The 288,358-nt window shown below is 38.7% G+C and overlaps 4 protein-coding genes across 6 annotated transcripts in view; 3 read left to right on the plus strand and 1 right to left on the minus strand.

The window, feature by feature from the left end:
• Nucleotides 1-13,035: 13,035 nt before the first annotated feature.
• RGS22 (regulator of G protein signaling 22) lies at nucleotides 13,036-167,669 on the plus strand (the record flags this gene model as incomplete). Its single annotated transcript, XM_082674653.1, is given in 27 exon segments — nucleotides 13,036-13,060; nucleotides 13,562-13,590; nucleotides 27,134-27,196; nucleotides 36,583-36,804; nucleotides 67,740-67,825; nucleotides 68,455-68,623; nucleotides 71,825-71,954; nucleotides 73,764-74,364; nucleotides 75,743-75,904; nucleotides 83,964-84,138; nucleotides 87,806-87,939; nucleotides 90,140-90,254; nucleotides 91,705-91,827; nucleotides 92,650-92,751; nucleotides 121,446-121,640; nucleotides 127,843-127,935; nucleotides 129,712-129,884; nucleotides 130,810-130,972; nucleotides 133,671-133,829; nucleotides 135,851-135,919; nucleotides 138,332-138,493; nucleotides 146,590-146,769; nucleotides 150,905-151,063; nucleotides 162,785-162,883; nucleotides 167,330-167,423; nucleotides 167,541-167,577; nucleotides 167,579-167,669. Coding segments are annotated over 27 exon segments (3,810 nt in total).
• On the plus strand, nucleotides 41,542-42,710 carry LOC309835409 (growth hormone-inducible transmembrane protein-like). The gene is given in 2 exon segments (XM_082674856.1): nucleotides 41,542-41,892; nucleotides 41,896-42,710. Coding segments are annotated over 2 exon segments (1,014 nt in total). The 5' UTR covers nucleotides 41,542-41,667; the 3' UTR covers nucleotides 42,685-42,710.
• Nucleotides 167,670-218,976: 51,307 nt separating the features above from the next.
• COX6C (cytochrome c oxidase subunit 6C) lies at nucleotides 218,977-228,584 on the plus strand. 3 transcript variants are annotated; one of them, XR_014297952.1, is made up of 5 exons: nucleotides 218,977-219,048; nucleotides 220,121-220,255; nucleotides 221,445-221,573; nucleotides 227,436-227,472; nucleotides 228,468-228,584. XR_014297952.1 is itself a non-coding variant. In XM_082674488.1 (4 exons), the coding sequence occupies exons 2-3, from the start codon at nucleotides 220,142-220,144 to the stop codon at nucleotides 221,556-221,558; spliced, it is 228 nt and encodes a 75-aa protein (XP_082530614.1). In that variant the 5' UTR covers nucleotides 218,977-219,048; nucleotides 220,121-220,141; the 3' UTR covers nucleotides 221,559-221,573; nucleotides 228,468-228,584. The 3 variants fall into 3 exon arrangements, 2 of the variants coding, with proteins under 2 accessions (XP_082530614.1, XP_082530615.1); XM_082674488.1 differs by lacking the exon at nucleotides 227,436-227,472; XM_082674489.1 differs by lacking the exon at nucleotides 227,436-227,472 and having other exon boundaries at nucleotides 219,029-219,087.
• Nucleotides 228,585-228,715: 131 nt separating this feature from the next.
• Nucleotides 228,716-288,358, minus strand: part of VPS13B (vacuolar protein sorting 13 homolog B) — an 803,413-nt gene continuing 743,770 nt past the window's right edge. The window contains exons 45-62 of the mRNA XM_082674491.1: nucleotides 283,179-283,442; nucleotides 282,416-282,499; nucleotides 282,063-282,238; nucleotides 281,478-281,648; nucleotides 280,921-281,122; nucleotides 279,616-279,804; nucleotides 276,827-276,973; nucleotides 274,298-274,581; nucleotides 270,580-270,707; nucleotides 270,183-270,382; nucleotides 255,399-255,517; nucleotides 250,678-251,483; nucleotides 246,390-246,566; nucleotides 244,225-244,395; nucleotides 237,724-237,900; nucleotides 235,335-235,437; nucleotides 234,581-234,830; nucleotides 228,716-230,897 (exon numbers count right to left, since the gene is read on the minus strand). Of these exons, the coding sequence (XP_082530617.1) occupies nucleotides 230,649-230,897; nucleotides 234,581-234,830; nucleotides 235,335-235,437; nucleotides 237,724-237,900; nucleotides 244,225-244,395; nucleotides 246,390-246,566; nucleotides 250,678-251,483; nucleotides 255,399-255,517; nucleotides 270,183-270,382; nucleotides 270,580-270,707; nucleotides 274,298-274,581; nucleotides 276,827-276,973; nucleotides 279,616-279,804; nucleotides 280,921-281,122; nucleotides 281,478-281,648; nucleotides 282,063-282,238; nucleotides 282,416-282,499; nucleotides 283,179-283,442 (3,897 nt within the window). The 3' untranslated portion in view covers nucleotides 228,716-230,648. The remainder of the gene's footprint in view (nucleotides 230,898-234,580; nucleotides 234,831-235,334; nucleotides 235,438-237,723; nucleotides 237,901-244,224; nucleotides 244,396-246,389; nucleotides 246,567-250,677; nucleotides 251,484-255,398; nucleotides 255,518-270,182; nucleotides 270,383-270,579; nucleotides 270,708-274,297; nucleotides 274,582-276,826; nucleotides 276,974-279,615; nucleotides 279,805-280,920; nucleotides 281,123-281,477; nucleotides 281,649-282,062; nucleotides 282,239-282,415; nucleotides 282,500-283,178; nucleotides 283,443-288,358) is intronic.

Below are 288,358 nucleotides of genomic sequence, written 5' to 3' on the forward strand. Positions count from 1 at the left end.
CTTGTAACATTCTTTATTTTAAAGTCTATTTTATCTGATATGAGTATTGCTATTCCAGCTTTCTTTTTATTTCCATTTGCATGGAATATCTTTTTCCATCCCCTCACTTTCAGTCTGTATGTGTCCCTAGGTCTGAAGTGGGTCTCTTGTAGACAGCCTATATTTGTGTCTTGTTTTTGTATCCATTCAGCAAGCCTGTGTCTTTTGGTTGGAGCATTTAATCAATTCACATTTAAGGTAATTATCGATATGTATGTTCCTATGACCATCTTCTTAATTGTTTTGTGTTTGTTTTTGTAGGCCCTTTTCTTCACTTAGAGAAGTTCTTTTAGCATTTGTTGTAGAGCTGGTTTGGTGGTGCTGAATTCTCTTAACTTTTGCTTGTCTGTAAAGCTTTTGATTTCTCCATCGAATCTGAATGAGATCCTTGCTGGGTAGAGTAATCTTGGTTGTAGGTTCTTCCCTTTCATCACTTTAAGTATATCATGCCACTCCCTTCTGGCTTGTAGATTTTCTGCTGAGAAATCAGCTGTTAACCTTATGGGAGTTCCCTTGTATGTTATTTGTCATTTTTCCCTTGCTGCTTTCAATAATTTTTCTTTATGTTTAATTTTTGCCAGTTTGATTACTATGTGTCTTGGCATGTTTCTCCTTGGGTTTATCCTGTATGGGACTCACTGCGCTTCCTGCACTTGGGTGGCAATTTCCTTTCCCATGTTAGGGAAGTTTTCGACTATAATCTCTTCAAATATTTCCTCTGGTCCTTTCTCTCTCTCTTCTCCTTCTGGGACCCCTATAATGCGAATGTTGTTGCATTTAATGTTGTCCCAGAGGTCTCTTAGACTTTCTTCATTTCTTTTCATTCTTCTTTATTCTGTTCCACAGCAGTGAATTCCACCATTCTGTCTTCCAGGTCACTTATCCGTTTTTCTGCCTCAGTTATTCTGCTATTGATTCCTTCTAGTATAGTTTTAATTTCAGTTATTTTATTGTTCATCTCTGTTTGTTTCTTTAATTCTTCTAGGTCTTTGTTAAACATTTCTTGCATCTTCTCGATCTTTGCCTCCGTTGTTTTTCTGAAGTCCTGGATGACCTTCACTCTCATTATTCTGAATTCTTTTTCTGGAGCATTGCCTATCTCCACTTCATTTAATTGTTTTTCTGGCGTTTTATCTTGTTCCTTCATCTGGTACATCGCCCACTGCCTTTTCATCTTATCTGTCTTTCTGTGAATGTGGTTTTTGTTCCACAGGCTGCAGGATTGTAGTTCTTGCTTCTGCTGTATGCCCTCTGGTGTATGAGGCTACGTGAGAGGCTTGTGCAAGATTCCTGATGGGAGGGACTGGTGGAGGGTAGAGCTGACTGTTGCTGTCGTGGGTAGAGCTCAGTAAAACTTTAATCCGCTTGACTGATGATGGTTGGGGCTGGGTTCCCTGCCTGTTGGTTGTTTGGCCTGAGGCAACCCAACAGTGGAACCTACCTGGGCTCGTTGGTGGGGCTAATGGCAGACTCTGCGAGGGCTCATGCCAAGAAGTACTTCCCAGAACTTCTGCTGCCAGTGTCCTTGTCCCCACGGTGAGCCACAGCCACCCCCGGCCTCTGCAGGAGACCCTCCAACACTAGCAGGTAGGTCTGGTTCAGTCTCCCCTGGGGTCACTGCTCCTTCCCCTGGGTCCCGATGTGCACACTACTTTGTGTGTGCCCTCCAAGAGTGGAGTCTCTGTTTTCCCCAATCCTGTCGAAGTCCTGCAATCAAATCCCATTAGGCTTCAAAGTCTGATTCTCTAGGAATTCCTCCTCCCGTTGCCAGACCCCTAGTTTGGGAAGCCTGATGTGGGGCTCAGAACCTTCACTCCAGTGGGTGAACTTCTGTGGTATAAGTGTTCTCCAGTCTGTGAGTCACCCACCCAGCAGTAATGGGATTTGATTTTACTGTGATTGCGCCCCTCCTACCTTCTCATTGTGGCTTCTCCTTTGTCTTTGGATGTGGGGTATCTCTTTTGGTGAGTTCAGTGTCTTCCTGTCGATGACTGTCCAGCAGCTAGTTGTGATTCTGGTGTTCTCGCAAGAGGCAGTGAGAGCACGTCCTTCTACTCCACTATCTAGGTTCAGGGCTCCCATGAATCATTTTCTGATCTCTCCAACAAGACAAAATTCTTACCTTCTTTGAATCTAGTTTTTTTTTTTAATTTAATTAATTTATTTATTTACTTATTTTTGGCTGTGTTGGGTCTTCGTTTCTGTGTGTGGGCTTTCTCTAGTTGCAGCAAGCAAGGGCCACTCTTCATCGCGGTGCATGGGCCTCTCACTGTCGTGGCCTCTCTTGTTGTGGAGCATAAGCTCCAGACATGCAGGCTCAGTAGTTGTGGCTCACGGGCGTAGTTCTCCGCGGCATGTGGGATCCTCCCAGACCAGGGCTCGAACCAGTGTCCCCTGCATTGGCAGGAAGATTCTCAACCACTGCACCACCAGGGAAGGCGAGATCTAGTGTTTATTCATACCTTTCTTACAGTATTTATGGCATGTTTTATTTGTATTAAATTCTTGTTTTCCACCATTAGCAAGTTCCTTAAAAGCAGAATTGTTTTATTCACCTCTCTGCCTCATTTAGCAGAATGTCTTGTGCATGATAGACGATGCAGCAAGTATTAATTGAATTGCTGAATTAATAATGATTATCACGATATGATAATGAATCATATGATAATGATATATAATAGTTATGATGAATGAGAATTAAGATATGCATGCATGTATATGTATATACATACACATATGTTAGGTGTTTAAGGGCAGAGGATTTTGGCCTTTAGGGTTGAAATATGCATCACTTTATGATTAAGTGGTATATTACTACATGCAGAAAGTAAACAATACATTCCAATTTTTATGGGCTAGGGTGGCAAAGATATTTAATTTTTTTGTGTGTTGTTATTCAAGAGAGGGAAGTATATGTTCAAAACACAGTACTTAAAAAAACTATTTATTTATTTATTTATTTTTGGCTGCGTCGGGTCTTCATTGCTGCATGCAGGCTTTCTTTACTTTTTATTTATTTATTTTTTTTCCCAGGCTTTCTTTAGTTGCAATGAGCAGGGGCTACTCTTCTTTGCGGTGTGCGGGCTTCTTATTGTGGTGGCTTCTCTTGTTGCGGAGCATGGGCTCTAGGCATGCGGGCTTCAGTAGTTGTGGCATGTGAGCTCAGTAGTTGTGGCTCACGGGCTCTAGAGTGCAGGCTCAGTAGTTGTGGCACATGGGCTTAGTTGCTCCACGCCATGTGGGATCTTCCCAGATCAGGGCTCAAACCCGTGTCCTCTGCATTGTCAGGTGGGTTCTTAACCACTGTGCCACCAGGGAAGCCCTATAGTACTTGTTTTAAAGGAAAAAAGTATTTTATTTCTTTTTTTTCTCCAGCTTTGTTGGGGTAGAATTGACATATAACATCATGTAAGTTTAAGTTGTACAACATGTTATTTTGATACACTTATATATTGCAAAATGATTACCACCATACTATTAGCTAACATCTCCATCTCATCACATAATTACTACTGCTTTTTTTGTTGGTGAGAACATTTAAGATTTACTCTCTTAGCAACTTTCTTTTTTTAAAAAATTAATTAATTAACTTATGTTTTATTTTTGGCTGCGTTGGGTCTTTGTTGCTGCACGCAGGCTTTCTCTAGTTGCGGCGAGTGGGGGCTACTCTTTGTTGCTGTGCGTGGGCTTCTCATTGTGGTGGCTTCTCTTGTTGTGGAGCACGGGCTCTCGGCGCATGGGCTTCAGTAGTTGTGGCACTCAGGCTCAGTAGTTGTGGCTCGCGAGCTCTAGAGTGCAGGCTCAGTAGTTGTGGCGCACGGGCTCAGTTGCTCCACGGTGTGTGGGATCTTCCCGGATCAGGGCTCAAACCTGTGTCCCCTGCATTGGCAGGTGGATTTTTAACCACTGAGCCACCAGGGAAGTCCCTATTAGCAACTTTCAAGTATATAATACAGTATTATTAGCTATAATCACCATGCTGTACATTAGATCCCCAGAACTTGTTAATCTTAGATTAACTGAATGTAATTTTATTTCTTTAATGTTTTCATGTGTTTTGGTAAATATTAATGACTTGAAGCTTATTTGGGTGTCACCTGAGGAGAGCTGAATGATCTTATATGTTTAAAATAAATATTTTAATAAAAATAAAGTCATGGGTTAAGAAAAATTATGATCTGGGTGATCTTATTGAAGTACACATCTTGAGTGTGTCTCTCATTTGTTTAAAATCTTAATTGAATTGATGAATTAATAATAATTGGTTACCATATAAGATAAATTTTATCCAAATCTGTTTTCTTTTTCAGCTGATATCAAATAAATTTATCCAAATCTCAGTTTACTCTTTAAGCTGATATGCTAGAGTACTTCGAATATAGTTGTTTGCTTTTGAGAGGGTTGAAACTGAGCCACTGCCCCTTTCATACTCCCTTTGCTCCAGCCCTCTAACCAGTATCCCTCTCCCACGGCAATGCTGCTTTCTCCTTCAGATTGTCATTCTCTCTCTTCCCCTCTGCCTCACTCCTGTTTGCCTTTTAAAACTCTGCTCAGTGGACACCAGGGCTGATCACCTTCCCCCCACTCCCTGGCTGGTTATGTCACTCTCTGGAGACCCTTTGTATCTGTGTTCTCACAGCATTTATCAGAACTTTTATGTTTCCTTGTTAGCCAGTGAAGTCCTCTGACCTGTGTCTGAGTCCCCAGTACTTAGTCTAGTCCCTAAGCACCGAATAGAAGTTCACTGTTTGCCAAAAGTCTTCCGTGCCACCTCTCCTATGCCTAGCCTGGGTTAGGTATACATGGGATGCCTTGGGGCGCAGAGAGCGGGAGCTCTGTGTCATTGTTGAAAACGAGGGGCTGTCAAGACTGCTGTCATGAAAGGCCTCTTTTTCCCTTATTCTCTGCTGCCAGGGAAATGTACACCTGCTGCCACTCTCCTTTTGTACTGACACAGAGGATAATCTGCACTCATTTTCAAGTTACTTTGTAAGTGCTTTTGAATTGTTTCATGAGGAGTGTAAATGTGCCAAGGGCAGGGGCTGTTCTTTCTTACCACTCTCTAGTGCTCTAGAGTCTACTAGTATAATCAGAGACAGTAAATGTAGACTAAATGGGCTGTGGAATCCTGAGACAGTGACCTCAGTTTGAAATATTTATAGATCTTTATTGTTGGTGGCTAATTTTTAATTTGGCCAGGAAGTGAACCATGTATATTACAGACATTATCTCATTATATTAAGAGCAATGCTATGAGAGTGGTACCATTATTATTTTCTTTTTTTTCCCCTTTCAGATAAGGCTTAGAAGAGTTTAAAATTGTGTTCATCCCCACTAGTGAATTTAGGGCTGAGGTTAAAATGATGGCTGTTTGACTCCAGATATTTAGACTTGGCTTTCTGCCTGCTCATACTAACCTGAGTAGTATCCCTCTCCTATGGCAGCAAACCTTTGGTTCTCCTGCTCCCTGATTATTAGAGAATCACTTGCTGTTGGTTTGGCTTCAGGTAAGGAGATAGTAAATTCAAGCTAATGGACATTTTATTTTTCCTGATCACTGATGCCTGACTGGCAGATCAAAAATTAAGATCGGGCTTCCCTGGTGGTGCAGTGGTTGAGAGTCTGCCTGACGATCCAGGGGACACGGGTTCGTGCCTCGGTCCGGGAAGATCCCACATGCCGCGGAGCGGCTGGGCCCATGAGCCATGGCCGCTGAGCCTGCGTGTCCGGAGCCTGTGCTCCTCAACGGGAGAGGCCACAACAGTGAAAGGCCCGTGTACCACAAAAAAAAAAAAAAAATTAGATCTTCCAGCAATCCCACTCCTGGGCATATATCCAGAAAAGAGGAAAGCTCTAATTTGAAAAGATAATGCACCCCAATGTTCATAGTGGCGCTATTTACAATAGCCAAAACATGGAAGCAACCTAAGTATCCATCAACAGATGAATGTATAAAGAATATGTGGTACACACACACACACACACACACACACACACACACACACACACACAATGGAATATTACTCAGCCATAAAAAAGAATGAAATAATGCCATTTGCAGCAACATGGATGGACCTAGAGATGATCATACTAAGTGAAATAAGTCAGACAAAGACAAGTATTATATGATATGTGGAATCTAAAAAACAGTACAAATGAACTTATTTACAAAACAGAAACAGACTCACAGACATAGAAAACAAACTTTTGGTTACCAAAGGGGAAGGGGGGGAGGGATAATTTGGGAGTATGGGATGCACACTACCGTATATAAAATAGATAAACAAGAAGGATTTACTGTATAGCACAGGGAGCTATATTCAGTGTCTTGTAATAAACTATAATGGAAAAGAATAAAATATATGTATATACACATATATGTATAACTGAATCACTTTGCCGTACACCTGAAACTAATACAATACTGTAAATTAACTATACTTCAATTTTTAAAAATTAAGAGATCTTTTATTTTGACCAATCTACCAATGTTCTTATAACTTTTTTAAAAAGACTTTTTTAGAGCAGTTTTAGGTTCACAGCAAAATTAAGAGGAAGTTACAGAGATTTCCCATAGACTCCCTGTCCCCACACTTGCATAGCCACCCCATTATCAACATCCCCACCAGAGCGGTACATTTGCTGTAATCATTTGCTGAATCTACATATACCATTATAATCACCCAAAGTCCATAGTTTACCTTAGGAAGGGTTCATTCTTGGTGGTGTACATTCTGTGGGTTTGGACAAATGTATAATGACTTGTATCCACCATTATAGTATCATACAGAGTAGTGCCACTGCCCTAAAAATCCTCGGTGCTCTGCCTATTCACCTCTCTCTCCACTAACCTCTGGCAACCACCCATCTTTTTACTGTCTCCATAGTTTTCCTGTTTCCAGAATGTCATGTAGTTGGAATCATACGGTATGTAACCTTTTTCAGGTTGGCTTTTTACTTAGTAATGTGCATTTAAGGTACTTCCATGTTTTTTTGTGGCTTGATAGCTCATTTCTTTTTAGCACTGAGTAATATTCCATTGTCTGCATGTACCAGAGTTTATCTATCTACCGAAGGGCATCTTAGTTGCTTCCAAGTTTTGCCAATTATGAATAAAGCTGCTATAAACATCCATGTGAAGGTTTTTGTGTGGACATAAGTTTTCAACTCCTTTGGGTAAATACCAAGGGGCACAATTGTTGGATCATATGGTAAGAGTATGTTTAGTTTTATAAGAAAACACCAAACTGTCTTCCACAGTGGCTATAACATTTTGCCATCTCACCAGCAATGTTGTGGTTAGTTCCTGTTGGTCCACATCCTCACCAGCATTTGGTGTTGTCAGTGTTTGGATTTTGACCTTTTGAAAAGGTCTGTAGTGGTATCTTATTGTTGTTTTATTTTATAACTTCCAATAGTAAAATCTTTATTTCTCATTAAATATAATTCACTAATTTAACACATATTTATTGAGCATTTACTATATCATGGCAGGTTTTGTTCTAGGTGCTGGGCCTGCAGGAGAGCCCCACACAGGTCAAAAAATCCCTTAGAGCTCAAATTCATTTTAAAAAAAAGTAGAGGAGGGGAGAAAAAAAAGGAGAAGAAAAAGAAAAAAATAATGTATTCTCTATTTGTAAAAATTACAAAACCCTAGAGCAATATTAGAGTTTTAAAACTTTAGGGAAGCATTAAAAAACTGAATTATCTCATCAGTTTGTGAAAGAAACAAAGTAATGTAATGGAATATATTGACAATTAGAATAAATATAAACCAGCAGGTCCAGAGGGTAGTTATCTTGAATAAGTTAAGAAATTGCCTAATGAATGTATTAAACTAATTATGTTCCTTCTTCAAAAAATTATTAAACTGTTAAATGAAAAAATTAAAAAAAGAATGCTGTTTTCTAGTTAAATGTGATACGGAGTATATGTAGTTGTTATCCAGTATTGATATGTAATTTCACAAAAAGGAAAGAATCAGTGATTATCAAAAGGAAAATGTAAAGAAACAATATGTAAATGTTATAACTGCCACAACTGCAGTTATTTTAGGGATTGGAATGGGGGATGGTATTGTATATCATCAGATGTTGAGTTGCCATCCAGCTCCTAGGAAAAACATTCTACTGCATTATCCTCTCATTTTGATTCATTTATTCATGAATAAAAATGATTCATGTAAAAATTAAGGATATAGTTTAGCTATGTGGAAATAAGTGAAAACAACCCAAATGAGAACAAGCAAAGGCTATTTATTCAGAGCTTGTTTTAGCAAAGGAGTCAGCCACCATCATTTGCATGTGGCAGTGGCTCAAAGGCAGGCAACAGAGTGGGAAAGCTGTATAGCGAAAAGAAGGGAGAACTTCTGGTATGCTCTGATTGGAGTTTGTTAACAGGGGAAGCTGGAAGTGGGCTATCTAGAATCCAACAGGCATCCTATGTTACTAGTTAGGGAAGCATATTTGGTTTTCTCTGATTCGTCCTGAGTTGGAAGTGAGGGCAAAAATGAGAGAAACTGGCAGCTACTGAAGAAGTCCTGACCATTTGGGGCTTATTGCTGCAGAAGTTGTGGCTTGGCTTCCCAGGCTGGTTGCTACAGAGGTTATTAAAGTTCTGTTGTCATATATGGTCTGGCCATTGTCCATTTGTGCAGTCAGACTTTCTATTAAATATCCCATTACTATCAAAAATTAAAATCACAATGGTAATATGAATTTCATCCTGTTGATGCTATTCCTGTTCACATTTAGAAAGGTTTGGAACTAGGCTTAAGTTTGACTCTACCACACCAAACCCAAGGAAGGACCAATGTGTTTAAATCACTAAACAGGTAGGATGCCTGAAAAATCTGCTCTTGATCGTCAAGGAGAGATCTACACATACACTGCAGTCTCTCCAGCAGTACCTGTGAGAATCGTTGGATAAATCCCTGTAGCTTCTCACCCTGAGCAGGTTACAAAGAGTAGCCCTCATGCAAATTAATCCTTGCAATTCAGATCAGCCCTTGTGACTTTTGGTTTATGATTCATATTTGGAGACCTGATCATTTTTCTTTGTCTACAGCACCTTTACATGATATCACTCCTGTCCTGTTCCGCAGTTGCATCACAGTTTTATGCTCTCCAAGATTCCCCCCAATTGACTTTAGGTGTACTACAAAGTCTATGTTTTAGTAAGTCTATCCCAAATACATCCTTCAAATTCTCTAATAATATGTCCAGAATCAGAAGAGAATAAACAAAAACTTAATTCCATTTATGTAGATATAGGTCTTATTACAAACTTGTGGTTTTGAACTGCCTAGGTTTTCAACAATGGTATAGACTAGTAGTAAAAAAAAAAAAAAAGGCCTTTTTGGAAATACTAGTTTGGGGAGCAGAAACATAATAAAATGTGTTAAAAGTAAGTAAAACACAGTCATCAGGGAAATACAAATCAAAACCACAAAGAGATATCACTTCACACCCAATAGGATGGCTAGAATCAAAAAGACAGATGATAACAAGTGTGAGTGAAGCTGTGGTAAAATCAGAACCCTCATCCACTGCTGGTGGTAATATAAGATGGTACAGCCAATTTGGAAAATAGTCTTGTAGTTCCTTAAAAATTAAACAGGGTTGCCAAACAAACATAGAATTACCACATTACCTAGCAATTTCACTCCTAGGTATATATCCAGGAGAAATGAAAACATGTCCACACAAAGACCTGTACATAAACGCTCATAGCAGCATTATTCATAATAGCTAAAAAGTAGAAATAATCCAAATGACTATCAACTGATGAATGGACAAATTGTGGCATAGCCATACAATTGAATATTATTCAGCAACAAAAAGGAATGAAGAACTGATTCATGCCACAACATGGATGAATCTTGAAAACATTATGCTAAGTGAAAGAAACCTGTCACAAAAGACCAACATGTGGTGTGATTCCATTTATATGAAATGTCCAGAATAGGCAAATATATAGAGACAGAAGGTAGATTAGTGGGTGCATAGGGTTTGGGTGGGGATGGGATAATAGGGGTGACAGCTAAGAGTATGAGGTTTCTTTGAGGTGATGAAAATGTTCTAAAATTGATTGTGGTGATGGTTGCACAACTCTGAATATACTAAAAACCACTGAATCATACAGTTTAAATAGGTGAATTTTATGATATGTGAATTCCATCTCAATAAAACTGTTACCAAAAAAATCATCAAAACATTAGAATAGCTTCTTATCTAAGCATTTGGGTTCAAGCAACTGCCTCTATGATTCTTATGCTGTTTTTCTAAATCTCTAATGAGATTATTTTTAGCGAGAAAAGCTGCCTAGCCTGGTTGTTAGAGCAAAGGCTTTGGATGAGACAGGCCTGGATCAGTTGGTGGTTTCAACACTTGCAGGCTTTGCTTGTCTTTGAGCAAATTTTATAGGTCCAAGTCTCAGTTTCTTAAATTGTTGAGGATAATATCAATCTCCCATGGTTATGGTTATTATTAGAGGCCCACAGCATGTGCAATAAGTGTTAGCCACACTTAATGTGAAAACAAATTATTGACTTCTCATCAGTATGGCTACCTAAAACAGGAATTAACATATCTTGTCTGTGAGCAGGGCAGAATGACTGCAATGGAGAGATGTTTCAACAAATATGTACTGAGCAGTGGCACTCAGTAGTGGGTGCTGGCTGGTTAAAAGAACATGAATCTCCTTCACCCCCAGGAGTTTACTGTCTGGTGAGTGGCACTGAGAGTAGAGGGTATCCTTCTAAGACATGAGTTTGTACTAACTACATAGGAGTAAGAGGGAGAGGTCAATGAAAGGAGCTCACGTGAAGGTATTCTGGAGATGACACTCAAGCTGAGTATTGAAGAATGAGAAAATTTAGCCTGATAAAGGCCAGAAGGGCTTCCCTGGTGACAGAAAAATGGTGCAAGGAAATGCCTGAAAAGCCCGTTTGTATGTCAACTCTTAAATTTGTATCTCCCAAATTCCAGGCTTCTATATCAACTGCAAACTCAAAATCTTTTCTTTGGATGGCTAATAGGCTTCTTAACCTCTTTCCTACCTGTGTTCCTCTCACAGCTTTCTCCATCTCCAATGATTGCAACTCCATCCTCCCAGCTGCTCATGGCAAAAAACTTGGAATTATTCTCAACTACTTTCATTCCAACATCCACTTTGTCAGGGAATCATCTTGGCCCTACCTTTAAATATATGCAGAATCCATGAGTCCATCTCAAACCTGTTACTCAAACCTGCTACTACCCTGCTCTGAGCCACCCGCTCTTGCCTGCTACTACCTGGCCCATCTGCATTCGCTATACAGCACCCAGAGTGATCATTTTCAAATAAAAGTAAAATCGTGGTACTTCTTTGTTCAAACTCCTATAGCTTGTGTTTCACTCAGAATGAAAGCCAGAGTCCTTACGAGGGCCGACAAAGCCATTGTTGATTTGTTCCCTCACGCATCCCCTTCCTGTTCTCCTCACTAGTCTCCCTTGACTTCATTTGGCCCACTGATTCTGTTTGGCCAAGGTAGTGGTTTATTGCTTTATTTTTTTGTCTTTGCCTATGTACTGCTGAAGAGGAAATAAATATAACTAAGCAGGTGTTACGGTTTCTCGCAGTACCAGCACCCCTTGTCTTACTCCTTGTTTGCTTAAGCACTCACACACCTGCAGGCCCTAGGAGGCAAATGTGGAGCCACTGAGGGTTTCAAGTAGGTCAGATTTGCAATTGGATAATTTTGCTTTCAGCATGGAGAATGGACTCAAGGGGAACTCCACTGGAAGCAACGGCCGAGAGACAAGTTAGGAAGTATTTTACAGCAGTCCAAATGGCAGCCTGTGCTAGGACTCTGGTTGTTAGTGGGAAAGGAGAGAAGATTCCAGATTCCAGAAATACTTCAAGGTAGAATTGGCAGGACCTAGTGCTTGGGTGAATATGGTGTTTCTGGCTTGAGTCACTTGGTGGAAGAAGGTATCGCTTACTGAATATGGGATTTATGTAAGAAGATGAAATTTGAAAATAAGAAATGGGAAAAAATGTGAATTTCCCTTTGGACATTTTGATTTGGGAGCATCCAAGAAGAGCTACCACGGGTAGAAACTGGATTTAGGATTCTCAGGTTCAGGGGGAGAGGTCTGGGCTGGAACTCTGAGTTAGCCACGACGTTGCTAGAAACGCTCACTTTTTCCTAATTAGAGGTATTGGTTTTCTTTTTTCAAATTTCACTCTTCACTTAAACTCCTCTATCATAACTTTTCCGGGAACATACACTATGGGCAACCTCAGTATATTGTCCCCTCTTCATGATTCCTTCGGTAATTTTAAAATCTTAGCTATCTTGAGAATTTGGCTGCCCTAACCGATTGGAGGAAAAGTGTGAGGAAAATCTGGTTCCTAAAGCACGTGAATATTTAACTTTTTATACAGGCATTCATAGAACTGAACGCGCTCAAGAGCTGTGTGTGGCGAGTACTCCCCCTCCTTCGGTATCTAGAAAACTCTTCCCTTCCTTCCTCGTCTTCCCAGGACTAGCCAGAGGGTCCTCCATCCCCGCACCCGCTCGGAGCCGGTCTTTTCTTACTGTGGACGGTGTGGGCGGAGCTTGTGCGGGAGCTTGTGCGGGGAGAGCAGGCCTGAGCAGCAGTCACCACAGGAACGAGACCCCAGCTAGTTCGGGCTCTGAGGGCGATGCGTCTCCAGGGCCCTAGCGGTGGCAGCGCCGGGGTCTGGGTGCCCGTCGTTCCGCGGCCGTTGGCGGCGGGGCCGGCCCCTGGCCCGAAGGAGGACGGGCGGGGGCAGACGGCGTACTTTCCTCGGCACCGGGGGGCCCGAGAGGCGCGTGACTGCCCGCTGCTCGGCGCCCGCATTGTCTCAGCTCCATAGCAACTCGGGCCGGGCGGGGCCACAGCGGCCGGCGTAGTCCGGGGCCGCGCGCCGCTCCGCGTCGTCATCCGTTCCCGCACGGCTGACGGGGGCGCGGGCAGCGGCGGCGGCATGACCGAGAGGCGGCTCACCGCCGGTAGGTGGGGCGGCCGGGGTCGGTGTCGGGGCCGAGGCGCGCGGGCCGCTGCTCTCGCCCGCGGGGCGGCCCCACTGCGCACCGCCTCTGGGTTTCCTTCTCTGCCCGTGCGTCCCGTAGCACTGGCTCCAGAGTTCTCTCACAGCATTTTGTAAGGAATTTAACCCCTCACCTTTTTCCCAGTGCTTCGTTGGCCCCGTCCTGTTTTATCTTAATTCTCCGTTTTGCAGCGGGAGTAATGGAGGCCTCCGTCTATTAAGGTTAACTCCAGGGTCACAGTCAATTAGTGACCAAGCTGAATTCCAGAGGCCTTTCCTCCCCACTTCCACCTTGAATTCCAACTTAAAATTCAGTCCATGTGCAGAAAATGAACAGAGGGCCAAGATTTTACTGAGCTTGCCCACGTATAAAGCTGGGCTAATTACTGTCTCAAATTGTTTCATTTATTTTAAAAGGAAATCAGATTTGAGTGAGATAATGTAATATTTTATCTTGTTTCAGAGCCACCAACTATTACAGAAGAAGGATTTGTAAGTACAATTTAGAGAGCTACTTTTTCTTTTCTTGGCTTTTTTAAAAAATAGCAAATCATAGATCATTGAAAAAAAAAGCTGTTTCTTCTTTTTGCCAAATGAGTATAATAGAGGCTTCCATTTCATAACAAGGGTGCTGAGTACAAGAATTGCTTATTTTTTAACAGGTACATTTTCAAGAAGGGGCCATCTGACGTTTATGGTGGATGCTCTTCATTGTTAAAGTTCTTTTACCTAAATGGCCTCATTTAATTTTGCTGAACTTGTTAATGACTCCATGAGAGGTAGACTTCATCTCCATGGTTTTATTGTGATGGGGCTGTGCAGTTCCTGGTTACAGTAAACATTAGTAGGTGGCATTGATTGATGATAAGTGGTCTATTTACAGTTGCAATTCCTTTAAAAATGTGCTAAATATGTTCTTAGGTCAGACTTCTGGAGAGTTGAGTAATAATAAGTACTTGGCCAAGTACATCGTAATTGTTGTCATTTAGGTGAGTGCTATACCTAGGGTGGTGGGCTCTGCTGTGGTTCCTGCAGTGTATTTAAGGAACTTGCCCAAGTTTATACACTAGCTAGGAGGCAGTAGAGCCTCATTCCTACTAAGGTTTGATTCCAGCAGTTCTAACCACTTCTCTAGATTATTTGCTTATGTCCTACAGCACTTATTTCTCTTCTTGGTCAATTATCTTATTTGCTTTTGACTTTTTATTCAACAAACGTGAGCGCCTCTATATTCACAGTGCAGTGCTAGATGCTGAGGATAAGTCTCCAAAAGTTCACAGTCTAGTAGGGGCTATGAGAATGGAGGCTCTCTGCTAGCTTCATTTGCTAGTACTTTCCACTTTCACCCTTCCAGACCTTTGGTCCACCACTGAGAGAGGGAGACCAAAATAGAGGCACGAAGAGTGTGTCAGAAACTCCAACCATCTTCCTGTTGCCTTGGCATCACTCAGTGTAGTGGCATATTTCTTAATCTGCTTCCTGAACTGTTCTTCACATCAGCAGGAGGTAGGTAAGCGTTTCTGGAGATAACCCTTTCCCATACAACTCCAGCACTAACTCTCTGACAAGCACCCAGCGACATTACCCTTTGAGCTGTTTGCTAACCTCTCCAGGTCTTTTCCCAACTTATGGGAACTCATAACATCTTGAAGATTCTATTAGCCACTACACTTTCTCTTGGTTTCTTTGTACCACTGTCTCCCAGTTCTCCCATCTCTCATTTTTATGTCCCTCTTTCTGGCTTCTCTTTCTTCCTTACCCATGAAAGTGTTGACCTTCTTCAGGATTCTCTGGGAGGACTCCTCTTCTCCTCCTATGGCTTCAGCTACTCTTATTTCACAGGACTCCCAAATCTACACATCTCCAGCCCACACACCTCTTATGATGCTAGAACTCTGTATTTATTGGGTTATTGGACACCTACATCATCTGGATGTCCCTGCATCACTTCAGTAGTCTAAACTGAATTAATCACCCCACCCCATTCTATCTATCTTCCTCTTTTTCTTATTTTGGTTAATGATGCCACTGACCATTCAGTCACCCACATCAGAACCTTTCTTCCCTTTTCTTCACCTCCCACCTGCAGTCATTTAGCAGGTTCCTTTCATAGCCAGATCTTTTTCTCCATCCTCAGCGCTGTCTTATTCAGGCCCTGAGCATGGACTTTGGCAGTAGTCCTCCCAGATATCACTGCCTCCAATATTCCCTCTGCCAACTTCAATTTTCCTTTGCCTAAGGCTTAAAGAGCAGACTCCTGCACGTCAGCTATGCTGGATTACTTGCTGTGGCTTTGCTCTGCCTTTATATTTTTCCTTCTCTCATCAGTCCTACCTTGGCTATCAGATTGCTGTTAACTCTTTAAAAAATTACCATGTTACTTAATTGAGCTTTATTAATCCTACTATTTACTGAATGCTGGCTGCATGTTAATATTTAACCTCAAAACAACTCTATTAGGTGGTTATTAACACCCACATTTCACAGATGAGGAAGTCAGTGTTCACAGAGGCTAACTAACTTGGCTTGGGGCCACACATCTAGTAACTGGCAGAGCCACAATGTCAAAAGCCTCCCTTTAGCATTCAAAATCTTTCCTACAACGTTTCAGCCTTCTTTAAACCTTACCTTCCAATACTTCTATGTGATAAAGACAATGTTCATACCATTTTAGGTTTATAAAGTACTTCCGCATGCCCTCTGCTCCAGCCAAACTGCCCTGCTTGCTTCGTTGCCTTTGCTGTTGAGTTTTGTCTCAGTTGCCCTTCCCCATCCATTTCACAGTCTTGCACGTGCTTCAAGGTTCAGCTCATCTCCTGCATGAAACCTTTCCAACCTAAAATCATCCAGATTGCCTTTGAGCCCTGTGCAGCTTTCAGTTGTGGCCAGTTTGTGACCAGATCCTCAAATTCATATGCTCACCAAGCATTATCTATAGATTATTTAATTCATATGTCTTGCACATAATATTTATCTGTTTTTCAGAAGTATAAAAGTATTTTTTTCTCATTAATATTTTTAGAAGAAATTGTGTGACAGAGATCTCTGGTTCCCCAAAATCCATTCTACCATTTTCCATAATACATACCAGACATATTACTGTCCAAAATAATTACAACACTTTCTAGCCTCCCTTGCAGCTAAATGTAACCAAATTCTGCTTACAATGGAACGTAAGCAGAAGTGTTGTGTCATACTTCTGAAAAGCTGATGTTTACAGACATTAAATAACTAACCCCTGGGTCACACAGCTAGTAACTGGTCAGGCCACAATTAGAACCTGTGTCATTCTAACTGTACTACTCAGATAAATGTAAAGGGAGAGAACATGCCCTTCGTCTTGTTTCTTGCTGGCTGAAATGAGGATGTGATCCTGGAGCTGAAGCAGTCATCTTGGATCCTGAGGTAGAAGTGGCATCTTGAGGATGACACAGTCACAAGATCAAAGGAGCCTGGGTTCCTGATATGTTGGGAAGCCAGTCTGCCAGTTCTGAACTGCTTATAATTACATGAGAGAAATAAACTTTTGTGTTATTTAAATAGTGTTATCTTGGTTTTCCATTACTGGCAGCAGAGTCCTATTCTAATATAAAGTGCTTCCATAGTCATAGGCACTTTTTGCTTATTGCATTTTCTCAACCAGTGATCTAAAAACTACAGTGCTATTAAGTATGTCTGCAAAATATTTTAACCCTACGTCTTCAAATGAGAGAATAACATTTAGAATAAATCATTTGTTGTCAGGGACACATTGCCTTGTATATATTTTAACTTTTTGTTTGTAAATTTTGCAATTTCTTAACAAAATTGTGAACTCCTGGAGGGCTAGTGTTGTGACTCAGTACACCTTAATATTCCCTATAGTTAATAGCACAATTCCCAGAATATGTTATTAGATGATTGATAAATTAGTGTAATTGCTTCACTTATCAATTTTTTGCAAAGCTTCATTTGATATATATTCTATATTTTCTACTTTAGCATTTTTAGGTAGCATTTTTTCTACTTTAGTGTACTTTGGTCTTTGATAATTTTCTCAGGGAAAATATATACAAAAAGCTTACATATTCAGTTTCTCATTAGTTCCTTTGGGGATATATTTTTAATTATATAAGCAATGTATAAAAACATTCCTGTAAATAATTCAAATAATAAAAGTGATAAAGTGAATGCTTCTCTTCATTACTTCCCTCAATGCCATACTCTTTTTCATATTCCATAAAAATTGAAATATAAATCTGTCATAGCAAGAATAGTAGAGTTCAGACCGCTTTATGATACATTGAGATTTGATTATGTGTTAAGTATACATTGAGAAAAGTTTAAATTTTAGAGTGACCCCTAAAATTCTTTTTGATTTTAAAATAGAAAATAAATTAGTATTAAAGACTTAAGTACTTGACTCTTTAAATTCAAAATAATATTTTTTTATTGTGCCTTAAAAATTGAAACTATGCAGATAGATATGTCATGCTTCAAAAATAGTCTTTGTAGAGTAAAAATTTTGTAGTATACTGATCTATTTTGTTGAAGGATTTCTGATATATAAAACTCACAGTTTCAACTTTAAAAGCAGATGCCATTTAAAAAAGAAAAGAGTGTTTTTTAAAAAAGCAGATGCTCTTTATTTATACCATAAAATTGAGACTGTAGTTTCAAGCAGTATTTTCTGTATTTTACTTGTTAAAAATGGTATTTATTTTTAGTTAATCTTTAGTTTGTTTAAATTCATATTCTGTTATTTGTATAGGGTGAATGAATTTATTATAAACACAGAGCATTTCCCAAGCATGAGGATATTCTCATTATTCTAATGTAATATGCAGAAAAATCCATATGTTCCAGTCCTCATGAACAAGACTGTCTAATTATATGAACATTAATGACCAATTGGTATTTGTCTTTTCATATTGTAAATACGGCTGACTGCACATCAGTTGGTTGAATGAACTGTGAGAGCACACTCGGTTGACACGCTAGGTGGTGTTATGTGGAAGTGGTGGAGGGCAGGGGCAGGTGGATGGAGGTACCATCCTGCTTCCTTGCTCACTTTCTTTTAAGAGGGTGCAGAGTGAGGTGTGAGAAGTGTTTCCAACAAGTCATTCGGAAACAGACTGGTCCTAGAGGTCCTTTGGAAAGTGTAGGCCGTTTGGAATCCTTCCATCTCTGTGGAGTCCAGTTCTCTGGTTGGAATCAAATTCTCTAATGCTTTTTGGAACTGCAGAAAGTGCGTTAGAAGTTCCATCAATATGATAGTCAACAAGTATATTTTTAAGCAACAACTTGCACGTCTCATTGTATTAGGCACTACTGGGGACACACACTGTCTGTCACTATTCCCAAAAGTTGTATACCTTCTGATTGGCGAGGTGGCCTTTAATGAGGACACACAGTTTATATTTAAGTATGAATTTTGAGGTTTGAACCAAAAGCACATTTAGAGAAGCTTTCTATCCGTAGGTAAGGTGTGGCATGGGAGAAAAGGTGATAAAGAGTGTGAGATACTCCTTTAAATTAGGATACCAGATTGTAAGAACTTTTGTACAGGGAGAAAGCCTTAGGGTATTTCGCCAAATGAATTGACTGAAGCCAAGTAGGTATAATTAGACAGTGTGATTGGATAAAAACGGAATTGAGAGTTTCCTTTACCTTCTCCAGGCCTTTGAGAATTTCCTCCAGGAGAGAGCGTGAGAACAGAAACCAAATGGAAAAGTACCGCTGGGTAGATGCTGATTGTAATATGTGATGATAACCCTTGGTATAAAAGGAGATCCATACTTTTGTTCTTCATTGCTTGAGCCACTCATATTTTCTCCTTCCTTCATAAACTATATTCATAATACAATATACAATTATGTCATCCCATGAGGATCTGATAAATGGTCTTTTGGCTCTTAAGTTTCCAGAGTGCCTTGGATCTATGCAAGATATACTTTCAACAAGCCACTTTGTGAAGTTTGTTTCCCCTTGTGTTCTCTTTTTGTTTTTCTTTTTTGGCAACATCTCTGCTTTTTATTTTATTGATGTTGCTTTATTAGTGTCTTTCTTAGGTTATCACTCTTTAGGTTTCATGTCCTCAGTATAATCATTCAAGCACTCACTCAACAAAAGTGTAAGCATCTATTATCTGAAGCTTTGGGAGTTTTTTTAATTGAAGTATAGTTTATTTACAATGATATGTCAGTTTCAGGAGTACAGCAAAGTGATTCAGTTATACATATATATTCTTTTTCAGATTCTTTTAGCATTGGGAATTTTCAAAGTGAGTAAGAAACAGTCTTTTTCCCCCAGAAATTCACAGTCCAGAGAGTGAGATATCTAAACACACAATTATAGTCTGAAATATTAAAAGTTATGATAGGGGAAACATATCACAGTTCTCTTCTTTTGGAGAAGAAAAAAGAATAGATGGGTAAATAAGAGGAGAAAAGATTTTCCAACTAGAATAATCAGCATGCGCCAAGGTGCAGAACTATTAAAAAAATTGCTATGACTGGAGCATGGTAGTATGAGATGAGGCTAGACAGCTGGGCAGGAACCAAATTGCGTTCATCATAAGCCATTTTTTTTGTGTTAGAAAAGGATGGGGGATTGGGAGACAGGTGGAACTCTTGTATTGATTGTGGTGTTGTTAGGAAGATTGATCTATACTGTAATGGTGATAAGGAGAGATAGGAAGATGAGGTTTGGCATGTTATGGGCAGAAGGGTGAAGCAGAGGTCCCAGGGGTCTGACCATTAGTGCATGGGATCGCAGGGTAGTGGTCAGAAGATTGTCAGATAACCAGAGACTGATTCTAGATGTGATGATAATGATTTGGGATCTGTCATTTAGTACACAGGAGGCTAAGAAGTCTGTCCATAGGTGCAGAGAAACATGATATTGTTTCCTTGTACATAAGTCCCCCCATCCCAACATTTTTTTAATGAAAAAAATTTAAACATATAGGAGAGTTAAAAGAACTGTATGGTGAATACCTATATACCCATCACCAAGGTTTCACAGTTATTAGCATTTTGCTACATTTGCTTTTTCATGTTTCTGTCCTTCTGTCCATCACACCATTCGTCCATCAATCCATTTTATTTTTTTATGCATTTCAGAGTATAAGCTGCAGACATTGATATGATACAGATCACCCCTAAGTATTTCAGCATTTTATATCATAAACTAGTGTTCAATATTAGTTTATGGTTCTTATGTTGAGGTAAAATTTATGCACAGGGAAATGGAAAACTTTTGAGTCCCATTTGACAAATTTTGACAAATGTATATACCTGTGTAATCCAAACCTCCATGAAATATAGAACATTTCCATAATCTTAGAAAGTTCTTTCATGCCTCCTTCCAGTTGATTCTTCCTCCATTCCCCAAAGACCACTGTCCTATTTTTTCACCATTGGATTATAGATTCAAATTCATATAAATGGAATCATACAGTTTTCTTTTGCGTAAAATTACTTTTGCTCAGCATGTTTTTGAGATTCTCCACGTTGTTGCATGATTCTGGCATGTACATAATTTTTTATTGTGGTAAAATATACATAAAATTAAACTTAACATTTTAACCATTTTTAAGTGTATGATATCAATGGCATTAAGCACATTCACATTGTGTAACCATCACCACTATCCATCTCTAGAACTTTTTCATCATCCCAAACTGAAACTCTGTACCCTTTAAACAGTAACTTCCCATTACCCCTTCTCTAGCCTCCAGTTACCATTATTCTACTTTCTGTCTTTGTGGATTTGCCTAGTCTAGGTAACTCATATAAGTGGAATAATACAATATTTGTCCTTCTGCGTACGGCTTATGTCATTTAGCCTGACATTTTCAAGGATCATCCATGTCATTGCATGTATCAGAATTTCATTCCTTTTTAAGGCTGAATAATTCCATTATATATACATACCATATTTTGTTTATACTTTCACACATCAGTGGACATTTGGGTTATTTCCACCTTTTGGCTGTTGTGAATAATGGTGCTAGGAACACAGGTGTACAAATATCTGTATGAGACCCTGCTTTCAGTTCTTCTTATACCCAGAAGTAGATTGCTGGATTATATGGTAATTATATGTTTAACTTTTTGAGGAATGGTGGCTGTACCATTTCACATTCCTGTCAGCAATGCACAAGGGTTCCAATTTCTCCACATTCTCACCAGCACTTGTTATTTTCATTTTTTTAAAAAGATCATAGCCATCCTAGTAGATGTGAAGTGATATCTTGTTGTGGTTTTGATTTGCAGTCTCTTGTTGCTATTGTTGTTGAGTATCTTTTCATGTGCTTATTGACCATTTGTATATCTTCTTTGGAGAAATGTCTATTCAAGTCCTTTTCCCGTTAAAAAATTTGTGGTTTTTTATCTTTTTCTAGCTTAGTTCTTTATATATTCTGGATATTAAACCCTTATCAGCTATATGATTTGCAAATATTTTCTCACATTCTGTAGTGTGTCTTTTTACTTTCCTAGTAGAGTCCTTTGATTCAAAAGTTTTTAATTTTCATGAAGTCCCATTTATTTATTTATTTATTGCTCATGCTTTAGATGTCATATTTAAGAGTCCATTGCCAAATCCAAGGTCATGAAGGTTTATCCTTATGTTTTCTTCTAAGTATTTTATAGTTTTAGCCCTTATCTTTAGGTCTTTGATCCATTTTGAGTTAATTTTTGTATATGGTATAAGGGAAAGGTCCAACTTCATTCTTTGGCATGTGGCTATCCAGTTTTCCTAGCACCATTTGTTGAAAAGAATGTCCTTTCTCCACTGGATTGTCATGGCACCCTTGTTGAAAATTATTTGACCATATATGAGAGGATTTATTTCTGGACTCTTTTCTATTCCAATGGTCTGTATGTCTGTCTTTATGCCAGTACCACTTTATTTTGATAACTGTAGTTTTGTAGTAAGTATTGAAATCAGGATATATGAATCCTTCAGTTTTTGTTCTTTTTCAATATTATTTTGGATGTTTGCAGTCCCTTGAAATTCATTGTGAATTTTAGGATGGGTTTTTCATTTCTGCAAAAAAAAAAAAAAAAGGCATTGGGATTTTGATGGGGAGTGTATCAAATCTGTAGATTGCTTTGGGTAGTATTGTCATCTTAGCAATATGGTCTTTCAGTCCATGAACATGGCATGTGTTTCCATTCATTTATATCTTCTCTAATTGCTTTCAGCAGTTTTTTAGTTCAGTGTACAAGTCTTTGCCTCCTTGGTTGTTATTCTTTTCTCTGCTACTGAAATGAATTATTTTCTTAATTTCCTTTTTTGATTCACATAACTTTAAAAAAAAATTTTATTTATTTATTTATTTTTGGCGGCATCAGGTCTTAGTTGTGGCATGTGGGATCATTTCGTTTTTGCACGTGGACTCTTCGTTGTGGTGCACAGGCTCTTCGTTGCAGTGCACGGGGTCTTCGTTGCAGCACGCAGGCTTCTCTCTAGTTGTGCATGGGCTTCTCTCTAGTTGTGGCATGTGGGCTCCAGAGGGCGTGGGCTCAGTAGTTGTGGCATGTGGGCTCCAGACTGCTTGGACTCTGTCGTCGTGGCACGCGGGGCTCTCTAGTTGTGGCGCACGGGCTTAGTTGCCCCTCAGCATGTGGGATCTTAATTCCCTGATCAGGGATCGAACCCACGTCCCCTGCATTGGAAGGCAGATTCTTAACCACTGGACCACCAGGGCAGTCCCCTGATGGGGACTGCATAACTTTTTAATATTAGGTTTTATGCTTGAGATGACTGTATGTAATTTCTAATCAAGACTTCCAATGTTGATCTTTTAATATTCTTGTATAGTCTCTCTTGGTGAGGAACTGTATCTCCTAATAGGTATTAACATTTTTTAGACTTTCTTACAACCATTCAAAACTGCAGAAGTTGAAATTAAATTTTAAATTTAACAGTACTCCCTCTTTTCATGACAAATATAATGTTAAAAATTCTTAGGAAAAACAAATTTAGAAGTCAGTAAAATGTTTCAGTTATTTCAAAATAATGATGAAACTCTATAATGCAGTATATGCATATATTTTTCAAGTGATTGCCTTGTATCTAGCTGGTATACTACTACAAGGATCCATCAGTTGCCAGTAGACAGAAATATCTGTTGTATGTGAAGGCCAGATTTGGGGCCATCATCCTTCCAGGGTCTCCCCTCCCCCTTTCCTTCAAGCTGTTAACACCTTTTGACTGTGAACCGTCTTCTTGGACATCTCAAACAGAAACTCCTCCAGCAGCTTCATAGCGCAGTGGTATGCTCTGCAGCTAGCTAATAAATCCACGTCCAGGGGCTTGAGCAGCTCTCTGGCTATGCTCAGTGTCTGGGTGTGGGATGTGGCCGATAAATCACAGACTCCAGGGAAAGGAGTTGGATCTGAGGAGTCCCAAACAATTTTGCTCACAACCAGAGGTCACCATCCTGGGAGCACCAGCCATCCCTGACTGTGCCTGGTAGCCTTGAGGTCTGAAGAGGTCCACTTTCACTTGACCCATTGAATTCCATTGTCTGCACACCACCACGTGTCATGGCCATACCGGGTGGGAGGCTCTGGTCTAGTGACTGGCATGTTCAGAAAGGAGAAAAGAAAGAATTTATATGTACTTTAGGAAGAAGAAGCAAAAATAGGTCCATCCTGATAGGCTTAGACCTTATTTCCAAAATTATACCTATCTCCTGATCGATGATAGCATTCCCAGTCTAAAGTGTGTCAGTTTAGGATTCTGCATTGGAAATTAGATGAATGGCTTTGGCTAATGTGTGAATGGCTTAAAAGGAAGTTGGAAACTTGGATTATTTTTCTAGTTGTGCCATTAGGTAACTGATTACCTTTACTGTGTTTTGCTTTCCAACCTCTCTTTCCTCATGCATTTCTCTCTTTACTCTGCATTACTGCCTCTCATGTGTATACTTCTAAATATAGAATTTGAAGTTATTTGAAATGCAATTCAAATGCCATTTTCCCCACTTGATTCTTTTCTGATTCCCCCTACCAAATAATATCTTTCCCTCCTTTGGGAGGAAACGTTTTATGTTGTAATTTTCTTATGGCATGTATTGTATTCTTTCTTGGACTATGGTTTTTGTCTGTCTTTATCTCATTTCCTCTTCCTTGTTTAGAAGGTCTCTGTATATCTTGCATCTTTTAGAGTTGTGAAGAAGTTGTAGTTTATCTCATTTGAGAGTCCAGCAAAATGATTTTTTAAGCAATAAAATTTTTTACCTATTATAATTAGCAAGCACATATAAACTATTTTGTTTAACCCTCTGTCAGGGAGAAATTGGAGAAGTTTGGACTAAAAATGGAAAAGCTGACTTCACTTTCACAGATGGCACACCTGTAATACATGAAAAAACAGGTTTTTCAAGAGTGCATCCAATTCTGAAAAAGTGTTCCTGCCTTCCATTGCATCATTCTGCAGAGAATCTGTGTTGCAAAATTTGCAGCCAGGTTCATGGAATGATGTAATGGAGGAATTGATTGTAACTCAATTTTCTCCTTGATTGTACCACTAACCATCACCAGTTTATTGGTTATTTGGAAGATATTAAACCTGAATATGGAGACTTAGTTCATTTTACTACAGCCAAGTGACTGGATTGTGGAAATTTATTGAGAGTAACTGAGCTGCTTCTCCAGATCAAGGCCTTAAAAAAATTTTTTTTTAAACTAAAGGGTTTGGAGAATAAAGGGTTTATCAGATCCTCATAGGTTCACAAGACTTTGTTACTGATGTGACAAGATATCAGGACACAGTGAACTAGAAACTGCAGTGGGAAAATATGCTCAATTATTTAGAGAGGTGCAGGACTTCCCATTAACGTGTGACAGGAGGATTGAGCAGATGGCACTTGAAGGCTACACTTATTTCCATTGTGGAACTAACTACCCTGACATCAGCCGAAACACTTATGTTTGATATTGGTAGAAATTAAGACACAGTTTCAGAAAAGAAATACAGATTTTGATGTATTTGAATAATAATGTCCATGGTTGTAAGTGCAAACTGAGGATGTGACTGAACACCCAGGGAATGCCCTCTCGTGTGGTGCCTCAGGAGGACCTGGGGGAGCTGAGAGCAATTGCTTACCAAGGGTTAGGGCATTGCTGCTGGAGTCAGGTGTGTGGGCTGGTACCACCTGAGAACTCCTGTCCATCTATCTGGAGATGAGTTCAGAAATTGAGAGTAAATGTTTAGAAACCTTACAGTAATTTGACAGAGTATTGAATTCAATAATAAAAATGTTGGGCTTGTATTATGTATATTTTTATTTCACTTTCTAATAATTCATTCTTATTGTATTTTACAAAAGTTATCTGTCTGAAATCGATTAGGGAGAAAACAAAACAAAACAGGTACTTCATCACAGGTGGCTTGGAAAGCATTGATTAGAGTCTCTTAGAAGTGTGAGGCATCTGGAAATGAATATATGAATCTGAGGATTCTCTAGAAATTTCTGGCAATGTGACTGACCAAATTCTAGGTGACATTTAGGTCTATGTGTATTTATGAAATACACATTTTGTTTTATAGCTAAAAATTAAAAACAAAATGACTATTTTAGAAAAACTAACAGGGACTGTACTCCATTACAGTTACTAATTTAAAATACTCAACTTTCCCATCTGTGGATTTTTGATCATGAGCCCAGTAGTGTAAAATTTGGCCACCCTTATTTACCTGGGAAATTTACCCAGGAAATCCTAAAAATATTTATTGAATTCTTTATTAGGTTGCTAAATGAAAATTAAAGTAACTCTGAAAGGTGAAATTCGAAAGATGATTAGACTTTTAGCCTCCACCAAATGTTATCTGCCTTGTTCTGCTGTATTTGACCTTTGCCAATCAGAATTTTTCTGAGCATGTATTACTAAAGTACCACTATGAGGATAGTATGTTTGTGAGATCCTGAGTTTTATATTGTTGTTGTTTTAATCAGCTGAGATTTTTAGTAAACTAAATCCTTAGTTGTTGTTCTAACCAGTTCAGATCTTTACTAAGTTCTTTGATATAAATCCTATAAGTGATTGTTCATAACTCTATTCTGATACTGCAATTACTTAAAGAAACTACCCTGAAACTCTGTTTTCCAAAGTAGGTATTAATATACTATAATATCTTCCTTATACTTTCACACTATACTTCAACAAATTTTTAGAAGTTGACCTGTATAAGAAGAAAATAATCAGCCATATGGAAATAATAGCATTGTGTCATATTGTCAACTTTCATGTTAGATTTGTGAAACTGAAATATAATTATGAATAACAAAATAAACACATGTACTGTACAACAGGGTATGTGATGATGTGATTTTGACACAATAGAAACAATTACTAATAAAATAAGGTGTTTTATTTGGAAGAGAGACTTCGTTATTGGCAGTGGCTTTCCAATTTTGCCAACTTTAAAAGTGACTATGTTGGTGGATGAGATAGTTATGGGAAAAAAATGTATACAATCCTTATTCTTAGAACACATGCATTGTGAAAGTTTCTTCATGCAAAAGTTACGCAGGACCCAGATTACTAAAACTGTCTCATTCTAAGGGCGAGGCAGTGGAATATTTTCTTCACTTAGTTTATCACTTCTTTTAGGCAATTCATGAAATTCTTCATTCTGAGTTTCATCTTAACCCCAAACACTGGTTCTGTCTTTATTGACTCTGCCTTTATTTTTATGAAATAAATATTTTTAATAAGTCCATGGGAAATTTGCTGTGTGTAGTATTTTGTACTTGTTGACGTTTCTTTAAGCATCGTGCTGTATTTCTCATGTGTTCTGTTTTCCAGCTAAGTACAGTGGCAAGGCCTTTTAAGAGGATGCTCCATTCTATTTTCTTATTTCTTCCTTCCAGAGATTGTAACACTGTGTTCCATTTATAGTGAGGGTTCACTCTTGACTGACTGAAAACGATTTGAAGATCTACATTATAATCTGTTGGTATCAGAATTAGAGAATAATATTGGCATGTTTTAAGACATTTTAGTGTAAGCATAATATTGTTTCTGTTTTTTTGCAGGAAGATTCTTTGGCAACAGATGATTTCCTTGTGGACTACTTTAATGAATTCCTAAGCCTTCCAGTGAGTATGTTATTATGTTCTGTGGAATATATTATCAAAGCAAAATATTGTAAACACTGGATTATCTGTGAAACAAATTTATCAGGGATGATATTTTTTAAAATACTAATTAAAGCATTTAGATAAAGTTTTGCCTTTTTATGGAGTTTATCATTTGGGTTTGAATCATATTTGGGAATTGAAGAAGCTGGGTCAGTTATACTACAATAAAAGTAAATAAATAAAGAAAAGAAAAAAAAACCTGGAATTTTTCAAACAATCAAAAGCATTCTGTACAAAATCAGATACAGTTGTATTTGGGTATCATTTTACACTTTGAACTGAGGTGATAAGGAGAGAATATAAAAAAATATAAGAAACTGAATTTCTTGCCTCTAGGCAATTATTGTCATCCTCTTGGACAGATATTAAAGTGGAATTTGTGTTTAAGGAAACTAGCGTTTTATATCGATAGTAAATAAGACTCGAGATGTTGGTGTAACATAGGTAGATGCCAAATAAGAGATTTTTGGTCTTAGACAGAGTGACTAGTAGAGTAAGTATTGAGGGATTTAGAAAAAGTGAAATGGGGATGCATTAAAAACACTTCTACTGGGCTTCCCTGGTGGCGCAGCGGTTGGGAGTCCGCCTGCCAATGCAGGGGACGTGGGTTCGTGCCCCGGTCTGGAAGGATCCCACATGCCGCGGAGCGGCTGGGCCCGTGAGCCAGGGCCACTGGGCCTGCGCGTCCGGAGCCTGTGCTCAGCAGCAGGAGAGGCCACAACAGTGAGAGACCCGCGTACCACACACAAAAACAAACAAACAAACAAACAAAAACACTTACACTGTTGTATAGAAATAAAGTTCATCAGGAATGTCAGATGAAAGAAAGTTAGATAAGAAAAGGGTTTTATTATTGTTATGGAAACTTTTTTCATTCAAATTCTTACTAGGCAAAATTTGAAATATAAAAAGTCACAAATAATTTTAAAGGGACTGGACCCTAAAATGAGTAATCTCTTAAAGCCCAACCACTGAAAATGATTTTTGAAGGGAACGTATTAGATGTATTTTTTTGTCTAGATTAGCTTTTGTGTATATGTATGTATCTATGCATGCATGTTTGTTGTGTTTCCTTTTTTCCAAAAAGAATCTGCGATTTCTCCTCCACCTGGCATGCTAGGTGTTTGGGACCATTATGGGGGTCAGGTTGAGACACCAAGCCACGCTCTCTCTCCCCTTGCAGCATCAGGCTTGAGCCACATTACAGGACACCCCTGGAGCTTCTTTTGTGGTCTGACTCTTCAGCTTTCATTGTCTAATTGTATATTATAAAAAACCCAGCCGAGTCACAAAGTTGTCAGAATTTTGCTCTTCTGGATTATGTAGTCTTTCCTCTAGGCTCTGCATTCTCCATTCTTCCTCCAAAACAAGTACATTTTTGTGAAGTTTTAAAAAGGAAAATCTTTATATTGGGTCTAATTTCAGTTTCTCAAGATTTACATTTCATTGTCTCAAGATTTATGATTATCTTGACTTTGACTTGCTTTAGAAAATAAATTCCCCTGCCTAACTTTCTTTCTAAAAATATTTTTAAATTATAGAAGAAATATTACAATAGTATAGAAAATTAACTTCAAACGTAAGAAAAACTCAGCTGAAGTCCTGCCATCCAGTTAGAATAGACGTGACCTTTTTTTGTACATTTGCTTCAAGGCTTTAGTTGAATTGACTGAATGTGGTTTCTGTTGAACTCTGTCTCTGCAATAATGTTTTTCATCCCTCCCCAGCAGTTTCGCCCCTTCATATGTCCCATTGCAGCCCACCTGGGCCACTTCTCTCTCTTTTCTGTCTCTCCAAATTCTTCTGCTTTTACATTCTCTGTCTCTCTCTCTTTCTGTCTCTCTCTGTCTCTGTTTCTCTTCCTCTCCTTCCTTTGCATTTACATTTGGTACCACACAATCTACTTATTAACTACCCATGCTTCATGCCACAAGATGGGAGGAGGGGAAATGTCACAGGTTTTCAAAAAGAATTTGGAGGCAGGAGAAGGAATAATGGATTCTTACACCAAGTTCCTAGCAAGATTCTAGAACAGATTAGTAATGTTTGGTTTATGAGCACTTAGCTAAGAATTAGAAGCCAGCATGGGTTTACTGAGAATTAGTGAGCCAAACTAATCTCTGTCTCTTTTTTTTGGATAGTTTTGAACTGGCACTTTAGGGAACAATAAATTTAATGTATTAGGATTTCAGTAAATAATAGTAATGATAGCAAATTGAACCATGTTACTTCCTGCTCAGAACTTTGTCTAGCGGATTCTCATTACACTAAGAATAAAATCTAAAATCCTCTATGACCTGACTCTTGCCATCTCTTGGTCTTTATTTCCTATGCCTCTTCCCCTTGTTAATTCTTTTCCAGTCTAACTGGAAAACTTGGCCTTCTTTATGTTTCTCAGACATGAACATGCCAATGGTACTCAGGGCCTTTCAGCCTGGAAGGCTCTTCCCTGAGATATCTGTATCACTTTCTCTCTGATTTTTATCACTTCTGTTCAGGAAGCCTTCCCTCCCAACCTCGTCTAAAACAATACACCAAACACATGCTCCACTTATGCTGCTGTATTTGTCTGCAAAGCCCTATCATGATCTGTGAAATTCGTTCTGAAATATTTGAAAGAGTTCACTAATCACAACTAGAAGGGGTTGACTCTTAACAGATGACAGATTGAAATCCAGATTCCTTAATATGGACTCTTTGCAACATGGCCTCAGTAGAGCCTTTCTAGCTTTGTCTCTAGCTTCGTACTTCTTATGTCACCCTGTGCGCTCTTTCCTGCTTCCCCCAATTACCCTCCCTCACCTTAACCACACGTGCTCTTCCTGTGCTCATCTCCCAGTGTAGTGGCTAGGAAAGGGGGGCAGGCAGAACTGTTTGCGCTCAGCCCCTCCACTCATTCCTCATGTGATCTTAGACACATTCCTTAATTACCTAATTCTTCGATTCCTTTCTCTACCAAAACAATACAACTATCATACAAGATTGTTATGAAACGAGGTAATGTACATTAAGTGCCTGGCACAGAATTAGTGCTTCTCTTTCCTTTCCCTCACTGACTAGCCCATCTTGTCTTCCATTCCTGAAACATGAGGCGTGGTCACTCTTTAATTGGATTGATGGATCATTGTCATTCTAGAGAATAGTCTGTCCCATGCAAATCTGTCATTGGCTTTGACGTTTAAAAATTACTTTTTATCGGAGACTTGGATGAAACATTGCAAGTGAACCAGTGTTTTTCCAGCTTAAGGTCACTCAGCTAGTAAGTGACAGGGTCCACTCAGGTCCACATGGCTCAAAAACTTGTCTTACTGCACTGTAGTGACTATAGAAATGGCAGCAGAGGGATAAACTAATAGTTTGGATAACAGAATCTGGTCTCATTTTTGTCATGGTAGTCTGAAATGGGCTAAAACAAACAAAGCTAATGTGTTTTTAGGGTGCATTAATAGAAATGTAGTTAAGATCAAGAAAAATATTAGTCTGGAGCATAGCAGGCGCTCAGTAAATGGTTTTTTGAATCGGATTGAATTGTCAGACCTCATTTGGAATATTGTGTTGCATTCTTGATGCAGTATGTTAAGAGTTGCTCTGCCAAACCAGACTCAATAAGATTCAGTTAATGGATGCTCTGGAAACCATGTCAGATGAGTGAGGGTTGAAAGACGAGTGGGTGTTGAACATGGCTTGGGAATGGGTAAAAGTGTTGTAATGAAGAGCTCTTTCCAAGTATTTGAAGCTCTGATTGAGGAAGAAGGGTTAACATATTCTGTGAAGCTAGAGGGCAGAACCAGGGCCAGCATTTATAAGGAAATTGATTTTCACTCAGTAGAAGAAAAATGTTTAAAGATTGTTTGCTAACAATAGAATGGGCTGGCTTGTGCAGAACCAAACTCCCTGTGATTGAAGATATTCAGGTATAGGTAATCATTTGGGGCAGTATTTTATAGGGGATATATGTACTGGGTGGGAGATTAGACTTTGTCAGCCAAAGAAAATTTGATTAATTTCTTCTCCTCTAAGTGTGTATTTCTTAATCTCAGGAGTTACACTGTAAATTTCCTGGGGCCAGGATAGGTCCCTTTCTTCTGTATCTCCCTAAACTTCTTGAGGACGATTTTCTTTTTATTTTTATGTCTTCCATGTAAGATCCTTGAAATAAATAAATAAACCTTCTAATCTGCCTCCACTTCTCTACCACCTGCACCTTCCCAAAAAAAAAGGCCCAACACCTAAGCTCGAGAGTGTAGACACATGTTATAACATTCTCTCTCTGAAAGAGCTCTTAAGTCGTCTAGATTTCTGAGACTTCCTTCACATCTGTAGTGCAATGCCCAAGGTCCCATAACTGGATTGTGGCGCAAATGGGCCTAGGAATCAGGCTTTCTGTCTCCTACACCATTTCTTTCTATTACACCATAACACCCTTGGGACACATTGTAAGATCCAGAAATTGACGGCTGGTAGCCTGCCTCCATGTTATTTTTTGACGAGGGGAATCCAGGACAGTTGCTGCTATTATAAATGATTATGGCACTTTCCAAATCCTAGCTTTCATAACTTCATTCCGTTTGTTCTGGTGCCAGGTTCACTTTCAGATATTGTTTTCATTTGGTGTCTGGGAGGTTTTTTTTTTTTTTTTGCTGTCAACTCTTTATGGACAAGTGTTTGCTTATTAAATTTTCTTCTATGCTATAGTGTGAAAACACTTTTTTTTCCTTTTGGTTTTGCTTTGTGTGTTTTATGCTCAGTGACTGTTGTGGGATTGAGTAGATGAGCCCACATACAGATTTAGGTTGGTCCTCTGTGGGTGGTTTAGAATGTTTGTGACATTTATGGTTTGCAGAAGCTGAAGGGGTGGCCTATTCTCTACCCTCCTTGCAAGGATAGGTATGTCATGTGTTTGCCAGACCATGCTTAGCTATGTGCCTTTGGAATTTTACCATAACTTCTCTTTTTGGAATGATTCTCCACACTTTTTTAAAATCTGTAAACTATTATAATTTCTTGCAGCTTTATGAAGGAGTTATATGTTAGATTGTTGGGTAAGGGGAGAGCGAGAGAGAAAGAGAGAGAGTATGGATTTGGGGAATGGGTGGGATGAAGTGGGGATGAAGGACTTGGGTCTTCCCTTGCCAAGATTTAAATACTCAGAGACTGATTTTTAAAGGTGTTGTTGGAGCCCTAGGTAGTACTGCTTAGTTCAGCATTTGTTCTTATGGGTGTTTTGATAAGCCTTGTAGCTCAAACATAAAGCACTCAAATTACCTAATGTAACTCATTTTTGAACTAAGGATATTTCCTATGCATTTTATGTGGCACATTATTCCTTCCATCCCACTGGTGAATATGTCCAGTAAATAGTTTATGGTTAAGCATCTAAAATGACAATAAAACTTAGATTAAAAGAAGTTGTTATTGGTAACTGACTTGTTATATTCAAGTTGTCAGATGTTTCTCATTCACTGACTAAGATGCATGTTTAAAATATAGCTTTGGAGCTCAATTAGTAGAGACAGAGTTGGAGCAGAGATGAACATGTATTAAATTAACCTAGTCATTAGTTTTTAATTTAAATACTGTTCAGCTAAATAATTTGGCACCCGGTAAGTTTCAGTGGTGCTGGGCTGGCAGTTAAAGCATATCACTAATTATTCACAGGTTTTTTTTTCCTCCTCTTTTCAAAGAAATGTGGAACCAGCAATTTATTGTGGTAAAAATATTTTCATGCACTTGCTTTTTCTGTGAAAATATTTTTCGCACATGGATGACTGGTACTACAAAGTTAGCTTTCACCACCTTCAGGTCAATTCGTTTTAGAACATTTGGAAAATGATACCCTTGAAATAAGAAAATTAAGTAAGGGAAAAAGCAGTCTGTAACAGCTTGCAGAGGATTGGGTTTGAGGCTCAAACTGAAAATTTTTCCTATCATATGATTAAAAGCTGAGTGTTCTCTAAATCAGCCTACTCAGCTTTCTGAGGGAAAGTCTTCCTCCATCGTTCATTTCTATCTCCCCCACTTTACGTGTCTTTTATTGTCACATACTAAACTAATTTGAGCAGTTTTGTAGATAAGCTTAGAAACGGTTAAAAACAAGAGGACATGACGTGTGAGAGAGATTCTTCTTAAGCAGACAACAGGACTTCGGAGAATAAAGCCCAGGGTTCTTTCTCCTATAGACCATAGATGGTATAGACCATAGATGGCCAGCCCTTCCGTGTATGTGAACACGCATGAAAGTCAGCATGAAGTAGGAAACAGAATGTGGGCTTTGAAGTTTGCTCAACCTGGATTCTGTCTCCCCCTAGTTAAAAACTCTGCAGTGGCTCCCCATCATTCTAAAGCAATGATTCTCAAACTTGAGCATGCATCAGAATCACCTGAGGGCTTGTTAAACACAGACTACTGGGACCACCCTCAGAGTTTCTGATTATGGGGTGAGGCCCAAGAATCTGCATTTCTAACAGGTTCCTAGGTGATGCTGATGCTGCTGGTCCAGGGACACCCTCTGAGAATCACTGATTTGAGAGAGTAAGTTGAGAGTTATGGCATAAATAGAAAGTCCTTGGTGAACTTGTCCTCTGCCTTTCTCTCCAGGCTTCCATCATGTTATTCTCCCCTCGAATATTAAGCTTCAGCAACGTCAAACTGCTTGCAAGTCCTCAAAAGCAGCCTGTTGTCTGGTGCTCCTTGTCTATTGTTCTTTTCTTTTTTTTAAGCCTTGCCTTCCCTGGCTCTTAGCCTCATTCTCCCATCTTCAAAGGCACCAATGTTGCATCTCTCTGTGCCTTTATTCAGTAGTCAGGACTTCCTCTGACCACGGCTGGGAAATGTTCTCTCTGATTTTTTTAAAAAATTAATTAATTAATTTATTTATTTATTTTGGGCTGTGTTGGGTCTTCATTTCTGTGCAAGGGCTTTCTCTAGTTGTGGCAAGTGGGGGCCACTCTTCATCACAGTGCGCGGGCCTCTCACTATCGCGGCCTCTCTTGTTGCGGAGCACAGGCTCCTGACGCGCAGGCTCAGTAGTTGTGGCTCACGGGCTTAGTTGCTCTGCGGCATGTGGGATCCTCCCAGACCAGGGCTCGAACCTGTGTCCCCTGCATTAGCAGGCAGATTCTCAACCACTGCGCCACCAGGGAAGCCCCTCCTTGTCCATTGTTGGTGCATGTATCTCGATACACTTGCTATTTCTTTTGCTGAATTCCCTTCTCTCCCTCATCTGGCTGTTGAGACTGCCTGTTTATTCTTCCCGACTCAGGTTTCTCTATACAACTTCCTTAATTTCCTAAAGATAGTTAACAAATCCTTCTGTGCCATCACTCTAGTTTGTATATACTTCTATTGTAGTTATTGTGGGTTAAAGTGGACTTGCCTTATACACGCGTTATTACTCAAAATGAATTATTCGTGCTCTGCAGAGTGAGCGAGGGTGATTTAAAGAGTGAGAGTGACTGTTTACCAGTCCACAAACACACATAGACCAGTCTGTGAACATCCTAGAGAGCGTGTGAGATGAAAGATGAGAATCTGCCACTCCCTTAGTGGCTCTTATCCCTCTTGCCTCTTAGTGTAGTCATCTTCTTATGCTGAGGGTGATTCTCGTGGTAAACATACATAGTTTTGTATAAAATGAGCTTTAAACACAAGGCCACCACTTTATCTGGTCCCTAAATAAAGAAGTAGTGACACATTTCAGTGAGGAAAAATGGACTGTGATAAACTTCTTGAAAGATAGAACAACACGATACTAAGTGTTTTCAAGGATTTCAAGGGATAGTTTTGACTAAATATGATTTCACCTTATGTGCTGACTGTAGGACCACTTTTCCTTGTCTCACATCTCAGTTCATGTCTTGGGATGTGAGCCCTGTTGATTTTCAAAATCAGGGGCTCATCTCTCATGCGCAGGTCTTTAAAGTTGGGATGCCTGATGTGGGGTTTGAACCCTTTGCTCCTCATGGAGAAGCTCTGGGTTTCGAGTTGCCTCGCAGGGTCACTGCACCAGGGGTGGGGTTTATGGCAAGGTTGTGTCCCAGCTTCTCCTACCTGTTTGATGTGGTTTACATCTTGTTTGCCCAGTGTGTAGTCATCACTCAGCCAGCCTTTTGGCTTCTTTATGAGGAAATTGTTCCATATGTAGCTGTGGACTTAGTGTGTCCACTGGAGGAGACATATTCAGGATCTTCCTAAGCTGCCATCTTACTGTAGGTTGAGTCTTTATTAAAAAATATGTGTGTGTGTGTATATATATATATATATATATATACCCACATATACACACAAACACATAATAGGTATTTATACATATACACATATATTTCTAACTCCAATTTTATAACATCCTGCCATTTATTAAATTTTAACTATAGTATATCTAGCAATCTGTTAGTAAAACTTGGAAGAACTGATGCTCTCCCTAGTACACTTACTGATCCAAGGGAAAGGGCTTAATGTCTTCTACTACCTGGCTAAATATATATAAATTAATCCACATGAGTATGCAGTTCTCTGAAGGAATCCTAAAATAAATTAATATTCTGGAAAAGGGACCTGATTCTGGATTTGGAGGGCAAAATGAGAAAAGACACAGCCAATCCACCATATACTTGCTATGGAGATAGAGGCCCCAAACATGTTAGTGATTTATTTACCCAGAGTCACAGAGCTACTTATTGGCAAGCTGGTATTCAAACTCAAGACTCCTGACTGTTGTATATTAACTGACTGACTTTAAATGAAAGTTGGCAGCATTTAGTAATTACTGAGAAAAGCTCAGAAATATTGTCTTTCACTCTCCCTCCTTTTTTTGGTCACAGTGAATGGAACGGTGTTGAAATAGTCTTAAATGAAGAACACATTTTACTTAATTTTCTCCTTTTGGGCAAGGGAGACTTAGCTTTCATGGCTCCTGGGAATGAAAGAGACAACAGGAGTGTTATTTCTTCTTACTTTACTCATTCTTCCCTAGTAATCCACCCCCTTCTAAGAGAATAACATTGCCTCATAGAGACCAGGTGTGTATTTCTTTCCAGTTCCAAAGAAGCACAGAGATAAGAGGTTTATGCAAAAGGAATTTCTGCCATAATATATCCTGACACTTATCTCATGGCATAAATACATTTGGAAAAGAAGGATTCAGTGGGTTCCCTTACCTGTAGTCAAGAGATTTCTAAGCTTCTAAAATGAAAGAGGTAATGATTAAGAATACAAAACTTTGTGTAAGTATATATGCATACATGTAAATATCAAGTCTTCTTGGAGACAGTGAGTTTCTGGTTTTTAAAATTGTAAGACGTATTTCACAAATTTTCACAAATAAATTTCACAAATTTATTTTGCAGACCTTTTCAGAGGCAATTAGATTTAATGTGGACTATGGAGTTTTTGAAGTAGTTAACAATGCTCCACAACTTCTGGAAAAGCAACTGAAAAAAATTCTCTTCAACCAGCAACCTCGAAATCCCATCTATGATGTTGTAAGAAAAGGAAGGAGTGATATTAAACCTGTTCAAGTGAATGCCCCTTATGAAGATGAGACCATTAGTGTCAACTACAATATCATGGTAAGAAAGTATATTTGAGTTTATATCTTGCTAGGTAGATAAAGCATTAAGTGAGATTAATATCAGGTTCCTTGGGCTTCCCTTTCTGAAGTGTAACTGTATCTATTAAATTTTATTGTACTTGTACAAAGTATTTGTTAGTTACTGTATAATCTTATTCATATCAAATGGCCAGTTTAGTCTAGCAATTTGTTGATATTTGATTATCAATATGAGAAGGTTCATGTAATTTACTTTGAATATTTAGAAAATAAGTTTAATTTGGGGCAGTATAAATATATGTATGCTTTACAGTTTAGATGCATTCTAGAAAGTGTGGGTATATAGGCGTACCTTGGAGATATTGCACGTTTGGCTCCAGACCACCACAACAAAGTGAATATCATGATAAAGCAAGTCATACAATTATTTTGGTTTCCCAGTGCATATAAAAATTATGTTTACACTACACTGTAGTCTATTAAGTGTATCATGGCATTATGTCTTAAAAAGCAATGTACATACCTTAATTTAAAAAATACTTTACCGCTAAAAAACACTAACCATCATCTGAGCGTTCAGCAAGTCATAGTAGTAACATCAAAGATAACTGATCACAGATCACCATAACAAATGTAATAATAATGAACATGATTGAAATATTGCAAGAATTACCAAAATGTGACACAGAAACATGAAGTGAGCAAATACTGTGGGAAGAATGGTGCTGATAGACTCGCCTGCCACAGGGATGCCACTAACCTTCAGTTTGTAAAAAAACACAGTATCCATGAGGCACAATAAAGCAAAGCACAATAAAACAAGTTATGCCTGTGCAGTGAATTTATTTCATTTGAGTTCTATCCTATCAAGCATTTGGGAATTGAGATTTCTGTCTTTTAATTATTATATTAGTTTCAGGTATACAACACAGTGATTTGATGTTTTTATACATTGTGAAATGAAAACCACAATAAGTCTAGTTACCATCTGTCACTATACAAGGTTATTACAATATTATTAAGTATGTTCCCTATGCTATACTTTTTATCCCTGAGACTTATTTTATAATTGGAAGTTTGTACGGCTTAACTCCCTTTACCTATTTTGCCCTTTCCCCCGCCCCCAGAGGTGGAGTTGCTGGATCATATGGTAGTTCTAGTTTTAATTCTTTGAGGAAACTCCATCCTGTTTTCCATAGTAGTTGTACCAATTTACAGTGCGCGAGAGTTCCTTTTTCTCCACGTCCTCGCCAACACTTTATTTGTTGTCTTTTTTGATAATAGCCATTCTGACAGGTGTGAGGTGATATCTCATTGTGGTTTTGATTTGCATTTCCCATCCAGTTAGTGATCTTGAGCATCTTTTCATGTACCTGTTGGACATCTGTATGTCCTCTCTGGAAAAATGTCTATTAAGGTCCTTAGCCAATTTTTAAAATTGGATTTTTTTGTTGTTGTTGTTGTTGAGTTGTATGAGTTCTTCATATAATTTGGATATTAATCCCTTATCAGATGTATCATTTGCAGATATCTTCTCTCATTCAGTAAGTGGCTTTTTTGCTTTGTTGATGGTTTCTTTTGCTGTGCAAAACTTTTTAGTTTGATGTAGTCCCATTTGTTTACTTTTGCTTTTGCTGCCCTTGCCTGAGGTGACAGATCCAAAAAAAAAAAAAATATATTGCTAAGACCAGTTTCAGAGAGCATATTGCTTATGTTTTCTTTTAGGAGTTTTATGCTTTCGGGTCTTACATTTAAGTCCTTAATCCATTTTGAGTTTATTTTTGTATATGGTGTAAGAAAGTGGTCTAGTTTCATTCTTTTGCATATAGTTGTCCAGTTTTCTCAACACCATTTATTGAAGAGACTGTCTTTTCCCCATGGTATAGTCTTGCCTCCTTTGTCATGGATTAATTGACCACATAAGTATGGGTTTATTTCTGGGCTCCCTATTCTGTTCCATTGATCTATATGTTTGTTTTTGTGACAATACCATCCTGTTTTGACTACTGTAGCTTTGTAGTATAGTTTGAAATCAGGGAATGTAATACCTCCTGCTTTGTTCTTCTTTTTTTAAAAATTTATTTATTTTATTATTTTATTTTATTTATTTGTTTTTTCTGGCTGCATTGGGTCTTCGTTGCTGTGCACGGGTTTTTCTCTGGTTGTGGCAAGTGGGGACTACTCTTGTGGTTCGTGGGCTTCTCATTCTGGTGGCTTCTCTTGTTGTGGAGCACGGGCTCTAGGCACGCGGCCTTCAGTAGTTGTGGCTCGCGGGCTCTAGAGTGCAGGTTCAGTAGTTGTGGCACACAGGCTTAGTTGCTCCGCGGCATGTGGGATCTTCCTGGACCAGGGATCGAACCTGTGTCCCCTGCATTGACAGGCGGATTCTCAACCACTGCACCACAAGGGAAGCCCTGTTCTTCTTTCTTAAGATTGCTTTGGATATTTGGGGTCTTTTGTCGTTTCATACAAATTATAGGATTATTCTAGTTCTAGGGAAAATGCCATGGGTGTTTCGCTAGGGATTACTTTGAATCTATAGAATGCTTTGGGTAGTGTGTACGTGTTAACAATATTAATTCTTCCCATCCACAGGCATGGTATATCTTTCCATTTATTTGTTCATCTTTAATTTCTTTCATCAATATCTTATAGTTTTCAGAGTACAGGTCTTTCACCTCCTTAGTTAAATTTATTCCTATGTATTTTATTCTTTTTGATGCTGTTGTAAATGTGATTGTTTTCTTAATTTTTCTTTCTGGTAGTTCATTATTAGAGTATAGAAATGCAACATATTTCTGTATATTAATTTTGTACCCTGCAACTTTACTGAATTTATTTGTTCTATTAATTTTTGGCAGAGTCTTTAGGGTATTCTATATATAGTATCATGTCATCTGCAAATAGTGACCATTTTACTTCTTTTTTTCCAGTTTGGGTGTCTTTTATTTCTTTTTCTTGTCTGGTTGCTGTCACTAGGAGTTCCAATATTATGTTGAATAAAAGTGGCAAGAGTGAGTATCCTTGTCTTGTTTCTGATCTTAGAGGAAGAATTTTCACCATTGAGTATGATGTTAGCTGTGGGTTTGTCACATGGCCTTTATTATGTTAAGGTATGTTCCCTCTGTGCCCACTTTGTTGAGAGTTTTTTTTTTTTAATCGTAAATCGATGTTGAATTTTGTCAAATGCTTTTTCTGCATCTATTGAGATGATCATATGATTTTTATTCATTTGTTATTATGGTATATCAATTGATTTGTCAATATTGAGCCATCCTTACATCCCTGGGATAAATCCCACTTGATCTGACTTATGATTCTTTTAATGTGTTATTGAATTCACCCTCTGTGTTTTATTGGGGATTTTTGCATCTTTGTTCATCAGGTATATTGGCCTGTAATTTTCTTTTTCTTTTCTTTTTTTTTTGTAGTGTCTTTGATTTTGGTATCAGGGTAATGCTGGCCTTGTTGCATGAGTTTGGAAGTGTTCCTTCCTCTTCAATTTTTTGGAATAGTTTGAGGATAGGTGTTAACTCTTTTTAAAATGTTTGGTAGAATTCCCCTGTGAAGGCTTCTGGTCTTTGACTTTTGTTTGTTGGGAGGTGTTTTTTTTTTTATTATTGCTAATTCAATTTTCATTATTGGTAATTTTCTGTTAAGATTTTCTATTTCTTCATGATTGAGTCTTAGAAGATTGTATATTTTTAGGAATTTATCCATCTCTTCTAGGTTGTCCAGCTTATTGACAAATAATTGTACTAGTTTCTTATGATTCTTTGTATTTCTGTGATGTTTGTTGTAACTTCTATTTCTGATTTTATTTATTTGGGATCTCTCTTATTTCTTTATGAGTCTGGGTAAAGTTTATCAATTTTGTTTATCTTTTCAAAGAACTAGCTCTTCATTGATCTTTTCTTTTTTTAAGTCTCTATTTCATGTATTCCTGCTCTGATATTTATTATTTTCTTCTTTGTACTAACTTTGGGCTTCGTTTTTCTTCTTTTTCTAGTTCCTTTAGCTGTAAAGATATATTGCTTATTTGAGATTTTTCTTATTTCTTGAGGAAGGCCTGTATCACCATGAACTTCCCTCTTAGAACTGCTTTTGCTATGTCCCATAGACTTTGGAAAGTTGTGTTTTCATTTTCATTTGTTTCAAGGTATTTTTTATTTCCTCTTTAATTTCTTCACTGATCCACTGGTGGTTTAGTAGCATGTTATTTGGTCCCTCCATGTTTGTGTCTTTTCCAGTTTTCTTCTTGTACTTGATGTCTAGTTTCATACCATTGTGGTCAGAAAAGATGATTGATGTGATTTCAGTCTTCTTAAATTTATTGAGAATTGTTTTGTGGCCTAACATGTGAGCTATCCTGAGTAATGTTCCATGTGTACTTGAAAAAAAATGTGTATTATGAAATTTTTGGGTGGAATGTTCTGTATCTGTCTGTTAGGTGTATCAGGTCTACTGTGTCATTTAAAGCCGATGTTTTCTTACTGATTTTCTGTCTGGATGATCTGTCTGTTGATGTATGTTGGGCACTAAATTCCCCTACTATTATTGTGTTACTGTCTATTTCTCCTTTTGTGTGTGTTAATATTTGCTTTATATACTTAGACGCTCCTATGTTGGTGCTTAAATATTTATGAATGTTATATCCTTTTCTTGGATTGACCCTTTTTATCATTATGTAATGCCTTCCTTTGTCTTTTGTTGCAGTGTTTGTTTTAAAGTCTATTTTAGGCATGTGCAGTCAGTAAGAGGTGGGCAGAGGATGCGGGAGATGTGCGTGGCTGTGTTTCGCCGGCCCAGAAGGGGAACTGCATGCTTGAGGTGACCAGGGACTGAGCATTTCAGATCTGCTTGGTAAACCTGGTGCATCACCATGCTGGCCACAAGACTTGTGTGTCTCCAGACACTACCTTCCAGGGTTTTCCACCAAGGTTTCACCAGGGCCTCCCCTGTTGTGAAGAATTCTATCACAAAGAATCAGTGGCTCTTAACACCCAGCAGGGAATATGCCACCAAGACAAGAATTGGAATTCGGCATGGGAAAACCAGCCAAGAACTCAAGGAGACAGCTTTGGAACAATCATTGGAAAAAATATTTTAAATTGATCAGATGGAAAGATGGTTTATTGCTGCAGTTGCTCTTGGAGCTTTGTGCTACTATGGCTTGGGAATGCCAATGTCTAATGAGATTGGAGCTATTGAAAAAGCTGTAATTTGGCCTCAGTATGTGAAGGATAGAATGCATTCCATCTATATGTACTTAGCAGGAAGTATTGGCATAACAGCTTTGTCTTCCCTGGCTATGAGCAGAACTCCTGCTCTCATGAACTTCATGATGAGAGGCTGTTGGGTGACAGCTGGTGCAACCTTTGCATGCATGATTGAAGCTGGAATGCTGGTACGGAGCCCAGGCCCAAAGCGTCTTGCTTGGTTACTACATTCTGGTGTGATGGGTGCAGTGGTGGCTCTTCTGACGATGTTAGGGGGGCCTCTTCTTGTCAGAGCTGTATGGTACACGGCTGGCATTGTGGGAGGCCTCTCCACCATGGCCATGTGTGTGCCCAGTGAGAAGTTTGTGAACATGGGAGCACCCCTGGGTGTGGGCCAGGGTGTTGTCTTTGTGTCCTCACTAGGATCTGTGTTTCTTCCACCTACCACTGTGGCTGGTGCCACTCTGTACCCAGTGGCAATTTATGGTGGATTAGTTCTTTTCAGCACGTTTCTCCTGTATGACACACAGAAAGTAATCAGGCATGCAGAAGTAGTACCAGCATATGGAGTTAAAAAATATGATCCCATCAATTCGATGTTGGGAATCTACATGGACATTTTAAACATATTTATGCAAGTTGCCAGTATTCTAGCAACTGGAGGCAACAGAAAGAAGTGAAGTGACTCAGCTTCTGACTTCCTTAATACATCAGATATCTGGCTTGTCTAATAGGGGCAGATATTCTTTAAATAGTTTGTACAAGCAGCTTTCATGGAAGTTTAGAAGATAAGAACTTGTCAACATGTTTCAAGTGTTCCAGTAATGTGATGCTTCAGGTCTGCTTTTTCTTCTGGAGAATAAACTCAGTAGTTCTCTTCCAAATAGCACACACATTTTCAATTCTCATGTTTGAGTAATTCTAAAATGTTCTAATGAATGTGAAAACCAAGTTCTGTGTTGCAGGAATTTAAGTATTTTATCTATTATTAAATTTATTTGGTTAAGTGAAATTTAGCAAACTGTGTACCTGCATCTTTCATTTGGAATGTGGAATATTAACAAGTAATGTCATAAGCGATATAGGGGTTTGGTAAAGGGACCAGAGAGAAGTAAAGGGACACCTGCAGTCTTTCTCTGAATACTTAGAACTTAACAGTCGTGTAATTGTGGTGAGCCAGTGAAGGGGTCTGGATGTTTGGAAACAAGTCATGGCTGTACATCTGCTGAACTTGTCAGAAGTGTTGAGCAGAAAACAAAGACTTAGGCGATTCTCCAGGCTCTCCTTACAGTATAGATGTGATCATATTTGGCTTTTCATTGTTTGACACTGTCAGGAGAGTCCACAGTGCTAATCATATGGAGAATTCCTGTTATATATATTATGTGCGTGTGTAAGCCTTACTTTTAAGTTGTCTAGAACAAAATATCCTTAAAACATTCAGGAAAAAATATTCAAAGCATGAAAATTGTTGCATTTTTAAGTATACAAACAACATGTGCATAATTGCTGAATGTTTTTGCAAATTTATTAAAATGTTTAAAGGAATACACGCTTGCCTTTCTCATCTCTTCCAGCTTTAAAGCTTTTATCAGAGAAGCCTGTTTGTGGTTTACACTTGAGACTATGAAAGCAGTTTTTCCCCTCAGATTTGGTTTCTTGCATTCCCTCTCAGAGGAATCACTAAAAAAAGGAAGGCAAAGCAAGGCTTCTTTCATGAACCATGTCAATCAAAAATGTAATGGAGGAAATGCTTCATTAGAGTTTCCCCTAGCAGAATTTTTCTTCTCTCCTCCACAGGCCATTATTTAACTCTCTTGTGCCATTTGTAAATTTTTTGATACTGAAGAGTTATTTTTGGACATTCTTATGAATGAAATAAGTGTATGATTATTGAGATAGTTGGTGTTTTGACAAATATTTATTACAGTAATCCATAAATAACTATTCTAACCACTTCAAGTTACATAGGATACTTATTTCTGAAATAATAAAGGTTCTGGCCAGATTAAAAAAAGTAAAGTCTATTTTATCTGATATAAGTATTGTTATCCCAGCTTTCTTTTGGTTTCCATTTGTATGGAATATCTTTTCCATCCTTTAACTTTCCGTCTGTGTGTGTCTTTAGATCTGAAGTGAATCTCCTGTAGGCAGCACATAGATGGGTCTTGTTTTCTTATCCATTCAGCCACCCCATGTCTTTTGATTGGAGCATGTAGTCTATTTACATTTAAAGTCATTATTGATAGGTATGTACTTATTAATTTTTTTCTGGTTCTTTTTGTAGTTCTTCTTTGTTCCTTTCTTCTCTCTTGCTCTCTTCCTTTGTGACTTGATGGCTTTCTTTGATGTTATGCTTGGGTTCTTTTATCTTTATTTTTTGTGAATTTATCATAGGTTTTTGTTTGTGATTCCCATGAGGTTCATGAATATAACCTATATATACATGGCAGTTTATTTTAAGTTGATAGTTGCTTAAGTTCAAATGCATTCTAAAAGCATCATTGGGCTTCCCTGGTGGCACAGTGGTTGAGAGTCCGCCTGCTGATGCAGGGGACACGGGTTCGTGCCCCGGTCCGGGAAGATCCCACATGCCACAGAGCGGTTGGGCCCATGAGCCATGGCCGCTGAGCCTGAGTGTCTGGAGTCTGTGCTCCGCAATGGGAGAGGCCACAACAGTGAGAGGCCCACATACCACAAAAAAAATTAATAAATAAAAATAAAATAAAAGCATCATATTGTTACTACTCCCCCATGTTTTATGTTTTTGACATCATATTTTATACCTTTTTATTTTATTGTAGTTATAGTTGATTTTACTACTTTGGTCTTTTAGGCATCATACTAGCTTTTTAAGTAGCTGATATTGCCTTTACTATATATAATTTTTGCCTTTACCAGTGTAATTTTTTTCTTTCAAATATTTTCTTATCTCTATTTATGGCCTTTTCTTTTCCACTTAAAGAAGATCCTTTAACACTTCTCATAAGGGTGGTTTAGAAGTGATGAACTCCTTTATCTTTTGCTTCTCTTGGAAACTCTTTATCTTTCCTTTAATTCTGAACGATAATCTTGCCAAGTAGAGCATTCGTGGTTGTAAGTTTTTATTTTCCAGCCCTTTAATATATTATGCCACTCTCTTCTGGCCTGAAAAGGTACTGCTGAAAAATAAGCTTGTAGTCTTATGGAAGTTCCCTCATATGTGACTAGTTATTTTTCTCTTGCTGCCTTTAAAATTCTTCCTTTATCTTTAATTTTGCCATTTTAATTATGGTATATTTTGGTGTGGATCTCTTTGGGTTCATCTTCTTTGGGACTCTGTGTGCTTCCTGGTTCTCAATATCTATGTCCTTCTCCAGTTTAGGGAAGTTTTCAGCCATTATTTCTTCAAATAAGCTTTTGCCCCTTTCTCTCTCTCTCTTCCTTCTGAGTCATCTACAAATTTTAGTATGCCTGATGTTGTCTCAGAGGTCCCATAAACTATCCTCATTTTTTTAAAAAAACTTTTTTCTCTTCTGATTGGGTGATATCCACTTTTCTGTCTTACAGATTGCTGATCTCTTCTTCAATATCATCTATTTTGCTATCAATCCCCTCTAGTGTATTTTTCATTTCAGTTATTGTATACTTCAGCTCTGATTGGTTCTTTCTTATATTTTCTGACTCTGTTGAAGTTCTCATTGTGTTTCTCCTTTCTTCTCCCAAGTTCAATGAGCACCTTTATTATTATTACTTTGAACTATTTATAAGGTACCTTTATTATATCCATTTTGTTAAGCTTTTTTTTTTTCCTGAAGTTTTAGCTTGTTCTCTTTTTTTGGAACATATTCCTCTGTCTCCTCTGTTTGACTTTCTGTATTTTTTAAAATTTTATTTTATTTATTTTTTTATACAGTAGGTTCTTATTAGTCATCAATTTTATACACATCAGTGTGTACATGTCAATCCCAATCACCCAATTCAGCACACCACCCCCACCACCCCCTGCCTCTTTCCCCCATTGGTTTCCATACGTTTGTTCTGTACATCTGTGTCTCAGTTTCTGCCCTGCAAACCGGTTCGTCTGTACCATTTTTCTAGGTTCCACATATATACCTTAATATATGATATTTGTTTTTCTCTTTCTGACTTACTTCACTCTGTACGACAGTCTCTAGATCCATCCCCGTCTTAACAAATGACCCAATTTTGTTCCTTTTTATGGCTGAGTAATATTCCATTTTATATATGTACCACATCTTCTTTATCCATTCGTCTGTTGATGGGCATTTAGGTTGCTTCCATGACCTGCCTATTGTAAATGGTGCTACAATGAACATTGGGGTGCATGTGTGTTTTTTGAATTATGGTTTTCTCTGGGTTTATGCCCAGTAGTGGGATTGCTGGATCATATGGTAATTCTATTTTTACTTTTTTAAGGAACCTCGATACTGTTCTCCATAGTGGCTGTATCAATTTACATTCCCACCAACAGTACAAGAGGATTCCCTTTTCTCCACACCCTATCCAGCATATGTTGTTTGTAGATTTTCTGAAGATGCCTATTCTAACTGGTGTGAGGTGGTACCTCATTGTAGTTTTGATTTCCATTTCTCCAGTAGTGATCTTGAGCAGCTTTTCATGTGCTACTTGGCCATCTGTATGTCTTCTTTTGAGAAATGTCTGTTTAGGTCTTCTGCCCATTTTTGGTTTGGGTTCTTTGTTTTTTTAATATTGAGCTGCATGAGCTGTTTATATATTTTGGAGATTAATCCTTTGTCTGTTGATTCGTTTGCAGATATTTTCTCCCATTCCGAGGGTTGTCTTTTCGTCTTGTTTATGGTTTCCTTTGCTGTGCAAAAGCTTTGAAGTTTCATTAGGTCCCATTTATCTTTGTTTTTATTTCCATTACTTTAGGAGGTAGATCAAAAAAGGTCTTGCTGTGATTCATGTCAAAGAGTGTTCTTCCTATGTTTTCCTCTAAGAGTTTTATAGTGTCCGGTCTTACATTTAGGGCTCTAATACATTTTGAGTTTATTTTTGTGTATGGTGTGAGGGAGTGTTCTAATTTCATTCTTTTACATGTAGCTGTCCAGTTTTCCCAGCACCATTTATTGAAGAGACTGTCTTTTCTCCATTGTATATCCTTGCCTCCTTTGTCATAGATTAGTTGACCATAGGTGTGTGGGTTTATCTGTGGCCTTTCTATCTTCTTCCATTCATCTATGTTTCTGTTTTTGTGCCAGTACCATATTGTCTTGATTACTGTAGCTTTGTAGTATAGTCTGAAGTCAGGGAGTCTGATTCTTCCAGCTCTGTTCTTTTCCCTCAAGACTGCTTTGGCTTTTTGGGATCTTTTGTGTCTCCATACAAATTTTAAGATTTTTTGTTCTAGTTCTGTAAAAAACGCCATTGGTAATTTGATAGGGATTGCATTGAATCTGTAGATTGTGTTGGGTAGTATAGTCATTTTCACAATATTGATTCTTCCAATCCAAGAACATGGTATATCATGGTACATCTATTGGTATCATCATTAATTTCTTTCATCAGTGTCTTATAGTTTTCCGCATACAGGTCTTTTGTCTCCCTAGGTAGGTTTATTCCTAGGTATTTTATTCTTTTTGTTGCCATGGTAAATGGGAGTGTTTCCTTAATTTCTCTTTCGGATTTTTCATCATTAGTGTAAAAGAATGCAAGAGATTTCTGTGAATTAATATTGTATCCTGAAACTTTACCAAATTCATTGATTAGCTCTAGTAGTTTTCTGGTGGCATCTTTAGGATTCTCTATGTATAGTATCATGTCATCTGCAAACAGTGACAGTTTTATTCATTCTTTTCCAATTTGTATTCCTTTTATTTCTTTTTCTTCTCTGATTGCCGTGGCTAGGACTACCAAAACTATGTTGAATAATAGTGGTAAGGGTGGACATCCTTGTCTCGTTCCTGATATTAGAGGAAATGCTTTCAGTTTTTCACCATTGAGAATGATGTTTGCTGTGGGTTTGTTGTATATGACCTTTATTATGTTGAGGTAGGTTTCCCTATGCCCACTTTCTGGAGTTTTATCATAAATGGGTATTGAATTTTGTGAAAAGCTTTTTCTGCAAGTATTGAGATGATCATATGGTTTTTCTTCAATTTGTTAATATGGTGTATCACATTGATTGATTTGCATATATTGAAGAATCCTTGCATCCCTGGGATAAATCCCACTTGATCATGGTTTATGATCCTTTTAATGTCTTGTTGGATTCTGTTTGCTAGTATTTTGTTGAGGATTTTTGCATCTATATTCGTCAGTGATATTGGTCTGTAATTTTCTTTTTTGTAGTATCTTTGTCTGGTTTTGGTATCAGGGTGATGGTGGCCTCATAGAATGAGCTTGGGAGTGTTCTTTCCTCTGCAATTTTTTGGAGTAGTTTGAGTAGGATGGGTGTTAGCTCTTCTCTAAATGTTTGATAGAATTCACCTGTGAAGCCATCTGGTCCTGGACTTTTGTTTGTTGGAAATTTTTTTTTTTTTTTTTTTTTTTTTTTTTGCGGTACGCGGGCTTCTCACTGCCGTGGCCTCTCCTGTTGTGGAGCACAGGCTCCGGATGCGCAGGCTCAGCGGCCAGGGCTTACGGGCCCAGTTGCTCCATGGCATGTGGGATCTTCCCGGACCAGGGCACGAATCCGTGTCCCCTGCATTGGCAGGTGGACTCTGAACCACTGCGCCACCAGGAAAGCCCCTGCTGGAAGATTTTTAATCACAGTTTCAATTTCATTACTTGTGATTGGTCTGTTCATATTTTCTGTTTCTTCCTGGTTCAGTCTTGGAAGGTTATACCTTTCTAAGAATCTGTCCATTTCTTCCAGGTTGTCCATTTTATTGGCACAGAGTTGCTTGTAGTAGTGTCTTAGGATGCTTTGTCTTTCTGCGGTGTCTGTTGTAACTACTCCTTTTTCATTTCTGATTTTATTGATTTGAGTCCTCTCCCTCTTTTTCTTGAGGAGTCTGGCTAATGGTTTATCAATTTTGTTTATCTTCTCAAAGAACCAGCTTTTAGTTTTATTTATATTTGCTATATTGTTTTCTTTGTTTCTATTTCATTTATTTTTGCTCTATCTTTATGATTTCTTTCCTTCTGCTAAATTTGGGTTTTGTTTGTTTTGCCTGCTCTAGTTCCTTTAGGTGTAAGGTTAGATTGTTTATTTGAGATTTTTCTTGTTTCTTGAGGTAGGCTTGTATAGCTATAAACTTTTTTTTAAAGTCCCCCACGATTATTGTGTTTCTGTCGATTTCCTCTTTTATAGCTGTTAGCAGTTGCCTTATGTTGAGGTGCTTCTATGTTGGATGCATATATATTTATAATTGTTATATCATCTTCTTGGATCGATCCGCTGATCATTGTGTAGTGTCCTTCCTTGTCTCTTGTAACATTCTTTATTTTAAAGTCTATTTTTTCTGATACGAGTATTGCTACTCCAGCTTTCTCTTAATTTCCATTTGCATGGAATATCTTTTTCCATCCCCTCACTTTCAATATGTATGTGTCCCTAGGTCTGAAGTGGGTCTCTCGTGGACAGCATACATATGGGTCTTGCTTTTGTATCCATTCAGCAAGCCTGTGTCTTTTGGTTGGAGCATTTAATCCATTTATGTTTAAGGTAATTATCGATATGTATGTTCCTATGACCATTTTCCTAATTGTTTTGGGTTTGTTTTTGTAGGTCCTTTTCTTCTCTTGTGTTTCCCACTTAGAGAAGTTCCTTTAGCATTTGTTGTAGAGCTGGTTTAGTGGTGCTGAATTCTCTTAACTTTTGCTTGTCAGTAAAGCTTTTGATTTCTTCATCGAATCTGAATGAGATCCTTGCCAGGTAGAGTAATCTTGCTTGTAGGTTCTTCCCTTTCATCACTTTAAATATATCATGCCACTCCCTTCTGGCTTGTAGAGTTTCTGCTGAGAAATCAACCATTAACCTTATGGGATTTCCCTTGTATGTTATTTGTCATTTTTCCCTCGCTGCTTTCAATAATTTTTCTTTGTCTTTAATTTTTGCCAATTTGATTAGTATGTGTTTCGGTGTGTTTCTCCTTGGGTTTATCCTGTATGGGACTCTGTGCTTCCTGAACTTGGGTGGCTATTTCCTTTCCCATGTTAGGAAAGTTTTCGACTATAATCTCTTCAAATATTTTCTCTGGTCCTTTCTCTCTCTCGTCTCCTTCTGGGACCCCTATAATGCGAATGTTGTTGCATTTAATGTTGTCCCAGAGGTCTCTTAAGCTGTCTTCATTTCTTTTCATTCTTTTTTCTTTATTCTCTTCCGCAGCAGTGAATTCTACCAGTCTCTCTTCCAGTTCACTTATCCGTTCTTCTGCCTTAGTTATTCTGCTATTGTTTCATTCTAGTGTAGTTTTCATTTCAGTTATTCTACTGTTCATCTCTGTTTGTTTGTTCTTTAATTCTTCTAGGTCTTTGTTAAACATTTCTTGCATCGTCTCGATCTTTGCCTCCATTCTTTTTCTGAGGTCCTGGATCATCTTCACTATCATTATTCTGAATTCTTTTTCTGGAAGGTTGCCTATCTCCACTTCATTGAGTTGTTTTTCTGGAGCTTTATCGTGTTCCTTCATCTGGTACATAGCCCTCTGCCTTTTCTTCCTTTCTATCTTTCTGGGAATGTGGTTTTTGTTCCACAGGCTGCAGGATTGTAGTTCTTCTTGCTTTTGCTGTCTGCCCTCTGGTGGATGAGACTATCTAAGAGGCTTGTGCAAGCTTCCTGACTGGGGGGACTGGTGATAGGTAGAGCTGGGTATTGCTCTGGTGGGCAGAGCTCAGTAAAACTTTAATCTGCTTGACTGCTGATGGGTGGGGCTGGGTTCCCTCTCTGTTGTTTGTTTGGCCTAAGGCAACCCCACACTGGAACCTACCTGGGCTCTTTGGTGGGGTTAGTGGCAGACTCTGGGAGAGCTCATGCCTAGGAGTACTTCTCAGAACCTCTGCTGCCAGTTTCCTTGTCCTCACGGTGAGCCACAGCCACCCTCCACCTGTGCAGGAGACCCTCCAACACTAGCAGGTAGATCTAGTTCAGTCTCCCTTGGGGTCACTGCTCCTTCCCCTGGGTCCCGATTTGTACACTACTTTGTGTGTGCCCTCCAGAGTGGAGTGCCTGTTTCCCCCAGTCCTGTCGAAGTCCTGCAGTCAAATCCCGCTAGCCTTCAATGTCTGATTCTCTAGGTCCTGTTGCCGGACCCCCAGGTTTGGAAGCCTGACGTGAGGCTCAGAACCTCCACTCCAGTGGGTGAACTTCTGTGGGATTAGTGTTCTCCAGTCTGTGTGTCACCCACCCAGCAGTTATGAGATTTGATTTTACTGTGATTGCCCCCCTGCCCCCGTCTCATTGTGGCTTCTCCTTTGTCTTTGGATGTGGGGTATCTTTTTTGGTGAGTTCCAGTGTCTTCCTGTTGATGATTGTTCAGCAGCTAGTTGTGATTCTGGTGTTCTTGCAAGATGGAGTGAGAGCATGTCCTTCTACTCTGCCATCTTGGTTCAGTGACTTTCTGTATTTGATTCTGTGAATCAGGCCAAACAGCTACCTCTTCTGATGTTGAAGATGTGGCCTTGTGTAGGAGCATTCCTTGTGTAAAGTGCTTGTGCTAGGAAGCTTTGGAATGCCAGCTGGAGCTGGAGAGGATGTGGACTGGGATGGGGGGGGTGTCCCCAGGGCATACAGCATCGGGGCTCCCTTGGTAGGATGGTTGGAGTTGGAGTAGGCCCATGCCAAGGTTTCCCCAGACGTGCCTCTCCAGGGCTGCTCTAGCAAGATAACTGTAGCTGGAGTGGGTGCAGGTTGAGTATTCCCAGGTTGCACTGCATGGGGTTGAGATTTCTGATCTTGAAATTACATTGTGTGGCTCTGAGTCCCTGACGTTAAATTCTCTCAGCTTCTGAATTTTGTCTCCCTAGCATGATGTATAAGAACTTGGGTTCTGATATTGGCTCTTCAACTTACTAGACTGTGCTTTTATACAAGTCATTTTGATGAGCCTCATTTTCCTCATCTGTCAAATGATGCCTTCAATACCTACTGCTTAGGTTTGTTATATGAATCAAATGAAAATAATAAGGTGTAACAATACTGTTTTCTCTTGATTTAAAATGTCTGATGGACATTTTAAGCTAACATATATCTAATACTTAAAACATAGCTCTTCTCCAGCCTGGAAAGTCTTCAATTCTTCTTTTACTGAATTCAGATATATTTCTGTCTTTCTTGTTTAATTTCATCAAATTAAATGTATTAATAATAATAACAGTATTTATAAATATTGTTTATAAATACAAAAATAAAAATAGTAATAACAACTATGTTATATAGTTGTTATAGTTGTCATAACTATTGTTTTGAATTTAAAACAAGGAAATCTATTATGGACAGTTTAGCACTGTATAAACATTTAGTTAAAAACTTTTTTCCCTAGTTGGGACAGTGATATTTATTGGTTTATTCAGTTTCTTCAATGAACAGAAATTTTTTATTTCATGGAAGTCTTTATAACCTATTTTTTTATTGTTAAAAACTGTTTATTAGGAGCTTCTTATTTTTTTATTGAGGTACAGTTGACATAGAACATTATATTAATTTCAGGTGTACAACATAATGATTCAATATCGGTGTACAAGGAGCTTCTTAACTTGAGTTATGTATTTTGACACAGTCTCTCAGAAAGATCTAAAAGATGATCTTACTTGATATATTTGAGGTAGACTGTGATTCATTAAATATACATACTGTAAACAACAGGGCAACAATTTAAAAATGTTTTAAAGAGGTATAAATCATATAATAATAGTGGAGACAAAAAGGAATAAGAAAATACTCAAACCAAAAACAGGCAGAAAATGAGGAAAAAAGAAATAAAGGATATACGGAACAAGCAGAAAACAAGGTGGTAGATTTTGAGCAAACCACATCAGTAATTAGCAGCACCTTAATCATATACATAAATAATTACATTAAATTTAAATGGCTTACACACCCCAATTAAGAGTCAGAGTCAGATGGGTTAAAAAAAAGACCCACCACTATTTTCTGTCTATAAGAACATCACCTTAAATATAATACAAAATTTTGTTGTAAGTAAAAGAATGCAAAAAGCTATACCATACAATTACTAATTGAAAGAAAGCTGGATTGACTGTATTAATATCAGAGTAGACTTCAGAAGAAGGCATCTTGCTATGGATATAAAGAGACATCACATAGTGATAAAGGGATCAATTCACCAAGAAAGCATAACAACCCATAATTATGCACCTTACAGAAGACCTTCAGAATACATGAAATAAAAGCTGATAGCACTGAAAAGAGAAATAGACAATCCATAGTTATAGTTAAAGACTTAAACACTGTTCTCCCAGTAATCCAATAAAAAAAAGACAGAAGATCAGTAAGGATATAGGAAATCTGAACAACACTAGGAATCCAGTCAATCTAATTGATGTTTCTAGAATAATTCACCTCACAACTGCAGAGTACACAGTCTTTTTCAAGTACACTTGGAATATTTACCAAAATAGACTAATTCTGGGCTGTAATACAAATTTCAACAAATTTGAAAGATTTGAAACCGTGCAAAATGAGTTCTCTGACCATAACAAAATTAAACTATAAGTCAGTAACAGAAAGACACCTGAAAAATCCCCAATATGTAATTAAACAGCAGACTTCTAAATAGCCCATAGCTCAAAAAGTAAGTCCCAAGGGAAGTTAGAAATTATGGGGAATTGAATAAAAATTAAAATGCAACATAAAATTTGTGCGATGCAACTAAATAATTCTTTAGAGATAAATTTATAGCATTAAGTGCTTATGTTAGAAAAGACTAAAGATCGCAAATCAATGATCTAAGCTTCTACCTTAGGAAACTAGAAATAGAAAATTAAGCCCAAATTAAATAAATAAATGACATAATCAGTTAAATGGAAAACAGAAAGACAAGAGAGAAAATCAATGAAAATAAAGGCTAGTTCTCTGAAAAAAAATCAATGAAATTGATAAACTTTTAGCCAGAATGATGAGGAAAAAATATGAGAAGAAATAACTGATCAGTATCACAAATGAAAGAGGGGACAGCAGTATGGATACTACAGACATTCAAAGAAGATAAGGGAATACAAACAGCTTTATGTCCATAAACTCAGTAATTAAATGAAATAGACATATTCCTTGAAAGATACAAATTACCAGTGCTAACTCAAAAGGATATATGTAATCTGAATAGTTCTAAATCTATTAAAGAAATTGGATTCATAGTTTAAAATCTTCCTACATCATACTTAATGGTGAGAAACCCAAGTTTTCTCACTAAGATCAGATACAAGGCAAGGATGTCTCCTCCCACCAATCCTTTTCAACATTGTAATGGAAGTCCTTGCTAATGCAGTAAGGCAAGAAAAGGAAATACAAGTTATACAGATTGAGAAGAAAGACATAAAAATGTCTTTGTTCACAGATGACATGATCATCTATATAGAAAATCGGAAAGAATAAACAAAAAAACTCCTGGAACTAATAAGCAATTATAGCAACATTGCAGGATACAAGGTTAACATACAAATGACAATTGCTTTCCTATATACTAACAATGAACAAGTGGAATTTGAAAATAAAACCACAATACCATTTATAATAATAATATTTACCATAATAATAAACATAATACCACTAGCATCCCCCCAAATGAAATACTTAGGTATAAATCTAACAAAATATGTACAAGATCTATATGAGGAAAACTATAAAACCCTGATGAATGAAATTAAGGAACCAAATAGAGATATTCTATGTTCATGGATTGAAAGACTTGATATTGTCAAGATATCAGTTTTTCCCAACTTGATTTATAGATTCAATGCAATCTCAATTAAAATCCCAGCAAAGTTTTTAATGGATATTAACAAACTGATTCTAAATTTTTTGTAGGGAGCCAAAAGAGTTGGAGGACTGATGCTAACCCAACTTCAAGACTTACTGTAAAGTTACACTAACCAATACAGTGTGGTATCAGTGAAAGAAAACACAAATAGATCAATGGAACAGAATAGAGAGCCCCAAAATAGACTCCCATAAATATAGTCAACTGATCTTTGACAAAGGAGCAAAGTTAATACAGTGGAGCAAAACAGTCTTTTTATTTTTAAGTGAAAGCAGGCTTATTTCAAAAAGCACTCCTTTCAACAAATGGTGCAGCAACAACTGGACATCCAGTGCAAAAGAAATGAATCTAGACACAGACTTGACACCCTTCACAGAAATTAACTCAAAAGTAGATCATAGTCCTAAATGCAAAACACAAAACTATAAAACTGCTAGATGATAATACAGCAGAAAACCTAGATAATCTTTGGTAAGGTGACTTTTTAGATACAATATCAGAGACATGATCCATGAAAGAAATCATTGTTAAGCTGAATTTCATTAAATTTAAAAATTTCTGCTCTGCATAAGACATTATTATCAAGAGAATTAAAAGACTAGCCAAAGACTTGAAGAAAATATTAGCAAAAGACACATCTGATAGAGGACTGTTATCCAAACTAACAATAAGAAAACAAACAACCTGATTTTAAAATGGGCCAAAGAAGATATAGAAATGGCAAGTAAGTATATAAAAGATGGTCCACATTATATGTCATCAGGAAAATGCAAATTAAAACAACAGTAAGATACTAGTACACACCTATTAGAATGGCCAAAATCCAGAACACTGACAACACCAAATGTTAATGAAGATGTGGAGCAACAGGAAATCACATACATTGCTGGTGGAAATGCAAAAGTGGTACAGCCACTTTGGAGGACATTTTGATGGTTTCTTATAAAACTAACATACTCTTAGCATACATTTCAGCAATCATACTCCCTGGTTATTTACCCAAAGGAGTTGAAAATATATGCCCACACAGAAACCTGCATATGGATGTTTATAGTAGCTTTATTCATAATTGTCAAAACTTGGAAGCAAGTAAGATGCCCTTCATTAGATGAGTGGATAACTAAACTGTGTACATCCAGACAATGGGATATTATAGAGTGGTAAGAAGAAATGAGCTTTCAATCCACAAAAAATACATGGAGGGACCTTAAATACATATTTCCATGTGAAAGAAGCCAATTTGAAAAAGGCTACATACTGTATGATTCCAACTATATAATATTCTGGAAAAGGCACATCTATGTAGACAATGAAAAGATTAGTGGTTTTGTATAAACTGGATAACTGATAAGAACCTGCTGTATAAAAAAATAAATAAAATTCAAAAAAATACAGAATAAAATCAAGCACATAAGAATATTAAAAAAAAAAAGATTAGTGATTACTAGGGGTTCCAGGGGCCAGAGGTGAATAGGCAGAGCATAGAGAACTTTTAGGGTAGTGAAAATACTCTGTATGATATTACACTGATGGATATATGTCATTATACATTTGTCCAAACCCATAGAACATACAACACCAAGAGTGAACCCTAAGGTAAACAATGGATTTGGGGTGATTATGATGTGTCCGTGTAGGTTCATTCTTGGTAAAAAATGTACCATTCTGTGAGTGATGTTCATAAAGGGGGAGGCTATGCATGTGTGGATGCAGGAGATATATAGGAAATCTTTATCTTCTCAGTTTTGTTGTAAACCTAAAACTGCTCCAAAAAAATAAGTCTTGAGGGAAGAAGATTTCCACAAAGAAAACTCTAGGTCCAGATGACTTCACTGGTGAATTCTGTCAAACCTTTAAAGATGAAGTAATACTAAATTTATGAAAACTCTTCCAAAAAAAACAAAAGAAGAGGGATCAATTTCCAACTCATTCCAGCATTATCCTTATACCAGCACTAGATAAAGAAATTTCAAAGAAAAGAAGAGCTTACAAACTAATATCCCTCATGAACATAGGCACAAAAAAGTTCAAAAACAGCAAACTGAATCTAGCAATGCAAAAAATACTAATAATGAAGCATATTTTAGAAGAAAACACAAATGTAAATCTTCATGACCTTATATAGGCATTGGTATTTTAGATATCACACCAAAAGCATAAACAACAAAAGAAAAAAACAGATAAATAAAAATATAAAACTTTTATGGTCTAAAGAAAGTGAAAAGACAACCCACAGAATGGGAGAAAATATTTGCCAATCATATATCTGATAAGGACTGTGTATCTAGACTGTGTAAAGAGCTCTTACAACTCAACAATAAAAGGACTACCCAATTTAAAAATGGACAAAGGATCTGAATAGGTATTTCTCCAAAGAAGATGTAAAAATGACCAATACACATATGAAAAGATGCTCAACATCTTTAGTCATAAGAGAAGTGCCTTCAACATTGGAAGGTGAGGTGGAGGAGTTGGAATGAATGGAGAGTGATTGCTAATGGGTATGGGTTTTTTGGAGAGGGTGATGAAAATGTTCTAAATTTGTGGTGATGGTTTCTGAATATACTAAAATCAGTGGCTTATACTTTAAATGGATGAGTTGTGTGAAACATAAGCTATATCTCAAAGCTGTTATTAAAAAAAAGTGTTCGCACATACACACATCACAATGAACTATTTCTACTCACCTATTATGATGTACAAAATAAACAACAAATAAATATTGACAATACAAAATGCTAGCCAGGATGCAGAGCATCTAGAACTCTTACATTGTTGATGCAAATTACATTTGGGAAAACAGTTTGGCAGTTCTTCCTAAGTTAAACACATACCATACTACCTATCTATCTTATTCCTATATATTACCCCAAGAGAAATAGACAGTTATGTTCACATAAAAACCTGTATGTGAGGGATTCCCCTGGTGGCACAGTGGTTAAGAATCCGCCTGCCAATGCAGGGGACACAGGTTCGAGCCCTGGTCCGGGAAGATCCCACATGCCGCGGAGCAACTAAGCCTGTGTGCCACAACTACGGAACCTGAGCTCTAGAGCCTGCGAGCCACAACTACTGAGCCCATGTGCCACAACTACTGAAGCCTGGGTGCCTAGAGCCCGTGCTCCGGAACAAGAGAAGCCACTGCAGTGAGAAGTCCGCACACCGCGATTAAGAGTAGCCCCCACTCACCGCAACAAAGACCCAACGCAGCCAAAAATAAATAAATTAATTAATTAAAAACAAAAACCTGTATGTGAATGTCTCTAGTTGTTTTATTATAATCACCAAAAGCTAGAAACAACCCAAATTTCCTTACTGGGAATGGATAAATAAAATGTGGTTCATCAGTACAGTGGAGTACTACTCAGCAATGAAGAGGAATGGACTAGTGATCCATGGAAGAACATAGATCAATCTCACATGCATTATGCTAAATGAAAGAAGCCAGAGTCAAAGGCTACATACTATATTGATTCCATTTATATGACATTATGGGAAAGGCAAAACTATATAGAGAACCTGTCAGTGGTTGCCAGGGCCTGGGGTTAGAGGGAGTCATTGACTGCAAAGTGTCATGAGGAAGTTTGGAGCTGTTGGAACTATTCTACATCTTGATTGTAGTCATGGTTACATGACTGTATGTAATTGTCAAAACTTGTAGCACTGTGTACTAAAAAGGATGGATTTTACTCTATGTAATTTATACTTCAGTAAATGACTAGACAGAAAATCTAGTCCATTGGCAGATAGCCATGCTTTATTTAGTTGCTCATACATATAAATATAATTTTTATTAATCTAATCCTGGTGACAGTTTAAAGAGCTTGTATATGGCTAATTGGAAGTAGTTCTAGAATGATTTACCTACCGACAGCCAGTTTCCCCTAACCTTTTGGTTATCTGTTTTTCTTAACATTTTTTTTAGTTTTAAGGATTAAATAATTTTATTCTAGGTAAATTATTTTTGTTTCTTATAGTATTTATTAATTTATCCTTCTATGGTTGGCAGGGTTGTTTTGTATCTTTTTGGTCTTTATATTTTAGTTACTTGAAAACACCTTGAAAGGATTTTTTAGCAGTTTGACTAAAGACTTTTCTTCAATTTTGATTTTATTTTTTTATACTTTTCATTAATTTTTAGGTCAAATAGATGCAAAACATACAAAAAGGAAAGAGTTATAGGTGAACTGTTCATTAGGTAAATATTAGGCAAACTGATTTTGTATGAACTGAGTAGTTCCACGGCCTTGTAGAATTCCTCAAGTGTTTATGTCGATTTTTATGTGCGGTCTGGTGTCTTTCTGTGATACATTGAATACATTGCTCATGAGAATTCAAGCCTCCTGTGTGGTTGGTTGTCAGTGTGTAGCATATGCGGAATCCTTCTTACTCAAGATCCAAATGTCCTTCAGATCTCACTGATAAGCAGTCAACAAGATGCTACTGTTAAGGTGCTGGCTGTTTCCAAAGTTTCTTCTATTCTTTAAGTACCCAGAAGATAGTCTTTGGTGAAGGCAAGTGGGTGTTTTTGGCTAAACAGGAGGAAACCATTGTTTGCTCAGTTTTCCAGTCCTGGGGAGCCTAATGACTTGGTGCCACATGTCAGCATTGCTGAGCACAGGTGCACCCCCAAGAACATTAGCTTCTCAGATGGTGGAAGCACTGCTGTGTGAGCCCGCGAGTTCCTCAAAGGAGATAGCAGTGGTCTGCGTTGACTCTGATGTTAATATCACAGCAAAATTTTTGCTTTAGCAGACAGTCAGTGGAAGCCACATAGTGCAGACACATTTGCCTCACTGAAATGTGTACTTTATTGGTTGTTTTACTTCTTATTAGCATTTGTTTAGTGTCCAAGGTACTGGCATTGATTAGAATTCTGGAAAAAATGAATATAAGACAAAATAGAAACAATAGTATATAAATGTCTTAGGATGAATAGCAACTTAGTAACTCTTCCGTAAATTCATGTGACCCTCACAACCTTAAGATAAAATCTAAACTCCATAATGTTATTTAAAAGACTACTCATAATCAGGGCCCTGCCTACTTCTCCAGCCTTCCTCCCTCCATCTCTCAAATCTTACCCTGTGATCTATTAAACTTATCTTTATTTCTTTCCTCCTTCCCTCTTCAACCTAGCTAATCATGCTTCCAGTCAATTATAATTTTTAAAAATTTTTATTGGATTATAGTTGATTAACAATGTTGTGTTAGTTTCAGGTGTACAGCAAAGTGATTCAGTTATACATACACAAGTATTCTTTTTCAAATTCTTTTCCCATATAGGTCATTACAGAGTATTGAGTAGAGTTCCCTGTGCTATACAGTAGGTCCTTATTAGTTATCTATTTTATATATAATAGTAGTGTGTATATGTCAATCCCAATCTCTCAGTTTATCCTTTCCCCCTTCCCTCCATAACCGTAAGACTGTTTCTACATCTATGACTCTATTTCTGTTTTGTAAATAAGTTCATTTGTACCATTTTTTTAGATTCTACATATAAGTGATATCATATGATATTTGTCCTTCTTTGTCTGACTGTCATATGACAGTCTCTAGGTCCATATGTGGCTGCAAATGGCATTGTTTCATTCTTTTTTAATGGCTGAGTAATATTCCATTGCATATATGTACCACATCTTCTTTATCTCTTCTTCAGTCAATGGACATTTAGGTTGCTTCCAGTCCTGGATATTGTAAATAATGCTGCAGTGAACACTGGGATGCATGTATCTTTTTGAATTATGGTCTTCTCAGGGTTTATGCCCAGGAGTGGGATCGCTGGATGGCATGGTAGCTCTATTTCTAGTTTGTTAAGGAAACTCCATACTGTTCTCCATAGTGGCTGTACCAATTTGCATTCCCACCAACAGTGTAGAAGGGTTCCCTTTTCTCCACACCCTCCCCAGCATTTACTGTTTGTAGATGTTTTGTTGATGGCTATTCTGACCAGTGTGCAGTGATACCTCACTGTAGTTTTGATTTGCATTTCTCTGATAATTAGTGATGTTCAGCATCTTTTCATGTGGCTTTTTGGCCATCTGTATATCTTCTTTGGAGAAATTTCTATTTAGATGTCCTCCCCATTTTTTGACTGGGATGTTTGTTTTTTGTTATTGAGCTGCATGAGCTGTTTGTATATTTTGGAGGTTAATGCCGTGTTGGTCACTTAGGTTTGCAAATATTTTCTCCCACTCTGTTGGTTGTCTTTTTGTCTCATTTATGGTTTTCTTTGCTGTGCAAACACTTTTAAGATTAATTACGTCCATTTGTTTATTTTTGTTTTTATTTTCATTACTCGAGGAGGTGGATCCAAAAAGATATTTCTGCAATTTATGTCAGAGAGTGTTCTATGTTTTCCTCTAAGAGTTTTATAGTATCAGCCTAACATTTAGGTCTTTAATCCATTTTGAGTTTATTTTTGTGTATGGTGTTAGAGAGTGTTCTAATTTCATCCTTTTACATGTGGCTCTCCAGTTTTCCCAGCACCACTTATTGAAGAACTGTCTTTTCTCCCTTGTGTATTCTTGCCTCCTTTGTCATAGATTAGTTGGCCATAGGTGTGTGGGTTTATCTCTGGACTTTCTATCCTGTTCCATTGATCTATATTTCAGTTTTTGTGCCAGTACCATACTGTTTTGATTACTGTAACTTTATAGTATACTCTGAAGTCAAGGAGCTTGATTTCTCCAGCTCCTTTTTTCTTTCTCAAGATTGCTTTGGCTCTTTGGGGTCTTTCGTGTTTCCATACAAATTTAAAAAATTTTTGTCCTAGTTCTGTGAAAAATGCCATTGGTAGTTTGATAGGGATTGCATTGAATCTGTAGATTACTTTGGGTAGTATAGTCATTTTGATAATATTGATTCTTCCAATCCAGGAAAATGGTATATCTCTCCATCTGTTTGTGTCATCTTTGATTTCTTCCATCAGTGTCTTATAGTCTTCTGAGTCTTTTACCTCCTTAGGTAGGTTTATTCCTAGGTATTTTATTCTTTTTGTTGCACTGGTGAATGGGATTGTTTGCTTAATTTCTCTTTCTGATCTTTCGTTGTTAGTGTACGGGAATACAAGAGATTTCTGCGCATTAATTTTGTATCCTGAAACTTTGCCAAATTCATTGATGAGCTCTAGTTGTTTTCTGGTAGCATCTTTAGGATTTTCTATGTATAGCATCATGTCATCTGCAAACAGTGACGGTTTTACTTCTTTTCAAATTTGGATTCATTTGATTTCTTTTTCTTCTCTGATTGCCATGGCCAGGACTTCCAAAACTATGTTGAGTAAAAGTGGTGAGAGTGGACATCCTTGTCTTGTTCCTGATCTTAGAGGAGATGCTTTCAGTTTTTCACCATTGAGAATGATGTTTGCTGTGGGTTTGTTGTATATGGCCCTTATTATGTTGTGGTAGGTTCTCTCTATGCCCATTTTCTGGAGAGTTTTTGTCATAATTGGGTGTTGAATTTTGTCAAAAGCCTTTTCTGAATCTATTGGGATTGTATGGTTTTTATTCTTCAGTTTGTTAATGTGGTATATCACATTGATTGATTTGTGTATACTGAAAAATCCTTGAATCCCTGGGATAAATTCCACTTGATCATGGTGTATGATCCTTTTAATGTGTTGTTGGATTCTGTTTGCTAGTATTTTGTTGAGGATTTTTGTGTCAATGTTCATCAGTGATATTGGCCTGTAATCTTCTCTTATTGTTGTATCTTTGTCTGGTTTTGGTATCAGGGTGATGGTGGCCTCATAGATGACCTTGGGAGTGTTCCCTCATCTGCAATTTTTTGGAAGAGTTTGAGAAGGATAGGTGTTAACTCTTCTCTAAATGTTTGATAGAATTCCCCTGTGAAGACATCTAGTCCTGGACCTCTGTGTGTTGGAAGTTTTTAAAGTATAGTTTCAATTTCAGTACTTGCGATTGGTCTGTTCATATTTTCTATTTCCTCCTGGTTCAGTCTTGGAGGGTTGTACCTTTCTAAGAATTTGTCTATTTCTTCTAGGCTGTCCATTTTATTGGCATATAGTTGCTTGTAGTAGATTCTTATGATCCTTTGTATTTCCGTGATGTCAGTTATAACTTCTCCTTGTTCATTTCTAATTTTATTGATTTGAGCCATATTCCTTTTTTTTGATGAGTTTAGCTAAAGGTTTATCAATTTGTTTATCTTTTCAAAGAACCAGCTTGTAGTTTCATTGATCTTATCTATTGTTTTCTTTGTCTCTATTTCATTTATTTCTGTTCTGATCTTTATGATATCTTTCCTTCCGCTAACTTTGGGTTTTATTTGTTCTCTTTCTCTAGTTGCTTTAGGTGTAAGGTTAGGCTTTTTTTTTTTTTTTGAGGTTTTTCTTGTTTCTGAGGTAGGCTTGTATAGCTATACACTGCCCTCTTAGAACTGCTTTTGCTGCATCCCATAGGTTTTGGATCGTTTTGTTTTCATTGTCATTTGTCTCTAGATATTTTTTATTTCTTTGGTGATCTATTGGTTGTTTAGTAACGTATTATTTAGTCTCTACATGTTTGTGTTTTTTACAGTTTTTTTTTCCTGTAATTGATTTCTAATCCCATAATGTTCAGTTTCCATTTGCATAGAATACCTTTTTCCATCCCCTCACTTTCAGTCTGTTTGTGTCCCTAGATCTGAAATGGGTTTCTTGTAGACAGCATATATATGGGTCTTGTTTTTGTATCCATTCAGCCAGTCTGTATCTTTTGTTTGGAGCATTTAATCCTTTTACATTTAAGGTAATTATTGATATGTATGTTCCTACTGACATTTTCTTAATTGTTTTGGATTTGTTTTTGTAGGTCTTTTTTCTTCCCTTCCTCTTTTGTTCTCTTCTCTTGTAATTTGTTGACTATCTTTGGTATTGTGTTTGAGTTGCCTTTTCTTTTTTGTTTGTGTATCTATTGCAGTTTTGGGGTTTGCTGTTCCCATGAGGTTTTGATACAGCAGTCTATATAGGTACAAGGTTGTTTTAAGTTGCTGGTCTCTTTCCCACCTAGAGAAGTTCCTTTAACATTTGTTGTAAAGCTTGTTTGGTGGTGCTGAATTCTCTTAGCTTTTGCTTGTCTCTAAAACTTTTGTTTTTTCTGTTGAATCTGAAAGAGAACCTTGCTGGGTAGAGTATTCTTTGTTGTTGGTTTTTTTCCCTTTCATCCCTTGAAATATATTGTGCCACTCCCTTCTGGCCTGCAGAGTTTCTGGCTTAAAAATCAGCTGATAACCTCATGGAGATCCCCTTGTATGTTATTTGTTGCTTTTTCCTTGTTGCTCTTAATATTTTTTCTTTGTCTTTAATTTTTGTCAGTTTCATTAATATGTGTCTTGGCATTTTCCTCCTTGGGTTCATCCTGTATGGGACTCTCTGCACTTTCTGGACTTGAGTGTTTCCTTTCTCATGTTAGGGAAATTTTTGGCTATAATATCTTCAAAAATTTCCTCAGGTCCTTTTTCTTTCTCTTCTCCTTCTGGGACCCGATAAAATGAATGTTGGTGTGTTTAATGTTGTCCCAGATGTCTCTGAGACTGTCCTCATTTCTTTTCATTCTTTTTTCTTTATTCTGTTCTGTGGCAGTGATTTCCACCACTCTGTGTTCCAGCTCACTTATTCGTTCCTTTGCCTCAGTTACTCTGCTACTGATCCCTTCTAGTGTGCTTTGTCATTTTAGTTATTGTATTGTTCATCTGTTTGTTTGTTCTTTATATCTTCTAACTCCTTGTTAAACTTTTCTTGTGTCTTCTTGATCTGTGCTTCCATTTTTTTTTATGAGATCTTGGATCATCTTTACTATCATTACTGTGAATTCTTTTTCAGGTAGATTGCCTATTTCCTCTTCATTTAGTTGTTCTTGTGTGGTTTTATCTTGTTCCTTTTTTTGCAACATATTTCTCTGTCATCTCATTTTGTTGAACTTTCTGTGTTTGTGGTCTCCTTTCCACAGGTTGCAGGACCATAGTTCTTATTGCTTCTGGTGTCTGCCCCCTGGTGGGTGAGGTTGGTCCAGAGGCTTATGCAGGCTTCCTGGTGGGAGGGACTGGTGCTTGCCCTTTGGTGAGTGGAGCTGGGCCTTGTCCGTCTGATGGGCAGGGTTGTGACAAGGGGTGTGTTTTGAGGTAGCTATGAGCTCAGTATGACTTTAGGCAGCCTGTCTGCTGATGGGTGGGGCTGTGTTCCTGTCCTGCTGGTTGTTTGGTCTGAAGCATTCCAACTCTGCAGCCTGTAGGCTGTTGGGTGTGGCCAGGTCTTAGTGCAAAGTGGGGACCTCCAGGAGAGCTCACACTGATCAGTATTCTCTGGGGTCCAGTATTCTCTGGTGCCCACAAAGCCCCACCTCCGCCACCAGTGTCCCTGCCCTGACAGTGAGCTGCAGCCAACCCCCACCTCCCCAGGAAACCCTCTCAGACCCTAGTTAGGTCTAGCTGTGATTCCTATGGAGGTATTGCTTTGTGCTCTGTCCCAGCACACATGAGGTCTTGTGTACACCCTCCAAGAGTAGAGTGTCTGTTTCTTCCAGCCCTGTGGAGCTCCTGCACTCTGGGGTTCTTCCTCCTAATGCCTGACTCTGAGACTGTCTTGAAGGGCTATTTTTATGTGGGAATGTCCCTATGTAGTCTCTGTGTGTTTAATATTTTTTGGTGCAAGGGCTGTTTTTAGTATGGATGTCTTCCCCCTCTTTCCTCAGTGTATGCTGGCCGTTATCCCCTTGATACGAGGTGTGACTGATGTTGTGGTGACCTAAGCCTGCACTGAATATTGAGCGGAGCCTCCTCTTTGCTCTGTGGTTGTTAATTCCCTGCCAGGGGCAGGGTCTGCGGCCCTCAGATCTGTTTCTGAGCTGTGTTTCTAATTGTGGTATGCAGTAGGTGAGATTGGAGCTCTCCCACTGGGAGAGAAGCCACTGAGTTTTCCTCCTCTGGAACTGTTCACCTGTGAGTGAACTCTGTTGTGTCACTTTTCACCCATTGTGTTGGCTCACAAATTACACTGTCGTTGGAACTGCTCTCAGCGCCCCCTTAACTGGGTATGCCGGCAGTTGGCCCTGGCATCTCGCAGGCGTTGTTTTCACCAGGCCACCAGTGCAGATCCACCGAAGTCATATCCCAGGACTGCAGTAGTCGTGTACCTGGACCCACTGTGGTAGCTGTGGAGGCAGCTCAGATTCTGGCCTGGTCCAATCTCCGTGTGTACGTGCCCACAAAGCCCACAGCTGTAAAGCTAGACCCGTCTCAGCTATGGGAGCACTCGTCCATTTGGACGTTCCTCAGTTGCTGAGTTTACAGTGCTGACAGCGGGGGTGTAAATCCGTGGTTCCTGCAGCCTCAAGGAGAGATTTCAGCTCTTCTTCCTTAGTTGCATTGCCCCTGGGGCTCAGCTGTGGTTTCAGCCCCACCTCTGTATGTGTTCCTCCTGCTAGCATCTGTTCTTCAGGCTGTCCCAGAGCGCATGCACCCGCTCAGGTGGGCGGGGGTGGAGGCGGCAACAGGTGGGGCACGCGAGCCTGCTCAGGCAGGTGACCATCCTAATGCCCCCGGAGGCAGGGGCCAGTGCATAGGGAAGGGGGCTGCAATGGTGGCCTCACCCCTTGCGTGCCACTCAACAATGGCACTCTGCTTTTATGGCAGCCTGGGCTTCTTCCATGAACATTCCCAATCGTGGAGCTCTTTACTCCCGTCCCTTCAGGCTGTCCCTTCACAGCCAACAGCTGTCCCCTCCCTGAGTCCACTCTCCAGACCCCATGTTCCATCATGCAACCCTGCTCCGCACCAGCAGACACAGGACTCGGTCTGGGGAGCTCAGGGCTGCGGCATGGACCATCTGGACCATCCGTGTAGGTCTTACTCTGTCCTGTCTGCCACAGACTGGTTGCTGCCCTCTCCTCCGAGCCCCTGAAGCTCCCTCTCTGTCCCAGCTGGTCTCCCCACCGGTGAGGGGGCTTCCCTGCGTGCGGGAACCTCTCCTCTCCTTCAGCTCCCCTGCAAGGGTGCAGGTCCCGTCCTGTTTCCTCTTCTTTTTTTCTTTCTTAAGTCCTACCCGGTTGCGTGGGGATTTTTCTTGCCCTTTCAGGTGTCCAGGGTCCTCTGCTAGTGTTCAGCAGGTGCTCTATGAGAATTGTTCCATTTGTAGATGTAGATGTATTCTTGATGTACTTGTGGGGAGAGGCGAACTGCACATCCTCCTACTCCTCCATCTTGACTCTGTCCCCCAGCCCCCCAGTCATGTTCTGTGGGAAACCTTTGCTGGTTTTCATGCCCATGTGGCCTCCCACAGAATCCTGAACTTCTGGTGCTTATAGCACTCTGTTATTATTGCTTATTGAATTATCTGCAAACTCCTTAAAGGAAGGGCCTTCTCTTTCTTGTTAACCTTGGTATCCTCAATGATAATGCCTGGTGATGTTAAATATTTAACAAAATTTCCTAAAATTGGAAGGACAAAGGGCTTGCAGTCACTCTAGCAGTCTTACCAAGTTTTCTGGTTAGTTCTTTTTCTGTTTGTGATTATTTTTCACCCATTTTATGACTGTGAAAATACTGAGACTGAATTTTTTGTCACTCTTTCTCTTTCAGTAAGTTACTTAAGTTTTCTGGATTCAGCTTGTTAATCCGTAAAACATAGATAATAGTTGATACAGGATTGTTGAGAGAATTGAAGAAGTACTTGTGACTCAGGGTTCTTACTCTCTTCCATCCAAATAGAAGGTACAGGCAGGGCTCCCTGTAAGAGCTAGAGGTAATATTGCTCTAGTGATTAGGCCATCATTGTCCTGAATGGTGAATTTCTTTGACACACTTTTTCTTTTTCACTTGTCCTCTAATAGTGTCTCAATCGTGAACAAGGTATTCACTGGGTCAAAAAAGAAAGACTTCCAGCATTTCTGGAAAGTGATTGCTACTTTGAATACAGGTATTGTAATCCCATCAATATACATATTTTTAAATGATTTTTGTTCACCAAAAATAATTTTTCTGTACTTCCTTAATAAAATTGTATACCTTTAAACTCATTTGAGTTTATATTCCACTTGCTATATAGTATAAGATAGAGCATTGGTAAAAATCACTTAACTTTTGCGAAGAGATTTTGTAGAAACAGTACCTAATAAATGTATTTCAATTCTGCTTCTTTGATCATTATATTTAAAATTTTTTTCTACTTCTGTAAAGGTATTTATGTTCAGGGTGTTAAAAAATGAATATGAGTGTCATAAAAAAGACAGAATGTTGTAGTGCAGGGCCATGTTTTTCTTTTATGCTCCCTGACTTCTAAAGTTTAAGTACCTAAACATTCTGAAGTTTTACTAAAATTTGACTTTTGCTTAGAACAACTGTTTTTTTAAATAAAAATAAAATAAAATAGAATAATTATTAATTAGTAATTCTATGAATAGGCCATTAATTTTAGCAGATCCTAAGAGAATCATCCTGCAGAGTTAGGACGGGAGATTGATTTGAATACATAAAACAAAATTTTTTTTTTCTAAATTCTACCATATTTGAAACTTATTTCTAGTTTGTATGATTTCTGAAATGCAGGTTAGCCAAATTGGTTTCACAAGTAAGATGGAGTGAATCAGGCATGAATATCACATTAGGTGCAGATTTTTCTCCCTGGGTCCTGAAAAAACCAACCAGTCCACCACCTCCTCCTGTTGAAGAAGATGATGTTATAAGTATGAAAAAGTTCTGCATTTCTCTTGGCAAGGTAAAAGTGTGAGTGTTTCTTTGTGTCTTGGCACTTCAGTGAAACTCCTCATTTTAGGGATATGAATTTCATGTACCACTTGAATAGGAAAATGATTTCAAATACTTCTGAAGTAGATTTAGCAAATATTCTCTTAGGTTTATGCTGACTTATTTGCCCTACACTCTTTCACCTGAAATGTAATTAGAATTATTATCCTCATGTGTACAAAGGAAAAATGCACAATTGAAGAACATCCCCAATGTCACCTGGGAAGCAAGGGTTTCATTGTTCATTCCAAATTTTTTATTATTTGGAATTTGTCATTTTTGTACAAAACAACAATAAATTGGGCCTTCTCTTCCCTATTGTCAAGATTATTCTTCAGTAATAAAATGCATAACTGTTTAGCTGTTACCAGATAAATTTGCCCTTCACACTTGGAGAATGTTGGGTGGTATGGGTACGTTTGAAGAGATCTAACCTAGAATCAAATGTCCTTTTGGGGAATCACAGTTTAGTGAATACTGTTGTTTGATCTTTGCTTCTGCCAGGGCGGAACAATTTTCCTTCTACCCTTCTAGGTTCTTTGGCTGATCTATTAAAAACAAACAAAAAAATGACATAAGACAGGGTAACAGGAAAAAACAAATGTAATTTAGTATGTATGGGAACTCTATAAGAATATAAGACCCAAGAGCAAGTTGGGCAGTTGAGACATATATGCCATCCTGAGCTAAGGAATGGGGTAGGGGCCTGGGGCTTCAAAGTGGAGGAGGGTAATTCACAGGACTATAAGAAGACCAGATGTTTGGTAATTAGATGTTTACCTGCCATATAGATAGGTCGGTCATTCAGATAAAAGTTATCTCTGGTGCTGGCTGTCTCTGAGCCAGGCCCCCTATGTAAATTCTTTTAGGTAGTTAAAGGAGAGGTAAGTGTTTTTCTTGAGTCTGTTGGGTCGTGATCTCCTTCAGCTCACAATAATCCACAATGCCATGGCATATTTTGGGGTCACGTATTCTGCTTCTCTTTAGCCTCTAATTATCAGATCTTCTCTCTGGGAAGACATTTCTAATACACAGTTCTTTACAAAACCAGGAATTGCAAATATGTTACCCATGTGTTGCTATTCTCCTAGTTTGCATTCATGACAGAGATTGCTAATCAATTATGGCAATTTTCCTGCTGAGCTAGGACTTGGCTCCAAATTCTTTTTCAACACAGCATTCTAGGCAGGCACTTCCAAGTGATCAAAGATGTCATACAAGAGGAAAACTATTTGCCATCTCTGTTGGAATGGATATCCTTCTCCTATCTTATTTGAACATTTTTTTCATGTGTAAGCTCCTATTTAATTTTGTAGTTTGACAGTCCTATCAGCAATATTTGGCAAAAATGTTAAAAAATTATGCCAGTCCCATTATTTCCTCTGAATAATGCTCAGGAATGTACTGAAGGCACATTTTTCTTTTCTCTTATATTTATTTTTAGGTATTTATTTTTTATCTTAACCCATATGTTATAATAATGTTAGGGATGTCAAAAAATATACTGATAGTAGGGGTCAATAAACATGCAAAGGAAAGAATCAATCTAGGGAAATAAGTTCTGATTCCTTACAGGTAAATTTAATCAAATATAAGAGAATAAAAATCCAAGCTAGTTTACTTTTACTAGTTTCTGTGATGGAAAAAGCTCATTTCTGTCAACTTGAGTAATATTTGAACTATATATTTTTTTTAACAGCCTTTAAACTTTGAGGACTCAGTTTTCTTTGGGACCTTAAATCACTAAACCATGACTATAGATAGGGATTAATCCATATGATAATTGGTAATATTTCTTTGAGTCTTCAGTTATACCGTCTAAACACAAACAATTGACCCATCTTTTAAGAGTACAAAGTAGAATAGTTAACTGCTTTTATGTCTGGCTAACTACTTCTTTCTCCCCTGTCTTCTACTCTCTCATCTTTTTTGTGCAGTTGAAATAGCAAGGACTCTTGTATGTTGGTCTCTCTCTATTCCTTGCAAGTTCCTTAATTATTTTGGTCTCCTCTCAGTGCTTAGGATACTACTTGTAATAGAGTAGTCATTCAATAAATATGTTGAATGAACATGTAATCAGTAATAAATGACTTGTTTTTAGAGGAAGGAAAAGAGGAAACAAAAGGCAATTAGATTCAAAGCTTTTATCTACCAAGGAAACCTTACTTCTAAGACGGGCAGTGAGTACACTGATGACACCTGATATTTCTTTCTCTTGCTTTTGGTCTTATTGTGTGGCCTGACGTACCCTGCTAATTCTGCATAATAGTCAGGGAACAATTCTATTCCATTTGAGCCTTGCCTCCTCTGTGAGTGTTCCTTAGGCTAAGGGCCAACCAGGTTGGAGAAAGGAGAAATGAGAGTAATGCTGGGCACTCCCTTTTCTGCTTCTGTTGAACAAGCTGGATTATCCTAGAAGAGTAGGTGAGGACATGACTAAGAAGCAGGAAGAAGAATCTTCCCAGGAAATCTGAGATGGAGTTTCTTAGTACTGGGGTTCTAGAAGCTGTGTGTCAGGTTGAGAATTGGGTCAGCTGGTTCAGGAGTACACAAAAGAAAGGAAACATTGAAGGCTTCACCCAGGGGCAGGTGAGTCAGGAATCAGCCTTCAGGAAGCATCCAATCCAAGCAAAGTTGTGAAAACTGAATCTAAGGTAAAGGGGAAGTTGAGCATGGAGAGGTTTCCAGTGCTATTGAGAGTTAAGTTTTTGTCATATTAGGGAGGAGTTGTTAAAAACACTGAGCCAGGCCAGACAGAATTGGGGGCATGAAATAACTGGGAAAGTTGTGAATGGGAGTAGCTGGCAAAAGATGCATCCAAAGACTGATGAGCCGTGGTGACTGCCAAGTTAAAGTTAGATGGTGTGAATTTGTAGTGAATCCAGGAAGTAGGATTGCATGCTTCTGGTGGAAGAGTGAAGAATTTGATGGGTAGTGAGCTCATTTCTTTCCTTTGATCATCTAATATGAAAATAATCTGAATTGAAATTTCCTTACCATTATTCTCAGCTAATGAGTTTTTCTGTGTACAACATTCTTTTCTTTCACGGCATAATTTTTCCTTTACATATTGCACTATGCAAATGAATATTATCATAATGACTTGTCCAGATTCATGACTGGAAGAATACTGCTAATCTTATGTTAAACAAATGTGCTCCTTTCTTCCTAGGCCTCCTATACTCAAACAAAAGATTGGTTTGCATTAGCAAAACAAAATCAGCAAACAGTATCAACCTTTTCATTACCTTCTTGTGTATTACACAACAAAATTGGATCACCAGTTAATTCATCTGTTTCTGGTAAGCAGAAAAGGACAAGAATGGCCTCAGAACTCCTTTTTACATCTTTTGTTGTTATTGTAAACTTACAGTACAACACTTAGTGGATGGGGAGAAAAAATTATCTCCCCTGCAACACCACTTTCTACTGTTTTTCAAGAGACAACCTGATATAGTGAAAAGAGGATGAGTTTAGAACCCAACTCTGATACTTATTAGTTTGTGACTTCTGCAAATTATTCCACTTCTGGGAGCTTTGCTTTTGTCATCTGTAAGATTAAACTAATGATGCATACATACTGAATGTATAGAAAATGCTTAGTGCTTCATACCTAATGGACAGTCAATAAATATTTGTCTTGTCATTATTTCCTGTCACAGTTTACAAATTCTTATTATTAATCCTTTGAAACGAAGTGGGTGCAACCTTTCTCTTCTCCCCAAAGTAAATAGTGATTTACGGAACTTGAGTTTTCCTTCTGTTTTTAAGTTCAGACTGTTTCTCACTTTGAAAAGCAGATAAATTTCTACTGTGGGGAACTTTTGTGGGTGATACAGACTTTTCATAAATAAAGGGAACCTTCCAGAAATGGGAGTAATTAAATACGATATTGCTAGAGGGAGAAAAAATCTTGCAATGTGATTCAAGAGAGGAACTCAGAAATTCACTAACAATTCTTACATAATTCCTTTGAAAAGTATAAGCAACCTCTGGAGGTGATAAGTCTGGATTCTCTAGGATTGAACCCAAATCTAGGTAAAGGGGAAAATCATCTTCCTAATTGGAAATTGCTGAATTTATAGATTTCTTACTATTTTCCCCAAATAGTAAAGTAGAAAATTGGAGAGTGACGTTAGTAAGCAGGAAGAGAAAGGATAGCAGGAAGGCAGTGAGCAGAAGTGCCAGGCTTGCACTTTACCTCCAAGTCTGTGGGGTTGAGTGTATACCCAGTATCCTTTCACAGGTTTACAAAAGTCTAATCTCAATTTTGGGGAAGTTTAGTATATTTATTTTCAATTAAAATTGTAATGAAACATTTCCAGTTCATTGAGACTTGAAATCTATTACTGAGAAAACTGAGAGTGGGACACATGGGTCAGGGTTTTCCTGATCCACGGCTTTGCAAGGGGTAGATTTGCCATGTGAAATAAAGCACTGATATCAGATATTTCACTGATTTCTGAAAGACAGAAGAATAGGGGCTAGACTATATCTTTAGAAAAAGTGTAAAAGCAATCCATTTGTATTTGTAAGTCTTCACAAGGGCCTTATGCAATTTTGTAATTTTAATGATAGGTTGTAAGTATAGTAGTAATTGAATCTTTCTGATAAAATAGTGAATTTTTTAATTGCTATTATGACTCCAGTTCTGGTCTGTTCTTCTATCATCTCATCACCTATGGCAGCTAATTTTATTTTACCATAGAACATGAAATATTAAAGTACATACAGTTGTTTGATGTACACATTCTAATTCTTTAATAGATTTGGCCTTTGTATGTTGACATTTTCAGCCTGGAATATTACATTTTAAAAGTGTATAATGTCTTTTTGAAGATCCTCTTTATTAAGGATATCAAATATTTAATTCATCTGCCACCAATATCCCCTTTCATGTCCAGGGAAGACATGGCTAATCCCTGTTGGCAGTTTTTCTCTCTACTGATCCCAAATGTAGCCTTAGACTCCTCATTGACACTGGTTGGTCCCTGCAGTCACTACCGATGATAAACCCATTTGCCATCCTAGCTCTATAACATCTAGTTAATAATTAAAAGAAAACTTTTACATTTATATCTGATCTAATAGCCTTTTATGATTTAATACAGAGAGTTTTATCTTTGATGATGGAGTTCACCCCAGGACGAAAAAGAGCCCATCTACAGCCACTAGGTTAATTTCCGAATTTGAAGAAGATGGGCCTGTATCTCTACAAGACACTCCTTCTCAAGCTCTTCTGAGGACATACCTTGAAAAGCAACAGGATGTTGATGAAAGCCTGACATTGCATTTCTCAACATGTGAAGAATTTTTAAGATCTTATATAAACTTTATTTTGAGAGTGGCAATTCATCAAATTCTTGGAGCACCACTTAGAGAAAGCCCAGATTATATAAATTTCAGAAATGTAACAGAAGTGGTATTTGATGAGTGTTTGGGGACTACCTCTGGCAAGAATGTTTTGCGGAGTGAAATGCTAAAGGAAAAGTCGGAAGACATGTTAGCACAAGCAGTTTCAAAAACTGAGAGCGTTGGACTAGAAAGCAGGGCTAATTGGTGTATTTCTCACAAAACTTATGACATTGGCAATAGAAAGGAGTTCGAAAGATTTAAGAAATTTATTAAAGGTACATTAGGGGAGAGATATTGGTGGCTCTGGATGGATATTGAGAGGTTAAAAGTTCTTAAGGATTGTGGAAGACATCAAAGGTATTTCTACTTTTTTATTTTTCAATAGTTTTAAAACCAAATTATAGAATATTAGTTTGGGTCATGTAAGCACCGGCAGAAAGCCTGAAATAAATATTTAAATGTAATTTATACTTTTAGAGGAATGAATAATAATAAGATTTATTTTATTATTATAATATTGATTTATGTAAAAGATACCTTATGCCAGTGTAAGGGGCTGGCTCTTCCTAACAGCCTGCTCAGTTAACAAATTCTATGGTCTTTAGTCAGATGCCACTTCGACATTCATATCTGAATGTGATAGCTGCTAGATATGATGCTGGATATCCTCTAGAGAGCCTCTTAAAAGTCTGATGGGGCACAGGTCTTCAGCTCCTCCAAATGTTTTAGGTCACTATAAGTCTTAAGAACCTTAAGAGGACCCTGCTTTAGGAAGGTCCTTATCTTGTGTTTTCCTGATCTGCTCTGAACTCTGAAGCAGATCCACTGTAGTAGACTGCAGTTCCCATTAAACGTTTGACTGAGTAAGTACTAGTGACTGGATTATTCCAGTTATCTCAGTGGCATTCAGATCGCAATGCCACTGTTGTTGATCATAATGATCATAACGTCATTGTTGTACACAGTTATAAGTTCAGGGATTACCGAATGGTTGATTATGAAGCATGACCTGATTGATCCCAGGGTAGAAGGCCACTACCACTTGCCAAGACATGTTAGGGAAGGGATATGCAAGCAACCTACATAGATTCTTCAGAATTAATACTGTATTAGTTCCTATTGTTGCTGTAATAAATTACCACAAACTAAGTGGCTTAAATCAACATGAATTAATTCTCTTACAGTTGAAAGGTTAGAAATCTAAAATGGGTATGCAGGGCTGCGTTCCTTCTGAACACTCTAGGGGAAAATCCATTTCCTTGCCTTTTCCAGCTTCTGAGGCCACCTACTTTCCTGGGCTTATGCCCCCTTCCTCCATCTCCAAAGCCGGCAGCATGACATCTTTTCTCTTCTCTGACTGCTGCTTCTATCCTCACTTCTTTTCTCTATGACTATTACCCTCCTGCCTCCATCTTAGAAGGACTGTTAAGATTACATTAGCACCAATTAGATAAGCCAGGATGATCTCCTCAAAATCCTAATCACATCTGCAGAGTCCCTTCTGTCATGTAAGGTAACATTCTTAGGTTCTGGAGATTAGGATATGGACATCTTTGTAAGGCCATTGTTCAGCCTACCAAAAATACCCTTCCCATTCCCATATCTGTGAGAAATATTTATATCTCCCTGTAACTCACTTTTGGTTTTAAGATAGTTCATTAATTGCCTGAAACATTTTGGAAGTGAAAATATTTGGCTAGTTGAATATTGTGTCAATGTGTGTGTATTATTTCAGACATATTGAGAAGATGAAAAAATGCTATCTAGTGAGCAGTGGAGACTGCTACCTTTCTGCAGAAATCTTATCAAAATTTAAACTGCTAGATGGATCTCAGTGGAATGAAGAACACTTAAAAAATATTCAGACTGAGGTTGTAAAACCCTTACTTCTTTATTGGTAAGAAAAAATAATATGAATCAAAGTTATTTGCTTTTACTTTTCTTAAGCTAGTTACAAGTTATACTTTTTTGTCTTAAGGCTGTAACATTTATGGAAATTTTGAATGACAAGATTATTATATCTTTGGCCTTCTCTAAAGTACCTATCCTTTAGATAATTTTGATATTTGAGGGACTTTAAATCCGTAATAAGACTAGACAGTACTTAAGCTCCATTTGAACTTTGTGAGCATATCCTTCTACCCCTGACCTTCTTACGATCAGGACCTCATCAAATTGATGTGTGTGTGTGTGCATTTGTGTGTGTGTGTACATGTAGCTTGAGTTGGATTTGTCTCAATAAACATTCCATGAACACTTTCTATGGGCCAAGTGTTGTGCTAAGGATACAAGGGTAAAAACCACAGTCAAGTCTAGTGATCCTAGTCTAGTGGGAGGAACATACATATAAAATGAGTGTAGTAAAAGAAAGTGTGGTGAATGTACAGGATACAGAGAAGAGGTAATATTTCACCTGGGACTCAAGGGACTCTAAACAAGAGAAAGAGAATGGACCTAGTGGAGAAAATGTGTGCCTTCTGAGGATCAGTGAGCTGTCCAGCGTGGCTGTGATGGATCTGATCATGTTACTTCTCTGCTTTAAGTCTTTAACTAGTTACCCCAAAGCTTTCAGTGTAAGGTTCAAATTCCTTAAGTTAACAAATAAGATTATCATGGGCTTCCCTGGTGGCGCAGTGGTTGAGAGTCCGCCTCCCGATGCAGGGGACAAGGGTTCATGCCCCGGTCCGGGAGGATCCCACATGCCGCGGAGCGGCTGGGCCCGTGAGCCATGGCCACTGAGCCTGCACGTCCGGAGCCTGTGACCGCAACGGGAGAGGCCACAACAGTGAGAGGCCCGCGTACCGCAAAACAAAACAAAACAAAACAAAACAACAACAACAAAAAGATCATCATGATTTTTTTCAATGATATGTGTTTCTTTAATTAGCTCAATCACATCCCCTTTTTTTTTCTTAACAACCTTATTGGAGTATAATTGTTTTACAATGGTATGTTAGTTTCTGCTTTATAACAAAGTGAATCAGTTATACATATACTTATATCCCCATATCTCTTCCCTCTTGCGTCTCCCTCCCTCCTACCCTCCCTATCCCACCCCTCCAGGTGATCACAAAGCACCGAGCTGATCTCCCTGTGCTATGCGGCTGCTTCCCACTAGCTATCAGTTTCACATTTGGTAGTGTATATATGTCCATGCCACTCTCTTACTTTGTTCCAGCTTACCCTTTCCCCTCCTTGTGTCCTCAGGTCCATTCTCTAGTAGATCTGCGTCTTTATTCCTGTCTTGCCCTTAGGTTCTTCATGACCTTTTTTTTTTTTTTTTTTTAGATTCCATGTATATGTGTTAGCATATGGTATTTGTTTTTGTCTTTCTGACTTACTTCACTCTGTATGACAGACTCTAGGTCCATCCACCTCACTACAAATAACTCAATTTCATTTCTTTTTATGCCTGAGTAATATTCCATTGTATATATGTGCCACATCTTCTTTATCCATTCATCTGTCGATGGACACTTAGGTTGCTTCCAAGTCCTGGCTATTGTAAATAGAGCTGCAGTGAACATTGTGGTACATGACTCTCTTTGAAGGAATAAACCTACCTAAGGAGACAAAAGACCTGTATGCAGAAAATTATAAGACACTGATGAAAGAAATTAAAGATGATACAAATAGATGGAGAGATATACCATGTTCTTGGATTGGAAGAATCAACATTGTGAAAATGACTCTACTACACAAAGCAATCTACAGGTTCAATGCAATCCCTATCAAACTACCACTGGCATTTTTCACAGAACTGGAACAAAAAATTTCACAATTTGTATGGAAACACAAAAGACGCCAAATAGCCAAAGCAATCCTGAGAAAGAAAAATGGAGCTGGAGGAATCAGGCTCCCTGACTTCAGACTATACTATAAAGCTACAGTAATCAAGACAGTATGGTACTGGCACAAAAACAGAAATATAGATCAATGGAACAGGATAGAAAGCCCAGAGATAAACCCACGCACATGTGGTCACCTTATCTTTGATAAAGGAGGCAAGAATGTACAAAGGAGAAAAGACAGCCTCTTCAATAAGTGGTGCTGGGAAAACTGGACAGCTACATGTAAAAGAATGAAATTAGAGCACTCCCTAACACCATACACAAAAATAAACTCAAAATGGATTGAAGACCTAAATGTAAGGCCAGACACTGTAAAACTCTTAGAGGAAAACATAGGCAGAGCACTCTATGACATAAATCACAGCAAGATCCTTTTTGACCCACCTCCTAGAGAAATGGAAATAAAAACAAAAATAAACAAATGCGACCTAATGAAACTTCAAAGCTTTTGCACAGCAAAGGAAACCATAAACAAGATGAAAAGGCAACCCTCAGAATGGGAGAAAATATTTGCAAATGAAGCAACTGACAAAGAATTAGTCTCCAAAATTTACAAGCAGCTCATGCAGCTCAATAACAAAAAAACAATCCAATCCAAAAATGGGCAGAAGACCTAAATAGACATTTCTCCAAAGAAGATGTACAGATTGCCAACAAACACATCAAAGAATGCTCAACATCATTAATCATTAGAGAAATGCAAATCAAAACTACAATGAGGTATCATCTCACACCTGTCAGAATGGCCATCATCAAAAAATCTAGAAACAATAAATGCTGGAGAGGGTGTGGAGAAAAGGGAACCCTCTTGCACTGTTGGTGGGAATGTAAATTGATACAGCCACTATGGAGAAGGTATGAGGTTCCTTAAAAAACTAAAAATAGAACTACCATATGACCCAGCAATCCCACTACTGGACATATACCCTGAGATTATCATGATTTGTCCCTGCCTATGTCTTTGGCATTATGTCTCATCTAGGTATTCCAGATTACTTGTAAACTTTTTATTTTTCCATATATAAAGAGAATGTTGTTTTTCTCTTTCTCTGTAAACTTCTATTCTTAAATATTTAAGAAATGCAGAAAGGTATAAATTATACTAAAATAGGCACCTGTATACACACCACCCAACTTAAAAAATCATTACTAATACAGTGGAAGTTTTCCTTTTTTAAATTTAACTTTTTGTTTTGAGATAATTGTAGATTCATATGCAGCTGTTAGAAATAATACAGAGATTCTGTATACCTTTCACCCAGTTTCTTCCAATGGTAACATCTTGCATAACTGCAGTGCAATATTGCAATGAGGAAATTGACATTGATATAACTCTCCAGTGTTTTTTCATATTTTGCCAGTTTTACAAGCATTTATTTCTCTGTGTATAGTTAGTTCTATATAGTTTTATCACATGCATTTGCTGTTACAGTCAAGATACAGAGCAGTTACATTACCACATGCCTCTCTTTGTACTGCTCTCTTATAACCATACCTACCTCTTTCCTTCCCCCTTTCTCATAATTCCTGGAAACTACTAATCTATTATATAAATGAACTAATACAATATGTAATCTTCGGGGACTGGTTTTTTCATTCAGCATAATTCCTTTGATATCCATCCAAGTTGTTTTGTTCTTTTTCATTGCTGAGTAGTATTCTGTTTTATGGATGTTATACATTCATTCACTCATTGAAGGACATTAGGGTTGTTTCCAGTCTTTTGATATTATTAATAAAGTTGCTATGAACATTGATGTACAGGTTTCTGCATGAACGTAAGTCTTCCTTTCTCTGGGATAAATGTCCTAGAGTGAAATTAGTGGGTCATACATAGTCTTTTTTTAGTTTCAGCAGCAACTGCCAAACTGTTTTCCAGGGTGGATGTACCCTTTTACATTCCCACCAGCAGTGTATGAATGATCCAGTTTTTCTGCATCCTTGCAATTGTTTGATGTTGTCACAGTTTTCTATTTTAGCCAGTAAATACTTATTTACTTATTTTTATAAGTGTGTAGTGATATCTCATTGTAGTTTTACTTTGAAACTCTCCAGTTGTTAATGATGCTGAATGTGTTTTATATGCTTATTTGTCATTTGCATATACACTTCAGTGACATATCTGTGTGTTTTGTACATTTTCTGATTGTGTTCTTTCTTATTATTGAGTTTTAGAGTTATTTTTATGTTCTAGATACTAGCCATTAGTCAGGTATATAGTTTGCAAATATTTTCTTCCAGTTTTTAGCTTGTCTTCTTAAAGACAAGCTTTCTGAAGTCTTCTTAAACGGGTCTTTCATACCTTCTGGATGGGTGAACATGTAGAGGTGCACCCACATCCCTTGCCCTATGCTTCTCTTCCATCTGGCTATTTCTGAGTTATATCCTTTTATAGTAAGCCAGTCATGTAGATTAAGCAAACAAAAATATTGTGGATAATGGGAACCAGAATTCTCATCATTGTGGAAGAAAGTTACAAATATAGAAGAGAAAAGAGTGAATCCTGTGGTGATGAACTGGAATTAGAGGTGCAAATGGAAAATGCAGCTTTCACAAACTCATGTTACCATACTAATTATGAAGACTAATTCACTGAAGAAAAAACAGGACAAATCAAACAACAGAAGACCATGCAGACAAGAAAGAAAACAACTTGCAAGAGAAAATCTGAAATTAAACGTGTGTGGGATTTTCCCTGGGAGGGGGAGGGGAATATATTGGAGGACTCTCTAAATGAAGGGTTCCACATAATTTTTACTACAAATGTTTCATTAGAGTAAAGGCAGTTATCCTCTTGAGCCAAGTTTATTCACCTAATGCAAACTTCCCTATGTCAAATACACCTACTATTAAGAATAAATATAACCGTATCTGAAAAACCAAAAAAAGTGAGTCTTTTATAGAGCAAAGTTTTTGAATTCTGATGAGGCCTTCCTTTTATGGATCATGCCTGTGGTGTCAAACCTGAGAACTCTTTGCCTAACGCTATATTCTGAAGATTTTCTCCTATGTTTTTCCTAAAAACCTTATAATTTTATGTTTTACATTTAAGTGCGTGGCCCATTTTGAGTTATTTTTTACATGTGGTGTGAGGTTTAGGTCAAGGTTCAGTTTTGGTTTGTTTTTTTTCTTGCTTATGGATATCCAGTTGCTCATCCTCATTTATTGAAAAGGCTGTTTTTCCTCTTTCCTTCTTTTCTATGTTTTTCATTAACATACAGTGAAAGCAAACTGTATAGATTCACATAACCACCATGACAATCAGTGTACAAACAATTCTATCATCTTAAGAAACTCTCACACCACCCTTTTGTCATTAGACTCTTCCCCCACTCCCAACCCCTGGCAGCCACTGATCTGTCCTTTGTCACTATAGTTTTGTCTTTTTAGAATGTCATATAATTATACAGCATTAACTTCTGTTGGTCAGCATAATGCCACTGAAGCATAATGCATCCCAATTGTTACATGTACCGTAGTTCATACATTTTGTTATTTGGGCTTTCCGGTTGTTCTTTGTTGGTAAGTAGAAATGTGATTGAATTTGTGTGTACTCACTCAGTGTTGGAGAGGGCAAAAGCCCTTCCAGGCTCAATTGCTAACCTCAGACAGGCCTGCTATGCTTTTCTGGCTCTTTTGGTGCTGTTGCATTCTCAGGTCCATCAGGCACTGCCTTCTTCTCACCTACACACCAACGTCTTGCAAGTCTTATGGCTGATCTTTTGTACCCACCTGCTTGTATATTGGGGTTTGGGGGGATACCGTGTCACATTAACATTTTGTTCTAAATGTCGTCCGTGAGTTTTTGGTTTTGCCATCTAGCTGTGCTGTCTGTTTTTATGAAGGGATTCTGACAGGTAGAAGAACAGTACTGCTGACTTTGCCATTTTCTCAGAATTCTTTCTTAACCTTTTTTCTTGATCTAGCTAAATCCTGTATATTCTTCAAAATTCAAACGTAAACACAAACAAACATTCATGTCACCACCATGTTGCTTGGGAAATAAAGCATTACCGAGACCCCTGAAGTTGCCTTCCTGATCACACCATCCTTACTCCCACTTGGGGGTAGCCAGTGTCTTGACTTCTGTGATTATCGCCTTGCTTTTCTTTGTTGTTTTACCAACCATGTATGCAAATAAATCCCTAAGCATGTATTTTTATCTGCCTGTTCTACAACTTTATAAAAATGGAATCATGTTGTATGCCTTCTTTGCGTCTTCTATCAACAATATATTTGTAAGATTTGACTGTAACTGTATTTAAGAGTTTTATTAATTTTCACTGTTGTATATGGCATTCCAGTGCATGAATATACCATAATTTATTTAGTGTTTAAAAAAATTGGTGTCATTTTCTCTTTTCACAATTGCAAGCAATGCTGTACACATATCCATTTTTCCAAACTAGTTGTACCAATTTGCATTCCCACCAACCAGAATATGACAGTATCCATGGCTACAAATCCATGGTAACATTTAATATTGTCAGAGTCTTAAATTTTTGCCTATGTATTTGGTATGTCATTGGTGTTTTGTGCTTTTTCACTTGCATTTCCCTGATTATTGGTGAGGTTGATAACCTTTTCAATATTGAGTGATCATTTGGATTTCAACTTTCATGAATTGCTTGTTTATCTTCCTTGCCCATTTTTCTATTGTGAGATACATAGATAGATGGATAGATAAATAGATATAGATAGATATACACACATTCGCATACACACACATGTATATACATATATATATATATATACACGTGTTTACACACACATATATTGGATGCAGTTCCTTTGGTGATTTACGTGGCAAATACCTTCTCCCACTCTCTAGACCTTCAGATTAAGAGGTGTACAATCAATGTACATGAGAACCTGTATGATGGAAGTGTGAAAAAGAATACAATACCTGTTTAGGATTGACTGTGAAATGTAGTCCACAGTATTTGATGAATTCACGTAGTGGCTAATAAAAAATTAATGCAATGAATTAAATAAGAATGCAAGATTAAAATGGGGCCATGTGAATATACTGTAATGATGGGAATTAGAAAATTGATATACCCAGATTTCCTGTCCAGCACATGTATGATTTATTTGATCAGGGTCTTGTAAATATGCCCACTTACTAATTGGCATGAAAATAAGAGGTAATTTTAGATATTTCCAAGTCTGCAAGTAAAGGTTTTGAAATATGGTGTAAAGTGACCACCCAGATCTTTACAGGGTGCTTTCTGATCCTAAACTAATTATGGACTTTGGGTTCTCTTCCACTCCTAACCTGTGTTTACATCAGGGAAGTATCTACCATCTTCCTGCTTTTAAAGGGAGGCAATTTTCTACCAGGACCTGAAATATGAAGTGAAATTAGTCTTTGGACCATGGCACCAGGGGGAAAACCTAGTCCAAGAAGTAATTAACAACAGGCCCTGCCAGCTGGAGTTAACCCCATAGGCAATATGGGAATATCCATCAAGTTAAGTGGGGCCTTGATACTGTGCCAAACATTCTTTTTCCTAAATTTCTGGCAGTAGTGTAGGTCTTTCATTTATTATCTAAATTGTTATAAAATTAATTCTTACCTTTAAATTTAAGGCTTGAAAATAGATCATATGATTCATAATCCACTTTAGTAGTATACTTAAGCATTATAAAAATGTTTATATATTTTTAAATGTTAATTTAATCCACTAGTTTTTATTTGGTGTTATAGATAAATTGTAAACTGCTTTAAAACAGATCACAGGTGAATTCTATTTTTGTTTTACTAGAAACTGTAAATTATTTTTTAAAATTCCTTCATCACATAGATATAAAGGTTTCTTTTTCTTATCAAGCAGATAATAATTTGAATGTAATTTTATTAATTATTTTTTCTTCGTGTATGTTGCCTCCTTATATTGTATAAGTGAATGTGATTTCAGGCAGTTGATATATCATAGAATAACATTGGAGGGAGGGGCTAGGCAGCAGAAAAAGAAGAAATTATTAGAAAAGAGATGTGGCAAGACTGATAATTGTGAGCGTAGATATAATACATTTGGTAGCGTTTTGATTTTTGAGGCTTATTGTCTAGTTTAATCTTAAATTTGTTTTTCCTCCAACTAGGGCACCGAGATTCTGTGTTACTCATTCATCCTCAACAAAACATGCTAGTGCTGAACTGAAATTCTGGCACCTTTGTCAAGAGAAACCAAGGAAAGATGTCGACCCTTTTCCACAAATGGCAACCCTCTTGCCATTAAGACCTAAATCTTGCATTCCACAGATACCTGAGATGCAGGTAGGATGTACATTGATACTTTGATCTCTTAAGTTTGTAATAAAATATCCATGCTTGGGTTTTGTACACTAATACTTAAGTTTCATCATAAACCTTTTGTTGTTGTTTTTGCTTGTCGTTAATGTACATGCTGCAACAATTAGGAAATAAGAAAACCTATGGTTTGTTCTCCACCAATCAGCCAATGTGATCTTTTAAAAATGCATGATCATGTACTCACTTGCTCAAAAACTCTCTAGTGGCCTCCTCTCTCACTCAGAATACAAGCCAAAGTCTTTACACAGCTGTTCACACCCCTGCTGACTTCCTGACCTTATTTCCTAGCATTCTTCTCTAGCTTACACCACTCCACACTGGCCTCTTTGCTGTTCTTGGAACACACCAAGCAAAACCCTGGAAGGGCTGCACTTGCTGTTCCCTTCCCTTGCAGCACCCTTCCTCCGGATATGTTGCCCCTCACTCACTTTGGTGTCTGCTCAGATATCCCTTAATCAGAGAAGCTATCCTTGACTCTTCCATGTGAGCACACTTGTGGAGGACAGCACAGATACCCTCCCTCACTATGGGAGCCCTCTGCTCTGCTTTATTTTGCTTTATTGTACTTAAGACCATGTGATCTATGTTTATTGTCTTTCAGCTCCTACTAGAATATAAGGGATTTTTCTTTGTTAACTGCTTTTCCTCAGTGCCTAGAACAGTGCCTGGTGCTTAATAAATGTAAACTGAACAAATGAGTGAAAAGTAGCAACAGCAAAATTAGAAATAGTGAGCATTTTTTCACAATGGGGAAGAATAAGATAGTACAAAAAATGGGGAAAAGTCCACAAAGAGAAGAAAAGTTAACCAGCTTTACAGAGAAGAAGTAAATAATCCTATATGCTTTGGCATAGAGATATAATAAATGTACCTAACACCTGCATTTCAGAAGTAAGGAGCCTTATTAATCTTTCTAGCTTTAAAGGTGTCACAGAATGTTAAGTGTTATTAGCCATAGCCACACACAAACCCTTCAAAAAAAAGATTACTTTATGATCAGGATATCTTATTTTTAAAAGTCAGGAAGATGTATAATTACAGTTTTTAAAATTCTGCTTCTACAAGTAGTGCTTTAGAGCTGGAAATACCTTACAGTTTTTCTATTAGTGAGTTCTTAATCCTGTATACATACTAGAATCACATAGAGAGTTTTTAAACATACTGGTGCCTGGGTCCCACCTTCAGAGAGTCTGATTTAATTGATATAGACTGGGTGAGAGTCACTGTAAAATCAGGAGGTTGGCTTAGAATTGAAGTTCTCATCCTGCCTGAACATTAGAATCACATTTTAGAACCTACATTTTAATAAGACTCCTAGGTGATGTGTAGGCAAAGCATTGCTACAGGCTGGTGGTTCTCAAGCTTCAGCATGTGTGAGTCACCTGAGTCCGAATAGAGACTTCAGGGCTGCACTTAAAGATCAATATTCAGTAGGTCTGGGATGGGGCCCAAGGATTTGCATATCTAACAAGCTCCCTCCCACGTGATGTTTTTGCTGCTGGTCTGGGGACCACACTTTGAGTTAGTGTCACTGTAGTGAGCTAATGGTTTCTTATCCATTGTTTAGACATTTTTCTGACCTCCTTTGCACTTGTGGCCTTTTTGTATGCCACTCTACTGATAAATCTGAGCTTCCTTGTTAGCCCATGTGACTTTGTGACCCAGTCACAAACCTTAGAGGTGTGGTATAGGGAGCACATCATCTGATAACATTTGGCTTTCTGAGTACCATCACCATATGTTGTCATCGGTGTTTTCTAGTTGGATAACTAATTCTGATCTCATTCTGTTTCCCCCGCAGAAAACAGTGTAAGGAATGGAACTCGATTCTGTTTTCTTTATTTTTCCTGTTTTAAAAGTTGAGATATCATTTATGTAGAGTAAAATTCACCCTTTTTAGTGTACTGTTCTGTAATTTTTGACAAATATATACATTGTGTAGCTACCATCACAGTCATGATATAGAGCAGCTCCTTAACCCACCCCCCAATTCTACTGTGCCCTTTTGTCAGTTTTTTCTCTGTCAGTTTCTTTTTGGCTACTTTTCTTGCTTTCTCCCAAGCCAGAAAGCTCAAAAATTCTAATTTAGGCCATCCTCTCATTTTAAGTATAATACACTTAAAATTTTTTTTTATATTAAGGAAACTTTTTATTGTGGTATGGTAAAAAGCACATAACAAAATTTACCGTCTTAACCATTTTCAAGTGTACACTGAGGTAGTAAGTATATTTGCATTGCTGTGAAACAGGTCTTCAGAACTATTTTATCTTGCAAATTTGAAACTTATATACCCATTAACCAACCCCTCCTGCATCCCCTGGTAACCACTATTCTACCTTGTGTCTATGAATTTGCCACTTTTGTATGATACACTTTTCATAAGCCCAGTCCCCTGTGGTCCCACTCATTTAGTGAGTATTGGTTAATGTCATGCTTTGTTCCGAATTACTAAAACAGATGTGAGCCCTGACACCTAGAATGTTATAAGTAAAACATACTTAAGTAATTAATTTTGTTTATAGAATTCTTAAAAAAATATGAGTAGCTGTTAGGCACCTAGAGTGTATATGAGATTTTATTGTTTGTTCTGGATAATAAAGCATCACAAATAAATTTCTTGCTCTCCAGCAGCACATATTACATTCTAATTGAAGTTGACATGTAAGAAAAGTTTGTTTCTTTTTCAAATTATAAAAATAATAAAACTACTGTAAATTTGGAAACTGAAGAGACAAATCACTCAGATCTCACCGACTTCTAGACAACTATTAACCTATTTTCTCTTAGGCTTTTTGTGAATTTTTAATTGTAATATACTTATATTTTTAATATACTTATATTTTTAATTGTATAATATACAATTTTTAATTGTAATATACTTATATCTTTCGATTCTGGTAATTTCTTCATCAGTATTTTTCCATAATTTTCATAATCCTTACTTTTAAGTATTATATAATGTTACATTTATATATTATATATATAAATACATGTATAAGGATATATAATTGTTTCTTTCTCCTCTCTTTGGACATTTAGGTGTTTGTATTTTTTTGATTCATGTATGTAGCATCTCATGTTCTAGATTTAAATAATTAACTTTTGCCATAAAGAACATTTAAGAATGAGAAGAATACGCATGAAAATAAAATATCCAAAAATGGAAGGAAATAGTTCTGTTAAGATATAAGTCTCTTATGGACCAATGGTGTCCACACATCTTTTCCCGCCCTGCTACCTGCATTCCCTACCCCACCACACACACATACACATACACACACAGGGCACTAAAACTTATTCAGTTACAGAATAAAGAAAAGTTTTTACAAAGTTCTTCCTCCAGGAAAGAGTCTTTTTTCATAATAACATAAAGCCTTTGGCCTTGTTATTTTAATACTCTCAATAGGTATAGGGATTTCAGCCTGCTGGTTGCATGAAAGTCGGAGTTTGAGACGGAGAATAAAAAATATTCTCCGTCTCAAACATAGCATGGTAAGTGATAGAGTGAGGAAAGAAATCCTCTAATCAAAACAATTTTGAGGTATTTTTGGAGAGCTGTGCTTTATTCTCTGTCCTTTTTTTCCCATTTTGCCCATTTTTCACTTTGTTCATTATCTTACTACTTTTTAGAAAGAAGAATCCAGTTTATTACAACTTTCAAAATCTCCCAAGAAACCACCTAGAGTAAAAACAGCAATTCAAAAACCTTGGAAGAGTGAGTCTTTGAATCCAGTTTTTCCTAAGGATGATGTGATTAAGAAAGGGTAGGTGCAGCTTTTTGTGTCCCAAGTGCTTTTCTGCAATGATAAGATTTTTGAAGAATTTAAAAATTAAATAGAAATTGAAAACTAATACTTTTCTTTTTTTACATGAGTTCTTATATTTCAGGGATAGATACTAGAGGGTTGTATTTCCCATGCATACTCTAATTAATCGTAGAATGCCAAAGATTGGTAATTTTAAAGAGGTGGTAGTTATGATCTCTAGCTTCTCATGAGCTGTACAATCAAAAGATGTCTCTGAGAAGATTGCCCTTCAATTCTTTCTTTTCCCTGCTCAGTAATGTTTCTCAAGCTTGAGAACTCAAAATACCCTCAATAATATTGTACTTATTTAATACAGTATATTTTAAAAATTCGTTTAGATTTGTCCACCTATTTATGCTTTTCATTGTTCTTTATTTCAAACGGAGTTATTTTCCTTCAGCTTGAAGAAATACCCTTTGGTGTTAACTTTGGTGTGTAGTCTGCTGGTGGATAATGATTTGTTTAAGGATTTATTACTTCACTTTTATTCTTCTTTATTGAGATAAAATTTACCTGTCGTAAAATTCACTGTTTTAATCATGTTCAGGTATACAATTCAGTGACTTTTAGTATATGCACAAAGTTGTAAAACCATCACCACTATATAATTCCACAACAACTCATCAGCCAAAAAAGAAGCTCCATCTCATTAACGATCACTCCTCACTCTTCCCTCCCCCAACCCCCGGTAACCTCATCTACTCTCTGTACCTTTCCCTTCAAAGGAGAAGAGAGGGAAGGGTTCAGTAACCAAGGCAATGGGGCTACCTTGGACAGGAAATAGGACACTTCTTCCTGAGACAGGATGGAAGGAAGTATGGGTGGGTGTAGGTAAATATATCTGTTGATAGATAAATTTGAATGCTTTCAGCTGCAAATAACAGAAAAGTTGACTAACAATGGCCTAGACAAATGGAATTATGTTTTTCACAGAGCAAGAAATCTGAGTGCAGGCAACTGCCAATATTGGTTCACCAGATCAGGAGTATTGAGGCCTAAGTCTTTGTAATGCTCTTGGCCATTCCTTTATAGTCAGTGGTGTTACAGCTCCTGACATCAGGCTTTCAAATCATAAAGAAGGAGGAGGGGCAATATCCATTAATTCTCTCCCTGTAGTCAGGAAAGCAGGCTTTCATAGAAGCTCCCCAGCAGACATCGTTTTATATCTCAGTCATAACTGTTACATGACAACCCCTCCCTACCTGGAGTCTTGATAAGTGAATATTCAGCTTTTTCAGTATTTTAGTGATGCTGGTGATAGAATCATGTTGTCAGAAATGGGTGTTGAGTTAGCCAGTCAATTAATAGTGTCTGCTACATGGCACAGGGGAAACTGAAGCATGATGTACCTACATTTTGTCTGAGAAGAACCTGCAGAGTAATCTGCTGGTGGATTGGCGTGGAGGAAGGCTGGTGAGTTGGAACAGGCATGGGTTATGGAGCTGGAAAATGAGGTTTGGAAGAATTGCAGTGGGCTATGGGAGAGGGAGCTGGATGAGAAAATATAAAAAGCTAATGTTGAAAGTCATTAGTCTAACTCCAGAGTCTTCCATCATCTCATCTCAAACCACCACATATAAACCCTTATGAATCCCACCTGTTGTGAGGATTAAATATGATCATATGAATTATATTTGACACAATGTTTGGTATGTAGTTTAGCTGTTAGTGTTCTCTTGCCCTAAGAAAATTAGTTAACTTGCTGCATTTTAAACAAGACTTTGCCTACTTACCTTCATACATTGTTCACTCTTCTCACCATCTGAAGAACCCCTCTAAACACAGCCCCCACACACACATACACACAGAATTTATCTTCCACCCATTACTCAGGAAGAAGCTCATTTCTTTAATTACTAATATAGCTCCAAGGGACTTCTCATTCTTACACACCCATAGTTTTATTATCCGTCCCAGACATTTGGCATCTGTGATATGTTCACGAATTCATTCAACCAGCAGTTATTTTATTGAGAGTTGTCTTTATGTATGACTGTACCTCATTTTCTCAACTGCCTCTTGAGGGCTGGACTTGATGCTGATACTTTTTTTTCTAATTCTCTCACAATGCTTAGGAGCACGCCTAAGATTCGGTGAATGTATACCAAAGGTGCTCAAAATATTTGTTGATCAATTAGTTCTCATCCCTATAATTTAGGTCAAGGCACATGTCAGAAAGCAGCAAAATTATTTGTTTAGCATCTTTTACTGACATTTCTGAATGTCTGAAGCCCCAGCTGGGTAGAAGATATACTTATACAGAAGAACCTGTGGTAAGTATTTTGAGAACTGAGTAATTTGATTCCTCATTTAACCTATTCAGTGTCCCCTGATTTTAGAGAATTTTTATTGATTTACCATAATGACTTTTTTCTTTACTGAACAAAAGAATTATTTTTTCCTTACAAAAGGATTTTTATGCAGAAACTTTCTGTTTCCTTTTGTAGTACCATGTTGCTGTGTACTCTGTTGATTACTGTTTTCAAAAACAGCTACATTCTCGTTTTGGTATGATCACACCTCAGACACAAAATAAATCCCTCTAGGATTTTTATTACATTTTTAACATTTTATAAAAAGTAATATTCTATGTTATGTTTTGGAAGTATGTTTAGAACTTTTATAAAGCAGAGTATTTCCAGTGTGTGGTTACTTTGATAATATGGATTTAATACACCAGTTCTAAATGAAAATTTCACATTCTTTAGCAATTATACTTTAGGTAGAAACTTTCGTAGTCCTAGTATGGACTGAACATTTGCATATAATTTTGGACTCTTTATTTTATTCTAAGCAAACAGTTCTCCTTTTCTTCTATTTAGTATTATTTCCTACCCAAATAATGATTTTTTAGCTTTGGAATGCTAATAGTTAAACATCATAAAAACATTAAATTTTCACCTCAGAATTTGTTTAGTAGGGGGATAAAGGGAGAGGCAGAGAGACACTATAACAGAGAGCAAGAACCTGACTTAAACCCTAAATCGTCCATTCCACAGTTATCTTAAGATTACAAAGAAGTAGTCTGAGTTCCACACAACAGATAGCAAAGAGCTCATGTGAATATGGACGCCCTTCCTTATTCTAGAGTTACTCTTGTGCTTGGAGAAATAGCCAGCTTTCTGTGTTTCAAGAACGGTGTTAGGCTTGCCAGCACTGTTGGCAGAGAAGCCCATAAATAGCAAAGTTTTATGAGAACTTATACTGCCATTTACACTCTGAAGGCCGTGACCTGTATGGAGTGAGACTGTCCAAAGAGGGACCCCGTAAGGACAGTTAATGAGCATCACTGAGAGGCCTTGAAGATATTTCTTTTTATAACTCTCTTGTAGCTATTATAGCAGCGGTTCAAGGCTAAAATAACAGTAAATACGTAAGAAAGAGGCCACCAACAGAGATTTGGAAGACTCGTAAAATGGTGTCACGGTGCCTGAAATGTGAAAATAGTTGAGGTTGGGAAGTCAGTTTAATATTAAGTTTGAAATCAGATTAGTTTATAATAGAATGAACTCTGCTGCTATAGTTGGCTCCATAAACGAATCTTGTGGGACAGGCAGATGCAAACATACTGCATTAATTACATATATGGTACAAAAATAAAATAAAATAGTCCAGTGGGGAAATGACAGCTTGGTAGAATTTATGAAACCCTGTTGTTGTACAATGCCATAAAAAAATAACAATGTTTCTGGGTGGATAATGTACTTCTGTTTTGTTATCTAGATTAAAACCATGGCAGATGGTGCCTTGGGAGGATTTCACATGGAAAATTTGTTGCAATCTTTGTATGTAGAAAATAGAGCTGGATTCTTCTTTACTAAATTCTGTGAGAACTCAGGGAACAAGGTAGAAGATAATTATTTTAAATCTAATTTTATACTTTTACTTCATTTAAAATGAGAGATTGAAATAATTTAATGCTCAAATAGTTATATTTGATGTTAAAATTCCCATCTCCTCTGGTAAGAAATCTCATGTTAAATATTTAGTAAAATTTTAAATATCTTAATTATAATTCTCTTTGGTTCATTTTCCTACTAAAATTACAAAGAAAAGTAAAATACAGATAGACAAGAATTGACTTGCATTATTAATAATAGATTACTTTCATATAACTTTGTTTCAGTGTAATGTATATTAACTTCAGTGCTGATTTCTATCAATCCTTTACGTTTTATTTTTAATAAGTCTAACAATGACAGTTGCAATGAATAGTAACAAACTTTTTCTAGGTTTTTTGTTTGCTTGTTTTTTAGTTGTCACAAACAGTCTTTATTTTGCTCAAATGAAAAGTATTTCACTAGCTCAATTATTAGAGTTGTGTTTGCTTCTGGTATAATATACATTTGCCCACATATATCAGAATACCTTCAGATTTTGGTTTCATGCCAGAGATAACGTGATTACTTTTTAATTATTAACTAGAACACTTACTATTTTAATGACCAATTATGTGAGAAACGTATATACAAAAATATAATGATCCAGTGACAATACCAATAAATAATTTGTATGTTGCCCGTTTGTGATACAAGATAAAACCACCTTAAATTGAACCTGATTTATAGTAACACCAAGGAGCTAAACAATTATTTTTATTTGAAATTAGAGCTTTGTAGAGCTTTAATAATTGGGTGGTAGTAATTTATGTACTTTTTCCATCTGCAGTTGTGGAAGAACAGTGTGTACTTTTGGTTTGACCTACAAGCTTATCATCAGCTTTTCTACCAAGAAACAATTCACCCTTTTAAAGTATGCAAGCAAGCTCAAGTAAGTAGTAAATAATGTTGGTTCAATGTGAAGCACTAAGTACACAGAAATGAAAAGTTGTGTCCAGCCTCAAACAAGAGAAATCTGGGAGTGTGGGCAGAAAGGCAGCAGCTAAATTGTTGCCATTGAGTTACTTTATTTAAATGTCAGCAGAATATTGTTTTATAATCTGATTTGTGGGTTCTCAGTTTTATCTATTTTATTTGGTATGCCTTATTTTCTCTTTGCTGCCTATTAATTGCTCTTCCAACAAAGGACATCTTATCTTTTTTTCTAATTTATGCCTTTTTGGTTTGGTTTTGAGTAATTTAAAAGAGAACCCTGAGAGAGGACTTGTAATGAATCATTGAAGTGATTGGGAGCAGAGGCATTGACCAAAGATGTTCTCTGAGCTTCCTGCAGCAATCAGCTGTTGGAGATACTTAGGCTATTGGACCGTCTAAAGATGGGGAAAGAATGTTGACTGATTCTGTGTGGCATAGGCCCTGTGTCATCACCTGGCCTTCTGTGCTACATGCTATGTAAGACAGATACTCAGAGTTGGAGGAAAGAACATCTTAAGACCTCTCCAAAGCAAAATAGAGGACGGAGAACAGAGGATTCTCTGCAAAGAGAAAGAGAGAGTAGCCATTTTTTGAGGGGAGAAAGAAAGGGAATAGAATTATGACTCAAGCTAACTTATCTTTTCAGTTTTTATTCTTAGGCTCTCCTAATCTTTTATGGAGAGAGGTCATCAAGCCTAGAAAACTGCTGATCACTTCTATATCTGTTGACCACTTAAGTGGTTCTTATAATCTGAAATAACCCCATTCCAGGGGACCTTTCCTTGAGCAATGCTGAGGAGATTAGCTTCGTCATATTGTTTATTATCGTATTATAATCTTATTCAGGACATCAGAGAGTACTCCTGGGTGTTTGCTGTTACCTCCACCACCCTGACTTTGGCATTAATAACTATGTTTTATAAATCAGCTGACAGAACTTTGTACTTTTTACCATGAGAATTAGGGCTTCGGTTCCTACAGAGCCCAGATCTGGCTCCATGAAATCATGAAACTGTATCTCTAATTTGCCAGTACCATTTTCTGAGACCACACAATTGGCTCTTCTGCTTGTTAATCCTTTACCTGTAATTCTCTACTTATCCTCCTTTCCCTAACCTATTGCATCTGACTGCTAAAGTGCCACCATTTTTTTTATGTTTTCACCACTACAAGGCTGACTCCTCTAAAAATCTTCAGCAGCTCACTCAGTTAAGTAGGTTTTTTTGTTGCTGTTGTAATCACAATATTTCCATATACTTGTAAAAGGGGAAATTCTGTTTGAGCTTGGTAGACGTTAATTCTTTGTAATGGTATTCAACCAGCTATAAATGATTGTGAAACAGGATACACTCACAATTTTGTTATTCTGAGATATTCTGTTTGGGGATTATCGAGGCCCATAAGCTTTTTATCCTTCCGTAGCTTCTCTTTTGAAGAGTCAAAACAGTATGGGGGGAAGGGAGTGATGGAGACATTGGTTTTAGTTTAACTGGGGGAAATAAAAGGAGCAAATCATGTAATCTTTTTGACTTGCTTGCTTTTTGCATCTGTGGTTATTTTATTTTTTGGTTAGTGGAGCAATTGTCTAAATTGGTTTAGGTTTTAATTATCCAAGATTTCTGCCCCCAGATATAAGAATTGCTTCTAATACCATGGTCCTATAGATTTGTTTCACAACATGAAATACCATTGGTTTCTTTATAATAGAAATGCTGTATAACTTCCTTCAAGGGTACATGTACAATACAGATCTTTGGATTGATCAAGCCAATGGCAGAATATAATCAGCTGGCACTGTGTTAAAGTTGCCATTAACTTGATTTTTTTTTTTTTTGGCGGTACGTGGGCCTCTCACTGTGTGGCCTCTCCCGTTGCGGAGCACAGGCTCCGGACGCGCAGGCTCAGCAGCCATGGCTCACGGGCCCAGCTGCTCTGGGGCATGTGGGATCTTCCCGGACCAGGGCATGAACCTGTGTCCCCTGCGTCGGCAGGCAGACTCTCAACCACTGTGCCACCAGGGAGGCCCTAACTTGATTTTTATATTGTCTTTGTACATCTGATGAGCTGCGTGGTAAGAGACCAGGGGTTGATTACAAAAGACTTACATGCTTTTCTGTATGCTGATCGACATATTACATACCTTGAAGTTTTATTACCTCAAGAAGTATTGCAGAAATATCTGTGGGCAGACTAGATGGGAGGTCAATGATAGTGATTTAGCATGACTAACTGTGGTCCAGGAGTTTGAACGACAGTCTTGGGCACATCCTGAAGGTTTCATTGCACAGCTTCCAGATAGAATCGTTCAGTTAGGAACCAAATGAAATGGTCTTGGCAAGGAGGAAGAGAAGCACCACCAGAGTGCAAAGATACAGTGTTTGATCCTAGCAACAACTTGCCAGTGGACCATCTATCACTGCCAAGATTTGGAACCAAGATTTCTGCCAATAGTCCTACTGTTTTTTTAACATTACATACTTGCTTCAGTGAGACCATTACAATAGAATGAAGTGGATCTGGGTACCACAGTCTTTTGTAAGTTCTTCCATCTTTGTAGAAACCTTTCAAACTGTATCCCAACAAAAACTACACATTTAGAATTTACCACTCTCCAAAGCATATACATTGGGATTTTAAAAAAATTAGTAAAAAAAGAAAGTATTATACATGTTTACACATATGTATACATACACACAAACATGTTCAAAATAAAAAATCAGTGGGAAGGAGGAAGAGAGAAAAAAGAGTAAAAATTATAGCCTAGGAGCAAAATTATGTGGAGAATGTAGGAATTAATGAGTAGAGAGGGTAGATAAGAATGAAATGAAAGTGAGGAATAAGAGGATTGCTAGGTAAATCCACGGCACTTTTACCACAGAGTGCTATTGAATATAAAGATGTTCTTGCAGCAATGTGAGATTTTTGCCTTATTGAATTGAACATCAGGGTAACACATTTTTAAACTGAAGTATAGTTTATTTACAATGTTTCAAGTGTACAGCAGTGTGATTCAGAATATATATATATTAATTTTGTTTATACCCAGTAAGTAGTCTCAACTATTTTTTTATTACCATCAATGATGTATAGATTTATTTAGTTATTTATTTAACATCTTTATTGGAGTTTAACTGCTTTACAATGGTGTGTTAGTTTCTGCTTTGTAACAAAGTGAATCAGCTATACATATCACGCACAAATTTCTTGCTTACCATTGGTTTTTGCATCACATTCCTTCCTTTGGGTTTGATTTCTGAAGAATAGCTTTTAATAGGTTTTTCATTAGGATTTACTAGTGGTAAAAATCAGATTTTTTTGGTCTGAAAATGTGTATTTTCTTCTCTCATTGATCATTTAGCTGAATATAGAATTCTAGGTGGACAATTTTCTCTCAGCACTTTGCAGATATTATTCTACTGTCTTCTGGTTTCTATTGCTATTGTTGAAGAGTCTGCTTTTGCTCCCTTGAGGGAGGATGTTTTTTCTCATTCCTTTTATAATCTTCCCTTTGACTTTGAGGTTCTGTATGTCACCTCAATGTGTTTATTACTACAATTATCTTTCTTGGGTCTACATTGCTTCTAGAATCTGAGGAGTCATGTCTTTCATCAATTCTGGAAAATTCTCAGCCATTATTTCTTTCAGTCTTTCTACTTCTCTTTTCTGGATTCTCTGGTCAATGTTGGTGCTTTTCAGTCTATCCCATATCTCTCTTAATCTCTCAAGTTTCTCCATCTTGTAATATCTGTGTTATATGTTTTAAAACTGAACAAGATCAATTTTCTTTGATCTGTTTTCCAGTTCATATTTTATTTCTTCAGCAGATTTCAGTCTGCTGTTTAACCCATCCATTGAGTTAAATCATTTAAGGAATTACTTTTTATTATTATTAGACATTCTACTTGTGTTTTTTCAATCTTCCTGGTGATTTATCTTTTTGTCTTATTTTTCTTCATGTTTTTAGTTCTCCTTTTATGTCTTAAGCATTTTAAACATATTTTATAGTCTGTAGCTGTGTTAGGTATCTATTCCTACATAAGGGTATTATCACAACTTTGTGGCTTAAACAACACACCTTTATTACCTCACAGTTTATACGGATAAGGAGTCTGGGCACAGCTTTGCTGGGTCCTCCACAAGGCTGTAAATCAGGATATTGACCAGGGCTGGTTTCTCATCTGGGGCTCACCTGGGGAACAGTCTTCTTCAGTGCTCACATGGTTGTTAGCAGCATTCAGTTCCTTGCAGACCACCAAAATAAGAACTCATTTTTTGTTAGCTGTCAGCTAGCAGCCACTTCGGCTCTGTGCCATGTGGTCCTCTCCATATGGTAGCTCACAACATGGCAGCTTGCTTCTCCAAAACCAGCAAGGGAGGGAGTTTCTTAGTAAGACTGGCATTACCGTCTTATGTAACATAATCATGTACACGTAATCACATAAATCTCATCATTGTTGCTGCATTCTGTTGGTTAGAAGCAAGCCATACGTATGCCCACACTTAGGGGGAGAGGGTTATGAAAGGGAATGAACACTAGGAGACACTGTTCATGGGTGCCACCCTAGAGTCTGGCTGCTACAATATCCAATAATTCCATGATTTGCAGTTCTTGGGAGAACTAATTCTGCTATTTATTATTTCTGCTGACATGGTGGATTCTTTCCTTCTGTGTTTTGTAATGTTGAATTATGAGCTCTTATAGTAAAGTTTTTATCTGGGGTGCTTCTGCTAGGCACATTTTTAATGCTAATTTGTCGTCTTGGGGTTTCCTCATGTGCCAAGTGTAATCTTGAAAACCACACCCACATGATGGTAAACTCATGATAGTGCATCCTCAGGAGATATTTTTCTTTTACATAGAGTATAAGCCAAGACAAGCATGCTTCTTTTTTGTTTCCTAGGTTTGGTAGTTGTATATATGTACATTTTTTCCCACTCTATGTTTCACTTTGTGTGTACCCCTTCAAGGACCATGGTGTACGTATGGGTCTCAGTGTTACATTTTCACTTTGTGAGGGTCCAAGGCCCTATCTCCTGTACCCTGTGGCTCTTATAACCCACATCCTTGATTCACCCCATGGTAGTCTCATCATCAGCTCATGCTTAGCACCCTGGTTTTCAGTACACTCCTTAATTTTGACCCATGGTAATTTTCCTTACTACCGCAGCTATGCATTTAAAAGGATATTAGTTATCCTTTATCCAGTACTTCTAGGCAGTTTATAGAGAAAAAGATTCAAGTAATCTAGCCTGCCAACATATCAAAAAAGGGAGTCTCTGCCAGAAGCAGTCATATATTTTCTAATTTAATACCCATAGTAAGAATGGGAGGTATTTTTATCCTATTTTTTATAGATAAAAAAGAACCTAAGGCTTCCCTGGTGGTGCAGTGGTTGGGAGTCCGCCTGCCGATGCAGGGGACACGGGTTCGTGCCCCAATCCGGGAAGATCCCACATGCCGCGGAGCGGCTAGGCCCGTGAGCCATGGCCTCTAAGCCTGTGCGTCCGGAGCCTGTGCTCCGCAACGGGAGAGGCCGCAACAGTGAGAGGCCCGTGTACCGCAAAAAAAAAAAAAAAAAAAAGAATCTAGATCTCTGAAATGTTAACTTTGCCAAAGTTTCATAGCTGGGAACAAACTTAAGCTCAAACTTGAGGTGCAAAACCTACTTCAGTGCTGTACTTTGCCTTCTCTGCTCTACATATAAAAGTTCATCACGTCTACCGCAGAGGACTTTGTAAGGTCTGTATAAGATAATGTAGATGGAAATATTTTGTAGTTTAATGTAGGGCACTCTATGAAATAAGTAGGTATTATTATTATTAGAGTCAATACTTACGGTTCTATCAATTGCCTGGTTAATGGAGAACGAAGATAGGAATTTGAAGAAAATAAGATAGAAGAACAGCAGCTCCTAAACCAACAGCTGTTCATTTAACCAATACCATAACTTATTCTGAGATTAAAAATACCACTTAAATCAAAATGTGCTTCATATAATTACAAACTTTTAAGCTATATTTTATAATATTCTGTTACTCACTTCTTAGTTAACATTCACAAAGAGCCTGGTATGTGCCAAGTAATGTTCTGTGAATGCAAAGATAATTAGGACAAAGTTCTTGGCTTAAAGAGCTCACTCTGTAGTGGGGGAGAGAGAGAATTATGGAGGTACTTCAGTCACATTTAAAATAAAACCAGATAATAGCATCTTAACTGGAAATTAAATAAGTTCTGCCTTTACTGGCAGATAAAAGTTGGTTATCGTTTTTATTTTTTTAAATCAACATCTTTTCAAATACCTGTAGAAGGGAGAGAACTATTTCCTTTTTTTTTTTTTTCCCATTTTTTGAGCCGAACGCTTTAATCCTTTAGTCTTATTCCTGCTCTGTGAAGCAATACAAAATAAATCTCTGTCTTTCGGGTGACAACTCTTCAAACAAAAATATTATACTGTCCTGTTTTACTCCTCTCAACAACTTTAGACTAAATCTCAAATCTTTTACATTTGAGATTTAGGTCTTTAATCTTAGCTAGATGAAATCTTGACATTTGGAAGTCCCATTCCTGACATCTCCACCCAGTAATTTGACAGCTCATAAATATTCTGGCCTAATGCTCTAGTGAGCAACGGTTGTGCCTCTAATCCCTACAAAGAAATCAGTTGATGGGTCCCATGGCAAATAAGTCAGTCTAAGTGATTACCCCTGTTCACCCAGGATCTCTAAGGGTTTACTCTATTTTTTTTGGAATTTTATTTTATTCTATTTTATATATGCAGCAGGTTCTTATTACTTATCTATTTTATACATATTAATGTATATACGTCAATCCCAATCTCCCAGTTCATCCCACCACCAACGACCCCCCCCGATGCCGCTTTCCCCCCTTGGTGTCCATACGTTTGTTCTCTACATCTGTGTCTCTATTTCTGCCTTGCAAACCGGTTCATCTGTACCATTTTTCTAGATTCCACATATATGTGTTAATATACAATATTTGTTTTTCTCTTTCAGATTTACTTCACTCTGTATGGCAGTCTCTGTGTCCATCCATGTCTCTACAAATGACCCAATTTCATTCCTTTTTATGGCTTAGTGATGTTCCATTGTATATATATACCACATCTTCTTTATCCATTCGTCTTTCGATGGGTATTTAGGTTGCTTCCATGACCTGGCTATTGTAAATAGTGCTGCAATGAACATTGTGGTACATGTGTCTTTTTGAGTTATGACTTTCTCTGGGTATATGTCCAGTAGTGGGATTGCTGGGTCATATGGTAATTCTATTTTTAGTTTTTTAAGGAACCTCCATACTGTTCTCCATAGTGGCAGTATCAATTTACATTCCCACCAACAGTGCAAGAGGGGTCCCTTTTCTCCACAGCCTCTCCGGCATTTGTTGTTTGTAGATTTTCTAATGATACCCATTCTGACTGGTGTGAGGTGATACCTCATTGTAGTTTTCATTTGCATTTCTCTAATAATTAGTGATGTTGAGCAGCTTTTCATGTGCCTCATGGTCATCTGTATGTCTTCTTTGGAGAGATGACTATTTAGGTCTTTTGCCCATTTTTTGACTGTGTTGTTTGTTTTTTTAATATTGAGCTGCATGAGCTGTTTATATATAATGGGCATTAATCCTTTGTCTGTTGATTCGTTTGGAAATATTTTCTCCCGTTCTGAGGGTTGTCTTTTTGTCTTGTTTAGAGTTTCCTTTGCTGTGCAAAAGCTTTGAAGTTTCATTAGGTCCCATTTGTTTATTTTTGGTTTTATTTCCATTACTCTGGGAGGTGGGTCAAAAAATATCTTGCTGTGATTTATGTCAAAGAGTGTTCTTCCTATGTTTTCCTCTAAGAGTTTTATAGTGTCCGGTCTTACATTTAGGTCTTTAATCCACTTTGAGTTTATTTATGTGTATGGCGTTAGGGATTGTTCTTATTTCATTCTTTTATATGTAGCTGTCCAGTTTTCCCAGGACCACTTATTGAAGAGACTGTCTTTTCTCCCTTGTATATTCTTGCCTCCTTTGTCATAGATTAGTTGACCATAGGTGCGTGAGTTTATCTCTGGGCTTTCTATCCTGTTCCATTGATTTATATTTCTGTTTTTGTGCCAGTACCATATTGTCTTGATTACTGTAGCTTTGTAGTATAGTCTGAAGTCAGGGAGTCTGAGACCTCCAGCTCCATTTTTCTCCCTCAAGATTGCTTTGGCTCTTCAGGGTCATTTGTATCTCCATACAAATTTTAAGATTTTTTGTTCTAGTTCTATAAAGCATGCCATTGATAATTTTATATGAATTGCATTGACTCTGTAGATTGCTTTGTGTAGTATAGTCATTTTCACAATATTGATTCTTCCAATCCAAGAACATGGTATATCTTTCCATCTGTTTGTGTCATCTTTGATTTCTTTCTCCAGTGTCTTGTAGTCTTGTGAGTCTTTTACCTCCTTAGTTAGGCTTATTCCTAGGTATTTTATTCTTTTTGTTGCAATGGTGAATGGGATTGTTTCCTTAATTTCTCTTTCTGATCTTTCATTGTTAGTATATAGGAATGCAAGAGATTTCTGTGCATTAATTTTGTATCCTGCAACTTTACCAAATTCATCGATTAGCTCTAGTAGTTTTCTGGTGGCATATTTAGGATTCTCTATGTATCGTATCATGTCATCTGCAAACAGTGACAGTTTTACTTCTTCTTTTCCAATTTGTATTCCTTTTATTTCTTTTTCCTCTCGGATTGCTGTAGCTAGGACTTCCAAATCCTTGTCTTGTCCCTGATCTTAGAGGAAATGCTTTCAATTTTTCACCATTGAGAATGGTGTTTGCTGTGGGTTTGTTGTATATGGCCTTTATTATGTTGAGGTAGGTTCCCTCTATTTCTGGAGAGTTTTTATCATAAATGGGTGTTGAATTTTGTCAGAAGCTTTTTCTGCTTCTATTGAGATGATCATATGGTTTTTATTCTTCAGTTTGTTAATATGATTGCTTTGTGTATATTGAAGAATCCTTGAATCCCTGGGATAAAACCCACTTGATCATGGTGTATGATCCTTTTAATGTGTTGTTGGATTCTGTTTGCTAGTATTTTTTTTTAATATTGACATATGTCGTGAATTTTAAAATTTATTTATTTATTTATTAATGGCTGTGTTGGGTCTTCGTTTCTATGTGAGGGCTTTCTCTAGTTGTGGCAAGCGGTGGCCACTTTTCATCGCGTTGTGCGGGCCTCTCACTATCACGGCCTCTCTTGTTGCGGAGCACAGGCTCCAGACGCGCAGGCTCAGTAATTGTGCCTCACGGGCCCAGTTGCTCCACGGCATGTAGGATCTTCCCAGACCAGGGCTCAAACCCGTCTCCCCTGCATTGGCAGGCAGATTCTCAACCACTGCGCCACCAGGGAAGCACTGTTTGCTAGTATTTTGTTGAGGATTTTTGCATCTGTATTCATCCGTGATATTGGTCTGTAATTTTCTTTCTTGGTATTATCTTTGTCTGGTTTTGGTATCAGGGTTATGGTGGCCTCACAGAATGAGTTTGGGAGTGTTCCTTCCTCTGAAATTTTTTGGAAGAGTTTGAGAAGGATGGGTGTTAGCTCTTCTCTAAATGTTTGATAGAATTCACCTGTGAATCCATCTGGTCCTGGACTTTTGTTTCTTGGAAGATTTTTAATCACAGTTTCAATTTCATTACTTGTGATTGGTCTGTTCATGTTTTGTATTTCTTCCTGGTTCAGTCTTGGAAGGTTATACTTTTCTAAGAATCTGTCCATTTCTTCCAGTTTGTCCTTTTTTTTTTTTTTTTTTTTTTTTGCGGTACACGGGCCTCTCACTGTTGTGGCCTCTCCCGTTGCGGAGCACAGGCTCCGGATGTGCAGGCTCAGCGGCCATGGCTCACGGGCCCAGCCGCTCCGTGGCATGTGGGGTCTTCCCGGACCGGGGCACAAACCTGTGTCCCCTGCATTGGCAGGTGGACTCTCAAGCACTGCGTTACCAAGGAAGCCCCAGGTTGTCCATTTTATTGGCATAGAGTTGCTTGTAATTGTCTCTTTGGATGCTTTGTATTTCTGCAGTGTCTGTTGTAACTTCTCCTTTTTCATTTCTAATTTTATTGATTTGAGTCCTCTCTCCCTTTTTCTTGATGAGTCTAGCTAAAGGTTTATCAATTTTATTTATCTTCTCAAAGAACCAGCTTTTAGTTTTATTGATCTTTGCTGTTGTTTTCTTTGTTTCTATTTCATTTATTTCTGCTCTGATCTTTATGATTTCTTTCCTTCTACTGACTTTGGGTTTTGTTTGTTCTTTCTCTAGTTCCTTTAGGCGGAAGGTTAGACTGTTTCTTTGAGGTTTTTCTTTTTTTTTTTTTGCGGTATGCAGGCCTCTCACTGTTGTGGCCTCTCCCGTTGCGGAGCACAGGCTCTGGACGTGCGGGCTCAGCGGCCACGGCTCACGGGCCCAGCCGCTCCGCGGCATGTGTGATCTTCCTGAACCAGGGCACGAACCCATGTCCCCTGCATCGGCAGGCGGACTCTCAACCACTGCGCCACCAGGGAAGCCCCGAGATTTTTCTTGTTTGTTGAGGTAGGATTGTATTGCTATAAACTTCCCTCTTAGATCTGCTTTTGCTGCATCCCATAGGTTTTGGATCGTCGTGTTTTTGTTGTCATTTGTCTCTAGGTATTTCTTGATTTCCTCTTTGATTTCTTCAGTGATCTCTTGGTTATTTAGTAACGTATTGTTTAGGCTCCATGTTTTTGTGTTTTTTATGTTTTTTTCCCTGTAATTTACTTCTAATCTCATAGAGTTATGTTCGGAAAAGATGCTTGATATGATTTCAGTTTTCTTAAATTTACTGTGGCTTGATCGGATTTACTCTTACATTTGCACAACTTCACAAGAGAGAAAGGAAACTAAAAACCTAAGTCAATTAATGTCATCAGGCCTATACCATCTCTTGGTGTTTTTAGGAAGCTGTAAGTTGTGATATAATAATAATGCAGAATTCATTAATGTTTTCATTCAACAATGTTTTATTGCTGTCCTTCTCAACCTCTCTGGCCCCAAATCGTTTAAATTTTCCATTAGGTGATCTTAGGCACAGTGTGGATCCAAATGAAGTTCATTCCAGGTTGTGCCCTACCTCAGGGTTCTACAGTAATGTCCACGTACTTGGCCCCTTTGCTCCTGCTCCATTTTTTATTACTGTAGAAACAGGAAAGAAACATAAACTGGGTAGCACTTAGACCAGCAGTTACAAGCACATTTGCCCTTGCCTAAAAATGTTGCAGATATTTCCACAAATATTTATCATAAACATCTAGTATACATGAGGCTCTGATCCATGCTGGGAGCACTTTGAGGAACAAAACACATACAGCTGCTACCGCCCAAATACTATCAAAGTTCAAGAATATGCTCTCTTTTTTTGGCCTACTTTTCCAGAGAGTGCTAGAAAGATTGAGAAAGAAGAGACCATGTAGCTCTTTCTCTATGAAATTTGCATTGTACTGACAATGTTTTCCAATGAAGTCTGAGCTAATTTTAGGTTACCAAAACCTTGGGTGTTAACCACAAATTCCTTTGAAAAAATGTTATGGCATAAGAGGGGCAGTGTTGAAGATTTTTTTGATAATCAGCTTAGTTTTTTCTTTGCTTGCTGTCATCCATTACCTTAATTGTTTAGCTCCTCTCTTTACTTGGCATTTACAGGACTTAAATACTTCAGGGTGGTCCTGACATTTTCATTAAAGTGGTATGAGCTAAATGCTCCTTCTCTAGGCTGATGGTGTATTTTCAGGTGCACTAACAGAGATCATTATTTCTTCATACAGCAGTAGTATTAAGAATCAAGCTGTGTTTCTTAAAAGATGAATGGGCATGGGTGAGGGGTCAGGTTGGGGTGATGATTAAATGTGGAAAATCCTGTACCTCTTTATAGCTTAATGGTAAATTTCAGAATCTTCGTAATTAGGTTGTTTCTGAGTATCAGGCCTGTTACTTATTCAGGCTTTGTTACATTATTTGTTTTTGTTACCAGAGAGATGGTGTCTCGAGTACCACTCCGGCTTGGACTGTTGAGCACTATGAATCACTGAGCACGGAATCCACAGGGTTCTTGTCCTGCATCCCATTTTGTGGCACTTGCTGGTGAACTGGACTCAGGAAGAACACATGTAGCAGCCAGCTGTCTGGCTTACAGTTATTCATTCGTTTCCCCTGTTCCTGACGTTCATACGAGCTACCCGTGTTCAGTCCTAAGATTTTGAATATTATAGGATTATGGACCAAAAGAGATCCTTTTTTAATCCTTTTGTTTCCAGAAAAATCAACACCTGAACTTCTCTAAACCATAATTATCATTATACCTGACATTTATTTAATGTTTACTATCTGTCAGGTTCTATGGAAATCACTTTACATGGATAATTTTATTTAGTTCTTGACAATTCTAAGAGGTAGATATTGGTGTCCTCTCCATTTTACAGATTAGGAAACTGAGATTTAGAGTTGAGTAATTACCTAAGGCAATACTTTCCATTTAGCAATTAGTGAGCTTGGAATTAGAACCAAGTATTCTGACTGCAGACTCTGTACTCTTAACTTCTAAGTCATTGCTTTCTGATTAATTGTCTCTAGAAAAAAAGGAGTATCTGTTTATCACCTTGTTTAATTTTTCACTTTGGTATCTTAAAATATCTTTATGAATGTTGAATATCGAATTTCACCCTTAATAGTTTCCCCCACTGGACTATAAGTTCCAAGAAGACAGTCTGCTTTGTTTACCTCATATATTCAGAACTGGAGCTGGCATATAAAAGATGCTGTAATATTTTTTGAATGAACTCATTGGCATGCTTATATTCTTAGCAACATATTGTAAGCCTAATTATAGATAATAATTGATTATTTATAAATGACTGCCAGCCGGGTGCTTTTAATTGTTAAAAAATTTTTAAATAAAATAGCTTCATGGGGCTTCCCTGGTGGCGCAGTGTTTGAGAGTCCGCCTGCCGATGCAGGGGACACGGGTTCGTGCCCCGGTCTGGGAAGATCCCACATGCCGTGGAGTGGCTGGGCCCATGAGCCATGGCTGCTGAGCCTGCGCGTCTGGAGCCTGTGCTCCGCAATGGGAGAGGCCACAACAGTGAGAGGCCCGCGTACTGCAAAAAAAAAAAAAAAAAAAAAAAGCTTCATAAGCCCCCATATACCGTCACCCAGCTTCAACAATGATCAAAATTCTGTCTTTCCAGACATACTGTGTTTATAGTCCAAGATTTCTCTTAGTAAGGAGCCCTTAACAAGCTTCCCTGGAGCAACAGTGAAATCTCCCTGTCTCCTCCCACCTCACTCAAGGAACTTAAAAATAAGGTTGCTTTCTGAAACTTAAACTATGAAATCAGTGTGTAATAATTCAGAATGGATATGAGCAGTTGTCTAGAGACAGAATGGCTTCACAGACCTCAAGACTTCTAATGAACATGCCAGTACATCTAAAAAAAAGAGTGTTCTGGGCAAGAAGAGGCATTGATCAGCAGCAGCATCCAGAAAGAGAGGTGTTACAGAGGCAGTCTTTGACCATGCCCTTGAAGCGCTGTCCTCAGCCAGCTGCTCCTGTGAGCAGCTGGTCAGCCTGACAGATCTGGAAGGAAAGAACATTCATAGGGTCATAGTTAACTTCCCTTGTTTTGACTCCAAGCAACCTGCTACATTTGAGCTTGCTTTCCAAGGTGCCGGTGAACGTAAATATCCCATCTGTTTGGTGGTTGATTTTCTCATTGTAAAGTAATTCCTCAACGCCCTGGTTTTAGTATCAGTTTCTTGTGCTTTGTTGGCCTGGGTTAGCTTCTCTGTGAGGCAGGTTTTTTAGGTCCAAAATGTTAATATAGTCATGGTTTTCTTTCTGAATTATTCTTTGTTCACTGATTTTCAAGGAATTATTTTTATTAGAGGTTAAATAATTCCATTAGTTTAAATATCTATTTTGCTTTTGTCTGTTAAAATGTTTTTTAAATTGAATCCAAAAATTATAAAAATAAAATCCTTGTTTGTTGCTTAGGTTGCCTAAACTGCTTAATAATAACTCTTTTTTGTTTTTGAATTTTATTCCATTATATACTGAGTCGATTTTGCTTAAAATACCTTAAGCAATGGCCCGAGTCAGTCTTAAGCCTAGTCTGTTTTGTCCCTTGAGTTTGTGGTTTGTTTTTGTCTTTATTTAACATGTTGTTTTCCCTTTTGATTTTTCATTCTGTCCAAAATGATTCAAGTTTGTTTTACTCTTTTATCCTATTGCCATTTTCTTACGTTCTCTTTTGCACTGAATTCTGCTTAGTAGAGTCTGAGTAATTGCCAGAAATTCTCTATTTGATTGTTATCACATTATCTTTTTTGTGCAACTCCATCTTGTGTTGATCTCTGCAGTAGTTTGCCTCTCAGTATCAGGATGTTTCAATCTCTAGATCCCATCTTTAAGATTCCTAATTGAAAAAACCCAAGGTCCTTCACATGAAAATCCATTTGTGGAAAGCTCCATCTGTAATTTATTCCCTCTCGGCATAGCTCCTCAATAATGTTTTTGAGCTCCTTGTGGGGTATGAGAGGTCGTTATAAATCATCATTTTTTCCTCCTTTCGCAGGAAAAAAAAAAAAACATTGGATTACTTGAACTTGCTCGTTATTTTTCTTCTTCCTCATATGAACTCAGATAATGATGTTCTATGTCTGCTAGAGCTGTGAAGTTATGAAAACAGACTTCTCTTTTTGCTGAAGTAAATATTTTGTGATTTCTGAAAGTGTCCCATATCAGGGCATTTACATTCCTTTTGTAAACTCCTCTAGGAACTCTTTGCCTTAGCTTTTTGGAGCACAGTTTCATTTCATTTTTTTATATGAACTCCAAGGATGAAATTATTGAGCTCAGTTGAGAAGATCCCATGTGACTTGCTATTTGCCTTCAAGTACAGTAATATGTTTTTTATTGTTGTTACAGCATAGTGGACATCTGTTCTGTTGTGTACAAGATTATTTGTGAAGTGATTTTGGTCTCTTTGTGGTCCAGACACTGCATCAAGATCCATTAGTACCAGTTAGTTTTATTTCTCATGATGCTTTAATGTTTCTCCTTCATAGCTTCTCCTTATACTTTCTCATGAGGACAAGTTAACAAGCTTTTCCCAACTAAACTCTTACCTCTTCTGGTTTCCTAATCCGACTGAAGTTAAATTTAACATTTGAAGTTTAACTTTGCCCTTTTCCAAATAAAGACTATTCAGGATGTAAACAAACAATGTTAAAGAAAAACTTACTTGCCCTGCTCCTGTAGTTTGACTTTAATTTAACTATTAAAAAGAACTTGGGCTTCCCTGGGGGCGCAGTGGTTGAGAATCTGCCTGCTAATGCAGGGGACACGGGTTTGAGCCCTGGTCTGGGAAGATCCCACATGCCGCGGAGCAACTAGACCCGTGAGCCACAACTACTGAGCCTGCGCGTCTGGAGCCTGTGCTCCTCAGCAAGAGAGGCCGCGATAGTGAGAGGCCCGCGCACCGTGATGAAGAGCTTGCCACAGCTAGAGAATGCCCTCGCGCAGAAATGAAGACCCAATACAGCCAAAAAGAAAGAAAGAAAGAAAGAAAGAAAGAAAGAAAGAAAGAAAGAAAGAAAGAACTTTACTGTAGCCGTATTTTTAAAAATGGATGCCAGTTATACAGTATTCAAGTAAACTGTGTTATAAACTGGCATATTCTGGCCCGAATTAGTTTATTCTGGTATGTGGCTTTGCCTCCAGTGAGTACTTGAATTAGTTGGTGTCATTTGCTTTTTTCCTACTTTATTTCTCTTTGTTTGGTAATCGTGATAGGAAAAGAGAATTATCTTTGCCTTATACTCAGTGGTATGATGATAAATGTTTAATAACCACCTCTCTGGGCGGTGGATAAGCAGCCCTGATTTGTAGCTTTTGCTGATCTCTGCGTGTAAATACTCTCTCCGTGGATGATTACAAGCTGCCAACATGGCGTTACTGAGCACAGAGTTGGGAGGAGAGGTGCAGCAGCCCACCGTTATACAGTATTTTCCACCAGACAGATAGAATAGAGGTAAATAACCCCAAGAGCATGGACAGTCGTAAAACAGTAAAATCATTAGGAAGTAATCGGTTTTGAGTATTCATCATCTTTGTTTTTAATATAATTTGCTTAATTGTAAGTTTATATAATTTTTGATAGTGACTGAATTTAACAACCTACTCACCAAGTTCCTGAAAATTCGTGAATTAGCTCTTGTAAGCTGGCTTCAGTTTACAATGGAGGAAGAGATAATGACAAGGGTAAAGGATCACTCTGATCCTCTCAATCGTATATTTCTCTAATGTTATCGCTGGAGACCCTGACCCTCCACCTTCACATTTTTCCTCTACCCTTTAGAGACTGCCAGTGAACGCCTCGCTTGTACCTAGCAAAGAAAGCATGGTATCTTTGCTCCAGAATCTCCACAGCCTGCACAGTTTGTTTAGTATAAACTGAAAATAAAAGGAGTTTAAGAAAAATCTTTGTATATTTCAGTAGCCAAAGTTGTTTTCGTCTTTTATCTTTCTAGTGTATGAAATAGTGTCATGGGTTTTATGGGATATTTCTTCTTCTCAGGGGCCAGTGAGGTCTTTGTTGATACTACCCTGTCAGTCCATCTGGCAGGATCCTAATGCTACCTCCCAATAAGTAGAAGGAAATAGCAACAGCAGACAGCTTTATATTTCCTCTACTCTCTTGGTGGGCATGTTGGACAGTTACTAGAAGATGGTGAAAGATACATATCTTTGTGTAGCCTTACATGATTAGAGTTACTTCTTTTACTATTGCAGTGGAGTAATGGGTCTAAGAAAAAAGGATTTGCTAAAAACGCCAAATGCTGAAGCATGAATGTTTTCTCCTAATCTCTGGAATACTTTCATAAGTTATTTTGAAAATCTTCTTTTTAAATGTCCCCAGTTTTATTAACCTGGTGATATGCTCTGCTAGTTGTCCTGTAATCCGGTATTAAGATCTCACAGCATATAGGTTTTTACACATCTTGTACCTCGTTTACTGAGGGACTCATTTTACATCATACAGTTCTGCAGTTGGCCTGGAGGTGACAGCAGAACATCATGCAATCAGTGTTACCAGGCAGTCATAGAAAGATACACATACATGATCATTAAAATAAATACATCAAGACAAATTATGTGAAACTGTTCCATTAACATAACTAACAGCTGAAATGTAACATAGCAGATCAACACATGTGCTACAGCATTTGGTGTTATTCTTGACTTTGCCTTTTAAGGCTCCCCAGAAATTGTTCTTATTTTCGTTGGAACACAGATGAGTATCAAGCTGCAGCTCATCCAATGGCCCCTACTTATGGAAAAGATGCTTTCCCAAAGACTGTGCTCACCTTTGGCACAGCGAAAGTACTTCGTTGGGTACAGCGTGATAATTGGAATCTAACCCCATAGCTGACATCATTTAGTCTTTGGTACAAAGAGAAACCCAAATAGCACAGAAAGTTTTGGAGGCTATTTCATTATTTTTTTGCTTTTTACACTGTTAAAAACAAGAATAAACTCAGTAAACCCCAAATTCTCCTTCCTCAGGTATGTTCATCTAGACTTTATGATGCAGTAAGAAAACATCAATACATTTCAGGGTCTATGAAAATCAATATAATGTCGGAAAGCCAAGCCTGGAATGCATTATGATATATTTGAAAGGAGATTGGAATCCACTTTCATCCAAGAATATGCTCATCACATACACTTTCAAAATGATTTTGAAAGCTATTAAGTGGCAATGCTGAAACCTTGCATGGAAAATATTTTAGCATTGGAAAAAATATAAATTGCAATGGGAAATATCATATTTTAATTTGAGCCGTCTCCTATGTAGTGCAATACAGTTGTTGTGTGCAGGACATTAGCTCTAAGTAATGAAGCATCTGAGATTTCCTTGAAAGGCAAGCAGAAACATTTTTGTATTTTTTCCTATAATTCCAGCAAGGTCATGTGTATTAAAAATAATTTAAATTAAATATTGTTAGTCATCTCACTATCCTTTAGAAGGCAAATGTGTATCAAAATCTCTCTCTCTCTGTCTTCATTTCTCCCAGTTTGTTTCTCCATTCCACTTTCCAATTCCATTCTTCCTCCTGTCTCCAAGGTATCTATCCTACACCTTTTTTTCTTCATAGCCTTGAGAGTTTAGCTAAACAAGAGAATTAACTCCCAGCATTTCAAGACTGTAAGAGATGTTTCAGGGGGAGGCATGGCTTTTTTTTGCATATCTAATACAGATGCCAGGAAAAGTGAGTCACAGGCACAGGTATAGAGCAAGGCCGGGCAAGCCGCCCATTGTGCATTTCCTGCTTACATAACCTTTGAGTGTCTCCAGGAGAGATGGGGTTTAGAGAGAGCCATGCTGAGTGCAGTGCCAGGCAGTCTGATCACAGACAGGCTTGTATCCCTTCTCAGAAACTTCCCTGCTGGGTTGTTAAAGAATCATAGGTTAATGTTTAAACTGGAATCATGTCGGCCACAGCTGTTTGTGAGTGAATCTCCACTTTAATGTGAATCTGAGTAGCTGACTAAGATATGAAGAGAGCATTGTCCCCTCCAACATTAGCTACATTGTTATTTAGTCAGTGGCTGAAAAGGAAGAACTGGGTGGCCAATAAGAAAGCAAATGATGCAGGATACTTAAACGATGTTTCTAACCTGTGATTAGACTATATTACTTAGCTATAACAAAGCATAATCTTTATAGTTCATTCTAAAGTCAATTAATATCAACTTACAAATGATTTTCACCATCTTTATATAGACCTTAAATGTGTTGTTTAGCTTTTTACTTTTGTTTCATATATATGATTACATCCCTTATGTTTGTTATTATATAGTCAGTTGGTCAGTTATCCACTTAAAGATTATCTCTGGATTATTAGAAACACATATTAGAAAGACATTCTCAGATGTAATGGCAAAATTAAGTTGAATGTACTATAATTTTACTGTGTGGCCTAATTAAGGATGGATAAATCAGTTTTCTTCTCCTTACCCCTGTAACCACTTTTGTCCCCACCCTTCTAAGGAGGTGAGGAAGAGGGAGAGACCAGAGACCAAGCCTCAAAGGAAGCCAATAAACACACACAATGTGGGCTTTCAAGACCCTTTCTAATGCTTCCAGTTCTGTGATTTTATAATAAAACTGGTAAAGAGTCAAGAAGGCGAGGGGAGTATATTACTCTTAAGGATTATGCTAGTTATCATAGCGGGGGTTGATACTTGAACAAAGAGAAGTTACTTAGGTGATAACGAACAATGTTCTGATAAACGGGCTGCAAGAAAGCAAAAAAAAAAAAAAAAAAGTGGGAGGGCGAACAAATATACCTACATTTAGGTACAATCAGAGAGAGGAAATATTTTAAAATTTCTTTTAAGATTTTGATTTAGAGCATTTATTTTTTTTAACATCTTTATTGGAGTATAATTGCTTTACAATGGTGTGTTAGTTTCTGCTTTATAACAAAGTGAATCAGTTATACATATACATATGTTCCCATATCTCTTCCCTCTTGCGTCTCCCTCCCTCCCACCCTCCCTATCCCACCCCTCTAGGTGGTCACAAAGCACCGAGATTATCTCCCTGTGCTATGCGGCTGCTTCCCACTAGCTATCTATTTTACGTTTGGTAGTGTATATATGTCCATGCCACTCTCTCACTTTGCCCCAGCTTCCCCTTCCCCCTCCCCATATCCTCAAGTTCATTCTCTAGTAGGTCTGTGTCTTTATTCCTGTCTTACCCCTAGGTTCTTCATGACCTTTTTTTTTTTCTTAGATTCCATATATATGTGTTAGCATACGGTATTTGTTTTTCTCTTTCTGACTTACTTCACTATGTATGACAGATTCTAGGTCCATCCACCTCACTACAAATAACTCAATTTCATTTCTTTTTATGGCTGAGTAATATTCCATTGTATATATGTGGATTGCTGGGTGGTATGGTAGTTCTATTTGTAGTTTTTTAAGGAAGCTCCATACTGTTCTCCATAGTGGCTGTATCAATTTACATTCCCACCAACAGTGCAAGAGGGTTGGTTCCCTTTTCTCCACACCCTCTCCAGCATTTATTGTTTCTAGATTTTTTAATGATGGCCATTCTGACCGGTGTGATGATATCTCATTGTAGTTTTGATTTTCATTTCTCTAATGATTAATGATGTTGAGCTTTCTTTCATGTGTTTGTTGGCAGTCTGTATATCTTCTTTGGAGAAACGTGTATTTAGGTCTTCTGCCCATTTTTAGATTGGGTTGTTTGTTTTTTTATTATTGAGCTGCATGAGCTGCTGTAAATTTTGGAGATTAATCCTTTGTCAGTTGCTTCATTTGCAAATATTTTCTTCCATTCTGAGGGTTGTCTTTTCCTAACAGGGAAGTCTGTGAAACTTCAATCCAAGTTCTAAATAAAATATTCCTACTTTGGGATTTTTGGCTCTTGATATCAGCTATTCAATTCATATGATTTCGAATTAGACAAATGTGTGTTCCTTAGAAAGGAGTTTCCTCTGCCTTTCGTTCCTTTATTTTTAGCTTTAAATATGTGTTGAGCATCTCCAGGAGTCTTGTTTCAGAGAAACTTTCATTTTGTCTAACTGGTGGCAGTTAAATATAGAGAGACCATATAATTTATCATCTAAATCAGGACTCTTTTGAAAATAAAAGGGGAAATATTAATAATTATGCCAGGATAGTAGGCTTAAACCAGAATGAAGTCATATGGCTACCCTAATTGTAGCTCCTTGGGGTCGTGGGATATGCAGTTAAATCGTTTGTGGAAAAAAACAGACTCAGAGAAAGAGAGATCAGATTTGTGGTCACCAGAGGTGGGCAGAGTGTGGGGAGGGAAAATTGGATGAAGGTGGTCAAAAGGTACAAACTTTCAGTTATGAGATAAATAAGTACAAGGGATGTAATGTACGACATGATGACTATAGTTAGCATTGCTATATGGTATATATGGAAGTTGAGAGTAGATCCTAATAGTTCTCATCACAGGGAAAAAATTCTTTGTCTTTTCTTTTTGTTTCTATATGAGATGATGGATGTTAACTTATTGTGATAATTATTTCATGATGTATGTAAGTCAAATCATTATGCTGTACACCTTAAACTTTTACAGTGCTATATGTCAATTATATCTCAATAAAACTGGAACAAAATAGTCGAACAGCAACAAAAAGTGTACATGGAGCCCTGTGGCTTTATAGAGCACAGTAAGAGTGTGAGGTCAGGAAGTAGGCAGTAGCCTGGAAAGGGTCTGATCTAGCTTGGACAGAAGACTGTGTTTTATTATGGTTTTTTTTGGGATGGAACTGCTGCCCCTTATTTCCTCCTCATATTTTTACATTTGTCAGTTTTTCCTTGTTTTATTGTAGAGAATTAAATTCATAGGACTTGCATTTGAGGAAGAAGGAGAGGAAAGTGGGGAAGAGTCAAAGAATGTGCTGTGAATCATATGAAAACTGGAAAAGGAAAAGATAATGTGTTATATTACTGAGTCATTGAGTTGGAGGGTCCATAGGCTATCCATGTAGCTATAATAAGTAGGCAGCTAGAAGCAAAGGTTTTCAGTTCAGGAAGGAAATCAGGTCTAAAGCTGTATATATTTGTGTTTCTTCCACATATAGTTGATTGTTAAGTCTCTGAGAATGGATGAAGTCTTTAATTCATTAATTCATTCTAAACTTATCATTATGCTAGATGCTAGGGATACAGTAATAAACAAAGCAGACCAAATCTGTCTTCATAGAGTTTATAGTCCAGTGCAAGAAACATACAAATACAGGGACCTATGGGCACACATAAGAATGATACCTAAGCCAGACTTCAGGAGTCAAGGAAGACTCAGTCCTTTAGGATGAATAGAAGCCCAGCAAAGGGGAAAAGAGGAGGAGGGTGGAGTACAGAGAGGGCACAGAGCACATACTGTGAAAGTCCTGTGAGAGAGTGCCTGGCATGTGTGAGAAACCGAAAGAGTGTGAATTAGGAAGAAAATATAGTTGAACATAGAACTTTAATATATGCCTTCCTTTAAGGGGGGGATATGGAGGAAGAGGAATCAACAAAGGAGCCTAAGTATGGAAATAGGCAGAGAATCAGGAGAAAGTGTTGAAGGCAGAGGAGAGAGTCAACAGTGTTAAAGCTGCGTAAGGAAACTTCCCTGGTGGTGCAGTGGTTAAGAATCCGCCTGCCAATGCAGGGGACACAGGTTCGAGCCCTGGTCCGGGAAGATCCCACATGCCGTGGAGCAACTAAGCCCGTGCGCCACAACTACCGAGCCTGCGCTCTAGAGCCCATGAGCCACAACTACTGAGCCCATGCACCACAACTACTGAAGCCCGCATGCTCTAGGGCCTGTGTGCCACAACTACTGAGCCCACGTACTGCAACTGCTGAAGCCCCATGCCTAGAGCCCATGCTCCGCAACAAGAGAAGCCACCACAGTGAGAAGCCCATGCACCTCAACAAAGAGTAGCCCCTGCTCACCACAACTAGAGAAGGCCTGTGCGCAGCAACGAAGACCCAACGCAGCCAAGAATTAAAAACAAAACAAAGCAAAAAATGCTGTGTAAGGAATTAAGTAGGATGAAGATTAAGGAGAGAAACCATTGAATTGGCAATTACATGGTTCTTAGTAATCTGAGACATTAGCTTCTTTGGCATGAGAACCAGATTGCAATAGATTGAGAAATGATAGAAAAGTGAGTATGAAGATTTGTTGGGAAGGGAAAGAGAAAGGGTGATAGTTTGTGGACAAAATGGTGACAATTAGAATAGGAGAGATTCTTTGTTAGAACACCTTTGAAGCATTAGAAAGGAGATGAAATCAAAGGAAAGGTAGATTAAGGGCGTAATTGGTGTTGCATGGTGCTGGGGAAATGGAGTCAACAGCACGCATGAATCATTTAGCCTTGGGAAGGAGAATTTTGAAACATCAGAGAAAGAGAAAAATTTAGAAGAAAGCTCTTGAGGGGACAGTTGGGGGCATCCATACCAGTGGTTTCTCCCAGTTGAGTGGATATAAAGTCCACTGAATGTGGAGAAGCCTAAGGGTACAGCTGGGAGCTCTAAGGAGCATGGGAAAGTTTAGAAATAAACAAAATCTTGCCAAGTTTTGTGGTCACAGCTGAGGTGGGGTTTTTTTTGTTTGTTTGTTTTTTTGTCATTGTTGTTGTTTGTTTTTATTTTGAAGAGTATTTATAATTGAACCAACTATCATAGCTTTTATTGGGAGCTTGAGTATAGAATTGGAAAAATGAACGAATGATTAAGGTGACCCAGAATTTGGCCTCTACAAGGCAGAAGATTGAGGTGGGAGGAATTAAGAATGTTTTAAAAGTGTAGTTGAAATGATGGGCAGTTTTCAGTCCAAATTGTGTAAGAAAGTAAGACAAAGTAGGTGGTGCATGATTTATTTAGAGGACAGGAAGAAACCGCAGATTGTGCTGAAAGTAAAGCAAAGCTTGGTGAGAGGTACAAAAAGATGAAGAGTAATGGTCAGAGCGAGAAAGCTGTGCTATTAATATAGTAAATGGTAAAGTGAAGTGAAGGTCATTCTGAAGAAAATCATAAAGCAAAATGCCAGAAGGTATGATAGAGTATATAAATGGCATGTAGGGTCTCATAGGACTGTGGGTAGCAGTAGATTTTAAAAGACATGAGGAGTGAAGGCAAGACTGGGAGTGTAAAGGAAAGGAGTAGATTTGGGTGTCCACCAGAAGCTGACAGTCACTTCTATCATTGTTATTCTAGTCACCATTTCAGCCTCTTTTGTACATTACCCTCTTCACTGTTATGCTTTTAAATCAAAGGAATCACCTTGATGTCTGTACAAAGAGTTTGGTATGTGGCACACCAAGTCTCCTTAAACTACAGTTCTGAATGTAGCTGACTCAGTGATAAAACAGTTGCTTTATTTTGCCATTAGAGGATATTCCTGCCCCAATAAAACCTGACTACTGATTTTTTTTTCTTTTCTTTTTTTTTTTTTTGCTAAATAGGAACTGATTTTAACTTAAGTGATTTGGGGGGTCAGATTTACTTTCCTTTGGGGTAAATTTGAAATTACTGAAACAAATTCTAGAGACATTTTTTAATGTTGTTAATTTGATCACGTTAGTTTTTAGTTTCTTAATTTACCTTAGTATAGACATTATTTTAATTAGTTCACTTTTTAAAACTTCCAGTTTAGAAAATGTTTAAGAGTAGATTTTTGTTTGTTTGTTTGTTTTTTGAGATACGCGGGCCTCTCACTGCTGTGACCTCTCCCATTGCGGAGCACAGACTCCGGACGCGCAGGCTCAGCGGCCATGGCTCACGGGCCCAGCCACTCCGCAGCATGTGGGATCTTCCCGGACCGGGGCACGAACCCGTGTCCCCTGCATCGGCGGACTCTCAACCACTGTGCCACCAGGGAAGCCCTAAGAGTAGATTTTAATCTGATACAATCTTAGCTTGTTAAACAGGTTAAATTTAGGTCATTCTTCTAAATAACTCCCAAGGTTAGGAAAAATTGCCATGTGTATCTGAAGCAAATTTCATTTAAAATATTTTAGAATCATTTGGTAAGAGTATGGTTCACTTTAGACTATTAAATCCAGCAGGCTATGTACCTATATTTTAGGGAAGGGAGTTTCCAGACTGCAGGTTATCTAATTAAATAGAACATCTAGAATGGCTTTTAAATATGCCCCTTCTCCCGTATTTCACAACCCTTAGGAAGAAAGAGATGTTCTTTGCTGCTCTTCAGGACTCATCTTTTAATAGCTTCAAAAATTTTGGAGTCGGGGCTTCCCTGGTGGCGCAGTGGTTGAGAGTCTGCCTGCCGATGCAGGGGACACGGGTTTGTGCCCCGGTCCGGGAAGATCCCACATGCCGTGGAGCGGCTGCGCCTGTGAGCCATGGCCACTGAGCCTGCGCGTCTGGAGGCTGTGCTCCGCAACGGGAGAGGCCACAGCAGTGAGAGGCCCGCGTACCACCAAAAAAAGAAAAAAAAAAATTTGGAGTTGGCTCCATCTGCTCATTTCCCCCCTCCTTAACCTCATTAATGTTATCTAAAGACCTTTTCAGTTCTCTTTATCTTCCTAGAAAATTTCAATACATGACTCATGAAATTTCTTTCTTTTTCTTTAAAAAAGAAAACCTTTTTCTTTTTTATCACCTTGAAGCTTTTCCAGTACCCAAGCTAATAATCCTTATAACATATGTGCTAGAGTGTTTCTTAATTTACCCAATTCCAATGTCTTTTATCTCCATTTCTCCTAAGTTAACTATAGGGATGGCCATATACCAGAATTCATCATAATTTGGAACTACTCCAGCTTAAAATTTTTGAACTCTGAAATTTCCCTTTCAGATCGTAATTTCAGATTAGGCCACTATCTTCCATTCATTCATTTAGCAAATATTTATTGAGTGCCTATTATACACTGAACTTTATAGTCCTCTCTTTTAACTATGATACATGGGCTTCTCCTTTATCTTCACTTCTAGTTCTTTGATACTCTGCCCTGCTTGTTATTGTATTACTACCCTGACTCTAACCTCATGTGCTTTTCTACCTATAATGGACCTCATGGTTGGTCATTTCAACTGCACTTTAAATCTGAACCTTCAATTCTGACTTCTTTTCCTTAGGCTCTTTTACGATTTCCTCTGACCTTATTCATTATTATTATATTTTACAGTCAATATGTATTGATATTTCCCTACATGTTTATGCTTTATATTGTTCTATATTCCATCCTGCTTTTGTCTAGGGCCTCCCTTTAATTAATTAATTAATTAATTTAGTGTAGGCCTGCTGGTGACGAATTCTGGTTTTGTTTATTGACTTATGACATCTTTATTTCCTTTTTATTTTAGAAGGGTATTTTTTTTTTTTTTTTAACCAGGTATAGAAGTATAGGTTAGCAGTTATTTTCTTTGGGCCCTTTAAAGACTCAAGGCAAGAGTCTATATCAGATCCACCCCTGCTCTTAGAGTGTTTTGAGAGCCTGGGGTGTTTATAGGGGCTTCCCTACTGGCAGATCATGAACTATAACCCTTGTCCTCTCAGCGCTGAGAAACGTCCAAATACTCCAATTATAGGTAATTATAAGGACTTTGGCTGTTATTCTGTGTGAGGTGGGAAGCCACTGGAGAGTTTGAATGGAGGAGTGATATACAAAAGAATTTCTGTTTGCTGTGGTTTAAAAAAAGGAAGACCATGAAGAAGCAAAGAAGAACCTGAGAAGACCAGTTAGGAGGCTATTGCAAAAAAGCAAACAAGAGATGAGGGTGGCCTGTAATTTTTTGTCTGGCTATTAAAATAACTTCCAAACTGCCTCAAATCTTGATCTACTCAAACCATTTTTCCCGTATGATGCCACAGTGATTTATTTCTAAAATTCATATCTAAAGATGTCACTTCTCAGAGATTCCCCATTTTATATCTTTAGGTAAAATTCAAATTCCTTACCAAAGGAAAACAGATGATATCCATGCTGTGGAGCCTTCCTCCCTTTATATCCTCCTCTCTTATTCTACCTCTTTCCTTTAGCCAGTGTTCTCTACTTGGAGCCTAGACGCTCTCTATAAAGTTATAAAACCCCCTTAGGCCTCCATGCCTTGGGCCATGTTTTCCTTCTTCTTGGACTGTCCTTCTCATCAACTCCCCTATCTTGTCTGACTTACTCCAACTCATCTTTAAAGATTCAGACTAAAGACTAGGAAGGAGCTTATCTTTCTCTTGCAAGAGTTTCTGAACCTTTTCCTTCCCCATTCCAAGACAAAAATGAGTCTTTTCTGTGGATTCAGTACAAATCAATAAACATTTATAACATATGCTCTCTACCAAAACAGTTTTTAGGAGTTGGAGAATCAGAGAGGGCTAAACTGCAGTATTTGCCCTCAAGATCCTTGTTCTAGAAGAGAAGACACATGATACATGATTGCATTATAGTGTGATAAGTGTAGTAGTAAAAAGCATGATCTTGGGAGGAGGGTATGAATGAAGGGCTCCTAGAAGAGGAGAAATCCATGTCGGTTTTTAAGAATAAATCAGAGTTTATGAGGCAGACAAGGTGCATGGGGTAGGGCATATATACAAGATTGAAGGAACAATGTGTGCAATGGTATAGAATGGCAAACATCAAGGTTTAGGGAATTACAGAAAAATGCGTATCTGAGTGTAAAGTTGAAAAGGTGATTAATGGAGGTGAGCTTAAAAAGAAAGGCAATTATTGAAGATCTTATTTTCAATGCATACCTTTATTGTAGTACTTATCATACTGTGTTGTAGCCACTGGTTTTCATCTCTTTGTCACACCAAATGGCTCCTTCAGGGCAGGCATTCATTAATCTTTACATACATAGCACCTATCCAAGTGTCTAAGCTGTAGTGGATACATGGTAAATGCTTATGTTATTAATGTGAACCCTTTAAAACTTTTAAAAGATTATTTTACATAAGACTATTATTTGGTATTTGGTACAAATATCTTTCTATCTGTCTACCTATCTATCTTATCGCCTGGGTCGAATCTAGGCATTATCAGTTCCAAAGTCTAAGTATAAAAATAAAATTGAAATAAAATGCAATTAATTAGAGATTCTTTTTTTTAGATAACTATTTATTTTGATATAGTGATGTAAATAGAACAGAATGAAGAAAAAATTACGATAGAGATCAGATAATCTTTAAAATGGAGGAAGGAGTGTGTCGCTTTTGGGAGAAATCACCAATAGTCTTTCTTTTTTTAATTTTTATTTAACAGCTTTATTGAGGTTTAATTTACATGCCATAAAATTCATTAATTTTAAGTATGAAACAATAACAAAAACTTCAGTTAAATGTGATATGCAGGGCATGACATATCCAGTATGTAACATTTTAAAAATTAAATGTTATTAAATTGCTTCTCAGATTTAAATAGCTGTTATTGAGAGACAAGACAAATGAGTAGAATGGAATAGACATTTATGCAGCTTTGTCTAGGAAGCTAGAAGTTCCATGTACATCTTTCCATTCACTTTTGTTTCCTTCTTGTATCTCTTCCACAGCATTGGACACCAGATGGAGACATTTAAGAACTCTGGAACTCAGTTGGGTAGGGGAGGTAGTCTGTTGGGTCTCTAGACTGATAGTCAGTTTTCAGCCCTGGTGAATTCTTGCCTCTTTTTCCCTAAAAGGCATTTCAAACCACTTTGGAAAGTAACACAAATGTGTTAGAAATGTCATGAACATAAGGAAAGGAGATGTATAACCTGGAATCAATCATAATAATACATAGTAGTAATCTGAGAAAAAATAGAATACCCAAATCACGTACACTTATACAAGATCCAGTGACTAGTTGACTAATAACCAACAAAGAAATAGGAAAAGAAAATGAAAAGCAAAGGCTTTGAATAAACACGTTGCTTTGTCTTAAGTAGTTTCACACACCTTTTCAAGAAAAAAAATTACTTGAGCTTATTTGCTTTCTCTTAACTTTCTAAAAATGGCTTTGCTGAGGAATCTACTAACCATTATGGTTTCTTCCAATATCCTCTCCTTTCTCTCCCTTCTCCCTTAGTATCTTTTTGCCACATACATTGCTCCTTCAGCCACCCTTGACATTGGACTCCAACAGGAAAAGAAAAAAGAAATTTATATGAAAATACAGCCGCCATTTGAAGACCTTTTCGACACAGCCGAAGAATATATCCTTCTCCTCCTTCTTGAGCCTTGGACAAAGATGGTAAAATCAGACCAAGTTGCTTACAGAAAGGTATTGTGGCACTGATGAATTCTGTGTGAACAATTCAGGTTTACCCCAAAACTGATGATGGGCAACATTGTTAACTCGCAAGAGAGAAAAGCTGGAAAAGATTTCATGTGGGCCAGGGACTCAGAGTTAAGATTTGGGCAGACACAAAATTGGGGCAGGGAAAGTATTTATTAACTTAGTTTTTGCCAGTTTCCCTGTTGTGTCCTAACAAAAGGCTAAAATTGATGTCATTTTTAAGTCTGTCTACAAATATGTCAGCAGAGAAAAATTTGAGTTTTGGTTTCCTGTGAACCAATAAAATATGCCATGTTAATATACTGGCTTTGTCACTTCTTGCCATTTCTCAGCAGTGGCTTTAATTTTGATTAATGGAAGGAGGCTGTTTATTTTTATTCTGGATGAATTACAGTAAATATTACATCCATGGAAAATATAAACGTTTCATATATACTGTGGAAAGCACATTCTCTGACTTAAAGCACCCTCAGATGTTCATCAGGTCAGACTGCTTGATTTGATAAAAGTGTCAACACATCTTTTTTCATTCCAAAAGAGGTCATTTTAAGTCTCAGGGCTTGACTATTTTCACTATGCTTATTGATGGGTGGAGGAAATTTCTTTAAATGTTTATTTTGAATCACAAATTAAAACCATTTGTGGGTATTTTTAATATTAAGTTAATGCATGTACCCTGTACATGAGGTCATTTCAGGTGGATCCCTGCTGTCTCTGTATTGCACTTCTTCATTCAGATCTCCTGAACAACGTCTTGGTCATGTCTTCTCGCAGAAAGGATGGGTGAGGTAATTAAGATGAAATTAATACCAAGCACCTCGGATAGAGCCACCTTATTGGATAGTGACCAACACAACCCCACGGCTTACTAAATTCATTGACCAAACTAATGAATTTTTCAGTCCTGATTTCTTTTTGTCCTGAAAAATTAACACTTGTATCCTTTCTACTACAAAAATACATATTTTACACTAGGAAAATTGAGATATTATATGAAATTAAAAAAAAAATATCTCCAGGGACTTCCCTCGTGGTCCAGTGGTTAAGACACCGTGCTCCCAATGCAGGGGGCCCAGGTTCGATCCTGTCAAGGAACTAGATACCGCATGCCGCAATGAAGATCCCACACACCGCAATGAAGATCCCACACGTGACAGCAGAGATCCTGTGTGCCGCAACTAAGACCTGATGAAGCCAAATAAATAAATATTTTTTTAAGAAAAGAAAAATTCTCTCCAGTCATGATTTTATTATTTTTTAAACTAATTAAATTTTTTTTGGCCACGCCTCCCAGCTTGCGGGATCTTAGTTACCCAACCAGGGATCGAACCCATGCCCTCCGCAGTGAAATCGCAGAGTCCTAAGCACTGGACAGCCAGGGAAGTCCCCAGTCATGATTTTAAATACAGTATATGGTATAGAGGAAAATGGATATAAGATATGGTCCTAGGATGACAAAACAGATTCAGAATTATAACTGACTTCCCTAAACCAAGAAGTTTTAGCATTAGCAGTGATTCTTACGAAATGCCTGGGACAAATTATACACTCTTTTTAATAAGAGGAAAAATAAATTTCTCTTAATTCTATAAACTTCTTAAGTTCAGCCCAGAGGACTTCTCTAAAAGTCCAGCTGACTGGATTATGTAGACTCTTTCCCAAAAAGGATAAACAAGAAGATTTAACCAAAATTAATTATTAAATACAGGAGTTCTCAGTCGGCTAAACTGATCTTTCTCGATAGAGAAATGGAAAATGATCTTGTTCTCCTGACTGTATGAAGCAGTGCAATACACACTCTGAAGGCTAAGTCCTACTGTGAGGTTTAATTTGATGATTGACTCTCCCCTCTCTTGCTATAGCAATAAAACCTTTGCTCACAGACTGATAACAATAGCATCCAATCATTTTTTTGTTCTACTGTGGATTATTTGGTCCCTAAAGCTAAGAATGCCTATCTTCATGACTATTATCCAGTTATAAAGAATAGAAGATGGAAAAGTGATCCACCCAACATGTTTGCACTGTCTGCTAGTTCACATGGGGTGTCCAGAAAGGAGGAATGATCTTTGGTGGCATTATATCATTACATAGAAATGTATACCTTTTTTAACATTTGAAGCCTGACTTTGCTGTAGCTAATGTTTTGTTTTGTTGTTGTTTTTTTTAACATATTGATTGGAGTATAATTGCTATACAGTGGTGTGTTAGTTTCTGCTTTATAACAAAGTGAATCAGTTATACATATATATATGTTCCCATATCTCTTCCCTCTTGCATCTCCCTGCCTCCCACCCTCCCTATCTCACCCCTCTAGATGGTCACAAACCACCGAGATGATCTCCCTGTGCTATGCGGCTGCTTCCCACAAGCTATCTATTTTACGTTTGGTAGTGTATATATGTCCATGCCACTCTCTCACTTTGTCACAGCTTACCCTTCCCTATCCCCATATCCTCAAGTCTATTCACTAGTACGTCTGTGTCTTTATTCCCGTCTTACCCCTAGGTTCTTCATGACCTATTTTTTTTTCTTAGATTCCATATATATGTGTTAGCATACGGTATTTGTTTTTCTCTTTCTGACTTACTTCACTCTGAATGACAGACTCTGGGTCCATCCACCTCACTACAGATATCTCAATTTCGTTTCTTTTTATGGCTGAGTAATATTCCATTGTATATATGTGCCACATCTTCTTTATCCATTTATTCAATGATGGACACTTAGGTTGCTTCCATGACCTGGCTATTGTAAATAGTGCTGCAATGAACATTTTGGTACATGACTCTTTTTGAATTATGGTTTTCTCAGGGTATATGCCCAGTAATGGGATTGCTGGGTCGTATGGTAGTTCTATTTTTAGATTTTTAAGGAACCTTCATGCTGTTCTTCATAGTGGCTGTATCAATTTACATTCCCACCAACAGTGCGAGAGTGTTCCCTTTTCTCCACACCCTCTCCAGCATTTATTCTTTCTAGATTTTTTTTTCTTTGCGGTACGCGGGCCTCTCACTGTTGTGGCCTCTCCTGTTGCAGAGCACAGGTTCCAGACGCACAGACTCAGCGGCCATGGCTCACGGGCCTAGCCGCTCCACGGCATGTGGGATCTTCCCGGACTGGGACACGAACCCGTGTCCCCTGCATCAGCAGGCAGACTCTCAACCACTGTGCCACCAGGGAAGCCCTGTTTCTAGATTTTTTGATGCAGTGGTAAATGGGAGTGTTTTCTTGATTTCACTTTCAGATTTTTCATCATTAGTGTATAGAAATGCCAGAGATTTCTGTGCATTAATTTTATATCCTGAAACTTTACCAAATTCATTGATTAACTCTAGTAGTTTTTGGTAGCATCTTTAGGATTCTTTATGTATAGTATCATGTCATCTGCAAACAGTGACAGCTTTACTTCTTCTTTTCCAATTTGGATTCCTTTTATTTCCTTTTCTTCTCTGATTGCTGTGGCTAAAACTTCCCAAACTATGTTGAATAAGAGTGGTGAGAGTGGGCAACCTTGTCTTGTTCCTGATCTTAGTGGAAATGCTTTCAGTTTTTCACCATTGAGGATGATGTTGGCTGTGGGTTTGTCATATATGGCCTTTATCATATTGAGGAAAGTTCCCTCTCCGCCTACTTTCTGGAGACTTTTTATCATAAATGGGTGTTGAATTTTGTCAAAAGCTTTTTCTGCATCTATTGAGATTGTGCTATGGGTTTTATCCTTTAGTTTGTTAATATGGTGTATCACAGTGATTGATTTGTGTATATTGAAGAATCCTTGAATTCCTGGACTAAACCCCACTTGATCATGTGTATGATCCTTTTAATGTGCTGTTGGATTCTGTTTGCTAGTATTTTGTTGAGGATTTTTCCATCTATGTTCATCAGTGATATTGGCCTGTAGTTTTCTTTCTTTGTGACATCTTTGTCTGGTTTTGGTATCAGGGTGATGGTGGCCTCGTAGAATGAGTTTGGGAGTGTTCCTCGCTTTGCTATATTTTTGAAGAGTTTGAGTAGGATAGGTGTTAGCTCTTCATTAAGTGTTTGATAGAATTCGCCTGTGAAGCCATCAGGTCCTGGGCTTTTGTTTGTTGGGATATTTTTAATCACAGTTTCAATTTCAGTGCTTGTGATTGGTCTGTTCATATTTAATATTTCTTCCTGGTTCAGTCTCGGAAGGTTGTGCATTTCTAAGAATTTTTCCATTTCTTCCAGGTTGTCCATTTTATTGGCATATAGTTGCTTGTAGTAATCTCTCACGATCCTTTGTATTTCTGCAGTGTCAGTTGTTACTTCTCCTTTTTCATTTCTAATTGTATTGATGTGAGTCTTCTCCCTTTTTTTCTTGATGAGTCTGGCTAATGGTTTATCAATTTTGTTTATCTTCTCAAAGAACCAGCTTTTAATTTTATTGATCTTTGCTATTGTTTCCTTCATTTCTTTTTCATTTATTTCTGATCTAATCTTTATGATCTCTTTCCTTCTGCTCAGTACCAGCAAACCAGCTTTACAACAAATGCTAAAGAAAACTTCTCTAGGCAAGAAACACAAGAGAAGGAAAAGACCTACAATAACAAACCCAATACAATTAAGGAAATAGGAATAGGAACATACATATCAATAATTACCTTAAATGTAAATGGATTGGGCTTCCCTGGTAGTGCAGTGGTTGAGAGTCTGCCTGCTGATGTGGGGGACACGGGTTCATGCCCCCGTCCAGGAAGATCCCACATGCTGCAGAGCGGCTAGGCCCGTGAGCCATGGCCGCTAAGCCTGCGCGTCCGGAGCCTGTGCTCTGCAACGGGAAAGGCCACAACAGTGAGAGGCCTGCGTACTGCAAAAAAAAAAAAAAAAAATGTAAATGGATAAAATGTTCCCACCAAAAGACACAGACTGGCTGAATGGATACAAAAACAAGACCCATATTTATGCTGTCTACAAGAGACCCACTTCAGACCTAGGGACACATACACACTGAAAGTGAGGGGATGGAAAACGATATTCCATGCCAATGGAAATCAAAAGAAAGCTGGAGTAGCAATTCTCATATCAGACAAAATAGACTTTAAAATAAAGACTATTACAAGAGACAGAGAAGGATAGTACATAATGATGAAGGGATCGATCCAAGAAGAAGGTATAACAATTGTAAATATTTATGCACCCAACATAGAAGCGCCTCAATACATAAGGCAAATACTAACAACCACAAAAGGGGAAATTGACAGTAACACAATCATAGTAGGGGACTTTAACACCCCACTTCACCAATGGACAGATCATCCAAAATGAAAATAAATAAGGAAACACAAGCTTTAAATGATACATTAAACAAGATGGCCTTAATTGATATTTATAGGACACTCCATCCAAAAATAACAGAATACACATTTTTCTCAAGTGCTCATGGAACATTCTCCAGGATAGATCATATCTTGGGTCACAAATCAAGCCTTGGTAAATTTAAGAAAACTGAAATTTTATCAAGTATCTTTTCTGACCACAATGCTATGAGACTAGATATCAATTACAGGAAAAGATCTGTAAAAAATACAAACACTTGGAGGCTAAACAATACACTACTTAACAACCAAGAGATTACTGAAGAAATCAAAGAGGAAATCAAAAAATACCTAGAAACAAATGACAATGAAAACAAGACGACCCAAAACCTACGGGATGCAGCAAAAGCAGTTCTAAGAGGGGAGTTTATAGCAATGCAGTCCTACCTTAAGAAACAGGAAACATCCCAATAAAACAACCTAACCTTGCACCTATAGCAATTGTAGCTAATGTTTTTTTTTTGTTTGTTTTTTGCGGTACGCAGGCCTCTCACTGTTGTGGCCTCTCCCGTTGCGGAGCACAGGCTCTGGACGCACAGGCTTAGTGGCCATGGCTCACAGGTCTAGCCACTCTGCAGCATGTGGGATTTTCCCAGACCAGGCCACGATCCCGTGTCTCCTGCATCGGCAGGCGGACTCTAAACCACTGCGCCACCTGGGAAGCCCTGTAGCTAATGTTTTTCACTATGTGGGTCTTCTTGCTTCTGCCTCCAAACTAAATTACTTTATTGGCAAGTATATTTGTTTTTTAGCCCACTGTTATTGGCAAATTGTGCACGCTTTCCCCACTTTTTCATAATGCACATTCTTTTGATGTTACAAACTTTATTATTGTGTTATTATAGGTGGAGCTGGTGGAGGAAACTCGACAGCTAAATTCCACGTACTTCAGAAAGCTACAGGCTTTGCATAAAGAGACAGTTTCCAAGAAAGCTGAGGTAAGAAACTCTCTACTTAGAAAAACAAAGATTTTAACCTAGAAAGGATTATCACTGCATATATTGGGGGGGAGCCGGGGGGAGTAGGAATCATATATTGAGGAAATCATGTATTGATAAAGTAGGGGTCAGGCAGTTTCATTTTCTGCTGCTTCTTTGCCCAACATGCTGCATTTGACAGGTATCACATTTTTTTGACACATTTAACAACAAAGCCAGAAAAATAAAGCAGTTGAAGTAGCATAGGGAGCCAAGATACAGGTTTGCCTTAGCTAAGAGCCTTCAAGCCACATTATATTCCTTTGAATGTTACTGGTTATTTTCTGTATGGCAGCAGCGCTATTTGTTCAAGTCACAAAAGAATTAAATTGAGTTTTCCAAACAGAAAAAGAAGTGTTGTGTGATAGCAGTAAGCAAAATAATAAAGAAAAAATATGGAAAGGCTTTAACAGAGTCAATAAAAATATCATAGGATTGACTAGGATATTAAAGTGTTATTTGCAAATTTGTGATTGGCTAAGTAAACCATGATAGATCCATAAGGCCATAAGATTAAATGTGTGTATCTACTTAGAAATGACAGTTTAGATTCATATTTATTGACATGGAAAATGCCCCCGACATATTATTTTATAAAAATGTGGGGAACAAAAACACTGGTATTGGTTAATCCTATTCACCTAAAATTATACATGCATTCCTAGGTGTATACATGTATGCAAAGAGGGCTGTCTGGAAAAATGTTCATCAAAATATTAAAAATAGTTAGCTCTGAGTGGTAAGGTTTCAGGTGATTTTTTAATTTTCTACTTTGTAGCTATCTGAAATCTTTATTCTTTTGCAATAAAGTTTTTCACAAACAGTAAAGCTGTTTTTTAAATGTAACCTTCATGTTATTGCCTTATAAACACAGAAATTCTTTATTTGAAATTCTATTAATTAATATCTGGAAAGGATACATAAAAATTCATAAAGTATCTTTAAATTTTTTTTAATTTATAATACTATTCATAATACTTATACCTATCAAAAATTGATTTTTTAAATATAGGTAGTTTATCTCATGGTCTGATGCTTTTCAAAAACAAATAGGGAGGTGAATTAATTATATAGGGAGTTACATAGGAAGGATTTCTGAAGAATAAGCCTCTCTAGCTCTTTGCCCTGAAGGACTTGTAAACTGTTCGCAAAACATCAGAGGTATTAAAAATACCTAACAATTAACTGTTATATGAAGGAGATTACATCTAAAGTATCTTTTACTACTCTATAACATAAAAAACTTTTATAGACAAACTAATGTTTTATGTTCATGATATATCGTTAAGAAAAAGAACCAAAAACCATACATGGTTGTATAGTCCTGTTTCCGTTTGTAATAAACTACATGTGTGTACAAAAAAGACTAAAAGGATACACATAAAAATGTTTGTGGTGGTTATCTCTGAATGGTAGTACAATGTCTACTTTTTGTTTTCTTTTTATTACAAAAGACATATTACTTCTGTACCAACAAAAATAATAAAATTAATATTTTATAAGCAAGTGTATAGTAAATACTTACTAATGTTCCTGAAAAGAAGGGAATGGAATGGAAAGGAACAGAACAGAATTTGATGTGAGTTAGAACCAGATTCTGGATTCTTTACCCAGTTCTACCATTGGACTGATAAATGCCATTGGCCTAATAGTTAATTTTTATTTCAGTTTCTCTTTAAATTTGGAAAATAATTTGTTGTATTTAAGAGATTTTTATGAAAAGTGTTATTTCACTAGGACACTACTTGTGAAATTGGATCTGGTATTTCACCACTTCCTCATGTCTCTAAACAAACAGAATACTGGAATAATGTTCCTGCAGAATATAGGCATTTTAATTTTAATGATCTGCTTAACAACAAACTGGAGTTTGAACATTTTCATCAGTTTCTTGAGGCTCATTCTTCAAGGTAAGGAACATAACCATTTTAAAATTTATTTCTCTCTTAAAATATTCTTCTAAACTGTTAGATACTTGTTTTGATTCAACATATGATAAAAATGGTTTGGTGCTAGATTTTACCCATTTCAGTGAAGATTAATGAAACCTGTACGATAACCTTTTGTTGGGAATTGCATTTTGATAACAGCCTCCAAAATGTTATTTTAAGTGGTCAAACAATATTTGTTGATACTTTTACCATTGGCTAAATTAAAACACCAGTATGTTTTATTTTTGCCTGTTCTCATGTTTCTTTCTTTTGCATTTTTCTAAACAGGTGCTCTAATGACTCTTTCTGAGAAGTTTCTCTTTTATATTTTACTAAGCTATTGAAATTACTATTTTGTGATTTTCATTAGTTAATACATAAATGAAACATTATAGTTCTGCATAGAATCTTGGTACCTTATGACATATTTATCTAATATAAACTGAAGTGTTAATCATATTTTTTCCAATAATTTTCTCCCAAGTTAACAAAAACAGGTTAGACCTGGGAGCCAAATTTCACCTATATAGTTCCCCTTTGTGATGATAATCATTCTAAATTTAGCAGGTTGCCAAATAGACATGCAATAGGTGGAAATTTTTCCATATTTGAAATTTATAATACTAGTTCATCATTAATGGAAGAACTCTGAGACCCACCCTACCAGTATGATGGTAGATTCTTCTCTGATCCCAGCACTCCTTGTATTCATTCATATATTTAGCCAGGATAAGACAATATTAATAATAATATTAATAATATCATACTCATTAGTTCCATGGTCTAATCGGTTGTGCTAACTGCTCAATACAGCACTTTCTAAATTCTGTCAAAACAACAACTTGTTTGGTGTTTAATAGAATTGAAAGAAATAAATAAGAAGGGCTGTACTTTTTCATTTTAGCATGGACCTTATGTGCTGGACAGACATTGAACAGTTCCGAAGAATAACTTACAGAGATCGAAAGCGAAGGGAGGCAGAATCTATGTACATTAAAAACAAGTACCTTAATAAAAAATATTTCTTTGGACCCAACAGTCCAGCTTCTCTGTATCAACAGGACCAGGTATCAACATGGAGACATATTTTGTACATTTAAGTATGAAAACTAGTAATTTATTTCTTTTTGCCAACAATCTCAACGTCTTCTTTTTTCTTTTGCTTTTATGACTTATATGTTCGACACTTTTGATATCTTTTTTTTTAGGTATTCATAATTATCTACAAATGTCTTTTTTTAAATAAAGGCTGCTTTCCTTTATTTACTTATTTAAAAAATTTATTTATTCATTTATTTATTTGGCTGCACCAGGTCTCAGTTGCAGCATGCGGAGTCTTTACTTGCGGCATGTGGGATCTTTAGTTGAGCCATGCGAACTCTTAGTTGCAGTATGTGGGCTGTAGTTCCCTGACCAGGAGTCGAACCCTGGCCCCCTGCATTGGGAGCGTGGAGTCTTAACCACTGGACCACCAGGGAAGTCCCTCTACAGATGCCTTAAAATTCACTCAAGTATTATATATGATTAAAACTGTGTTATTTTTAAAGTAATCTGTGGAATAAAAATAACTTTCATTCATCCACTCACCCATTCATTCAGCAAGTATGGGTGCCTGTGATATGCCTGACGCTGTTCTAGGTGCTCAGGATAAGCGGTAAACAAGGAGGACAAAGTCCTTGCACCTTTCAAAAGCAGAAAAGCAGCCATTATCAGCCATTAAACCCCATCTCTACCTCTTTTCTGTTCTTGTCTTACCTGAAATTACTCCAGACATAACTGATTTTTGAAAAATCCTGTTTGCCATTGTACTGTCTCCCAAAACAATTTTTATTGACCAGGAACATAGATTTTCCATTTTGTTGAGCCAAGATCATATGGCTTTAATCACAACTTATTAATAACTAGACGGTGTCATTATTTACAGCAAAAATGTCAGATTGGGATTCAACAGTGGTTTTGAGTGTTCATGTAATTGATCACATGAGATATGGCTCAATTTTAATGCCTTTGAAATATAAAATTGTTGTAATTTATTTAACCTGAAATTTGCTAATATTAGAAGTTTGCTAGGTCAAATGTGTAGCATTTGAGTTCTTTATTTTCGTAGTTTAAAAGGATGTGTACCCTGATGGCATACGTTTGTAAAATACAAATCTCAGATTAATTCAGTAAGTTAAAGAAAAATTCAGAGCTATTCATAAGTAGGGCATACCAAATTAAAAATCTAGATCTTTGGGGGGAGAATAAACAAAAGTCCTTGGGAGTAAGAGGGAGAAGAAATTCTAGAATTAAGCAACTTTAACAAAAATGTCTTGCCATTAGTTCCCTGAGATACAAATCTGGGATGTATTAGCAAAAGTGGCTGGGAGTATCTCAATAAGCATAAGTATGAAATAAACACATGGAAAGCATTTGTTTTCTATTTGGCTTGTGCTACATTGTGTGAGGTTTCATGGTATCTGATGCTACTGTGTGAACCTTCCATAGTAAAACTTGCTGAGAATTAAAAATTCAGTGGAAAAAGTCATCCATTGCTGTCATAGCAAATGATTGTGCTTACTATAGAGGAGTTTTCCAAATGACCCTTCTTCCTCATCTTTGTCTTCACTTTTATTTTTATTTACCTATTTTATACTTAAGGATTTCTGCATCGCCTTATGTTTTATACAGACCATGCTAGTTCTAATCCTAGTTGTGTGGCCAATTTGCAGTTTGATTAGCAAAGTAGTCTTTTCTCTTATTCTCTTTTCTTCTTATTTTTATACAGAAACCGTATTATTGTTAATATTATTTGATTAATATTATTAAAGGATGGCTGAGAGAGTTTCTCTTTTTATATAAAACAATATTATTATTAGGATTAAGTTAATCTTATTAGTCAAAGGAGAGCTAAGACTCCAATGAGGAGTCCAATTTTTTTCTGTGTACAAAAAACTCACCAATTTTGAGTGGTATATATGCAGAAACAGGATGATTTATAGTAGGAATTGGCCATTAGTATTGTTTTTTAATTAATTAATTTTTATGGCCATTAGTATCGTGGAAGCCAGTAATTATATAGAAGGAAGATTTTGGCCACAGAGAAATTGTCTTATAAAAGGGCTACCTGTGCAAGTCAGAGACTATTGTCTGTATAACCTGACCTTTTTCTACTTCCTGCTATCTCTGTTTTCTTCTTTGAAGTTGTTGGAACAGCCCTACATTGCTACCACCACCATCATTCCACCATGTCCAACCCAATGTTTATTGGTAATATGCATATTTATAATGTCTGAGTCAAGGTTGTCTCTTAACTAATTAATGCCTTATTTTTCTCAGACACAAAAGAAAATGCCTTCTCAAACAAGTCCATTTGAGTAGAATCAGAGATTCATAGAATATTAGACCTAGAAGAGCCCTTAGAAAACTAAAAGTCTAATGCCCTTATTTTACAGTTGAAGAAACTGAAGCCATGGAGAAAAAAATGGCACTGCAGTTGTCACACAGGATAGAAATCCCTGTGTTCTTTGAAATATATTATCATAAGCAAAATCATACATCTAAAACAACCATCACATAAACCACAATTCTCTGTTTGATGTTAGGGAAGTTATCTGTCTTTACTGTACACAGCAAACCCAGGAGCTATTTTACAGAAAATGAAAATTCTGGCACCTATCAGGTGCTCAGCAAATAGTCTTGGGGTGAATGAATAAATTAATGACTACTAGCATTTCTTTACCTAAACAGAAGTTTGTTGTTTCTGTTTCATTTTTATTTCCTTAGATAATGCATTTAAGTGGTGGCTGGGGAAAGATTCTCCATGAGCAGCTTGATGCAGCTGTTCTAATTGAAATTCAGAAGCATGTCCTAAATAGGCTAGAAAATGTGTGGTTGCCATTGTTTCTTGCAAGTGAACAGTTTGCAGCACGTCAAAAGATAAAGGTATGTAAATTAGTATAATCTTGGGATAGCAACTGACAGCACCTCTCAAAGCCTCAAATGTGAAAGCCTGACTCAGCCACTGTACTTCCATGGCATAGTGGTTAAGAGTAGGAGGTCAGACTTCCCAAGTTTTAATCTCAACACTGCCACATATTAATTGTACAACAATAAGTTTTACAACCTTAGTTTTCTCATTTGGAAAAGAAATGGAGATAATAAGAGTAATAGCTTCATAAGATTGTTATGAAGAGGAAACGAAATGATATATGTGTAGTTTCTTAGCGTGGTGCCTGGTACACAGCAAACACTCACATACTGTCTATTAATATAGTTATTATTTTTTACATTATTATTATTGAGTCTTCATATAAATGGGCAAGGATGTACAAAGGGGAATATTTAAATGAATTATAAGAATTCCGTACTATGGATACCTATGCAGTTTTCCATATAAAATGAGATTATAAAAATGAGATTTCCACATATACTGGTAATGAAAGATGTTATTTATTGAGTGAAACAAGCAGGATGCAGAACAATACATAGAAGATAATCCCGTTATATGTACTTATATCTGTATATCTGTCTATTTATGCATTTCTCTTTCTCCTTCCCTCTGTCTATATTTATGTTTATGAACAAAGATGAAAGAAAAGATCTGCCTCCTGGGAATGGGTATGGGTAGTGTGAAGGATTTTTACTTTGTAAAGTAGGGTTTTTGTTGTTTTGCTTTGTTTAGTTTTTATTTTATAAGAAGCATGTATTGCTTCAATAATTTTAAATGTCATTATCACACCTAAAAACAGGCAAACCTGATCTTTACAAAAAGAGCACAAGGAGTAGAGAGCATGTAATTTTGGACTTCAGTGTGCAAAGCACATGCCATTAGTATTGATCAGGAAGAATGTAAAAAAGCTGCCCTCCATATTTATTTTATCAAACACTTTGAGTCTTACTTATCTGGAAATATCCTTAGTCTTCTTAACACCTTAAGTTATGGAAAACACAGTACAGCTGGGAACATAGAACTTATAGTATGGGGAAGAAGACCTGACTTGTTTTAGGCAAAAAGTTCCTGGAAGTAAGCTTTGGGACAACTCAGATTTCCTCATTTCCTTTCTTCAGGCTAACTCTAATTGTCTATCCAAAGCCAAGTAGAAAGATATTTGGCTCATTAATATTGTTTACCGTGTTTTCTCACTACGTTTACCACAATAACTTTATTGTAATTTACAGCTCCTTCCTAACTTAGCAATTCTGTGTGTGGCCAGCAACATTCACTGATTCTGGCAACCTTAAAGCCAAAGACAGAAGAGAAGGAAGATCAAGAATTTTTAATAAAATGATGCTGGAGCATCTCACACATTTAGGGGAAGAGTTGGCACCCAAGCTTTGCAAAGGCCAGGGGCCAGGACAGCCCTGGGAACCCAGCAAGAAGAATTCTCAGATCTTTTCTCCAGGCTGTGGCTACCAAAAGACTGAGCAGCAGTGATTCTAGTCCCTGTCTGTCTGGGTCAGCTCCTGGATCTACCTGCTATAGACAGGGAGGTAGAGTCACATAGCACAGATTTGGCAGGAGTGGTTCCCAAAAAAGGGAAAATATTGTGAATAGGCAATAACCTCGAGAAATATCTACTGTATTACCTCCCTGTGTTGAGTAACTTTTGTGCTCATCTAAAATTAGTCGTGGCTAGAAAATACACAAAAATTTGGGAAGTCCTAATCATCCTTCCCGCTTCAGTTTCTATGGGGCCCAAGTGAAACTGTTGTCTACCTTTGGGGCAATACACTCAGGTATTATTATCTCCATTTTGCAGATGAGGAGACTGTTAAGAGAATTTGAGTGACTTGCCCGGGGACATGGACAGGGCTTCCATTTCTAAGTCTTATTCTCTTTCTCCTGTTCTTTCTCATATTCACACTGACCTTTACCTCATTTTTTAAAGCTGTTAAATCAGTAAATGATTTCAATACTGTAGACATTCTGAATAACTCGGATAAAATCATTGGTTTGCTTCCAGGTACAGGTGAGAGACATAGCTGAAGAACTTTTACTGCAGAAGCATGAAAGGAAGATTGGAGTCTGGAAGGCAAGTAATATTTGTTTGTTATGTTCTTCCTCTTGTAAGTTCCACTGTCAAAGTATTGTTTTTCTTCCTCTTCTTGTACAGAGACCCTCATTGTAGATAATGCTTTTTTCTAAGCCACCAGATGCTGACACTGTTCTTAACTCGCTAATGGAATCTGCAGGGAAGTGTGATTCTACTAGAGCCCTCTTCTTAAAGAGTCCCTTAGCCTGCTCAACCCTAGAAGTGTGGGATTGGACTTTAAATGTGTATTTTTAGTTGTTTTGCTTGTGATGGATTTATTGAGACAGGGTGATCATTCCAGCATATGGTAGTTTATTTATTATTGGGAGTGGTTTACACAAAAAGAATGGGGAGTATGCAGCAGAATCAGCAACTTAAATTATCTTACATTATCCTCTTTATTTAGAATTACATTTTAACTTTAAAAGAATTAAGATAGCTATCATTTTGGCGCTTATTTAAACCACTACAATATGATACCTTCCTAGAAATCGCCTGTTTTGCTTCTTAACAAGCATGATAAACACAGTCTTTTTGAGCCTACAAATGTATGTGTATTCGTCCTTCTATAGGTCTTGATAAAATGTCAAACTAGACCCAGGTGACCCCCTACAACCTAACAAAGATAAAAATCTATTCGACTGTTAGAGGAGTGTATGTATCTGTTAGGATGCTTTTTTCCCCTTGAAAGGAAACAAACTGTTCTTATATTTGTCCTTTGCTATGTATTTTTTTAACAATACTAAATAGAATGGGCTTATATGTCATATTATCGTACATTATATATTATGGTATTTTCTGTTTAGTTAAATTACGGGTTTTAGTTAAATTACTAAGTTTTAGTATCTTAAGAAGCAGGTCTTAAAACATTATTTGTTGAGTGGGTTTTAAATAAACATCCCAGTCTAATACATAGTTGTTCCTATTTATAGGGCTATAATTTTAATATGGACCATCTGGTGATGGTCTTAACTTTTTGTCCTTGGAACACCACATGTGCCTCACTAAAATAGTGATAGACATCTATTCACTTTATCTGGGGTAAAAGCACCACCGTTCATCTAGAGTGCCTGGAGTTGCCTTCACTTTTCAGTTTCCAGCTCAGATGTCATCCTCAAAGCCCTTCTCTGTAAAGCTCTTACTCCTCCAGGCAGAATTAGTTACTCCTTCCTTTGCATTCCCATAGACTTTTTACATAACTCTCTTGAAACGCTTATATTGTTGGTCACACATTATTTGTTTCAAGGAACTTATTTTATGCATTGTCAGTAATGGGTATTTATCGTGTGCAATGGATATTTGTCATTGATTGTTACTATAATTCCTAAGTTCATCTAAAATATTACCTTTAGAGTGATGCTTCCTTTCATGGTTGTAGGCTAAACTCAGATTTGGGGCACTTCAATAAATTTATCAAATGAAAAAAAATCTATTCAGTAAATTCAATAAAATCTATTATTTTTCTTAATCTGAGAGGCTAAAAGAGGATGAATATGTGATCTAAAATGGTCAAGGTAAAAAAAGTAGACATCGTATACTTCAGAATTGTGAAGATAAAATAAGTAATACCTTTAAGCATTAGTAAAACAACATGGCTTTTTTGTTGTGTAAAGTGAATCCTGGGTCAGAGAAAGTTTATTTTTTAAAATATGCACTGATAATTATTTCCTCCGGTTATTAATTATTAATAGTAATTTATTATTAAAATAATATAAAGATGTCTTGCCTAAAAACATGATCTTTTGGGAATTCCGTGACGGTCCAGTGGTTAGGACTCAGCACTTTCACTGCTGTGGCCCAGGTTCAATCCCTGGTCAGGAAACTAAAGTCCCACAAGCGGCACAGCGTGGCCAAAAAAAACCATGATCTTTCTAGGATAGAATTATAGTGAAGCTCCAGAGTAAATTTCCTATTTAAATTAATAAGATTAATTGGTAATTTTTTCTAAAATTTTTGAAAAATATCTTAAATGTTCAACTGTTTTTACTTTTTAAAAGACAGGAAAATTGCATATTAATGTATAACATATAATATATATAATTATAAAATAATAATTATAACATTATGATTACTTTGTTCTGTTTAAGCACAGAACTCATACTGTACGCCAAAGTGTAGTTTTTCACCATAGTCCCAAACTGTAATGATTGTTAACATTCTTAATGTACTCATATGTTCTAAGTCATCCAATCATTTCTTTTTCTCTCCACCTCTTAAAAAACTAATGCCATAAAAATACAAAGGAGACAAAAGGGAGAACAGAGGAAAGCTGCCAAATTCTATTTATCCATGCCGTAAATTTCAACCGCCAAAAATAAAGGAGATAGAAGTTGGTAATTTTCAGCCTAATAAATGACTTTATTATTAACTTTTAGAACACAGCTAATTTTCTGTATTCTCTGATTTGGACAGCCTGTGGAGAGTAAGTGGATATCGTCATCTTGTGATATCATTGCTTTCCGTAAAGCATTATTGAATCCAATTACCGCAAGACAGTTTCAACAGTTTGTGGCTCTAAGAGGAGATTTATTGGAAAATGGGGTGCTCTTTTGGCAAGAAGTACAAAAGTATAAGGTATTGTATTCGAAGCTGGAGAAAACCACCTCTTTTCAAGGAGGAGATGCATTAACATATCAGTTTCCTAACTTTTTGGACAAGATTTGTATAAGATATCCCAACTTCGATGTTTTCATACCAATGTGTAAATATTGAGGTATCTGTTGTTCTGTGTTAGATACATTTATTATTATACAGTGAAAAGTAAGAGTTAGCCCTGAAATGATAGTATTAGGTTTTTCAAGGTTTCACGTATATTATGATCTAATGAGAATCTTCCTGAAAAGTTTTAACTATATTTTTGCATATTGCTTATCTATAAATGTACTATACACATTTTTGCTGAAGATATTCATATTCAGTACTTTAACCAAGACCTGTTTACAAGAATTCCTCCTAACCATATTTGCAGCAATAGTAATAAAAGATAGTGGATTACAGATAAATAAACAACAGAGATGAGAGAGGCTTTACTATTAGAATGGCCAATTCTTAAAATAAATAAGTGAAAGAACAAGTTATTAGGTGCAAAAGCATTTTATTGTCAGGTTTAAGTGTTTGATGGAATCATATAGAATCTGTGCATTGAGGAGGAGGAAAGGACTTCCTAGGTTATGTAATCTAGACTTGAATACAGGAATGTTGTCTAGAAATACCTAAGAGTAGGCATCCTTGCTCCCAGGGTTAGCAGGCTCATTTCCTTGCAAGCAGCCTATTTAATCCCATTAGAAAAGTAGGGAGTAAAACTAAAGCTGGAATTTAAGAGGATAATGCTTTCAATTGGCCTATAATCTACGTATGTATAATATTATGCAGTACTAATACTCTGCAGCATATTTATTCTATATAGTTAATAGTTGCTCAATACAATCTTACTTCCAGACTTTATGCAGCGTTCCATGAAATTGTTTTCTACCCTTTTCTGTTATCACCAGTTTTTGTACCTTTGTCAACATGGAAATTTCCTCAGAAAAAAAAAAAGTATTTTGAGATAAGTTTTTTTTAAATCTATCACAAGATAAGTAATACTAAGATAATTTTTTTGAAAATTAAAAAGGAGGTAGAGTCTGTTTTCCATAACAGGAAATTATTATGAGTGAGCAGAACAGTCTTTAAGCTAAAATGAGCATGAGTAAGTCCAACCCTGCTAGGATAAGAGGTAATGAGATAAACTGTGCAAAATAAGCATTTAAGAAAACAGACTCATACATAGTCAGCCCTTAACTTTGTGACTGTTTCTCCTTCAAGGCTGCCCTTGGTCTTCATTTAAATATCTTTTCTGTGGTATAGAACGGAGGACATATAATACTAGGTAGCTTTTAAAAATCATGCTTCAAGGGTGAATTTGTTTATTCAGTAAGCATTTACTAAATCACTAATGTGCCAACTATTATGCTAGATTGTAGGAATAAAAAAATGGATAAAATACACTGCCCTCCTTTGAGGAGGGAATCATCCATGAAAACAAAATATCATGAAATAACATTGATTATGATCCCTGTTCTAACTAGTTATAATTTGGGCACAGAGGGGAAAATGATTCAGGGAGGGTGGTAGCTCAGAGAGGTCTCAACAGAAGTGACGATACTTATAGGGAACTCTACTCAATAGTGTGTAATGACCTATATGGGAAAAGAATCTGAAAAAGAGTGGTTATGTATATATGCATAACGGATTCACTTCGCTGTACAGCAGAAACTAACACAACATTGTAAATCAGCTATACTCCAACAAAAATTTTTAAAAAAAGAAGTGGGACTTTCCTGGTGGTGCAGTGGTTAAGAATCCGCCTGCCAATGCAGGGGAGGCCCGAGCCCTGGTCCTGGAAGATCCCACATGCCGCAGAGCAACTAAGCCTGTGCACCACAACTACTGAGCCTGCACTCTAGAGCCCGTGAGCCACAACTGCTGAGCCCATGTGCCACAACTACTAAAGCCCACGTGCCTAGAGCCCGTGCTCTGCAACAAGAGAAGCCACCACAGTGAGAAGCCCGCGCACTGCAACAAAGATTAGCCCCTGCTCGCTGCAACTAGAGAAAGCCCATGCGCAGCAACGAAGACCCAAACAGCCAAAAATAAATAAATTAATTAAAAATAAATAAATAAGAAGTGATGATACTTGAAATGGGTCTTGAAGAAGTTTACCAGGGGAAAAGCATTCCACCTAGCAAGTCTTACTGTGCTCACTTTTATTTTTTTATTTTTTTGCGGTACGCGGGCCTCTCACTGTTTTGGCCTTTCCCGTTGCAGAGCACAGGCTCCAGACGCGCAGGCTCAGTGGCCATGGCTCACGGGCCTAGCTGCTCCGCGGCATGTGGAATCTTCCCGGACCGGGGCACGAACCCGTGTCCCCTGCATCGGCAGGCGGACTCTCAACCACTGCACCACCAGGGAAGCCCCTACTGTGCTCACTTTTATATGGCTTACTCATATTAAGTGTTTACATCTGTCAGTTATTACCTTAATGCTTTTCATGTAATAATGACTTTATTCTTTATAAGAATCCTAGGTCAAAGCTGTTAATTCTCACCATTTTACAGATGAAGAAGCTAAGGCACAGAGAAGTTAAGAAACTTCTGACATCATACAGCTAATTAAGTAGTAGAGCTGGAATTTGAACCAAGACATTCTATTGCTAAAGCTTGTGCCCTTAATCACTAAGTTATGCTCCCTCCCAGTGATGATTGTAGTAATATGTAAAGAGATGACTACAGTGATCTTAATCAAACATTATTCTGAATTATGAAAAATTGGAAAGAACCCTGATGTACAACAACAGGACATTGGTTATTTTAATTATGATACATCTATATAGTAGAATACTCTGCAGCCATTAAAAATTATGCTATAGGAGATTAATCAATGAAAAAAGGTATTCATCTTATTGATTTTTTTAAAACCTAGCTACTAGAAAGCAGTATGATTTAATACAAAGTGTGTGTGTGTGTGTGTGTGTGTGTGTGTGTGTGTGTGTCCGTCCCCATAGAGAAAAGACCTGAAGGAAATATACATCCAAGAAATACTTTTTCAGCACCTATCAAAGGCCAGGCTAAATCCTGAGGATACAACTGTGATCAAAACAGTCTTTTCTGTCAGGGCTTACAGTGTTAGGGGAGGGACAGACAAGTGATAGGCAAAGTGATTATAAGAGTGTGATTAGTGTAGTGGTGGGAGAAGCACAGGGTAAAATGGAAATACCTAAGATGGCCATCTCCTGGACTGAAGTAGACACAGAAAGTTTACTAGAGGACAGTACAGTTGAACTTTGAACAACACAGGTTTGAACTGCAAGGTCCGCTTATATCTGAATTTTTTTCAATAAATTCAGACTACAGTACTTCACAATCCACTGTTGGTTGAATCTAAGGATGTGGAACCACAGAAGCAGATGGCCAACTGTAAAGTTATACGTGGATTTCCAACTGCTAGGCAGGGTTGGTGCCCCTAACCCCCACGTTGTTCAACGGTCAACTATGTGCTTAACACATAGGCCTCAATGATAGGTAAAAGTGAACTCGCTAAAGGTATAGTAGAGCAGAACAACTAGAAAAAATACCAATCCTGATTCTATCTAAATTCTATCTCTATACTCTTAAAATTAAAACCGTATAATTTCACAAATTTGTTTTTATTTCATAATCCTTATATTCCATAATAATAAGCCAGGCTCACCAAATATATGATCATTTCCCTAGTAATGGCAAAAAATTTAATTTTTGGTAACATACCAAACATATGTGTTATAAATAGGCATTTTCAGAGGGAATACTAAATTGAGTAAAAAATGCTAACTGTTATCTCAGTGTAACATTTATATCAAGATTTTTCACATATAACTTATGCCAAATTTATATATGTAAAGTTTTATATGGCAAGCTCTAGAAATTTTCTTTCTTTAATACTGTCCGTAAGATAGTTATTACAATGCCTGTCATACAGTAACTACTTAATAAATGTTGGCTTATTTCCAGCCTAGAATTACAAGTTTCCAAATTTGTGTGCTTTCTAGTGATTTAGAGAATAATGTCTTTGATAAAAAATGTCATAATTCAAGCTAAGCTACCTCTTTATTTTAAAAAGTGATAGCCTTACATCTGTGACATAAAACTGGGTCTTTTTAATGTACAATTACTATTTTTAAATTCTTTAGCTATAAAGATGAAAATATAATAGGTTATCTGAAAAAATATAGATCCTAAGAGATGCATAATAATACACCTGCAACCACCAGCATTCCCGCTTCTGTTGCTAGCCTTTTTGAGCCTAAATCACCTTGCTGTAGAAGCAGTTATGGTAGAAAAAGCTTTTGCATCCACCAGTAAGTTGAGTAGGGTGCTCTCCTAGGGCCCTGTGTATACCTTTATCATTACCACTTATTAACTATCTCAGATTGGAAAAACGTTTTTCATGCTTCTCTTCCAGTAGAAATTTTTTTTGAACATCTTTATTGGAGTATAATTTCTTTAAAATGGTGTGTTAGTTTCTGCTGTATAACAAAGTGAATCAGCTAGATGTATACATATATCCCCATATGCCCTCCCTCTTGAGTCTCCCTCCCGCCCTCCCTCTTGAGTCTCCCTCCCACCCTCCCTATCCCACCCCTCTAGGTGGTCACAAAACACTGAGCTGATCTCGCTGTGCAATGCAGCTTCTTCCCACTAGCTATCTATTTTACATTTGGTCGTGTATATATGTCATTGCTACTCTCTCATTTCATCCCAGCTTACCCTTCCTCCTCCCCACATCTTCAAGTCCATTCTCTACGTCTGCGTCTTTATTCCTGTCCTGCCCCTAGGTTCCTCAGAACCACTTTTTTTTCGATTCCATATATATACGTTAGCATACGGTATTTGTTTTTCTCTTTCTGACTTACTTCACTCTGTATGACAGACTCTAGGTCCATCCACCTCACTACACGTAACTCAATTTCATTTCTTTTTATGGCTGAGTAATATTCCATTGTATATATGTGCCACATCTTCTTTATCCATTCATCTGTCGATGGACACTTAGGTTGCTTCCATGACCTGGCTATTGTAAATAGAGCGGCAATGAACATTGTGGTACATGACTCTTTTTGAATTATGGTTTTCTCAGGGTATATGCCCAGTACTGGGATTGCTGGGTCCTATGTTAGTTATATTTTTAATTTTTTTAAGGAACCTCGATACTGTTCTCCATAGTGGCTGTATCAATTTACATTCCCACCAACAGTGCAAGAGGGTTCCCTTTTCTCCACACCCTCTCCAGCATTTATTGTTTGTAGATATTTTGATGATGGCCATTCTAACTGGTGTGAGGTGATACCTCATTGTAGTTTTGATGTGCATTTCTCTAATGATTAGTGATGTTGAACATCCTGTCATGTGTTTGTTGGCAATCTGTATATCTTCTTTGGAGCAATGTCTGTTTAGGTCTTCTGCCCATTTTTGGATTGAGTTGTTTGTTTTTTTGATATTGAGCTGCCTGAGCTGTTTATATATTTTGGAGATTAATCCTTTGTCAGTTGCTTCATTTGCAAATATTTTCTCCCATTCTGAGGGTTGTCTTTTCATCTCGTTTATGGTTTCCTTTGCTGTGCAAAAGCTTTGAAGTTTCATTAGGTCGCATTTGTTTATTTTTGTTTTTATTTCCATTTCTCTAGGAGGTGGGTCAAAAAGGATCTTGCTGTGATTTATGTCATAGAGTGTTCTGCCTATGTTTTCCTCTAAGAGTTTGATAGTGTCTGGCCTTACATTTAGGTCTTCAATCCATTTTCAGTTTATTTTTGTGTATGGTGTAAGGGAGTGTTCTAATATCATTCTTTTACATGTAGCTGTCCAGTTTTCCCAGTACCACTTATTGAAGAAGCTGTCTTTTCTCCATTGTATATTCTTGCTTCCTTTATCAAAGATAAGGTGACCATATGTGCGTGGGTTTATCTCTGGGCTTTCTATCCTGTTCCATTGATCTATATTTCTGCTTTTGTGCCAGTACCATACTGTCTTGATTACTGTAGATTTGAGGTATAGTCTGAGGTCAGGGAGCCTGATTCCTCCAGCTCCGTTTTTCTTTCTCAAGATTGCTTTGGCTATTTGGGGTCTTTTGTGTTTCCATACAAATTGTGAAACTTTTTGTTCTAGTTCTGTGAAAAATGCCATTGGTAGTTTGATAGGGATTTCATGAAATCTGTAGATTGTTTTGGGTAGTGTAGTCATTTTCACAGTGTTGATTCTTCTAATCCGAGAACATGGTATATATGTCTCCATCTGTTTGTATCATCTTTAATTTCTTTCATCAGTGTCTTATAGTTTTCTGCATACAGGTCTTTTGTCTCCTTAAGTAGGTTTATTCCAGCTATTTTATTCTTTTTGTTGTAATGGTAATGGGGAGTGTTTCCTTAATTTCTCTTTCAGGTTTTTCATCATTAGTGTATAGGAATGCAAGAGATTTCTGTGCATTAATTTTGTATCCTGCTACTTTACCAAATTCAATGATTAGCTCTAGTAGTTTTCTGGTAGCATCTTTAGGATTCTCTATGTATAGTATCATGTCATCTGCAAACACTGACAGCTTTACTTCTTTTCTGATTTGGATTCCTTTTATTTCTTTTTCTTCTCTGATTGCTGTAGCTAAAACTTCCAAAACTGTGTTGAATAATAGCAGGGAGAATGGGTAACCTTGTCTTTTCCTGATCTTAGAGGAAATGGTTTCAGTTTTTCACCATTGAGAAAAATGTTGGCTGTGGGTTTGTCATATATGGCCTTTATTATGTTGAGGTAAGTTCCCTCTACGCCTACTTTCTGGAGACTTTTTATCATAAATGGGTGTTGAATTTTGGCAAAAGCTTTTTCTGCATCTATTGAGATTGTGCTATGGGTTTTATCCTTTAGTTTGTTAATATGGTGTATCACAGTGATTGATTTGTGTATATTGAAGAATCCTTGAATTCCTGGACTAAACCTCACTTGATCATGGTGTATGATACTTTTAATGTGCTGTTGGATTCTGTTTGCTGGTATTTTATTGAGGATTTTTGCATCTATGTTCATCAGTGATATTGGCCTGTAGTTTTCTTTTTTTGTAACCTCTTTTGTCTAGTTTTGGTATCAGAGTGATAGGGGCCCCCTAGAATGAGTTTGGGAGTGTTCCTCCCTCTGCTATATTTTGGAAGAGTTTGAGAAGGATAGGTGTTAGCTTTTCTCTAAATGTTTGATAGAATTCACCTGTGAAGCCATCTGGTCCTGGGCTTTTGTTTGTTGGAAGATTTTTAATCACAGTTTCAATTTCGTTACTTGTGATTGGTCTGTTTATATTTTCTGTTTCTTCCTGGTTCAGTCTCGGAAGGTTGTGCTTTTATAAGAATTTTTCCATTTCTTCCAGGTTGTCTATTTTATTGACATAGAGTTGCTTGTAGCAATCTCTTATGATCCTTTGTATTTCTGCAGTGTCAGTTGTTACCTCTCCTTTTTCATTTCTAATTCTGTTGATTTGAGTCTTCTCCCTTTTTTTCTTGATGAGTCTGGCTAATGGTTTATCAATTTTGTTTATCTTCTCAAAGAACCAGCTTTTAATTTTATTGATCTTTGCTATTGTTTCCTTCATTTCTTTTTCATTAGTTTCTGATCTGATTTTTATGATGCCAGTAGATATTGAGGCTTTACAGGACAGGTGCTGTGTCTTGGGGCTCAGCTGGCATGTAGCAGGAACTTAATATGAATTTGTTAAATGAGTCAAAGTAGACACTAAAGCTGCTCCTTTGCCAGGAGAAGAAACAATCAGGATTAAATGAAACCCGTATTTACGTAAGGTATGTGCATCAAAGTCTTAGGTTCCTTTAAAAGACAGAGATTGACAGAATAGATGGGAAAAACATGGAACTAGATGCTATCAATGAGACACACATAGATATGAAGACACAGGGTAGGAGCAATAAAGAAAAAAATTTCTTAGGTTTTTCAAATCCAAGTGAAATAAAAGCTATGATCTTTTAAGATAGTCTTGACATGTCCTAGTAACCTCTTGACCTGAAGTTAAAATATATATATATTTACTGACAGACATATTGACACATTCTATAAAGTATTCTATTAATGCATTAATCATATATTGTTCTATCTTTCCTCCTTGTTTAGGACTTGTGCCATTCTCATTGTAGTGAATCCCTCATCCACAAGAAGATCATGACTATTATCAACTGCTTTATTAATTCCAGTATTCCACCAGCTTTACAAATTGACATTCCATTAGAGCAAGCCCAGAAGATTATTGAACACAGGAAGGAGTTGGGACCATATGTATTTAGAGAGGCACAGGTAAGAAATCAGGGCATGTAGTAAGCATACTTTAAAATAGATAAACAATCTAGATATTCTTTAAAAGTTTTTGCATTATTCATATTTGGCAAGGCTCTAATCCTCCTAATCCTGGGTTATTCTATTTAATTTAAAAAATATTGCATATGCCACAGAACATAGAAACTAGTAACTTACTATTTTGTTCATGATAGTATACAGCAAATACAATTATTTAAATTCTGTACTTTGACTTTGCATGGTTATCATTTTATTTCTAACTTATAAAACTACAGCTAATTCCTCCTTCCTTTCCCACCATTCATATTTCCTTTTAAAATGTCTGCTACCACAAAAATGTGTAAAATGTGTGTCCCAAGATTTGTGTATTTTTAAAGGTTGGAATATTCACATAGCTCATAAAATAAGTGAGAGGAGATTTAAGTACCCAACCAACATAAAGTACACAAGCTCATGAAAGGAAAATCATGGCTGTTAACCTACTCAAGTTACTTCTTTTTAGGGTAAATAATAGAAAACAGTGATTTGCTGAACATAATTTATTTGCATTTTGAAAAGCCTTTTAGTGATGTTCCTGAAAAATGATTAAGAAAAATACATAATAATAGGGGTAATAGGGAAGGCCATGTCACAATTTAAGTGATATGAAACAGAGATTTAGGGTATGATTGCCTTTGAGCATGGAAAAAGACCATTATTCCTTAATACTCATTTGCAAGCCAGCTGTGTTCTAAGTCCTAAAAGGAACTGAAAGTAGACTCACAATCCAATTACGCATTGAATAGGCAAAAATAAAGAAGAATGATTGAGGATGTGCTAGAGAGAAATAGAAAAAACATGGTGTCAGAATTGTAGCATCTGTTAATGAAAAGATCACTTAGCCTAGCCTAGGTCTCCTGATAGCCGGGAGACCGTCTAGCCTCAAGTCTGATGGTGAATGTCTGGCGCTGCTTACGTAGGTTGGTTCCACTGCACTGTCCACGGATTGCAGCCAGTGAACTTTATTGGAGTCCTCTAGTTTAGGCCTCCTACCTGATTTCCCAAAACAAAGTCCCAAACATATCTTAAATATGGACTTTGGAGTATCAGAAAACAAGAGAATATTTAGGGGCCTTACCTCACGAAATCTATTGTTTCTGTGTTCTGTAAGGAAGCTCAGAGAATGGCATATCTCCTACCCAGGTATGCAAGCCAGAGATCTGGTTGCCATCTTCATGTCTTCCCTATCCTTCATTCCTTACCTTTGGAGATCTTCAGTCACTAATATGTATCCATTTGTCTCCTTCTTATCTGTTATTCTATCTACTTTTCTCCAGCTCCATGTTGCTACCTCAGTTCACATCTGCAATGTCTCACATTGATTACCAGAATTCCCTGCCTCTAGGCTCTCTCAAAACCATTTAACTCACTGCAGACAGATCCATCTTTTCAAAATGTATATTTGATCATGTCACTTCTCTGCTTTCAATTTCAATTACTCCCCATTGTCTTCAGAATGAAGACCAAGCTCCTTACTACATATTTCTCTAGCCACATGTCTTCCCACTCCCTGCCATCTGTCTCCCAGTCTTACTGAAATATTTGTACTTCCATAAAGAGGGCTTACTTTCTTGCTTCCAGAGCTTTTTACAGTATCATCTTCTCTCTCTTATGCTTCTATTGTATCTTGTATTTGTCCCTGTCAGAACACTTATCACACAGAATTGAAAATGGCTATTCTCATGCTTCACTTTCCCATCGGACTGTAAGGTCTTTGAGCGTAGGGAATGTTTCTTATTTGCCTTTGTGGCCTGGGTGCGCGACACTCAGTAACATTTTTGAACATATGAATGAGTGATGTGAGAATAGATGGATCATGACAGGAATAGATCAAATTGGACATGAGAGCAAAGTTGAGCGAAAGGGCTGAATAATAAATGTAAAAAATGCCTGTTTTAGTATTGTTTTCACTATAGCAGTGGTCCCCAACCTTTTTGGCACCAGGGACCGGTTTCGTGGAAGACAGTTTTTCCACGGACCGGGGGCGGGGGCGTGGGTGGATGGTTTTGGGATGATTCAAGCACATTACATTTATTGTGCACTTTATTTGTATTATTATTACATTGTAATATATAATGAAATAATTATACAAGTCACTATAATGCAGAATCAGTGGGAACCCTGAGCTTGTTTTCACTTGCTACTCACTGATAGGGTTTCGATATGAATCTGCAAGCAGTTGATTTATTATGGTCTCTGTGCAGTCAAACCTCTCTGCTAATGATAATCTGTATTTGCAGCCACTCCCCAGTGCTAGCATCACCGCCTAAGCTCCACCTCAGATCATCAGGCATTAGATTCTCATAAAGAACGCACAACCTAGATCCCTCACATGCGCAGTTCACAGTAAGGGGTCACGCTCCTTTGAGAATCTAATGCCGCAGCTGATCTGACAGTAGGCGGAGCTCAAGCAGTACTGTGAATGATGGGGAGCGGCTGTAAATACAGATGAAGCTTTGCTGGCTCACCCGCCACTCATCTCCTGCTGTGCGGTCCTGTCCATGGCCCGGGGGTTGGGGACCGCTGCAATATAGCGTCTGCCTGTCCCCCATCTGCATTCCTAATAGCTTGAAAGTTTTCATCACCCAGCCATATTTTCACTGACCCTTCTCACTCATACTAGAGCATTGCCCATCTGCTGGCAGTGAGCAAAGTAGCTCTATATTTATTAAAACATTTACTTATCCACAGTTTGGTTATCTTTTAAGGTTTTGGAGGTACAGGACAATTTTCATGAATAACATGTATGTTATTAACCTTAATTGCAACTTTTAGAAATAGAGCAATTTTATGTCTACCTTGAAAAATTGTGTCCTAATAGGGTGACTTTTACTGGAAAGCCTTCTAAATGAAAATAAATATATTTGAGAGCTGGGAATGACTCAGGTTTTGGAGGGGTAACTGAGAAGTAGGGTCAATATAGTTGGTAAATAGAGGTGGAGGAGTATTTAAGTTTACAAAGTGCATATAAAAAGTACCATGATCATTTAACATTGGAGAAGGGGATTACTTAATTAAATGCATGGCAGATAAATGTAAATGAAAATTTTTTAAAAGCCTGCACTTCATCAAATAAAGTGTGTTTAGCTTTTGTGTTCACAATCCCAAGAGGCTATAGAATTTAATGACAAGATAGTATTGTAAAGGGAGTAAATAGTTTTACTAATGATACTCACGTACAGAAATGAGGAGTCGTGAAATATATCAATTCAGGACGCTGTTGGTCACTGCAGCATTTACTTTTTAAAAATTCCACTTTCCCCCTGAAGAGCTGGCTTAGAGCCTAATGGGTTAGTTCATTTTTCTCCAGGGCATTAGGTATAGGCCATTCCCAGCAACAAAACGTTGGACTTGATCTGATGTGGCAAGTCCTACCTTCTAGGAAGTAATGTATGCCTCTGGAACTAATGGAAAAACTTGGCATGGGAATTTGAGCAACAATTCTTATCTCTTTAAATATCACAATTAATCACTTAATGTAGAGTGTCCTAAGAAAGCATTTGTGCAGGATACCACTCTGCTTTTTAAATGTTACTTTTCTTGCTCTCACATAAAAGAGAGATTGTATCATTTAAAAGTTACTCAAGATTTATTCTTAGATCTGCAGCTTTGTTTAAGAGCTTTTCCAGAGGCAAAATGGTATTTTCTTTCTCTAAAAGAAGGGAAAGGGGACCGGAGAGGAGTTCCCCTTGATGAACTGAATATTTGGAATACCTGCATAAAACAGCAGAGTGTGTGGCAGATCAACTGGTGTATGTTTTCAAAGAAAACATAAATTTCTTATTTAAAAAGACCTAATGGATTCTTTATTAATACAATCAACTGGATAGGGAAACATAAAGCATAAAGTGACTTTTAACTGTATTTAAGAGTATGTTTTTCTTAAAAGAAAGACTTCTCATTGGTAGTAAAATAACATTGATGATAAGCATGTGCTGAACTAAACTATACCAAGATGTCTGGAGACAATAAGTTGGAGGAAACATGCTGTATATTAAAGAATAGAATAGTTAATCCATTATTATGGTGAATTAGAGTTTAAATTGGTACATTTGTATAAAACTGTAATCTGAGACATACTTTGTTTTATAAACAGATGACAATTTTTGGAGTTCTGTTTAAATTTTGGCCTCAGTTTTGTGAGTTTAGGAAGAACTTAACTGATAAAAAAATTATGAGTGTTTTGGAGAGAAGACAAGAATATCGTAAGCAGGAAAAAAAATCGGTAGTCACGGAAGACGAAAAATTTGCAGAGGTGAGACAAGAATCATTTTGGGTTTAATCAGACTTTTAAAAGTTATGTGATATGTGTAGAAGAATTTAGGCAGAGCAAAAATACAGAGAAGTTATAGAATACAGATTTTAGTGGTTTTTAAAGCCTTCAGTCAGAGGTTTCAGACTTGTTTTTGAATTTTAAAAAATTTATCTCAAATGTCATCTCTTCTATGTACCTCTCTTGGAGAACTCTTTATATTGTCTTGTGAATAAATTTTTGCATTTGTTTTTCTCACTGGACTGAGATCCTCAAAGATACCATCTGTCTTATTAAACAGTTCTACCACTATCCAGCACATGCTCAATTATAAATTATTGTTTACCAAATAAATATGGGAATGAATGAAAAAATACTATGTACTGGGGGCAGCATTTTCAATATTAAAATTAGAGAATGATATATGACTGTGAAATTTACAAATGTAAGTCATAAACTGTCCAGCCTGCCTATTTGTCTTTTAGTCTGACCATTCATTTATCAGTTCCTCTATCTTTATATTTATCTATTTTCCTTGACTTGAAAAGGGATAACAAGTAATATATTTCATCTTATTTGTAAGTTTATCCCTATTGTGTTTTTAAAAAGAAATTTAAAAGATAAGCTAGGGGCTTCCCTGGTGGCGCAGTGGTTGAGAGTCCGCCTGCCGATGCAGGGGACACGGGTTCGTGCCCCGGTCCAGGAGGATCCTACATGGCGCGGAGCAGCTGGGCCCGTGAGCCATGGCCGCTGAGCCTGCACGTCCAGAGCCTGTGCTCCGCAACTGGAGAGGCCACAACAGTGAGAGAGGCCTGCGTACCGCAAAAAAAAAAAAAAAAAAAGATCTAAAGATATAAAAGTAATATAATTATAACACCCATATTTGCACAGGTCAAAATAAACACTGTTAACATTTTCCTCATTTGCTTTTCATTTTTCCTTAAGAAGTGAAATACTGCAGAACAGTAAATTCTCTTAACTCCAGCCCTGAGTTCTATTACCCTCCCCATCTCCAAGAGCAACCATTAAGTTTGGGGTATGTTCTCACAGCTCCTTTTTAAGATAGTGTTTTATATGGTGTATGGAGTCATAAACAATCCAGAGGACTGTTTTGTGTGTATTTTAACTTATGTAATGGTACCATATTTTATTAGTCTTCTCAGGCTACCATAGCAAAATATCAGAGACTGGATGGCTTAAACAACAGAAATTAATTTCCTCATAGTTCTGGAGACTAGAAGTCCCAGATCAAGGTGCCAGCTAATACGATTCTTGGTGAGACCTCTCCTCCTGGCTTGAAAATGGCCACCTTCTTGTTGTGTCCTCACAAGTTGGGGAGAAAAAGAGTTCTCTCTCTCTTCCTCTTCTTATAAAGCCACAGTTTCTTTGGATTAGGACCCTACCTTTATGACCTCATTTAACCTTAAGTACCTCTTAAAAACCCTATCTCATGATACAGACACAGTGGAAGTTAGGGCATCAACATATGAATTTGAGGAGACACAATTCATTCCATAGCACATATTGTGCTTTCTACATCTTGCATTTAAAATTCAATTTTGTCTTTTAATTCTACCCACACTGCTCTACTTAGATCTCATTTATTCAGTTTAATTGCTGCATTTCCATCATATGAATAAATATACTATTTTTATTTAACTTTTTTTTTTTTAAGTTTTGGCTGCGTTGGATCTTCATTGCTGCACACGGCCTTTCTCTAGTAGTGGTGAGTGGGGGCTACTCTTCGTTGCGGTGCGCGGGTTCCTCATTGCGGTGGCTTCTCTTGTTGCCGAGCACAGGCTCTAGGTGTGAGGGTTTCAGTAGTTGTGGCTCGCGGGCTCTAGAGCGCAGGCTCAGTAGTTGTGGCGCACAGATTTAGTTGCTCCGCGGCATGTGGGATCTTACTGGACCAGGGATCGAACTCGTGTCCCCGGCATTGGCAGGCGGATTCTTAACCACTGCACCACCAGGGAAGTCCCTAACTATTTCTTTATTGTTGGAGTTTTTTCAATTTTTACCATTGCAAACAGCACTGCAGACAACATTCCTGTAAACGTCTTCATATTCACATGTATAAAAATGTTTTTGGAATGGCTGAGTAAGAGAGTATGAGCGTGTGTCAATCTATATTCCTACTTCTCCCCATTTGGTTTGTTCAGACTTTGAAATTTTTGTCAGTCTGTTGATGACAAGTGGTATGTCATCATGCTGATGCCTTTATTTACGTTCACCTAATTATTAGTAAGGTGGAACAACTTTTCACATGTTAACTATTCAGATATTTTGATCAGGATTGTAATGAACATATAGGTCAGTTTGAGAATTGATGTCGTAACAATACTGTGTCTTCTGCTCCATGAACACAGTTTATCTCTGTTTAGTTATTCTTTCATTTCTCTCATCGATGATTTGTCATTTTCAATGACAGGTCTTGAGTATATTTTGTGAAATTTATACCAAAGTATTTCATGTTCAAAATAATGCTATTGCTATAATATTTTTAAATTTAAAATTCCAAATTATTTTTTAGAAAAATTTTTATTTTGAAATAATTAACATTCACAGGAAGTTGCAAAGATAGTAGAGAAGTCCCATGTACCCATCACCCAGTTTCCCCCAGTGGCTACACCTTACATTAACTATATACAATAGTAAAATCAGGAAATTGATATTGATACAAGGTGTGTGTATAGTTCTATGCCATTTTGTCACATATGTAGATTCAAGTAACCAAAACGATATTCAAGATGCACCACAAAGATGTCCCTCATGACTATAAGTCATATCCATCCAGTTACCCATTATAATGTCTGTTAGCCATGGATCTGTTCCCCATTTAGAAAATTTTGTCGTTTTGAGAATGTTATATAAATAGAATCGTACAATATGTGACTCTTTGAGACTGGCAGTTTTCACTCTACATAAATACCCTTGAGATCCATCCACGTTGTTGTGTATATCCGTAGTTCGTTCTCTTTAACTGCTGAGTAGTGCTCTGTGGTACATTGTACCACATTTTAACCATTCACTCATTAGAGGACATTTGAGTTGGTTTCTATTTTGGGCTATTACAATAAAATGCTAATGTAGTCACTCTTGCCTTCTTCTTCTCCTCCTCCTCCTCCTTCTTCTTCTTCTTTTATTTGCATGCTTTTATTTAATAATAGCTTTACTGAAATTTAATTCACATACCATAAAATCCACACTTTTAAAATATACAATTTTGTGGTTTTAGTATATTTACGGAGTTGTGCAACCATCACTACTACTTAATTTTAGAACATTTTCATCACCTCCAAAAGAAACTGTGCCCATTAGCAGTCACTCCCCTTTACTCCTTCCCTCTCAGCCTCTGGAAGCCACTAATCTACTTTCTATATCTGGACATTTCATGTAAATTAAATCATACAGCATGTGGCCTTTTATGGCTGGCTTCTTTCACTTAGCATGATATTTTCAAGGTTCATCCATTTTGTAGCATGTTTCACTACTTTATTCTTCTTACGGCCGACTAATATTGTACTATATGGCTGTACTACAGTTTGCTTATCCATTCATCAGTTAATGTACTTTTTGGCTATTATTAATAATGCTGCTATGAACATTCTGTACAACCTTATGTATAGACATGTTTTTATTTTTCTTGGGACCTAGAAGTTGAATTGTTGGCTCCTTTTGAGAAACTGCCAAACTTCTGCAAAGCTACAGAACCATCTTGCTATCTTGATTTTCACATGGTATATTTTTCCATTCCTTTACTGCCTACATCATTATATTTTAATTAAGTTTCCTGTAAACAGCATATAGTTGTGTCGTGGTGGTGTTTGGTTTTTGTTTTTAGTCTACTCTACGAATTTCTGTTTTTTTAATTGGTGTATTTAGTCTGTGTATCTTTAATGTCATTATTGATTTGTTAGTTCTTAACTCTGCCATTTTATTTTTTGTTTTATTTGTTCCCTGTTTCTTTTGTTCTATTTCCTTTGTCTCGCATTCCTGTGGATTTACTTGAACATTTCTTAGAATTTCATTTTGCTGTATCTCTGTTTGGATGTTTCAGTGGTTGCTTTAGATATCACATTATACATGCATAACTTATTGCAGTCTATTGGTGTTGACATTTTACCAGATTGAGTCTAGAAACTACCTCCCTTTAAGTCTCTTTCCCCTCACCTGTTTATAATTATCCTAACTATTTCTCAACATATATTGAGAACCACATCAGACAATTGTATAATTTTTTCTTCAACCATCAAACATAAATCAGGAAACTCAAGGTGAAAAGTCTACTGTATTTACTCTTACTTTTGCTCTTGCTATTTTTCTTCCTTTTTGATGTTCCAAGATTTATTATTTTCTTCTTTCTTTTTTCCCTGTAAGTAAGGTATTGTTTCTCACTTACTGCTTTCAAAATTCTTTTCTTTGTCTTTAGTTTTCAGAATTTTGATTATGATGTGTCTTGTGCAGATTTCTTTGGGTTGATTCTGTTTGAACATTACTCAAGTTCTTGAGTCTGTATGTTTATATCTTTTGCCAACTTTGGAAGAGGGGAATTTATATTCATATTCTATATGTGTGTGTATATACGTATATGTACACTTTCTTTATGATCGATATTCATGAACCCTTGGGTACCTTATAGCTTCATTTCTGAGAGATTTTTATTTTTTTCAGTCTTTTTTTAAGTTCAGTAAACTGTCATTTTACACTGGCTTTTAAAATTTTTTTATCTGTTTCTGTTCTGAGTTTCTTTTTTTTAACATCTTTATTGGCGTATAATTGCTTTACAGTGGTGTGTTAGTTTCTGCTTTATAACAAAATGAAACAGCTATACATAAACATATATCCCCATATCTCCTCCCTCTTGCATCTCCCTCCCACCCTCCCTATCCCACCCCTCTAGGTGGTCACAAAACACTGAGCTGATCTCCCTGTGCTATGTGGCTGCTTCCCACTAGCTATCTCTTTTACATTTGGTAGTGTATATATGTCAATGCCACTCTCTTACTTCACCCCAGCTTACCCTTTCCCCTCCCAGTGTCCTCAAGTCCATTCTCTACTTCTGCATCTTTATTCCTGTCCTGCCCCTAGGTCCTTCAGAACCCTTTTTTTTTTTATTAGATTCCATATATATGTGTTAGCATATGGTATTTGTTTTTCTCTTTCTGACTTACTTCATTCTGTATGACAGACTCTAGGTCCATCCACCTAACTACAAATAACTCAATTTCGTTTCTTTTTAATGGCTAATATTCCATTGTATATATGTGCCACGTCTTCTTTATCCATTCATCTGTCGATGGACACTTAGGTTGCTTCCATTTCCTGGCTATTGTAAATAGAGCTGCAGTGAACACTGTGGTACATGACTCTTTTTGAATTATGGTTTTCTCAGGGTATATGCCCAGTACTGGGATTGCTGGATTGTATGGTAGTTATATTTGTAGTTTTTTAAGGAACCTCGATATTGTTCTCCATAGTGGTTGTATCAATTTACATTCCCACCAACAGTGCAAGAGGGTTCCCTTTTCTCCACACCCTCTCCAGCATTTATTGTTTGTAAATTTTTTGATGATGGCCATTCTGACTGGTGTGAGGTGATACCTCATTGTAGTTTTGATTTGCATTTCTCTAATGATTAATGATGTTGAGCATTCTTTCATGTGTTTGTTGGCAATCTGTATTATCTTCTTTGGAGAAATGTCTGTTTAGGTCTTCTGCCCATTTTTGGATTGGGTTGTTTGGTTTTTTTTGATATTGAGCTGCATGAGCTGCTTGTAAATTTTAGAGATTAATCCTTGTCAGTTGCTTCATTTGCAAATATTTTCTCCCATTCTGAGGGTTGTCTTTTCATCCTGTTTATGCTTTCCTTTGCTGTGCAAAAGCTTTGAAGTTTCATTAGGTCCCATTTGTTTATTTTTGTTTTTCTTTCCATATTTCTCTAGGAGGTGGGTCAAAAAGGATCTTGCTGTGATTTATGTCATAGAGTGTTCTGCCTATGTTTTCCTATAAGAGTTTGATAGTATCTGGCCTTACATTTAGGTCTTCAATCCATTTTCAGTTTATTTTTGTGTATGGTGTTAGGGAGTGTTCTAATTTCATTCTTTTACATTAAGCTGTCCAGTTTTCCCAGCACCACTTATTGAAGAGGCTGTCTTTTCTCCATTGTATATTCTTGCGTCCTTTATCAAAGATAAGGTGACCATATGTGCGTGGGTTTATCTCTGGGCTCTCTATCCTGTTCCATTGATCTGTATTTCTGTTTTTGTGCCAGTACCATAGTGTCTTGATTACTGTAGCTCTGTAGTATAGCCTGAAGTCAGGGAGCCTGGCTCCTCCAGCTCCATTTTTCTTTCTCAAGATTGCTTTGGGGACCTCCCTGGTAGTGCAGTGGTTAAGAATCCACCTGCCAATGCAGGGGACACGGGTTTGAGCTCTGGTCCGGGAAGATCCCACATGCTGCGGAGCAGCTAAGCCTGTGTGCCACAACTACTGAGCCTGCACTCTACAGCCCACAAGCCACAACTACTGAAGCCCGCGAGCCACAACTACTGAAAGCCCACACGCCTAGAGCCTGTGCTCCGGAACAAGAGAAGCCACTGCAGTGAGAAACCCATGCACCGCAACAAAGAGTAGCCACCGCTCACTGCAATTAGAGAAAGCCTGCACGCAGCAACAAAGACCCAACTCAGCCAAAAAGAATAAATATATTTAAAATAAGTAAAGTAAAAAAAAAAGATTGCTTTGGCTATTTGGTGTTCCTGAGTTTCTGCATTTATGATTTGGAGTATTTCATATATGAAAATGTTCGTGTAGGGATATTTTATCCACTTTGGACTCCTATGTTAGAGTTTTCCTCTGATTCATGATTAGATTTCTTGGACAGTAGTGTCATCAGCTAAAATCTTGGAGTTCTCATTTTCTGTTTTATTCTTGTAATGGTTTTATATGCATATCACCTGCCATTTTCCGCTCATTTTGAAATGTCTTATATTTTCCTCAACCACCAATAATAGGGAGCAATCAGAACTCTTATACACTATGGATGGGACTGTACATTGATAGTCACTTTAGAAAACAATTTGACTTTATCCAGTAAATTAAAAGATGCACTTAGCCTTCAACTTATCAGATCTCCTTGAATAATTTATGGACACAGATATCAGGAGACATGCACATGGTTTATAGCACCCATGGCATTCTATAGCAAAAAAATCAGAAGCTATTCAAATGTCTGTTAACAGGAGACTGGAAAAACAAATTCATGTAGTAGGATACTGTGCTGTGATGGAAAACAAATAAACTAACCACAATAATAAACATAGATGTATAGCAGGAGTATAATGTTGAGTGGAAAATTTTCAAATGAATAGAACCAGTCAATTCTGCTTATATAAAGTTAAAATTCATATAAAACTAATCAGTACAAATGTGGGAAACTATAAATAAGAAAAAGGAATGATAAACTTAAAAATTCAGTATAGCGGTTACCTTCATGGGTTGGGTGGAGATAGATGATGGGATTGGAGAATGACACAAAGGGGAGCAGAGGTATTGGTGATATTGCATTTCTTAAGCTTTGGTGGTATTGTTGTTATTCATATCTTATGTGAGTGTTATAAATGTTTTTGTAAGTATTTAGTATATAACATTTTTATATGAATGGTGCTACAAAAAATTATCATATTTTCAGAAGCTTATCTTTGGTTGATATATTCTATCATCCGGAGGTTGAGGGTATTTCCAGTACACTCAGGGAATGAGAATCAGGGAAGACATAAGAGTGAGAAAATAGGAAGAGGTGTCTGCAAAATCTTGCTTCTACTGAATCAGTTCTTCAGTGTGGCTTCACATATTTTTGTAGATGTATTTTGAGTTCTTTAACCATGGAGCAAATATATACACATATATATCCCATGTATGGAAATGAAATGTTATTAAACTTAAATATAATTATTTTTGGATTATTTATTTTAACAATTTCTGCAGTTATTTCCCTTCCAGTGGTTTAGGTGATAAATGATAGATCAAATAATACAAAAGCTGATTTCCCCCTCAAACCAACTATGCATCTGGCCCAATCTATGTAATCTGACAAAAAACAGAGTTCACTGAATAAAAATCCTCTCATTTACCTTCTCCAGTCCCTGAGGCAAGTCCATGTCTGACTGAGCTGCTTGAATGTGATCCTAAGTTGGTAGGCTCAGGAAGGAAATATATTTGAAGGGTTGATGTAGGGAGAAAAAATCAGAATGTTGTCTAACATGTATGCTTGGAGCTCTTTTCTGATTCCACCTGTGGCACATGAATAACTTCACCAATCAGATGAGTCTCACGTGAGTCTGCTGCATTTTCTACTAATGTGGCCTAAATATTCTCTCTAAAGAGCTTCCCCTCCTAATCCTTTTCCTGCTTCTTTCACCAGACTTTTACTGATCATCTACTACATAGAGTTTTATTGATCATCTATTCATATTGATCCCTACTACATATGCTAGGGATATGAATATAATTTATATATAGTGTAAGGATAGATAGATACACACATACACTTAACTGAAAAGAATATAAACAAAAACTGAAATCCCAGAAAATGAGGAATTAATTATTTGTGGGGAAAAGGTAAAGGATCTCAAAGAAAAGGTAAATTTGAGTTAGTCTTAAATAGTAGGATTTTAACAAATGGTTCTAAATACATACTTATTGAATAAAGGATATAGAAGTAAGGAGGATATAAAGATCTCTTACTGTATCCTAAACACTTAGGAAGAACTTCACAGCTCTCTAAGTGTCATCCCAAGTATTTTCAGTTTGCTTAGATATATGATAAACATATTGTCTGAAACAAAAGTTGAAATATACAGTGTGATGAGGGTAGAGAAAATCTGAAATTGCTGCTTTTTCAGAAAATCCAAGATGTATCTTTATATCGTCCATATTATACTTCAGTTATGGAAATGCAAATGTCCTTAAGTGATCTTCTGATCTGTCCATATCTGTCAACTGGTAACTGCTAATAGGGTTAGGTACAAATGTTGACGTTCGTTTTGTAGGGTGAATAATCCTAAAGAAAACATAGGAATTCTACTTCTGAATATTCTTATTTTACACAATAAACATATTGCCATCACTTATTAGTAACTACAAATTTTGCACATGCATTTATTTTAACACAGAAAGTGTAAGCTAAGGAAGACCAGTAGAGTCGACATTTGTTCCAGGATTTTATTGTCAATGAAGACGTATGAGGAAATGTTGGAAAAAGTGAATATGGGAAACTCATAATTTTTTTTGTAACGTGAAAATGTGTCCTCTGAAAAAAATCACTTACTATGAAAAATATTGGATTTCCCTAGGTAACCATGGGCATGACTCATAACCCTCTTAACCTCAAATTCATCTATCACCTAATGGTGATGATATTAATCTCATATGATTTGAGAGGGATTCATTGAAATGATATGAATAGAAGAACATGTAAGGTATTCCTCTATACAATTGTAAGGTATCATTTGATCTGAGATAACATAGTATAGTGGTTAGGAGTGCAGTTTCTAGAGTCAGACTGCCTGGTTTTGAATCCTAGCCTTATCATCGATCAGTTCTAATATCTCAGGGAAACCAGTTCACTTCCAAAAACCTCTTTTTTTTTCAGGAAAATGAAAATAGTAGTAGAAATTACATCACAAGGTAGAATTAAATATAGTATGTGAAGAATAATACATGTCATAAAGTAAATGTTATTATCTTTTTAATATTGTAGCAGTAATTGGCCTTCTTTATAATAAAAATACTAATATCAATTATATCCTTCATCTCTCATTCTTATAAAGGAATCAAATGAAACTGGGTAATCTGAAGAAAGTTATGACAGGAGAATCAATCTCATGGAAAACTTTCATGTAGTTTAATATCAAATACTTAAAATGAACAGTGGCAAATTCATTAACAAAGGATCAGTAAAATTTTTTAAATTTTAAATGGCAAAAAACAAGGTTAAAAGACAAATTGGGAAAACATAAAATGTATGATATGTTATAAAAATAAATCATAAATACTCTTAACAAAAAAATAGGGCAAAGGGCATCAACAGGCAATTCTCAAAAGAAATACAAATGATTAAAAGCATTAAAAGGGGGCTTCCCTGGTGGCGCAGTGGTTGAGAGTCTGCCTGCTGATGCAGGGGACACGGGTTCGTGCCCCGGTCCGGGAAGATCCCACATGCCGCGGAGTGGCTGGACCCGTGAGCCATGGCCACTGAGCCTGCGTGTCCGGAGCCTGTGCTCCGCAACGGGAGAGGCCACAACAGTGAGAGGCCCGCGTAACGGAAAAAGAAAAAAAAAAAAGCATTAAAAGGTGTTCAACCTCAGTAGTAACCAAAGACATGTAGACTGGCAAAGAAGAAAATATCCAGTGTTGGTTGAGGGTATGAGGAAGAGGCCTGCAAATTCATGCATTATTGGAGAAAGTGTAAAATGGTGCTTTGTTTCTGAAGGGCAATTTGACAACTTTTATTGTTTAAAATGTTCATTCTTTTTAATCCGGCAGATAGACTTCTAGACATTTATTCTAAAGGAGAGAATTTTAAAAGTGCAGAAAGATGTTTGTATACAGCATTGTTTATAATAGTAAAAATTTTTAATGACTTAAATTTCTAATAGCAGGTATTGGTTAAATCATCTATGGTACATTCCTTTACTAGAATATTATTCACCTGTTTAACTGATAATGTAGTTTATTCTTTAATCATTCAACAAATATTTGAGTGTATGAGACCATTCAGGTCTTCTATGATGGCACAGTGCTTAAGAATCTGCCTGCCAATGCAGGGAACACGGGTTCAAGCCCTGGTCCGGGAAGATCCCACATGCCACGGAGCAACTAAGCCCATGTGCCACAAGTATTGAGCCTGCGCTCTAGAGCGCAAGAGCCACAACTACTGAGCCCACGTGCCACAACTACTGAAGCTCACATGCCTAGAGCCCGTGTTCCACAACAAGAGAAGCCACCGCAATGGGAAGCCCGCACACAGCAAGGAAGAGTAACCCCCACTCGCTGCAACTAGAGAAAGCCCGTGTGCAGCAATGAAGACCCAACACAGCCAAAAATAAAATTAAATAATTTTTTTTAAAAAGACCATTCATCCAGTAAAAATGATGATGTAATTTATGCATTCCATCATCCAACAAATATTTAAGTATATACTCTGTGTTCTGCAGTAGGCATACTTGGTGAATGATACAAAGACCCTGCCCTTATATTCCTGTTCTTTATTTATTCACAGAGAAATGTTTTCATGATATTTTTCATGAAAAAGCAGATTTTAAAAGTTTGTATACTGTGATTCCATTTATATGAAATTTAGCTAATAAAATATCAATATTCAAGTTACAGATTATATCTAAGCATTTGTCTAGTGAGAAGTTTGGATGGATGTTCATGAAAATGTAGTGGTTTTTCTTGGAAGCTAGAATTTGGAGGTGATTATTACATTCTACTTTATAATTTCTCTCATTTATTTTTTAATATTTTTATATTAGTATGAAAGAAATTAAAGATCATAACAGTAGAATATGTCATATTCATGACATTGACTTGATGAAACCTTGTGGTGCGGTGCTTACCACAAAATATTTTTTCATAAGATGTTATGACTTCTGAACTGTAAGTTTATGTTAATATAGTGTTACCCATTTTTTGGAATAATTTAATTTAATATAATTACAGGATGGAATCAAACAATATCCAAGTACTTCAGGATCTGCTATCAAAACAGCTGCTTTAATCAGTGACCCAGGTTTAGGCCAGCAAGCGTACGGCCAACAGGTAAGCAGGAAAGATATCACTTCTTCTGTAGAGCAATGGATAGCAGAATGCAAAGGATCATGAGAGATTACTACAAGCAACTATATGCCAATAAAATGGACAACATGGAAGAAATGTACAAATTCTTAGAAAAGCACAACCTTCTGAGACTGAAACAGGATGAAATAGAAAATATAAACAGACCAAACACAAGCACTGAAATTGAAACTGTGATTCAAAATCTTCCAACAAACAAAAACCCAGGACCAGATTGCTTCACAGGCGAAGTCTATCTCACATTTAGAGAAGAGCTAACACCTATCCTTCTCAAACTCTTCCAAAATATAACAGAGGGAGGAACACTCTGAAACGCATTCTATTAGGCCACCATCACCCTGATACCAAAACCAGACAAAGATGTCACAAAAAAAGAAAACTACAGGCCAATATCACTGATGAAAATAGATGCAAAAATCCTCAACAAAATACTAGCAAAGAGAATCCAACAGCACATTAAAGGGATCATACACCATGATCAAGCAGGGTTTATCCCAGAAATGCAAGGATTCATCAATATACACAAATCAATCAATGTGATACACCATATTACCAAACTGAAGGATGAAAACCATATGATCATCTCAATAAATGCAGAAAAAGCTTTTGACAAAATTCAACATCGATTTATGATAAAACACCATCCAGAAAATAGGCATAGAGGGAACGTACCTCAACATAATAAAGGCCATATATGACAAACCAAGAGCCAGCATCATTCTCAATGGTGAAAAATTGAAACTATTTCCACTAAGATCAGGAACAAGACAAGGTTGCCCACTCTCACCACTATTATTCAACATAGTTTTGGAAGTCTTAGCCACAGAAATCAGAGAAGAAAAAGAAAAGGAATCCAAATTGGAAAAGAAGAAGTAAAACTGACACTGTTTGCAGATGACATGATGCTGTACATAGAGAATCCTAAAGATGCCACCAGAAAACTACTAGAGCTAATTAATGAATTTGGTAAAGTAGCAGGATACAAAATTAATGGACAGAAATCTCTTACATTCCTATACACTAATGATGAAAAACCTGAAAGAGAAATTAAGAAAACACTCCCATTTACCATTGCAACAAAAAGAATAAAATACCTAGGAATAAACCTACCCAAGGAAACAAAGACCTATATGCAGAAAACTATAAGACACTGTTGAAAGAAATGAAAGATGATAGAAACAGATGGAGAGATATACCAGTTCTTGGATTGGAAGAATCAACATTGTGAAAATGACTATACTACCCAAACAATCTACAGATTCAATGCAATCCTTATCAAACCACCAATGGCATTTTTCAAAAAACTGGGACAAAAAATTTCACAATTTGTATGGAAATACAAAAGTCCCCGAATAGCCAAAACAATCTTGAGAAAGAAAAACGGAGCTGGAGGAGCCAGGCTCCCTGACTTCAGAGTATACTCTAAAGCTACAGTAATCAAGACAGTATGGTACTGGCACAAAAACAGAAATATAGATTGATGGAAAAGGATAGAAAGCCCAGAGATAAACTCACACACATATGGTCACCTTGTCTTTGATAAACGAGGCAAGAATATACAATGGAGAAAAGACAGCTTCTTCAATAAGTGGTGCTGGGAAAACTGGACAGCTACATGTAAAAGAATGAAATTAGAACACTCCCTAACACCATACACAGAAATGCACAAAATGGATTGAAGACCTAAATGTAAGGCCAGACACTATAAAACTATTAGAGGAAAACATAGGCAGAACACTCTATGACATAAATCACAGCAAGATCCTTTTTGACCCACCTCTTAGAGAAATGGAAATAAAAACAAAAATAAACAAATGGAACCTAATGAAACTTAAAAGCTTTGCAGAGCAAAGGAAACTATATACAAGACGAAAAGACAACCCTCAGAATGGGAGAAAACATTTGCAAACCAAGCCACTGACAAAGGATTAATCTCCAAAATATACAAGCAGCTCATGCAGCTCAATATCAAAGAAACAAACAACCCAATCCAAAAATGGGCAGAAGACCTAAATCGACATTTCTCCATAGAAGATATACAGATTGCCAAGATACAGATGACAGGATGCTCAACATCTCTAACCATTAGAGAAATGCAAATCAGAACTACAATGAGATATCACCTCACATCAGGCAGAATGGCCATCATCATGAAATCTACAAACAATAAATGCTGGAGAGGGTGTGGAGAAAAGGGAACCCTCTTGCACTGTTGTTGGGAATGTAAATTGATACAGCCACTATGGAGAACAGTATTGAGGTTCCTTAAAAAACTAAAAAAGAACTACCATACGACCCAGCAATCCCACTACTGGGCATATACCCTGAGAAAACCATAAGTCAAAAAGAGTCATGTAGCACAATGTTCATTGCAGGACTATTTACAGTAGCCAGGACATGGAAGCAACCTAAGTGTCCATCAACACATGAATGGATAAAGAAGATGTGTCACATATATACAATGGAATATTTCTCAGCCATAAAAAGAACTGAAATTGCATTATTTGCAGTGAGTTGGATGGACCGAGAGAGTGTCATACAGATGGAAGTAAGTCAGATAAATACAAATACCATATGTTAACACATATATATTGATTCTTAAAAAAAAGGGAAAAGAAAACAAATGGTTCTGAAGAACATAGGGTCAGGACAGGAATAAAGACGCAGAAATAGAGAATGGACTTGAGGACATGGGGAAGGGGAAGGGTAATCTGGGACGAAGTGAGAGAGTGGCATGGACATATATACATTACCAATTGTAAAACAGTTAGCTAGTGGGAAGCAGCTGCATAGCACAGGGATATCAGCTAGGTACTTTGTGTCCTCCTAGAGGGGTGGTATAGGGAGGGTTGGAGGGAGACGCAAGTGGGAGGAGATATGGGGATATATGTATACATTTAGCTGATTCACTTTGTTATACAGCAGAAACTAACACCATTGTAAAGCAATTGTACTCCAATAAAGATGTTAAAAAATAAGTAAATTAGAAAACAAAACAAGAAACAACAAATAAGTTTTTCAAGGATGTGCAGAAAATGTAACACTTGTACACTGTTGGTGAGAATGTAAATTGGTGTAACCACTCTGAAAAACAGTACGGAGAGTCCTCAAAAACATAAAACTAGAACTACCATAGGATCCAGCAGTTCCACTACTGAGTATTTGTGAAGTAAACAAAAACACCGGTTCTAAAAGATACATTCACCCCTATGTTCATTGCAAGATTATTTACAGTAGCCAAGATATGGAAGCAACCTAAGTGCCAATCAATATATGAATGGATAAAGAAGAAGTGGTACACACACACACACACACACACACACCCCAGAATATTACTCAGCCATAAAATGAATGAAATCCTGCCATTTGTGATAACATGATGGACCTATGGTGTATTACGCTAAGTGAAATAAGTCAGAGATAGACAAATGAACAAACGGAACCAAACACAGAGTCTTAGACACAGAGAACAAACAGGTGCCAGAGGGGAGGGTATTGGTAGGAGGAGAGAAATAGGTAAGTGGTAGTGAGAGGTACAAACTTTCAGTTACAAAATAAATGAGTCACAGGTATGAAATGTGTAGTGTGGGAATATAGTCAATAATTATATAATATCTTTATTGTGACAGATGACAACCAGACTTATCATGGTGATCATTTTTAACATATAGAAATATGGAATCACTGTGTTGTGCACCAGGAACTAGCGTGGTGTTGTAGGTCAATTATACTTCCAAAACAAACTCGGTGAAAAAGAGATCAGATTTGTGGCTACCAGAGGTGGAGGGTGGAGGGAGGGTGAATTAGATGAATGTAATCTAAAGTACAAGTTTTCAGTTATAAGGTAAGTACTAAGTAGGTAATGTACAACATGATAAAAATAGTGAACACTGCTGTATGTTACAAATGAAAACTGTTAAGAGAGTAAATCCTAAGACTTCTCATCATAAGGAAAAAATTCTTTTTTCTATTTCTTTAATATTATATTTATATGAGATGATAGGTGTTTTCCAAACCTCTTGTGATCATTTCATGATGTGTGTAAGTCAAATCATTATTATTGTACACCTTTAACTTAAACAGTGCTATATGTCAATTACATCTCAATAAAACTAGAACAAAATTTAAATTATTAAAAATTTAGGTCAAGGCTATAGAAAAATCCCTTTACTTCATCATAAGCATATCTACATAAATGTAGATCCGTAATAATTTTTGGTACCCAGTTAAAAGTTTAAATCAGTAAGTTCTGTTTATGAAAATTCATATAAATTTTTGAAATGTGCACATTTCTTTATATGTGTTCTTCTAGCATAAATGGTTTAAATGAGGGAGCTTATATTATCTTACCTTCAGTTTATTTACTGGGGCAAATATTTCCAAAATTAATTTTGAAAATTGTTTTCTTAGCCAACCTGGTGCTACTCAAAGTACATAGAAGCCTTAGAACAGGAAAGGATTCTTCTTAAAATTCAAGAAGAACTAGAAAGAAAGTTGTTTGCAGGTAATTTTTGCTCTTTGCTTACAGGGTTGCTTTGTTATCTTCTATTACAGATTAATATTAGCGGACTTTGTTAATTATTACTTCACTGTTTCCCTTATTTCTCTTATTTTTGTGCAGCCACACCATCTTTTACAAATTTCAAGTCTACTGCTTCCGCTGTCTTTGAAAAAGACCATATCTTCCCACAACATTCAGAGTGAGTTTCATGTGATAGTCTATCTTCAGTTCTTTCTTCCTTATTGTTAGAACTCTACCTGTCACTTGGCCATCTGGAGAGGGTAGGAAGGGATGAGGACTGATTCCTTCCCAACTGCTCTGACTCCCAAGTTAGGAGAATTTCAGAGTGTGTGTGTTCCGTCTGTCTCTGTTTTTTTCTCCTCTGCTGATGAGGAAAGACTATGACATACACCCAACACTACATCCTATTTCCAGAGTGACAGCACTCATGGAAGTGTATACACTGCTGCTGATAGGTACAAGATAAGTCATAGACTGAATTGATCAGTCCCATCCATGTCTCTCTGACTCACACACTAATGCACGTGCACACCTGCACAGTGCACACACAAACACACACACACACAAACACACACACATACACTTACACTCTCCAGTAACAAACTGATGGCTAGGAGCACCTTGCCTCCCTTCTGAATGGCACAGTCTCCTGAATAGAAAGGCCCCTGGGGAATGATAATTGATCGCTTCTATCTGCTCCTTATCTAGTCTTCTCTTCCACAAAGAACATTTATGGAAGAGTGGGCTTAGTTTTCCAAGGTTTCCCAAGCTGAATTTTTCTAAGTTCCACTTTCCCAAGATGGGAATATAAGAAAGAACTGAAAATCAAACTGGGGTCCTTCTCTCATACAGATACTGATGTGATTATACAGTTTTGATACTAGCATTAGAGTTTAACAATGCCCTTACAAAGTAGTATACTAGTATAATGTAATGTATGTGTAACCCATTGACCTAATACTTAAAGAACCCTGTAAAAGCCCCCTTTCTCTTATCTTCCATCTTGTAGCTTAGATTTTTGTTTCTGAAAATCCTTAGTTTTCTGGTTCTTGGGAGGGTTTGATGAGCAGGCCTTTATGCTCTTAGCCTGCTCATCTTTTTTCTCTTCTGATTTATCCTACTCACTGTGCCCTCTGTCAGTTCCCCCACCCCATAGACCAACCTCACAGTCCCTCCAACATTTAGGGTGTGCTGACACATTTGTTAACTTTTTTGATCCTTCTTACACCTCTGTGTACGTTTCTGTTTTTGTTGGTTGGCATTTAAATTTTCTCTAGCAGCTTATGTTTCAATCATTTCTTCTTCTTCTTTTTTTGCAGGAATTCTTTAAACCAAATTTAACTAACATGGAAGCTCAAGTGAGTTTTTGACGGTCTGCTTTAGAGCAAGCCTATCATCTAAATAAAGTTTAGCTTGTTTTACTTCCACAGTTTGAAAACGACGTCTCTTCTGTACACACGACATACAAGACTATAAAAAATTTTTTAACTTATTTAGGATAAAATGACTTCTATCTAGGTTAGAAGAATCAAAATGTTTTGATTATCACCCACGTTAAGGAACTATGTTTTGCTCCTCAAGTAGTCTTTCAACAAATATTCCTTGAGCACTCACTATACGGTTGACCCTTGCACAACACAGGTTTGAACTGCACAGGTCCACTTATATGCAGATATTTTTCAATAGTAAACATTACATTACTACAAGATCTGTGGTTGGTTGAATCCACAGATGCAGAACTGTGCATACAGAGGAACCGTGGATACAGGGGCTTACTATAAGTTATACACAGATTTTCAACTTTGTGAAGGGTTCAGTACCCCTACCCTCTGTGTTGTTCAAGGGTTAGCTGTATTTGGTTAGCAGGTATATTCAGCAAGTGCTTAGGGGACTAATATTCCTAGCAATAAATTGACCCAAAACATAGAGGGAAAAGCCTTCCCCACCTTATCCCTATCCCTATCCCACTCTAAAGAAACCGTGTATTAAAGCAGTGAGAACCAGACTTTAGTGTGCATAAGACTCACTGTAACATTTGCTAGCAATGCCGATTCCTGGGCTCACTCTCTGAGACTCTGATTCAGTAGTTCTTGAGCAGAACCCAGGAATCTCCCTCTTTAATGGACATCCTAGTTGTGTGTGTGATATGGGCATTCCACAGACCACTCTTTGAGATAAACTGTTAGGGTAGCAAGAGAAGACCTTTAAAAGGCAAAAGTCCTCTTATTAACTGGAGTTACACTTATAGCAGAGAGAACCCAGACATACATCCTCCTATCCTCTTTCCTGGAGGGAAAGGAGTATCTGAAATAAATGATCTGGGAGGATGAACCTTCACCATCTGTTGGCCTCAGGACTCAGAAGCTCCAAGGACTGTGACCTGGCTTAGCAGGTTGGAAGCCTTAGACTTTCACCTTATTATGATCCCAGAAAGTATATTCAAAATAGGAACTACCATTCCTAATTCTCTAAAGAATTAGACATTGTAAAGGTGGGAAGTATCAGGAGGCACACTTCAAAGATCATTTTTCTTCTAAAGCAGTGGTTTTTTGGACACTTTTTTTTAAAGCATTGGAACCCTGTAGTTGCCTCTGCTCCCATACTCCTCTATACCCCATATTGGCCAAGAAGTTTGAATCTCTTTTCCATTCATTGCCTTTGTTTTTTGTTTTGTTTTTTTTTTTTATTCCATTCCTTTTCTGCCTTCTTTTGATTTTAACTGATCATTTTATGTGATTCCATTTTCTCTCAGCATATCAATTATACTTCTTCTTAAAATTTTCTTGTTGGTTGCCCCTAGAGTTTGCAATATACATTTACAGCTAATAAAAATCCACTTTCAAATAATACTCTGCTGCTTCATGGGTAATGCAAGTACCTTTTAACAGAATTTTCCAATTTCTCCCTCCTGTCCCTTATCATATTGCTGTCAATGAATTCACTTATCCATAAGCTGTAATCACTGAATGCATTATCGCTGTCATTATTTTGAGCAAACTGTTTTCTCCTAGGTCAATAAAGAATAAGAAAAATAAAAGTTATTATTTTATCTTCATTTATTCCTTCTCTAATGGTCTTTTCTTCTTTGTGTAGATCTGAGTTTCTGACATACCATTTTCCTTCTCTCTGAAGAAGTTCTTTTAAAATTTCTTTCAAAGAAGGTCTGTTGTTTGCCTTAGGACATCTTTATTTCTCCTTAACTTTTGAAGGATAATTTCACCAGATAAAAAATTATAGGTTAGTGGGGTTTTTTCTTTCAACCCTTCAAATACTTCACTCTCTTTTTGCTTGCATGGTTTCTGAAGAGAAGGCAAATGCAATTCTTTTCTTGTCCCCCGGCTTCTTTCAAGATTTTCTCTTCATCTTTGATTTTCCACAATTCAAATACTATATGTCTAGGTGTAGATTTTTTTGTATATGTCCTGCTTGTGATCTCTGAGATTACTGGATCAGTAGTTTCATGTCTGTCATTAATTTTGAAAAACTCTGTCATTATTACTTCAAATATTTCCTCTGTTCCTTTCTTTTTTTTCTTCCGCTATTTCTATTACATATATCTTGTACCTTTTGTAATTGTCCCATAGTTCTTGGATATTCTATTCTGTCTTTTTCATTGCTTTTTTCCTCTTTGCATTTCAGTTTTGGAATTTTCTACTGACCTCTTTTCAAGCTCACTGATTCTTCCCACAGCTGTATCTAGTCTATTGATGAACCCATCCAAGGCATTCTTCATTTCTGTTTCAGTGTTTTCAATTACTAGCATTTCCTTTTGATTCTCTGTTTGAATTTCCATCTCTCTGCTTACATTATTCAGACGTTCTTACATATTGTACACTTTTTTATTAGATCTGTTAGCATATTAATCATAGTTATTATAAATTGCTGGTCTGATAATTCCAAAATCTCTGCCATATCTGAGTCTGATTCTGATGCTTGCTTTTTGTCTCTTCATACTGTGGTTTTTTTTTTGCCTTTTAGCATGCTTTATAGCATTTTGTTGAAAGTAACATATGATGCATCAGGTAAAAGGAACTGAGGCATATGGGCACTTAGTGTGTGAGGTTTTATGTTTATCTGGCTAGGAGTTAGGCTGTATTTAATGTTTGCTATAGCTGTGGTGTTAGTGGCTGAAATTTCCTCTCCTTATTTTTTATCTCCTCTGTTGTTTTGGGTTTTCCTAGAGATTCCTTCATAGGGTCGGAGGTTTGCAGTTCTTTTATCTGTAATCCCTGTTATTATACAGGAGCACTATTAATGTGGTAGTAGAATGTGAGATAAAAAGTGTTTTCTAGTCCCCTGAGTAGATCTCAGTCCATTAGTGAGCCGGAGTTGGGTATTTCCCTTCTCCCATGTCAGTTAGGCTATGGGAAAACAACAGTCTGTTAGGCTTTGGCAAAATAGTTTCCCTTAAGGGCAGGCCTTGTTAGGAAGACCAGAGAACTCTGGGTGTATTCCAATATGGTTCCTCTATCCTTCCCCATACCAGAAGCAGGAGGGAATTTTTCTCTGATCTTTACAATGAGAACCCAGTGGAGCTCCTGGAAGTAAAATTCAAGAATGTAGTGATGGGGCAGGGAGGAGGGTATGGAAGCTAAGGGCCCCCTTGGATTTTTAACTCTCAAGCTATTCTACACTGAGCCTTGAGAAATTCATCAACTACCATTTAAAGTTTTCCTACTGAGGAGATTGGCTCAAGATAGCAGACTAGAAGGACATGCTCTCACTCCCTCTTTTGAGAACACCAGAATCACAACTAACTGCTGAACAATCATCAACAAGAAGACACTGAAACTCACCAAAAAAGATACCCCACATGCAAAGACAAAGGAGAAGCCACAATGAGATGGTAGGAGGGATGCAATCACAATAAAATCAAATCCCATAACTGCTGGGTGGGTGACTTACAAACTGGAGAACACTTATACCACAGAAGTCCACCCACTGAAGTGAAGGTTCTGAGCCCCACATCAGGCTTCTGAACCTGGGGGTCCGGCAACGGGAGGAGGAATTCCTGGAGAATCAGACATTGAAGGTTAGTGGGATCTGATTGTAGGACTTCAACAGAACTTGGGGAAACAGAGACTCCACTCTTGTAGGGCACACACAAAGTAGTGTGCACACTGGGACGCAGGGGAAGGAGCAGTGACCCCATAGGAGACGGAACTAGACCTACTGGCTAGTGTTGGAGGGTCTCCTGCAGAGGCAGGGGGAGGCTGTACCTCACTGTGATGACAAGGACACTGGCAATAGAAGCTCTGGGAAGTACTCCTTGGTGTGAGCCCTCCCAGAGTCTGCCATTAGCCAAATCAAAGAGTCCAGGTAGGCTTGTGTTGGGTTGCCTCAGGCCAAACAACCAAGAGGGAGGGAACACAGTTCCACCCATCAGAAGACAAGCAGATTAAAGTTTTACTGTGCTCTGCCCACCAGAGCAACAGCCAGCTCTACCCACCACCAGTCCCTCCCATCAGGAAAATTGCACAAGCCCCTTAGATAGCCTCATCCACCAGAGGGCAGACAGCAGAAGCAACAAGAACAACAGTCCTGCAGCCTGTGGAACAAAAACCACATTCACAGAAAGACAAGATGAAAAGGCAGTGAGCTATGTACCAGATGAAGGAACAAGAAGAAACCTCAAAAAAACTAAATGAAGTGGAGATAGGCAACCTTCCAGAAAAAGAATTCAGAATAATGATAGTGAAGATGATCCAGGACCTCAGAAAAACAATGGAGGCAAAGATGGAGAAGATACAAGAAATGTTTAACAAAGACCTAGAAGAATTAAAGAACAAACAAACAGAGATGAACAATACAATAACTGAAATGAAAACTAAACTAGAAGGAATCAATAGCAGAATAACTGAGGCAGAAGAACGGATAAGTGACCTGGAACACAGAGTGGTGGAATTCACTGCTGTGGAAGAGAATAAAGAAAAAAGAATGAAAAGAAATGAAGACAGCCTGAGAGACCTCTGGGACAACATTAAATGCAACAACATTCGCATTACAGGGGTTCCAGAAGGAGAAGAGAGAGAGAAATAACCAGAGAAAATATTTGAAAAGATTATAATTGAAAACTTCCCTAACATGGGAAAGGAAATAGCCACCCAAGTCCAGGAAGCACAGAGAGTCCCATACAGGATAAACCAAAGGAGAAACATGCTGAGACACTTAATAATCAAATTGGCAAAAATTAAACACAAAGAAAAATTATTGAAAGCAGCAAGGGAAAAATGACAGATAGCATACAAGGGAGCTCCCATAAGGTTAACAGCTGATTTCTCAGCAGAAACTCTAGAAGCCAGAAGGGACTGGCATGATATACTTGAAGTGATAAAAGGGAAGAACCTACAACCAAGATTACCTGGCAAGGATCTCATTCAGATTCGATGGAGAAATCAAAAGCTTTACAGACAAACAAAAGGTAAGAGAATTCAGCACCACCAAACCAGGTCTACAACAGATGCTAAAGGAACTTCTCTAAGTGGGAAACACAAGAGAAGAAAAGGACCTACAAAAACAAACCCAAAACAATTAAGAAAATGGTCATAGGAACATACATATCAATAATTACCTTAAACCTGAATGGATTAAGTGCTCCAACCAAAAGACACAAGCTTGCTGAATGGATACAAAAACAAGACCCATATATATGCTGTCTACGAGAGACCCACTTCAGACCTAGGTACACATAGAGACTGAAAGTGAGGGAATGGACAAAGATATTGCATGCAAATGGAAATCAAAAGAAAGCTGGAGTAGCAACACTCATATCAGATAAAATAGACTAAAACAAAGAATGTTACAAGAGACAAAGAAGGACACTACATAATGCTCAAGGGATCAATCCAAGAAGATATAACAGTTATAAATATATATGCGCCCAACATAGGAACACATCAATACATAAGGCAACTGCTAATAGCTATAAAAGAGGAAATTGACAGTAACACAATAATAGTGGGGTACTTTAACACCTCACGTGTGCCAATGGACAGAACATCCAAACAGAAAATTAATGAGGAAACACAAGCTTTAAATGACACAATAGACCAGATAGATTTAATTGATATTTATAGGACATTCCACCAAAAAACAGCAGATTACACTTTCTTCTTCTTTTTGTAGTTATTTCTGAGATATACATTTTAAAGTAATAACTAGAATTATGACTGGTAACATTATACCAGAACATATAAGATTTTTAAATTTCATGTAATGTCTGAAACATTTATATTAACATATTTCCATACAAATAACCCAAAGAAAGTTTAGTACTGGTTGTCTTTTTGTTTGTATGTTTTTTTATACTGCAGGTTCTTCTTAGTCATCAATTTTATTCACATCAGTGTATACATGTCATTCCCAATCGCCCAATAGAGCACACAACAATCCCAAACCCACCGTGGTTTTCCCCCCTTGGTGTCCATACGTTTGTTCTCTACATCTCTGTCTCAACTTCTGCCCTGCAAACCGGTTCATCTGTACATTTTTCTAGGTTCAACATACATGCATTAATATACGATACTTGTTTTTCTCTTTCTGACTTACTTCACTCTGTTTGACAGTCTCTAGATCCATCCACATCTCAACAAATGACTCAATTTCATTCCTTTATATGGCTGAGTAATATTCCATTGTTTATATGTACCACAACTTCTTTATCCATTCGTCTGTCGATGGGCATTTATGTTGCTTCCATGACTTGCTTATTGTAAATAGTGCTGCAATGAACATTGGGGTGCATGTGTCTTTTGGAATTATGGTTTTCTCTGGGTATATGCCCAGTAGTGGAATTACTGGATCATATGGTAATTCTACTTTTGGTTGTTTTTTTTTTTTTTTCAGTATGCGGGCCTCTCACTGTTGTGGCCTCTCCTGTTGCGGAGCACAGGCTCCGGACACGCAGGCTCAGTGGCCATGGCTCACAGGCCCAGCCACTCTGCGCCATGTGGGATCTTCCCGGACCAGGGCATGAACCCGTGTCCCCTGCATCGACAGGCGGACTTTCAAACCCTGCGCCACCAGGGAAGCCCTATTTTTAGTTTTTAAGGAACATCCATACTGTTTTCCATAGTGGCTGTATCAATTTACATTCCCACCAACAGTGCAATAGGGTTCCCTTTTCTCCACACCCTCTCCAGCATTTGTTGTTTGTAGATATTCTGATGATACCCATTCTAACTGGTGTGAGGTGATACCTCATTGTAGTTTTTGTTTGTTTGTTTGTTTTGTGGTACGCGGGCCTCTCACTCTTGTGGCCTCTCCCATTGCAGAGCACAGGCTCCGGATGCGCAGGCTTAGCGCCCATGGCTCACTGGCCTAGCCGCTCCACGGCATGTGGAATCCTCCCGGACTGGGGCACAAACCTGTGTCCCCTCCATCGGCAGGCGGACTCTCAACCACTGCACCACCAGGGTAGCCCCCCTCATTGTAGTTTTGCTTTGCATTTCTCTAATAGTTAGTGATGTTGAGCAGCTTTTCATGTGCTTCTTGGCCATCTGTATGTCTTCTACGGAGAAATGTCTAAGTCTTCTGCCTATTTTTGAATTGAGTTGTTTGTTTCATTAATATTGAGCTGCATGAGCCATTTATATTTTTGGAGATTAATCCTTTGCCCAATGATTCATTTGCAAATATATTCTCCCATTCTGTGGGATGTCTTTTCGTCTTGTTTATGGTTTCCTTTGCTGTGCAAAAGCTTTTAAGTTTCATTAGGTCCCATTTATTTATTTTTGTTTTTATTTCCATTACTCTAGGAGGTGGATCAAAAAAGATCTTCCTGTGATTTATGTCAAAGAGTGTTCTTCCTATGTTTTCCTCTAAGAGTTTTATAGTGTCTGTCTTACATTTAGGTCTAATCCACTTTGAGTTTATTTTTGTGTATGGTGTTAGGGAGTGTTCTAATTCATTCTTTTACACGTAGCTGTCCACTTTTCCCAGCACCACTTATTGAAGACACTGTATTTTCTCCATTGTATATCCTTGCCTCCTTTGTCATATATTAGTTGACCATAAGTGTGTGGGTTTACCTCTGGGCTTTCTATCTTGTTCCATTGATCTATGTTTCTGTTTTTGTGCCAGTACCATATTGTCTTGATTACTGTAGCTTTGTAGTATACTCTGAAGTTAGGGAGTCTGATTCCTCCAGCTCCGTTGTTTTCCTTCAAGACTGCTTTTTCTATTCAGAGTCTTTGTGTCTCCACATAAATTTTAATATGATTTGTTCTAGTTCCGTAAAAAATGCCATTGGTAATTTGATAGGGATTGCAGTGAATCTGTAGATTGCTTTCAGTAGTATAGTCATTTTCACAATATTGATTCTTCCAATCCAAGAACATGGTATGTCTCTCCATCTGTTGGTATCTTTAATTTCTTTCATCAGTGTCTTACAGTTTTCTGCATACAGGTCTTTTGTCTCCCTAGGTAGGTTTATTCCTAGGTATTTTATTCTTTTTGTTGCCATGGTAAATGGGAGTGTTTCCTTAATTTCTTTTTCAGATTTTTCATCATTAGTGTATAGGAATTCAAGAGATTTCTGTGAATTAATTTTGTATCCTGCAACTTTACCAGATACATTGGTTAGCTCTAGTAGTTTCCTGGTGGCATTTTTAGGATTCTCTATGTATAGTATAATGTCATCTGAAAACAGTGATAGTTTTACTTCTTCTTTTCCAATTTTTATTACTTTTATTCCTTTTTCTTTTCTGATTACCGTAGTTAGGACTTTGAAAACTATGTTGAATAATAGTGGCAAGAGTGGACATCCTTGTCTCGTTCCTGATCTTAGAGGAAATGCTTTCAGTTTTTCACAATTGAGAATGATGTTTGCTGTGGGTTTGTCGTATATGGCCTTTATTATGTTGAGGTAGGTTCCCTCTATGCCCACTTTCTGGAGAGTTTTTCTCTTAAATCGGTATTGCATTTTGTCAAAATATTTTTCTGCATCTATTGAGATGATCATATGGTTTTTCTTCTTCAATTTGTTGATATGGTGTATCACATTGATTGATTTGCGTATATTGGAGAATAGTTTCATCCCTGGGGTAAACCCCACTTGATCATGGTGTATGATCCTTTTAATGTGTTGTTGGATTCTGTTTGCTACTACTTTGTTCTGGATTTTTGCCTCTATATTCATCAGTGATATTGGTCAGTAATTATTTTTTTTGTAGTATCTTTGTCTGGTTTTGGTATCAGGGTGAATGTGGCCTCATAGAATGAGTTTGGGAGTGTTCCTCCCTCTGCAATCTTTTGGAAGAATTTGAGAAGGATGGGTGTTGGCTCTTCTATAAATGTTTGATAGAATTCCCCTGTGAAGTCATCTGGTCCTGGACTTCTGTTTGTTGGAATATTTTTAAACACAGTTTCAAATTCTTTACTTGTGACAGGTCGGGTCATATTTTCTATTTCTTCCTGGTTCAGTCGTGGAAGGTTATACCTTTCTAAGAATTTGTCCATTTCTTCCAGGTTGTCCATTTTATTGGCATAGAGTTGCTTATAGTGGTCTCTTAGGATGATTTGTATTTATGCAGTGTCTGTTGTAACTTCTACTTTTTATTTCTAATTTTGATTTGAGTCCTCACCATCTTATTCTTGATGAGTCTGGCTAATGGTTTATCAATTTTGTTTATCTTCTCAAAGAATCAGCTTTTGGTTTCCTGGTCTTTGCTATTGTTTCCTTTGTTCCTATTTCATTTCTTTCTGCTTGGATCATTATGATTTCTTTCCTTCTGGTAACTTGGGTTTTGTTTGTTCTTCTTTGTCTAGTTCCTTTAGGTGTATGGTTAGATTGTTTATTTGAGTTTTTTTCTTGTTTCTTGAGGTAGGCTTGTATAGCTCTACACTTCCCTCTTAGAAGTGCTTTTGCTGCATCCCATAGGTTTTGGATCATTGGGTTTTCATTTTCATTTGTCTCTAGGTATTTTTTGATTTCCTCTTTGATTTCTTCAGTGATCTCTTGGTTATTTAGTAACGTATTGTTTAACCTCCATGTGTTTGTGTTTTTTATGTTTTTTCCTCTCTAATTGATTTCTAATCACAAAGTGTTGTTTGTGGTCAGAAAAGATGCTTGATATGATTTCAATTTTATTAAACTTACTGAGGCTTGATTTGTGAGCCAAGATGTGATCTATCCTGGAGAATGTTCCATGCGCACTTGAGAAGAAAGTGTAATCTGCTGTTTTTGTATGGAATGTCCAATAAATATCAATTAAATCTATCTGGTCTTTTGTGTCATTTAAAGCTTCTGTTTCCGTATTCATTTTCATTTTGGATTATCTGTCCATTAGTGTAAGTGAAGTGTTAAAGTCCCCCACTATTATTGCGTTACTGCCAATTTCCTCTTTTATAGCTGTTAGCAGTTGCCTTATGTAGTCTTTATTTTAAAGCCTATTTTGTCTGATATGAGTATTGCTATTCCAGCTTTCTTTTGATTTCCATTTGCATGGAATAACTTTTTCCATCTCCTCACTTTCAGTCTCTATGTGTCCCTAGATCTGAAGTGGGTCTCTTGTAGACAGCATATGCTGCTTGCTTTTGTCAAGAAGCATAAAGAAAAGACAATTACTTTTTTTTTTTTTTTTTGCGGTACATGGGCCTCTCACTGTTGTGGCCTCTCACGTTGTGGAGCACAGGCTCCGGATGCACAGGCTCAGCGGCCGTGGCTCACAGGCCCAACTGCTCTGCGGCATGTGGGATCTTCCCGGACCGGGGCACGAACACATGTCCCCTGCATTGGCAGGCGGACTCTCAACCACTGCATCACCAGGGAAGCCCGATAATTACTTTTGGAAGTCTTAGTGTGTATATGTTAATCCCAAACTCCTAATTTATTCCCACACCCCTCCTTTCCACTTTGGTAACCATAAGTGTGTTTTCAGAGTCTGTGAATCTCTTTCTGTTTTGTAAATAAGTTCATTTGTATCATTTTTTTAGATCCACATATAAGTGATATCATATTTATCTTCCTCTGACTTACTTCACTTAGTATGATAATCTCTAGGTCCATCCATATTGCTGCAGATGACATTATTTCATTTTTATGGCTGAGTAATATTCCATTGTATATATGTACCACATCCTCTTTATCCATTCGTCTGTCGATGTACATTTAGCTTACTTCCATGTCTTAGCTATTGTAAATAGTGCTGCAATGAACATTGGGGTGCATGTGTCTTTTTGAATTATGGTTTTCTTCGGATATATGCTCAGGAGTGGGACTGCTGGATCATATGGTAGTTCTGTTTTTAGTTTTTTAAGGTACCTTTATACTGTTCTACATAGTGGTTGTACCAATTTACATTCCCTCCAACAGTGTAGGAGGATTCCCTTTTCTCCACACCATCTCCAGCATTTATTGTTTGTAGGCTTTATGATGATGGCCATTCTGACTGGTGTGAGATGGTACCTCATTGTAGTTTTGACTTGCATTTCTCTAATAATTAGTGATGTTGAACATCTTTTCATGTGCCTTTTGGCCACCTGTATGTCTTCTTTGGAGAAGTGTCTATTTATGTCTTCTGCCCATTTTTAATTGGGTTGTTTGTTTTTTCGATATTGAGCTGCATGAGCTGTTTGTATATTTGGGAGATTAATCCCTTGTTGGTCGCTTCATTTGCAGATATTTTCTACCATTACGGGGGTTATCTTTTTGATTTTGGTTTCTTTTTCTGTGCTAAAGCTTTTAAGTTTAATTGGGTACCATTTGTTTATTTTTGTTTTATTTTCATTACTCTAAGAGGTGGATTCAAAAAGATATTGCTGCAGTTTATGTCAAAGAGTGTTCTAGCTATGTTTTCCTCTAAGAGTTTAATAATATTCAGTCTTACATTTAGGTCTTTAATCCATTTTGAGTTTATTTTTGTGTATTGTGTTAAAGAATGTTATAATTTTATTCTTTTACATGTACCTGTCTGGTTTTCCCAGCACCACTTATTGAAGAGACTGTCTTTTCTCCATTGTATATTCTTGCCTCCTTTGTTATAGGTTAATTTACCATAGGTACATGAGTTTATTTCTAGGCTTTCTATCCTTTTCCATTGATCTACATTTCTATTTTTGTGCCAGTACCATAATGTTTTTGGTTTTTTGTTTGTTTGTTTGTTTTTTCTGCGGCACGTGGACCTCTCACTGCTGTGGCCTCTCCCGTTGTGGAGCACAGGCTCTGGATGCGCAGGCTCAGCGACCATGGCTCATGGGCCCAGCTGCTCTGCGGCATGTGGGATCCTCCTGGACTGGGGCACGAACCCGTGTTCCCTGCATCGGCAGGTGGACTCTCAACCAGTGCACCACCAGGGAAGCCCTACCATACTGTTTTGATAACTGTAGCTTTGTAGTATACTCTGGAGTCGGGGCGCCTGATCCCTCCAGTCCTGTTTTTCTTTCCCAGGAAGGGACTCCATTCTTAAAGCCATGCAAAAAATCTCACATGCTCTGAGTTCCACCATGGAGGCAGTAGTTTGAAAGGAGCCTGTGTCCAACCCATTTATTGATCTTGGACAACATCCTGGAGAGGCAGGAGTCGGCTCAGACTCCCCTTGGGGATGGAAACATGGCAGCAGCCATTTGGTGGTAATCATTTTACTGCAATAACAATGGTGATGGCAAATGCCACTTTGGAATAATCCCTCTAGCCTAGTAGCACTGGGTGCTAACATGTCCACCAGCAGGATGGCACCAGTATCAAGTCCCCCCAAGACCAAGCAGTCAACCACACAGGGACCCAGCACTGCCCACCAGCAGGCCGGTACCAGCCTCAACTCCCCTTAGGCCATGTAGATATCTGCATGAGGACCAGGTTCTGACCTCCAGTAGGCCAACAGCCTCTTCAAAAGACACAGACTCAGCCAGCTGAGCCAGGGTCCAGCCCTGCCTATGAGGACACCCAGCGTAGTCAGCCCCACTGCAACGTAAGGGCACACACAGCCCACATCATGGGCTCTTATAGAGCATATAACTGATGACCAGAGGGGAGCATTCTTCTGGGCCCCATAGGACCACTTCTACATAAGACCACTTCTCCAATATTGGGAAATATAACTGACCAACCTAAAAATAGAAATAAACAGAGAGGATTGGGAAAAATGAGGAGACAGAGGAATATCTTCCAAAAGGAGGAACAAGACATAACCTCAGAAAAAGAACTATATGAGGTGATGATAAGCAATCCACCCAATATAGAGTTCAAGGTAATGATCATAAAATTGCCTGCCAAACTTGGGAAAAGAATGGAAAAGACAGTGGGATTTTCAAAGAAAAGAAATATGAAGAAGAATCTAACAGAACCAAAAACTACAATAAGTGAAAAAAATACACTAGAAGTCAACAGTAGATTAGATGATACAGAAGAAAGAATCAGCAAACTGGAAGACAGAGTGGTGGAAATCACCCAAGGTGAACAGAAAAAAGAATTTTTAAAACTGAGGATAGTTTAAGAGATGTCTGGGACAACATCATGTGTACTAACATTTGCATTATAAGGGTGCATAAAGAGAATAGAGAGAGAGAAAGGGGCAGAGAACTTCTATGAAGATATATAATGGTAAACTTCCCTAACCTGGGAAGGAAACAGATATCCAGGTCCAGGAAGCCCAGAGAGTTTCAAACAAAATGAAACCAAAGAGATCTACACTAAGACAAATTGTAATCAGAATGGCAAAAATGAAAGAGAATTTTTGAAACAACAAGGAAAAAGCAACTAGTTATGAATAAGGGAACTCCCATAAGACTCTCAGCTGACTTTTAAGCAGGAACTTTGCAGGCTATAATGGAGAGACATGATATTTAAAATGATGAAAGGCAAAAAAATCTACAACCAAGTATACTTTAACTGGCAAGGCTTTCATTTAGATTTAAAAGAAAGATAAAGAGTTTCATAATAGAAACCTAAAAGAGTTCAGTACCACTAAACCAACTTTACAAGAAATGTTAAAGAGACCTCTCTAAGTGGAAAAGAAAAGGCCACAACTAGAAATATGAAAATTACAAACACACAATATCATTAGTAAAGGCAAACATACAGTAAAGGGACTAGATCTGCAATTTTAAGGTAGTAGGAAGGTTAAAAGACAGTAGTAAAATTGTCTACATCCACAATAAGTAGTTCAGGGATACACACATAAACCTCATGGTAATCACAAATCAAAAATATGTAATAGATATACCAGAAAGAGAAAGGAATCCAAACATAACACTAAAGATAGTCATCAAATCACAAGGAATCCTAAAACAAATAAAACGGCAATAAGGATGTCAAAAATTACTTTAAATGTAAATGGACTAAATGTTCCAATCAAAAGCCATAGAGTGGCTGAATGGATACAAGAAAACAAGACGCACATAAATGCTGCCTATAAGAGACTCACTTAGATCAAAAGACACACATATACTGAAAGTGAGGGGATGGAAAAATATTCCATTCAAATGGAAACGAAAAGAAAGCTGGGGTAGCAATACTTATATCAGACAAAATAGACCTTAAAACAGAGTCTGTAACAAGAGACAAGGACATTACATAACGATAAAGGGACCAACCCAACAATAAGATATAATAATTGTAAATATATATGCACCCAACACAGGAACACCTAAATATATAAAGCAAATATTAACAGACATAAGGGGAGAAATTGAGAGTAGCGTGATAATAGCAGGCAACTTTAACTCCACTAACAAAAATGTACAGATCAACCAGACAGAATGTCAATAATGAAACACTGACCTTAAATGACACATGATATCAGATGGACTTAATAGATATATAGAACATCCCACCCAAAAGGTGCAGAATACATTCTTCTCAAGTGCATATGGAATATTCTCCAGGGTAAATCACATGATAGGCCACAAAACAAGTCTCAATAAACTTAAGAAAATTGAAATACTATCAAGCATCTTTTCCAACAACAGTATGAGACTAGAAATCAACTACAAGGAAAAAAATGCAAAAATAAAGCAAAACAAAACGTGGCGGCTAAGCAATGGGTCACTGAAGAAACAAAAGAGGAAATATTTTTTAAATGCCTGGAGTCAATGAAAATAGAAACACAATGACCAAAAATCTACAGGACACAGCAAATGTAGTTCTAAGACGGAAGTTTATAGCAATACAAGCCTACCTCAGGAAACAACAAACATGTCAAATAATTAACCTGACCTTACGCCTAAAGGAACTACAAGATGAACAAATGAAACCCAAGATTAGTAGAAGGAAAAAATAATGAAGATCAGAGCAGAAATAAATAAAATAGAAACTTTAAAAATCTATAATTGGGCGATTGAGATTGACATGTATACACTGATGTGTATAAAATTGATGACTAATAAGAACCTGCTGTATAAAACAAATAAAATTCAAAAATTAAAAAGAACTGTAGAAAAAATTGATTAAATTAAGAGCTGATTCTTTGGGGAAAAAATTGACAAATCTTTAGCTAGACTGACCAAGAAAAAGAGAGGATTTAAATAAATAAAGTTAGAGATGAAAGAAGTTACAACTGATACTGCAGAAATACAAGGAATCATAAGAGACTACTATAAACAAGTTCATGTCAAAAAATTGGATAACCTAAAAGAAATAGATAAACTCCTATAAATGTACAATCTTCCAAGACTCAGGAATAAATAGAAAATATGAATAGATTGATTACTAGTAAGGAGGTTGAAACAGTAATAAAAATTCTCCCAACAAAGAAAATCCCCAGACCAGATGACTTCACTGGTGAATTCCACAAAACACTCAAAGAAGAGTTAACATCTATCCTCAATCTGTTCCAAAAAAATTGAAGCAGAAGGAACACATCCAAGTACATTTTACAAAGCAAGTATTACCCTGATACCAAAAGGACAAGGACAATGACCAAAAAAGAAAATTACAGGCCAATATCCTTGCTGAACATAGATGCAAAAATCCTCAACAAAATATTAATAAACCAAATCCAAGAATACATTAAAACAATCATACACCATGACCAAGTGGGATTTATTCTATGGATGCAAGGATGGCTCAACATCTGCAAATCAATCAACATGGTACATCACATTAACAAAATGAAGAATAAAAATCATATCATCTCAATAGATGTAGAAAAAACATTTGACAAAATTCAACATCCATTTATGATTTAAAAAAAAAAAACACTCAACAAAGTGGGTATAGCGGGTACATACCTCGGCATTATAAAGACCATATGTGACAAATCCACAGCCAACATACTCAACTGTGAAAAGCTGAAAGCATTTCCTCTAAGATCAGGACCAAGACAAGGATACCCACTATCACTACTTTTATTCAATCTTGTAGTGGTGGTTCTAGCCATAGCAATTAGGTAAGAGAAAGAAATAAAGGAATCCAAATTGGAAAGGAAGAAGTAAAACTTTCTCTCTTTGCCTATGGCATGATACTATATATAGAAAACCCTAAACAGTCCACCAAAAAAAAAAAAATGTTGTAACTAGTGAATTTAATAAAGTCACGGGATACAATATCAATATACAGAAATCTCTTATTTTTCCATAAACTAATAAATAACTTTAAGAAAGAGAAATTAAGAAAACAATCCCTTTTACAATTGCATCAAAAATAATAAAATACCTAGGAATAAATTTAAGCAAGGAGGTAAAGGACATGTTCACTGAAAACTATACAACACTGCTGAAAGAAATTGAAGAAGACACAAATAAATGGAAAAGTATTGTGTTTATGCATTGGAAGAATTAGTATTGTTAAAATGTCCATAGTACCTAAAACAGTCTACAGATTCAGTGTACTCCCTATCAAAATTCCAACGGCATATTTCACAGAACTAGAACAAATAATCCTAAAATCTGCGTGGAACCACAAAAGACCCAAATAGCCAAAACAATCTTGAGAATAAAGAACTAAACAGGAGGCTTCATGCTCCCTGATTTCAAGCTATACTACAAAGCTACAATAATCAAAACAAGATGGCACTCTCACAAAAACAGACACACAGATCAATGGAACAGAATAGAGAGTCCAGATATAAATCCACACATATATGGACAATTAATTTACAACAAGGGAAGTAAGAATGACAAAAACAATGACAAAAAAACAGCCTTTTCAATAAATAGTGTTGGGAAAACTGGATCACTATCTTATACCACATATAAGAATTAACTCAAAATGAATTAAAGTATTGAATGTAAGACCTAAAATCATAAAATTCCTAGAAGAAAACAGGCAGTATCTTCTTTGACATCAATCTTAGCAATGTTTTTGTGGACCTGACTCCACAATCTACTTAAAGAGAGAAGATATTTGTAAATCATATATTTGATAAGGGGTTAATATCCAAAATATATGAAGAATTCATACAATTCAACAAAAAAGGCAAACAACATGATTTTAAAATAGGCAGAGGACCTGAATTGACATTTTTCCAAAGAAGACATACAGATGACCAACAGGCACATGGAAAGATGTTCAACATTACTAATTATTAGGGAAATGCAAATCAAAACCACAATGAAGTATCACCTCACACCAATAGAATGGCTATTACCAAAAAGACAAGAAATAACACATGTTGGAGAGGATGTGGAGAAAAGGGAACTCTTGTACACTGTTGGTGGGACTGTAGATTGGTGCAGCTACTATGGAAAACAGTATGGAGATTCCTCAAAAGATTATGAATATAACTACTGTATGACCCCACTATTCCACTTCTAGGTATATATCTGAAGAATATGAAAACACTAATTTGAAAAATATATTCCCTATGTTCATTGCAGCATTATTTACAATAGCCAAGATATGGAAAAAAACAAAGTATGCATCGATGGATGAATGGATAAAGAAGATATGATGTATATTTATATATACACAATGGAATACTATTCAGCCATAAAAGAATGAAATTCTGCCATTTGAGACAACATGGATGGACCTTGAATGTATTAAGTGAAATAAGTCAGACAAAGACAGATACCATATGATTTCACTCATATGTGGAACCAAAGAGAAAGAATGAGCAAACAAAATAAAACAAAAACAACTCATAGATACAGAGAACAGATTAGCAGTTACCAAAGGGAAAGGGGATTGGGAGGTGGGCGAAGTGGGTGAAGGGGATCAACTGTATGGTGATGGATGGCAACTAGACTTGTGATGGTGATCACTTTGTAGTATATATCAACATTAAATTAAAATTCTGTACACCTAAATCATATAATTTTTTAAAAGTTTATAAAATTCTACACCGTTTTCTCTCCAGAGTCAGTTGCCTAGGGTGTAGGCCTGGCCTGAAATAGCTATTATTTTAGAAACATCTTTAAAGTAATTTTTATAAAACTAATGTGTATGTGCTTCTTTTTTTAAAAAATAAATCAACAGTATATCATGTTAAGTGGTAATCAACCTTCTCAAACCCACTGTGATAGTTTGCTGTTTCCCAACATCTATCCAACACATTACTCTTAATAATGGAATCACCAAGTTTTAGCTGTGCTCATGACTACCTAACTGGAATTAATTGTCATTTCCCAGTCTCCCTTGAAGTAGATATGGCCATTTGACCAATGTCAGGCCAAGGGTATCTAATAAAAGTGTGAAATATCCATTCAAGTCTTTTAAGAATGAAAATGCTTGCCAACCATTTTCTCTTTCCTCTTTTTGTAAGCTGGATCACAATTATAGTGCTGGCTGACAAGGTCCCACCGTATAGATGGGGCATCTTCCTAAGGAATTATATTGCCTGTGTCTCTGGATGACCTCGTGAAGAAGAGATGCCTTTCTCTGGACTGTTAGGTGAGAGAAAAATCCCTATCTCATTTGAGTAACTTTATTTTGTGCCTTTTTATTATAGCAGCTTATACTTTACCTTAAGTGATACAAAAACTGCTACCAAGAGTAGAGTACTGCCATAACAAAAACCTAAAATATGTGACATTGATTAATCAGTCACTATGCAGCAAGGAAACATATAATGGAAGGTTAGAAAGGTGGTTACATTTGTAATGTCATAGAAGAATATTTGGTGAACCTGTTACTGCTGATAATGTGGAGACCAGACCATGTGCTTGTTGTACCCATAGCTTTCTAAAGGAAGTGGTCCAAAAAACAAAACAAAACAAAAAGATAGAATGTTGGTGTGTGTTTATGTGTTAGCTGTTCCATGCTGCTTTTAGCAAGGTATCATGAGAGATATATCAGGCAAGAATTAACCCATTTACAAGTAAAAATGAAAGCTAAGGGAGTCATATTCTCTTAATGTGGCTTACAATTAAAACTAATATAACATCTAATAATTTGGACCCTCAAAGCTGGGAAAGTCAACTGCAACTATGCCTCATAAAGCAGAGCCTTTGGTCAGTACCATTTTCAAAAATTGCTCATTAAGACTTTTCATATGGACTGTGGTGGCCCTGTAGATGTGATGCCTTCCTAATCCAGCCTGTTGTTTTAGATGACCTTAAAATAGCCACCGTTAAAATAACAGAGAATTAAATTTGCTAAGCACAGAAGTGAATAAATAAGAGTTGGAAGGCTTAAGAACCATGACAAGAAGAAATTTTGACATGGAACCAACTGGTAGTAAATAGATTGAAAGCTTACTAAATTTTGATGGAATTGTATTCTCAACAAAACCACAAATCTGGCCTGAAAATGCCAGTAATTTTTCAGTCTATAAAACAACCACCAGCCCCCAAACTTGTATTAGAAAGCAGGCTGTGAAATTTATACAACCTCCAAAGAGGCCCACTTTCCAATTCCAACTTCAGATGTGGCCTAGAGGAAAATAGATAAGGAAATTTGTCTCAGAAGGCAAAGTCACAAGCCCCAGAGGACTAGAGACAAGGGAGTTTCTCCCATAGAATAGAATCAGGATCTAACAAAGTGTCTTAGTTCAGGCTTCTATAATAGAATACCATTGACTGGCTAGCTTATAAACAACAGAAATTTATTTCTGCCATTTCTGGAGGCTGAGAAGTCCAAGATTAAGGCACCAGCAGCTTCTATGTCTGGTGAGAACCCACTTTTGGTATATAGATAACTGGCTTCTTGCTCTTTGTGCACATGGCAGAAAGGAGAAGGGAGATTTTGGGGGTCTATTTTGTAAAGGCACTAATACCATTTATTAGGACTCTAGCCTCATGACCTAATAATCTCCCAAAGGCCCTACTCCTGTACCATCACACTGGGAATTAAGTTTTCAAAGTATAAATTTTGGGGGGGACATAAATACCCAGTCAATTGCACAAGGTATCTTCACATTTCTAGCCAAGAAGATGAATTGTGACTACTATGTGTTGCCCTTTCAAACCATCATAATTATACTTTCTTTTCTATGCTCTGGTTTATATGTCAATATTATCCTAATAGCTTTCTCCCTTATAAATATTGTTAAAACCTCTGGTCCACAGATGAATTCCTTTCCAATCCTTAATACTATTATATGCTTATTCTCTTTGACCTTACTATTATATGTTTATTCTCTTTGACTTTCTTTATTATCCTATCTGTAGGATTTTCAAAAGATGTTAGAAAGCATATACTTAGTTTTGACATCTCAAATATGGTAAAAAAAAAAAAAAAGTTTAAGAAAAGTTTAGCAACTTTTTAAAAATTACTTGCTAGATAGGGTAGGACTTGTAGAATGGCTGAGTGAGAAGTTTAGCAAATCATCTCACCAAAAAGAAACAATAAAACTAGACAAAATTGTCAAAACAACTACTTCAGATTCTAGAAATTGAAAAAAGATATATAATAAATTAAGAAACATTATTCAGGAAAAACTACTGAACCTCAAGAGGAATAGTTGGGAGTTTGTGGAAATTTGGTCTAGGCCTGCTTCCATTCTGCCAATCCTGTTCCATAATGTAGTAGTTCTACTAGGGTGGGACAGTCCATAAGGACCAGCAACCTTGCTGCCAGAGGGGGGTGATTTGATTTAGATTGGAATGTAGAAAAACTCATTCCCAGGAGTTTTGTCAATACAGTGGAATAATCCAAGAACAAGAGCAAACATCCAGGAAGGCCAATCTCATAGCTTGACTGAGGTCATGGCACTGTTTGTGGCAAGCAACATACTAGCATACCAGCCAGAAATACAATAGAAATCAGAATTAGAGAGCCATGATGGCCATTGATAAAATTTTACATATTCCTGGTGGTTTGGAAGCTGGCGGGCTTGTAGAAGGCTGCACACATGCTCAAGAGAGATCAGAAAGAACCCTAGCTAAATACCCATCTCTAGTTGAATATGAGGCCTGTTTACTCAGAAAGTAAGAGTTGGAGAAAACTTACAGGCTAAGTAAACTTTGAATGCAGTCCCTAAACCACACTTAGATGCATCAGCAACGAGTGGAAACCTTACTAGCTCAAAGTATTGAAGTGCAACTTCTGACCAGTCATTGGCTGACCACTAAGTTGTGCTGACCCAGTGGTGACCTCTAGGAAGCAAAGCATAAATGTAAAAACAATGAGCAGAGACATAAGTAGCTTCACACTGTAGGGGAGATAACCTCTATAGAATTAGACCAGGTATATCACTAAGCGATTAACAAACAGAACAAAAACAAACTCCTGGGATAGGGGGTGAATTGCAATCCAGAGATGCTACAATATATTATCTAAATGTCAAGTTTTCAACAAAAAGTACAAGAGATGCAAAGAAAAAGGAAAGTATAACCCCTACAAAGGAAGAAAACTAGTCAATAGAAACTGTCTCTAAGAGGACCCAGGTATTAGACCTACAGACAAAGACTTTAATCAGCTATTATAAACATGCTTAAATAACTAAAGGAAACTTTAAATAAGTAAAGGAAGGAATGCTGACAATACTTCATTAAATAAAGAACATCAATAAAAAGAAAAAAAATTTTAATGGAAATTCAGGGAGTTGAAAATGTCAGAAAAGAAAAATTCACTAGGGGAGTTCAACAGCAGATCTGTACTGGCAGAGAAAAGAATCAATGAACTTGAAGATAGATCAATAGAGATTAGTCAATCATAAGGACAGAAAGCAAAAAAGAATGAAAACAAACTACCAGAGTCTCAGGGAACAGTGGAACACCATCAAGTATACAACATACATAAAAGGAGCCACCAAAAGAAAGAAGAGAAAAGTGCAGAAAAACAGTTTAAGAAATAATGGCCACTTTAAAAAAGAAAGACTTGGAGCTGAACAAAGATGGCAGAGTGGTAGGACGTCCTCTCACTTACTCTTGTGAGAACACCAGAATCACAAATAGCTGCTGGACAATCATCGACAGGAAGACACTGAAACTCACCAAAAAAGATACCCCACAATCAAAGACAAAGGAGAAACCACAAGGAAATGGTAGGAGGGGTGCAATCACAGCAAAATCAAATCCCATAACTGCTGGGTCGGTGACTCACAGACTAGAGAACACTTGTACCACAGAAGTCCACCCACTGGAGTGAAGGTTCTGAGCCCCATGTGAGGCATCCCAACCTGGGGGTCTGGCAACGGGAGGAGGAATTCCTAGAGAATCAGACTTTGAAGGCTAATGGGATTTGATTTCAGGACTTTGACAGGACTGGGGGAAAAAGAGACTCCACTCTTGGAGGGCACACACAAAATAGTGTGTGCATCAGGACTCAGGGTAAGGAGCAGTGACCCCAGGGGAGATTGAACCAGACCTGCCTGCTAGTGTTGGAGTGTCTCCTGCAGAGGCGGGGGGTGGCTGTGGCTCCCGTGAGGACAAGGACACTGGCAGCAGAAGTTCTGGGAAGTACTCCTTCGCTTGAGCCCTCCCAGAGTCTGCCACTAGCCCCACCAAAGAGCCCAGGTAGGATCCAGGGTTGAGTTGCCTCACGCCAAACAACCAACAGGGCGGGAACCTGGCCCCACCCATCAGAGGTCAAGTCGATTAAAGTATTACAGATCTCTGCCCACCAGAGCAACACCCAGCTCTACCCTCCACCAGGCCCTCCCATCAGGAAACCTGCACAAGCCTCTTAGATAGCTTCATCCACCACATGGCAGACAGCAGAAGCAACAAGAACTACCATCCTGCAGCCTGTGGGACAAAAACCACATTCATAGAAAGATAGAAAGATGAAAACGCAGAGGGCTATGTACCAGATGAAGGAACAAGAAAAAATCCCAGAAAAACAACTAAATGAAGTGGAGATAGGGAACCTTCCAGAAAAAGAATTCAGAATAATGATAGTAAAGATGATCCAGGACCTTGGAAAAACAATGGATGCAAAGATCATGAAGGTGGAAAAATGTTTAACAAAGACCTAGAAGAATTAAAGACCAAACAAACAGAGATGAACAATACAATAACTGAAATGAAAACTACACTAGAAGGAATCAATAGCAGAATAACAGGCAGCAGAATGGATAAGTGACCTGGAAGACAGAGTGGCGGAATTCACTTCTGTGGAACAGAATAAAGAAAAAAGAATGAAAAGAAATGAAGACAGCCTAAGAGACTTCTGGGACAACATTAAACACAACAACATTCGCATTATAGCGGTCCCAGAAGGAGAAGAGAGAGAGAAATGACCAGAGAAAATACTTGAAGAGATTATAATTGAAAACTTCCCTAACATTGGAAAGGAAATAGCCACCCAAGTCCAGGAAGCTCAGAGAGTCCCATACAGGTTAAACCCAAGGAGAAACACACTGAGACACATAGTAATCAAATTGGCAAAAATTAAACACAAGGAAAAATTATTGAAAGCAGCAAGGGAAAAATGACAAATAACATACAAGGGAACTCCCATAAGGTTAACAGCTGATTTCTCAGCAGAAACTCTACAGGCCAGAAGGGACTGGCATGATATACTTAAAGTGATGAAAGGGAAGTACGTACAACCAAGATTACTCTACCCGGCAAGGATCTCATTCAGATTCGAGGGAGAAATCAAAAGCTTAACAGACAAGCAAAAGGTAAGAGAATTCAGCACCACCAAAGCAGCTCTACAACAAATGCTAAAGGAACTTCTCTAAGTGGGAAACACAAGAGAAGACAAACACCTAAAAAAAACAAACCCAAAACAATTAAGAAAATGGTTATAGGAACGTACATATCAATAATTACGTTAATCGTGAATGGATTAAATGCTCCAACCAAAAGACACAGGCTTGCTGAATGGATACAAAGATAAGACCCATATATATGCTGTCTACAAGAGACCCACTTCAGACCTAGGGACACATACAGAATGAAAGTGAGGGGATGGAAAAAGATATTCCATGCAAATGGAAATCAAAAGAAAGCTGGAGTAGCAATACTCATACCAGATAAAATAGACTAAAATAAAGAATGTTACAAGAGACAAGGAAGGACACTACATAATGATCAAGGGATCAATCCAAGAAGAAGACATAACAATTATAAATATATATGCACCCAACATAGGAGCACCTCAATACTTAAGGCAACTGCTAACAGCTGTAAAAGAGGAAATCGACAATAACACAATAATAGTGGGGGACTTTAACACCTTATTTACACAAATTGACAGATCATCCAAAATGAAAATAAATAAGGAAAGAGTAGCTTTAAATGACACAAAAGACCAGATAGATTTAATTGATATTTATCGGACATTCCATACAAAAACACTTTCTTCTCAAGTGCGCACGGAACATTTCCAGGACAGATCACATCTTGGGTCACAAATCATGCCTCAGTAAGTTTAAGAAAATTGAAATCATATCAAGCATCTTTTCTGACCACAATGCTATGTGATTAGAAATGAATTACAGGGGAAAAAACGTAAAAAACACAAACACATGGAGGCTAAACAATACATTACTAAATAACGAAGAGATCACTGAAGAAATCAAAGTGGAAATCAAAAAATACCTAGAGACAAATGACAATGAAAACAGAACCATCCAAAACCTATGGGATGCAGCAAAATCAGTTCTAAGAGGGAAGTTTATAGCTATACAAGCCTACCACAAGAAACAAGAAAAATCTCAAATAAATAATCTAACCTTACACCTAAAGGAAGTAGAGAAAGAAGAACAAACAAAACCCAAAGTTAGCAGAAGGAAAGAAATCATAAAAATCAGAGGAGAAATAAATGAAATAGAAACAAAAAATAGCAAAGATCAATAAAACTAAAAGCTGGTTCTTTGAGAAGATAAACAAAATTGATAAACCATTAGTCAGAATCATGAAGAAAAATAGGGAGAGGTCTCAAATCAATAAAATTAGAAATGAAAAAGGAGAAGTTACAACAGACACCACAGAAATACAAAGCATCCTAAGAGAAAACTACGAGCAACTCTGTGCCAATAAAATGGACAGCCTGGAAGAAATGGACAAATTCTTAGAAAGGTATAATCTTCCAAGACTGAACCAGGAAGCAATAGAAAATATGAACATACCATTTACAAGTAATGAAGTTGAAACTGTGTTTAAAAATCTTCCAACAAACAAAAGTCCAGGACCAGATGGCTTCACAGGGGAATTCTATCAAACATTTATAGAAGAACCAACACCCATCCTTCTCAAACTCTTCCAAAAAATTGCAGAGGGTGGAATACTCCCAAACTCATTCTATGAGGCCACCGTCACCCTGATACCAAAACCAGACAAAAATACTACAGGAAAAGAAAATTACAGACCAATATCACTGATGAATATAGATGCAAAAATCCTCAACAAAATACTAGCAAACAGAATCCAACAACACATTAAAAGGATCATACACCATGATCAAGTGGGAGTTATCCCAGGGATGCAAGGATTCTTCAATATAGGCAAATCAATCAATGTGATACACCATATTAACAAATTGAAGAATAAAAACCATATGATCATCTCAATAGATGCAGAAAAATATTTTGACAAAATGCAATACCCATTTAAGATAAAAACTCTCCAGAAAGTGGGCATAGAGGGAACCTACCTGAACATAATAAAGGCCATATATGACAAAGCCTCAGCAAACATCATTCTCAATTGTGAAAAACTGAAAGCATTTCCTCTAAGATAGGAACGAGAGAAGGATGTCCACTCTTACCACTTATTCAACGTAGTTTTCAAAGTCCTAGCCACAGCAATCAGAGAAGCAAAAGAAATAAAAGGAATACAAATTGGAAAAGAAGAAGTAAAAGTATCACTGTTTGCAGATGACATGATAGTATACATAGAGAATCCTAAAAATGCCACCAGCTAATCAGTGAATTTGGTAAAGTTGCAGGATACAAAATTAATGCACAGAAATCTCTTGCATTCCTATACACTAACGAAGAAAAATCTGAAAGAGAAATTAAGGAAACACTCCCATTTACCACTGCAACTAAAAGAATAAAATGCCTAGGAATAAACCTACCAGGGAGACAAAAGACCTATATGCAAAAAAGTATAAGGCACTGATGAAAGAAATTAAAGATGATACAAACAGATGGAGATATATACCATGTTCTTGGATTGGAAGAATCAATATTGTGAAAATGACTGTACTACACAAAGCAATCTACAGATTCAATGCAATCCCTGTCAAATTACCAATGGCAATTTTTACAGAACTAGAATGAAAAATCTTAAAATTTTTAAGAAGCACATGAGAAGCCACTAACATCACTAATTATTAGAGAAATGCAAATCACAACTACAATGATGTATCACCTCACTCCAGTTAGAATGGGCTTTATCAGAAAATCTGCAAGCAACAAATGCTGGCGAGGGTGTGGAGAAAAGGGTACCCTCTTGCAGTGTTGGTGGGAGTGTAAACTGATACAGCCACTATAAAGAACAGTATGGAGGTTCCTTAAAAAACTAAGAATAGAAGTACCATATGATCCAGCAATCCCACTACTGGGCATATACCCAGAGAAAACCATAATTCAAAAAGACACATTCACTCCAACGTTCATTGCAACACTATTTACAATAGCCAGGTATGGAAGCAACCTAAATGCCCATCGACAGATGAATGAATAAAGAAGATGTGGTGCATATATACAATGGAATATCATTCAGCCATAAAAAGGAACGAAATTGGGTCATTTGTTGAGACGTGGATGGATCTAGAGACTGTCATACAGAATGAAGTAAGTCAGAAAGAGAAAAAGAAATATCATATGTTAACGCATATATGTGTAACTTAGAAAAATGGTACAGATGAACCAGTTTTCAGGGCAGAAATTGAGACACAGATGTAGAGAACAAACGTATGGACACCAAGGTGGGAAAGCCACGGGTGGGTGGGGGTGGGGGTGTGATGAATTGGGAGATTGGGATTGACATGTATACACTGATGTGTGTAAAATTGATGACTAATAAGGACCTGCTGTATAAAAAAAAAGGGGGAAGAAGAAAGCCTAAAATGACACATTAGACCAGTGGACTTAATAGATATCTTCAGGACATTCCATCCAAATGCAGCAGAATACACTTTCGTCTCAAGTGCACAGGGAACAGTCTCCAGGATAGATCACATCCTGGGTCACAAATCAAGCCTTGGTAAATCTAAGAAAACTGAAATAGTATCAAGCATCTTTTCTGACCAGAACCCTATGAGAATAGATATCAATTACAGGAAAAATTCCTTTAAAAAAAACAACAGAATTTCCAAAGCAATCCTAAAGAAAAAGAACAAAGTAAGAGGCATAACCCTCCCAGATTTCAGACAATGCTACAAAGCTATAGTAATCAAAATGGCATGGTATAGAGAGCCCAGAAATAAACCCACACAACTATGGTCAATTAATCTTTGACAAAGGAGGCCAGGATATACAATGGGAAGAAGACAGTCTCTTCAGCAAGTGGTGTAGGGAAAGTTGGACATTCGCATGTAAACCAGTGAAGTTAGAACACAGCCTCACACAAAAATTAACTCAAAATGGTTTAAAGACTTAAACATAAGGCATGACACCATAAAGCTCCCTAGAAGTGATCTTAGGTAAAACATTCTCTGATATAAATTGTACCAATGTTTTCTTAGGTCACTCTCCCAAGGCAATAGAAGTAAAAACAAAAATAAACAAATGGGACCTAATCAAACTGACAAGCTTTTGTATGGCAAAGAAAGCATAAACAAAACAAAAAGACAACCTATGGAATGGGAGAAAATATTTGCAAATAATGCGACCAAAAAGGGCTTAATTTCCAAAATATACAAAGAGCACCTACAACTCAACAACAACAAAACAAACAACCCAATCAAAAAAATGGGCAGAAGACCTAAATAGACATTTGTCCAAAGAAGAAATACAGACAGCCAATAGTCACATGAAAAGATGCTCAACATTGCTAAATATTAGAGAAATGCAAATCAAAACTACAATGAGGTTGCTTCCATGTCCTGGCTATTGTAAATAGTGCTGCAATTAACATTGGGGTGCATGTGTCTTTTTGAATTATGGTTTTCTCTGAGTATATGCCCAGTAGTGAGATTGCTGGGTTACATGGTAGTTCTATATTTAGTTTTTTAAGGAACCTCCATAGTTCTCCATAGTGGCTGTATCAATTTACATTCCCACCAGCAGTGTAGGAGGGTTCCCTTTTCTCCACACTATCTCCAACATTTATTGTTTGTAGATTTTATGTTGTCCATCAACAGAGTAATGGATAAAGAAGATGTGGTACATATGTACAATAGAATACTACTCAGCAATAAAAAGGAACAAAATTGGGTCATTTGTAGAGATGTGGATGGACCTAGAGTCTGTGATACAGAGTGAAGTAAGTCAGAAAATCAAATAACATATATTAACACATATGTGGAATCTGAAAAAAATGGTATAGACGATCTTATTTACAAAGCAGAAGTAGAGACACACGTAGAGAACAAACGTATGGATAGCAGGGGGGAAGAGGGGTGGTGGGATGAATTGGGAGATTGGGATTGACATATATACACTACTGATACTATGTATAAAGTAGATAACGAATGAGAACCTACTGTATAGCACAGGGAATTCTACTCAATGCTCTGTGGTGACCTAAATGGGAAGGAAATCCAAAAAACAGGGGATATATGTATATGTATATCTGCTTCAGTTTGCTATACAGTAGAAACTAACACAACACTGTAGAGCAACTATACTGCAATAAAAATTTTAGAAGAACAAACAAAAAATCTAGAATGAAGTACCACCTCACACTAGTCTGAATGGCCGTCACTAAAAAGTCTACAGATAACAAGTGCTGGAGAGGATGTAGAGAAAAAAGAACTCTCCTACACTGTTTGTGGGAATGTAAATTGGTGCAGCCATTATGGAAAACAGTATGGAGGTTCCTCAAAAAAATAAAAATAGAATTACCATATGATCCAGCAATCCCACTCCTGGGCAAAAATCCAAACAAAACTAAAATTCAAAAAGATACATGCATCCTATATGCATAGCAGCACTATTCACAATAGCCAAGACATGGAAACAACCTAAATGTCCATCAACAGATGAATGGATAAAGAAGCTGTGGTATATATATGCAGTGGAATACTACTCAGCATAAAAAGAACCCAATAATGCCATTTGCAGCAACATGGATGGAACTAGAGATGACCATAATAAGTGAAGTAAGTCAGAAAGAGAAAGACAAATACCATATGATATCACTTATATGTAGAATCTAAAATATGACACAAATGAAGCTATCTACAAAACAAAAACAGACTTGCAGACATAGAGAAGAGATTTGTGGTTGCCAAGGGGAAGGGGGTGGAGGAGGGATGGAGTAGGAGTTTGGAATTAGCAGGTGTAAGCTAATATATATAGAATGAATAAATAACAAGATTCTACTGTATAGCACAGGGAACTATATTCAGTATCCTATGATGAACCATAATGGAAAAGAATATTTTAAAAAGGATATATATGTACAATTGAATCACTTTGCTGTATAACAGAAATTAACACAACATTGTAAATCTACTATAGTTCAATTAAAAATAAATTAATTGAATGTGTGTGGTCAAAATACTGAACATGCTTAGTTGGGAGCCCTTATTAGTTATTCACATATAGATTCTATAAATAAACATAAACCCACCTATACAGTTTCTATCATAAGACTACTGAAATTGGCTCCTTCCACTACATGAGGACAAAGAAAGAAGTGAGTTCTTACCAGACACTGAATGTCTTGATTTTGGACTTCCCAGCCTCCAGAGTTGTACCTTGCAATACTCTGAGGAGAGAACCTAGCCAGGCCATGCTGTATTTCTGACCTACAGAACTTAGCTCTAAAGAAATCTAAGAGAGGGAGACCTTCAAGATGGCAGAGGAGTAAGATGTGGCAATCACCTTCTTCCCCACAAATACATCAGAAATACATCTACATGTGGAACAACCCCTACAAAATACCTACTGAATGCTGGCAGAAGACCTCAGACTTCCCCAAAGCTGTGTGGCTGACAAGGTCTTAGTGCTCTGGCAAGGTGTCAGGCCAGTGACTCTGAGGTGGGAGAGCTGAGTTCAGGACATTGGTCCACCAGAGACCTCCTGGCTCCACATAATATCAAATGGCAAAAGCTCTCCAAGAGATCTCCATCTGAACGCTAAGACCCAGCTCCACTCAATGAGCAGCAAGCTACAGTGCTGGACACCCTATGCCAAGCAACTAGCAAGACAGGAACACAACCCCACAAATTAGCAGAGAGGTTGCCTAAAATCATAATAAGGTCACAGACACCCCAAAACAAAAAACCGGACGAGGTCCTGCCCACCAGAAAGACAAGATCCAGTCTCATGCACCAGAACACAGGCACTAGTCCCCTCTACCAGAAAGCCTAAACAACCCACTGAACCAACCTTACCCCCTGGGGGCAGACACCAAAAACAATAGGAACTATGAACCTGCAGCCTGTGAAAAGGAGACCCCAAACACAGTAAGTAAGCAAAATGAGAAGACAGAGAAATACACAGCAGATGAAGGAGAGAGGTAAAAACCCACCAGACCAAACAAATAAAGAGAAAATAGGCAGTTTACCTGAAAAAGAATTCAGAATAGTGACAGTAAAGGTGATCCAAACTCTTGGAAATAGCATGGAGAAGATACAAGAAACGTTTAACAAGGACCTAGAAGAATTAAGAGCAAACAAACAATGATGAACAACACAATAAATGAAATTTAAAATTCTCTAGAAGGAATCAATAGCAGAATAACTGAGGCAAAAGAACAGATAAGTGACCTGGAAGATAAAATAGTGGAAATAACAACTGCAGAGCAGAATAAAGAAAAAAGAATGAAAAGAATTGAGGACAGTCTCAGAGACATCTGGGACAAATTAAATGCACCAACATTCGAATTATATGGGTCCCAGAAGAAGAAGAGAAAAAGAAAGGGACTGAGAAAATATTTGAAGAGATTATAGTAGAAAACTACCCTAATATGGGAAAGGAAATAGTCAATCAAGTCCAGGAAGCACAGAGAGTCCCATACAGGATAAATCCAAGGAGAAACAAGCCAAGACACATACTAATCAAACTATCAAAAATTAAATACAAAGAAAAAATACTAAAAGCAGCAAGGAAAAAGCAACAAGTAACATACAAGGGAATCCCCATAAGGTTAACAGCTGATCTTTCAGCAGAACCTCTGCAAACCAGAAGGGAGAGGCAGGACATATTTAAAGTGATGAAAGGGAAGAACCTACAACCAAGATTACTCTACGCAGCAAGGATCTCATTCACATTCGACAGAGAAATTAAAACCTTTACAGACAAGCAAAAGCTAAGAGAATTCAGCACCACCAAACAAGCTTTACAACAAATGCTAAAGGAAATTCTCTAGGCAGGAAACACAAGAGAAGGAAAAGACCTACAATAACAAACCCAAAACAATTAAGAAAATGGTAATAGGGATATACATATCAATAATTACCTTAAATGTAAATGGATTAAAAACTACAACCAAAAGACATAGACTGGCTGAATGGATACAAAAACAAGACCCATATATACACTGTCTACAAGAGACCCACTTCAAACCTAGGGACACATACGCACTGAAAGTGAGGGGATGGAAAAAGATATTCCATGAAAATGGAAATCAAAATAAAGCTGGAGTAGCAATTCTCATATCAGAAAAAATAGACTTTAAAATAAAGACTGTTACAAGAGACAAAGAAGGACACTACATAATGATCAAGGGCTCAATACAAGAAGAAGATATAACAATTGTAAATATTTATACACTCAATATAGGAGCACCTCAATACATAAGGCAAATGCTAACAGCCATAAAGGGGAAGTTGACAGTAACACAATCATAGTAGGGGACTTTAACACCCAACTTTCACCAGTGGACAGATCATCCAAAATGAAAATAAAGAAGGAAACACAAGCTTTAAATGATACATTAAACAAGATGGGCTTAACTGATATTTATAGAATATTCCATCCAAAAATAACAGAATACACATTCTTCTCAAGTGCTCATGAAACATTCTCCAGGTTAGATCATATCTTGGGTCACAAATCAGGCCTTGGTAAATTTAAGAAAATTCAAATCATATCAAGTATATTTTCTGACAACAATGCTATGAGACTATATCTCAATTACAGGAAAAATCGGTAAAAAATACAAACACATGGAGGCTAAACAATACACTACTTAATAACCAAGAGATCACTGAAGAAATCAAAGAGGGAACCAAAAAATACTTAGAAACAAATGACAATGAAAACACGACGACCCAAAATCTATGGGATTCAGCAAAAGCAGTTCTAAGAGGGACGTTTATAGCAATACAATCCTACCTCAAGAAATGAGAAACATCTCAAATAAACAATCTAACTTTACACCTAAAGCTATTAGAGAAAGAAGAACAAAAAAACCCCAAAGTTAGCAGAAGGAAAGAAATCATAAAGATCAGATCAGAAATAAATGAAAAACAAATGAAGGAAACAATAGCAAAGAACAATAAAGCTAAAAGCTTGTTCTTTGAGAGGTTAGACAAAATTGATAAACCATTAGCCAGACTCATTAAGAAAAAAAAGAAGACAAAATCAATAGAATTAGAAATAAAAAAGGAGAAGTAACAACTGACACTGCAGAAATACAAAGGATCATGAGAGATTACTGCAAGCAACTATATGCCAATAAAATGGACAACCTGGAAGAAATGGACAAATTCTTGGAAAAGCACAACCTTCTGAGAGTGAACCAGGCAGAAATAGAAAATATAAACCGACCAATCACAAGCACTGATATTGAAACTGTATTTAAAAATCTTCCAACAAACAAAAGCCCAGGACCAGATGGCTCCACAGGCGAATTCCATCAAACATTCAGAGAAGAACTAACAGCTATCCTTCTCAAACTCTTCCAAAATATAGCAGAGGGAGGAGCACTCCCCAACTCATTCTACAAGGCTACCATCACCCTGTTTCCGAAACCAGACAAAGCTGTCACACAAAAAAAAAAAAAAACTACAGGCCAATATCACTGATGAACATAGATGCAAAAATCCTCAACAAAATACTAGAAACAGAATCCAACAGCACATTAAAAGGGTCCTACAACATGATCAAGTGGAATTTATCCCAGGAATACAAGGATTCTTCAATATATGCAAATTAATCAATGTGATACACCATATTAACTCACTGAAGGATAAAAACCATATGATCATCCCAATAGATGCAGAAAGAGCTTTCAACAAAATTCAACACCCAGTTATGATAAAAACCCTCCAGAAAGTAGGCATAGAGGGAACTTACCTCAACATCATAAAGGCCATATATGACAAACCCACAATCAACATTGTTCTCAATGGTGAAAAACTGAAACCTTTCTCACCACTATTGTTAAACATAGTCTTGGGAGTTTTAGCCACAGCAATCAGAGAAGAAAAAGAAATAAAAGTAATCCAAATTGGAATAGAAGAAGTCAATCTGTCACTGTTTGCAGGTGACATGATACTATACGTAGAGAATCCTAAAGATGCTACCAGAAAGCTACTAGAGCTAATTAATGAATTTGGTAAAGTAGCAGGATACAAAATTAATGCACAGAAATCTCTTGCATTCCTATACACTAATGATGAAAAATCTGAAAGAGAAATTAAGAAAACACTCCCATTTACCATGGCAACAAAAAGAATAAAATACCAAGGAATAAACCTACCTAAGGAGACAAAAGAACTGTATGCAGAAAACTATAAGACACTGATGTAAGAAATTAAAGATGATACAAACAGATGGAGATATATACCATGTTCTTGGATTGGAAGAATCAACATTTTGCAAATGACTATACTACCCAAAGCAATCTACAGATTCCATGCCATCCCCATCAAACTACCAATGCCATTTTTCAAAGAACTAGAACAAAAAATTTCACAATTTGTGTGGAAACACAAAAGACCCTGAATAGCCAAAGCAATCTTGAGAAAGAAAAACGCAGCTGGAGGAATCAGGCTCCTTGACTTCAGACTATACTACAAAGCTACAGTAATAAAGACAATGTGGTACTGGCCCCAAAACAGAGACACAGATCAATGGAACAAGATAGAAAGCCTAGGATAAACCCACGCACCTATGGTCAACTAATCTATGACAAAGGAGGCAAGGATATACAATGGAGAAAAGACAGTCTCTTCAATAAGTGGTGCTGGGAAAACTGGACAGCTACATGTAAAAGAATGAAACTAGAACACTCCCTAACACCATACACAGAAATAACTCAAAATGGATTAAAGACCTAAATGTAAGGCCAGACACTATAAAACTCTTAGAGGAAAACATAGGCAGAACACTCCATGACATAAATCACAGCAAGATCCTTTTTGAGCCACCTCCTAGAGAAATGGCAATAAAAACAAAAATAAACAAATGGGACCTAATGAAACTTAAAAGCTTTTGCACAGCAAAGGAAAACATAAACAAGACGAAAAGACAACCTTCAGAATGGGAAAACATATTTGCAAATGAAGGAAATGACAAAGGATTAATCTCCAAAATTTACAAGCAGCTCATGCAGCTTAGTATGAAAAAAACAAACAACCCCATCCAAAAATGGGCAGAAGACCTAAATAGACATTTCTTGAAAGAAGATATACAGATTGCCAACAAACACATGAAAGAATGCTCAACATCATTAATCATTAGAGAAATGCAAATCAAAACTACAATGAGGTATCACCTCACACCAGTCAGAATGGACATCATCAAAATTCTACAAACAATAAATGCTGGAGAGGGTGTGGAGAAAAGGGAACCCTCTTGCACTGTTGGTGGGAATGTAAATTGATACAGCCACCCTGCAGAATAGTATGGAAGTTCCTTAAAATACTAAAAATAGAACTACCATACACCCAGCACTCCCACTACTGGGCATATACCCTGAGAAAACCATAATTCAAAAAGAGTCAGGTACCACAATGTTCATTTCAGCTCTATATAGAATAACCAGGACATGGAATCCGTCTAAGTGTCCATCGAGAGATAAATGGATAAAGAAGATGTGGCACATATATACAATGGAATATTACTCAGCCATAATAAGAAACGAAATTGAGTCATTTTTAGTGAGGTGGATGGACCTAGAGTCTGTCATACAGAGTGAAGTAAGTCAGAAAGAGAAAAACAAATACTGTGTGCTAACACATATATATGGAATCTAAAAAAAAAAAGCTGGTTATGAAGAACCTAGGGGCAGGACAGTAATAATGACGCAGTTGTAAAGAATGGACTTGAGGACACGGGCAGGGGGAAGGATAAGCTGGGACGAAGTGAGAGAGTGGCATGGACTAATATATACTACCAAATGTAAAATAGATAGCTGGTGGGAAGCAGCTGCATAGCACAGGGAGATCAGCCCGGTGCTTTGTGACCATCTAGAGGGGTGGGATAGGGAGTGTGGGGGGGAGACGCAAGAGGGAGGAGAGCGAGGAGATATCGGGATATATGTATATATATATATAGGTATATGTATAGCTGATTCACTTTGTTATAAAACACACCATTGTATAGCAATTATACTCCAATAAAGATGTTTTTAAAAAATGTACTGAAATTATGTATATAAAATTTTTATCAAATGCCCTTCTTTTTAAGTTAAAGTAATGTTTATGTAGTTAACTTTTCCACTTATCATCAAAAGAAAATAACTTTCATTTCTTTCAAAGAATAATTAATTTGGCTAATATGAAAAGCACTTTACAACATATTGATAACACTCCATCTGAGGATTTTAATGGATTGTTACAAAAAAATCATTTTCCTTTGTGTGTGTGTGTGTACTATTCATTTTTAAGGCTGTTAGCAGACAAGAAAAAGTGCACTTAATCCAATTTTGCTTCTACTTGAAGAATTTTTTTGTCCACTAAAACTATTATGGACATAGTCTTTTTATGCCATATGTGCTTGAAGTTCCCATCTTGCCAGAAATATAGTTTTTTTAAATCCAGAGAATTTTCTCATCTCAGAAAAATATTCTTTCACGCAGAAAAGCAATCATCTCTTTAACTAGAATGTGAAATGAGACAAACGACAGGACAAAAAAGGAACAAACACATTGTCATACAGGAAGAATGTGCTAGCGTGTAAGAGCTTATGCATTACTGTTGTTAAGACAAATAATGTGATATATCAACAAAATGTAATATACTATGTAAAAATTTTTGTAAGCATGAGGTGTGTATTGTTTGCAGGATGGCTATCCTTGTTGATAATATTCATTATTATATTTCAGCCTAAGGAGAATGACGGTTTTAATTCAGATGTAATTCAGCAAAGACCACTGTGTAATCATTATAGCCATCAACAAACTGATTCATGTGCAGTTGGTCCAAAAGTTACAAAAGCTGTTTCTGAGTTCTTGTTTGTACCCACCATTTTAAGATTACATCAGAATTAAAGCATGCAGGACTTGAACTGACTTCAAAGACTAGACTTAGACTTCTAGCTAGTTTAGCTTTTTTCTTTTATTGGTTCATGTTTTCCATTTGGCTTCCATATCCTGTTTTAGCTTGATGCCCCTTCTAGAATTTCATTTACAAATCTTACAGCCTTGGTTGGTGAAACACACTAATTAATGTTGTGGTAGAGGCTGAGGATTTTAGCAATCTCATGCCTCCTGCTTGGAAAAATATCTGCTGTTTTTCCACCCCATGTCTAGCACCATACTGAACATGGCAAAATGCATCTTAAGTGGAACTCTAAATGCATTTAATCAAAATGCATTTAAGGAGGACTGTTTACACTATCTGCTGCCAATACTATTAATCGTGAAGCGCAAGCCTTTCAGTGCAACAGAAATATGAGATCTACTTTTTCCTACTTAGATTTTTTCAAGAAAAAACAATAAAGTAAAAACAGGTTATTTTATGATTTATTTTTAAGTCCCAAGTAATGCTTAAGCCAACAGCATTCCAGCTTTATAAAATGGACAATTCCATGGGCTTTGTAAATCTCTTATGAATGCGTTAAGAATGACCAATTTAAGGGAGAAATTCCAGTTCCATAGGTCTTTGGCCTGTCTGAGAATCCTGTATAGGCAACCCAGCTCTGATCTGCAGCTTTATGCTTGAAGAAGGTTTTTTGGTGACCATCTTCTCGAAAAATCTTGGTTAGTGCTATGGTATATCCGTCATATTTTAGTTGGAATTGAATAAAGTTAAAAATACTTGTGTTAATATGCCTACTATGCTTTTAACAGGTCCAGAAAGTGCCATATATTTTTGATTGAGTCTAATTAGGGTCACTTTATTTGCATGCCATTTTGTGACGGTGCCGGTACAAATCCATTCAGTGTTTTTTTGAGCAGCATGTAGGGTCCAGGCTTTTAGTAGGTTTAAAACCTTTGAAGAAATAGTTGGATGGTTTTATAAGCACCATACTTTGTCGCTCCTGAGGTTATAGTTAAATTTTTGATTCTTGGTAAAAGACAGTGTGACCTTAAAAAAAATAAACAAAAATTTTCAATTTTTGGATTTCCCCAACTCTAGCTAACTGATAAAGAGGAAAAACAAGCAACTCTTGAAATTCTGAATTCAGTGTGCCTGGAATATAACACCCTTGTTTAGTGAGCTGACTTGGCTACGTTAGTTGGTCATCAACCAAAGGAGATGGAAAGGATACTTTGTGAATCTGTGCTGTAGATGTAGCAACCTACACTGCCAAGTTCAAGCTCTGTTTGCCAAGTTACCTTATCCAAATCCTCACGTATTTGAAAGCTTTATGTGTCCCTTGAGACATTTTGATGAATGTGATTCCACCATACTTCCAAGAACCTGGGGATCCAAGATTAAATAATGAAAAGTTAATTTATAATACATTTACCTTGAGCTCTGACGGCAGTGTTTGTGTTAACATAGCCCCTGTGCTCCGTCTAATGTGTGTGTGTGCAAACATAAAGGAACGACAAGTTGGTTCCAAAACAAGTTTAAAAATGTATGAGGAAAAAAAAACAGTTTAAAAATGTATGTGGCTTGCTTAAGGCTGTTTTCCTCACAGTTTAAAAATATCTCTTCCAAGATGGCGTGTTCTGATTTTTCTAATATTTAACTGAAAGCTTCTTTTGAAATGTAGAGAAACCTGGTTCAGAAATGTATTCCTTGATTTCTACTTTTTAACATTATTTATTTATTTGTCTATCTATTTATTTATTGGCTGCATTGGTTCTTCATTGCAGTGTGTGGGCTTCTCATTGCAGTGGCTTCTCTTGTTGTGGAGCACGGGCTTTACGCACATGGGCTTCAGTAGTTGCAGCATCCAGGCCCTAGAGCGTGTGGACTTCAGTAGCTGTGGTGCATGGGCTCAGTAGTTGTGGCTTGAGGTCTCTAGAGAGCAGGCTCAGTAGTTGTGGTGCACAGGCTTAGTTGCTCCGTGGCATGTGGGATCATCCTGGACCAGGGATCGAACCCGTGTCCCCTGCAATTAGCAGGCAGATTCTTTTTTTTTTTTTTTAACATCTTTATTGGAGTATAATTGCTTTACAATGGTGTGTTAGTTTCTGCTTTAAAACAGAGTGAATCAGCTATACATAGACATATATCCCCATATCTCCTCCCTCTTGTGTCTCCCTCCCACCCTCCCTATCCCATCCCTCTAGGTGGTCACAAAGCACTGAGCTGATTTCCCTGTGCTATGCGGCTGTTTCCCACTAGATATCTATTTTACATTTGGTAGTGTATATATGTCCATGCCACTCTCTCACTTCGTCCCAGCTTACCTTACCTCCTCCCCGTGACCTCAAGTCCATTCTCTACATCTGTGTCTTTATTCTTGTCCTAGCAGGCAGATTCTTAACCACTGCGCCACCAGGGAAGTCCCGACTTCTACTTTTAAAACATATATCACAATTCTCAGTATGCCACGTATAGCAATACTCCTACTTTACTAAAGGAGGTAAAAAGAAAGGGCCAAAATGATAAAACCTATTGCTTACATTCTTATTCACGTTCTTGTACAAAGTGAATGACTAAGTTGTGGTCAGCACTAATAATATCTGAATTTCCTTACTATAGTTATGATGATAATGATCATTATGATGTTCGTGAACATTTATTAAATGGTTATTAATTACCAGCTTTTTCTACATTCCTTACAAGAACCAGAACCATCAATAAAAGTTATTATTTTACCGATTAGACAACGTGGGCACAAAGAGGTTAGTTTATCCATGGTTACACTGCTAACAGCTTATATCATGAAACCGTGATGACTTCCAGCATTAATTCCCTTTTGAGCCTATCCAACTATCATTATGACACCTAGCCTCAGTGTCAAGGGAGAATTAAAGTCCAAGCCTCATATGAAGCAAATTAGTCTTCTCATTTGATATGAATAATAACATTGCTTATTTCCTAGAAACGGAATAGATGCTTAAGTAGTAAATGCAGGTCTCATCCCTCTGTGGCAGATAGGTAGAATAATCTCTCTAGAAGTATTTGATTTTTCTAAAATGTGATGCTTGGCTTTGGGTTTAGACTCTAATACTTGGCCTTAAGATACTGACATTGATACAATATATTTTGATAATACAATGCTTAGATTATACTTTTGTATTTTTGGTCATGTAAGAATTGATTAGCCACTTGAACTCTCAACCAATGAAGTGAGAAGGTCTTTTTTTTTTAATGTGGAAGTTATTTTTTGAATGATCTCTGAGATGTACTTTATGGCATGGCAAGTTAAATGTTCATGTATATGTGTGTGTGCATGGGTATAAGTTTTCATCTAAATACTAATACATATGCTCAGGATACTGTTGTTCATGGGTGATAACAATATGGATGCTGTATAGCTTCCATTTTACTTGTCAAAAATAATTTTATGATATTGTTTGATTGGAACATTGGTCAAGCTAGGCCAGGCCATACTATTATAAAAACCCCTGAAATCTAAGTGACTTAAAATAAAAAGCTGAATGGTACTTGGGTATGATTTAGGTGGATTCTTGAAGTTTTAGCTCTGTTTTTATGAATTTATAAATCATCCTTTCTGTATCCTCGGTGCAAGTTGAGATTACTACAGTTACAGGAAGCACACAGACAGGGATCACACATGTTTCCTGTCCTGCACAGAACTAAACTGGAAATCACACAATATAGGTTTGCTTACCTTTAATTTTTTACTGCATAAATATAAGATTGAGCTATAAGAACCTAAGAAATATTTGTGGACTTCTGGCGCTGGACATGATGAAGTGACTAGTATCAGACCTCCTCTTCTGCCATAAACAACTATTAATCTTTTGACCTAAAGCAAATAGACTGCCATTTATTTCTCCAGCAAAAAGAAAAGAGGTGGTTTTCAGCATCAGCAGAGAATTACAATTTCGGGTCTGCAATCATGGCAAGCCATGTGCAAGTCCCCGCACAGTAAGGGAAGGAGAACTCCTTTATAGAGGGGAAAAGGAGGTTGGAAGGGCTATAGTAAACAAAGACCCTATAGCTTTTCATTAGCTGAGTTATTGCCAGGAAGGAAGAGGAGTCTTTCTTCTTCCTGTTGGGCTCTGCTATTATCACAGGGTGTGAGAACTTCCCCTTCAGCCCTCCTGGCTCTATTTAATTGAGGTTTCTATTTATTAATTTTTTACATTTCCCCCTTTTAATCAAGATCTTTCTCTGAAAGCATCACTGATCAGGAGTCAGGTTTTCAGTTTCAGTGGCTTTTCGTCCCTCAGTGCCAGGAAGGATCTTTCCTGGGTGTAGTGTCTCACGTCAGAGGGAAAGTACACAGACTGGAAACCTATTGAGATCACATTTGTGTAGCAAGAAGAGGTGGGAGGGAGGACTCTCAGGCACTTTTTATCTGAAGTCCTGTTAACAGATTATAGACGCTGGAGATCTGAAGTGTTATGTCATTATCAAAGGTTTGGTGGCAACCTTCCAAGAGGCCTGGTCAGAAATGTTGGGAAAGCTGTCTCATCACGTGTCATCTGCTTCAATTCTGGGAAATCCTTACTTTCAGCTCACCAGATTATGTACAGGTCCAGTCAAGATTTGGTGCTTTCTTTAGGTGTGTCATGTGAATCCAAGAGTCTATTCCCCAAACTTTGGCGGCATCATATGGTAATTCTATGTTTAATTATTTTTTTGAGGAAATACCATACCATTTTCCATAGTGACTACAACATTTTATATTCTTACCAACAGGACAGAAGAGTTCCAATTTTTCCACATCCTTCCCAACACTGGTTATTTTCTATTTAAAAAAAAATAATATCCATCATGATGGGTATGAAATGGTATCTCATTGTGGTTTTGACTTGAATTTCCCAAATGATTAGTGATGTTGAGCATCTAATTGGCCATTTGGACATCTTCTTGGAGAAATGTCTATTCCAGTTCTGTGCCCATTTTTTAATTTGTTTTTTTTTTGTTGTTGTTGTTGTTGAATTGTTGGAGTTCTTTATGTATTCTGAGGCTAACAGCTTATCAGACATAGGATCTGCAAATATTTTCTCTTATTCTGTAGGTTGCCTTATACTCTGTTGATTGAGTCTTTTGATGCCCCAAATTTTAAATTTTGATATAGTCTGCTTTATCTAATTCTTCTTTTGTTGCTTGTGCTTTTGATGTCATATCCAAGAAATCATTGCAAAATCCAATGTCATGAAGCTTCTCTTGTATTTTCTTCTGAGTTTTATAGTTTTAGCTCTTACCTTTAGGTCTTTGATTCAATTTGAGTTAATTTTTGTAAAAGATATGGAAAGGGTCCAAATTCTTTTTTTTTTTTTTTGCAATATTCCCAACACCATTTGTTGAAAAGACTGTCCTTCCAAAATTGAACGGTCTTGGCACCCTTATGGAAAGTCATTTCACTGTATATGTGAGGGGATTTTAGGGGGGAGCGGTGCTCTAGTCTATTGCATTGGTCTATATGTCTGTCTTTATGCAAGTACCACATATTTTTGTAATTGGGAAGTGTGCATCCTCCATCTTTGTCCTTCTTTTTCAACTTTGTTTGGCTATTTATGGACATACACCACCTTAACCAAGTAGTAAAAGTTAACATTACAAGAAATGAGGACAGCTGACATTGTGCCCCTCCTGAAAGGATGCACAGAGAAGGACATATGATCACTTCTGTGTTATTTCTGCCAAACGAACAAACAAAAAACCTCTCCTGAAAAATGAGAATACATCAAACTTTCAAAAAAAAAATGTCAAGAGCGGGCTTCCCTGGTGGCGCAGTGGTTAAGAAGCCGCCTGCCAATGCAGGGGACAGGGGTTTGAACCCTGGTCCGGGAGGATCCCACATGCCGCAGAGCAGCTAAGCCCGTGCGCCACAACTACTGAGCCTGCACTCTAGAGCCTGCAATCCACAACTACTGAAGCCCGCGCACCTAGAGCCGGTGCTTCGCAGCAAGAGATGCCACCGTAATGAGAAGCCCGCGCATCGCAAGGAATAGTAGCCCCCACTCGCCACAAATAGAGAAAGCCCGTGTGCAGCAATGCAAACAAAAATAAATAAGTAAGTAAGTAAATAAATAAATAAATAAAAATGTCAAGGGCATGAAAGACAAAGAGGCCATCTTCCAGACTGAAGGAAATTAAAGGGACATGATAACTAAATGCGATGTGTGATCCTGGATTGGATTGTAGACTTGTAAAGAACATTGTCAGGACAATCAGTGAAATTTGAGCGGGATCTGTGGATTAGACGGTAGTAGTGTTTCAGTGTTAATTCCCTGAATCTGGGTCATTATATCTACAGCTTACTTTCAAATTGTTAAAAAATTATATTATACAAAATTACGTATAATATCAAAAGTTATGTATAATATATATACATATACAGAGACCTAGGAACAGAGGGAGATTAGAAAGATAGAATAACTAAGCAAATGTGGCAAAAGGTTAAAAATTATATGTTACCAGTTAAGAAGAGTACTTGGGAGTTCTTTGTACTATTCTTGCAATTTTCTGTAAGCTTAAAATTAATTCAAAGTAAAATTTTAAAAATAGAAGAATGATGGCTAAATATAGACATTTTCAGAAAAACAAAAGCTAAGGAAATTTGTTGGCAGTAGACCTGCAGTGCAGGAAATACTTAGGAAGTTCCCAGGACTGGATAGAAATGATCCCAGATGGGAGCCTGCATCTGCAGGAAAGAAGAAAAGCACTGGAAATGGTAAGATTTCTAAACAGCACTTTCAGACTTGTAATTCTATATGGTGGATTAAGCACATGTGTTTAGCTCCTCTTCCTCCAAACCCCTAAAAACTACTGTAAAGGATAAAGTTATAAACCCGCAAAAATAAATAGAGGGCATCAGGTGACCAGAGGTTTCAACAAATTTCTTAAGACTGAAGGTGGGTGATGGGGTAAATACTTAATGAGGCAGAGAGGAAGAAACCTCACTTAAAAGAAGGCATGGTGGATATTGTAGTTGAGGAGACTGTACAACTACTTCTCATAAACCTGGAGAGGCTGAGGACTCAGAAGTGCCAGGTCTTCTGAGACAGCAAAATATGGGGCTGAAAATAGAAGAGTTACTGTAAAGTTTGTAGGCAAAACATTTAACACACATGCATCTCTGTAGAGAAGGACCCATTCTCCCCAAGCAGAGAAAGAGAGACAGAGAAAGCAAGAGTGAGAGGGAAAGATTGACTGATTGATTTCATTTCGAAAGAAATGGAAAGATGCCATTTGTTTCTTTTTTGTGTGTGGTGAAAACACTTAAGATCCACTCTCTCAGTAAATTTCAAGAACATAATACAGTATTGTTAACTATAGTCACCATGCTGTACATTAGATGCTCAGAACTGATTCATCTTAGTACAAACTGAAAGTTTGTAACCATTTGACTGTATCTCCCCATTTCCCCATTTTCACCCCTCAGCCCCTGGCAACCACCATTCTTCTCTCTGATTCTATGACTTTGACTTTTTTTTAGATTTCAAATAGAAATGAGATCATACAATATTTGTCTTTCTGTGTCTGTCTTATTTCACTTAGCATAATGCCCTCCAGGTTTATCCGTGTTGTTGCAAATGGGGGGGATTTCCTTTTTATGGCTGAATAATATTCCATTGTATATAATTTCACAGTGTATGCATACATTAAAGTATCACATTGCACACTTTAACAAGAACAAAAAAATCACATTGTACAACCTAAGTTTATACAATTTTTATTTGTCAATTATACCCCAATAAAGTTGGGGGAAAAGGAATTTAAACAAATTCATAAGACCAAAAACCAAACACCAACACACAAAAGAAATGAAAAGAATTGTCTGGTGAGAGACTGAGCAGCGAGCATGTGAATTAGTGCCTTGATCAGCACATGACCTTCTCATTTCATTTTATAAATGAAAGCCTAATGGCTGCTCCCTGTCTGCTCACCTAAAGTGACACCTGCCAGTTGACAAGCCCTGCCATGGACACAGAGCTGGCAGTGAACTTTTATATTGCCTCATTCTTAAGTATGCACGGGCAACCGAAAATCTTCAGAGCTAGAAGTGTGCAACATTAAAGAAAAACAAAACAAAAATTACTCCCTAGGAGTTGATTCATGGAAAAAAACAACTTTATAAACTTTACAATTAGTGTCCTCAGATATATCTATATCTATAACTGAGAGGGAGAGAGAGAGAGATCCCAGGAAACAAAAGAATCGAAATTAGAGTCTCAAACTGACATCTATACACCCATGTTCATAGCAGCATTGTGCACAATAGCCAAAGGTGAAAACAACCTCAGTGTCCATTGACAGACCCATGAATATATAAACAAAATGTGGTATATGTGTACAATGGTCATAAAAAGAAAGGAAAGAAAGGAAATTTGACAACATGAATGAACCTTGAGGACATTATACTAAGTGAAGTAAGCCAGTCAGAAAGAGACAAACACGGTATGATTCTACTTATATGAGATACCTAGAGTAGTCAAATTCATAGAGATAGAAAGTAGAGCAGTTGGGGAATCCCTGGTGGTCCAGTGGATAGGACTCCATGCTGAGGATGTGGATTTAATCCCTGGTCGGGGAACTAAGATCCCCCCAGAAAAGTAGAAGAGGTGGTTGCCCGGGGCTATAGGGAGGGATAGGGTGATGTGGGATGGAGTGGGCGTGGAATAGGGAGTTGTTTGATGGGTGAGGATTTTCAGCCTTGTAAGACGAAAAGGTTTTGGAGACTGGTTGCAAAACAATGTAAATATACTTACTACTACTGAACTGTACATTTAAAAATGGCTAAGATGGTAAATTTTATGTTATGTGTATTTTAACATAATTTTAATAATCACAATAACAAAAGATGCTTACAGGCAGAATTCCTTCCCACATCCAAAGTATACGTTATAAAAGATTTGGGAGGTAGGAGGGGATGAAGATAGCTGAAGGGAAGGGTAGGATCATTAATATCATGATCTAAAAAGGGTATAGAAATGTTGTTAAAAATTGATAGACCCAGAAATAAAAGTCCAAATATATTAAAGTTACTAATGCAACTTAGTTAAAGTGAAACAAAGTTTTCAAACTCTTTATTTGAATAAAACTTCAACACAGACATAGAATCAATTTTACCTTCATGCATAAAGGAAGAGCAGGGAATCTGTAAAAGAAATGTCCTAGTTGTTTACACTTTCAGAAAACAGTGATATCAATTAAAGTATTAGCAGTAGGGCCGAATTTTATTTTATTTTTAAATAAATTTATTTATTTTTGGCTGCGTTGGGTCTTCGTTAATGCCCACGGGCTTTCTCTAGTTGCGGCGAGCGGGGGTTACTCTTCGTTGCAGTGTGCGGGCTTCTCATTGCGGTGGCTTCTCTTGTTGCGGAGCACGGGCTCTAGGCATGCGAGCTTCAGTAGTTGTGGTACGCAGGCTCTGTAGTTGCGGTGCACGGGCCCAGCCGCTCCGCGGCATGTGGGATCTTCCCGGACCAGGGCTCGAACCCATGTCCCCTGCATTGGCAGGTGGATTCTTAACCACTGTGCCACCAGGGAAGTCCCCCAATTTATTAAGATAATCAATGATCACTGCAGACTTATAAGGGTCAGGGTTACATCTCACAGGACATAAACTTTAAAGATCATGGTTCTTAAGACTTGTTTGTACAAATCACTTACAAGGAAAGTTTTAGTAACAGAAAACAGAATAGGATTATCTACTTTCACACAGATTTCCACATTGAAGAAAGTAAGATAAGGCCTGTTATCAAGTCACCACTTCTGAGGAAAGAGCTCTGTGATGCAGAAGATTTCTGCTTTTCTCTAGTCTCCAGGGAAGAGGCAGGACTGGCTGACATTGAGCCCCTGGGCCATGGCAAGGTCTACTGATTGTTTGTTCTGGTCATACCATGCCCTATCTGGCATAATAAATAGGATACCTTGTCTCAAAAAGTCTTAATATCTCCTCTGGGAAGAATGAGAATTTTTCTTTTTCTTATCTTTTTAGATTTCTTTCACTAAGGGCAAACATTTAGAATATCATTGTTACCACTGATGGGGACAATCAGCTTGAGGAACTTAAAACACACATTATGAAAAAAGGGGAGAGGGGACAAGAGCATTCAACACATGGAATGAGGCATATATATTTTTTATCTATTAGTAACCAGTAGAGTAACTAAGAAGGTGATACTGGGAGAAGCAGAGGAGGGGTAGTAAGGAGATATAACTGAGCTCAATGCTTATCTATCATAGTAGGAAGTGAATAGACAATGTCTTATATTGATAGATCAAGAAATTTATTTGATAGCATGTTATGCTATGATACTGAAGGGGAGCCAAATATGCCACCCCAAAATATACCACTTTGGCATATTGATTATTTTGAATTAAAGTTACTCAAGAAACAGCTGGGCAAGAAGGACATGCTGACTTTTCTTTATCCCTCTGAAAGCAGGAAATAAGTCTCCCATGTGAAAGGCACCCTCCCTGTAGCAGGAGCTAGAGAGACATCCTTATCACTAGAGGTAGAGGATTTAGAACTCTCTAGAAGGCTGTATAAACAAATCTTATTATTGATACTTCACTAATTTACTACCTCAAGTCCAATTTTCTTTGTCTTGTCAGTTCTTCACAAATTTATTGTCTTTGTCTAAAAGGTATAAAAGCTGCCTGCTTTGGTCATTTCTTTGAGTCACATATTTTTTATGAGCTCCTATACATATGAAATTAAATTTGTGTTTCTCCTGTTAATTTGTCTTATGTCAATTTAATTATTAGACCAGCCAATAGAAGGGAAGAAAGGAAAAGTTTTCCTTCCCTATAATATGATAGCACATTATTGCATGATGATAGAATAGTATTAGTGCTTTCACATGATAGCATATGATTGCATAATGATAGCTATGATTCGTAAATGTAAAGCTAATCAACCAAAGAAATGGTCAAAGTAATTACTTCTGGAAAGAAGGATGTCAGTGGGGCTTATCAAGAGAGAGAACTTTGTAACCATGAGCATGGATTAGTTTCCTTATTAGGTGACTCTGGGCAAGAAACTGAAAAGGTAGACTGGAGCAGACTAGAACTTGCTCTTTCCCTATGTTAGGAGCATGATCTTGACCTGCAAGCTATGAGAAGGCCTTGACAATCTTAATCTGGGAAGGAAATTGTCAGTTGTGTGGGGATAGCCAACATAGGAGTCCCTTATGAAGCCTCCCTTAGGCTGGGAGGGGGCCCAGTATTGCCTCTAGCTCTGGCTTATTCCCAACCCTCCCTACCTTCCTTCCTCTTCCTTTCTCTCCCTCAACAAATATTTATGAGTGTTTCCTATGTGCTGAAAACGTTAGTGTATTACAATTATTGACCAGAGAGTCAGTGTTCCCCCAGGTATGGGACAATTCACTGCAAGAGGATTTTAAGTGGTACACAGCCACTGCACTAAACAAACAAAACAAAACAAATCACATAAATTGCAAGAATTAAAAAAAAGAGACGGGGAAACCTATAAATTAAAATAGAAGTAAAAGACATTTCAAGCAGTTGCAACATGTAGCCCTTATTTGGATCCTGAGTCAAACAGTTTTTTATTTCTTTTATTATTATTATTATTTTTGCGGTACACGGGCCTCTCACTGTTGTGGCCTCTCCCGTTGCGGAGCACAGGCTCCGGACGCGCAGGCTCAGCGGCCACGGCTCACAGGCCCAGCCGCTCCGCGGCATGTGGGATCTTCCCGGACCGGGGCACAAACCCGCGTCCCTTGCATCGGCAGACGGACTCTCAACCACTGCGCCACCAGGGAAGCCCTGGAATATTATTGGTTTTGATCTGTGTTTTCCAGATATAAGGAAACCCTTCCCCTCATGCTAATTATGACAACGCAATTTGGTAAATTACCCCTCTGTAAGTAGAACTAAAACGTTAATTTTTTCTCTCTACCTGATCCATCCAGAAATCGGAAACTCTTAGGTTCTGAACAGACTTATCAGGTGAACAAGAAAGGCTGCCTCCTGGCAGGTACAGGAATCTTGATATTTTGGGGAACTCTAGAGGAGAGAAGTTCACCCAGGCAGAATCTAATGGCAAGTCCTTGGCATGACTTTCCCGGCCTTGAGAGGCCTATTAAAAGTTGTCTGAACAAACATATGGACACCAAGGGGGGAAAGTGGTGTGGCAGGTGGTGGTGGTGTGATGAACTGGGAGATTGGGATTGACATATATACACTAATATGTATAAAATAGATAATTAATAAGAACCTGCTGTATAAAAAAATCAATAAAATAAAATTCAAAAATTCAAAAAAAAAAGTTGTCTGAGACTCCTTATGAAAAGTTCCAGTACAGCCAGTGTAAAAAACCCTATGTGACCAATTAACCAGACTTATTTGGTAAACAAATTAGTCTTAATTCGGCTATATTTGGTAAAAGTGAGGGTACTTTTAGAAAGAAAAAGATTATGTTTCAATGGATATTAAATTCTAGTTCTGTTACTTGAGGTCTGTATTTACTCTCTAAGACTCACCTCCCAGATATATAATATGTCTTTGAGTTCTTCGGTAGGAACTAAGGCCCCCACTCAGTTCCTGGAGGAACGTAACTTCAGGCTGAGCATAAGATTCCCGGAACACCACCTTGTTTCTTCACCACCAGCCAATCACAGGAAAGTCACATACTCTGCAGCCCTCACCCCAAATTTTGCCCTTAAAAACTCTTCCTCCCAAACCATTGAAGAATTCGGGTTTTTTTGAGCACGGGCTGCCTGTTCTCCTTGGTTGGCCCTTGCAATAAACCTTTCTCTGCTCTAAACTCTGACATCTCAGTTTGTTTGGTCTCACCATTTCTCAGGCACACGAACTTGTCTTCGACAACAATAAGAAGTCTGAAAAAAAGTGTTGTTGAGGTACAAGTCCACTTTGACCTTCAGTTAGCACCATTTCTGTGTGGCCGAAAGGTTTCACTCCCCAGAGCCATCTGTCAACAAGATGAGGACAAAGACTCCGTGACCTCCTTGATGATCTTCCCTGCTAATAGCAGAGCCTGGTACCTAGTAATTGCTCAACCTATATATGTTGAATCAATATCATGTATCCTATGAACCTTTCACAGTACTTGCTGAGTTGAATAATGCAGTACAAATCCAGGTTATTTCAATAAAAACCAAGTCTGACAACCCTAAGGCACAAGAGCCTTACTTTACACACTACTTTCCATAAACTTCCACATGCCTTGCTTTAAAACACTTGTCTTTTACTAAAAGTCCACACAAATACTTCCATCCAAACTTGCTCAGCTTTTCCAAGCAGGTAATTGCTTCTGCAGCACCAGGGTCACGTGTCTACGGTAGCGCCTACTGCTTGGGATTGATGTTACTCAGTTTATGAGTGAGTGAGTTCCAGTGAGTTCCTGGAACTTGGCTGTCTTATTCACTCTTTACACAAACAAGTGGCTAGATGCATAAGGACAGTCATAATGAAAATGTTGGTTTGTGCACATAGTTGGAGCAATCCATGCCCAGGATGATTTGTGCTGTATCTGTAGGGTACATTAAAAAAAAAATTCACATATTAAAAATCTTTGAATTCTCCAATAAGTTCATATCAACTCTGTGTATGAGTAAGATCAATATCTCGACTTGACTAAGGAAACTGACTCACAAGTTCAAACCCTGAATCCAAGGTTACACAGAGAAGAGGCTAAATGCGCAGGTTATCTTCAGCTCTGAACGGCGGGACGTGCGCTGGAGGCCTTTTGTACTCTTTGGGCCACCGTAGCCGGATCCTCGCTCCGTTCCCTCCATTTATGCGCCTGCGCGCTGCTGGAACGCCGTCCATTTCTCCAAGGGCGTCGTTGTAGAGGTGAGTCTTGGGCGTTTTGTGTTCCTCGTTCGGATTCCGGTACTTGCCGCCTCCCGCTGCCTGCTGTTGGTCTACCTTGGAGCTAAATCGTTACTCTGCATCTCTGGGGCGGAAAACCTCGGACCTCTCGCCCTCGTCGACCCCAGCAGGCCCGCGTTGCGGCCTTTTAGGGGAGGCGGGCCGGCGGCGCGGGTCCCACGGGGGCCGGGTTTGCTGAGGGAGCCTCGAGGGACCCCCGGGCTTTTGAGACAGCCGGCCCGGGCCCGGTGGCCGCTGCTTTTTTACCGCGTTTAGCGTGACCTTGGTTGCGTCTTTTGACCTGTTTGGTCCCAGTGTCTTTACCTACAAAAAGGGAAGGTGGTTTCTTCCTTATCCGTTCCCGAGGCTTGGAGCATCGTCGGCTCTTAGTGGGCGTCAGCTTTGTGGTAGCGTTTGTGATTGGAGTTGGGAAGCTGCAGGAGGGTCACCGGGCCTGTGGTAGGAGGGCAGGGGTGGGCTCCCGGCAGCCCCCTGCGCGCGCCCACGACCTTTCCGACCCTGCCGGGCAGCGCTCGCCGAAGGTCGGGAGGCCGGCCCGCGCGCGGCGGCCTTCAGGCCCGGGTCACTAAGTGGGCCCTGCGGGACGTGCTGGGGTCCCGCCCGAGTGTTAGTTTTGATTGCGTGACCTTGAAATAGTCCGGTAACCTTCCTGCAGCCCGGTTTTCTCAATAAAATGGGAAAACAGCTGTCTCACAGGCTGAAATGAATTGGTAGTAAGCTTGTAGAGTAAATGCTAGGAATGTTTGCACTTGTGATTCCCCATCCAGAGCCGCTGCTAATCTTCCCTGTAGTTGGGTGAGGTTTTTGTCGTTCTTGTTCCCTGGTTACTACTGTTGGGCTGCGATCATCTTGCTTATTTAGGGTGGTCGTTCACCGTGTGAGAAGATGAAACCGCGAAGCCAGTAAAGACCTTAGGGTTTGGGAGAGGAGTCGGTCCACTGTCCTGCCTGTGCCTCTCTGAGTACTAAAATGCATTATGCAGAAGAGTTCTTTAGGTATTTTATGTTCTAAGAGTTGTCTCTTATTATTTTAGCTGTCAAGGAGAAAAACTGCCATGGCTTCCAGTTCTTTGACAAAACCTCAGATGCGTGGCCTTCTGGGCAAGCGTCTGCGATTTCATATTGTTGGAGCATTCATTGTCTCCCTGGGAGTTGCAGCTTTCTATAAGGTATGTATGTTTTATTTTTACTTTGTGCTCATGGTCCAAAAATGTGTTTTAAATTTGAAAATGTATTTTATTTTCATAGAAACATATAGAGTCTTTTGTTTTTTAAAGATTTTTTTTTGACGTGGGCCATTTTAAAATTCTTTATTCAGCGTGTTACAATACCGCTTCTGTTTTTTTTTTGTTTTTTTTTTTTTTACGGTACGCGGGCTTCTCACTCTTGTGGCCTCTCCCGTTGCGGAGCACAGGCTCCGGACGCGCAGGCTCATTGGCCATGGCTCACGGGCCCAGCCGCTCTGCGGCATGTGGGATCTTCCCAGACCGGGGCACGAACTTGTGTCCCCTGCATCGGCAGGCGGACTCCCAACCACTGCGCCACCAGGGAAGCCCCCGCTTCTGTTTTATGTTTTGGTTTTTTGGCCACGAGGCATGTGGGATCTTAGCTCTCCAACCAGGGATCGAACCCGCACCCCGTGCATTGGAAGGCGAAGTCTTAACCACTGGACTGCCAGGGAAGTCCCTAGAGTCTTTAAAAGAAATTCCCTCTTTAATGTGCTCCTTTCCTCTTACCCTTTCTTGACCCACCTCAGTGTGATAGGAAAGTACCTTATTCCCCAGGTAGCTTGTCCTCCATCTTTAAATGAAGCTGTCTTGGTTTGCTAGGGCTGCCATATCAAAATACCACAAACTGGGTGGCTTCCACGATAGAGATTTTTTTTTTTTTCAAGGCTGAAAATCCAAGATCAAGATAGCTGTGGGGGACTTCCCCAGCAGTCCAGTGGTTGAGACTCCGTGCTTCCACTGCAGGAGGCACTGGTTCGATCCCTGGTTGGGGAAATAAGATCCTGCATGCCCTGCGCCGCGGCCAAAAAAAAAAGTTGGCTGTGGGGTTGATTTCTGAGGCCTCTTTCCTTGGCTTTGTATTCCTGTCTTCTCCCTCTCATCACATGGTCCTCTGTGTGTTAGCATTGTTCCTGTCTGAATTTTCTTCTCTTCTAAGGATGCTAGTCATGTTGGGTTAGGACCCACACTAAAGACTTCATTTTAACTTAATTACCTCTTTAAGGGCCTTAATAATACGATTCAAGATAAGTAGGATTCAAGGTGAACAAAAACTTGGTGATTTATGTTGTCTTTAGATACTGTTTCTAATAATTAAAAAAAGTCCTAAATGTGATATGTTACCTTTTAGTTTGCTGTGGCTGAACCAAGAAAGAAGGCATATGCAGATTTCTACAGAAATTATGATTCTATGAAAGATTTTGAGGAGATGAGGAAGGCTGGTGTCTTTCAGAGTGCAAAGTGATTTTGGAATATAAAGGTAATATGGTTATTTGAAATTACTGTTTAAAATCTTTTTTAACTGTGGCAATATATATAAAATATACAGTCTTTATTTTTAAGTGTACAGTTCAGTATTGTCAAGTACATTTATATTGTTGTACAGCCAGTCTTCAGAACTCTTTTCATCTAAGTAGTCAATTTTATCTATATACCACATTTTGTTTAATCATGTTAATGGATACTTGGATTGCTTTTGGCTACTGTGAATAATGCTACTGCTTTGTGTGCAGATATCTCTGATACCCTGCTTTAATACTTTTTTGAGTATATACTCAGAAGTGGAGTTGCTAAATCATATGGTAGTTCTGTTTTTAATTTTTTAAGGAACCGCCATACTATTTTACATAGTGGCTGCACCATTTTTCACTTCACCAACTTCTGTTCACAAGGGTCCCAATTACTCCACATCCTTGTGAACACTTGTTTTCTGGTTTTTTGATAGACATCCAAATGGGTGTGAGGTGTTGTTTTATTTTGGTCTTTGTTTGCTTTTCCCTAATGGTTAACGATGTTGAGCATCTTTTCCCATGCTTTTTGGCCATTTGTGTATGTTCTCTGGAGAAATGTCTATTCAAGTCCTTTGCCCACTTTTAATTGGATTGTTTTTGTTGAGTTGTGGGAGTTATTTAAAACTCATTATCAGATATGATTTAGATATTTTCTCCCATTCTATGGATTGCCTTTTCAGTCTGTTGTGTCCTTTGATGCACAGACATTTGAAATTTTGATGGAGTCTAATTTATGTAGTTTTTCTTTTGTTGCCTGTGCTTTTGGTGTCATGTATAAGAAATCATTGACAAATCCAGTGTTGTAAAGTATTATATTTTCTGCGAAAGTTTTATAGTTTTATTAGCTCTTACCTTTAGGTCTTTGATCCATTCTGTTAATTTTTGGATATGATGTTAAGGGAACATGAACACAGGATGTCTTTCCATTTGTTTCTTTAATTTCAGCAGTGTTTTGTATCTTTCAGTATACAAGTCTTTTGCCTCCTTGGTGAAGTGTATTCCTAAGAATTGTATTTTTTTTTAATGCTAATGTAATTGGGATTGTTTCCTTAATTTGCTTTTCTGATTATTCATTGTTAGTATCTAGAAACACAGCTGATTTCGTGCGTTGATTTTGTATCCTGCAGCTTTGCCAAATTTATTCTAACAGTTTTTTGTGTGTGTGTGTGAAATCTTTTTGGGATTTCTGCATATAAGATCAGGTCATCTGCAGAGATAGTTTTACTTCTTCCTTTCCAATTTGGATGTCTTTTATTTCTTTTTCTTCCCTAATTGCTCTGACTAGGACTTCCAGTACTATGTTGAAGAGAAGGGGTAAGAATGGGCATCCTTGTTGGGTTTTTTTTCTGACCTTGGAGAAGCTTTTTTTTTTTTTTTTTTTTTTGCATTACGCAGGCCAGGCTCAGCGGCCATTGCTCACGGGCCTAGCTGCTCCGCGGCATGTGGGATCTTCCTGGACCGGGGCACGAACCCGTGTCCCCTGCATCGTCAGGCAGACTCTCAACCACTGCGCCACCAGGGAAGCCCTGGAGAAGCTTTTCACTATTGAGTATATTAGCTGTGGGTTTCTCATGTATCACCTTTATTGAGGTAGTTTCTTTCTGTTCTTTATTTGAATTTTTTTTAATCATGAAAAGGTATTGAAATTTTCAGATGCGTTTTCTGAATTAGTTGAGATCATGTGGCTCTGTGGTATATTTTCATATGTTGAATCATCGTTGGTCATGGTGTGTAATCCTTTTAATGAGCTGCTGAATTGTTTGCTAGTATTTTATGAAGGATTTTTGCATCTGTATTTGGGATATTACTCTCTAGTTTCTTGTGTTATATTTGTCTGACTTTGATATCAGGGTAATGTTGGTCTTATAGAATGTTTTATATTCCTAAATGAGTTAGTGAGTCAGATGTGGCCACAAGAGACATGTGAGAGGATCAGGAAAACATGGTGGGGGGCAGTCTCTCCATCATACAGAAATGTTTAAGATGTCTTAATATAAATATATAGAAAACAAAAAATACATAGAGTGAATTTGGAAATGTTCCCCACCCCCCACTCCCCTTCAGTTTTTTGGAAGAGCTTGAGGAGGATTGGTGTTAACTCTTTAGGTGTTTGGTAGAATTTTCCTGTGAAGCCATCTGATCCTGGGCTTTTCTTTGTTGGGAGGTTATTGATTGCTGATTTAATCTCCTTACTTAGTTATAAGTCTGTTAATCTGTTTCTTGTAGGTTGTGTGTTTATAGGAATTATTCCATTTCATGTGGGTGACCTAATTTGGGGACATAATGTCCCTTCTTTAATTTGTTTTTAGTTGAGTCTTCTTTTTTCTTAGTCTGACTAAAGGTTTGTTATATTGGTTATCTTTGCAAATAACCAGCTCTTTTGATTTTGTTGATGTATCTCTAGTGTTTTTCTGTTCCCTGTTTTGTTTAATCTTTATTTCCTGCTAGCTTTCGTTTAGCTTGCTTTTATTTTTCTGCCTTTTTTTTGCGGTATGCGGGCCTCTCACTGTTGCGGCCTCTCCCCTTGCGGAGCACAGGCTCCAGGCGCGCAGGCTCAGCGGCCATGGCTCACGGGCCTAGCCGCTCCGTGGCATGTGGGATCTTCCTGGACCAGGGCACGAACCTGTGTCCCCTGCATCGGCAGGCGGACTCTCAACCACAGCGCCACCAGGGAAGCCCCTTTTTCTACCTTTTTAAGGTGTAAACTTAGCTTGTTGACTTGATCTTCTTTTTAAATTTCTTTATTCTTTATTTTTTGTCTGCATTGGGTCTTTTTTGCTGCGCGTGGGCTTTCTCTATTTGTGGCGAGTGGGGGCTACTCTTTGTTGCGGTGTGCGGGCTTCTCATTGCGGTGGCTTCTCGTTGCAGAGCACGGGCTCTAAGTGCGTGGGCTTCAGTAGTTGCCCCACGTGGGCTCAGTAGTTGTGGCATGTGGATCCTAGAGCACATGGGCTCAGTAGCTGTGGCTCACAGGCTCTAGAGCACGGGCTCAGTAGTTGTGGTGCATGGGCTTGGTTGTTCCACAGCATGTGGGATCTTCCTGGACCAGGGGTCAAACCTGTGTCCCCTGCATTGGCAGGTAGATTCTTAACCACTGCACCACCAGGGAGGTCCTAAATTTCTTTTCTGATATCCACTTTGACCCACTGATTGTTGGAGGGTATGTTTAATTTCAACATATTTGTGGATTTTTCTGTTTTCCTTCTGGTATAAATTTCTAGTTTCATCTTTCGTGACCAGAAAAGATACTTTATGTGACTTCAGTATTTTAAAATCTGTTGTCTGGTTTTATGGCCTAACATGGAAATTAATCCATATGCACTTGAGAAAAAAAATGTGTATTCTCATGTTAGGTAGAATGTTCTGTATTTGTCTCTTATATCTGATTGGTCTGTAGTGTTCAAGTCCACTTATTTTCTTAATGATCTTCTGTCTGGTTCTTATAGCCACTATTGAAAGTATTTTAAGTCACCCACTATTACTGTAGATCTGTCTATTTCTCCCTTCAATTCTGTTAGCATTTGCTTCATATTTGCTTCATATATTTCAAAGCTCTAATGTTTGGTGCATATATATTGATATTTATAATCTGTCTTCTTGGTGAATCATTATATAATGTCCTTTGTCTTTGTAACATTTTTTGACTTAAAGTCTGTTTTGTCTGCTAATGGTATAGCCACTCGTGCTCTCTTGATTGCTGTTTGTATGGAATCATTTTCCATCCTTAGCTTTTAAACTATGTGTGTCCTTGGATCTAAAGTGAATCTCCTGTAGACAGCTCATAGTTGGACCTTGTTTTGTATCCATTCCTCAGATCTATGACTTTTGGGGAGTTTAAACCAACCTATTTTTATAATCTATTTTGAAGTGGTAACAACTTATTTCAATCACATACAAAAATTCTCTTTTACAACTCTGCTCCCCTACTTTGTTACTAATGCCACAAATTGTATTTTTAGATATTGTGTACCCATTAACATAGATTTCTTTTTTTTAGAGCTTTTGTCTCTAAATCCTACAAAATTAAAAGTGGGGATATGAAACAGTTACAACACTGGCTTATATTTATTCATATATTTGCCTTCGCCAGTGAACTTTATATTTCCACATGGCTTTTGAGTTACTGCCTAGTGTAATTTATTTATTATTTATTATTTATTTTTGGCTGTGTTGGGTCTTTGTTGCTGCGCATGTGCTTTCTCTAGTGGCAGTGAGGGGGGGCTACTCTTCGTGTTGCGGTGCTCGGGCTTCTCATTGCAGTGGCTTCTCTTGTTGCGGAGCGTGAGCTGTAGGTGCACGGGATTCAGTAGTTGTGGCTTGCGGGCTCTAGAGCGCAGGCTCAGTAGTTGTGGTGCACGGGCTTAGTTGGTCCGCAACATGTGGGATTTTCCCGGACCAGGGATCCAACTCGTGTCCCCTGCATTGGCAGGCGGTTTCTTAACCACTGCGCCACCAGGGAAGTCCCTGTCTAGTGTAATTTTGTTGCAACTTGAAGAACTCTCATTGCAGATCTAGTAGTAATGAACTCCTTATCTTTTAGGTTTTTTTAAAATCTAGGAATGTCTTAATTTTCTTCCTGATTTTTGAAGGACATTTTTGCTGGTTATAGTATTCTTGGTTGGTAATTTGTGTGTGTGTGTGTGGGGGGGCACTTTGTATTTACCATCTGAAATCCTTGTGACCTGCAAGGTTTCTCCTGAGAAATCCACTGATAATCTTACAGAGGCTCCCTCGTAGGCAATGAATCATTTTTTTCTTGGTGCTTCCAAGATCCATTGTCTTTGGTTTTTGACAGTTGGATTATACTGTGTCTTGGTGTTGGGTCTCTTTGGGTTCATCTGACTTCCAGTAACATCTTGTATTTATATATCCATTTCTTTCCTCAAATTTGGGAAGGTTTTGGCCATTATTTCTTCAAATAAACTCTCTGCCCCTTCTCGCACTTCCAGAGTACATAGGTTGGTCTTTTTGGTGGTGTCTCATAAGTCAGTTAAACTCTGTCACCATTCTCATCAGTGCTCTGAGATAAAGATAGAAGCAGTCCCTTGGGAAGCCCTCAAATAAGCTAGAACATTGCATGCAGGGTCTTCTCTTTTCCTTCTGCCCTGAAGGAGGAGTCAGGAATTGGTCACTTTCCTCCTGACCACACTCCTGCATTGAGAAGGGGGTGGGGCAAGGGTGAGAAAAAAGTGCATGACATTTCCTGCCATTTTGAGTGCAGCTTTTTCATATTAGGTGTTTGCTTGGTTGTTGCAGCTTAATTGATTTCTGCAGTTCTCACAAAGACACTTTGGTCCATGTGTCTTTGCTTTTTCTCTCAGGGAGTAGGGGTATGGAGCTTCGTTATTGCACCATCTTGCTGACATGAAGTTAATTTTATGTTCAGAATCATTTTGCATGTTGTGCTATTACTGCTAGATTTGCATCAGGAAAATCACATTTTTAGAAGTGCTTTAAAAAACAAGTTTTGGACACCTTTTATAGTTTGTTATTTGGATGTCCGTAGGTGACTTGGTGGCTTTCCAGAGATTCTGGTTTGGGTGGTTAAGGTCCACTGCCTTATGGATAGTGTGATTACGGTTCTGTGTCTAGAAGAGGACTGGCTTGTGTGCTGATGAAAGGTCATCTGTTAAATTGACTTGAAAGCATGTGTCCAGTACCTGATGAAACTGTTTGTACTATGGAGTCTTGTAATTCATGTATTTAACTTCATTCAAGCTCAACAAAATAGTAAGGTAGAACAATTCAAGTAGAGTTAAAGATCCTGTCTACCACCCCAGTGTGAGTTTGCTGTGACAAGGGGAATGTGAATGTGCTATTTTTTTTTTCAGGCAGACTGTTCCTGAAGGAGCATTCCAACTGCCATATGTATGTATGTGTGAGAGTGTGTGTGTGTGATCTTTCCCAAGATCTGGGGTGTGGGGGAGACCTGCTGTACTGGACTCAGATCAGTTTTCTAAAAGATTTAAGGATAATTTTGACTATGAATAACTTTTGCTTAATATAAGATTCAATTCTATTACATTCCATTTCTATAGTTTATATTAAGGAGGTATCTGAGTCAGATAGATACATGCCACAGTTTAATATATATAATACATAATAGTAGAAAAACAACTTTATTCCCAGTGGTTGGAAAATTGATAAGGAATTTATGACATTCATATCATGGACTATTATGTCCCTTAGAGTTGGTAATCACAAAGTAACAGAAATTAGTAGAATAGAAAACTAAGAATGTATTTTGTAAAGGGTGATCTATGTTAAAGAGTGCACAGAAAAAAAGGCTGAAGGTAAAAAGATCAAGAAAATATTAGTGGTTGTGTGTGGAATCTTAACATTGCTGTTTTCTTGTACCTTTGAGATTTTCAAAACTTCCACAGTGGGTATGCATTTCATAATCAGATGTTAACAGGCTGATTTTTTAAAATATTTTTTTTTACCTTTTACTTACAAGAAGTTGATTGTTTAAAAAACAACAAGAAAAAGGAACAGATTTGGAGATAGGAATAGAAATGTTTAGGACAGATGGGCTACTGGTTTTTAAGAACAGTACAGGTATGAGAAGGGAACAGAGTGGGGTGGACTTGAAGAAAAAAAGCAGAATTTGGTAAATAAAAGCAAAAACCCCAAAGTAAGGTGTGAATGTCCCAAATGGAAAAGAGGCTGGTCAGGGAGGTTAGGGAGCATGGGGGAGAATGGACCTGGAGCCCAGGCAGCCTGAACAGGGCTGCTGCTGGGCTAAGGGTGAGTGATCAAAGTGTGGCTTCCACTGGTAGCAGTAGACCTCAGGGGTTCTCCAGGGTGGTGAGCTATTAAGAGAACGATTGTCATTAACTTGGCCACTCTGTTTTTCTCCACAGAATTTCTTTGGGTTGAGTTCCATGGAAGTGTGTCACTTACCTGTGTTCCTGCACTATGAACTACTAATATCTGGGCTAAGGAATAGTTTCTCATGATAAATAAACGATTAACAAATACTGTGGACACTAAATTTTTGTGCAGTTACTCTTGCTGATACTTACAGTTCAGGGTACTTGCATTAGAATTGGTCAGGGATTTTTAACTTTATGAATCTTACGACGATAACCTGATTTCAATATTTTTTAAAATTTTCATTGTTTTAGGACATTTTTGATTCCTCACATTTTGTCCATTTCACTGAGGTAACTGCCTGGGCCATGGGTTTAAGGGGTCTGCATGAGCCTACATGACTACTATACTGTGGGCTCTTAAAAGGAACAGAGACTTGCCTTTCCAATAAAACGTCTTTGGACTTCATTGTCACTGAATTGCCCTACTGGATCCAACCACTGGACAGATGTAATAGTAGGTAATTAAAATTTAAGGTTTTTTACTCAGTATTACTTTATTGAAGACCTAACTGTACAATATGGAATATACATCTAGTCTAGAAAAAGTTGTGTTATTTAATTGGAATTGCAATTGAGTAATGTCTGCTAATTTAAAATGTGGTAATAACATTTTCTCAGGGAGGTCTTAGGATCTTTCTCCCCTTTAATAATTGTGGTTTTGTTGTGATCAAAGTGATACTACAGAGAGCTTTAAGAATTCAGTGTATTTTAGCCACAGCTAATTTAATCACCAGTTCTTTTATTATGTTAACAAAAATTTTCTTTTTAACTCATGCAAAATTCCTGAGTTCCAATGATGTAAACTGTAATAAACCCAAGTATCAGTGAAAAGCTGCATTTTAAGAACACACATTTATGTGTTATCAGTAATTCAAGGATTCCTTTTATTTTAAACAATATCATATAACAATTCTTAAAGTAGTATGCAAAATTACCATACGACTTAATACATATTTACAATCTTAAAAATAGTTACTCGAGGTTGACAAAACTTTCCTAAATGAGTATGATTACAGCAAATGATGGAACCATGTTTTCCATATTCAGCCTGAATTTCCATTAACAGCAAACAAGTATGCAGTGACTCCTTATGCCCAATAACATGTGAGGCTTATTAAGTTTAAAGAAAGTTAAAAGTGGGCATTTGAAACTGAATTTTCTTAGCATCTCCCAATTGTAGGTATCAGGTTGTAGGCCCAAGTTTGGATGTAATGAGTAAAAATGTGTTTTAATTGGAGTATCAAATTTTTACTGAATATTAAAGGTGGTACCTGGTGACCCAGGATCTTAAGCCAAATCCATCTTTAAATACAAAAGAGTGTCAGTTACTGGGGATATCTTTATGCTTGATCAAGCCAAGTCAGCAAAATAAACTATTATTCAGGTTAATGTTTGGGTTCTTGAGTCTGTCAGTCAGTGCATCAGGGTGAGTCCTTCCACAAGAATATCCAGTAGTGGGAGTTCCCCAGTAGTGTTTTGCTTAAGAAACTCACCTGAGCACCTGGGGTCTGTTTTTATCAGTAGACAAAAGATTCTCTAAGCTTGCCTAGTAAAACAAACTAGAAAAACATTTTTTCCAAAAATGTACCTGGACAGTCATCAGAATGTTTTGTAAATTTCCATAAAGGTTTAGGAATGTATTCACTTAAAGAAACAGCATCACATTTAAGTAACAAATTTATTAACAAGTTAAACAGTAAGCTCCTAAGCATTTAATTTCATACAAAGAATCTGAACCTCTGCAGATGAGGGTATTAGGCAGTTGTCTCAGCCTAAAAACAGATGCAACTGGGGATGAAGTTTTAATCTGTTGTTTCCGAGGCCTGACCATGTTTTGTGTTAGAGTTAACAGAGCCTAATTATAGTCGAAATTTTAGCAAACAGCAAAAAGGATTTTCTGCACGTGATAAGATAAGATTAATAATAGGATTCTGTTCATTGTCCCCAAATGGGAAAAGAATAGGTTTTTTAATCAGTCAATGACTCAATTTTGAAGTATCTTAGTTTTGGGAAAAAGGAAGAACCTGAATTAGTTTTGGAAGAGGCTAGGAAATTACTATAACAACTATAGAACAGTGGGTTTTGTCCACATTAGATGTTGTTAGAGCTCATTAGGTTTCTTTTTCAGAAATAAATTGCACAAGCAGGAATCAACACCTCAGAGGGGACTCAAGGGAACCCTTTCCTCAGGGCTTTATTTTTCACCATGGTAAATTTACTGATGAAGACTTGGCCAAAGTGTGGCTCAACCATATAATGGTATGTTTTCACAGTGGAAGGGAGAGGTTCCACAGTCACCACAGGGCATAGTGTCTGCATGGAAGAGCAGCTGGGGGCCAGGTGACAAGATGTCTTTGTGATATAGTCCACAAGTCTGTTATACTGTTGCTCTGATAGTCTCTCTCGAACTCCATCCACCTGGGTTCCAAAAAAAGATTTTTTTAGTTGCCAAACAAACACTCATAAGGAGACTTCCATAACAAAATCATTCCTTCTCTTGCCTTGAGACATTGGATGTTGTGCCTTTTAGGTTATCTAATAAAGCCACCGAATAAGCATTTGGTGTTGTGTAAAACTCCCATGTTTGTTTGAAGTTGACAATTTCAGAATATTTTACTCATTAACTAACTCTCAAAACATCTGTCACTGGCTCTTTACTAGCCTAGTCCAGGAACAAAGGAGAAAAGTCTTTCCTCTGCTTGAATCTAATCAACGTTAAACTCTGAGATAAAAGCTCTGTTTGCTTGTCTCCGCAAACCTCTCCAGACAGAACCTCTTTACCTCTTTCAAACCCAGTGGCTTTGGACAGAGCATTAGAAAAACAAATACCTTTTGAACTGTAACATTTTCTGCTTTTATAAATACTAGGATTTAAAGCCAGAGAAAATAAACTGGGCAGAGGAAGGGGAAATTTTTATGGAAAAGAGGGAGGATGCAAAGTACATTTATGGTTCATAAAAGTCTGGCTCATCTTCAGTGGAACTCAAATAGGAGAACTGAGATATACTACCTAAGTTCTTAAGAGAGATTCTCTGAGAAAGTACCCATCAAAGGCAAGTGGAGCTATAAATTCCTCCCATCCTGAAATGCTGTAGCTATCTACTGTGTAAATCGAGTGGAGTGGGAAGTCTCCAGTATAAGCCACTGACCTGTGGGGATCAGGTAGCCACTGACCTTTCAGTGGTCTTTACCTACCAAATGTTGGGAAGACCACTCTGGGAGAATTATAAACATTTTAATGAGGGCTTTTTAGGTTTTGAAATCGTAGTAAAGAATTTATATATTTCTGTGTAGGGCACAGAGACGATGCAGCCAAGGGTGTCTTAAAAGCTGCAGAAAGCCAGTGGGATGGTAAAGAGAGAGGTCTGCCTGCCAGAGAAATAAGGAATAAGTAGGGCATCCATTAGAGTTCAGTCTCATATTTTTAAGCTTGGGAAAGAAAGGCCCCCAAAGATTCACTGACAGATGAAAGCTGTGCACCACCAGGCAAAAGCCAGAGCTCTGATGATATCATTTGATGGGGTCAGGATTCAGCTGGAAAGCTCTGAATACACAAGAGTCTTAATTGCTCCTCCTGAACAGCAGCACAGGAAAACCCGTGTTGTGAAAGGAACATGGCCAAGGAATAAATTGACCTTCTGACTCATTGTGAGCCTCTCATAAGGGATTTCAATAATGTGCCAGGCATATTAAGCAATTATTACCCTAAAAATGGCTGCATTTAACTAAGAAAAGCAAATGCTGGTTTTTAAAAAAATCCTGCCATATTTGAATATACCGAATGATGTCATCTACAAATTAATTCCTTCCAAAATTCAAAGGAGCTGTGTTTCCTAGCATCTAGAGCAAAAATCCCAGAAAAGCCATTTCATGTAAAGATTTTAAAATACTATTCTTTAGTTTTCACTGGAAGATAATGGGTAGGCTTCCCAGCCCAGCTTAATATCTGTGGATTAGGTTAGGTATGGCCACTGAGGAAAATGCACTGTCAGGCAGCACTGCTGAGTGACTCCCCTACTCCCATTTTGAAAATACACCGGATTATATATAGCACTATTAAGGAAGGGTCTACTATCTCTCTCTCAAAAAAAAAAAGACCATTTTGTTCTGCAGCTTGGCTCTCCATTGGGGTGAGGGAGGAGGTTAGGGTTTGGACACAGGATTAATTGGGCAGTTACTTTTTGTTAATAAGGAGTTGGGGTTTAGAGGTAAAGGAAACAGACAGTGAGAAAGTGCAATTTGGAGGCTGAAAGCATGCTTGGTATCTACCAGTTTGCCCAGGTCTGCCCAGTGCCAGGTGCTGCTGTGTAAGCTCAGTAGCTAACCTGCAGTATTCCTGCTCTGTCATCTCTTCCTGCCTGTTTCAGCCACCCCTTCACCTCGACCCTGTTATCACCGAACACCAATGGAAAACGAGTGGTGAGCATGGCGTCCGGAGTGTTAGTGCTTCTGCCTCTAACTCACTGATCCCATGGTCTCAATTAGCCATGGCAACTTCTGGGGGTGGGGAGGGGTGACTCCACCTGTCATCTCGGTAACCCCTGGAGAAACTGAGGTCTGTTCCCCTCCAGCTGTAATTCCCCACAGTACCCCCTCCTCAAGCAGAAAAGCCAAAGAGAAGGATCACAGTTGAAGACAGTTTAACAGCTAAAGATGATTCTCTAGTCTCAATAGTTTAAGATCTGAAATATTTCCCAAGCAACTAAGGAATAACAATGGTCACAGATATTCCTCAGGGCTTTGGGAGCTTCTCGTTAAGAACTAAGGACTTGAAGATAATGATACTATCCCCTGCCAAGGCCTGTAGCCAGATCACTGCTGCTTTATTGTCATCTGGATCAGAAGATTTTGGCAGATCTAATAAAGTCAGGCTGGACATCTGACCTCTGTTTATTCCCAGAAAGTCATCAACTCGAACCAGCAATGTAGTCTTAGTGCCAAGCCCCAGCTTAAAGCCTGACTGATTACGATCCAAGAAACTAGAGAAATCTCAGAGTTGTTGTGGTTGGCTACCTTCCATCTTCTCAAATAATTTTACGCAAACAGTGGTGTGAGGGAGACAAAGGCTCCCATACCAGGAGGAAAATAATGAAAGAAGGAATCAGGCAGGACCTGCTGGAGGCAGGTTTACTGTCCTTTTCCTGGGGCTACTCAGACCCTAAGTTAGGCAGGCTACACCTTGCCTCTGATCCATCCCCGTCAAGCTGTGTGGGGAACAAAAAGATGTCTGTGTCTGAGGTCAACTCTCAGGGCCCCATGGATCAGGCAGTCAGCAGGGAGGGCAGAGGCAGAGCAGTTTTGCAGTGGGTGCACCTGCTCACCCCGGGCTGCACTGCTGCTCACCTCTGACCCCTGACACCCAGAATGCCCCACCTGAACATCCATTCTACATCAACTTATGTGGAGCCAGCAGCCAGCACATCTCAGGAGCTGTGTGGCCAGGGAGCTGCCCCAAGAGCCTGAGCAGCATCCCCAGGAGGCACCTTGTGGTACTTAGGGGATGGGAAAGCGTCCTATTGGAAAGGGAACACAGAGCCACACAATATAGAGCAGGGGATGGGAGGGAGTTGACAAAATTTTGACCCTGAACTCTGAGGAGTTGGGAATGAGGGAGGGGAGTGAGTCAGGCCTCCTGGTTTGTGAGCTTGCAAAGGTCAGGCCTACTGCTTGTGCCTTGTTTCCCTCATGACACCCCTCACTTTTATGGTGGTCCTCTCCTGTCCCTGCTAAAGTGATCTGCTGCAGTCACTCCCAGGCCACATGCAGACTTGGGCCTGCTCTGTGCTCAGACCAAGAGGCCTCCTTCATGGAGTATTTGCATAGAATTGCTGCCTTGGTCCTGGCCCTTCTTCAGACCTGCTTGTTTTGGAGCTCCAGCACCCCAGCTCCATGACAGCCAACCTTCAATTCCTATGGTGGCTTAGCCCCAGCTCCGAGTCCATCAGCCTCCTTGCTGCCCACACCCCTTCCCCTGGCAGCCCTCCTGGTCTCCAGCATCCACTCCAGACGCTGCTGGCTCATAAATGCCTGGTACCTGCGGTCACCCTGTGTCTCAGCTTTGCCGGCAGCTAACCCTGGTCACCCTGTTTTCCGAAATGTACCTCTACGTCACAGGCCACTCTTGGCTGCTTAAGCTGCACGATGAGCAGGTTGCTTTGCTTGCTGTCCTGCGCACAGTCGATCTCCGTGACAGGGAAGGCCTGCTGCTGGGTGTCCTCACTGACGCTTACCACGAAGAGCACTTCTGACGTCAGCAGCAAGCACCCTTCGTGCTCCTGGCCCGAGCCCCTCACCAGAACCACATCCAGGGCCATGTGGACTTCTGGTCTGCCCAGAGACTGAAGCATTTTCCTGTTTCAAAGGAGAAAAATGAGGCCAAAGCCAGCTTAGAAAAGATGGTCACTTATCAGGGCTCACTGTTTGTACCAAGGCAAAGGCCCTCACCAATCTGATTATTTATTTCAGTTTAAAATGTAATTGTCACTTTAATTCTGATTCTGGTCAACAGAACCCAGCTCCTCCTGGAGACAAAGATATCCCTTGGCTTTGGCAATTCCTTTTCTTCCCATTAGAAATGTCACCCCTAATTAGAATACTGGCTCCATAGAGAATCTCAGGCCCTCTTGCAGGCCCGGGCACCTCTGCCAGTGCGCATCCTTCCCTGAGTGGGATGTGTGTGTGGGGCAGGGGCGTCCTGCTGCCAGCCCAGATCTGTGGATGGCAGCCTTTCCCCGAAAACAGCTGCTCCTCTTGGGCTCCCCTGGAAGTGTGTCCCGTTAGCTTGAGAGCAAGCCAGGCCCTGTTAATAACATACAGTGCACGTGTATAGTTGAACAAGTGTCTAGATAATTTTACCAGACGTATTTGACGTGGCTGTTTGGAGCTTGGTCAGCATGCAGATCACTTGGCTGATAGCGCTGTTTGGGAAGCTGAGAAAGTCCAGCTCCGTGTAAAATACCTGTGGTAAGAGAAGTAAGGGAGTTTTACTAGCTGTTTTCTGGAAAACAGTTTCATGCTACAGTGATGTCATCTGCTTAAAGCCACCCATAAAATGCTACAGATCCAAAATGATGTCACATCTTTGGAATCAAGTATATAGATAATCATTAAACATTGCAGTGCTCTTAACCCTGGTGATCTTATATTAGCTGCAAACTGAAATATGAATGAGCTACAGTCCAAGCATAGACTGGCAATTAGAGGATGCATAATGCTCCTGGGAGTAATCAGTCTGGAGCAATAGCTTACACATCATTTACAATTTATGTGACACAAAGTCAAGATTGTTAGTTGACTTCCTTGCTGAATATTACAATACTTCTGTATCTGGGCTGTGGCTGGTGAAATAGAAAACAACACACAGAGATGCACACAAAGGCACATGGTTTGCCTAGATACAGTATTTAAGTGACTTAATCCAGCTGTTAAACATGAATCCATATACATTTATGAGTGCTCTTGGGGCCTCTGGTTTATTACATGCTCTCCCTGGTGCCAGCACCGAACGAGGGTACCCAGCAGCAGCCATGCAGTCCTCCAAAGAGACTCTTCAGAACCAGAGATGGTACAGCATGTGTGCTTTCTGAGGGCTTGTAAATGTTTATAAACGAGGCACAGTCATTAGACTAAGAGTTAGTGGTTTGTAAAACCTTCAGTGCAGTAATAAAAGTTTTACAGGAATGATGGAAACCAGCAAGGCCCACGTGAAGCTCTGTTCTGAGGTGCTCTTCCATAAGGGAGAGTTCCTCAGCCTTGGGAAACACAGTGAGGGACAATGGCATTTTCAAGACCAGAGAAATTTATGAAGTATAAGTTGACTTTACCTCACTGCAGTCTGTAGCAAAAAGGAATACTGTTTTTATTAACGTGTTAAGTATTTGATAAGGGAGCATTTAACTTTGTCCAGTTATAATTTGCAGTAGTTCTTTTTGTCAGTTTCCCTGTGAGTGAAAATGTCATTCACAGAAGGAGTGAGAGACCGAACTTGAGGGGGAGGAGGTGAGGGGAAGAGCGAGAGGAACACATGTTCCTGTCTGTGTGGTCTCTTAAAGGAGCCTCTCCGGATGGTTGCCTGAGTGTGGGCACTCGTCTCCCACTCTCTTCCTTTCAGACACGGGTTTTATGCCCTAATCTGGGCTGTCTCTTGTCAGACCTAGTGAGGCGCAGGAGGCCGCAGTCAAATGCACCCTGCAGACTTTATGGCCAGATGCAGATACAGATGCAAAGCTCCTGCCCGTAGTTTGTGGTTCCAGCCAGCCAGCCACTTCATGACCAAAATGATGATACCGATTTTAGGTAAAAAGGTTAACAATTCCAGGGTCCCTGGCGGTCCAGTGGTTAGGACTCTGCACTTTCACTGCCAAGGGCCCTGTGTTCAGTCCCTGGTCGGGGAACTAAGATTCTGCAAGACGCGAGGTCCGGCCAAAAAAAAGAAAAAGGTAACAATTCCAGTTGCCTAGTTCTGTAAAGTCACTTTAATGTGCTCTGCCAAGAATGCAGAAAATTAGCACAGGAGGAGGCACTTCCTCTCCCACGCATCCACTGCTCCTGCGCGCACGTGTGTGCGTGGAGAGGCCTGGCACCAGCCTAAAGCAGTAGTTCCATGAGTCCAAGTTCTCCGCACCTGTCTGCTCAGGGAAGGGTTTTCAGTGGCAGATCATGCACCTTTGTTGACACTGGCCAGGAGACTGGGCCTGGCTGCAAGAGCAGCACAGTTGCTGGTGAGAAAGCCATGCCTGACACCAGGCTGCATGGGCAAATGTGCACGCACCCACCGATGCACGCATGCTCCTCTCTCTCTCATTCTCCAAATACAGACGCATTGTCTTTTAAAGATATCTTCCTGCTTTATAACTTATTTTTTTCTTTCAAATTGCTCACCAGAAAAAGTAAGTCTACTTTCTGCTTCAGTATATTGTATTTATTGCCCTCAACCTCTAACTGGTTACTTTTCATTAAAGTCGATTTTATTAAATGACTGTAAAAAGATTCTGTGACCTATATAGACTGAAATTATTAATTGACTTCCTGGCTTTATAATCGTAATTTATTAGTCATAGTCCAATTCAACTCTTTGTGTAAATAAGCATAAAGAAGTAAGAAAAAGGACTGTTTATTTATAGATTTATCTATCTTATTTTTCACTCCTCTGTCATGTGAGGGGCTAGATTATCTTAGGGAAACCTTGGTATAATAACGCAAATTTATCGGTGATGTCTGAGTTGGCCGGTTCTCCAGGACTCACCATAGCCAGTCTGTGACACGAGCTCAGCAGCCCCTCCGATAGGCTTCGTGAACACCCCCATGATTCCTTTCCCCACGCCGGAGATAACGCCCTTGGCCTTGTGTCCTGCTGAACCATGAGCCTCCGATGTTTTCTGGAAGTTCTGCATTGGCTGATCAACTATACCAGCAATTGCACCTGAAAAACAACAAAAGCCCCGGGTAAGGACTGATGCATAAAATCCTGAGGAAGTGAAAACCTTCAATCTGGAACACAGTTTTGTTTGGATTGAAAATGAAACCCCACCCTCATTATAAAGCTCTTTACTATGCATTTGTTTACCATTTATCTAAGTACATTGAGGATGTGTTAGACATTTATTATCTTCATCAAAACACAATGTTCAGACTGGGTTTGGCCCAACATAGTCAGGACCTGTGAAGTTCAGTTTTGAATTTAATAAACATGCCAGACTATTCCCAAGTGACACCCACACATCTTTCTCCAGGAATCAGGCAACACAGTTTAGGGACAGGAGCTAACAATTCCTTAGGAGGAGAGTGAGCCTAATACAGTTTCACTGAATCAAGAGAATGAAAAAACTGAAAAGGGCCAGCCCCTTTCCTTGTTCTCTCTTTTAGTAAGAATAAGGGCAATTATTTAATAGTAATGTAATGTTAATATGTTAATAATTATATAATAATAAGAGTAATTGATATAGTTATTATTGCTACTATAGCAAATCCGTTTTGAGTACTTACTATGTGCTAAGAGCTTACTTGTAGGAGATCATTAATTGTCACAATACTAGGGAATCAGGCATGGCTTTTATCCTCAGTTCCTAGACAAGGCCACCGAGGCACAGGGAGGTTAAGGAGTTTTTCCCAAGGTCACACAGCTGCCCTGTGCTTGAGCCAGGATTGGAGTCCAGGGAGTCAGAGTCACAGCCTCGCTCTTAACCACCAAGCTATTCACTGATCCTGTTTATAAAACAAGCTCTTTCCTTTGCCAGTCTTGGAAAAATTTCCTTTTCTCTCACTTCAGCTGAGGTTTGGCCACTTACTGTTCACTTGAGAACAGCTACAAACCCTGCGCTCATGGCTCTTTGCTCTAACGGCTTTCCCACAGGGCAGCCAGGCCATGCTCAGAGCTGGAGGGCGAATCCCTCAGCCTCTGTGGGTCCCCTCCTTGCTCCTCTTACCTTGAGGGACCAGGGATGAGTTCGACTAAAGGCCCCAACAGTCCAGATTTTTTGCCATGTCAGAGTGAAGGGTTCTCTAACCCAGTAAGAGGAAGAAATTTCATTACAATTCTTGACAGAATTCTCTGTTTTCAGCTCAGACCTGCTAGGATTAATGAAAATGCACAGTCCCCTGGTAGAAATTTTAATACATGTCAAACCCCATTATTCCAAATGCCACTAATTCAAAGTCTCCTGGGTAAAGGGAGATTTCCAGTTCTCAGTTAATGACCTGCTAATTTCAAGTAATATTCCATTGAACGAAATCCAGTAAAATGAAAGGCCAGTTCCTTTGGGTCAGTTGTAAAGGCAATGTTCTTCATGGATTCCACTCCTCTAAATTTTGACAGAGCCATTTAAGTTCACGTACTGACAGATTAAGAATGACCTGAGGCGGCAGGTCTGTTTCCCAGCCTAGACCACCGCTTCCCAAACCTCTTAAAGAAATGATGAGGGAAGCGGAAGAAGCTGCTCACAGCTGGCCTGGGCCACCTTGGCTATCAGGGGCCAAGGGATGGCAGTCTCAGCACCCCCTCAAGACACCCAGTTTTGGTGCTTGGGCTGGGAGCTCGCCTCGTGTTTTCAGTCTGAGGAATCTGATGTTCTGCTCTCTGTCTATGAGGTCAGAAGTCAGGGCAGCTGGGAAGTATTAATGGAACCGGCTGCACTGGGAGAGGCAAGAACCCTGGGGTCTTCTCTTCAAATCATTTCATAGCAGACAGTTCAAAGTGAATAGCATCAAATCAAAGGACACAGACTTTGCGATTTCACTTTCTGATTTCTGTGAAAGATCTCCATGCTTACGAGTAGAAAAGGTGGGGTAAATAATTACAAATTCACCAATAAAGTTATTGCCTGTATTTCTGGTAGAAATGTCTTCTCTGAAGGGCAGATTGCCGTTAACAGTATTAAAATAGAGTTGGGGGGCAGGTGAAAATCTCCCATTTTCCTTTAATGTGTCAGGCCTGACCAGCACAAGGGGCATAGAGCCGTGATAATCCACACAAGGCTCTGACTTGGGTCTGCCTAAGTGCAAACCCGTATCACAGTGAAACTCCCCTTTGATCTTCCACTTTCTCTAGCCACCAGCCACGGTGAAGGCTCTGATAGATAAACGTTGATAAATTCTTCAGGCAGCCCCCAAAGTGGAAAGCCCGAACGCTGTGACAAGGCGTTAGATGCTAAGAGGTAGAGAAGGAGCTGCGGGAGCACATGCCCTGGGCCAGTATCAGGCCCCGGGCGGGAGGCTGGCCTGTCACACACACTGACACCTCCCTGGGCTCCAGGTGCGTGAGAGACCGGCAGCCCGGCCCGTGTCTGCAGCTGAGCCTGAGAGGCCGCTCTCCCAGGGCTTCAGAGGGTCTCTCAGGCAGTGTAATTCCGCTAAATCCCACAACTGGTAAATTATTTACTGCCATACACTCCAACTCTGCTCTGAGGCTTTAGTTAGCAGCGACTGATTCCCAAACTTGTCCGCTGGCACCAGGCCCACGGGGAGGGCAGCCACATGGAGCCGGCTGTGATGTGATGAAGTGAGGCAGGGAGGGAAGGGGTGCTTCCCTGGACCCCCCCTCGTGTGCTGGGCGGGGCAGAAGCCGGATGTGCTTCCTTTCCTCTTTTTTGTTGGTCACGCTGCGTGGCATGCGGGATCTTAGTTCTCTGACCAGGGATTGAACCCGTGCCCCCTGCAGGGGAAGCATGGAGTCCTAACCACTGGACCACCAGGGAAGTCCCAGACGTACTTCCTTTCCTACCCTTTGCTGGAAGAGAAGGGCTTGCTCTCTGAAGCAAGGGGACTAAGAGACCCTCCCTCACCTCTTCTGTGACTTGCTCCCTAGCCTTGGGCAAAACTCACCGGGTCGCTATCTATGAACGTTCTGCCTGTGTGGCTATTTTGGTGCTGCCTAATCACATGTTGTAATTTTATTCTGAACATTTTTTTTTTTTAATCGCAATAGCAGAGGCACAGGCCTGGGCTGGGACACCGCTCCACAGCTCACGTTCCAGGGACAAACGAACCCCACAGAATGTATTAGGAACCCTGGCTTGAGGCTTGCTTGTTTTGACCACGACAGATGACCAAACTGAGAAGGAAGCACATCTGTTGCTCCCAAATTCCCTTCTAACTGCCAAGCAAGGTGCTGATGGCTGAGGGCAGCATCAGACGGGCTGTGTGTAAGCACCTTCTCGGTGCCCAGCTCATCACTCATTCACTTGGGAAACCGTCCCGACTCACCTGGCGGAGGCCTACGTGGTCGGGATTCTGAATGGCGTCCCGAGAGCGGCTGTCAAGACAGTTGTGGCTGCTGGGAAATCCAGCAGCGCTTCATAAGTCGGGCCAGAGAAGCGAGTTCTGACATCCTGCCTTAGGTATTCCCCAGGGAGAAGTCCCATCTGGGAGGGGACGTGCCATCTAGCTGTGGCATGGAGCTCACATCCTCTCTCAGCAGGCTCCAGGGGTAGTAGAAAGTGGGGGCATCTGGGGAACGGATCTGGTAAATGCGGGCAAGCCTGATGCCAACTCTGCAGGCTAAACAGAGTTTTTCCAAAAGCCACTCTTTCTGAAAACGGTTGTGGATTTCCTGCAGGAGCCTCGGCGGCATCTCTCTGCAGCCCAACACTTCCTCGCTGCTCTGGGGCGATGGGGCTGGGCAGGACAGCTGAAGACGTCCTTTGATTTTTCAAGTGCCTCATAACACTCCACCGTGTCCTCATGAGGGCCGAGCCGAGTCAGGAAGGCCCATCAAACCCATAAACATTTGGGGGAAATGTATTTTTCCTACCCTGGAACTTTCAATTGTTCAGTCTCCCCACATCTTGATTGTTTCCAGGCTTGGAGCCCTCCAGGGTGGGTGACATGTGGGAAGACCCAGGTTCTTGTCCTGCCTGGAGGTTTGACCTGGGCAAGTCACTTAACCTCATTCATTCCTAGGTCTGAAGATCAAATAAGATGACCCATGTGAAAGTACTTTGACAACCCAGAAGTGTTATTTAAATGTATTTTTTACTGACCAGGTCATTTATGTTTATGTCTCATAAAGGAAGAAACTGAGGAAGTAGCATTTTGATTTCACCAAGCATGGCTTTTAAACTATTGTATGATAATAGCTCTAACTTCGGGCATTTACTGGCATTTGGCACTTTTATACACCATTTCTGGGGATGGATTAAACGGCGACAAATCTATACTTTCCCAGGTGAGGGGACTTGGTTGGTCCTATTCTCCCCTTTCTTCCTGCCACATATCAAGGACTAGACGTTTTGAGACGACCCAGTGATTATGTGGGATACAGAGAGTTCTTGAACACTTCCAGGAAAGGAAGCTGGTTGGCCCAACCTTAGTCTGAGAAGCACAGAAACGGACACACTGCTCTACATGTGCTGCTGTGAGTGGAGCTCTTAGGGGCCCACAGACTCCACGAGCCTACTGTAGTTTCCACAGACAGGCTAAGTGGTTCCCTCGCATGGATGAGTGTGTACAAAACATGATGGCTATAGCAAAGGTCAGAGGTTTATGATTTTCTACCCTGGTTAACAACAGAGCCATGCTTGAAAGGGTGACAACCCAAAGGCAGAAACATGGCTCCCCACGTAACTGATTTCTACCATCAGGCACAGTTTTATACAGTGGAAAATGGGTAGTGGATGTGGGCTTCTCTGGGTGGGGAGAGAACAGGTTAGTCAGGATGGGAACAGCCACATGCCAGCCGGCTCAGGTCTCCTCTGCTGAGTGCCTCCATCCAAGAAGAGCTTGGACAGCGAGAAGGAGACTCTCCTGCCCAGAGCAGAGGGCACGTAAAGCCACGATTCTTAGCAGAAAGAGGTCCCACAGTTCCCAAATGATGGCTTGAGGCCTCCAAGATAACCTCATTGACACTTCCTGTGGTTACAGCAACTGAACCCACTGGACTAAAACTAAAGCAGAAATGCTCCTGCCACTGCTCAGATGTCTCTCTTTGCTGGGACACTGTCTGAAACCAGGCAACTCTTATAGTTCCTTTACTACCATAATATAATGAAGGTGCTGTTTACCAAACATGGACCCTATGCCTGGCACACAACCGACCAGCATTACTTCCAATAACGGCAGAGTAATTTTCAGCCCCAATTTACAAAAGAGAAGCTCTGAGGTCACAGAGAAAGGACCTGGACACCCGAGCCTGGGGTCCGCTGGCTCCTGAGGACCGTGGCCACCCCCCCACCCCCCCGCCCTTCCCCAGAGCTGCTCCACCCCGGGTCCCCGCTCCCACACATTATCACAGGACCGTGTCCCACACCACTGCAGGTTAGGACTTAAACACTTTCTAGTAACTTAACCTGAAGTTGTAACATCTTACGACTTCCTCTCGGGGCCTCAGCTGGCCGCGCTGTGAGTGGTGGTGGTGGTGGTGGTGGTGGGGGTGGGTGTTATGTACAAAACTGCAGCCTGGAGAGAGGACAAATCCTTTCAAGCTCATCTTTTCTGACCTTTGCTCTCCCTGCTTTGGGCCACTTTGATCTCTGCAAGATGCACACTCCTTCAGATGCTCGGCAGGCAGGCTGCCAAACAACATAGTTTTAAATTCCTTTGCAAACAAATAAACAAAAGATACCCTTGAAAATCCTGCTCTGTAAAATTTCAGCTCTGAAGCTTCCTCTTCATAGATTTTCCAAAGCAACTTATTTTTCAAACATTTGTAATATTTGGAAATACCCCTAGCAATCTTCATCTCTAGCTATACCATCTGGCTGCTTGACAAACGGCAATTACTTGGAGTCAGGCAGATCTGGCATTCTTAAAAAAATAAAAGGGAAAAGTGGGCTCCTCACTGAAGTTTACATGACATTTGCACATTGCTCAAGTGCTTCCCAAACAAAAGCAGGCGTTTGCAGTATCTGTGGCAGAGAGGCAGCAAGCGCTTCAGGAGGTTTGCCCGTTGCTCCCTTCAGCAAGCATGCAGCTGTGGGCTGCCTTCCTTGTGTTGACACCCCGCGCGCGGGGCCCTACGGAGTGAATGATGTCTTACGGAAGCCGCGAGCACGCAGAGAGGCATCTCCCACCAGAGGCGAGGGAAGGTGGGAACGCGACCGGTGGGGAGCGGGGAGCGGCCAGGTCCCAGGATGGCCCTGCGCAGCCGCACAAGGGCTCTGGAGAGGGTGCCTGTTCCAGAACCCTGCTGGCCAGGATAGGAACCAGAATGCGTGCCTTGGCCTCTCTGAGCCTCAGCATCTCTGCAGAAAGATGGACAGTCCACAACCAGCCCGTGGAAAGTCCTGGGCCCCAGTCCCTGGCGACCCCTTACCGAGCAGGCTGATGCCCAGCCGGGACAGGCCCTGCCGGAGCCCCTCGCCGAGGCTCTCCGGGAGCTGCCGCCGCCACTCCTCCTGCCGGTTGTAGTGCTCCTCATCCAGTGAGAGCCGGTCCATGTTCCGGGCCAGGCTCGTGGCCAGGTTGGTGATGGAGGTGAGGGTACCTGAGGGCACAAGAGCACGTGGGTTGGTCTCCTGGTCGCATAGCTGGTGGCCCCTAGGGGAGTGGTCCCTGGAGCACTGTGGGGGATGGGAGAGGGAGGTGGAAGCACATCCGCCTTCTGGACTCGCCCATGGAGAGTGATGGTGGCTTCCCCTCGGTCAGTTTGAAGAAGCAGCCTTAAGACAATGAGGTGAAGATGAACACTTGCTGACAGGGGTGATGGCACTCCTCACAGGGGGTAGAATTAGAATCTCCGTTACCAGAAAAATGCCCACGGCCTCATAGGAAGCTATCATGCACTTTCATTTGACTGTTAGGACTTGGCTAAAATAGTTAGTTTTGAAGTCCTCACTGAGGTCCAGTTTTGAAGGTTGCAATTTGCCTGCTCTGATTTGAAAGGGTAAGGTTATGTTGCTGAATTTTAAATAGATAGCAAAGGAATGTTTCTACTTTAGGAATAAAATTTATTTCCCCCTATTACTTTAGTCATAGTAGAGGAAGACACTAAACTTTTATCATTTGACAGTCAGGAAATAATTATTATGCCACAGAGAATATGTGTGATTTTGATATTCAGGGTGTTAGCTGAAAAAAAGTGAGGACATCAAAGGGAGTAAAGCATGTGAAAGCCACGATTCCGTCTGGTTTTCCCAAGAAAGGCTATTTCTGCATCTTGCTCAAGACAGTCATAATCCCCTCTAGCAAGTCTGCATAGACCCCAGTGAGCAAAACTGAAAGACATCAACGGACATATCCTGAAGCTAATGAATTAGTTCATCTGTTATTGGATGTCTAGTTTTCAGAAGAAATGGAAGATGTTGTTTTTTCAGCTGCATCTTAACCAGTCATCTGAAAAGAAAAAATCCACGTACACACACACAGACAAACCAAACAGATTTTCCTAAGAGAAGGAGAGAACAAGTGTAAAAAACATTCAGTGAGTCACTATGCTAAAATTACTGCCGGAGTGCAATTTAGCAAGTGTTGGTTGTCTTATTTTAAAATAAAAACAACAGAACCTCAAAGATTCAAGTGTCAAGAGTGAGAAATCCACCAGTGACTCATCTATGAGTTCCTGCAGCTTGGCTCACAGGCCTCCCGGATGACTGGGGCCCCGGGGGAGTGGTCCCGTGATTGTCCATGGAATTTGGTTTATTGCTCTTGTTGTTCTCTTGCCAGTCCCCCTCTATGGATCATGGGTTCTCATATTTCGAGCTCAAGTCTTGTTTGAGGCCTTCTAGAGACTTCTGTAACCTGCCCACTCATAACAGAGTTGCAGTACTGTTGACAGTAAAAAGCCTTTTATGGGGGAGGAGGCTTTTGCCCTGTTTCCCCTGCCTCCTGCTGAGAAGAAACGGGGACTCAGATGGCCCTTGTTAGTTCCCGAGTCACTGCCAACCTGACCAAAATATGGGCAAACAAACACACGGATGAAAGGAAAGCACGCTCTCCTTCTTGTGGGCGGCAGTTTGGTTTCTGCGCCCGATGAACCGTCTGGGCCACAAGGTGGCACTGTTTACGTGGCGTGCTAGGGAAAAGCTGGCTCTTTCACCTCCCAATCGGCTTCCACGTCAAAATGTATCCATAGCCTTACAAAAGTTATGACAACTGTATCTACATTTAAAAAAATATGATGAGGCAACACAGTGTAGGATTTCTGATGTTTAGCAGAAGTCCTGAACACCTTTAATATTTCTGTATTTATCACATGGAATAACAGTTGAGCCAATCCTTGTTTTCCCATTGGGAGATTTCAAATTCTGAAGTTTCTGAAACATTTTCACACACTACAGGCAAGCAGTGATCTGTTTAAAACATAAGACATTATATATGAGCTTTGTTACAGATCCAACACTTCACTGCCAGCTAACAAGCCAAACAAAGTTAGAGGCAAACTTAATTCACTGAAAACTTTTAACACGTTCTTTAAAAATAAAAAATAAGAGAGGGAAGGAATGAAAATAAGGCCTCATTACAAGGAACCCGAATAGCTACCTTTGGAAATGTGCTTCACAAATGATGTCGTCCCTCTGGAAACTCCGCTCACAAAGGCTCCCGGGCCTCGGGTCAGCCCCTCGTACGGAAGCCTGAAGAAGTCGGCAATGCCATTCCCGATGCTTCGCACCAAACTTGCCGGGCTGCCAAGGATTTCCAGGGATCCAACCACCCAGCCTGTGAGGGACCAAAGGGAAGGGTTTACTGAAATCTTAAACACAGCACTTTCAACATATGGGACAAGTGACCCATTTTCCCTGCAATTCATTTTTCACACTAGAATGGAGAATGTAATAAGCTCCTTTGGAGCAAAATATGGGAAATAACTCATTCACTGTGAATTCATAAATGGCAAACTTTCATACTTTATAAATCAAAGTGATCCTTTTGGCGGCCTCACAAATAGCTTTAATATGACTTCCCTGCCCAAGCCTCCCGTATTCCTGCTAAAAGGGACCCGAGTGCAGGGGACGATGCTCCTGCCCCCGAGGAAAGGCAGTCCCTGGGGCTGCAGGTGTTCGCAGGCTGGGAAGTTATCCTTAAAACCTCTTTGGGCAGCGGAGGCACCAGGATGAGGAGGAGATGCCTGGTCAGGGGAGGAGGCCAGATGCTAAAAGGGGTGTTGCAAAGGGGATGCACAGTTCTGACGAGGATGGAGGAAGTTATTTTTAATCTTTCCCAATCCTACCAAGCTGAGTGCTTCCCTTTGGAGTGGAGCTGGAGCCAGAGAAATGTTTCCCCTTCGAGCCCAGCTTCAGTTGTGTAAACTCTGGTGACAGGGACATGCTGATTAGGTTAGCGAGAGGGGCGTGTTCCCTGCGAACGTCCCAGGAGGCGAGCTTTGGATCCGGTTTCCTACTTGAGCTGGGGCTTGCCAGGAGCCTCCCGCTCAGCGGCGGCCTGACTGCCGAGCGCTCGGCCCCGTGGGAACGGGGCTGTGGCGTGGAGGCTGGAGCAGCTCCCCTTCGCCTTCCTCCCCGGGTGGGGGGCTCGGGGCTCTCGCCCGGAGGACAGGAGGTGCAGGCAAGGGCCGGGGGCTGCGGAGAGGAGGACGCCCAACAGACAGCTTCCCCCGGGGACACCATGGCCTCTCCAGCCCAGGAGAGGGCTGCGAGAGCTTTAATGGGGAGGCCGCGGGGAGAGGACCCGTGTGGGAGCCGATCCTGCCCCCCAGCAGGGTTTTGGAGGCCAGGCCTGTGACAGAGACCCCCAGTCAAGTCATCAGTCCCAGAGGGTAGGGAAGGTGTGGGTACAAGAGCCAAGCCGGAGCCCTGAAGGGTTCCCAGGCCCAGCCCTTGTAGAGAGGGACGTTCTTAAGTTTTAAGCCCACCTCTCTTCTCTGGAACATTAGAAGACAGCACTAGGGTTTAGGTTAAAAGAGGGAGTAAGTTCCAGAAGATGAAGATCATAAATGGAAGCGCCTATGGGCGCCAGGCATTCAACTCCCTCAGTTCCCACAGCAACTCTTCAAGTCCTAGTACCTGCCTCTGTGTAAATTCAGATTAGCCAAGGACTGAGACTCTCCCTGGGTTCAGGGACTGTACCAGGTGCAGGGGACAGAGCCTGCTCTGACGCGGTGTCACCCCGTCTCCACCATCTCAAAGGCAGGACAAGGAGGAAACTGTGGCTCAGAGGTTGAGTCAGTTCTCACAGTCTCCCCGCCGTCTAGACACGTGGGAGGGTTTCAAGCCAGGTTTACCTGGCTCCAGAGCCCACCCTCCCTCTTCCTGGGAGCCCAGGCTGCGCTGAGTAGGCAGGGTACCGTGGAAGGTTGTGGAATAGTCTTCCTCGGAGGGCCTTCTCTGGAGGTGAAGAAACAACAAATTTCCTTTAGCTTGGCATAGTTGTAAGGTTCGCCTGGAGGCAGAAGATTGGACTAGAAACATCTTAATTCCCCTTCTCTCCTGAAGTTCCATAGAGAGATAAAGAAAGGTGCGTAGCTACTGCCAAGCAAAGACCACTCACTCTACAATGGGCCCACTCAGGCCAGGGCAGCAGGGCACAGGGTGTGTGGAAAGCACCCAGCCTCACCTTCTAGCCCTCACCCCGGCTACGGGACGGTGAGGGAGACTCTCCTGGGTTAGGTTCACTGCTGATGGGAAGGCTATGTGTGGACCAGAGGTACTTCTCAGTGGCATCTGAGATGGCCAGAAAAGGACCAAAGCATCTGAGGGCATTCCTTCTTATTTCCCTCCAAAAGCACATGTATCTTTTTCTTACTTGTTGCCAGACTTTTGTTGAAAACAAGTGCCTGTCTGGCTTCCCATCAAACTGAGCCTTGGAGGTAGAGAGGGACCCCAGGAAATTACAGAGCCCACATTCTTTTCTTCAAATAGGGTCAGTTGTTACTCATTTCTAATTACTTTACTGTTAAAACCTCTACAAGTCCTTCCCTAGAAATGAGGTCAGGGTATTTCAGTCATCCCCATGAGGGACCTTTTAATCAAGTCCAATGAGTGAATACTGACCCATGTGAGATGCAGAGGCAACTTGTCCACTCCCAGGCCAGACCTTTCCTTTCCTCTACTAGAATGCCAGTACATTCTCTTTAAGATGCTTCTACCCAGGGGTAACCTCCTACCATCTTCCCATTTCCAACTCTTTCAAAAATCACTGCTTTCCTCCAGATAATCTTCAGATACTCTGCAGGCCTTCAGTGACAGAATTCCCAGCAAACCTAAAAACTTGGCCCTCTATTTCAGAATTTCTTGTCTCAGCATATAATGAGATTGGGACAACAGCTTAGAGAACTTTTAGGTGGATTACAAAAAATCCAAACAGAATGTTCTTGTGAAAGCTCATGAAAAACAAAACAAAGAGAGATCATTTTTAGCACATAGGCCGCAGGGACGTGGTTCCTTGGTGGTCACAGTTGGAGTCTCTCTGCCAGCTCATTACTCTGATGGGCGCTCCCCACACCTCAGCCTAATGTGATGACCAGACGGACGGGAAGCTTATTCCTTCCCAGGCTCCAGAGCAGAGTTCAGTAACCTACAGGCATGCTTTAGGTTAAAAACAAAAACTGCCTGAAAGAGTAGGTTTTCAATATACCCGTCTATTAAATTTGAAATCGTAGCTGCTCATTTTTAAATAATATCTTAGCAAGAGGGAAATATTTTCTTATTGTTGTACAAGCTATCAAAACAACAGTTCCCAGGCAGGGACCTTCCCTGATCTTGTTCTTTTCAGTTGAGAGTTCTGGGTAGCACTCTAACTCTATGAATTCCATTATGGAGAAAATGCTATCTTACCAGTAGGGCAACTACTTTGGGTCAGTCACTGCTACAACGTTACCTTATATGGGAATGTACACACCAAGTACAACATTACCAAGGTCTCTCCTTTGTTACTTTCAGAAAGGAAGACCTCCGTGCTCTTTACCAGAAGGGGCTGCAAGACGCACTCTGGTTGTTTGGTGTCAGTTGCTTGAATGCATGGGAACGCGAGGAGCCAGATTATCAGACTGAAACCACTTTAGAGTGAACTTAGGTCAAGAAAGCGTGTTCTGAAGCCAATTACCATAGGGTATCAGGAGACAACTTGGTCTCCAAAGCACCTTCAGTGCACAGTGCTCCCCATGCAACATTTTGTACACATATTCAAAGCACCCCCTGCGGACTCCCCCCGCCCCGGGCTCAGGTCTGTGGAGAGGCTGAGATGCCTACAGCCGTCTCTTTGCCATCTGTCTAGACAGGCAGGGCTGCGCTGGGTAGGTAGAAGGCTCTTCATGCCTCTGACGAGCACACAAATCCTCTGAATTTCTCATCTGGAGCTATTCATGGACTGTAATGAAGAACGCTAACAGCCCAGAACTGGACTTCTTTAAGGCCCAGGACCTGAGGGCCTGGGCTGGTTTTTCTGGCCGCACTAGTGCCCTAACATAGAGTCTTGTTTCTGCAAGGAGCTGAAAAAGCATTTGCTAAATGGGATTAAAATTCTGTTATATATATAACAGCAAATATAACAGCTACTACTGCTTGAGTGTTCATTAAGTGCCAACCAAAATTCTGGGTACTTTACATACTTTCACTTTTTCCTGTCAAAAATCTTAAAACCCATTTTATGGATGAGGAAACTGAGACATGGGAGGTTCAATAACTTGCCCAAGGCCTCACAGCCAGCAGTGGAAGAGTCTGGATTCAAATCCATTACTATCTAACTGCAAAGGCTGTGCTCTTCACCTCCCACCAAGCTGCTTCCCTATGTCTTGAAGTCAGTAAGTCCACCCCAAAGCCTTTCCTTTCTGCTCACGTTCCAGCTCATCGTGGCCCCTGGGCTGTGTCCTCACCTGCTCTGAAGAGAGCCCCCGCGGCGTAGTGCATGGCCAGGGCGTGGACAAGCTGCCTGGCCGTGGTGAAGATGGGGCCTCTTTCAAACACTGAGAAGGAGAGCGGGGTGTGGTCAGAGGCTATGTACAGCTTGAGGGAAGCGTGGATGCTGACGAGGAGATTCACCGGCTGTATCACCAGCTTCCGTAACTTCACAGGATGCACCAGGGCCCTGGCGTGCTGCCTGACCTGCACGGGCAACACCTGTTTCCCATCTGCAAAGACCGTGGGGTGACCGGCTGGGCTGCTGCTAGGAAGGTAGGTCTCAAACAAAGTTTTGATGTAGTACACAAATGTATCTTCCACATATAAGCGGGCAGGTTTCAATTCAAAACTGAACTCGTTAATATCAGATAAGAAGCTCTTGCCCTCAGTGAAGGTGAGGCAAAGTTTGATGAAACAGTTTTTCTTGTATTCTTCCAAATCTTTGCTGGACGTAACGAGACTCTGCATCTTGGAACACTGAATAGATTCTGTTTTCTCCCCCTGGCAGACCAAGACAGCGAAGTGGAAATTGGACTTGTTATATAGCTGGTTGTCCAACTGCAGGTCCCTACAGCAGACCTCCACACAGTAAAGGTGAAAGAGGGCGGTGGCCGTCTCTTCCCCAGGGACGTGACCAGCCACCGGGGCTATTTGGAGAAAAACGTTGTCCAGTGTGAGTCTCAGGAGCTCAGATGATACTCTGTGGCGGGTGAGGTCATCAAGCACCGCCAGGCTCAACTGAGTGATGGACATTTTAAATGTCACAATCTTCTCCAGAGTTCTACAGGAGAAAGGGAAAAGAACATGAGTCTCCTCTGCTTTTCTTTTCCTCCCTCCCTTTCCTCCTTAATGTCTTAGTTTTTAATGATAGTGCCTTATTAAACACCTCCTGATGTCCCATCAGATTCTCATAAGAAACAAATAAGAACTCAACTTTCAGTACATCGTGTCTGGACAGAGCCGGTCATACTCCAACAGTATTGGGAAATGTTCCCAAAGGGACTATTACAAGTTCTTGTCGTGTTGCTGTATCATGTTTCCCTTATCAACACCAGATTTTTTTATTCTCAAATCCCACTAGCTCTTTGTGCACTAATTCTCTGTCATGATCATCACAAAGCAGAAAGTCATAATAAAATAACCAAGATGCCTTACACTGGAAAAGTACAGCAAGCAGAAGAAAACTCACCAGGAACCCACACCACAACAGCCCAGCTACCAGCGTCTTAGGCCATGTGCTCTGCTCCCCCCGCCACGTTTAGAGCTGAGCTGCCCATGCTCCCATCTCCGTGAACCCCTCTAACGTGCGCTCAACCACTGGGCTCTCACTCCCATCAAGGTCATCTCTCCAGAAATTCACCCCTTTCCTATATCGTTTTTTCTTCACTACTAGCAGCTTATAAACATGCTCTTATTTCTCTTGCCTTAAAAAAATCCCTCTTGTAACTCTATCTCCCCCTCTAGCTATTACTCATTTTCCTGATCCTCTTTACATAAAAACTCCAAAGCATATACACCTTGTCTGCTATTCCTCACTTTCCATTTTCTCTTAACCGTGCTCCAGGCAGGCCTTTGTCCCCACTAGTCTACCAAAGCAAGTCTCGTCAAGGCCCCCAAGGGACTTCCATGTGGCTAAATCAAATGATGGCATTTAGTTTGTGACTCATTCACCCTACAGTGGCATTTGACAGGGTCGATAACTTCCTCCTTCTGGAAAAACTTTCTTTGCATGTCTGCTCTCAGCTCTTGTATGTCTGGTCACTCATCACCTATGCGACACCCTCCTCTTAAAGTTAAGGTGCCCAGTGTTGAGCCCTTGGTCCTCTTCTCTTCCCATCTCCACTCACTCCCCTTGGATATCTTCATCCAGGCCTATGATTTGATGTGCATCTATATGCTGATGACTTCCAAAGTCACATATTCAGCCTAGAACTCCCTGTGAACTCTGATCTTGTATTTCTAACTGCCCATCCACATAGTAGTGACTTACAGGTCTCAAAAGACATCTCAAGTGGTCACGTCTGTAGTCAAACTCTTGATCTCACCCCCAGTCCCACATGCAGTCGTTCTCATCTTAGTTCACGACAACCACATCCTACCAGCTGCTCAGACCAAAAATTTTGGAGTCCTCCTTGATGCCTCTATTTTCAACCCTTATCCAATGTGTCAGAGAAATCCCATTGGCTTTTCCTTAAAATACATCCCGAATCTGACCATTTCTTACCACTTCCCCTGACAGTGTAGCCTAAGCCATCACCACCTCTAGTGTGAATGACTGTAATAGTCTCCTGACCAGTCTCCCTGCTTCCTCCTGTGCTTCTCTATAGTCTAGTGCAAAAGCACAGGGAACTATATTCAATATTCTGTGACAAACCATAATGCAAAAGACTATGAAAAAGAATATGTATGTGTATAGCTGAGTCACTTGGCAGTACAGAAGAAATGAACATTGTAACACTGTAACACTGTAAATCAACTATACTTAGGTAAACTTAAAAAATAAAGCTGCCAATGGTCTTCTAAAAATTTAGGTCACATCATGTAACTTCTCTGCTCAAAAAGCTCCAATGAATTCCTGGTTTCACTCAGAATTAAAATGAAGCCCTACACGACGTGTCCCCTCCTTCTAGCTCTTCCCTCCCTGACCCCAGGCACTAGTGCCTTCCTGTTCACCCTCTACACTTGGCCTGCACTGGCCTGTTCCGTGCTCCTCCAATATGCCAGGCACACTGCTTCTGACCTTTGAACTGGCTGTGCCCTTTGTCTGGAAAGCTCACCCCAGATGACCACATCACTAACCCCCTTGCTGCTTTCAAGTTGCTCAAATGTTAACTTCTTGGTGAGGCTTACCTACATCAATTTTTCAAAACTACACTCTCTCTGTCCCTGTGCCCAGGTACTACTAGTCCTTCCCAGGCTCTGTTTTTATCTCTGCAGAACTCCAACTTTCTACTGAACCATAAAATTTCCTTTTTTATTATGTTTATTCTCTGTCCTCCCTTTCCCCACCTATGAGAATGTGATCTCCTCGGGAGCAGGGATTTGGGGCTTTTAGGTCACTAGTATATCCTCATCCCTACAATAGCACCGGCATCCAGTAAGCACTTGAAAAATATTTGCTGAACAAATGAATTAAGGAAATACAAGCAAATACTTGTTCCTTTCCTATTTCTACCACTGAATGTATGGATTGTTGCTACTGTCATAAACAATGCCCTACTAATGCCCTAGATAAAACGTTCCTGAAATTGTCATGTGGGCTTGAAATTTTGGGTTATGCAAGTCACAATTTAGTCTCCAGTTTTGTTACACTATTAATTTCTTAACAAACACTACTGGGCAAAGGAAACAGTCTACCCAACCTGTTTGAAATATTATAAATTCAAATTAATGATAATTTGGCAAGGTCCAAATTAACGAGTTCTTAACCATATATGAAAAGCAAGGAAATTTAAAAAAAGGAGCTTAAATGTATAAAAGTTGATATTACTATTTCATATTTTAAATAAAAATTTAAAAATTAAAAATTTTCTGATTATAAAGTACATTCTCCGTGTAGAAAATTAAAATACAGAAAATTATTAAATAATCACTTATAACCGCACATCTATTAACAGTTTTGATTCTTTTCTTTTCAGTGTTATTTCTAGGAATGTTTTCCTTGCGTATGTGTGAGAATGTGTGTGCATATATGTACTTGTATGTGCACATAACTAGGATATTTATATGTTCAATTTTATATTCTGTTTGCTTTATTTAAGTCATCATATGTATTTTTCTCTTCCACTAAAATCCTGTAAGTCTCTTTTCTGTGGATATACCATTTATGGTACATTTATGTATCATCTATTCCTCTGTTGATGGGGTTTGTACTCTGAATATTTTGCCATTATAATTAGCAATGTGATAAAATCTCTCTGCGTACCTTTTCCTACTTCTCTAATTATTGCTTATCTCAAGCTCTTAAAACTGTTAAAAGTGGAATTTCCAAGCCAGAGGGATTTTAAAGCTCTTGATACATATTACTAAAGTGCTTTCCAGAAAATAGTAACAATTTACACTTTTACTAGGACTGTATATGATGGAACATCATTGTTAATTCAGTAAGTAATATCTTATTTAAATTTGCATTTCTTTGATTACTTGTGTTTCCTCTTCCTAGAATTTTCTGTCGTTTGCCCTTGTTTAATTTTTGGAAGGAGGGACTATCTTCATATTATTCCTACTGAATTATATGAGTTCCTTTAAATTAAGGATAATAACTCTGGTTCATATTTGTAAAACCTGATGGCAACACTCAGGTCGAACGGGGGAAAATGTGGCTCTAAGAGGTGACTTTATTTTTGCTGTTAGCTAAGTCTAATTACTAATTACTAGGTGGTCATGTGGATAGAGAAGTATTAATTTTCATTTCATGCTAATGATAATGTATAATTCTAAGATGCATGTCTTAGTTTGTAAATCAGCTTGTTAAACTCACCACAGAAGAACTGGAAGGGGTACCCAGAGAAGATGATATATTGCTTCTTATTATGGGTGTAATTCAATGCTAATAACCATACCCTTATGGATTATACAATAATTAACCAAAAGCTTTAATGTATATATTTGGATGACAAAGAATGGCAAATAGTAGGTTTACAACTTTATAACGGGAAACATACCCTGCTGATACTGGGATACTAATTAAGCCTACCTGTTGGTAGTAGTTAAAATAGGTCCAGCTTTTCCTTCTGGGGCCACAGTGATGAAGACTGTGCCACACTGATGGACAGTGTCCACATACACACAGCCAAAGCCAGTCAGGAACACAACCTGCAAAAAGAATACTCAAAATCAGATTGAAAAGCAGTAAGAAACACTATTGTGTTTCTTATTGAAATGGCTTCAAATGTCCTTTTTTTAAAAAAATTTTATTGGAGTATAGTTGCTTTACAATGTTGTGTTAGTTTCTACTGTACGGCAAAGTGAATCAGCTATATGTATACATATATCCCCTCTTTTTTGGATTTCCTTCCAATTTAAGTCACATCAGAGCATTGACTAGAGTTCCCTGTGCTATATATAGTATGTTCTCATTAGTGCTATATATAGTACATTCTCATTAGTTATCCATTTTATACATAGTATCAATAGTGTATATATGTCAATCCCCATCTCCCAATTCATCCCACCCTCCTCTTTCCCCCCTTGGTGTACGTATATTTGTTATCTATGTCTGTGTCTCTGTTTCTGCTTTGCCAATAAGATCATTTATACCATTTTTCTAGATTCCACATATATGCGTTAATATACGATATTTGTTTTTCGCTTTCTGACTTACTTCACTCTGTATGACAGACTGTAGGTCCATCCATGTCTCTACAAATGACCCAATTTTGTTCCTTTTTATGGCCAAGTAATATTCCATTGTATATATGTACCACATCTTCTTTATCCATTCCTCTGTTGATGGACATTTAGGTTGCTTCCACACCCTGGCTACTGTAAATAGTGCTGCAATGAACACTGGGGTGCATGTGTCTTTCTGAATTATGGTTTTCTCTGGGTATATGCCCAGTAGTGGGATTGCTGGATCATTTGGTAGTTCTAGTTTTAGTTTCTTAAGGAACCTCCATACTGTTCACCACAGTGGTTGTATCAAAATCTACATTCCCACTAAAAGTGCAAGAGGGTTCCCTTTTCTCCACACCCTCTCCAGCATTTACTGTTTGTAGATTTTTTGATGATGGTCACTTTGGTGTGAGGTGACACCTCATGGTAGTTTTGATTTGCATTTCTCTAATAATTAGTGATTTTGCACATCTTTTCATGTGCTTCTTGGCCATCTGTATGTCCTCTTTGGAGAAGTCTATTTAGGTCTTCTGCCCAGTTTTTGATTGTTTTGTTTGTTGTTTTGATATTGAGCTGCTTGTAAATTTTGGAGATTAATCCTTTGTCAGTTGCTTCGTTTGCAAATATTTTCTCCCATTCTGAGGGCTGTCTTTTCGTCATGTTTATGGTTTCCTTTGCTGTGCAAAAGCTTTTAAGTTTCATTATGTCCCATTTGCTTACTTTTGTTTTTATTTTCATTATTCTAGGAGAGTCAAAAAAGATCTTGCTGCGATTTATGTCAAAGAGTGTTCTGCCTATGTTTATGCAATCTGTATCAAACTACCAATGGCATTTTTTCACAGAAACAGAACAAAAAATTTTACAATTTGTATGGAAACACAAAAGACCCCTAATAGCCAAAGCAATCTTGAGAAAGAAAAACGGAGCTGGAGGAATCAGGCTCCCTGACTTCAGACTATACTACAAATCTACAGTAATCAAGTCAGTATGGTACTGGCACAAAAACAGAAATATAGATCAATGGAACAGGATAGAAAGCCCAGAGATAAACCCATGCACCTATGGTCACCTAATCTATGACAATGGAGGCAAGAATATACAATGGAGGAAAGACAGCCTGTTCAATAAGGGTGCTGGGAAAACTGGACAGCTCCATGTGAAAGAATGAAATTAGAACACTCCCTAAAACACCATACACAAAAATAAACTCAAAATGGATTAAAGACCTAAATGTAAGGCCAGACACTATAAAACTCTTAGAGGCTTCAAATGTCTTAAGTTCTGATTCAATACCACAAACACTTCCTGGTTATATTTCTTTATATCCATGTGTACAGGCTGTTCAGCTGACTTGAAATGAAAAAAAAAGAATCAAATCCAGATTTTTCAATATCCAGCTATAAGGTTCATAGAAAAAAAAAAAAAAGATGGATGAGAGGGCATGAGTGTCTTCATTCTCTGCTTCTCTGGAATTGACAAATAACTCTGTATGGGCTGGAGCCCAGCCATGGGCCACCTTTATGTGTGCGTATGAATCTCTGTGGGAAAAAAAACTCCTAAAACACAGGAATTGAAATGCAATGTGCAAAAAACTTTCAGGCTCTTGAGTTTTGACTTATTACCATAATGATGCCCTTTTACGCTGGGGACACAAAAACATACCCGAAAACCCAACAAGACATGCTATAGTCCCCTCAAGGTCCCTCACATAACTTGTAACTAGAATGTCAGATAACTTGATTTGCTTGGAGTTAAAATTAATTTTTCTTCCATGAGAAGGTGGACTAAGACTTAAAAAGAAGTTCTATCTCAGAAGCCAGGTGCCAGGCCAGCAGAACGGATGTCCTTTCAGAATTAAATACCAACGTTGCTTAAATGGATAAATATTTGAAATCAGAACTATTTGAAAAACAACTCTGAGAACATCATGTTCACTGCGAGCATTACCTGAGGGTAAGGGCAAGAACCTCCTTGTGTTTGGGAATGTTGATACTGATGATTTGCAATATCAATTCAGTCCAAGTCTAGACCCTTTATTATTGTTAGAACCGCAAATAAAAGAAGAAAGACTGAAAATTCCTGGATGAAGGAACAAAGCTAGGTATCTGCCTGGCATGTAATGAATGTGTTCTAATTTTTACCAAATGAAGAGGTACCAGAAAGAGTGTACACAGAACCACAGGAGTCTGTGATTCTCACCCTTGGAAGTGACTTCAAGGTTACTGGGCTTTTTCTTGTACAACGGCTCCTCCTTCAGAAATCCTGAGCATCCAGGGCACCTGGAGGTCACCTCTGCCTCCTCCCTACTTTCATCTCCTGCTCTGCCAACTCCTGCCCTAGGCTTCTTTTTCATTCTATGGCCACTGCTCTAGCTTAGTTAGGTCCCTGAATGCCCCTCAGCACCCTCTGTGCGGACAACGCGCTGTCCCCCCATGCAAATCCTTTCCAAATTCTGTGTATCTCTGCACATATAGGGTAAGGACACCTTATTCCAGGAAGGTATTCTCTAATTTTTCCATTCCTTTCCTCAGACTGATACCTACTCCTACATTCCTAAAACACTTTAACCATACTTCTGTTTGATCACAAACCTTATTGCTTGTATTACAGTCACTGGTTTATACCATAGACTCAATCACCAGATTCTCAACTTCTTGAGGGCAGGAGTGGAGTCAGTTTGTATTCTCTATGGATATATTTCCCAAATGGACTGTTTTGCAAAAATATCTGTTTCAAAAGACTCTGTATCCTGAGTTTGCCCTTTTTTGTTCCAAGATAAAAACTGAACTTGACTATGATAAAAGGTGGAATGCAGCCAACCTAAAAAATGGCTCAGCTCACGAATCTAAAACAAACAGATATTCTTTGAGAGACAGTCACATTTATAAAACCTATCATTTTGTATGATATGTAAAGTAAGTCAACTGCTTTCTTCCAGGCTTACAGACATGGGATTATTCATTTGACACAAACCTTTTTAAGGTCCGGTGCTCCCATGTGTATTCCTTCCTCTCAAGGACTGTCCATAACTTCAGGGCATACCCCAGGGTTTTAGCAGAGAGTGTTAGAAACCAGAACTACTACCCCTCAAAGGAGGGAAGGAGGGGATCAGAAGAGGAAAGTACTTATTGCTCTGCTCATTCTCAAAGCAATCGGCAGGCGTTTTGAAGTGAGGATACGTGTACTTCCTAAGATAAGGTTCAGGCAAGCTGATGGTTTCTGTTAACTGCCCAGGGAACTCTGAAAGTAAGCAAATCAACCTAAACCTTTAAGGTACGCCTTCCAGCCAAAAACCTGGACCCTGGACAGAAATATTGCTGGGTGTCCCTTTCACTCATCACTAGAACGGAAGAAACGCAGACTTTAATTCTTGTAGCCTACTCTTGTCTCCTTTCACATGTAGAGAAATAACCTGCAACACCAAGCATTTTGTACAATGTGAGCTCTAGGGATTAGAGAGCTGGGAACCCAAGTGCCAGGTCCCCCAGAAATTAAAATAAATTCTTGTTTTGGTCTAATGGTTTGATCATTTAATCGTTCAATCAATTACTGGATATTTAAGGTGAGCCTAAAGGAGCTCCTCACTGCGGTAGGCACTGAGAAGAAATCATGCCCTCAAGTTGCTCCCAGCCTGGGTACACAAGTACACAAGCCAAGTACACAAATAATGAGATAAGAGCTAAAAGTTCCAAGGCAGAGATGTATAAAATGTTTCTCCCTCTCAGGGTGTTAACCATCATGGTCTCTGTATAAGTTCATGAGGGCAACAGTTTTGTGTCCATTTCCTTCAAGAGGAAGCATGATAAGGCTTGCTTTTTGGGTTTGCCCTCTTGCCAACCATGTGAGAAAGCCTGGTTTAGCCTCCCTATGGAGGAAAGACCACGTGGTAAGAGAGCTGCCCAGACTTCCCAGCTGAACTCATCCATAGCCAGCCCTCTACCTGAATGCAGCTGCGTGAGTGATCCCAGGCTCACGCAGAAAAATCACCCAACCAAACCCTCTGAATCACCATTGTTGCAAGCCTCTAGGTTTGGGGGTGGTGTGCTACAATAAGCCAGACAGAAGGTGATGGGGCCTCTGTCAACCCGGGTCCCTGAGTGCCCATGTAGAACAGAGCCCCTGATGACAAACCCTGGCATGTAGCATGAGCAAGAAGTAAACAGGACTGTGACAGGCAGCATAATGTAGCCTATACTAATGGATGGAGATATTGGTAATAGAAACAGGGTTCCAACAAAAACCTAAAATCTGAGTCCTTGGCTTACTGGTAGGCAGTAGGAATTGATATTGAAAGCTACAAGAATGGGAATTCACGTTACAAAGTGGCAAGACACTTAGTAAGACTTGTCTGAGATTACTTGGGAGGTAGATTATAAACCTAATAGATTTGTAGCTCGAGAAGATGAGGTTTGAAAACAAAACATAAGTAGTGAGTGCTGGCTGCTGCTGGCTGTGTCTGGCAATGTGTTTCATTATGAAGAAGCGATGAGCTCAGGAAAGAACTGGCCAGTTTGCAAATAGAAATTCAAGAGAATAAAGAGATTCCAGAAATTCAGGGCTTTGCAAAGTCAGTAATGCTTTTAACCCCAAACGGTAAGAGATAAAACTTGATCTTTGAACATGAAGGCAGATTAATACTCAGACTTAGGGCTATGTATAGCCATCAGAACTCACTGTTAAAACTTCTTAATTGTTAAAGTGACTCAGAAAAAAATTTTAGATGAATAGTTTAACTTTGCCACAGAAGCTCTCCTAAATCTAAAGAGAGGTAAGGAAGCAAGACAGTACAGAAATATGTCTTTAAAAGGACCAAGGATGTGGTTATTAGCACATGGAATTCTCTGGAATCAAACAGATAAGCAGTCTACTGAGTTTCTGGGAAATTACTACTGCCTAATAAACTCATGAACCTAGACTAAAGGAGTCTGTGATTGATTATTCGAGACTCAATACAACTTCAGATGTTGGTCAAGGAGGATCTCTGAGGGTAGATCCAGGGACCGGAAGAACAATGGTAAAAGAGCTCTTCCATGAGCAGAGATAGGGCTTGAAGACTATTCCTTGTTTCCAAGGAATAAAACCCCACACAATATGTGCTCAGAAAAATTTCAGATGTGTTATGGGTGAGAGGCTGTGTATGTGTCTCATTCTCCCTCTTTCCAGCGTGCAGGAGTTATTACTGTTATCCTGTCCTGTGTTTTGGTGGGGAGAGGGGAGCCGATGAGTTCATACATCTCTAGATGAAAAGGAGCCACATCCAGGCTAAGAGGGCATCACTCAGAAGTACTGATTTCCAGTGGGATGTGGTGACTGGTTAGAATCTTGGGGAGGAGAGCTGCTCTGGGGTGGGGAGGGGAAGAATGAGTTAAGAGACTGATTTTTTTTTATAAAAAGCCAAGGGGATATTTCTCTTTTTTTTTGAGTTGTTTATTACTGCAGAATAAGCTAGTCAGTCCTGATGGATGCTGTCATTTAGTTATTTTTTACTTTCTTCACTTCACATTGGTAGTATGGGTATGTGTGTGGAAGGCTATAGGCAACATATAGTAACCACAAAACATTTGGGGAATACTCCATGTTCTGTCATTTGTGTCTGTGTTAGAGCACTTAGATCAGTAAGACTTTCTCTTACACACTGTGGCTATAAGAAAACCACTGAGGCCTAGGTCCTGCCTCCCAGTTAGTACATTATCTTTTACTACAATTACAAATAAGGAACAGTGTAACGTAACTTGTGCTTTCTACATATTCAGTTATCTTTATTAAAATGATTATTTACTATATTTTTATCCAACAAACAATATTTTAAAAAATTACCCCAGTTTAATTTTTTACTGAGTAATTTACAAGGTGACGCCTAGGAAATAACTGAAAGTATTCTTGGAAGTCTACCTCTCTTCCTTTCTCTCCCATTCTTTCTCTCTTTTTTATCCTGATAGACTATATGGAATAATCCAGGGATAATCAAGAGGCAGTTATAAAGCATCCAGCACTGCAGCTCAGTTACATAACGGGTATCCCTGTTATTAAAAGTCCTTAAGCCACCCCCTCCTCCAATTTGTACTAATTCTCTCCATAACTGGGCTCAATTCCCATCACAGCACACTTGCTGGACTTCATCCCTCTTCAGTTGTCTTTCTTTTACCTGATTCATTTTGCTCCCACCTCACATTTGCACTTCCTTTCTGATAGTTAATTTTGTGTCAACTTGACTCTGGCCATCGGGTGCCCAAATTAAAACATGATTTCTGGATGTGTTGGTGAGAGCGTTTCCAGAGGAGATCAGCATTTGAATCAGTGGATTCAGCAGACTGCCCTCCCCAGTGTGGGTGAGCATCATCCAATCCACTGAATAGAACAAAATGTGGAGGAAGAAAGAATTTGCCCCTTTTTTCCTGCCTCACTGTTTGAGCTGGAACATTTCATTTCATCTTCTCCTGCCATTGGACTGGAATTTACACCATGGCTTTCCTGGGTCTCCAGCTTGTCTATGACAGATTGTGGGATGTCTCAGCCTCCACAAATAGATCTGAAGATATGGTAATCAGGCATTGCATTTGTTCTGCTGACTTTTGGCAAAAATCTATAAAACAATTCACCCTCTATTTTGGGAAGGAAAAAATATACTTATATCCCCAGATCAAATAGTTTGTAAAAGAATATCTTAGGAAGGAAAATCATAGTATGGAAGACTTCAAGATTTAGACTTTGAAAGGAAGAAGAGATTTCCCCATATGCTACGGGATTGAACGCTAACCTGCAGAGGGAATAAGGCAGTAAGATGTAGCCTGCTTGGTTGCAGGTAGTGGTTTGTCTTAAGCAGTCTAGTGGACTGAAGAGGCTTTTCTGCACTGGACTCTGTGTCTTAGTAATCACTCTGGTGGTAGCTGTGGAGACAGATTTGCGGATAGGAAGGCTGACAACAGAGAGACCCTTTAAGGGGCTATTGTTAAAATCTGGGAGAGAAGTGATGAATAAAAGGCCTGAAGTAGACCCTGGTCACAGAGAGAAGGGGCAGATACAGAGACACTTCTGTGGAATTTCTGCCAGAACTTCGTGACTTACTGGAAGAATGGGGGAAGAGAGGGAAAGGAAGGTACTGGGATGCTGCAGAAAAAGACAGGCTTGGAAGCTAGACAGTCCTGGGATTGAATCCCAGGTCCACTTGCCCTGTGCAAGTTAACCTCTCTGATCTTCAGGTACCATCTACCTGTAAGAGATGCAATGCAGACTAATGACAATGTTTGTGTAAAGTGCTTGACATAAAGCAGGCATTCAATACAACTTTATATCAATGTTATTTAAGGTTTTTATACTGGAAAAATGGTGGTGATATTAACTGAAGCAGAGACGCTAGGAGAAGCTGGCTCAGGGGATGGAAAATGATCCCATTGGTTTCAGATGATGACGCTGGTTTGAGGTGACTGCAGGTCTTTCAGGCAGAGATGTCTGGTGGGTGGCCAGAAACGCAGAGCTGGAGATCGGGAGGGATGTGGGTGTCTGAGACAGGGACCTGGGAGTGACTGGGTGACACAGATGGTAGCTGAAGCTCGGAGATGAATTAGATCTCCCAGAGAGGAAAAGAAGGGGGGGAAATTTCTAAGGTAGGAACGACTGGATAAGGATGAGAAGAAAATAACAAATATTCTGGGTGTAATTCTTCCTTCTGTATACTTACTGAAAAATATTTTAGGGAAATCCCTACTCCCGAGGATCTTGGGAAGCAATGGTGACTCAACCAGAACAAACTGTAAACACATAGGAGACTCTCAACCAAGACACTTGGCAGACGTTACAATTGGGTGTCAACTTGCTGATATCTCTTCTGGCCCTGATATGGGGGGCGAGGGAGGCGACTGAAGTAAGCAAGAAGCCAAAACATCTGCACCACACATTTTATAAGGCAGATTCTCACTTGGATCGACAACTTCTTCTCTATGTAAACATTTTGGGATGGATGCTAATGATATCTCTGAAAATGACTACATGCCCTTTAAGCATTAGTGCTCAGGGTTACCCCTGTCTGATCTGCACCAAATGGACTGATTACACATTTGAGTTCTGGCTCATCAAGGCATTTACCAAAGTGTCTCACGATATTCTTGCAAGCAAGATAAAAAATATCTTATACAATATAGTTTAAAAGTGCTTTTAGACACATTTTCTTATTTAAGAAATGAGGGCTAAATGACAGTACAGTTTGGTGTGTTAGTGACTGATTGAACCTATGCATTAGGGAAGTGTCTGGTGACTCACTGCAGCATGTTGACCTTGGACTTGTCCTGTTCAACATATTTATTAATGACTTGGATGACCATGTAGAATGCATGCTCACCACATCTATAGATGACATAAAGCTACTAGGGATACTTAAATATGCTGGATGACAGCATCACAATTTTTTTTAAAGTGATTTCAACAAGTGGATTAGGCCAATAGCAACAAGATTTAATTTACCGGGGGTAAATGTTAAGTCCTGTCGTTGGGTTAAAAAAGTCAACTGTACAGCAAGTCACATGATAAAGATCTGGGGGATGTGGCTGACCACGAGTTCAATAATAACAAACAGTCTGAACTCGTTAATAAAAAGCTAACTCAATCTTCTAATTTATTAATGTAGCATAGGGAGGTAATAGCTGGTTAGACCACATTTGGAATAGTATGTATAATTCTGGCTGCCAGATTTTTAAAAGGGAACATAACACACTAGTGTGTTCAGGCAGGGTAACTGTGGTGATGGGTCTGGAAATCACACGTGCTGAAGGAATGATTCAAGGAACCAGAAACGTTTGGCCTGGATAAGGGAACGGTTAGAGAAGATGTTGAAGCTGCCTTCCAATGATTGTAGTGTTGCTCTATTAAAGGGGAAGTAAATACTCTGTGATGCCTCAGCAGGTTAAACAAGGATGGATGAATGGATCCTACAGAGGGATAGTTTTCAGCTTGATATAAGCAGAAACTTTCTCATAGTCACTGCTGGAATAAGCCATGACTATGACACTCGGAATCTTCTAGGGTGGGATGTCATGGAAGGGACTCTTGCTCTAGGTAAAAGGGGACATTAGAAAACCTCTTCTAACCTGTGCTTTCATCGACTTTCAAGTGGAAATGTTTGTAGCCAGGGCAGGACTCCAAAGGACAGACAGTGCTCTTAGCTTGGTATAGGAAAAACGAGACTGGGCCACATGTGAGCAGACCCAGGTTCCAGCCTGATGCTGCTTAATTATAAACCATCTAGTGGATTACTTTTTAAGCCTCAATCCTCTCATCAGTAACATAAACATCAAAATTACTGCCCCGACTATCTTAGAGTTTTTGCAGTGATCAAAGCCTCTATCTTAGGGCTTACTACATTCGACTGCATTTATTTAGCTATGCAGGTGCCTTGAAGGTGGGAATTATACATTATTCAGGGAAAAGGGTTTGGCCCTTGATAGGTCCTCAGTAAAAGTTGGTTGAATAAATGAATGAAAGAACGGAGACTGGATGTGAAAGCACTTTGTAAATGGTACAGAGCTTATAGGAGAAGAAAACAGCAATGATGCTGACCCCACTAAACACTTCTGTTAAGAGTCAAAGATCATGAGGACTTCCCTGGTGGTGCAGTGGTTAAGAACCCGCCTGCCAATGCAGGGGTCACGGGTTCGAGCCCTGGTCTGGGAAGATCCCACATGCCGAGGAGCAACTCAGCCCGTGCGCCACAACTACTGAGCCTGTGCTCTAGAGCCCGTGAGCCACAACTACTGAGCCCATGTGCCACAACTACTGAAGCCCGCGCGCCTAGAGTTCGTGCTCCACAACAAGAGAAGCCACCACGATGAGAAGCCCACGCACCGCAACGAAGAGTAGCCCCTGCTCGCCACAACTAGAGAAAGCCCACGCACAGCAACGAGGACCCAACACAGCCAAAAATAAAATAAATTAAAAAAAAAAAAGAGTCAAAGATCATGAGAATTTACTGTATCTTTGTAGAAGAGAATTCACCTGCAAAGAGATAATTTTAATCTGCCTTTTGGGGTTCAAACTGCTCGTTCTTCTTTGGCTCAGAAATTGCTTTTCATAAACAATTCAATCACTTCCCGTGGCTTTTAAGATAAAACCCCAAATCCTTGATTGGAGCGACAGCATCTTGCCAGGTTTGGCCTTGAATTGCCTCACTAGCCTCCTCTCTCACCCCCTTTTCCTTCATCTGGCACTAGGGCCACACTGGCATTTAGATCCCTGAAAGGCCGATGTTCCCTCTCTGAGCACCGAAGCTTTGAACACATTATTCTTTCTGCCAAGAAAAATCTCCCGTTCTCTCGTCTAATACTTAATGCCTGTTCCTCCTTTAAGGCATAGATGCCAGGTCTCTTACCCACTGACACACTCCTTGGCCTCTCAAATTAGTCTGCCGTATAACAGCACACCTGTACCCGCCTCTCCTGCAGAGCTGTTACCAGAGTTCACAACAGTACAACGACCCATGGGATTACTTGCTTATCATCTATCTCCTCCACACATGGTCTCCTTGAGGGAAAGGACTGTGTTCCATGTTTGTTCACTGTATTTTATGTAGTCCCAGCACCAGGTTATAATGTCTGGCACATATTTAATCTCGAGAAGTCCTGTGGATTGAACGACTGAAGCAATGTTTCTCAATGTCTATATTAGTAAAAAAGTAACTACTATGTTTTCTGTGTACCTTTTTTTGTTTTGAATTTTTCCAAAGAAGGTTGCCTAACTGACGAAAATAAGGTTTTGAACTATGAGTAATTGAAATCCCATACACTGTGACAGGATTCTAAAGTATTTCCCTGATAGGATCAAAATTATGACTTAAAATTATCAACATAAGCTTATTTTTCATACGTTCACTTACTTATTGAGAATCTGAAGATTTTTCCTCCCTGAAGTCAGGCTCCCACCCACTGTCATTAGGGATAAGAGCACCAGTTGCCACTGCGGGGCCTCTGGCTGAGATGTCTTCTAACCAGGTGTGAGCCAGGGACACAGCCCCAGAAAACCCACCCCCATCAGGATTTTGTGGCCGACACGCTCTCAGGTCTTCTAGTTAACTCTTGATCCAAAGAGTACTTCTTTGTGTAACCATAAAGTTACTGTCTGCATATTCCTTCTCATATTCCATGTCAAAATTATACAACATGACACGGTCTTATTTACATGACCAAGGCAGGGGCATCTCTATGACTGACAAAAGCTAAAGGAGTCTTCTTCCTTGGGGCATAATGGAGCTTTTATGGTGTTTTAATTCTTCTTCTTCTTTTTTTTTTAATTCTGCTTTTTTTAGGTCAGCTTTGAAATTCACATCACGTGCCTGTGACCCAGGGCTGAGGAAAGGCTCCTGGAAGACAAGCTCCCTCCTACAGAAGGGCTGCTTCCTTTCATCAGAGGACACAGCTCCCCAAGCTCCCCAGTGATTTATATGCCCTGGTGTGTTACTGAGGAGATGCCAGTGAGGGCCTGAAACAAATCTTCCTCCAGAATAGGAAGTAAACCGTGGTCTGCGGGACATATGGCACACAGCTCCTCAAAGATTAATGGGAACATGAGACTTTGCTGGGTCCTCGGACCAGGGATGATAAGGGTGTTGGAAACAGTACCTCCTCTCAGCTTTGAAGTGTCCCTGACTACAAAGGTTTGAGGAAATTTAGAGTGAACAGGAATCCCCAAAATAAGGTTTGGCAGGCAGAATGCCTATTGTAAAGAATTCCCTAGACATATATAAGCAAGGTTTCAAACATCTTCAAACCGATGCAGGGGAGTTCAGGGACCCTTGAGAAGCTGGTGATACTTATTTTGTAAATTACTGAGACGGGGAACGTCTTCTGAGGCTGCACAGACCCAGCAGATTTTCACTGTTCATCACATGAGCACTGCGGATGGAGATCACACCCCTCAGTAGTTTGGGGAACCACAAATGCAGGTCTCCCAGGTGAGCGGGGCCCCTCTTGCACCTGTCCCCGGCCATGTCCTTCACCTGTTTCCACAGCTACACTCCCCAGGCCCCCACCCGTTTCCCTCTGTCTCTCAGCAGATGTTTCATTCCACACTTCATAATAAACTTAAGGCCAGTGGGTATCACTTCACTCCATTTCCCAGTCCATCCCTCCTGAGATCTCTACCTACACCTGTGCCCATCCCCAACTCTTTTCTGCCAACAGAGAAGAGGGCGTGGCCCTTCTGTTCAAGTAGAATTACACTCCCCATGCTTTGGACTTGTCTCTCTGGCAATTCCTCGCTCCTGTTTTCATGTCTCCTCCACTGACTACTTTCCTGCAGTATATAAAGGGCTTCCTCCCCACTGATCTCATCTGCTTCACGGCCACGCTTCTTGAAAGAACACTTCTCACCGTCCCTGCACTCCCTCACTTCCTCTCCCTCCGAACCTGTAACTTCCAGTGGCTACCCTGCTTGCCCTCTTCCCACCATCTGCCATCCTGTAAACTCTCTCTCTCAGGGGCTTTCGTGTTTCTGCCCAGGTTCTCGCCCAGCCACTCTCCTGATCCTTCTCAGTCTGTTGCTGCATGACACTCACATGTTGGAGTTCCCCAAGGTTAGGCCTGGGACCCTCTTCTCCTCCCTTATAAGACCTCTCTTGGTAACCTCATCTTCTCTTTCATTCATTCAGTCATTCACTTATCTGTATGATATGTATTCAGATCTCATTGTGTTGGCAGGCATTCTGCTGTAGGCTGTGGATGAATAAGGCAGGTGTCTGACTGCCAGGAATCTTGACTTGGTAGGAAATCATTTACAGAAGTGAATGCAATTAAATGGGGGTGGGCAGGAGACTTCACAGGGGTGTAGGGAGAGAATCCCTTGAGAGATGAGACAGAATGTGCCAGCAGGACTGGGGAAGAGGGCAGTTAAGGAATTCCAGGTAAGGAAGTAGCATTCATAGCACATGCTATGGAGTCAGGCAGGTCTGGATAAAATCCCAGTCCCTTCCCTTGTAACACATGGGAATTGGGCCATGTTCCTTCTGGAGATCTCAGTTTTCACTTCTGTAACATGGAGGTGACAGTCCCTGTCTCGTATGGCTGCTGCAAAGGTTAAGTAAGAATGAATGTAAAGTGCTTAGCACAATGCCTAGCATACATTAAGCACTTATTAAATGATAACCATTATTATCACTGTAAGTACATTTATAACTTTAATATGTGTGCTGTAACCATTACAGTAGGACCTACTTCATAAGCCTGTTGTGAAGATCAAATGCACTAATATATGTGAAAGGACTTTTAAAAAGTTCAGCACAATATTATTCAGCCATAAAAAGGAATGAAGTTCTGACACATGCTACAACATGCATGAACCTTGAAAACATTATGCTAAGTGAAATAAGCCAGACACAAAAGGACAAATGTTGTATGATTCCACTTACATGAGATGCCTGGAGTAGGCAGATTCAGAGACAGAAAGTACATTAGAGATCACCAGGAGTTGGGGAGAGAGGGGAGAATGGGGAGTTATGGGTTTAGAGTATGTGTTCAGGATGCCAAAACATTTCTGGAAATAGATAGTGGTTATGGTTTTACAACATTGTGAATGTATTTAATGACACTGAATTGTACTGAAAAATGGCAAATTTTAAGTAGAGCAGAAAGGAAATGCTAGGTTCCTGTGCCATTTTCAAGAAAAATATTATCACTAACATCCAGAGTAAGACAGAGACAAATCAGGACATCTGAACTGTTCAGGTTTTTAAAACTGTGCTTATATTTGCAAAGTTTCACGCACTACTAGGATTAATATGTATATTTTACACTTAGCAAATTTTCAAAAGAGGTGATTAATCTAGGGTTGACAATATAATTGTCCTAAGAGCTGGACAGTTAGATTACCTTCCATGTAAGGAAGGTTAACAATTTTATTTCACTTTTGACCTGGATTTAGACCCAAGATGGGCTTGCATAACTGGTGCTCCCCTCTCATAAACAGTTGCAAAGTATGCTTTGAGATACATACTTGGGTTTGAGAATTTATAGCCCATTGAAGATGTAAAAGTGGATACACATGTGCCCTCACACAGAGACAAGACATTCAGCATTTAGAAAACTATGTTTAGAAACAGACAACCACCAAAACCTTAAAAAGGGACTGTTTCTTTGGGCTTTGGCAGGAACCCTCGCGGCTCACTGACCTGTGTTCCCTGACTGTTGATGTCGATGGCGTCGCTCCACTCACTCGTCGTTTCCTCCAGCAATTCTACTCTCAAAAGGAGGCTGGGGAGTAAGTCTCTGGTCCTGCAGTCTGGATAACTGGAAAGCTGATGATACAGCTCATGATGAATTGAGCACTCAGGAGGAATTCTTCTGCAATAAACCTCACACTTTGGAATATCTAAAATTGAAAAAAGAAAGGCATATGCAGACTTAGGCCTTGAAGAAAAAGACTTGGGGATACTAAACGTAATGGGGCAAGAGAAACTTCTCAGAGAAGCTCACTTTTATTTAAGGGTCACAGGTAACTACGAAGTCAAAAACCTCCAGAAAAAATATAGGTTTTGTATTATTTAAATTCAATACTATAACATATACCTTTAGTATTTTCCTTTATAAGTACTGTTACTGGACATCTGTTGTGGAAAATTATTCGAGGACTAGGGTCTTCTGAGAGGGTTAAATAAGTCACTCCAAAGTGCTCTTGATATGTCAGTGCTATAGCCCTAGAACAGAATCAAAGGATAGAAATGGTTTAGAAAAAAATGCACGCTTTCTCTCCTGATACATGTTTATTTGGATCTGCAATATTCAGAACCTCTATAACACCTTCTCTCTTATACATCAGAGGAAATGTTTTCCAGAGAATGGATGGGCATCCACTTATCTATTACCTGCCAAACACTAATGATAGGTTTACTAATTTTTTCTGACAGTAGTAAACATTTTTGTCATAAAATGTTCAAAAAAATGTGAACGATCATATACACACTACTATATTTAAAACAGATAACAAAGACCTACTGTATAGCACAGGGAACTGCTCAATTCCGTAACAACCTAAATGGGAAAAGAATTTGAAAAAGAATATGTATAACTGAATCACTTTGCTGTACACCTGAAACTAACACAACATTGTTAATCAACTATACTCCAATATAAAATAAAAATTAAAAAAATAAAATTAAGTTAAAAATATAAATAAAATAAAACCCTCATAACTCCTACCACTCGGAGAGAATTACAGATATCCTTGTGCTAGCTTTTCCTCCTCAAAAGTGCTTGGTAAATTTTGGCAAAGGAGGAGTTCATGTGCTTCTAGAAGGACGACTAGAGAATCTGGGTACTTGCTCTTTTTTAATTCTAAAGGTAGGTATGCTCAATGTTTGTTGTCAATTTTTGCCAGTCATCATGCTTTACAGGATCTCCATTTTGATTACGAAGAGCAAAGCTGTATTTACTATTTGGCCTCAGAGAAACTGCTGTGTGGCCGCAGGCTGACCTCTACAATGGACAGAGAGAAAGGCTCCAATTTAGACCTAGAGACTACCAAAAAGTATTTCATAACAAAGCAGGCAAAAAATTCTCTCTGAAGCTTAAATTCTGTGGGCCGATTGTTGAAATTAATCAAAGAAATCAGATATTTGCCAAATGTGGCCCTCAGTTTCCACTTATTATAAGGGGTCAATGACACACTGAAGGATTTCCCATTCATTACCTATTCTGCTCGCCAGTGTGAGTTCTTCCCAAAGCCTGTATATTTGTCTGAAAAGTCAAGGTGAACTGTCGATTAGTATTTGGGGAAATCATATTAATAACTAACTAACACCATGACATGTACACTGCTGGACTGGGGGGAGGAGAAGAGATGGAACACTCTCTGAGCGTCAGTCTCTGCATTAGCACCGAAGTCCTTCTCCCAGCCTACCTGTGGAAGAGCTGGGCAAGCCAACCACAGAGAATGCTCTGCCGATAGCCAAGAGCTGGGGTCAAGACTGAAATACGGCACTTCCAATGTAATATCTAGCTTAATATGTACAGATGAAAATTTAAATTATATTAATAAAATCTTAGAATTTTAAACTTAATTTCTAAGTGTTTTATTTTACATTTTGTCTCTCAGTTTTAAAAGTAAGTTTTGTTTTCTATACATAGGTTCACATTGCTTTCAAAAATACTTCCTTTTTAAACTTACCACACTTAATTGATGGAAATGTTCTATATGTTGATTGTATCAACGCCAATATCCCAGTTGTGATATTATAGTTGAGTTTTGCAAGATAGGGGAATTGGGTAAGGGATACATGGGACCTCTCTGTATTATTTCCTATATCTGTATGTGAATCTATGATTATCTCAAAATAACACTTACTAGAGAATGGACTTGAGGATATGGGGAGGGAGAAGGGTAAGCTGGGATGAAGTGACAGAGTAGCATGGACATATATACACTACCAAATGTAAAATAGATGGCTAGTGGGAAGCAGCCGCATAGCACAGGGAGATCAGCTCAGTGCTTTGTGACCACCTAGAGGGGTGGGATAGGGAGGGTGGGAGGGAGGGAGACGCAAGAGGGAAGAGATATGGGAACATATGTATATGTATAACTGATTCACTTTGTTATAAAGCAGAAACTAACACACCATTGAAAAGCAATTATACTCCAATAAAGATGTTAAAAAATTTTTTTTTGAAGTATGGTTGATTTACAATATTGTGTAAGTTTCAGGCGTACAGCACAGCAATTCAGTTATATACATATATTCTTTTCAGATTCTTTTCCCTTATAGGTTATTACATAACGGTGAGTATAGTTCCCTGTGCTATACAGTAGGTTCTTGTTGGTTATCTATTTTATACATAGTAGTGTGCATATGTTAATTCCCAGCCTCCTAATTTATCCCTCCCCCCACCCCACTTTGGAAACAATAAGTTTTTTTTTAATAAATTTATTTATTTATTATTTATTTCTGGCTGCATTGGGTCTTCGTTGCTGCACACGGGCCTTCTCTAGTTGCAGCAAGCGGGGCCTACTCTTCTTTGCAGTGCGCGGGCTTCTCATTACGGTGGCTTCTCTTGTTCCGGAGCACAGGCTCTAGGCGTGCGGGCTTCAGTAGCTGTGGCACATGGGCTCAGTAGTTGTGGCTCGTGAGCTCTAGAGCGCAGGCTCAGTAGTTGTGGCACACGGGCTCAGTAGTTGTGTCTCATGGGCTCTAGAGCGCAGGCTCAGTAGTTGTGGTGCACGGGCTTAGTTGCTCCGCGGCATGTGGGATCTTTCCGAACCAGGGCTCGAACCCGCGTCCCCTGCATTGGCAGGCGGATTCTTAACCACTGCGCCGAAGTCCCAAGTTTGTTTTAATTAAAAATAAAAAAACTCACCACACTTAACTTCTCCAACCAGAAGATAAGGACAAACATTCCTCTCGAGTTAGGGGTGAAAAGTGTTTATAAAATCATGGATGTTTGTGAGTGTTGTGAAAGAAGAAGGGATGTGCGTAGGGAACAGAGCCTTAATATTAAGGATAACTCGAGTCAGGAAGTTATCTTTTAAAATATTACTACTAGAAATCTCTATATACATCAAAGTTAAGATGGCTAAAATCTCAAATAAAGTCTATAAATTCATAATCACGAAAAAAGGTACCTCTCATAAGGTTACAATATGTTTTCTTTTGTACTTTTTATATATACCATAAATAAGTTATTCCTGACAGCTACAGAAAGGACATATTGCATGCAAAACGACCGCAAAATAAAAGTCCGGTATGAACAAACCATTACATGTCTCTGGCTTGATTCTGTGGTTGCTATTTGCATAATTGGTAATTGGTAATTGGAGTAACTTGCGTGCAGGAACAACCACAGAACAGAGTCTTCTGTGACTTGTGTTTATCTAAGTTATCTCTCTTAATGACTTGAGAAAAATTCCATTTTGAAGTAAAAGTAAAATATGGGAAAAGAAAAGGTTTTCCAACTTGACTCTCTCATATTTTAACCCTTATTTCTTATCACTTGACAGAGGCTAAGAAGCCATAAAAGAAGGTGATCTTTTCATTATGATAGATTTCTGCTATTCTACGGTACAAACATCACATTTCCCCCTAGTAGAAGCTGCATAAGCGAGAAATCTCATCAGTAGTACACTGGGACAACCCATGTGTGATCATAACATTTGCCCAGTTGTATACAAAATCTAGAAGCCATGAAAAATAAAAGCAAAACCTAATTTTACATGTGGTGAGCACTGCAAATATTCTCCTATTTCTCCCGGCACCTGGATGAAGCGAAGAAGGACATTCACATAAATGTAAAATACCTGGTACAGAATCCATTTTCCCTATAGTTCCCGAAGGGCACTGACACACTCTGTCTGGGAAACTCTTGTCTAACTAGAGCTGGCAGGCTCCAGCACTGTGAGCTGTCGGCAACTGCGGCAGGAGAGAAGGCCAGCAAGATCTGTTTCTGAAGCAGGGATGCATCCAGCGCTGACTGACTGATATCAGGCATTAAGTCCCAGCAAGGAAGGGAGCTGGATTTCACAGCAGGCTGCTCGCCACCTGGGCAAATGCTGAAAGTAGCACTGTCTGGAACATGAAAATACTGAAGAAAGAAAATACAATGCAGAGAGAGCACAGTTACTACAGTCATACAGAGAAGTTACACTTTTTAAAGCACAGCTTCTGAGAACCATAACATATATTCTCAGGAGGTGGCCAGGTGGGGGACATGGGAATATTAGAAATCCTGTTCCCATGAGAAAGCTCTAATGAGACAATTACAAGGAGCAGGAAGAACAGGGTCGGCTTTTCTAGGCATAATGAAACATGATAAAACTGGTGTGACTTCAAAGGTGATGCAAAGTTCTCAATACCCCCAGGTACTGCAAAGAAAAGCCATGCCACGTGGTAGAAGTGTTGTTTGTTGGGAGGGAGTCCTCCTAGAGAGGTGTGGCTGGACTGAAAGGGTGGCACCCCGGGGGACCTTGGGCAGAAGAGATCTGAATGAGATACAGAAGGGTAAACTGGGGGCTCAGAAGACAAATTTTTTTGAAGGCTCATCCTGAGGGAGCAGGAAACTCTGATCTCCAACCCTCTGTTGGAATTCCACATGGTTTCTGGCACATTAGAGAGTCTCAGGATTGTAGACATAAAAAGGACCTTTAGAGATAATTTATTTGGCCCTCCTCTTTCACAGCTGAGGAAGCTGCTTCCCAGAGTGCAGATGATTTGTCCAGCATCACAAAGCCAGTGTGTGGCAAAGCCTAGCCAGCAGCCAGGCTTCCTCCTTCGCTCTTGGGCTGTTTCTCCCACTATCCCAGACAGTCTCCCTGAGAGGGTAGGGATTACCATGTCTTTAAACAATTCCAACACCTGCCCAAAGCAGGGTCGGGGTTGAAAAAGGGGGCCCCCTCAGCTGCAGAAAGGATGGGGGCCTTCCCCTTCTCTCAAGGAGCCCACTGTGATGCTGGTATTGAGGTGACTGCTGGCAATTCTCCTTTCCTGAGTGCCCAGCCTTTTTACTCATATTACCTCATTTAACCTTCACCCAAAACCTGCAAGGAATGCAAAATTATGCCCCTCTTCAGATGAGGAAGTGTCAGTGTCGAAAACCCTGACCCAGTGCCTCAGGAAGCCCTAGGGTGGGGAGAAGCAGGAAAATTATCAGGGCTCATGCTGGATCTTCCCTCAAATCCTCGCCTACAGTGCAATTACTGTTGACCTCTACTTCCCACCAGGGTACTTCTGGTCACCTATTTATTCTATCAATACTTCAACGAACCAAGATGAAATTCTATTACTCTGACATTTTTATAAATACTATAATGCACTGTAGGCTTAGAAGAATAAGACTTTCATCCTACTGTATTGCTCTAATGTAATTTTTAGGAGCTGAAAGTAAGGTCTAACAATAAATTCAGATGAAAGTAAAGAAAAATAATACTTTTCTATATGATGGTTTCAATAGCGTAAAACAATAGATACCACTTAGCATATTCTGTTTTCAAATCCTTTTAAAATATCTCCTTACTCTCTTAAAATAAAACTGTTCATCTGAACTGTATAAAGAATTGAATATTGGATTCATTTGCCGCGTATTCTGCCATAGAGACGTTAACGTAAACGAGCTGGTACATTTTCACATTTCCTCTCCTCGTGGACACAGAGCTCAGCGCTCCCAGATCTGGGGCTCCGTTGGGGCTGAGCCTTCTTCACACAGGGCTCCTCCAGGCACGGTGGCCTGCGAGGCAGATGTTCTTTTCCAGGAGCCTCTGAGCCAGTCCTCAGGCCCGCTTCCTGCTGGCGGGGCCTTGTGTTAGTGAGCTCTGGCAGAGAGCGCTGCAGCCTCGGGGGCAGACGGGGCCGGCAGCACCAGCTGCCAGTGGGTCCGGATCTCCTGCTTGGTAGGATGTCTCCTCATTAAGTACCTTGGAAGTGCTCACCATGGCATCCATGGTTGTTTTTTTTTTTTTGTGTGTGTGTGTGTGTGTGTGTGTTTTTTTTGCGGTACGTGGGCCTCTCACTGTTGTGGCCTCCCCCGCTGCGGAGCACAGGCTCCGGAAGCGCAGGCTCAGCGGCCATGGCTCACGGGACCAGCTGCTCCGCGGCATGTGGGATCCTCCCGGACCGGGGCACGAACCCGTGTCCCCTGCATCGGCAGGTGGACTCTCAACCACTGCGCCACCAGGGAAGCCCAGCATCCACGGTTTTAATGAAAGCAAAAATAAATGGATTTTTACCTATATTCAGTGTTAGCTTTTGATTTGTTCCAGGTTAAAAAAAAGTTGATAATAATTATTATTGATTTATGAAAACTTAGACAAAACAATCATCTTTGAATTGCTTACCTCCTTTCCAGAGTGGGGTCTGGCGATAGATAACTGTGGTTTATAAAATATCTGATACGGTGTATTATTGATTATTGTAGTCTTGTCTTCAACCTGAATAATTTGTATGCCTTGCTGTACCATGGAGGAAATGCAGAACTGGCATAACTGCAGGACAATTGAGGAAAGAGTAATTTTTAAAATATTATATGGGTGTTGTATGAAAGGAGAGAAGGTTAGCACTCCCCTTGACAAAGATGGGAGAGGCGCATACAGTTAAGGCACTGCCACCTACTTCGTGGCATCTAACCACTGTTTTTTTGTTTATTCTGCCCAATCTTAGGAGTATTTTGACTCACCAATCATGTATTTCATCAATTAATGAAAATATTAACAACTTCTAAACAACAGAACATAATACATAAATTCAAATTAAATCTGATACTTAAGTGGGTGCTTCCAAAGGGAAAAAAAAATCATATATGGCATATAAAAATCTCTTGATTATTTTTAAAAGTCATTTTATCCATTGGTTTGCACAGGACAGTATCAATTTTATCTTCTGTTCCAGAGGATTTAGTAGAGTTCCCTTTCAGTCTCAAAATTGTCTTGGTCCCTAAAAAGGGTCACTATTTACTCTTCAACAGGGTGCTTTAGCAAACCGCCTACTTTTCCTGCTATTGTATAGTGACAGAGACTTGTTTTCAAGTTATTAAACCAATTTTTCTCTCACAAAATATTTATTTATAAAGCACTTATACATAAACAGATGTCACTTATCCTTTTCAACATAAAGAACTCAATCCAGCATTCCCCTTCTCCTCATGCTCACCCTAGCAGCTATCTCACTGAATGTGTACCTGGACCAAGGGGAGTTCTGAGAACTTAAATAATGATGACAATGTTGAAGAAAATAGTAACAGCTGACCCTCATATATTGCCTTCTTGTGCTCCACCTGTTGAAGGTACTTTATGCATATTAATTCACAGAATGCTCACTACACCCACATGGGGTAGCTACTATATTATCCCCATTTTACAGAAGAGAAAAAATGAGGCACAAAGAGGTAAGCAACTTGCCCAAGGTCACAAAGATAAAGAAGGTCTAAGGGTTGGAATTAGAAACCATGCAGACTGGTTCCCTGGTGCTGCTCTTAACCACGGTGTGTATCATCTCATTGTCCTATCACATTGTATGAGGAACTGATGCTCAGAGAAGGTATTACTTGCCTAAAGATATCCATCTAGCAAGTGGTAACGTCAAGAAAGTTCTCAGAGTGTGGTCTGAGAACCCTTGGAGGAGATGGTCTTTGAGATTCTTTCAGGGGGCCCCAAGGTCAAAACTAATTCTAAAATAATAATAAGATGCTATTTGTCTTTTTCACTCTAATTTTCACATGAGCATACAGTGGAGTTTTCCAGAGGCTATATGACATATGATGTCATCATGCTTATGGCTAATGAAATGTATGTTTGTGAATTCTTGTGTTTAAAATTTTGTTTTAATTTCTAATTTGATAAATATCAAATAGATATAATCCACATAAACAAAAGGTTTTTTGGAGGTCCTCGGTATCTTTTAAGAGTGTAAAGGGGTCCAAAGACTAAAAAGTTTGAGAATCACTACTAGAGAATAATGAGATATAAACATAATAATATTATATTTTCCAACAGTTCATTCATTCCTTCACTAACATTTATTCGCACTTGCTGTGGCCACTTTGTGAGGTGCTGGAGGTACTGGGTATTTGACTGTATATCATAACTTTTTTTCCAGGTTTTGATGGTAGTTCTCAACTTACAACTATTCAACTTTCGGTGATTCACGCTTACAGCTCTTTGCCATTTACACCCGTGTTACAGTATTTTGGCCGGCAGAGCATAAACATGTGTTGCCCAGACAACTTAGAGGAAATGGATACCAGCCTTGAATACTGAAGACCTACTACTTTGTATCAGAGAAATTTATTTTTAAAAAGTCACCAAATGACCCTAACTTTTCTCAGGAGGCTCTTTGAAGATGCCTGTCAAAATCTAGCTTCTTCCCAGAGAAAGGTCATTCTGAATTATACTACTCTGATGAAGCATCCTTTCTTTTTCAGATTTGGGACAGCTAAAATAACGAAGATATCGTTAAGTACAGCATGAGATTTCTACACGGTACACTATGATACTTACTTCATACATGCAGTTTAATGTGATTTGTTACTATATTATTCAGCTTAACTGGTTTTCATATACTACTTTAGAAAAGATTCATGTTGAAAAGCACATACCACTTATATTTAGTTAAATAACTATTTTTTTTCATTTTTTTGTATTCATCTTCATAAACATGAGTACCAGTCTGCTGTTCAATAACACAACTCCACATCATTTTGCTCAGGATGCCCTTTCCAGAAATATAACCTTTGCTGCAGGAGCCTTTGTCCTTTCACTCAATACTCAGAATGTTAGCAGCTCTACCTCCTGCTCTAAAACAAGGAGGCCAAGTACAACTTGTGGATATTTGGGAATAAGTTCACTTTTTTCCCCTACTTACAATAAATCAAGTGACTGCTGAGTGTTCTGAAATAGAGAGGTTATTGGATAAACTATGTGACACAGCTTTTATCACTAGCAAAGGAAAAAAAAAAAACGACTGTAAAACAGAGAGGTCTAAGAAATCACGTTACACTGTTAAAAATTGTTTGGAACAAGTAATACCAAAAAGGGATTAAAAAAGAAAAGGGTAGACTCATTTTAAACAGGTTGAAGGGATGGCATGCTATCCCCTGAGCCACACAGACTTTTATCGACTTTGATCTTACCTTCTGATGTCCTGGGAAAGCACCAAGTCTTATTTCGGCAGCAACAAACCCTTCTTCGTCCAATGACACAACTTCACCATTACCTCCATCTTTCCACTTTGGAGATGTCAGGTTATGGACCAGTTTAATTGCTACTGACTTGTGCACAGTGTTTGTATTTGCCCAGTATATTCCAATTTGAAAAGCTTCCTGGAAAAGTAATGCCTCAATTATAAAGTATTTTTCTTAACTTTGATATTTTTACCTCAATTCGTAGGAATTTTTTATATTATGTAATAGGTCTACTTAGGCAACCAAATCCCTTTTTTTTGGTAATGGCAACATACATTTTATTTTAGTTCCCAGTGCTTTCTCTGAATCACAATGGAATTCATATTTATTGAAGGAGGGAAAAAAAACATCAATCTAAACTGTGACTACCCTATATACCAAAGGCTTAAAAACTGAAGGTTTCATTTCATTTGACAAAAGAATAATATGCAACACTACGTACATGTAGGTCAACATCCCAATTCCTTAAGGTAACATCATATGATTATTTTTTTTTAAAAAAAGGAAAAATGCAATTGAGTAAAGATGCTTATAAACTGGAGTTCAAAAAAAAAAGGACTCTCAAATTATTTCCTATCAGGAAAACATTTTATTTAGAAATTCCTTGTACTCTATTTTCTTACAGATTTATGTGCCTTCTTGAACTGGGCTAGCCTTATCAAGAAAGTTCTCCTGTAATGGAATATAAAATCTTCCTATGAAATTCTGTTTTACAATTAAGTTTTTCTTCCCTTGTTATTAATGATTCTATGCTGTTATCACTAACGGGGGGCATCCATGATTATGGACAGGCAAGTCCACTTATAAAGGAAAAGGGGCCTTGACAAAAATAGCTGTTCAGAAATCTTTACTTCTTATCCATCTTGCACATCTCTGAGAGTTTCTGTAAGAACCACAAAAATATCTAGGGGGTGGGTTAGCACAGAATATGGCTCTATATTCTTAACATATCCTGAGCAGGCAAATCCTAATACTTGTCAAACATCCTATACACAATGGAAATGAGAATGTAACTAGTACAAGTTATCAAATTTAATGATAACTCAAGCATGAATACTGCTGATGGGGAAAAAAAAAAAGACATCTGAGATGTCTCTGAATATCAAAGAACATTCCATACCCCTTACATATGCATCTAGGAGGCCAGTTTTCCACAACTGATTGATTCTGTTAAGAACATAAATGCAACCTCAATAAAAGCTGGTTGTTGAAAGGAAAGAATTCCTATTAGTTTTAAAAAAAAAGTTATAGTACCTGAAAATTAGGAGGGATAATAATTTTGCCAGCAGGAACCTGTAGAACAATCTTCTCTCCCTCAAACAGCCAGAGGTCCCACTTGGACTGATTGATGAGCAGGGCCCAGGGTAGCAGCTCTATCAACAAGGTCCTCACATATGGCTTCCAGGCTGACAGCTTCACTCGCATTGGGCTGTCCCACTGGCTCAGCTGCTCATTCCTGTGCCAAATACCACATCCAAGAGACTCAATGAAACATGATGACTTCAGGATTCATGAAATGTGTTTAAGGATTCCAGACACACAACGCTCCTGTATGACACCTCTTCACACCAGAGTCATGCAATGCTAAGTTTGCATCCAGGAGAAAGAAACTTTTCATGCAACTATGTTCGAGATTAAGAATGAAGCAATCTACGGAATACATCTACTAGGTGATAAAAGGTCAGAATCTGACAGGTACATGCAAACATCTTTTTTAAAATGTTTTTATGGTATCTAAGATTTTTGTGAACAGTTATTGATTTCTTAATATTGAGAAATGTTTGTAGAAAAAGACTGCTAGAGAACATTACCTGTCAGAGTCCTTTTGATTATAGGGCCATGTGGGTTGAAGGGACTTTTCTGGCCCGTAGAACTCATCAAGGGTCTGAGTAACTGTGCCTCCGGGGTGTATCTTAGTGGCTATTTGCTTAATGAGGGATGTTGAGATGGGAACAGCACAATGTGAAGGATCATCTTCTTCTCTAGGAAACGGAAAGAAAAAACAAGAATGATTATCAGATGTATCATAGACCAATATTTTTTTTGGTGAGAGTGAGTCAATTTTTGGTGCTTTAGGGATGATGACACAGTTTGGGGAATTATCTGGGCCGTGGCCTTTCCTCCCCAATGCTTGGGTGGAGATCTCTTGTTCCTCTACAGAAATTATGTGTCAATTACATTTTCTGATCATCCCTCTTATTTATATCCAAAGGGGCTGAATTTTATCTTAAACTGTAGAAGAGAATAAGAGAATACTAGGCAGGGCAATTTAAAAATAACATTCTCATAAGATAAGAAATCATACAAAAAACTCTATCCTCCCTTACCCCCTCAGTAGGACAAAGTTACTTTTCTACTGAATCTCTCTTAAGAAAATGTAAGGACTTTCCCAGTACCTTGCTTGAAATGTTAGGTGATGTACAAGGTCAGGTTCTATGTTTTGCAGCGGTTTTTCTTGTCCTTTTCCTGGAATAATTTGTGTTTCACTCAATCCCAGACTTCTTTTCTCCAAATGTATGATAATGGGGTCTGGAAGATGACTCCTCATGATAAAAAGAGGGCTGAACACAATCTATAAAAATAAAAGGACAGAACAACTTTCATATTTGCTTTGTTGCAGTATTCCAGCTGTTTGACGCTGAAACAAACTTGTAATAAATCTCTTCCCTGGGTCACTCTGACCTTAATTTATTTCAGAACAGGAAAGGTCAAAGCCATATGCCATATTTTAGGATTAGAAAGCACTTACCATTCGTTGTTGCACTTGAGAGCTGGGTTCTAAAGTCAAAACTGTGCACCAGACATAAATAAGAGAACTGTGTGAAGACGGCACCTGCACATGAGACAGAAAAGGGTTCTATTAAATACTAAACAGTTTACTAATTCATCAAAATAAGGCACAGATATAATATCCATTTGGAGGATACAAAAAGTTTGAAGTTACAGAAAAAAGCCATTTAAAAAAAAAGAATAAGCAAAAACAGACTTCATTATGGCGTAAAGTGAATGTGCAGTGAGTCAATGGGGCCAATTCTTTCCGTAAAGATGAAGGGATTTGTATGTGGAGAGACTGATATGAGAGTGAGTGGGAGAACAAAAGAGAGGATTTGTCCTTTATGGGAATGAAAGTGATGATGGTGGAGATTGAGAAAGAGATGAAAAAGTAGCAGATCATCATAAGGCTTCTCAAGTGGGGAGGACACCCTTTATTCCCTCCCGTCCCTCCAAAGCCCTTGTGCATCAGAATATTTTTCAAGATATATATCATCTCCACCTGGGAGGGGTAGAGTCTTGGCTACGAGAACGACTGGAACTGATACAAATGTGTTGTCGTGGGATGGGGACGAAAAAGTTTGAGAAATAATATTCAAAGCCTTTTTATACTATTTCAGGCCTCCCCTCTTTTGTACATATCATTTATTAATAAATTAAGTGCTGTACTGAATAAAGAACATAATGAGAAATTTAAAAATTTAAAGCTGCTCTATTCTGGATTGTACTACTTCTCATACCTGAATGACAACACTATACTCAGGGGTCTTGGATTCCAGACACACGTCTCTCGACCAATCTTCATCTCCTTTGGCTTTCACACACAACTCGGTCAGTTCGCTGTCTTCTAGTATGTACGAAGGCAATTTCCGTTTGGCTGTGAGGCAGTCAAAATGTTCTCGGACCACAGCTTGTCCATCTTGACCAATGTAATGCTGAACGACTTTTAGTTCTATGCTTTGAGACAAGTAACTACAGATAATCTGTCTTCCACAGATGATAATCTGAAAGACAATCAATCAATCCATCAATCAATAAGACTTCATCAATTCAGATTCCATGAATTGGAAATACAGGGAAACCTTGGAGATACGGCAGGTTTGGTTCCAGATCAACACAATATAGCAAATATTGCAACAAAGGGAGTCAGATGAATTTTTTGGTTTCCCAGTGCATATGAAGGTTATGTTTACACTATACTGTAATCTATTAAGTATTGAAAGCATTATGTCTATAAACATTTAAATACATTAATTAAAAAATTTTTTTTTGCTAAAAAATGCTAACCATCATCTGAGTCTTCGGCGAGTTGTAATCTTTTTGCAATAGTAACATCAAAGGTCACTGATCACAGATCACTGTAACAAAGATAATAATAAATGAAAACGTTTGAAATATTGCGAGAATTAGCAAAATGTGACACAGAGACATGAAGTGAGCCAATGCTGTTGGATTGCTTGATGCAGCGTCGCCAAAAACTTTCAACTGATGAAGCGTTGCCACAAACTTTCAACTGATGGAAACGTAGTATCTGCAAAGCTCAATAGAGCAAAGCACAATAAAACAAGGTATGCCTTGTTCAGACAGAGTAAACTATGCTGATTTTAATGGAAAGAAAATGAAATCGTTAGCTTATTTAGAAAGTACAAGAAGAAAAAGAGGCTTCCAAGAAGAGAAGGGACTTTGCTTTGGTCATGTTGAGTTTGCAGAATTCAAAGGACAGACATGTAGGCAGGATCCATGCCCAGCTACAAACGCTGGTCATGTGCTTGAGAGTGAAGGTGGGACTGGAGATGGAAGACTTGTGAAATTAAAGCCTCACAAATGTGTGCGGACAGGAAGACAGTTTACCTGGAAAAGAGGGTGGAGGCTCAAACCCAGTAACTGACCAAGACTTTAGGTACAGACTCAGGGTGAGAAGTCAGAGAAGGGACGAAGGAGTGTCAGGAGAATGCAGGGTTGCTGAAGCCACGAGAGAAGAGACTGACTGGAAGTTGGTGGTGGATGGTATTGAACAATGTAGCAGTCAAAAAGGAAGGGGACTGGAAACAAGACTTCAGCTCTCATAGCTGAGATGACAATTGTGATCAATTTATTCCCTGCGGCTGATTTCCAAGGGTTTATTGCACTCTTATGCAATACGAAATCTCTGTATAAACTGATAATACAAACAACTTTTAACTCAGAAACCTAATTATATTTTATCTTATTCAGGTTTTTCTTACAGAATAGAAGCATTATCTTTATAAAACACCCAGAATTATCCATTAAACCCATGTATTATTTAACTTTTCATCCAGCTAAGAGTATAGTTCAGAGCAGGCATTAAGAAACATCTCTTAAATTGGTGGAAATTGAAAAGATAACACAAAATTTACTCCTCTGCAGTGAATACTTTTAGAAAGCAAATCCTGTGCAATATGAATTTTCACCATGACTGAGGAAGACAGGACTGTCACATACTGTTTTCCTTATTTGTAATATTTTTCCAGGTTATAAAATGTATACTAAGTAATACATGTATAGCATGTATGTCTAAGGATATGACGGTTAATTTTATGTGTCAACTTGAATGGGCCATGGGGTGCACAGATATTTTACTCAAACATTACTCTGGGTGCGTCTGTGAAGGTGTTTCTAGATGAGACTAACATTTGAATTGGTAGACTGACTAAAGCAGACTGCTCTTCTGAACATGGGTGGGCCTTACCATATCAACTGAAGACATGAAAGAACAAAGAGCCTGAGTAAGAGGGAACTCCTCCTGTCTCACTGCTTGAGCTGGACACTGGTCTTTTCCAGCCTTTGGACATGGACTGAAACATCAGCTCTTCTTGGTACACTAGCCTGCTGGCTTTTGGACTGGAACTACACATCAGCTCTTCTGGTGTTCCAACTTGCAGATGGTAGATCTTAGGACTTCTCAGCCTCCATCATCGTGTGAGCCAATTTATAATAAATCTCTCCCTCCCTTTCTCTACGTACGTATATATGTATATGTGTGTGTGTACACACATACACCCTACTGGTTCTGGGTTTTTTTTGGGAGAACCATGACTAATACAAAGTATTTTCACAAATTATCTCTTTTATTCTCACAGCAACTGTTCCTGGTGAATTTAAGGTTCCTGCTTTGTTGCAGAAGAATTTGGAGATGAAGTGATAGGTAAGAGGTGGATTTATTTAGAGAGAAACACACTCACAGACAGAGTGTGGGCCATCTCAGAAGGCAAGAGAGCTTCTAAATGTGGCATGGTTAGTTTTTACAGGCTGGGTAATTTCACGGGCTAATGAGTGGGAGGATTATTCCAACTGTTTTGGGGAAGGGGTGGGAATTTCCAGGAATTGGGCCACCGCCCACTTTTTGACCTTTTATGGTTGGCCTCAGAACTGTCATGGTGCTGGTGGGTGTGTCATTTAGCATGCTAATGTATCACAATGAGTTGTATAATGAGGCTCAAGGTCTACTGGAAGTCGAATCTTCTGCCATCTTGGACCCAGTTGGTTCTAAACAGTCTTTGTCATGTCCTATGGCTATGTCATTCTTTTAAAGGTTGTGCCCTGCCCCCTTCCCTCCTGTTTCACAACCACATAAAACAGGTGCTACAATGACTCCTCATCTTAACAAGGAAAAAAACAGAGGCACAGAGATGGTGAATAACTTTCCTGATGTTACCCATGTTACCCAGATGGTCTGGCCCAGAGTCTGTGTTGCTCACCATCCTGTCTGTATCTCATAAAATTAATACCTACTAATTAAGAAAACAGAATATGGTTTGGTACAAGCTAATTGTGGTAATTCCATTACCAGAGTTGGTACAAGCTAACTGTGGTAATTCCATTACCTCTTTGCTAATGATTAGTTTAGGGGTGAACATGGAGCTCTGTTTTGGTGAATAATATAAAAAGGGAAGACTGCTAAAAGGCTCTGGGAAAGATTTTACTCTTTGATAATAAGGGAGACAATTTGAGAAGGGAAAACCCTCCTTTTTTTTTTCTGCCATGGAAGATGTTAGGAGAGGATATAACTTTTGTAGCCATCTTGAGGACAGGAAGGCAAATTCAAGAGGACAGCAGAGAAGCAGATACAGTACTGAGTTGCTTAATTAACTAACCAACATCCGAGTCTCCCTTCTTCCTTTTTGTTATGTGAGATAATAAACATAAAATAGGAACAATAATAGTATCTGCCTCCTTAGCTTGCTATGAAGATTAAAAACCCTATTTTGTAACTTCAAACTGAAAGCATCCTAATTGATACATTTTCCTATGTCATTAGGAGTACTTTGCAACTATCATTTTAAACAAAACTATTATTTACACACAAAAAATGTGAGCAACTATGAACTATTATTTACCCCAAGCAAATCTGCTAGATTGACAGACCAAAAATTAAAGTCATTGTTGTTTCAACTTCCATTATTTGAATAGTGAGGTTTAGCATTTTCTTAAACATTTATTTTCCAACTATCTACTCCTCTGAATTTTCTTTAGAAGGAACACATCTGTAAAAACCAGGCTATGCTTAACTGTTACATTTCCCCTAGATACTCTGGACATTATAATCTCTTACAACAATATTTTCAAAATAACAAACATGGAAGTCCACTGAAATATGAACACAAGATTTTCTCTAGCATATGTAGACTAGACACTCATGATAAGCCTTGTGACGCCATAGCATTGCCCAACTTTGAATAAACAATAGAAAACTCTGAGGCAGTATTTAACTCCGTTCTTATTCCGATGTGTCCAGGCCTGGCAATGTGTGCTCAGTGCTCTTGTTTCAGAACCTTTGGGCCCCATGAGATTTAGGAGAGGATTTGGCTGTCTCTCACAGAAACCACAGAATCTCTGCAACCATCTGGGACTCACTTTGTTTAAAGACAAAGATCCTCTTGGTGGGTTTTTATAGTTTCATTTTGAACCAAAAAGCCTGTTAAATAGGCTTTCAAATTTGATAAAAAGAAAACCCTTAAAAGTGGCCAGGGAGGGAAGGCTACTTAGATGAAGGAAAATCCAAAATGGCTGCTCCTTGGCGTGGGGCTCTTCATGGCTGCCCCCTCGCAGGGTTCAGTGAAAGCCATGCCTGCTTTTCTTCAAAGTGGCAACACTTACAATGCCGTTATTTTGAAAATTATGGTTAGAATTTCAAGATTAATTTATCAGTTGAAGACAGCTACTTAATTTTTTTTAATGTAGGGTTTCTCTTTAATACACATTTCCAGGTTTCACACTAATTCCCCTCTTTCCCCAAAGCCACAAAGATGTGTATTGAAGATTTCCACATATGATTTTACTTAGCAGGTTTCAGAACTCTTATTAGATCAGTGCCAAGAAGAATAGCGATATTAAAGAATAACTCCAGAGCACCAGATGCACTGGAAAATGATATCCTAACCATGATTAAAAGTGTATGTATAAAGATACAAATATATATACATACATTCATATGTACATTTAGGTTTTTAGAGTGGTAAAGCTTTCCTCAATGAAGGGATGGAAAACACGGAAGCAAATACATGTGCATGAGTAGTGGTATAATGTACAAAGTCCCTGAGAAATTTTATGTGTGGTCAATTTTCACTGAATTGGGGAAAAGAGAGGGGTGCAGGAAAGGCAAGGTACAGGTAACCAGACATCATTGTTCAAGCAAGCTTTAGCCAATTCTCCATTGTCCCGTGGTGTATTAATGCAGTTAAGGTATATCAGAGAGCTACACACACTCTCCTCCCCAAATGGGGCTTCATAACTAGGCAGCTGCGGTTTATTGCAAATTTCCAGGCCCAGGTAGGGTAGCAGGAAAGAAGCGAAGATGTGAGGGAGGCAGGAATCTACGAAGCTCTTCTGGAAGCTTGGTTCCTATCTTCCTAACCTGGCCAACTGAGGAAATCCTGTCTGACGTACTTTAACTAGCGCT

This window comes from Grampus griseus, assembly GCF_964374135.1.
Source record: "Grampus griseus genome assembly, chromosome: 17".
NCBI lineage: Eukaryota > Metazoa > Chordata > Mammalia > Artiodactyla > Delphinidae > Grampus > Grampus griseus.

Coding starts and splice junctions, on each gene's coding strand:
- COX6C (XM_082674488.1), top strand. CDS start 220,142: ATGGCTTCCAGTTCTTTGACAAAACCTCAGATGCGTGGCCTTCTGGGC. Junction 220,256..221,444: donor GAGTTGCAGCTTTCTATAAG/GTATGTATGTTT, acceptor GTTACCTTTTAG/TTTGCTGTGGCTGAACCAAG.